The 243793-nt window shown below is 38.0% G+C and overlaps 1 protein-coding gene and 1 long non-coding RNA gene across 2 annotated transcripts; one reads left to right on the top strand and one right to left on the bottom strand.

The window, feature by feature from the left end:
* Nucleotides 1-1954: 1954 nt before the first annotated feature.
* On the bottom strand, nt 1955-5714 carry LOC118699444 (uncharacterized). The gene is made up of 2 exons (XR_004982080.1): nt 5445-5714; nt 1955-2971 (listed from the first exon to the last, which is right to left on the bottom strand). It is a non-coding gene; the product is annotated as an uncharacterized LOC118699444 (long non-coding RNA).
* A 1823-nt stretch (nt 5715-7537) lies between these two features.
* Nucleotides 7538-212989, top strand: EFNA5 (ephrin A5). The gene is made up of 5 exons (XM_036403517.2): nt 7538-8538; nt 173732-174024; nt 203152-203217; nt 203614-203694; nt 208849-212989. Exons 1-5 carry the CDS (start codon nt 8414-8416, stop codon nt 208968-208970), a joined length of 687 nt encoding a protein of 228 aa, XP_036259410.1. The 5' UTR covers nt 7538-8413; the 3' UTR covers nt 208971-212989.
* Nucleotides 212990-243793: the final 30804 nt, after the last annotated feature.

Here is a 243793-nt window from a genome sequence, read left to right as displayed (position 1 = left end):
GATTAGATTTTCTCCCCAGCACAAAGGACCTTGTTCCATGGCTGCAGTACCAGTGGAGCTGCTGCTGTACAAAGCACACAGCATTGGGTGAGAAGCTGCACCAAACACTCATGGGGGTAACCTTTGTGCCCTGCTGACAGACAGCTTGGAGACCATCATCTGCACAGGCCACATGTCACCCACAGCACCCAGCGATGCCCTGTCAGGTCTGCTCCCCTGGCCAGGAAAGCATCTCCTCTGCACAGAGCTCTCCAGCGTGTGACGCGTGCTGAGCCTGCCTTAGCCAAGGAGCTCTGAAGTTTCCTGAATGGAGATACTGTCTTGTGCCATTCAGCTACCTGTAAACTCCTCAGCCTGTCTTTAGACTATAAAACGCTTACTTGTGCAACATATTGGGGCAGTGACAGCCTCCAGTGCTAATTCAGTCCAGAATTGTGGAATGATCTGTAATAACCTACTCTGCAGCTCTGTTGCTTGGGATTTTTTAAAGTTGATTCATTTTCACTAAGGTTAGTAATGTTAGTTAATGGGTGGTGCTGTGTGATGAAGGGACAGTGTCAAAGTCTAAGGTTTTGTTATGTATTGAAAGATATGCACAAGCAAGCACAGGGTTTTGCAACAATAGGAACTGTTTATGATTTTACAGCTTATGATTCATATGGAAAATGAACAGCAAGAATAATGGTTGCAGTTGCACAAACTTAAATTGAAAATTATCCTGAAAGTTGATTAAATTCTGAAAATTATTAAAGGGTATCTTGTCAATTTTTTTATTCTTGTAAAGTGTGCTATTAATAATAAAAATTAATAATCACTTTTACTGCACAGGGGTTTATGGCAATCAAGTACAGAATTTCCATCATGTTTCCAGGTGATAACCTGTGCCTTGATTTTCTAACTTGTTTTCTTTCACTTATCTGGACACAGACAAAAAAATACCCTAGGTGTCTATCCTGTGCAACAAGTCTTAAACCAGCAACAAACAAAAGACAGCATGCCCATAAGCAAGATTGGTGATTTTTCCATTAGTCAATGCATCACTACAAAACCAAAACCCACATATATCTGCAAGCACCTGTTTCTGGTCATATTATTGTGAATTCAGTGTTTGGTTTTACATGCATGTAAGCCTTTTTTAGTCTTCTGAGGGTTTTGTTTTGTTTGTCTGTTATCTTTTAAATCTCCTTCTGTATGTTTTGCAAAGACTGCTTGAAAAGAGAGTTTCTAAACAAACACTGATGTTCTAGACCACCATTTGCAATTACTCAGTGCAGAGAAAGAATCCTGAAAGGGTAACTTTCATCATAAGGAGTCTGGAAAAATGCAGTCTCAGCATGTGCATTTGAACAGCAAGCAACACAAATTATCATTTAAGAGTATCCCAAGGTCAAACAGGATTAATATTTACCTTAGCTGGTTTGAGTCCTGCCCTGTCATCATAGGAGATGCATGGATGCTGAAATGAGAGCCTGCTCATGCAACATAATCTGTATAACCTGCATAACCTATCTGCTCAATACAGAGCTTTTTGGATGACTAAACAGCAATCTTTGCAATAACTACATTAATACTGTAGTTGTTTGTTGGGTTTTTTTTCCACATTATACTTTATTTTTACAGTACAGTACTTAATCTTTCTGGCTCCTACAAGCTTTAAATACTTGCTTCTACAGTGCCAATACCAAAATTGGAGGTTTTGCAAGATCCTAGCTCTGTAATAAATTAAGATTGAGCAATTGCTTTCAAAAGTCTTTTAAAAAGATCTTAAAATTAATGTCTTTAGGAATTGAAGTGGATGGGAAAAGGAAAACTCTATATTTATCCTAGGGCCATGGATTCTCTTGCTTCAACTTTATTGATGAGATATTTCAGTTATTCTTATTGAATCAATATTAATGACAAATCAGTGCAATGAGCTTTACATTTTGTAAAGACAGACGCTCTACACAGGCTCTTGAGTGGGTAGAAACAAATGCTTTTATTTGGCCTTTCAAACTGATAGTATTAAAATATTTTAACTTCACAAAGGCATAAATTTTGAGCCCTTTAAAGTGTGTGTCAACAAAAAAATTCCTCATAATTAGATATTTAGCAAACATGAGCAAAAGTATTTATGAAGACAAACAAACACAAACCTGAATGGCAACACACTATATCTTAGTTATTACTGACATATATGGAGGGGACGTTGCATTTAACTTTAGTACTTCTGTGTCTAGGAATAGATTAATAACCCTATGTTTTTGAAAATCTTTTGCCTTGTAATTTTCTCCCTTGTAAGCTTTGGGGATGAAAAAAATAATGAAATAGCTATATGAAGGTAGGAAATATTCTGGCTCCTTCTCAAAGTTTTCCTTAACGTATTAAACTTTGCAAATTTTCAGACTCACATTCAAAGTTATGTGCTGAAGAGATCTTGCCCAATTTGTGAGCTAAGGATCTTTTGACTGCTCACCCAGACACACAAGATCTGAGCTGACAAACTAAAATGGAAGCAAAGTTGATAACTAGATTTTCATTAAAAACAACAGCAAACTCTTAAGAACCATATGCAAAAAGGAATATGCATGATTCCTGGGCAAAATAGCGTTCCTGAAAATATCTTGGAAAGATACCCCTCTTAAAGTTATCTAAAATTCAATTACTGTACTTTGTGCCATGGCATTTTCTTTTATTTTTATACAAGGGTCTTGAACTAGCTTCTTTGAACATCCAAACCCATGAAGTTATTGAGCCTCGGTACATTACTCAGTAGAGTAAACATATAATCTATCCCTGGTTAGTGGACTGGAAAATGAGGGTTAGGGGAGCAAGGGAGTTGCCAGACAGCGTAATACAAAGAATATTGAGAATCTTAATTTAATTCCTCTATTCTAGCAAGCTGAAAATACTCACATGCACCAGTAAACACTGGTTCAGTTTTGTCTGAAGCTACATCCTTATATTCTTTTCATAAGATTATTTCTTCTTCCTATGAGGAAACAAAAGAAGGACAAAAGAAATAGGGAGTACATACACAAAGTCTCTCACAGCTAAATGTGTCTGAGATGAAAAAATATTTTTAAGTTAGAGAAATCACCTAGAAAGAAAGCTCTTATCCTGTTAAGAATATTTGCAATCAAATTAGGAACACACTTCTCTATAAAGAATTAATTCATTCTCTCCCACAGTATTGTTTATATCTATGGTACCTAACTCTTCTCATATGGAAATTAGTCCAAGATTTTATTCAGAATTATTCTTTTACAGCTTACAGTATCAGGAATTACTAAAAGATGAGAGAATTTGTGATGATTAACCATTCTGTTCAATTTGCAAAACTTGAAGCTGAGATTGCTTCTAAATAATTTTTTGTCAACATGTTTATGCAATCACAGAGTGATTAAAAAGATAAGAAAAGCATGATTCTTTCAGGTCCTGAAAAATACAGGTCCAGGGTTACCGCCGATAAACAAATATGCTGAAATTTTATCCAACCTTTTAACAAAATATTGCAGATGATTTAAACACAGACCAACCATAGGAAAATATATATATTTTTGCCTGGTTATGTTTAATAAAATTTTACTGAAATGTTAACATATGATTTTAAAATGCACATTTCCACAAAATTTAGGGGGAAAAAAAGAGTTTTAAGATGCAGCTATATATTTCACTAATTTGCAGTATGCATCCATTTTTCCAGAATGGGCTTTCCTTAATTCTCTGGGTTTTATCAAAAGGAAAAAGCTCATGATATTTGCCTGTTGGATATCTTTAAAGTCACTGGAGTTATTGTCAGAAAAAAGGTGGATTGGGTCCTACCAGTTAGTGTTACTTCTGAAGCACTGCTCAAATTTATAGAAGATAAAAATCACTCATACAAACTATAGGAACAATGCAGAGATATATTTGCTATTTTCTGTTTCATGAGTGACAAAGTATCCCTGAATGGCAAAGACAAGCACTTAAATTATATTTCAACAACTCTACCTACATGGTCCAGAAATTCTTGATATCTTGAACAGATAAAAATGATTTATGGTTACGATAAAAATAATGTACATTGTTAATGGCAATCAGCAAAGAAAGAAAATATTCAGACACATCACTTTTCCCTCAGACAAAGTCTTAGGCTATGCTTAATTTAATTATTTTGCACTATGTGATCAATTAAGGTAGTGGCTGCAGCACAGCACATCAACCCTCAGGAACTCTGTGCAGCCACCGAGGAAGTACAGGCTCTGCAGTGGATGGTAAATGTTCCTTTGTGCTGAAGGTCCAGGGGCAGCTTGTCAGAGGCAGTTCCAAACACTCACTGTGCACAGATACGAGTCTTTCTAAACCCTGTATTCAAAACAGTTTCACTGATGCTGAATCACTTGTTAACAGTCTTTACGTTTCTGCCTAATGAACACTAATGCTAGGCGCCGTTGGTACACAGAAGCATTTTACAACTGTGCTATCAATAATTGTGTAATCATGTAATCATGAAAATGGGGAATGGGCTAGAAGCTGGCAAGATCCTGGGTATGGCATATTTGATCAGTTCTGTGAAGTGGTTATTTAAAAAGTATTCTCACATTCTCTTTATTAAACTGCTATTTAGCTGTACTTGTGGAATTAATTTACATCTTCAGTCCAAAGGATTTATGTCTCTGTATTGTTTATAAACTACTAAGATGCAGTCACCTACAGCTTGCTTGCGAAGTAAAGCAGGGGAAAAGGATATACTCCTGCTACTGCTAGTATTTTTTTGATTTTTGTCCTGTTATTAATAGTTTACCTTCTTTTCACAGCTTTGTATGTGTTAAAAAAAACAAAAACAAACCCAATCATTGCAGTCCTGGAAGGACATTTATATTCTAGATTAAGGTCTGACTCTGCTATTAAAATGCATTTTAAGTTGTACAAACTGACCCCTCGCTCTTTCCCTGTGATACTTCTCACAAGGAGAACAAAGGGGAAAAAAATATTGAGCTTTTCTTACAAATGTGGCTGAGGAGATTCTTCAGGGAAAAGGAAAGTGCTATTTATTCCGCTTCCTACAAGGGCAGTGATTTCCACATGTCTATCTGTGCTGGAGAAAAAAAGACTATGGAAATATCAGATGTGCTTATGCCTATTAAAAGAACTTATTTCAAAGATGGCAAAAAATTGGAATTGCTGAGATTCTTATAATGAAAAGGAATGTAGAGAGTTTGAGCTTATGGTGCCTGTTATACCTGGGTCATTTACTTGCCTGATGTACTTTGTACGCTACGAACACTAATCTACAGATGTCAACACACTGTAAACAAGGCTGGAGGAAGACCATGGAACCTTGTCTCCACAAGTTTTTAAGCTTTTAATAGTAAAGCTTTGAAAACTGTAAAATACTTCGATAAAAAACAAAACAAACAAACGAACAAACAACCCCCACCCCCAAAACTAAAAAAATACCCCAAAAATTTTTAAAAACCAACCCAAGGGGTTTGATTGTTTCTCTTTAACTCCAGCCCATGCTCCGTCGCTTCAGTGAATTCCGAGCAGAGAGCGAAGAGCAGGAATCGCGGGCAGTTTGGAGGCTGCGATCGGTGAAGATTAACCCGCAGAGTCCTTCTTCACGCTGAGGAAAACCACAGCGCGCTGAGCAGCCCAAGGAGCAGCGGCGCGGCAGAGCCGAGTCCCGAGCAGGATGCGGCCGCCGCTCGGCCCGCGCTGCGCCGCCGCGCCGCTGGGGGGAGTCGGGGCGCTTCCGAACGGGCCGCGCCGGCGGCGGGAGCGGCCCGGGCCCGGCACGGGAAGGCACGGGACGGGACGGGACGGACGCGGCGCTGGCCGCCGTCACTTCAGCCACGCCGGTGGGCGGGAGCTACGGGAGGAGGCTCCGCTCCCAGCCCGCTCGCGGGGGCCGCTCACCTGCCCGCTCCGCTCCCTCCCCGCACCCGCGGGCTTTTGGCGGCAGAACGCCGACCCGGCGCCCATCATGCCCCGCTGCCGGTGTCGGGGTGTCGGCGGCGGCGGGTGGCGGAGCGGAGCCCCCTCCGCGGCTGCGGAAGGTCCGTCCGCGCCCCGCCGGGTCCCGCTGTGCCGCGCTGTGCGGGGCCGGCGCTGCCGCGCGTCGCCCGAGGCGTGGGTGCCGAGACCCCCCGCGGGGGAACGCGGGGAAGGAGTTTGCTGCTTCGATGGAATTTATCGGCACACTGTTTTTCCTGGCCGGCGGAAACTCGTCCACACGCGGGTTCCGCGCAATGCCTGTCGCAGCATCCGGCAACGAAATGGTTACCTTTAGCAGTAAGGCTGCACAGGAACCACTCCGAGTTCTTAGTAATTCAATTAGTCAGGTTTCCAGAAGGTGGGGTTGGGTATTTTTTTGGCATGGAGGAGGAGAAGCCCGGGACGACGCCTCCCTTCTCGTGTTGCAAGCCAATCAGCTCGAGGTGTAAAAAAAAAAAAAAAAAAAAAAAAGAAGAAAAAAAAAAAAAAAGAAAAAAAAAAGAAAAAAAAAAGGGAATCTGTAAGCAAACAGCAGGCTATGTCCTGACTGGCTGCGGCGGCAAATCTCCCCTTTCCAAAGTAAACTGCATGCAAAAATCCCACATGATCAAGCAGCATCGCCCGTGTTTCGAGCTGGCTGCTTGCACCTCCTCCTCGTCTTCATCCCTTACGCACACCGGCGCCGGATCGGACCCTCGCGTGTGCATGTATGTATGGGTGCTCTGTGTGTGTGTGTGTGTGTCCCTGTGTGTGCGTGTGTGTGTGTGTGTGTGTGTGTGTGTGTGTGTGTGTGTGTGTGCGTACCTCGCTATACCGCGTATACATCTCTGCGGCTGCCTGTCGCACACACGCATGCACAGAGGCAGCTCAGCACTCCAGGCTCCTAGCTTTTCCAGGTTGCTGATGTCGGATTTACACGCAGTGAAGGAACCGGTCATTGCAAAAGGGGGCGTGACTGTTTAAAGATTTTTTTCCTCCCATAAAGCATTTTTTTTTTCAAAACTGACTTTTGCCCCTCCAATCCTCGTCGCTCTTTACGATCCCTCCCTGCCTGCCGCTGCATTCAAGTTTATTTATTTGCCTGCTGGCGTGGTATATTTTTCCTTGCTGCTCTTGCTGCTGCTTCAGAGGGAAAAGGGGAGCAGCTTTTGGGCAAGACCGAGAAGATCTGGGGTGGTTGGTTTTTTCGATCTCCCTGTGTAGTCATCGGAGGGGTGGATTCTTTTACTCTCACCTCCTCCCTGACCCTTCAAACTGTTTTGTTCTTCCGCAGAAGTTGATGTGCACGGGACTGGACCCTGCTTTATCTCAGAGAGGCTCCGGGAGGCTGAATCAGGAGATTTCTGCACCTCGCCGTATTACTCCATTCGTTTCCCGAGCAGGAGAGGCCAGCCAAGACCAGCATCATCAGAGGAGTTTGCAGGCTTGATTTTGCACTTCTCCGAGACCGAGATTTTGCTTTTCTCCACGCCCTCTCATAAAACAATTTTTTTTTTTTTTTACTTTCATCTCCTTGGTTTCCACGCCGCTATATTTCTTGGATTGGCCGTTCTTTTTTTTTCCTGCCCCCCGCCTTTTTTTTTTTTTTTTTTTTTTCCTTTGCTGTTGCTCAGTCCTTGGTGCATCCACCGCCCAGGAACAGGAAGGACAAGAAAACCACTCCACAAAGTCTCCTTCAAGACACTCCGTGCTGCAGAACAGGCTTCTCAACTCCATCAGCGCAGCAAGCAAACTCCTCAGGGCTTTTGCTTCTTTCCTCCTCTTCCCCTCCCCCCCTCCCTTTTTTTCCCCCCCTGTTTTTGTTTGTTGCTCATTTGAGGGAGCGGAGGGCCAGAAAGGAAGACACAAACTTTGTGCTTTGACATTTGCGGGTACTTCTCCTCCCGCTACCAGCCGGCAGCCTTTAATATATTGCCCGGACCCCCCGTGGACTTCCAGGGGAAAGATCTCCTTCTCCTGCTCCTCCCCGCTTTTCTTCCTCGTCTCCCGCTCGTTCGCTTCTTCCATCCCCGCGCACTCCGGCCGTCAGCGCCGCTGGGGCCGCTCGCAGGGGGCTGAGGAATCGCTGCTCTCGCCCGCCCGCCGCGCCGGCGGGCCGGTGTATGTCGCGCCGTGGGCTCCGTGCGGAACTCCCGGTGAATGAGAACCGCTCGCCGCTTGCCGCCGCCACCCGTCTCGGCCCACACCACCCCTTGCCGGGGTGAGGCTTCCTGAGGGGCCGCGGATCGCCCTCCCCGCCTGCTGCTCGTCTGCGGCGCTAAGCGCCCTCCGCTCGTTGCGGCGCGGCGCCCACCGCCTCCGCGCTTCGCTTTTTATTCATTCACCCCAGAACTCCCGCGCCCCGGCTCGGTTCCTCCTGCCTTCTTTCCCGTTCCTATTTTTCTTTTTTTTCCCCTTTTTCCCTTTTCTTTATTTTTCCCCGCATCCCTCCTCGCCGCGCCACCGGCCGGGCGCGATGCCGCACGTGGAGATGCTGCTGCTGGCGGCCGCGGCGCTGTGGGTGTGCGTGCGCGGGCAGGAGCCCGGCGCCAAGGCGGTGGCCGACCGCTACGCCGTGTACTGGAACAGCTCCAACCCCAGGTACGCGGGGCGGCCGCGGGCGCGCACCGGGCAGGGGATCGGCGGGCGGGCGCGCAGCGGCGCTCCGGCGCCGGAGACCTATGTCGAGAGACCGGCTGCAAGAAAGAGACGAAAACTTTTCTTTTAGGGAGGTTCAGGGCGGCAGCCAGCGATGGATGCGGGCGGTTGGCGGGGCTGATTTTCTGCTCTCCTCTATCCCTTCCCTTCAAGGCTTCACCGGGATCGGCCGCCGCCGGCCCGCAGGAGCCGGATGGATGCGCCCCCGGCGGGGGACATGGGCGCCCCTCGCCGCGGGGCAGCCCTGTCTGCTGCCAACCCTGCTCCGGGAGCGCGGGAGTGATGAGGGGCGCAGATAGCGGTCCCCCGGTGGTGCCCCGAAGGGTTCCTTTGGCAGGCGTGGTGGCCGCCGGTAGCAGGGAGCCGGCCCCGGGCAGGGCTCTGCGCCCTCGGCAAGACCTGCACGGCACCCGGGTGAGGTGCTTGTCAGGGACGGCTTTGCCCGGCCGTGCCCTGCGCTGCCCTCCCGGCGGGGCCTCTCCCGGCGGGCTGGAGGTGAGGAAGCGAGGTAGGTACGCCGTCCCGAGGCGGGGTCTGCCGGTGCCGCCGGACACAGGACGGCGCATTGTCGGGGTCCCCGCAGTCGGGGCCGAGTGGTGCTGGCGCAGTCGCCCCGCTCTCATGGCACCGGAGGGTTCCTAGCACCAGGCTCTGAGTGCAGTTCAGCTCTGGAAAGGAAGGTTTCATTTAGTTTTTTTTTTTTTTTTTTTTTTTCCTGGAGGTTTCCCTCATGTTTAGCATCAGAAAATTTCAGTCTTCCTCCAAATGGTATCCATGTATTGAGGTAAAAAGTCATCTGGGTGTTAAATATTTTTGCCTTGTCAAAGTGCCCGTGGCAGGCTTACCTTTTTTTTTGGTTTTTTTTTTGGTTTTTTTTTTTTTTTTTGGTTTTTTGTTTTTGTTTTTGTGGGTTTTTTTGTGTGGTTTTTTTTTTTTTTTATTGTTTTTTTGGGTTTTTTTTGGTAAACCTGTCAGGCTAGTCTAAGAAAATTTGGGGACGTTTTATCTTACGTTATCTCTTTTATATGCTTCTGATACTGCTGTTTGGCTTGAGATTAGCACATTGATTTTTGTCACAGGTCATGTTTTTTAATAGATCTATGTTGCCTGCAGAAAACTCCACTGCTTGGTATTCCAGAGTAGATTTAAAATAGGTGATGCAAAAGTTAACGAGCAGAATTTTCAAGTGCCCAGGATCAGCTAGTCTGTCCAGCACTTTATTACTGTGCTCCTGATCTCAGTGTCTCAGCAATAAATAATTGGCCCAAAAACTTGAAACAGAAACAATCATGTTTGGGTATGATGAACATCTGTGATTTGAAATGCCTCTCTCTACATTTTCCTCTTTCTACATGTGTTACTTGAAAAAAACTGCTCAGAGTAAATAAGATGAAAAGTTGCACCTCACCTAATCCATCAGAGAACATATGTTCCCAAAAATTACTTGCCTCTCAAAATCAGAATTTTTATTTCTGTTGTTATGCAAAATGAAATGTAACTGCTAGGAAAAAAAAAAAAGAAGTTATATGCTCAAGTCCCACTGGGTGAAAGGAGGATCATTGGGAGAGAAATAAGTGTGACTAAATGCATACATTGCTAGCATAACAGTTAAAACACTTCAAAAATAGCCTTAGATTCAAGATTTTTCACTTCTGTTGTCTTATGTGTGATGATCTTAACTGTGCGTAGGTGAAGACAGTTGAAGGTACAAACAAATGCTTACCTAGTCGATGGGCATTGCACTGAATTATATTTACAAGGATTCAAGTAAATTAAATCATATGTTAATACTATACTACTCTTATTAATCCAACATCAAACATCAGCACACTGCAAAGAAAACTTAGTTTTGCTATTCCAAACAGTAGAGGAAGAGTTAAATTTAAGATGTTTCTAAACCTTCTGCTTTAAAACCAAACATTTCTTGTCTTAGAATACTGCCCTCTCACAATGGATGTATCTATTTGGACATGCCATGTGTATTTGTGAGTTAAAAATAAGAGTAAGAGCAGGGTGCAGATGCAACTCTCCTTTGTTTTATACAGCATGCCAGTTTATGTGTGCTTACTAAGTAACACGAGCATTACAGAAAAACAGGCAAACACCTGAATGGTAGGTGGGACAGACCCAAAGAAAAGAAAGCACTTCTCTTTTGAATTTGTTTCATCAGAACCTGAGCTGAAGACAAAATTGTCTTTGGATATCAAAATATTTAGCATTTAACAATGTTGCAGGAATAACTTTGCAGTGATTTATCTTCATCTAGAGGCAGACTCAGGAGATGAATGCATGTAGAATAAGTAGAGATGCTTACTTGGTGATAGCTATTTGAAATTAGAGATCAAAATATACTGTCATTCTATAAACACAAATAGTAACATTGTGATTTAGCTTAGTTCTTTATCGTATTTATTCAGAATTAACAAACTGCCATAGATCTAATTAATTTCTTTAAAAAATTGAAATATTGATCATCTTAATAATGATTAAGGGACTCTAAATTAAGATTAAATTAAAACTTTGAAGAATTTGATAATGATTGTCCTTCTTTCAGATTTGATGGTTTAATTTTTATTAGTATTAGACTACAGCAACTTGCTGAAATATGTAAAGATTTTATTCTCATTGAAAGAGACATTAGCAAATTGTTGAGTGACCCAGCTGATAAATGCTCCTAGTGTGAACAATGGTTGGTAAATAAAAAATCGTGTGAGTCTATTAGAAAAATTCATATTACATTGCTTGGTTAGTTGTCAGAGTTCTGCTAGAACAATTAGAAAGTGTATGGTCATTATTGTCAGCATGTATGAGTAACAAAGTTTTTTATTTTTACAAAGTCAAAGTCAGTTCTTGGAAATGTTTAAAGTATTACCATGCCTTACTTTTCTTTCATATTTAATTATCAGCATGCACCTTCTATAAATGCTGTAGTCCAGTTCCTGGTGAAAATATGCTTAGGTATTAAAATTTTGAGGTATAAATAAAATAACTTTTTTTTAGTCCATTTTTTTCTTTTTCCTTTTTTTTTTTGATTGGAAATGAATCCTCAAGTAAACTCAAAAATGTGATTTCTTTTCTTTGTTTATTTATGTAGGCTTAGAATTACACGAACACAAATTCTAACTGTCACCTTAAAGTGCATTAGTCTTTCAGCACTCTTTGCATATATGTTTTCTCATGTGGGACTGCAAACTATTATCATCAGGGAATATTATTCTCAATATAATGCTCAGTTTTGTAATGGAGCATATTAATTTAATCTTGATTGGTAGTGTCCTTTTAATTAGAATTCAGACTGAATGTAGTGTACCAGGGCCAAAATTTGAAGCGGTCTACCTGCGTCATGCCTGCTACTGTTTGCAATCTTGTCACAGTTCAAGCTGAACTACTTGTTTTAATTGTTGCTACATTTTTTTGCTTGCCAGGATTATGATTTCAGATTGTGGTTTCTATTTAGATATTTCCATGTAAGTTGTTTCAATGTCAGGTTATGTAGCTTCATAAATTGTTAGTTCGTTTCAGGGTGGTTAAAAATACTTGAATTGCAGGTCTAGTTTCTGGTCTTACATAGAGGCCATAGCTTCTAGTCTCACAAAAGCAAGTATTTTTTATTAGGAGTATTACTGGATTTGGCTGCATTTTATACAAGAAAATTGTCCACCAAATCCATAGAATAATTATTATAAGGACATAGGATGCTGATATATTTTCTCTTTGTGTATTTATGTGGATAAAATCAGGAAATCAGATGGTAAATAGAGAATTTAGGTATTGAAAAGTAATTTTAACTTCAGTTAGTGATTGCACATAATTAAACGGGATACCACAATTTGGTCAGTAACTAGAGGTTGTTTTTTTTTAAGATACATATTTGGGGGAAAATGAGTGGATACTTCTGAAAATTCTATGCATAGACCAGAATTTCACAACCTGGATTTCTCAGCCTATGTGGATTTTGTAGCTGAGTATTTAGGAACTGTTTCAGAAAAGCATCTTACTTCTTTGAACTCAATTCTTACACACCTAAGTTCTGCTGCAGTTGTGTGGGTGGATAGATGTGTGCTTAAGTGCCTTCCTGGGCCAGCCAAATTCACAGATTTAGTTTTGAGAAGCTCTGGATGTGGCAGCTCACACACACCTGGCACTTCTTGGAGCACACTCACGAGCTGGATGGATGTATGAGTGTTTTGCCATCTGTTACGTGTTTGTGGATTTCACCATAGCATGCTAGTTGTATGTGCTGAGGTCATGTGGCTGGTTTTTTGCTTGGTTTGTCTTTTTTTGTTGTTTTCTGTATAGATACAGTTCTGCCTATGTACAGAGTTGAGGGCATGCAGAAATGGCTGGAATAGGAAGAAAGCAGTTAAACACATGTTAAGAAAACTAGGAAGTTGTGGATGAAGAAGGGTAAAGTCAAAGTGTCTACTTTAATGTTGGTATTATGTGTGAGTTTCATATGTCAAGGGAAGCATAGGAGCCTAAGTACTTGGGGTATACATACACATCCTTGTAAATATATTATACATATATATAAACCTATTTTGAAATAGCATAGCTTGCATTTTTACAGCATTTTATCCAGCAGCTTGCTCTGAGAGCTGAAGAAATCTCTGACTGGTTCCTTGTAATTAAAAGATCAGTAGTAGAGCTGTCAATTCTTTACACCTACTTTCTCTGCTTTTAATAGTTTCATTAACACCTTGTGTCTCCAAAAGAACATTGGTGCTTATTTTAAAAGTGGGTGTTTGAAACAGTTTGAAACCTTCTATGGAAAAACTGCACAAAGAACAATAGTTTCACTGGCCTCCACCCTTGTATGAAAGGCAGCTTGTTAAGTGATACCTGATCTTCATGAAATGCTTCTTATGAAATCTTTTTTGAGTGCATGTAGTCAGGACACTTCATTGCATTCTTCTAGCCCAGTGTGCTTTTTGAGAGGGACAGATAAAGATGAGCCTTCCTTTCTCTCCCCTGTTGCTATGATCTCAGCAATCCACCAGCTTCATGCTGGGCTGAAAAAATGAATGAATGCAATTAGTCCTTGAAGAGTCATGGTCATTACATTTATATGGACAGGCATACGTAATGTATATGGCATATGTAATGAGAATATATATGTCTTTCAATGTTTATATAGATACACATATGCGTGTATGTATGCATTGAAGTGTGTCATTAGGTGGTGATGTGGTGCACAGTGTATTGTGAATATTGTGTGAGGGAAAAAAATCTGAAAATTATTTTTTTAAATTGAGCTCTTTAGTGTTTAGAAAATTAATGGAATTTCCATCAAATTTCCAGGTCTAATCTTCCAGCTAAGGCATTTTGTGTTAAAGTTCAAAGCAGTAATAAGAGAATTATTTGTAGATTCTGTGTTTTAGTTCTTGGCGGTCTTCCAGTTGGCTGTTTCTTCACACGCTGGTAGTTCCCGGGTCAGTAGGTGGGCAGGTAGATAAGCTAGCACTCGGGCACAGCAACGTAAAATGAAACAGAGAAGAATTACATGAGTGTGCTTTGAGAGCTCTCCTAGCTTATTTGAGTGTCTTGTGACTTCTTCTTCCAACACGAGTCTGTTGCTGGGTGGAGGACTGCAGCATTGCTGAAATACAAGACTGCCAGGAAAACACATGAAGAAGGTTGGTGATTGGGAACAGCTGAGAGAAGATGCTAACAAGGACACAACCTTTCCTGGTGAAATAAGTAGATAGTAGTTTGTCCATAACTTTGAGAAATGCCTCCATCTTTGGGTTACTGTTTTTCAATTTAATTTTTTTTAAATGCAATTAGAAGTATTTTAGATCTGTGATTGTCTTCCAATAAATACTCTTTGCTCTGCTACCCAGTTCTGACCATTAAAAAAAAAATCTTTAGTCTCATGATTAATATAATATTCCAGTGTTTCTGAATGGTCTAATTCACTTTTGAGAATAAAGGGCCCTATTTTGTTTAAGTTTTTGTTGCTCTTGTGCTTAAAATTTAGTTAGTCAGCAGCACACCAACATAATGAAATGAAAACATTTGGTTTGAAGTAAACAGATAAGTTATTGCAATTGCATTCTGATGGTATTACAGTTGTTATGGGTAAGCCATACTGTAAGGTACTTCAGCACAGCTGAATGAAAGAATAGAATCATTCACGCATTAGGAGTCTTCCTTGCGTTTTTGCACTCTCCCTTTTCATTGTAGTCTCTCCAAGCTAGATTATAGTTGAGCTCATTTAAAGTGGTGTGTATATTTTACAATGTGCAAACATGTATAGATATCTGAAATCCTCTTTTTTAGGAAACTGAGCCTACATTTTTACATTACAAAAGCACAAACACTATTCCTATCCATTTCAGAAAATAATTTGAGTTAAAATGAAATATATGAAAATACATGTATGAAAAAAACCCCAGTGTTCTGTGAGGATTGAGATTGTATTTCTCCATCATAGAATGCCAGAAAAATACAGTAAAAGAAAAATATGCCCTAATATATATATGTATATATATTTAATCTGGGAAAACATCCTTCATGTTCTGCTATTGACAGGTTAATGAAAATACCTTGTTGAATTGTAGTTTTATGAAGGAAATGAATTTATTTTAGACTGCTGCAAAATGTAGAGATATATTTTGGTCTCCGTATTCTGTTAACTGGTATGCAAAGAGCTTTATGGCCTTTTTCTATTTAAATGCATGACCAGTAAAAATGCTGAAAAAAGAAAAATCAACTAACAAGAAAATGCACAAAATTTCTGTTAATTAGCAAGATCTGCTTGAAATGCTAATGCGAATTAAAGCAAATTCTTCAGGTTTGCAATTTTTACTTGAAAATTACAATTCTTATTGTCACTTGCATTATAATCTGGTGGACAAATTTTCCTATCCATGCTGACCTATTGCATGGAAAAAGGACCTTAGACTCACAAAACCTGTAAGTTATTTTTCATGTTCATTTTTTCCCCATCATTAGATCAGCATATTAAACCATTCAACAGTAGTATCTGCAGTAAAAAATCTTATTTTACTTTTTTCACTGAGTAACTTTATTTTTTGTTTGTTTCTTCAGACTTTTGAAGAACCTTCTTATTTGATAGGCACCATCTTTAGGTTTTGATTATAGTGATGAAATGGTGCAGTGTGTAGAGTAGAAATGATTTGTTTATGAATCATTGAGTGAAGCAAAATAAAAAAAAGAGTATGAGATACATTTACTTTGATGCTGTTCACCCTCTGCTAAAACATATTTGCTTCATTCTGAAAGATAAAATTTGGACTCATGACATTTAAAAGGATGCATGTTTTGACAGAATATATTTTTTGCCATAATTAATGTTTGCTGTGGAGCATTGACCTTCTTTATTCATTAAAATAATATAATACTTCCTCCCTGAAATTACTTAGTTTTTCTTGCTTGGGGGTGGATATTGGCATGTTCATATGCTGTGAGCTGTTCCTCAGTAGTAGTTGAGCACTGCAGCTGTTCCCTGGTGGATAGCAATGAAGCACTACCTCTTTTGGTTTTGTGGATTTCGAAGTAGTATTTTTCATATTGCTGTTACACTTCAGGAGAATTTCCTTCTCTGTACAGACATTCAAATAATTTTATCTTGTCAGACAGGGACTAGCTAAGAAATATATAAATATTGTTGTTATTTAATGCTATTACTGTACATAGGATTTTTTGGTTTTATTTTTACATTGCATTTGTTTCAAATTTGTAAATAAATTTGTGTATCTTTTCTCAGCCTGTGTCTTTGAAACTGGAGCTGAATACATTCTAACTCTTTAATCAAAACCAAACAAAAAAAAATCCCCCAAATCTCTTAATTTTTTTGTTGTATTTATAATGCTGTATAGATAAAATACAGAGTTTTTTTGAGAGTAGACCAAAAAACCAAATATTTTATTTTACTTACTGCTAATTTTAATGATGATCTTTGTAGCAGAGTTGTCAGTCTTCAATGCTAATTTATCAGCATTGGGTAAGGACTTCTAGCAGCTTTAAAGATGTTTGGTCTCCTGCAGTTGTTAAAAGTTGTTGCAAGAAAATTTACCAATTAATGCTGTTAATGAGCAGGAAAAACAGCTGCATTGGGTTTTTGTTTGATGGTTGTGGTTCTCCCCCTGCAACCCCTCCCACTTTATTTGATGTCTAATCAGATTTTCAAAAAATAGTTATGTATTCATACAGGCAGGGCATTTGGTGAGTAGAAGTTAACAAAGTAGGAGCTATCAATCCTGCTCTCTTTCCTATTGTTTCCAGAAAAGAAGGAAATAAAGAGAGACTCTGGAATTTGAAAGTATTGACCTTCTGACACGCACACACAGCATGGTCATTGCACTGGCACACAAAGTGCCTTAAGCCACCATAATGGCAAACTGCATTTTTGAAGTCACTGATATGAGAGCCAGCTGGATGGGGGATGGACAGCCAACTGTGATTCTGCAGCTATTTGTAAGTTACCACTTTAGAGCCAGACAGCTTCACTTTTATATTCCCAAACTTACCACTTTGGAATAATGTTGCTTTGTTCGGCTTAGCCAGGGATTTGTGACTGCTACATAGACTTAGAACCATTTGGTCCAGAATTGTGTGGTCATTCTTCATAGTAATCTGCTTCACAGAGTAATTTCATTCATCTGGTCATGGGGGAGGGATGAGAAACTGTGAAGGAACATTCAGATATAGCATTCTTCAAGGAAATTGTGCATCCACATTAGCTAGTTGCTTTTTAAAGGTAAAGGCAGAGATTTGGATCAAGCAGTTAAAGGCCAATTCAGACCAATGTCTGAAGATTATGTGTGATCTCTTGGATAGGCTTTCCATGTATAGTCTGGAAAAGATGTAGTATTTTATGTACTGCGACAGCTCTTAGCCCTGGCCCATTTATTTATTTATTTATTTATTTATTATTTGTTTACAGTTATTGCTCCAATACACTTTTACATAATTTTGCAGTTCTCTTGGGACTTAGTTTATTAAAAATTAGTGATCCATTACTAAGTGGGGTACATTACAAATTCTGGTGCTCCCAAAAGGGAGTTTTTGTGCCAAACCAAAAGAAATAATAGGGATACAAAAGCTACCAAAAAGTGTATCTACCAATTGCTAATTAATCAGGTGAAAAAGCACCTCAGCAACTACAGCTGAATGTGGAACAGTTTATTTTAAATACTGAATAAAGATATGTTAAGAGGGCATAGCATCTCTTTGTTTCTAGCTATGTATAATTTAAAAAAAAGTTAACTGTATGCTGGAGTCAATGGGGAATTCTTTGAGGTTGATGGCATTGTCAGTACATAGAACTCATTCAAAAAACTTCTTGCTATTAACAAAAAAAATTAAAGATGTTGATTTTTTTTTTGTCAGTTTCTGTCTGTTTGTGGTAATTAATAATAATATCTCTAGACAACAACCAAGGCCTTAGAAAATATGTTTTAAAAAACTTCTATCTTCACTAATCTGGATTACAAGGTATGATAGAAAAAGAACCATTGCTGTGAATATCTGGTTTCCAAAGCTGCCAATCACTTCTGGCACAGCTCCCCTCATGGTCGCTGTGCCCATAATTAAATGCCTGTCATTAGTGTATTTTTCCATAACATTTACAATGGAAAAGGCAAGGGGTCCTTGCAGAGCTATGGCTGTCAGGGGAACAATAAAAACTAATTACACACTCTGCTGTCACCATTGTCAGCTCTGCTTTTGGGGGCAAAGAACATGGGAAGTGTGTGCCTAAAAATTGTAAGTATGTATATATGTGTGTGTATATATATATATATATATATGTACACACACATACACACAATACCCAACTGGGGAAATTCAGTGCTAGTGAAGTCATATTTCCTTGGAAGATTATTCTTTATTCCAAAGATTTTAATTCTAGGGTTATGTTTGTCCCTTCACTTATGCCCAAGTTGCAGACACTTTCCCCTTTGCCTTTGAGCCACATTTGCCTTTCTCTTGTTCTGTCTTGCACACTTTCTGGTGAACTGAACTTTCCAATAAAATTGCTGCAATCAAGGCCAGTATTTGTCTGCATTTATTCAATAGGTGGGAATTATCTTTTGTATGCTTTTGCTTGTGCCTTGCGCAGTAAACTGGATTAGAAAAAAACGGAATGAAAGCAGCTAGTTTGCATGTTCATGTTTTTTTTCTGTTTCTAGCCCATAGTCTGTGGTTATCTTAAGTGAAATCAGGGTAAGATTTTGGTGTACTGCAGTACTGACTTGAGTGAAATGTGTGCTTGTTCCATTTATCCTTGCACATGAATTTCCAAATGTAAGCATAAGTGCATAATTGCTATGTGAATTATCTTAAACACAGTTCTTAAAGACATTGAAAGAGTGAATTTGTATCTTCACACTAATATTTACTATTTTTTTTAAGCTTTTAAAATGAGCATTTACTTAAGCATTTTTAGGCCACTGATTTAAAAAGAATATATCCTCAAAATCAGAATTTGAATATATTTAGGTACCAAGAGTTGCAGACAGCGGCCATATGGGATTTTTAAGACTGCTTGGTGCGTAACTGGCCTAGATTTTATTTCAGCTATTTTGCACATGTAGTTTCTTAAATACCTTCCAAAAACTGGTCCCTTAAAATTAAGGAAAATTGTTTAAATATATGCTCTCATTTTTAAAAGTAGAAGTTAGTAGGAGCTGATGGGTAGTAATGAGGAATTGAAGTCTATTTTTTTTGCAGTGTGTGCCTTGACAGACACTGCAAGGTGCGATTTTTTTTTTTTAATACACTAACTATTGTTGGATTTTTATTGCCGTATTTTTGGAGGTATTCTTATCCTACTTATTAACACAAAAAGATTCTTGAACTGCTTTGGATGGGAGTTGATTTAGGTCCTGTATTGATGATCTCATGGTGTAGTTCTGCTGAATATGAGGTTCCATAGTTAGGCTTGTCAGTTTTTGTGAGGCTGTGCAATCTGTGTGAATCGAATCTAGTGAGGAAGCACAGCAGGATGGGACTGCAGAACCCTGTGGGTCTTTATCTGGTTGGGTTCATATAAGTTCTAGACTAAAACTTTTTGAACAGCTTTTGCAGAGTTGGGATGTTTAACTTTGTGAATGGAAGAGGGTAAAAGGAAACCTGGTTGAATGAGTAGAGTTTTGCTGTTAGCCATTTCAAAAGTGAGAATTAGCTTACTGTATGTGATTATCAGATAGCCATTAATGAAACTGTGAGGTGTTGAATGCCTTATATAGTGTAATGTGGTTTGGTATGTGACAAATATAATTAATTTAAGATCATGAGGGTAAATAAATCAGATATAGTAGTATGCCACTGGAATATTTTTGTTTTGTGTTTTCCAAAGCAGTATATGCACTACTCCTTAAAAAATGAGTGGATCTTGTGAATGCTCAAATAGGAATGATTTCCTGACTGAAATAATTCAACCACTGTTATTCAGGAAAGAAGTCTCTGTTTTATAGAAATTCAAATAATAGCCTTCTTAGAATAAGAAAGCTCTCTGGAGAATGCTAGTTCTTGTAAATATAAAATCTTTAATGTATAAACCATGTAATTTTTACCTGTTTACCGAAATGATGAGCAGTTATTCCTGTTGTGTGGTATGTCCCTGTAGTTTGGGATTGCTGAGAAGGCAGTTATTCTTATGCATTTTCATTTCATTGAGTATCGAGTATTACATTTTTCTTGGTTTCCAGTGGACTTACTCTTGTCTAGTAGCTATGAGACAGAGCATGAGATGAAGATATATCTTGAAGGAAGTATGTCTCATTAAATTCACGAAGATACCTATTGATGAAATAAACTTATTTTTGGTAAAATAGAGTCTTGTAAAAAATTCCAATTCTAGTTTTTGGAATTTTACATGTTGTTAAACTGTATCCATCATTCATGTATGAAATTTGATTGTGTTTTGTTGTCTCTGAGATGGTAGATCCTGTTTTAAGTTGCTTGGCCCAATTTAATACTATGTGTATGTATTTGTAGGGTGTTGTCTGCAAAGTTTCTGGAAATCTTGGAAAATTTTATGTGTTGAATTTTACATCTCAAAAGCATCGTGTGCATGTTTAATAACTTTTTGTGTTAATTCACAAATGTTGTAAAGGAATGCATACACAATTTTATTGAGGAACTTGCATCTTAAAAGGTCTTCAGACAAACTACCTGCTGTGGTAGTTTGCTGCGGAGCACGATCATTTTGTATTAGACATACTAGCATAATTCTCACTTAAATACGTGATATATAAATCAGTCTCTAAAAATCTCTTTTGTAGATAGAAACTTCATTAGCAGAAGGGTTGAGAATTTTGAGAGCGTAAAGAGATTCTTCGTTGAAATAAAATCGAAATAAAACCAAAATAAAAAGAATGTTGTTATTTGCAGTATCTTTAATCAAGGTGGTATGAAATTTCTCATTAAGGTTAAGATTCACATTATCATAACAAGTGACAGTGTGGGTGAAGAAAATATTAATTACAGAGCTAAATCATACTTGCATCTCATTATATCATGGCTATTCACTGCATTCAAATTCCAAGGAAACCCTTCTCTGTATCCTAATTATATAAAACTTACTTGAAACGAACACTTTATGAGGAGAATCTCCATATTCAGTGCTTCTACTCCAAAGCATGATAGTTAGCTTTAAAAAAAACCCAACTTTTTTAGTGATTTACAGCATTACTTTATTATTACTTTCTCAGATCCTGTGTCTGACTGAACTGCATTTTATAGCTTTCTGTAAAAAGAAATCTCCGTTTTCCATTTTCAATACTAGCTGTCTTGATTTAGTGCTCATATAATGGCCTTCCTCAGAACACAGCATTTGGAAGACTTTCCTAAGCACTTAATTTTAGGTGTGGAGTTTAAAGGTAATGTGTTGTTACTGATGAAAGCAATTTTGCCTTTGTAACTTCTCTGAGTGAATCAGATTTTGGTGCCCAATTAGGATTTCTGTACTTGTTTTTTTTAACGGATGATAGAGGAATGATTGCTTCTTCTCTCTGTTTGCATGCTTATTTACTTCATAATGCTAGTATAGTGGATGCATTCAAGACTTAATTTTTAGATTAGGCTTAGTATCAGGTTGGTTTACCCAGTCTTCCTGAATTTACAGTTTTTCTTCAGATTTAGTCCTACACTTGAGACAAAATATTGTCTGCTTTCCACCATATAATGGGTATGTCTGAGATAAAATGAGTCCTGGTAGTATCTTATGTCCCAAAAGTACATGATGTACCCAGGTGAATAGGTTCTGTGGTTTTCAGCTAAACGTTCTAGACACTAGTACTGTTACTTGATTCCTGTTACGGGTAGATTTGTTACTGGTTTTGGTTTGAGAAACACTCCCATCTTTGAGAAGGAAGAGAAATACAAATTTCTCAAGATAATTTCGTAGGTTTTAGGACGAACATTGCCTGTGCTCCCAGCTACGGTAGTTGGCATCAGTGTAGGAATGCTTTTGTTTAAATAATCTATCAGAGGAAAGAACATTGTTTACACAAATACTACTTGCATGAAGTTGAGAAACTATCTCAAATGGCATGGTAACATAGTCTGACCAGATGCTGTGCTATATTTGCATGAAATTTCCATTGAGTTTACTGAATGTTCTTTTATTTTATAAGTAGCAGTAGTAGAAGGGAGTGAAGTAAGTATCCACTGTTCAGTTGACAGAACTTCACTATGCCTAAGTCTCTTCTTTTATTCCTCTCTAAATTTCAAAACATTACTAGTAATCCTAAGACGTTTTGAACAATAGAACATGATTAAGGTCTCTAAAATTTTTTACCCTGTGTTTTCATTTACCACTTTTGCAAAGCCCGCTGATTTTGCTTTTTATTTTGGTTGTTGTTTACTGAATGTTTACTCCTCATAAAAACTACAATTTTGAGCCTGGTTACGTATTTATTTTGTAAAATTTATTTATCCATATATTGATTAAAATTTTCACCCTGTGTATGAGGTTAGTAGAAGATAATATAAAAGATGGGTAAGAGATGTTTAAACATAGTACAAAAGTGCCCTACTTATCTGAGACTTGGAAGCCTCATAACTTTATTATTTTGAACTTTGTTTCATAAACAAAGATTTCTTATTTACTCAGGAGTCTTACATCTGTTGTAGATGTCTTTGTGATTTCCTTTAGTTTTACTGTGTTTTTATGCTTCCATGCATATAAGCTTTCCTGCATTTCCTTAAAGTGAGAGGAGTAGAATTGGAAATTCCATGTGACGTTGGCAAGTTTTTTTAATCAAACAAATGCAACATTCTTCAATGAAGCAGCTTGAACAATCAAAACTTCATGCATCAGAAAATTGAACATGCACAGTGGAAAGATGCATCTGTTCTGCTCTTGATGCCCTTTATCAACAGGGCTGACATAAAATGTTTTTTTTTTCCCATCGATCCTGACACATCTGAAGCTAAAGCTGTAATTTTTCTTGCTTTAACAGTAGCTTGTCAGTTTCTTTGACTCAAAACTTTCAGTGAAATCTAACATGGGAGAGCATGTTGAGACAGGACTCCAACCACTCTAAACAAAAAATCATATAGCTGCCTTTCAGTTTGAACAGGTAAATTATGATTGTCAGTCCAGTTGTATTTTACTGTCAGAAATACAATTTTTGGGAGGAGACTTTTCTTTGTACTGTGTGGATTGTTATGGAGAGTAAGAGGAGAAACTAATGAAGAAGGAGGTGAGATTCTCTAAATTGCAGCCTCAGTTTTCTGCCATGGCATGGCTTTTGATTTTGTTGGTTTTTTCCTGCAAGCTTCTAGAAACAGGTGAATACTTCTACAAAAGTGTGAATGCAATACAAAAATAAAAATAATCCTAAAATTTTAGTGAAAAAAAAGTTTTTTTAAAAACATTTGCTTGTAATATCATTACTTATGAAGCATCCATGTAACTTTGGTCCTTAATGTGATAAAAGACAGTTCTTGACCTTTTTTTCTGTCATTTTTCACTTGATAAGCTGAAAGTGTGTTTCTTAGTATGATTTTTGAACTTCAGGATCTTGTATCTCTGGAAAAGGATGCATTGCTATAATCTATGGTCATGCTGTGGTTTGATGTCGTGCCGTGACCTAGGTGTTGCAAAGAGAATGAGTGCTTTACATAGCTAATGAGGTGGGCTTTCTTTGCAAATGTCATTTACTTGCATCCCTTTAAATGGATTTGGTATCCGACTGGATTTGCTGCTACTATGGCGATAGCTACCTGATGTGTGATTTTCAAACTTTGCTAATCAGCTTTAGGGGAAGAGCTACTTTCCTAATTATAAATGGCTGATTACTCTTCAAACAGAAGTTGTGATTGTAGGATGTCCTTTTATCTTTCTTGCCCCCTTCCCTTTTCCTTTTTTCTTTTGGTTCTGTGACCATGAGTATTTCCAAGAAGAAATACTTTTTTTGGAATGTTTATCCCTTTAATTTCACCTTGTGCGAATAATACCAGGTCTAAGCATTCCCAGCTTGTGTGTTCTGCCTGGAAGGAGCCATGAAATGGTGGCTTGAAACTGCAGTAAATATTGATTGGGTCCCTCAGCAGAGCTTTGCTCAAAGCTTACTCTGAAGAATTGAAAAGGGCCTATTGTTCCTTCTTAGTCAGTACTCCATAGCCAAGGCTAAAGTATGCAAGTGTTAGGAGAAGAAGAAAGGCAGTGGGAGAAATAGAACAGTGAGCACAGCTAAAGGCGTAACTGCTCAATGCTGAGGAAAGGGAAGCTTCCAACAGAAAAGGGGCAAAGACTTTATGTGGCTTGCATAAAGCTTTGCAGCGGTGGAGTGTCCAAAACCATCCTCTTTCTTGTAAGGTGCTAGATGAACATAGCTTTCATATCAGTTAGGTGGGATGTGGAGAAGAGGTACAAACTTTTTCCTTTAAGGGATGGCTCCTCCCAAAGACTCTGCAATCCTTTGTGAACAAGTAAGCAATAAAGGTGGATTATTGGGCAGCTCTTGCTGCTTCACAGTTTGAGGCTCTAATCAAAGCAGTGATGGATGAAGTATTTGGGAGAGTTTAACCACTGCTGTTCTGTTCCACATAGCTGTTTCTTGGCTGTACAGAAAAAAGGCAAAATGCAGAGGATGTAGTTTAATTAGGCTACCACTTCTTATTAATTCATTTGGAAACACAGCTTGGCAATAAACACAGGCTGCAGATTGTTGTGCTTTCCTTGGCCAGCCTGTGCTCATTGGAGAAACTTCTGCCAGCCAGTGCCAGGTGGGTGATGGACCCTTTCTTTAAGATGCAGTGGGGAGCTGTCTGATCTGTTTGTACTTTCCTATCCCCTTTCTGTTTTCCTTAGAAGATTTTTTAGCTAAGTTCCCTTAAAATTCTTGTTTGCTAGGATATTTCACCTCATTATTGGATAAGTACTTAATGTTGAGTGGTGGGTAGTACAGCCTAGTACATTACATTGAACTGAATCTCTCTATGCATATAGATCCCCAGCGTGCTGTCATGAAAGTGGAATTCATCTCACCAGGTTTCCTAACTCCCTCCCTCCCTTCCTGCCCAAGAAGAGCCTTCAAAGAAAAAATAAGATTAGCATTGTACCTGCTGCCAGTCTTAAAAAAAAATCTTTCCATGCTGATTAATTTTTGCTTTTGGATCAGTGCTCCTTAAATATGATGAAAGAGATGTCTCACACATCTCACAATGGTCACCTGCCCTCCTCCCTTTCTATTTTGTCTCAGTTATGTTCTCCGTTCCATCCTGTCTTTCAGTCTAGATGATGTAAGGAAACTTCAAAGGACCCATGACCTCCTTTTATTCCAACTTGCAAGACAAAGCCTTGCCCTCTGCGTTTCAGACTATGGAAATGACAGTGTATCTATCTCATTATTGTAAAGCGTATTGGGATATTTTGAATATGAAAGGATCTGTATAAAAGCAAATTCTGTTTACTTCACCTCAGATGGGAATAGGATTGTCTTGTTACTGCAGTAGTCCTTTATCTAAGAAGGAGAAATGCTTGACAGTGTGCTAATAACAACCAATCTGCACTGTGTTTTGCTTGCACCGTCTAGCAGCACTGTAACAGGAAGAACTCAGTCTCCATGTGTTGGGTAGAAGAGGTTGAAACAAGGATGGGAATTACCTAAAGTATAAAAATGCTGTTGATGAGAAACTTGAAGTTCAGTGCTTTAAAGCTAGCAAAAGCATTGTTTTTCAAGTTGATGGAGAGCAGTACTGTTTCAAAGTGAAAAAAGATGACTTTTGATAGGCAGGTGACAAATTATTGTAAATGCTATGGAACAATGTGACTCAAATTTTAGTTCACCAGAATTTTATTATAAATTGGCTTATTTGGTGTCTAAAATGCTTGGAGGTATAAAATCTGGTTGAAGTATTGTATCATCACCCCATCACAAACATTTTTCTCCTTTTTCCCCCAATGAGAATCATACCCTATGTAAATATTATATGCTCTGTAAATATTATATTATAGTCAGATCCTGCTCACAATCCTGTATCTATTTTGAATGCAGAAATGCATGGTTGAGGGCATTTGTAGTTATATATAAAAGAGGAAGCTTTATGATTGTTTTTTTCTGCAGTAAATCTGTGTTCTTTTGAACCAGTACTTTAAACACTTAATAAATTTACATCTTCTTTTCTAGTATTAAAAAGAATTTTTGTGTATGGCTCAAGTGCAAAGTTGACTTCCAATACAGCCTGTATCAGGAAACAAGTAAGGCCCTTGTCTGGGCCGCTTTTCTTTCATGGTTTTTTTTTTTTGGTTTTTGTTGTTCTGTGTGTTTTTGTTTTTTGTTTGTTTTGTTTAGTTTTTTTTTAATACTGTTCTCATTTGGGTTTATGCCTCCCTTCCTCAAATACCACAACAATTTTATATTATGATTGATACTTTACAGACAGGAAAATTCAGAGTTGCTTCTTTTGCATCAATCAGAGCAATTTTCTGTTCCATAAGCTGTAAGATTTTTATTTTAATCTTAAAGCATGTGTATATGACAGAGTGTAAAATGTCTGCATTTTGGAATTGTTTATTGTTAAACTTGGAAAACTACTTATGGTTTCTTTGTATTTGCCAAATTAACTATTGTCAGTGACAATAATTTGTGAATTGACTGGCACTTACTAAAATAGAATGACCAATCAAATGTACTCATGTGATTTTTTTCAGCCTCATGCAAAAAAAAAAAAAATCAAAACTGTGCTCCCTCACTACTCTAGCTTAAATTTCAGCTGTAGCCATGAGTTTTCTAGAAAGCTTACAAGTCTTACTTTTTTTTGTCTCTGCAATGCTGCATTTGTCTCACAGCTCCATAATGCAGCATTATTTTTTACACTACTCTTCTAACTAGCTGTTTTCCCATCCTAGCAGAACTCTGTTTAAAACAGATAGTTGTTGGTACTTACTATTGCACACTGAGTTGCATTTGTTTTCCTCATAATTTTTTGATTCTATTATTCTGTAAACATTTATCTGAATTTCAAATAAGTACAGTAACTCTACCATATTATTGCAAAATACTCTCTTTCATGCACGAGTCATGCCCATTGTTTCTCTTAGAAGTTCTAAATTTACTTTTCCTAGTTTGTAATAACAAAATTTTATAATGGACATATGTTACTACAAAATTGAATGAATTTATTGCAATCTTTTTATTTAATTATTTTAAAAATCTAATTCTCTCAGGTTTTTCTTAAAAGGATCTCAGTTAAAATGCTGTAAGAGCTGGGAAGTGTGCTGTTTCTCAAAAAATCCTCTCAAGAATGTTTTATTTATAGTAGGAGTTTGCAAAGAGCAGAAATTTGTAACAGGTCTTCTGACAAAGACCTGTTAGAAGTGTCTCCATCTCCACAAAGACTGAAGCAATGGATGAGTTACATTGCCTTGTGCTCTGATAACAGTTCACACCTTTCACACTGGAAAAGATCTTTTTGGAGAACAAAGGAAGAAATCCCCTCATCATCTGTGCAGGTGTTGATTTGCAGTTCATCTTCACCGTTAATAGTTTCTTGGGATTTTTTGGTGCAGCCCATTTCCCATGGAAGTTTGGCCATTTAATGAATTAATTGAAATCACAAAAAATGGTAAATTGTTGTTCTCCCTGGGCACAGAGTTTGTGCCCAGCTAGTCAGGGATGTACACAACCTCCTAACTTTAGTTACGGTGTCTTTGCCCCTGTATTAAAACTTCAGAGAGGACTTGAATTTATGTTTTTCTGTAATTGTTAACCAGATTCTGCATAGATTTCTTCATTTGTGACTAATGAGAAATATAAGAATGAGGTTTAGAACAACTAAGCTTAACTTAGCTTGTTTAGTCAGAAACAATAGCAAACAATGGTACCGTAAGTGAGCAAAATAATTTTATTTCTTGACAGTCCACTACTGGTTTTCATTGCTATATTTCAGGACATGAAATTCTGGACAATATACAGGTGTATATTCTTACTTATGCATTTAACTTATTCTTGGGAAGGGTTATCGGAATTGCTCCTTTGGCCTCACTGATGATATGGATTTATGTCTTGAATGAATATTTCTTATTTCTATTAATTAAATCATTTAAATAAAAGCAATTATTGCCAAGCAGTTATGTCTAAGTAATTTTCCTTCTATTTTTCCTTATTCTTCATGTTTGCGTGTATCCCTTACTTCCTGTTTCTCATTCAACACAACAGTTTCAATATCGTAATTTGGATTTTACAGCCAGAAAAACTTAGGATGCATCAATGAAAGTTCTTTTTGAAGCATTAAAATCTGCTTCTCTAGAGTCCACAACAAGCATGGGTGTTTTCTTTTGCATAATTGCTTAATCTTTTGTGATGTATTAGAGTGGTTGTACCAAAAGGGCATAATAAAGTATGAACCTAACCGGGAGGACCTTTTAGGTCTCCATTGTAATTTATAGTCTCTTACCTGAACTAAAAGTTCAAAAGAACCTAGTTCTACCTTATTTTAGAACATGAAAATGGTTGTTTTATCTCTGTGCAAGTTTGGTACAAGCCTAAATCATACTTAAAAAGCAAGTGCTAGATGGCATACTTGCTGATTTGACACAATGATTCTCTCTAAAATCTGCAGTTACTCTGCCTCATGGAACATTAAAATTGGCATGTTTACAATGATTTGTACAAGTTTCAGTAGATAAGATTCATGATATCTGGTCTATCATTTTGCCTTAGTGGAGAATAAAAAAGGTGATACAGACTCATATATGTGTACACTTACGCATGATATTTAATCTAATTGGTCACATTTTTTAAAAAATGCCATGAAATTTTGGTCCAGTATCTGTTTAAATACTTTGAACATGTCATTTGAATGTCTGATCAGGCACCTCTCTAGAGTATGGTGACATTGCAGTGTTTTAAAATGTTTTGAAATTCTGAAGGGCTGGTTTTATATGTATTTGTTAAGATACTTTGATGCTTGTGCATAAAATAGTTTAAAGAAACTTAAAGTTTATAATGGGGTCTGTCATGAATAATAAATAAACAGAAATGGTTTGATTTTTCAATCTGATCTTTTACTTGAGCAGTCAACCTCTGACATGCTTGGATAAAATTCTTATTTTCAGAAATGGATTTTACAAATATAATGCCTCAAAATGCAAAATTTATAAAGTTCTACTAGTGAACAGATGTGTCATTTTATCCTTAGGGCTTTAGATTATGAATTACATTAATTCATAGGCTTTCAACTTTATTAATGCAGAATTTTAAAATTCTGGTTGCTAAAATATTTTTTAAAACCCTATTTAAGTTATAGCAGTTTTTGAAGATATGTAAATTGCACATTTACCTTCAGTTTTGAGTGCATTTTCTTACTAAAATGCAACAATTGGCCAGCTCATATTCTTAATTTTCCACAGCCTCTATATTTGACATGGGTGTTCAAGAATGCCTTTTCAAAAACTTGTCTAAATAATTGCTAAAATTATTTAGATTTCAATTGGTGAATTGTAAAACACACACACAAAAATCCTGGCTCTTTGGAAGGGTTTTTCATGAAGGTTAATAGAAAATAAAGAAGTGTAGCAACGTAGTGTTTGTTTGAAGAATCTGAGCCAAGGTGTCTATTTATCTCTAATGGAGGATGACAACGAAGGATTTAAGAAGTCACCCCACTTATTGTCTCAAACACAAAAACCTTCCGCCTGTATCTTTCAACTTGCTTCACCACTTCTGAAGAAGCAATGGCCAAACTGCTGAATTTTTATTAATCAGCTTAACCTAATGAGATGAAAAGACCTTCCCAGGATTACTGAGGTACACATATGAGAAAATGATTTTTGAGTGCTTTCACATTTAGGCATTTTCTTCATACCACCTGGGAAAAGTGTGGTATGAAAAGTGTGGTACTCAGTTCTGCTTCTGGTTCCCTCACCTGTCTGCCTTCCTTCCTTCCTTCTTTTTCCTTCCTCATTTCAGATCTTCTGTAAGCATATGTTTGTGATGTGTTCCCCCCATACCCTGCCAGGAGCAAGTAAAAGGAAGACATAATGTAGTTTTGGATTGAGATACCTTTGGGAACTGAGGCAAGAAAGCTTAAGCTTATAAATGTGACTCTTCTGATGGGGGCCCTATTTGGATAGCTTTCCTCTTCTAAATTCTTCTTTTCCTTTCCCTCCCTCTCTCCCTCCCCCCAGCTCCCTCTCCTTTTCTCTTTCTTGTCAAGCCCACTTCATAAATGGTAGCAGCTGGAGATCTTTTTAGTGGCATTCAGGGATTACTGCCCTTCAGGATTTTAATAAGCCCCACTGCCTGAAATGCCTGTGAGGGTGCTCTCTGAGACAATTACCATTCAGGACTGGGATTGAGGGCTCTTCATTGCCCAGATGGCTAAGGGGCTGTGTATGGGCAGATAGCTTCCCCGAACAACAGATCAGTGGAGCAAAGAGAACGTGTGGGCCTTTTTTTTTCCCTCTTTTTTTCCTTCTCCACCCCACCCCGCCACTGGCCCCCCTTTCTTTTCTCTCTTGGCTAAGTTGAGAAGTGGGGAGAAGGAGAAAAAGAAGTTGAATAAGAGGGTTCTATCACTTTGCAGCTAATCAAAGCTAAGTTTGCTCATCCTCTTATACATAACTGGATTTAAACTGTGACCTCTTAAGAACTGCAATTTGAGGTTACATATCCCTATTCACTGTAAGGCAGCTGTTTTTTGTAATTTAAAAATACAATACCCCTGATTATGAGGAGTATTTCTTAGCTGCCCTCATAGGAAGAAATAACTTGGAAACAGCTAGAACAAGATCTCCTGTTGTTTTAGTACTGGCAACAGAGGACAAAAATTACAGGCAAAAGTAGCTGGTAGCTGTGGTTCTGTGGGGCTGAGAAATACAGCTGGTTAACAGAAGGCAAGTATTTAGCTGAAAGGAATTGGTCATTTAGTTTTGCTTTTACCTGCAGTAAGGTATGGATTCTAGATGAGGCACATAGAAATTAATTGGTGGGCTTCTGAAAAGACTTTTTCCTTGGACAAAATTTTAACCTCTGAAATAAGGGAAGGCAATGGCTTAGGAGAGAAAATTTGAAATCTTTTTTTGCAAGGACAGCTCCTTAGTGACTTAAGTACATGCAAAGCTAATTTCAATACAGCCATACCTTTTGGGTCTTGCAGTCCTGTGCAAAAAGTGGAAAATGTGTCTTATTAGGTGAGCAGCTGTTCCCTGTCTAGATGGACAGACATTAATTTTTTAATCTTTGGACCTCCTGGTGTCAGAAAAACCAATTTGTGCCTCTACACATTAAAATTTATATTTGTGATACAGAGCTCAATTGCTGCCCATTTGCTTTTGACTCAATGAATGCTTCATTCATTTAGTTCACATTTAATAAGAAAATAAAATGCATCATGTAAAAAAGAGAGAAATTGCCTTAAATAAAAAGCATATAGCTGGACTGTCTTATGGCTGAATAGTTTGGATGAATGGGACTAATTCTGTAGTAATTGATCTGGAGGATTTTTCTCCCCTATCCCAGTAAGATGTAGCAAGTTAATTTGTGGAATGGCTGAAACTGCAAATCAAACTGTAAAAAGAGTATTTGACTGGTCTTTCAGAAAATAATATATGAATTGGTGGTAAAATTTTGCTGATAATGTATATATAAACAACTCTGCTTCATAAATTGTTTGTTTCAAAGAGTTTCATGAAATTAAAGCAGGATGATAATTTCTTACTTTAGAAAGTGTGGTGATGGCTAGGGCACACAATCAGGTCCTCCTGTTTGTGATAACACTTCTGAACTCTTCCCCCTTTCTCTGAATATTCAAGAATTCTTAAGTAGAGTAGTTGTGTTGAGGGATATCTCTACAGTTGAGAAGTCATTTGTAACAGAAATAGTAATGAAGGATGACATTTCAACTCATTGAAATAATTGGGATAATAATGGAAGTGAATAAGGTGAGTAAAATTTGTGCAGTTTTAAGAAATAATAGCTTTTTACATAGTATCTTTTCAGTCCTCAAATTCAATTTATATGAAAGCATTATAAATTAGAACGATTTATTTAACATTGGTACTTGATTCTTAGGTTCAGCTTGAATTTATAAGACTGGACAACCTCAGCCAAAGATTTCTTGTGTATATATAAACAGTACTTCACGGAGTTTGGTGTATATCTTGTGACACTTCAGCTATGGTTGCAAGATGCGTAGTTTCATGCTGGAACATCTAGGGTCTTATTTTGATCATAAATACATGCAATGGTACAGATAGTATAAATTGTGCTCTTAAAGGACAATAGTGTGATTCACTGGTTGCCATAATATTAGGTGAATAGAAGATTGGACTAAGAATGTCAAGCTGAATCAGGCCAAAACCATTTACAGTAATCAGGCTGAAACTGTACTATATACAATATTTACTATTTACAGGCTGCAGAACTATTTACAATAATGGTACTGTGTTTCTGTCTGCAAATGTAATGTTATAGCTGCTTATTGGGCTCCTAGTTTTAATTATAATTTTTGATAAATAAAATTTTTTTTAAATTTTCAAAATATTTCAGATTTCTGCTATGTGTGATTTATGTCAGGAATGGTGGATTTTCAGGAGGACTTTTGGTCTCTCTTAAGTGCCATGTGCATCTCATCACCTCTGACCATTGCTGCAACATCCAAATGTTGATCAAAATAAATATTTAAGCTCCTGTGTGATATTGCCTATACAAGATATATGATCATGTTCTTCAGATCATGCTCAACATCTGGGGTGTTCCAACATCTGGGTATACTTCTCAACCTTCAAGATTTCCCCAGGGTTTTTTTTTTGTGTCTCTTTTTTTCCCCCCAGTACTAGGATAGGTCTAGTTTTAATGCCATTAAGAGGTTAATTTCTCACCCACTATCTTCTCTCATGATTCTTAGTTAATAGCAAACCCTGCTAGAGACACATGCCCAGATAGGACCTAAAAAACAGATACCATAGAAGAAGGTTTATTTGTAACATATAATACTGGAATACTTTTGCTTTCTTTTCTCTGTCTTCCAACATGACGTGTGATTTTAGCCTTTTAACATTTTTTTTTTATTTTAGTGTCAGCAGACAATGTATGTGCAGTAATTTACCTGACAATGTCTACTGCTGCCAGGTCTGATGGAGTCACAGAGCAGCATTATAGTGCTTTTCTAAATGTCATGAGCATTTAGCTAAGGGCTCCTAGAGTCTGAATGGTTTCTCTCCAGTTTTTGTTTTAGAAAACATATAACCCTTAATTAGAATTTTTTGCGTTTTTCTAGTTACTAATATATACTGTGAAGTAATTCCTGGTATTATAAAGGCAGGTGTATAAGGAAAATAGTTTTCTTTTAATTTCTCTACATTTACTGTCTTTCCTTGTATTTTGTATTCCTGAATAGCTGCAGAAATAATTGTGAAAATACTGCTAATTATCTTGGATTAGTTGGATGAAATAAGACAGCAAAAAATTGCTTGATAGGCTATTACCATAATTTGTAGGTACTTTTTATATACTTAATAAAGTGATTTTGAATGTCTTCCTAGTGGAAGCAATAGTTTAATATTCAAACAGAAATTATTTTATTAACACAAATTTACTTCAACTGTTGTTTGATTAACTACAGAATCACATTCTGTAAGCATAAAATAGTAAATAATTTCACTACAGAGCTTCTAAAATTTTGGACTTGTGTCTCTTGTCTTTAATGATATTTGTGTTCTTAGGTTTCTGTTAAGGGAGAAGGGTGTTGCTATCTAAATGTCTCCATGAGCACATCCAGACCGTACTGTTCAAAGTGCTGTCCTGCAACACAATCTGATACACTGTAACTGGACAATATTACTTTTAGATGTCATTAGGAAATGAGATGATAGTGTTAGTTGCAGTATGTAGAAAAATTTAAGGCAATCCTAAAAATACAGTTAAAATTCCGCAGTTAATAGGAATCTTTTTTAAAGCATTCTATAGATATAGTTTCCCATTTGTTTGTTGGTGTGGATTTGTTAAATTAGAAGTTTTTTCCATTTTATGAATGAAACCCATTTTCTCATGCAAGAAATGAGGAAAGAAGTTTTTACTGCCACATAAAAATGTAGGGGGGGAAATGTTTCAAATAATTACTCCAGGTAAAATACTCTGATTACCAGTTGAGTCTTTGATATTGGGTCTGGTTTTATGCATCAGTGAACAAAATGCACTTAATTGGTGTTTATTTACTCCAAGTGTCTCAAACAGTAAACAGGAATAAAATTGTTCAGAAGTGTCTGCACGTCATTTCCTCACAACTTGCCATGACTCCCTGGCGCTTCTGGTTTTGTCAGATTATTAGTCTGTGAAGGAAGAGATAAAGCATTTCCTTGTATTGAATTTGAGCACGCTCTGTGCTTTGTGCATAATGAAATATTAAAGGCTGTTTTTGATCTCACAGATGAGTAGGGCAGGCAAACTTTCGCACGCACATAGAAGTGAGGAGCAGTGAGTTAAGGGTACCTAAAGGTTCCTGAATTTAGGAGATTTGTTCATGGCTGTATTTCCCTCCCACATAAAGGGACACTCCACCCACATGGTTTTGAATGCCTGCTTTAACAGTTGCTTTAATTATTTTTCTAAATGTCTCTGGACCAAATGTCCTTGTTAATCCTTCTGTTGACTGTGGCTTCTAAAACTATTTCATAAACACAATAAACATCTCTAATTGTAATGAACTCTCCCAGTCTAACATTCTTGAAACAGTGGAACCTGCAAGACGTGCTCCTGCAAATGACAGGGTGTGGATGTACTGCTCTCGTTTTCCTCAATAGAACAGATTAATTACAGTTGGGAAGGACGGTGATAAATGATAGATAGGTGATAAAGATTTTACTTGGGAAAGTAAAATACATTTTGTTGTTAAAATACAAGGGGTCAAGTGTGTCATGCATCTTTATTTCTCATTTTTTGTAAATACATAAAAGTTGCATAATAGTATACTCTCATTATGTATGTAGTGAGGTGGCCAGAGAAGGATTTCTAAAGTGTTGAGTAATTTTCTTAATACTGCATAATACAACACAACTGGTAGTTGTCTTACAGAGGGATGCTGTCCATGGCAATACTTCTTTATTAAAATTATCTTAGATCTTGGCTCACTGCTGAGACCTTCCATCCCATGGATGGCTGGCTTTACAAGTTTGGCCTAATCTGTCAGCCTGCCTGTGTGGAACCGAACTGAAATGTATCTATATTACTTAATGAGAAACTTTGCTTTAAGTGTAGGGAAGACTCCCACTATGAAGCTGTCAGCTACCTAAGCCCTAAAATCCGTGATAATTACCGTTTCTCTATAATGCCCCTCATTATGGCACATAAAATGCCTGACTGCAAAGAACTGCTCTGTGAAGACTGTGTGCTGCAAACCAGTCAGCATAAAATAAAACTCCTGGGTAAACAGTAAATAAATAGACATTATACTTGATAACCATTTGCACATTTTTTGATGAAGGAGATTTCCAAGTTGTCTGGCCGGGAGACAACAACAATTTCATGCATATAGTATTCACCGCAGAGGAACTTAGCGGTTCTTCTGCGGTCTGGTGAGCCTTTCTTGTCTGTTACAAATGACTGTGCTGGCTCTTAGAGAAGGTGGTGCACAAGTAGTTAAACAGGGCTCTTTGCCATCGATCAATACTGCAAAAAATATGCAGCAAGAACCTAGTAACCTTCCAAAGAACTTGCTTTGAAATATTCATATGACAATAAAGGTGCAAATCCACCTTTTTATTTGAAAGGAACTTAGCAAAGATGCATCCAATAGGAGGAAATATGAAAACACTTTTCCTCAATTACCGATTGTTAGCTCAAAGCAAGTAATGAAATTGTTTCAGAAAATAGCTGCATGATTATTTATTGACTTTGGCCACATTGATTTGCTAAATCATATGGATGCTATTAAAGTTTGCTGTTTTAAGCAACAACACCCTCTGCCCCCCTTCACCCCTTTCTTTCCATTTTTGTGGTCAAATCCCAACACAGCTTTTAAACCACAGTTTGAGAGATTGTGCATTTGAGTTATACATGTAATAGTTTCATATTTCTTAATTTTATCCCCTTGGCTATCCCCACCCCTTGTATGCTGAAGCTTTTATGTGTAGCATGGTCTGCAACTCAGATACAAAGCTATGAACTGTGTTATTAGATGTGTGCTGTTGGTTCAAAACTTATTTACCTGGAGTGTGAAGTATAGTTTTCAAGCTGAAATATTGCATGTATCCTACATTACTATGTCAAATTGTACTAGTGGATTTTCAAAGCAAAAAAAAAGGTCTCTCAACTGCAAGCTCTTTTTAACAGTTCCCTGGTTATTTTAAAGTAGCATGTGTTAGAGCTGTCCCACATCTTACTACTCTGACGGCTGGTGACAGAAACGCTGAATCATTCAAAGGATATTATAGAAAACTTGTAACATACTTAAATCCAGGTATTGCAAAGTTTTCCTTAACCATTTTCATCTGAGGAGGTCCCTCTCATGACCTTTACTAACACATTTTGAAGAAATTATCAGGTGCATGATCTTTGGCTGCTGTGACATTACACTGAGTTGTATACTAGGAGCAAAATTAAACTCTTAGGAATAGAATTTGTAGAATTTGCTATCAGTTGTCTAAATGACACCACTAGTGCACTGAATGGCCTAGGAGAGGAAATGAACTTTGTATAGTTTATAGTAGAAACTCATTTTTTCTAACATGCTGTTCCTTAAAAAGGCAGGTTTCTCCTTCTCTCTTAAGTAGCCTAAAGTGATTTGATAGCAGCCTTTTATAACATTAACATTGCATTCTCTATCTGAAAACCTGTTCCTAGCCTTTCCTGTGAATGATTTAGAGGGGAAGGGATCTACAGAGTTTCCCAGTTTCTCTGGAGTGTAGACTTTGAAACTTGCCTCTTCTCATATATATGACTCTCAGTGCTTCTCTTTCTAATTAAAAACCTCTGTTTTTAAACTCTGTTGTTAGACCAACAGCAGCACTGCAAATGGCCCTCCCCATCATGTGAATGGGGGAGTTGTCAGTACCTTAAAAGTCTGAGCCTTCCCTGTGAATGCATCTCATCCACCAGCCACATATCACTGCTGAAAGAAACACTGCACGCAGGTGTTTAAATTATTTACACTCATAATCGGCCTTTATGTTACATTGCTGAGCCAAGGCTCTGTTATTCTAGTGCATAATTGATGGTGCTCAGTAGTGGAAAAGTTAGAAAAGCGGAAGTAATGTGATGCGAAAGTTGAGTGAGGCAGCTCCAGCTGGCTCAGCTGCCTGGACCCACACAGCCACCTGGAGAAGGCAGGGGAGCAGGCTCGGGCCAGGCATCACTTCAGGAGCTTGATCTGGCATTTGAGGGGGAAAGGATTTCTTCAGTAGAGTTGTGTGATCAGCAAGGGCTAGGACACTTTTGTAGTTTGTCACAAATCATGTCTGTACATCTTTTAGAGGAATTGCAATTCAGTATGCCCCAAAAGGAGGAGTTTACTGTGAATCCTGAATGATTTTGGATGGTACAATGGCAGTTGTCAGTAGATGACAAAACGGCTGTATTGCCCTAGTCATTCTAGTTCAGATTAGAATGAGTTTATTCTAAAATAGCCAGGTATATTTTATAAAGCCTGCAGACCTTTGGAAATTCTGACCACTTTAGCATACACAGGAATCTCTCACAAACAAAAATGATCTAAAGACTGCCCTATTTTGTAATGACTTCAGTAATATTAAGACTATGTTGGATGCCAGTACATTACAAGATACCCCCAATTATTTGACAAACTCAATTACATCATACCCAAAACTTCAGTTAATTTGTAAATCAACTTCATATCTCTTTTTTTCATAAATTTTTGAAATACTTTTTAAAGTATGTATATGATTTACAATTATGAATTAATTTTAAAGGTTCTTTTTTGTCCCCTCCTTTCATTGTGCCTTTTCAATATTAAGTCAGTACTTTTATTTTTCTGATCCTCCAACATGGTACATGCATGTAGTGTATGATAATGCACCATGATGCAACAGAAGAAGAATGATTATAAAAAATAACCTGCATATTAAACAATAATGATTGCTGATTTGGGCTTTGGTCTATCTAACAACATCTGAAAAAGTTCAAATTATTTTGGAAGAGCAACAGTTCTGTTCCTAATTTATTTAAATGAATGTCTTAATCACCAAACCCCTCAGCATTTCTTGGTAATTATAGTTATGATATAAAACAGGATATTTCACTAAAGAAAGAAACAAGATGGTTGGAGCAAAAAGTCAGTTACTTTGTTAGTTGCAAGTTGCTTTGGTTTATATTATTGATGTCTAGGTACACTGATTTATATATATATATATATACACATATATATATACATATATATGTATATGTTTTGGGGTTTTTTTTGGTAACACTATTTGTCTTTGTGACAAATAGGGCTTAGCCACGTGATTTAGTTGCAAGTAGACCTCTTGTGTAACTGGCAATGAATAGTGCTAATGAGTAGGACTTTCGCTCTTGTGAAAACAAGGGCTGCAGCCTGTGTAAACACTACTGGTGTAGCTGAAATGGACATACTGTGACAGGGGATACATGGCGGAAATAATGACACTTTTGTGCACCTTGCTTGTATTTTGACAGAGATTGGTGCACTTCTAATAGTTGGAGCCCCTGACATAAACACAGCGTGTGGATGCATGTGAATGGATTATATACTTTTATACGAAGTAGAATTTTATACTTTCTTTTCTACATGCTGTAAATGATCACTTAACCTTGGCTTGAGTTGCCTTGATACACCGGGGTAGTGCTAATGTTGGTACATTAATGTAATGTTGTCACCCTGAGACAATTCATTAGGAGATAAGGTGTCTAATAACTCACATTTTTTCTAAGTAGAGAAAATAAATGTTTCATCCCCACTTGCTGTTAAAAATTGTGCAGAGATCCCAAATATTTTCATCCCTAAGCTTTAATAACCTTGTCTTGTTAATATTTCTTATATTAATTCTGCCAGAAAAGCCCAAACAAGCAAACAGCAAGAAACAAAAGAAAAAAAAATTGTAAGGATTGTTATGACAATAAAAACAATCAAAAAAGTACAAAATTATATTTCATATAGGAAACACTGCCTTGTAAAATTTAATGAAGCAACACAAATCCTTGCAGCTTCTCTGATGATGGTGCTATAAAACACCCTAACATGCTTTAACAAAGGGAACCTGCGTCCTGTTGAAAATAATGCCTGTAGCAAAGGCTTGTGACATAACATCAGGGAGGCAAAAACAGAGCAAAAAATAATTAGACACTGAGGGAGAAAGCTCCTCAAACAATGTTTTTGCTTGGCACTGTGTTGAACAAGGGCAGTAAAGATACATTTTTTCAGGTAGGAAATAGTTTGAAGAGTTTTATTTTATCTTCTTTATTTTTTAGTTATCTTCTCATTGGAAATTATTTTTGTATCCCAGAATAAAATTAGTGTTTTCAGATCATTACATACCATTTATATATTTATCTCTTTTTGTATAGATAAATTACTATGTGTTTGTACAAACTCACTTTTTAAATATTCTTTCTATACCACAAATATGTGAATATTAGTCTCTAAATCAAGACTCCAACCTACCTTTGGCTTTGAAAAAGAACATGGAAGAAAAGACTTTGTGGAAGAAAAGACTTTGTAGTATGAATTGGGATCTGTTTTTCCCTTGGATTCCATTCTTTAATGTTTATTCAAAACATCGTCCTGATGTTTTGGTCCTCTAATTAAGGATTTAGTTAAGGATTTAGCAGTGGCAGAAATTCATACTCCAGATAAAGGCATGTAATGGCAATGGTTAGAAACTCAGTGTTAAAGGCTGTGTCAGGAACGTTCCCATGTGCCAGCACTTTAAAATCCAGATATGTAGTCTGCTTTGTTAACTCATAGTACGGTTGCTTTTTCTGCTTAGTGAGTCAGCAAGTATAAGTAGTTGCAATTTGAGAAGCTGGGTTTTCAGTTAAAAGTTTTTAAAATGTCATATATCAATCTGTGAAGTATCTTCAGTTATATACTACTTATATGTGTAGGTTTCTTCATGTATTGTTTATATCCTAGGATTACAGTGCTTCAAGAATTATGGTCTTGTTTTTGAGTTACTCTCAAGAAACTTTTTGTACCGTATCTGTATATTATTTTTAAAATAAATTTGTACATATCCAATGTATATTTTTAAGATAGCTATATATTTAGTAGCTATAAATATGTATGGATGGGAAATTAAAGAGTCGTCTTTCTACTTCTCTGAAACAAAAATGTGCTCTGTATTATCAAATTGGTCCCGTTATGTTCCTTGTTAGACTGTAAGAAGAAGACTCCAATCTTATAATACTGCACTGTAATTGTTAATTAGCATTAAGTTATAGAGAATTTGTCTTGTAGAACTACATACATATTGATCCAAAATTAAACTGTGGATTATAAAGTTAAAGGATCTACATGTTTTTTAAATTCCTCCAGGGATGGTGACTCAGTCAGTTCACTGGGCAGCCTGTTCCAATGCTTGACAACCCTTTGATTGAAGAAATTTTTCTTAATACCTAATCTAAACCTCCCCTGGTGCAACTAGAGGTCATTTACTCTCATCCTGTCGCTTTTTGCCAGTAAGAAGAGCCTTAACCCCTTCTCACTACACCCCCCTTCCAGGCAGTTGTAGAGAGCAATAAAGTCACCCCAAGCCTCCTTTTCTCTTGTCTGAACGCCCAGCTCCCTCAGCTGCTTCTCATCAGACTTGTGTTCCAGACCATTCCCCAGCCCTGATGCCCTTCTCAGGACATGCTCCAGCCCCTCAATGTCCTTCCTAAATGGAAGGGCCCAGACTGGACCCAGGATTCAAGGTGTGGCTTCACAAGTGCCCAGCACAGGGGGACGGTCACTGCCCTGTCCCTACTGCTCCACTGCAGCTGACACAGGCCAGGTGCCCTTGGCCTTCTTGGCCACCTGGGCACAGCTGGCCCATGTTCAGCTGGTGTCTGCCAGAACCCCCAGGTCTTTTTTTCTCCAGGCAGCTTTGCAGACACTGTGCCTGTAGCACAGCAGGGGTTGTTGTGCCCCGAGGACAGAACCTGGCCCCTACCCTTGTTGAAACTCATTCCGTTCTCCTTGGCCCATGGTTCCAGCCTGTTCAGAACCCTCTGCAGGGCCTTCTTACTTTCGGGCAGAGGTACACTCCAACTCAATTTCATGCCAGTTGACTGTGGGTATACTTGATGCCCTTGTCCAGATAGCTGATAGACAAAGATATAAAGATATGAAACAGGCCTCAACACTGGGTTCTGGGGGACCACCAACTGGATATAACTCTATTCACCACCACTCTCTGGGCGTGGACATCCAGCCGGATTTTTACCCACTGGCACTGCACCTGTCCAAGCCATGAACAGTGAGTTTTTCCAACAGAATGCTGGGGAAAATGGTGCCAGGGCTTTATTAAAGGTTTAGTCAGGCAGAATCCACAGCCATCCTCACCCGCTGAGTAGGTCACCTTTTCACAGAGGGAGATCAGCTTATCTTTCCTAAAGCTGTGCTGGCTGGGCCTGATCTCCTGGTTGTGCTGTCTGTGCTGTGTGATGGCACTCAGGACATCTGCTCCATGACCTTTCCCAGCACCAACATCAGACTGCTAGTCTTGCAGTTCCCTGGATCCTGACCCTCTCAGATGGATGCTGTATTTGCCAGTCTCAGGTGAACTGGGACCTACCTACCAGGAAGCTAATAAGTGATGGGAAGTGCATGGTGATGTCTTCCTGGGACCTGTGGGTGGATCCCATCACACCACTTGTATGTCCACGTGGCAGGTCACTGACCATGTTTACTGCTTGGTAAATATTTACAAGTGGGATTAATAGTGGGGTATGTTTTGAAATCAGACATTTTTGGTTTGGTGAGAGAGATGTGCTCTGGAGTGGCTTGTTGGAGTTCAGTCTGGGACATGGCTAATGAGCTGTCTGTCAAAAGTGTGACAGATGCCTGCTGGATCTCAGGACAGTCCAGGTTGGAAGGGGCTTCAAGAGGTGCCTAGTGCAGGGAATGTGCTGCAGCCACGATGGTCTCTGTGGCCTCCAGCTCAACTCACTCCAGTCTATCTGGAGCAATAACACACAAGACAATAACACATACTATACATAAACCAAAAGACCTTACAGTGCTGTGCCCAGAGGGGTCTGTGCAGGATGTCCAAACCACTCATCTATCACAATGAGTCAGGAGGGACCAAGGGTTTTACTTCTAAGATGGCGTCTCCACCTCCTGACTGCCATTCAGGCTGCTTGGGCCCACTCAAGCATCAAATCCTGTTGTGAGTGCAGGGCTTGCCCTCTGCACGCTATCACTGCAGAGTGAGGGCCATGCTGGCACACAAAAAGGAAATTAAACCGTAATTTCCATGCTATTCCTGCAGTTATTCAGTTCACTGTGGAGGAGGTAGAGGCTTCAAAAAATACTTTGCTCTCATTAGGTAAATAAATGTAAACATACTTTTAAATTTGAATCCTTAGGGTTGTTTTGTTGTTTAGATCTCTTCTATGAATTTTTCATATACTATCTCCCATGCTGCTCGGTGTAAGCCACTCTCAGGTGTAAATCTCAAGACATCTTCATAGTAAAAGTTTGTTTTTAAAAAACTCTTGTTTCTTTACTTCCTTCTTGTGCCTTCTAAGTTTAAAAAAACTAAAATTAAATTTTAAAATTAAATTTTAAATTTGTGACAGATATTTCTCTAGAAATATCTGTCTCAAAATTTAAAAAATTAAATTTGAGACAGATATTTCTAGAGAAAGGCTGAATTTCAAAAGCTCACAATTGCCTTCTTGGCTGCTTTAAAAATTAGTAAGTAACTCCAAAATGTATGTCAAAGATGTGAATAGTTACCTTCACATGTAGTTTTCCTCTTTTACTTTCATGGTAGTTTGGTGTGGGTTTTTGTTTTTTTTTTTTTGTTTTTTTTTTTTGTTTTTTTTTTTGTTTTTTTTTTTTTTTTTTTTTTTTTTTGTGTGTGTGTCCTGCAGTATAGTTCTGTGCTTGATTTTGTGGATACAGGGATGTCTTTAGGTGGAGGACATGTGTTAAAATGTGTTGACTGTTTCTAGGGAATTTTCTATCTGGATGGTCCGGATAGTTTCATGGCATTTACCTGAATTCTTAGTGGCCTTATTTAGGACTTGTGCTTGTGGAAAGAACATAAATAGCTGGGGAAAAAAACATGCAGGGAATATTATCCTGCAGATAAAGAGAGGTGGTATATTTCTGTATTTAGCTTATCTCTTTCCATTGGAGAAGGAAGAATTACTGAGTCCTTCAGGGACATAAAAGATTTTTCTGACACAATTGTTTATAAAATGTACCAAGTATTTTTTGTAGCTGCCAACTGTTTTTTTTAAAAATCTTTGGAAGTAATAAGGCAGGATTGCAGCTATAAATTGTTGTAGTGGTAGCTGGTTGTAGGCTTGCCTACTTACTCATAGTTCTTTATGGAAAGTTATGTTTAATTTCACTTAATGAATACTCAGGACTGACTCCACTCAAATGCTTTGGTGAGCTGTTGAATTTATAAATGTTGTGCAGTTGTAAATTACTGATAAAGATTAGTAAAAGGAGTACATTGACATACATTTCACATGATTTACTCAACATCAATCTTTCTCCACCCGCCCCCAAACAGGAGGCACACAAATGGTGTGACAGGATATGCCCTCTGTATGATGATTCTTACCTCTGCATTAAGGTTAACTGCTTTTTAGTGTTTTGATTTCTTTTTCTTTTTGTATTTCTCATAAGAAATGAGCATAAAGGTATGTGTATATTTAATAACTCACAGACAACATATGGGAATATGGGAATTAAAATATGATGTGGTAATTAGATCAGAGGAAAATACCTTTTCACTTACAGAAGGAAGTCAGATAATACTTTATTCTCAAATATTATTGAATATTTTTTCTAAAAGAAGACCATAACTAAGCAAGATTAATTAAAGTCTTGGTTATGAAAAGAATTTGTGTAATTAAGTAACCATTATTCTTTGCCTTAACTGATCCTTTTTTAAGGGAGAAAGGAATATTTTCATAGGCATATTGATTCTGGGGACCCAAATTTTCATTTACTTTGTATATATAACTGGGGGGCAAAACCAATTTGTATCTCTCTGAAACAATTTTTTTTTAATCTGTAAAGGGGACAGTTTAGGCAGCAGATGAAATAATTCCATTTCTTTCATCTGATTATTTTCCAAATTTGTATAAAATAGCTGTCAAGCTCTAGGATGAATTGTTCTCCTTATATTCTTGGATTTCAGTTGAGTTTTAGATAAAGAAATCTGGCTGCTTAGATTACATTTTATCTTGAGCATGTCATGTTGTCCTCTCTTCATCCCCTAAAAATAGTCTTTCATTGCACTTACTTTAATAAATGTAAAAGCTGAGGATAATAGATTAGAACTAAATACGGTACTGATGGTGCTGTATATGAACAGCTCACTTCAGGAGTAATAAGTTTCTTTCCTACATATATTTTAAATAAGTTAGTTTTTAAAAAATTATTTTGGGTATTAATTTTCTATAAAAACAAGTGATAGCTCTGTAGTTTTGCATGACTGAGATTTTGAGGAGGGGAAAAGCTGTTGTGGTTAAGTGCTTTTGAAAAGAGCCCAGTTTGCCTGTGAGGACTTTAAAAAATATTTCTATCCCTTTTGTAGGAGAATGGGAATTTGTGGGAAAATGTTATATGTCATAAAAAGTGAGAGCTGGTGAATTGTTAACATATTTTTTTTAATTGCATGAATATTAAAATTGTGGTACTATTTCTAGATATAAGTTAAATTTATGCTGATGATCCTCTCTATACCTCCTGTGAAGACAATAAAAATTGCAAACAGAGGAAAGCTTCTATAAAGACATTATATGGCAGGTAAATGTTTCACTGAACATAGATTATGTGACAGAATTTTTAGTGGAGTCTTACAGAAATTGGGTTATTAAAGCACACTAGTTGCCTATACATATATTCATAATTATATTCAAGAATTTTCTGACTTTTGTCCTCAGAAACATTTTTAAAGCCATTATAGATTATATGCTAAACAAGAACATAGACTCCCTTAGTAATTTTTGCACAAGAAAGGGGGCGAGCCTAAGGGAAAAAAAGTAATACAATTTACTATAAAAATCCTGATTGGAAAGGTATTCCATATATGGTCCATCTTCTTTGAGTTGATCTAGATTTTTTTCAGTGCCATTTCTGATTTAAAATACAGTTCTGAAAAGATGATTGTAATTTTTTAGGGCAGTTGTGTGGCATTTTATTTTCGCTTTAAAAGGGAAATGCAGCAAAATGCTGCAGTTTTTCCTTTTAAGTAGTTCTTTTACTGGGTGAAGCCAAATCCTTCCTTGTATCCACTGTTCATCCTAAGTTTTGACACTGAGGTGTGAGATGTGTTTCAGATAGATTTCAGTGTTTACAGTCTGAGATTTGCTTCCTTGGACGGTCAGCCTGAGACAATAGGCATAGCTATTGCAGATACAGAATAGCAGAGGGAGAAGGACTGTATGGCAAGTTTTCTTTGGAAACTGAAAAGGACACTTCATATGCACCTGAGGAAACCTCAGAAAGGACAATATTTAAAAGTATTTTTGGGTCAATATATTAGGATTGCTGGCAGGTTAGTAACACCTTCAAACTGTGAGCACCTCCAGATGTCCTAATGAATAGCTGAGTAAACTATTGCAAGTCACTTGAACCTCCCTCAGGCAGGAATCTCACTGTAAAAACTGACATTGAAGCATGGCTCTTCGTGATTCTTGAGCGCTGCTGCCAAATAATGATTTTTAAATCCATGTTTGTGTTCTGGTATCAGTAAAAGAGTGGGAAATGACTGGTAGAGGAGATGGGGGAAAACAGAGACCTGTTAAAGCTGATCTGAATGTGGTAGGTTTTTCTAAAGGTAGGAAATTCTTTGGAGGCTGTTGATACAAACCAAGTGGAGTAATACTAGAATAGTAATAGTAATTCTAGAATACTAGAATGCTAGTAATACTAGAATATCTTGCTGACTAGACACTGGAATTCAGCTTTTAATTTAGTTAAGTGGAAAGAAAAACCAATTTTTGACCTTTTGTAGGGAGAGAACCTAACGAGAAGAATGAACTGTATTTTTTCTTTCTTGGAGATGCAATTTTCTGAAGTTCTGCTTCAGAAATTGACAATTTTTGACAATTGTATTTTGCACTCTGTTCTGAAAGAGGGTAACTGAATATAAACTAAGATATCATTAATGTCATTAATACACATTTATTTTATTTTGTATCATTACTGGTAGATTTTTACTTCAAAATCAAAAATGTTCTGCCTTGTTAATAGTTTCACCTTCAAAAAAGTATCTGAAAATCTCTCCAAATTTTTTGTTTCTGGTCATGGCTAACTCAATAATGTTGTTTAATAGGAGGTATCCAATGAAGAGAAGCCGCACTTGCATTAGTTGCCTTTGTGGAATTGGGAATTTTAAGTCACTGTGCACTGTTTAGGGTCCAAAAGTCAGGTCTGTTGAGGGAAGCTTTTAGTATCTTCTTTAGAAGTCACAGAGTAGAAGTAGCAGTTTGCCACACGTGCACAGTTTTGCAAAGATCTAACCTTTTTGAATTCATTGCTTGTGAGTTATTATTTCTAATCACATGCTTGATTGAATCTACCTAAATAACTTTGACTGAAAAGGCCAGGAGTTGAATCCAAAAGTAAGTATGTATTTTAAGTGAAAATAGGTATCATCATGGAATGTGTTCTCAGTCAGTGCTTGACATTCATCTGAATATATAGGCTAAAAGAAGGAAAATAAAAGGGGTAGAGAAGGCAAGCACTGTTCTGTCCTTTGGCAGGAGCAGTGTTTGAAAAACTGTGGTTGAACTCTGTGAATGAAAATGGAAGCCCTGGATCACACAGAGAAATAATAAAACTGGGCCCTGATGGTGTTATGCTAAGTGTGGTTAATATTGTGAATGAGCTATGAGAGGAAAATCAAGTGACCCTTTGAAATTGTTCCAGAGATTGCCAAGTCATTTCGGAATTTTAGAAAGCTACCTATAAATGAAAAAACTGATTTTTAGAATAAAACCGAACCACATGCAAATGTTATTAGTGCTTGGAAGATGCACAATGTAGTCTTGCCAGAACATTTCTCAGATGAGAAGATCTTAGATGAGTGATCTTTTTTTCAAAATGACAGAAACTCCCAAGGAGGCATTTTTCAGTTTTTCCTAAATTGAAAGGCGTTAGAGATTATGACACTGGAATAGTCAAAATGTAAAATGTAAATTATTTTATTTTCAGGAACAATGTGCAAAAGAGAATTGGTGCTGGGTTTATTTGATTTTGGCTTTTTTTTTTTTAGTAAGATAAAAGTAATTCTACTTGCATATTCTCTTTTTACAGGTATTGGAGCTTGTTTTTTTTCTCTGTCCTTCAGACATTTCACAAGAAGTATCAAATGTTTTGACTTGGTTAGAACATATGGTTTCTAACAGGTAGATGATGCTAGTGGAGCATCCAACCTCAACAAAATTGTTTTACATTTGAAGATATAAGATTTGCAGTTTCTGGATGTCATAAATGAGAGTAAAATGTGGATCCATGTTAGTTCATGTGATAGATGGTCTCATATATTGGGAAGAGTACTTTGTGAAGGATAGCAACCACAGACAGGTGTTTGACTGGCTGTGGCTTCCCCTGGGATCAGAAGGTTAGACAAACTGCCCCTAGGATTTAAACAGGGCAGTTGTTTTGTGTCACTTTAATTATCCCTATGTTTTGTGAGCCAGTCACTCAAGTGGTCTGGAAATATTAGGAAATTGGAGGCTTTAACAGCTTTGAGGGCAAAGTTCTGATTGGGTTTGTTTGGTATTCATTCACTTTGTGATAGTCTTAATGCAAGTGATGGGCTGTTTAGAACCATGAGGCATGCTTAGTGCCAGTAGAAGATTAAATCGAGACACTATCTTTCAGCAGGAAATGCTTCTCTGTCCAATTTTATTTATATGAATTTACACGGCAACTCAGTTATCTCTGCTTGGGGTCATTACTTTGATTTTAACTTAGCAATTTAACTCCTGAAGTGCTTAAAGTAAAAATATCCTTGAAGAAGTAATAAGTTTAAATAGCTCTGAATCAGTTGAAAATAGTTTTTAATTTAGTTCAGGCTGGGAGCACAAACTGGCAGGAAAACAAAAAAATGGATGAGGAAAAAAGAGATTAAGCATAAATACAGTGTGCCATACAGTTAAAGAACTAAGAGATGGGACAGAAAGGTTAAATATATCCCTTTCTAGCATCCTGGTATTATTAAATATCTAGTGACAATAAGTAAAAAGTAATCAGCCCAATAATATTTACTTTAATACTTGGGGATTTTTTTGTTTGGCTTTCATTTTTCAATGACATGGCTGATACAGGAGATGTAAACATGTAACTACCGCTTCCTAAAGTAACAATTTAGTTACTCTAAATGACGAGAAAGCATCTTAACATAAATAAAATACAAATCTCTAGTAATTTCAGCCAACCCCATTTCTTTTATAAAGCACTTGAGATTTTATTTTCATTAGCACTGAGAGGCACTTTGAAATGAGTAACTAGCAAATAAGCAAACTGAGATAATTCAAGTTTATACTGTTGAGTTAATAAAACTAATAAAACCTCCACATTTCCCAAGGTTTTCCATTATTACTATTTAATTTTTTATACTGCAGAGAAAATTGTTAAGGTTATATAGTCTTAGGCATCATGGAAATTTTCTTTACCAGTTTTATGTTCTTTTATGACTTGATGAAGAAAATGAGGCTTGTTTTGTAGTTTGTGAACAAGGAAAAGGCGTCTTTTTAGTGGTTTAATCTGGGTGATTGTTTGGTTCCTCATTGTCTTTTGTCTGATATGTGCTTGGAGGTTCATTTCTTCAGCAGCTTTTTCTCTAAGAGGATTCTGGGAGCACAGTGTACATTTTACAAACTTTCTAATAAATAGAGAGTTTGTTAGGAGTGCCTTTCCTGTGGTAGCTATTCTGTTTTATTAATACCCTGATGAGTATAAACATCAAGAGTTGCAGTTCCACATAAGGTGCCCCAGTCACTTATGTTCTGCACAGCACTTTGCTTTGCTGTACAGTTGGCAGTTTTTATCTCCTCTCCTCTCCTCTCCTCTCCTCTCCTCTCCTCTCCTCTCCTCTCCTCTCCTCTCCTCTCCTCTCCTCTCCTCTCCTCTCCTCTCCTCTCCTCTCCTCTCCTCTCCTCTCCTCTCCTCTCCTCTCCTCTCCTCTCCTCTCCTCTCCTCTCCTCTCCTCTCCTCTCCTCTCCTCTCCTCTCCTCTCCTCTCCTCTCCTCTCCTCTCCTCTCCTCTCCTCTCCTCTCCTCTCCTCTCCTCTCCTCTCCTCTCCTCTCCCTCTTTTTCCCTCCCTCTTTTTCTTTTTCTTTTTCTTTTTCTTTTTCTTTTTCTTTTTCTTTTTCTTTTTCTTTTTCTTTTTCTTTTTCTTTTTCTTTTTCTTTTTCTTTTTCTTTTTCTTTTTCTTTTTCTTTTTCTTTTTCTTTTTCTTTTTTTTTACTTCTTTTCCTCATTAAGGAAAGAGAAATGTCATCTAAGTTAGAAATATAGAAGCCTGATTTAAAAGACCATTGATCATTTATCTAATGGAATTTTTTTTAAAAAGCATATTTTACCTTATTGCGTGCCTTTCTTGTCATCATTTGGATCACTGCCTGTAGTATGCACTTCATAGTAATAAGAAACCTACTTTTAATTGCAAACAGTCTGGGAATAGACTAATACAATAGACCAAATAACAAGGCAGGGTGATGTAAAGATTGTTCAGTAAGGTGTGGTGCTAAAGATATATAGTTCTTTTGTTTTATAAGAGGATATTTTGCATTATGCCAGGTGGCTTCTTGTCCCAAATTTTTAGTTATATTGTAATTTGCATTCATTGTCTTTTATTAACCATGTTACACTTAAATCTCAGTAAATATCACATAAGAAGACAATGTGATGGTGAACAGCGTAAAAATGCATACAAAATAGCCCAGCACAATTTAAATAATCTAAAAATATGAATACAAAAAAGAATATTTCAATGAGTTTTTAATTAGATTATGTAATTTCTTTAGTTTTAAAATAAGCCACTAGCTATGTTATTTTCTTTTTTGACTTCATGATTAGTCAAGTTTTGTGATCACTACATTGTATACATAAGTAGGGATGTGTATATGTCTGTCTGAGTGCATGTGTTTGTATCTCTTAGTATCTGTGTGCATATGTATATATTCTTTAAAAAAAAAACAAGCAAACCCCTTTTTTTTTCCAATAATGCAATGGCACTGACTTTAAATAAAAGTAAATTATAAATATAGAAATTATTTTTATAACATGGCCATTAATTGCACTCCTTATATGGCAGCATATCAGAGAGAGGACATAGAAGAGCTGAAACCAATCTCTGTTTAATATTCTTTATTTTGATTTTCTTCCACTTCTTGTAGCCGAAATGAAGACAAAACACTTTGTGCAGAAGAGGGAGAAAAGCAGTTCTTGATTGAGCAGATGTCTTGCTTTTTCTCGCTTTGCCTTTGTGGTAGCGATGTGGTGTCCTGGACAAAGACATGCCTTGGAATGAGTGAGCCATCAAGTGAAAATAATTTCAGTGAATAACTGAAGAAGAGATTATTTTTTTCCTTACATCTTTATTGTGTGCTGTTCAATTCCAGTGTTTTCATCTCACAGTGGTTTGCGAGTGATTTACGGCTCACAGCCCATTGTCAGTCCCCTCTTCTCCCTTTTTTTGGCTTTGTGTGAGCATCACATGAGTCAGTAAGGAGTTAATTTCCAATGAATACTGCTAGGAGTTTCTCTGCAGTGTTTCATGCAAGGTTTTGGTGTTTCGTGCCTGTCACTGCCCCTCTTTCACGCCTCTGTGGGTATGGAAATGTTTGGAGACAGAGTGGGGAGCGGGTTGTGGGCTTGGTGCTGCAGCCCCCGACCGCTGGGTGCATCGCCCACCGACAGTGCTTCCTCATGCTCCTGTGCCATGCGTGACACGCAATGCTCGGGGGAGCGCAGCAGACACAGCGCATCCCAAATCTGCCCTTCCAGAAATTTCTCTCCAAAGTCAAGTCCTCCTCCATCTCAGGGTGGGGGAACCCCAACAGCATCGGGGCCGCTGTAAAAGTGCCAGCTGGAGCAGTGATAAAATGTGGATGACGGCAGCAGTCAGTCATGCAATTGTATTTTGTTGCAGCTGGCTCTTAGGAGTCTTAGATTTGATGCCTGAAACCTGTGTGCTGCATTGAAAATGGCAGCCAGTTCTTTTTCGTGGCACTCTTGCTAAGAGCGTAGCTCTCTGACAGCCGTGCATTTTTTTAGCCTCTGTGCAACTCTCAGCAAAGTAAAACACTGGGAAAGGAGCACCCATGAAGCAATGAGGAAAGGGAGTGGTTCAGCATTTTTAGATGATAAGATGTAAAAGTTAATAGCTCAGCAGTTTCAGGGGTTGTTTTGCTTTCTACCTAGATTTGTTAGTATGACTTTGTTACACAGACTCCCTTTGAATAGTGATCCAGTTCATGTATTTGCTGCAATACTTAGGCTTTCAAAGCCTGATTTATTGGAAAATATGGAAATACCAATGATGCAGTGTTTACTAGTCTGTCTGAAATGGATATTGTAACCTCTGAACCTGAAAGAAAAAATATGTCATACTTCCTAAGATTATTGTGCTCGGCAGAATTTCTCTGTGCATTATATTTTCTTTGTATGTTCAGAAAACAGAAAAATCTATAGAATTCAATGAAACAAAAAAAAAACCTCTGAAAGCCAGCACAGTTGGCACAAAATACTATAATTTTTTTTCTCCAAATGAAAATTGGGAAAGTAGAATACAGACTTGTTTCATTTGAAAATATTCTATTGTATAAAAAGTGGTGTGCAAAAAGAATAAATACCCCCCCCCCCTTTTTATTATTCTTTGTTTGTATTATTCTTTTAAATGCCCCCACATTATTCTTAACAAAGAATGCTTCTTGTGATTGTTCTTGTAACCATGTTTGACTGTGTGCTGACAGAAAGCCGTTTTGCCAGTGATTCAGCAAGAATCTCAAGCTGAATCTCCCAGCCAACCTTTTCTTTGGGATTGCTTGGAGTGGTAACTACAAAAATTGTTATTTGTTATCACTGTTATTTTTACTTAATCGTTCAGGCTAGTATCTCGGCTGCTTGCCAGTTTCAGTTTCATTTCACTCAGGAATTATTTGCTTCATTCCTACTCCAACCTGCCACTCCTGCAGCTCATGTTTGTAAAAGGGCTGAACAGATCAAAGGAGTCAGAGCCCCAGGAAGGGGGAAGTAGGGCAGTTCTCATTGGCACAAAAGGCAATTAATTTTAATTGTTACAATTATTATTTCCTTAATCTATAAGAGAGCTTAAGTAATGGAAATTCTGGGAATTAGGCAAGTATTTTCAGTGGTAAATCATGAGTGTTTAAGAATAATAGTTTTTTGCATGGAGACTTGGAGCCCTGTCCCAGTCCTGAAAACAATATGAGCAAGGCTGCTGGCATCCCAACAGGGGCACAGGAGGTCTCCGAGCAGTCGGTGCCATGTTGAACACGAGGAGTTGTTGTCACAGGGCTGAATCCACAGAAACTACCAAAGAGGCAGGCTTGCCTGTAACACTCATACCAAGTACTTGAATATTTGCTGTGAAGGAGCAAAGGTTTTAGCTAGAACTGTTTTAATAACTGTTTTAGATTAACACCAAACAAAGAAAGGTACTTGTTTTTTCAGTAATTTGTCCCAGATGCTATTTATTGTGCATAGGTCTGAAGTTTGCATTTCAGTGGAATGAATATTTTGGTCAGAACCAAAATCAGAAACAGACGGATGGTAAGGAGGAAGAGCTGCACCCTTTGGAAGAAGATGGGGATCCTTGCATTTAATTAGCAGGCCTAATCTCTTCTTTCCAGTAAGTGATACGATCTGTTTCCTTTTTAAATTGTGTCCTTGTTGTTTGGTTAGTAGTAAAAGTAGTCCATTCCTTGACCATCTCCAGTTGTGCATCCCAAGGTGGGTTGCAGTTGTGCTGCTTCTCTTTACTGCCACACTGTGGAAAAAGAAGCCTGGCTGGGATACTGTACTGTGTTTTCCACAGCATGGCAGTAAAGCAAAACATTGCAGTTATTTCACTTACAAGCATGGTTGGCTCTTTTCTTTCCCCACGTTTCTTCCCACTCATACTAAGCAGCCAGTAGATGCATCCTTACAGTTTTTATCTGGTGTAGGGATTGATGTGCTGCTCTTTTCCATACAATGTCCACATGTTGACTGAAAAAATCTCTATCAAAAGAAATGGATTTTAAATAATGTACTTCTGATTTAAGCATGTAGATGTGAATTTAAGCATCAGCACCATATTGGGAGTCTGTATGGAAAAGAGTGGTGTTGAGAGTCACATTTCAGAGCCTGGGACTGAAAGGCATCACGTGGTAGGAGGAGAGCCTGATGCTGTGCAGCACTTGGGCCAGCATGAAAATATTTCTTGAGAGGGGAAGTCTGTTCTGGAGGGAGCAAATGTGCTTCAACAGAGTCTGCATGGAGCCAGTAATTTTTGATTCTTGAGCCTTGGACTCTTGCCAGATTAGCTTTTGGTGACCAGCTGGACGGATTTACTGAATGACACTTAGGTAATAAAAAACAGAGTTTTAGCAGTTTAATTTTTCTGATCCACTAACCCTGTACTGTAGATGTAATTTACAAAAAATGTGCCATGTTTGCCATCCACATGCTGATAGTCCTAATGTCTACTTTATCTGCTCTCTCCTGCACTGTTTTTTTTTGGAGTTATTTATTTATGGTTATTTGTGTTATTCTCGTCTACTCCCAGATCCTGCATTTCTCTTTTGCCTTCAAAATAGCGAAAGACTACAGGAGTAAGCACTGGGGAAACTCACAGCCCTCCCTTTCACTCTGCTTTGCTGCTTTTCAGGAGAAAAAGCAGTTCAAGAAATATTAGGAAGTCAAGCCTGCTCTAAGATACTGCCAATTAAAGGCCATTCAAAGTCACATGAAAAATATTTGGTTTTCTCACCTACTGCACCTTAAGTGACACTAAGTAATACTTCTTTCTTTCTGATTGATCTCATGTGTTCAAGGAATAATGGATGCTTTAATGTAACAACAAATGGGCATAGCTGTCTGGAAATATTTAAATTTTTTTTGTCACAAGAAAAGTCTTTTTAAGTTTCAGCCTCTATAGCCCCTGCTCCTGTGAACAGCTGGGAGAATAAATACATATGACAACAATGCTATGACAGCTATGGGGTTTTAATTGTTTTGTTTTTGCTGTGTGAGAGTTTGTTGGATTTTCTTCCTTTCTTTCATGTGTTTGGTTTGGGTTTTTTTCCCCTTGAGGGAGATTGGGGTAGCTCACTGGCTTAGCTTTCATCCTGGTTTTTTGGACTCAGTCAATGCTTAATTAAATTTGTGGCATAGGGCTTTGTTGAATATTGCACCATGTGATGGTGAATGGGTTTGTGTAATACTAGTATTATATGAATAGTACTAAAATAGACCGAGACTGCATAGCGTTTTCCAGTAGGAGTATGTAGAAAAGTGCTGCTGTCTCGTCCCAGAGGTTATTAGGTGTCACCATAGAGTGGTTGTACAAAAACCAGATTTAGATGTTTTAGAATTACTCCTGCATCATAAAAATAACAACAATAATCGTAGTTACTGCTAGAAGAACCTGTAATTTTCTGGGGAAACCAGTCTTTTTTGTTATGTGCGTTCTTAGCAAGGAAAAATACTTTTCCTGCCTAAAATCATTAAGGGTGTTGCAGTGAGATTGAAAGTGGGGTAACTTTATTAAAAAATCAGAAGTTAGGTGAAAAAAAATGCTATCTTTAGCTATGGGTATCTTTTCTGGTGTTTACTACAAAGAACATGAAAGCAAAACATTAAAAAAAAAATCATTCTAACCTTCGTTTTTCTTAATTGTTGTCTTCAGGGTTTTTTTAACTTAAATATTCTCTTCCTAAGGACTGAACTGAAAGACACAATAAGTTGTTTCCAAAAAAGTGAGAATGTATTTAATCACAAACAATAGTAACAGACAGGATAGTGCATGCCTCTGACTGAGATCCCAAGTACCTTGATGTTGGGGATATTACATTTACAACTTTTTTCCAGTGACACTGGAAAACAATTTTTTTTTTTGGGTGCATGTGACTGTGAACATGCTTGCAGTAAACTAAGAATCTACTTTTATGTGACTGTTAGACTGCAGAAAGGCATATTGTTACTGTATTGTTTTTGCTACATCACCTGTTGAGGTGCTTACTGCAATAATAATCTTTCAAACTAGGACTGAAGTACATAATTACACAGAAAAACTGGACTTTGAAAAGCACTTGCTGTTACTTAGCTGTCTCTGATTCATTCTCCCCTCAGGGAAAGTCAAACTGATAGAACAGTTAAAGGAAAACCAGTCTTGATTGCTTCTGTCTGCTTTGACCAGGCAGTCTTATTTTGTTTTTCTGTGATTGCACTTAAAATTTTATCTTATTCTGTCTCTAAAAAATGTGTCATCTACGGAGTCAGGTTCACTTTTCTGATAGAATCCTTCTCGGGAGGAATGTTCAGCTCTTGTGTAATTTGGTTTATAAGCAGTTCTGATTTGTCTGGAAATTTGAAATCCAGATATTTGCCTTTTGAATTATGGCTACATAGGCGGAATAAGCATGGAGGGAGAGACAAGAGGCAGAGAAGATGTGAATAATAAAATGTGGAGAGGCAGAGCTATCTTTGGGGAACTGGAGATTGTCAGCTCTTCAGTGGTCTGGAACACCTTGTGCTGTGTCCATCCACTGGTTCCTTCTGTTTCCTCTTCTGTTATCTGTGACTTTGGTTTTCATCCCACCCTAAAATGACCTGAGCTGATTTGACATGAAGGTGAAAATGATGGTAAGGGATAGGAGGCTGTTAGGCCCAGGAGTACTAATTTAACTATTAGTTAATAATAGCTGTTGAACTTGTTCTCCTTGAGTGCATTATGTGAAGTATTACAGTAATAAGTTGGGAGATAGCCATGAGAAGATGTGAAAGGGAAGAATTCCTCCAGTGCATGAATTTATTTTTTTTTTTAAATTTGGATTCTTAGTACCATACTTACTGTATGTTAAATTTAAATCTTAGCCTGTGAAGGTTTTTGTTTGGTTGTTTTCATTGTTTTTCTGGATAGGAAACAGTTTTGTCCATGGTGGTGTGCCTTGTTAAGAGTTGTTGTTTTGGCCTTTAGAAGGGATGATGGAATACAAGGAAAGTTTGATCCAGCAACAGGATTACCATCCACAAAACTGTAGTGGAGCCTTTGACCACCAGCTCCAGTTTGTAGCTCACTTAGTGATTAAAACTGATGTTCTGAAATTGCAGTTTTACAGGATAGCATGATACTTGGATATGGAAAAAAGTTAATTTTTTTCTTGAATAAGTTGCTCTACCATTTATGTTTATTTCAATGACTGAGTTGCCTCTATTGTACAGATTACTTTATATTCTTATGTGTGCTGTTTGTAGAGGAGAGATCAATGTTCACTTGCTTTTGCTTGTGCATGCATGCATACACATGCTTATTTTCTCTCAAAATTTAGGGGGTTAAGGGATGGAAGGAGAAGAATATAAACAGAAAAACCACATCCTGACAGCTGCCTCTAGTTAGTCCTGTTTTCCCCCCAGACTTTTAAATCTTATGGTGGCTCCTAATTTGTCCCACATGAGTCTCCTCCCAATGGGGCTGTTTTCCGTTTCCTTTTTACTTTCATTTGATCTAAAGTAAACAGTTAGCAAAGAATGAACCAATTCAGACAGCTGTCAATGGACCATCAGCTTTCAGGTGTCTCAAACAGGAAGAAGAGGGCATACTATTTTGAAGGTACGAATGGAAAATTGTGTTGAAACCTGATGCCTATGTGGACCAGAAAAGCATATCCATATCAAATCTGTTTAAGACAATATGGTTACAGTATGTCCAGGAGATAAATTTTGGGATGCCCATTAGTGTTTTTTAACACATGTACAAACCTCTTCATGCAAAAAGCATTTTAGATTAAAAATACATTGGCTGCATGACTTAGGATGAAAAATCACAACACTTTACTAGTAATTCATGAGATCATAACACACTTTCCAAAAAGACGTGTTGAAGGATGCAAATGTTGCATCTACCAAGTATGGTAATGCTACATTTGTTTGCTGATTTTTAAGATGTGGTTCCCTTCAAAGTCTGAATGCATCTTCTTTTATGTAAAGGTGTGTCTAGGAGCATGGTAGATAACCCACCTTTCCCTTAGAGATGTATGGAGCATGTCAGAGCAGCTTTCTTCTGGCTGTCCAGTTAGGTTTTTCTCTTCTAAGTACAAATTACTTAACTTGCCTGTAAGACTCAACAAAGTAATTTATCATGTCACTTGAAAACTTCTCTAGTCTGTTTTCAGGAAAGATCTAAAGGATTCCCGTGGCATTTCCTCCAAAAAAACCCCAAACCAAACCAAGAAATGATGCCAAAATAATACACTTTGTATTGAGGTCTCCAAAATAAGTGGCATTGCAGCTAGTTGCCTGCAGGTCAGGATTGGCTTTGCTTTTCTGTGTTAGAGTAAAACCTATCTCACAGCTATATTTGGCTGTGCAAAAGCCCATCCCTCTCTTACTGAAGCTCTGCTTCCACTGAAATTTAGAGCTCTGTCTACACAGACACCCTTCCTGTTTGCTTTGGTGACATGTTGGGATATTTTTTCCTGCTCATCTCCTGAGCAGTTTCTCTAAGAATGATTTTCAGAGAGGTGATTCTTGCTACAATGATATGTGGTATATTTTTGTAATGGACCTCTTGGGACCTAGTGCAGTGTTATGCATGTTCTCCCATTTCTCTGAGAAAGCGATACACTGGAACAAAGTGAGATGTGTGTCTTAACTTTTACTTTCTTCAATTTCTATTGTGTGGAAATAACTAATAGTAAAGTAATTCTACATTAATAAATAACAATGCAATTGGTCCTGAACACCTAATTCTTTCTCAAGCAAATAGTCCTGTTGTTTTCATCAGAACTTCAGGGAGAAGCGGGATCCAAGGGAAACAGGCTCCTAAAGGGTAAAATAAACTCTAGTCCTCACAGTAGTGCTGTAGAAAAGGAACATAATGAAGACTATCTGGGGCTTGGAAGAGTTTGCCAGGAAAAGTTAGTTCTGCTGGAAATGAGGAGAGCAACGTATGGCAGAAATGGACCCTGAGATCTGTCAGCTTTTGTGAGAGGGAAAAGGCAGGTTAGAGGAAGCTTGGGGTCAGGACACCTCTGGGAAAACTTTTGCACGCAGGGTTGAAAACAAGCAGACTGGGGCGAGCTTAAATAAACATTGAGTTTCAGAGAAAGCAAGCAGTAGAGCCTGTAGGTGGCATAAGGTGCCTCGTGTGTTTTTTTTTAATGAAATTGCACAGGTGCCCAGTGAAATGTCAGAGAAACACCGGGATCTGTCCCTGTGATGACTGCTGCAGGGATGCTAGTGGGAGGCTGAGCTTAAGGGCAAGTACAAGTGTCTTCTGCGTGGGGGGGCAGCTGAGGTATTGAACTATAGTTCAGTATAGACAGCAGGTCTGCTATCTGTATTCTGTGCACTGTTAACACTACCAATTATTAATTTTATTCTACTTTTAAAAGGGAATTTGTTTGGTTGGGTTTTTTTTTTATTTGGCATGGCTGGCAAAGCTAACACATTTCACAGCAGTTGCTGTGAGTGTTTCTGTTAGCATGACATCTGGCTAAGTGAAAATATCCCAAATTTCTCTCTGCCCTCACAGTGTTTTGCAACTGTTTCAGTATTTGTTTTGGTCAAATAAGTGGGATTTTGGTAAAGTACAGTAACAATGGCACATGGTGTGACTCTTGGACTGTTCAGTGCAGGGCCAGCAGTTTTCCTCAGTGATCCTTCTGAGTCCCTTCCAGTTCAGGATATTATGTGATTCTCTGATTTCTGTTGGACGTGTATGCCTAAATGAACAAGTTATGTTGTGAGTTATATGGTATTTTCCCTACTTATGCTAATGAGCTAAAGGAAGTGTAGTTGCCAGGGAGGGGGGCAGAATTATGAGGGAGGAGGAGTCCTTTGCTGGGGTCCAGAGCTGCAATAGCAATAGTAAGGCACACAAAATCAAATATGTTGTGCCAGAACAAGAAAATACCACATGCACACACAATTTGTGTGTACACAAATGTGTATACTTATGCTACTGTGAAGTGGTGATTTATACTTATGCTAGTATCACAGGGGTAGGTGTTGAATCAGTATCAACAGTGCACAGTTTATGGGATTTATATCACTGGCACCATTATTTGCCCAGCTAGGTATGGTAACACATGCCTGTCTTCTTCAAAACATTCCTTTCATCTCCAGCTAATGCTGCTTAATGGGCCTGGGTAAGGACTGAGTAAACAGAAGCAGAAGTTGCGTGGTGTGTGTGTGTGTATGTGTATGTATTTAGCTTCACTGTTTTTAGTCTCCCCCTGCCAACTTGGTGAAATGGCAATTAGAAAAATGTTGCCTGGAATGGAGGAAGGGCATTGAGTGGCTGTTATCTCTCACCTGTTTTTACATGCTTTTACTTCAGCTGAATCATTACTTTCTCTTGAGTTGCCTTAGAAGTGAATTCAGCAATGCTGGAATAAGATAAATAAATCATCTGTATCTGTACATATTTACTAATTTCTGTGCTAAAGTGTGAGAAAAGGGAAGAGCTAGAGATACTGCAGGCTGATTTTGGAGATGAATGTGAGGCACCTAGTTGGAAATGAGATCTTTTGCTCTGTTATTCTATCCCCACCCCAGTCCTCTACCTTGAATTATCATAACATTTTTAAAAAGAAACATAGTATGGGTTTCATTCTTGACATGACAGAACTTATTAAGAGAACCAAGTATTTGCTGGGATCTTTGGTTTGGACTTCTCCTTTAGATTTTTCTAAGAGGCTATTTATGCCCCTCATCTACTTCCCATTCTGAGTCCTCTCTTCCAGCAGAAAAAACAAGAATCCTTCTTCTTACTAAGTTGTTAAAAAGCCTGCTCCTGCCTCCTCCTCCATCTTCTACTCTGAGCTATATGAGGGGACATAAAGACAGGTGTCTACTGCATTGCATTATTTGTAAGAAAAACAGAGTAATGCAAGTTCTTCAGGGATTTTCATGAAGTTGAAGTGCAGGTAACTGAAGCAGCTTGAAAGAAATACAATTTTCTGCATGTTTTTTTCTTTGTAAGCTAAAGCTGAGGATGCAGTCAGACCACAGCAGTCATGTACGGTGAAAAAAACCACCACTGTTTGTTGTTAGTCTTGTTTCTTGTCTATTCAGTTTCTTAAGCTAGTAATAGATCCTGGCCTCCAGTGCAGGCTGTAGCTGTTTCCCAGTGTGTCCCTGGTCTACTTGGTTGTTTCTGCATTTATTAAATGACACGGAGGATCTCCCTTTGCAAAGAGCTGTTGCCTTTCCCATTCCTTATGAAGACGAATTAATATTTTTTCTCTCTTAATTAGGTTCCATCTGCTGTTCCTGTCTTGAATTCTAAAGGTTATAGTTATTACCATATTCATAAAATCACCCAGCTGTGTAAGAGAACTCTAACAACAATTTTAAAGCCAAATTCCTCTATTATGCCTTATTCAGTGTACATTTTGCCATCAGTGATAGGCAAGCTGATCAAGTCCTGCCAGTGGTTTTCTGTTGTCTTACAGCAAGAAATATACCATCCTGCCAAGAGAAGTATGTCTGTATTTCAATAAAACTCATACAGACTAGAGCTTCCAAACACAAAATGCCTAAATATCCATAGCTTCTGGGTGAAAGTCTTTTTAATATTCTAGCTTCTTCTAAATCTGAAGTGCTTAGAATCTTGTTGCTTGGCATTATAAATTGAATGCCTAAGAATATATAGTGGTATTTAGTTGAGAGTGAATTTGGCATGAACAGGCAACCTTGACCTTCTATCTCAAGAAATCTAAAAAGAAAGCCTGAATATACCAAGATGAATACTCTGTGAGGATTGAGTGATGATTTATATCCCCATGAAGAGTGAAGAGCACCGGTGGTCTAATTTTATGTGCATGTCACAAGACCTGCAGCTACAAGATAATCACATTGCAGTCTTCAGCACAAGGTTAAATTTTCCTTCTCTCTCACCCCTACATGCACATGCTTTCTCTGCTTTTCTCCTGTGTGTTCTCACTTGGTCCATAGCAACTATCTGAAGGTAAAGCTTACTTTCATCTGCTTGCCAGTCATCCATTTCTTCTGATCTAGGCTTACACTGGTTCTCTTTTAAATGACAGTATGTTTGCTAGAAGAAAGAAAATGAGAACATCTGTAGATTGCTTGCTGGACATAATCCCTTTCTTTTTAGGATTACCTGTTTGTTCCACTGATACCTAGATACCCCGTTTTAAGAAGCTGGCTGAGTGTCTTGCATTGTGGGTGATTCCCCACATCATCCAGCGGGTGCTTCTCTTTGTTTCTGCCCCAGCTTCTCTTTCCCCTCAGAGTCTGCAGTCCTGTGCAATATACTTTGCTTCTAGGTTGATCAGAATGAATGTGCAGCAGGATGCTTTTTGGCATGAGCATCTGGCAATTCCTGCAAATCAGAGATTTGGGGCATTGAGAGTTGCAGTTAAGCAATTCTTCTCTGGTTAATGTTAATAGCTTATTTTCCCTGGCAACCTGCTTCACCCCTTCACTCAAAATTGTTGCCTGTTTAGTGTTGTGTATTCACTTATCCCTGTGCCAGGGGTTACCAGGTTTGTACCTAGGTGCTAAAAGGTGCCTCTTCTCCCTTCACAAGTCAGTGCAGTAGGCTGAGCTGCATAGGAGAGCAAGAGCACTGAAGGTTCTGTATGAAGATGGCTGACAGGTTGCTCAGTAATGGAGGGGCAGGCTGGCAGCTGGTATTCAGCTGTCCCAGCATGGTTTGCTGGAGACATCTGTCAGTGCCCTCAGTCCTTTGTTATCAAGGTGGTAATTTTTTGCCTGCCTGCAGTGGTGAATTACAGTGCTCAACCCCTGTCTGTGTTCTTGTTTGGATCTATTTCAGAGGTTTTAGTTCATGTTATTTGATAATGGCCAGGGAGCTCTGGAGCAAAGTGAGTTAAATGCTTGTTAATTACTGTTAATACCTTTTTTGCAGTTGAAAATGATGTACACTTATTCCTCTCTACCTTACATCTCAGTTAGTTCCCTACCATGCTGCCTTCCAGGCTCTTGACAGAGGCAGCAATATACTTATCACTGTTGTCTGCGGCTTAAAACTGGTAAGAAGTGTGTGTTTGTGGTGTGCAGACTGAGTTGATTTGTATACTTGACACGCCAGTCCATTCAAATATTGAAGTACTGGAGGAATAATCTTAGCTGTATTGCCATTTAATTAACTCTTGATATAGCTGAGAAAGTGTGCACAACTGTGTAATTTACATGCTGACATCTATTTCAGAAAGTAGCAATTTATTATGTGAGCTAAAAATGAGACCACATTTAATTTCAGCTTTTGGTAATAGGGTGTTTTTTTTTTTTGAGTCCATTGCCTGTGGTAGAGGAGATGTGAGGCATCCCCTCAGTAGGTTTGTTTGTGTAGCATAAATTGTTCACACACTTGCAAAGAGAGTCCTGGGATATGGGTATTTGACACTGAGCAGTACATTTTCTTTATCTAGCAGGCCTTGGTGGACAGAATATATTTGGTTCCTATTTACACTTTAGTCAAAAGTATTTGTTGCTGATCTTTTGACAAGTTGTTACATTCATCCCTATCTCCATTATCTTTTGCTGTCTTTAATGACCTCTTGGAATTTTGATAATTTTAGAAATATCTCTTTGGGGAGCACAGAGTGAGTAGAAAGTGCCCTGACCTCTCTACATCATCTTAATTGCAGTTATACTCAGGCTTTGGATTTTGCTGCATGTCTTCTTCCATCTTTAGTTTGTGGTTGTTATTCTTGAATTTGATGAGAATCTGTTGTGGATTTTACTGAACTGAGCAAGTCTGCCTGGACAGGAGTATGGTGCATGTGTATGTAGGTAACTGATAGCTTTGTTTATATTTTTGAATTCAAGATTCTGCTCTAGCAACTACAGATTTTTCGGTTTTTTTTGGTTTAGAAATATCAGCTCCATAGCTTAGAAGGCTGAAAAGCTGTTGAACTAATAAAGGAATAGTTTGGGTTTTTTTAATTTTAGGTACCTCTTATTTGTAATTGAAAAGTACAGCAATTTAGGTCTAATTTGAAATGTAGAATACAAGAAGGCATAGATTAATTGTCTCTTGTGTGACTGGTGTCTTGTGTCTTTTTCCTTTTTTTTTTTTTTTGTGATGAATGAAGGGGAAGAAAACCAGTAACACTTTTTTTTTCTGACATAACTCACAGATCTAGAAAATTGGTAATTAGCAACTTGGAAAGGCTAATATGATTTTTGGCCTAGTCACTGGAGAAGGTGTGATGGGGATGACCCCCAACAAAAGTGACTGGTGGCATTTGGATTTAAATTCTGCTTTTAGGGGGATTAGTAGTGGTTGCTGAAGAAAAGGACTTAAAGGCTGGTGATTTTAGAATGTTGTAAATGATAATGAGGAAACAACAGCAAAAGATTTGCTCAACATATGCAAGAAGTGCCCCTCCTTCCTTCCACTGGAGTTTTCATGAAGAGTGAAGGTGTTATCTAAACCCTAGGAGGAGAAGTATATTTTTGTTCCACGTAAGTGTGCTTGCATAAAACTCACCACGGAGTAGATAATCTTGGGTGCCATCACATGGCACATGGAGGACAACCAGGGAATCAGGCCCAGCCAGCCCAGGTTTATGAAAGGCAGATGCTTCTTGGCCAGCCTGGTTTTCTTCTATGGCTGTGTGACCAGCTTGGTGGATGAGGGAGAGGCTATGGTGTTGTCTGTCTGCACTTCAGCAAAGCTCTTGACACCATTTCTCACAGCATTCTCCTGGAACTGGCTGTTCATGGGTTGGACAGGTTCAGTGTTCACTGGGTAAAAAACCTGCCGGGTAGTCCATTCCCAGAGAGTGGTGGTGAATGGAGTTACATCCAGCTGGTGGCTGGTCATCGCTGGGGTTCCCCATGTTGGGGCTAACCCTGTATTGTATTTTTATCATGATCTGGATGAGGGGATGGAGTACACCCTCAGTCAGTTTGCAAATGACAGCAAGTTGGCTGGGAATGTTGATCTGCTGGAGAACAGGAAGGCTCTGCAATGGGATGTGGACAGCTTGGACCCATGGTCCAAGGCCAAAGGCCTGAGTTCCATCAAGGCCAAGTGTCTTTGGGTCACAACAACCCCTGCTGTGCTACAGGCTGTCACGGAGTGTCTGGAAAGCCGCTTGGTGGAAAAGACCTGGGGGCGCTGGTCAACAGCAGCTGAACATCAGCCAGCTGTGCCCAAGTGGCCAAGGAAGCCAAGGACATCTGGCCTGTGTCAGCAACAGAGGGGCAACAGGAGCAGGGCAATGACCATCCCCCTGTGCTGGGCACTGGTGAGGCCACAGCTCGAGTGCTGTCCAGCTGTCCAGCTCTGGGCCCTTCCATTCAGGAAGGACATTGAGGGGCTGGAGCGTGTCCAGAGAAGGGAATGGAGTTGGGGGAGGGTGTGGACCACAAGTCTGAAAAAGAGTGGCTGAGGGAGCTGGGGTTGTTTAGCCCGTCTGGGGAGGCTCAGGGGGGATCTTATCAATCTTTACAACTCACCTGAAGGAAGTTATAGTGAGGAAGGGGTTGGACTCTTCTCCCAAGTGAGAAGTGACAGGATGAGAATAAATGGCCTCAAATTGCACCAAGGGAGGTTTAGATTTGATATGAGGATAATTTCTTCACTGAAAGGCTTGGCCAGGTGTTTGAATATGCTGCCCAGGGATGTGGTGGAATTGCTGTACCTGGAGGAGTTCAAAAGTCCTGTGAATGTGGAACTTGGGGATATAGTTTGGTGGTGAACATGATGGTGCTGGATTAATGGCTAGATTCAATCTTAGAGGTCTTTTCCAATGTTAATGATTCTATGATCCTTGCTCTCTGCCATGAAATAAGCTAGCAGGTTTAGGTAGTGTGATCTTCAGGCCTCATGTGAGGCTGCAGATGTTACTTATCATCAGGAAAAAAAAAAATGTTTTCTCTCCCAAACAAAAGGGAATTCTGAGGCGGAGACAATGAAACACTACCTGTGCCATAAAAGCCAGAATGCTGTATGCATTAGTGCTTCACAAGAATGATCAGTGAAATTACTAGATGTAATTGATGTTTGTGCAAAACAGGGAGCATTTGGTTTTTTACCTTCTTGTGGTTAATGTTCAGTGTGATAATACAAATGAGTCCTCCATGTTGCTCCCTATTCTGCCATGTCACATGTACTTTTTATCTTTTCCCTTTGTCTTGTGGGTACTAGCAGTTGGTAAATGGCTTTTATGGAGGATAATATATTTAGAAAGCAATTTCCATTTGAGATTTTTACTGCTACCTCTCCCTCTCTGTGACCTAGGGAGGGAAGGCTGATATAATACAGTTATCTTTCCAAGCTGAGTCACTTTAAAGCATGTGCTTGTAAAATAAGGTTTTTAATAATCTCTCCTGCCACAGAGCAGAAACTGGTCTCTGAATGAGGACAACCAGATGAAACATGCTTCTGTGTAAACATGGCTTGGGCAGAATCAGCCAATTTCAAGGCGGATTAGTGTCAGTGCAGTGAAAACAGGATAAGGCAAGTATGAATATAGGGAGAACTTAAGTGTCACTTGTGAAAAAAAGAAAAATCTGCATGGGATTATTTCCTTCCCTCTCTCTCCCCAGTTCCAAAATCTTGTCCTGTCTCATGAGCCTTTTGTGCTTTTAGGGTAGGGCAGCACAACAGGACAAAAGTGAAGGGAGAGCTGGCCTCCTGTTCAGTCAAGCAGAGCACAACACCAGCTGTTGTCTCTCCATATCTGCAAGACTGCAAGTCCAAATCAACAGGTTTCTACTCCTGGTGCTTCTCCCAGGCACTGATCTGTTTGCTGTCCTGTTTTGGACCAACCTGGGTTTGTGGTTTTGGTTGATGAATGACAAAGCTGAGGACATGTATGAGGGTATGTTTTAAACAAAAAAGCCTTACATGGTAATGTGTTTTGAGAGCTTTGTACCTGTTGCATTATCAGAGAGTTTTTAAGCTTAGGATATCAGTGCTTCTTTAGAAACCTTTTTTGTTCAGAGTCTATCTTGCAACATTTTTGTGGGGATGCTGTGTTGGAACTGCAAGGGCATAATTTTGGCTCTTAGGAGAGGTCCTTGGAGCTGTGACTCAGCTTGAAATAGTGAGTTGGATAAAAATTGAATTTATTGCAAATTTACCCTTGAGAACCTGGCTGATCAGCCTGGGTTTCATGTCATCTCTAACTTTTCTCTTACCCTTTGCACCTATATGATGATAGCCCAGAACTTGATGTGTGGTGGAATTGATTTCTGCTGCAGTTTTGAAGTGTGAAGCTTGTTAACAATTTTTATTCTCTTAAGTAAGTATACAGTGTATCTGAATATTCTCCTCCAAATAATCTTTATCCATGAAAACAGTAAAAGGTACAAATTGTCTTGGAAATCTTATTTCATGGCATTTACAAAAAGCTTACTTATTCTTAGTACCCTCTCAAGTGTGATTTTTTTTTTTAAATGGTCTTCTAAAATTATCTGAGAATGAAGTTTATAAAAAACAGAGGGCTTGCACATTTGAAATGATGAAGAAAAAGAAGCCTACAGAAATTTTGTTGTCATTTCCATGTTGGGAGTAATAGCTGAAGTTCTGCCTTCAGGAACAAACGATTAGCAAAGAGGCAAAGCTTTTTGTAGGATTTCTGAAGTAATGATGTGTTTGTGCCAACTTGCAGCAGCTGATTGAAAAACATAGAATATATTACTGGATCAGCTTGCTTCTTAACTGTGTAGTATAGGATAGCCATAAATGTGTTTTGTATTAAGTGGGGTCATACATTGATTTATTACCTGATTAATATCATTCTTCCTATTGAAAGTAGTGTGTTTTCAGATTCCATTTCCTAGTGATTGTTAGTACATGAGTTCTCCAGGGCTGTACTGTGGAGGGAGTTTCTCCTGGGATGAAACATTTCTGGAAGAAGACTTCTTTTTGCTGAGGAGCTACATATTGATTGGCAGTGTTTTCTAAGCAGGTTCAGCCAACAGCATTCACATAATGCACAGAGATTTCTGTGAAAGATCAGTTCTTTTAACACTGGCTTTCAGTCCCTCCAGTTTACATTTTGACCCTTTTTGCAAATGTAAATCATCCCAAGAAATTTATTTCCTCTCTCTCATCGTATAAAAATGGATGCAGAGTAAGAAATGGGGCATTTCTGCTGTAATATTTTGGATCTGCTTCTAACTTCACTAACCCTATTTTATTTTAATCTTCTGGCACACATTGTAGATCTTGGCAAGCAGCAAAACTGTGGTTCAGCTGTTGTTTCCATTTTATTTTCTAAAGATGTGAATGTGTTTACCCAAATAATGGGGAACTGTGAAAAGAAAATGATAAATACTTTCTGTGTCTCCTTTTCTCTACAGAATTATTTCAGGGTTATATTAAACACAAATAATTACCCTGCATCTCAGGAAGTGCCCAACTACTTGCTTATAGTAGGTAAATATAACTTGGGGATGCCACTTATTCTTTGAAACTATAAAAGGAATACTGACTGTAAGTTCCTTAAACTGTTCGTCCTAAAAGCCAGGATTCCCTTGTATGTTTTCTAAAATCACTGGATGGCTGTTTATGAGCTTTGTTTTGTTTTGTTTCTCTCATACTTTTTTATACAGCAAACAGTGGCTGTAATGTAATTCTCTGTTATAATATGGTAGAAAAGAAACAGTGATTTTACTGAAGTTACTTTTTGCAGAGCAGAATCTCTCAAGCAGTTAAGCTTGCTGTTGTTTTAGAATTGAATGCATGAACCATAAGCAATAAAATTTCCAGTTCAATGGGAAACAGTGTCTTTGAACTGAGCTGGGGAGCAAGTTTTCTAATTTAAGTCTTGAGCATGACTGTTGGTAAAGGTAGAAAAACATTGTGCTGGAAGGGTTATTTTCAAATTGCTTGATATCACTGAGGTCTTTGAAAGGAGCTCAGAAGAGCCTAGTTCTGTTCTAGCTATTCCAATGTTATGCAAAATTGGTAACAACAGCTTGCTGTTTTCTGTTGCTAATTTTGGTCTGTACTTATGCACCTGTCATTACTGCAATTGCTTTGCAAGTTTTATAAACTTGCAAGGGAAGAGTCATTAAGCATCTGTTTGTAACTATAGAAGAAACACTGTTGATACTTTCACAGAGAATCAATTTTTTATTCTGTTTTGTTTTAACTTTGGGTGTGTACAGATTGGCTTGGAAAATAAGAGCAGCAGTATTGGCTCTATCTCGCGCAGAATCAGATCTTTAATTCTGGTAATAAAAATATTGAAGGCTTCTAAGAAAGTTCAGGAAAATGCTGCAAATAGAAATCCACGTTCTTGTTGTGCTAGCCTGGTTTTTGGCAACTGGCAACTTAGATTAAGAAAAAAGTAAATGCTTGAGGTAGAGATTCAGTTAAAATGTTGATTAAGAATAACATTTGGAATCATTTTAACTTCCTTTGATTTTTTAACATACACTAAGCTTCTTCTATGTTTCCTCACTTCTCTAAACATTTTTTAGTATTTTACAGTATCATTCTTTTTAAGTTTAAGGAGCTAAAACAACAGAAGGAGAAACTCCCAGGGCTCTATGAGGTGTTTGACTAGTCTTATGCTTGGCTGTGTGTATGCAAAGCCTTTTGTAAATTATTTCACATACCTTACTTTTTTTAGCAGTGGGGATACATTTACCTCACCAAAGTGTGTTCTGAACTCAGAAATACTGCTACACTATATGAAGACACTTCATCCTAAAATCAGTAGACAAATACTGATATTTTGATTCCAATGGAATTTCTGAAATGGAAGATCTTTACACCACTCAAAATGTAGAGAAGAAAGAAGTAGTAGAAACAAATTAAATATATTATTATATTTTTATGAACACAATTTTAAAATCAAAACAGCTGGGTCAGTACAAAATTGACCTAGAGATTAATACACTTGAAAGGTATTTCTGTGGATAAACTTTCATTTTTACTTTTTTAATTCATTGACCTTCAATAGTAGGTATCGCTTTGGCTGCTGTGTGTGTCAGAAACTTTTGAGTGTGTTAAATACTTTCATGCAGCTTCTGAACTGTGATTTTGTCATCTTTATGACAGAATTTAGATATTGCCGAATGCCTTGCCAGAGCATTTAAGATGTTTTTTATGTTCCATCTAGTCAATTATATGCTTTAAATGCCTCTCTGAGCATTTAAAAACTAGAGATTTATTAACAAAGAACATTCTTTTCTCACAAGTTATAGTTGCTATAAGCAAGAAAAAGTGAAGCAAACCATTACATAAAATGACTGAACAAAGCAGCAAGGGGGTTATATTTTAATACAGTCTTACATGTGAAACAAGTGACCAGAAACCATGTCTCCTAAAACAGATAGGTAGAGTGCAGCTGGTGCTCCTTTAGCCTCCTGGGGTTTGCTGTTGCTCCTTTTCAATTTTCCTTCATCCTGCGTTCCCAGTTTTAGTCTGGTGAGGATTTGAAGGACTTTTGCAGCTCACTGCAGGGATCTTTCAAAGATATGCATGGGAGTAGCTGAGCCATTTGAGCACACAGAAAGCTTGAAAATGAGCTGACCTTGAACAAAACATTTTGCTTTGGTTATCACTGAAGATAGAAGGGCTGCCTGTTACTTTCTGCCAGACAGCTCACCCATTGAAGTGAAAACCTTAACTTCCTCTTGGATTAGCTGGCTACTAAGTGCATTGCTCCAGTGCAGGCTTGTGCAAAATTAATTTGTTTGCCTCTTCCAAGTTTGAGGATTGTTTTTTTAAGACAAACTAACAGTTAAAACTAAAGTTTTACAAAATATTTAGTACAGATGTCTGCTAAACAGGATGGAGTAGCACTGTTCATTTTTTCCCCTTTAAAAACAGAATGCTTGTATGTACACAGAGAAAAGTGCTTCTCTAATCAAAGATGCATCTAAAATCTGCACTTAAAAGATGGTGTGTCCCCACCCTCCACATCAGCCAAATCCCAAATGAAAGGCATAGCTATCAAGTTTGAAATGAGGACCTTGGGTTGTTTTAAATTCCAGCGTGCTGAGATTTTTCTCAGCTTTTGGATGGTAAACAAGATCTGTGATTTCCATCAATGATATAATTTAACTTTTGGCAAGGTATAGGGCTTTGTTCAGAAAGAAAGGATGAGCTCTGTGATTGAAGCTACTGAGGGACACCTTTAAACATTTAAACAAGTAATATCTCCTTTTACGTATCTACAAAAGCTGCTTTTTATGGTGCTCAGTGATTTAAAATAAAATTGTCTTTGTCTTTTTAAAATGTGGGAAAACACTGTACTCAGATTTCTTTAAAGCAGGGGGAGGCCAAGCTGGTACCACTTTATTATTTGCAATGATATTCTTTCCTATTCTGTGGACAAGTGTATTTGGATGCAGTCCATCTGGAATGTTGGGTGCATAGCAGAAAAGTCCCACTGTTGTCAAGACCTGCTCTAATTTCCAAGTGCTACTAAACAAATTGCAGGTCTGTTTCTGTCAACATTATCTCTTGAGGTTTTAATAGATAGGAGTCACTATCCTTGAGACAAAGACAGATGTGCTTTTTTTCCCCCCTTACTGAAAATACTGCTGCTAAACAGTATAAATGTACAGATACACAAATCCTTTGCCAGAATTCCAGACGGGTACTTACTGTTCATATATTTGTGATTCATTTGCTCAAGAAGACTATAGCCAAATATGAATGACAGCTTCAGATGAACTTTGAAGGAGGCATGAAATGAAAATGCTGTTTACTTTGAAAGTGAGGATCTTGGCGTAGGTTTTGTGACCTGAAAAGAAGTGCTGGCAATGAAAGGTGAAAACCTGTTTGGTTGGCCTGTGGTCTTTTTGATCTGTGGACACAATTTAGCATACCATCTGGGGAAAATGTAATCTACTCGCATAGAGAAGAAGAACACAAACCAAGAATGGTGTCCAAATATACTTTCTGGTTTTTTGTTGCTCTTGTAGCTGTTCAGTCTCATTTTGACTAGAGAACAAGAATTATACATCTGCAAGGTACACTGCGCAGCTATCTCACCCAGTGGATACAAAATTGCAAGGATATATATAATGATATTCCTATTACAGTGTATTACCAGTACTATAAAGATGTTTTTCCTTTGCCTCTCCCTTGAAAAAAAAAATTGAAATTTGGTTTAGATTCTCATAAACTGGCTTTTAAAAGGAGCATCACAAACTACCAAAGAAAAATGTAGGTTTGCTACTTTTAAGATTACTTATTTTTAATTAGTTGTTACTGATAATTTGTGCACTGCTGTCTAGACTGCGTAGGACTTGTGTTTGTATCATGCATGACAGAGTGCACTATTAATCACATTGATAAACTGAGTTATCAGGTTTGTTTGTTATACTATACTATACTATACTATACTATACTATACTATACTATACTATACTATACTATACTATACTGTACTAGAACAGTTCTTGGTAAAACTTTAGTTTGTGGCTTGTTTTTTTGCTGTTGTTGCTATTTTGGGGTTTGTTTGTGGGTTTTTTTGTTTGGTTTGGTTTTTTGTTTGTTTTGTTTTGTTTTTACAAACTGATCTTCGACTATTCCTGTCAAGATAGAACCTTCTGATTCAATCCTAAAAGACAATAGCTCTTTGCAACAGAAAAGCAAAATATATGTAAGGAATTTCCAGCTGTCTCATTCATCTCTAGAATCTAGTACTCCTTCAATAGCCGTCAAATATGAGATCTTTTCTCCCTAAAAAATTCCTAACAGACATAAAGTAATTCAGACTCCCTGTCTTCTGGTTTTTCAGTTCTCTGCTGAATATGTCTGGAAAATGTGAAATAAACAGTCATGAATTAGAGAACAGAGTGAAAGTGCTCTACAGTGTAACTAAAGAAAAACCAAAACTGTGTATGTATATATATATATGTGGAAACTGGGGGATACATGAGAAGGAAAAGGGGAAGAACTTAAGAAAAGTAGACTGTTTATAGAGAAGGAGCCAAGTCTTCATAAGAATCTAAAGAAATTTGTCTTTTCAAAGGACATTCAGAAATATTGAGCAGAAAAAGAAGTTGCCAACATAAGTTGAACATTAAAAGGCAGTTAGATCTTCGTGGCTTTCTTCCATCCTCTGCTGTGCTGAATTAACCTTCTTCTAAATTTTCCTTTTTTCTTGACCGAATATAATCGTCTCTGAGAATCTGAGAAATATCAAGAGCATCATTATATGCTTTTAGCTAAAGCTTATCAAGTTGAAAGGATTGCTCTGCCAGTTGCTTTTCAAAAGCAACAAAAAGAGTATTTTGATATTCTTACAGAAGGTTCTGTTGCCTTCAGCTACAGGTACAGGTAATGAGTTTTTTGAATAAATGATCAAGCTTTGGTTCCCATTCTCTGAGTTTAAAACAAAATACTACCAGTAAAGGTGTACAAACCTGCCCTGGTTTACTAGGGTGATACCAGGCTGCATTGAGGAAGCAGAGGAGGTGTCATGCATGCAGTGAGAGTAGCAGTGTGGCTGTCATCTGAAGCAGCAGCATGGGCAAAGAAAAAGTTTATTTCTGAATCCTATGAAACTGATTTACTCCTGTTAATTGGTGCATAGCAGCTCTCTGCTTGTGAGAATGTGGGGAAAAGTCTTTGGGAAAATTAACTGTCCTGTCCTGCTGCAGTGTAGCCCCAGGCGGCCCAAGTGTGGGACTGAAATGTTGAAATGTTATTTATCAGTGTGTCAAACCCCTTATTTATCTAATTTGATAAGCACAGAAGATTTCAGAATTGGTGCAAAATGGTAAAATAACTTGGCTAAAAAAACCCTTACTGTCTTTAATAAGAGAATACTTTATGGCAGATATTTTTACATCCCTGAGCCCTAATATTAATTCTAGTGTTTGACCATTCCTCAAAATATTTTACAAACAAAACTGCATCATTTACTCCTTGCAAAGGAGGCCTATAAAGTGATTACTGGGTATATTATCCATTTTTTTCCTCTAGACCACTGAGGAAAACCTAGTGCAATGACGTAATCTTCTTGGCTCACTTCCTTAAATAACATTCTGAAGTTATATGTTTGCTGGACTTTTCTAGTCTGTGAATCTGAATGATACAATTGTAATGTGGAAAGTACTATAAATTTATCTTTACCAACCTAAATGTTGGGAAATGAAAGATGATCATGTGTAAAATGAGTTACTAATGGTGAGAGGCAAGACGGGGTTAGTTAAGGAAACAATGTCTTGGTAATAGCTGCTCTGTTTCTCCACATTTTGGACTGAGCCGAAATGTTGATCACTTTAAAATCTGGTTTGTGTAGAGCACTTGTTAAGCTTAGATTTGGAGATGATCCTTTAATGGCTGAGGTTTGGTGTGTGTTCAGCACTTGAATTTACTGTGAGTCTTCAGGGACCAAGTCAATTTATAAGGCACAAAGATACGAGATCTTGAAGGCATGTGCTGGAGGGGGTGGTGGACTTTGGGGAATATTTCTTGCAGGGGAAGGGTTACTATGGTGATGCCACTAAAGCAAAAAATGAGGTAATACTTTTTGATGGTTGAAGGGAGAAGTGAACAACTCTCACAGATGACTTTTTTGATACCTTGGGCACTGAAAAATATGTTTTGATTTTTTTTTTAATGTTTAGCCTGATTGATCAGTTATGAATTTCTGTCTGCAAAAGTTACATTTCACACAATATATTTTCACCTTATGGACCACTTTGATTAATCATCCATGTCTTCCCCTGGATGAGAGGCAATGAAAGGCTCCAGTTTCCCTCTTTGCTGTATTTCAGGGATTAATGGAAAACAGTGTCATGCTTTGTCAAGGGATGATTTTTCATATTAACGTTTGCAAAGCAGAGACAATGCCCTGTGCTGTGGCTCTTTACCAGATTAAACAGGAATGTCCTTCAAAGTCTTTGTCAATGGTGGTATAAATCAAAGTGAAAAAAATGGTGCATACTGAATTTAACAAAACTGCATTTTTTAATATCTAAGGAGGCTTAACTTTTTCCCTATTTTAAGTCCATCAAGATCAAACTCAAGTAGGCATTCACATCCACAATTGAAAATTGCCAACCTTTTCCTGTAAGCTAATGGTAGTCCAAACTTTGCCCCACTGCTTTTGTCAATATATCTTTTTAGCATTAAATTTAGGTTTGCCTTCATCTTTTTTTTCCCCTAATTCTTCTTTGTTCTTTTTATTCTTCACTACTTCAAACCCAAAGACTTCTTTTAATGGACATTAGTTAAGGCCTGGAATTGAGTAGACATTTGTGAAAGAGACTTGAAATTTGGAACAGAATTGTCCTTTATAGTTTTTCCATGGAGGAAAAAAATCTTCTTGTGAGAATAAAGACTTTAGCCTAATCTCTTGCCATCTGGAAAATGTAGAAGCCAGAGGTTGTTGGCACCAGGTCACATCCCTTATGTAAACTGTCAAATTCTTTTCATATTAATGGCATATCAAGTTAAACCCATGAGGTTTCTCATTGGCCAGACTAATTTATTGATTTCTTCTTTTTTTATTCTCCTTCTTTTTTTATTAATTTTGATTCTGCCCTATTAGTACTTAATAGTGTTGACTGATTTGTAGTAAACATTGATCATCTCATTTTAGTGCAGCATTTCTTAGTCTTTCCACGTTCCTCAGTTCTGTAATAGGGGATGATGTCTTTTAGAGCCCTTATTGTGAAATCCCCATGAAGGGGAGAATTTTCTCAAGTGACTTTTGCAGCTAATTAGCTTGAAATGAAGCTGGAGACAACTGTTAGGTGCAGTGAAATGGCCTGACACATGCCACCATATATAATTCTGGCGCTTCAAATTCTGGATGCATGCCAGGATGCAGCGTGGTAGTTATGTGTGGATGTCTCCTCCACAGCCTTAAGCACAATCAGTCAAATTAAGGTTTCCTTTTCCCCCCTCATCAGAAGGATTTAGCGTGGTGTTTGCTGTTGCTTTTTGTTTGTTTGTTTTATAAGGAGGTAGACCTGAGGGGAGTAGTTTTGCCATCGTATCACACTCCCCTTCTTTGTGCTCACAACATTCACGTACAAGTGATAGCTTGACTCTGCTCATTACCACAGGAAAACACAGGAGTGTGGGGATGGGGCAGAAACAAAGAATGTTTATAGTCATTAATTTTTAGTCCAAGGAGGTAACTGCCTCAAAAATAGCCCTTAAGCTCTTAGCCATATTGACAGCTTTATTCAAAGAAGGTACACTTGCCAACAGCTGCTGCTACCAAAGTTGATATATATTGATTTTTGTTTTTTCAGAATTTTTTGCAGCTTTTCTCTGATTCTCAAAAAAAAAAAGAGAAACCATAAGCTCTGTTTTAAAACTTTTGATAGTCACATTTCACCAGTGAAACCCTTAAAGACTTGTTATTATAGAAAGCAGACTTTAATGCTGCATGCTGAGAACAATGGCCAAATAGAAGGAAACCATAATGTTGAATTGCCGGGAACTTTGCATCCAGAATATTGTGCCAGAAGGCAAGTGTATGCAAGAGAATAGCATAGTTGCTTTCACTGCTACTTTCTTCTTCCCTTTCCCATTCCCCACATGATTAATACCTTACCTAAAGCAGAACGATAAGCCAAGGACAGACAAACTAATAGTTGTTATGATTTCTTGTTTGCTTTAGTCATTGTGACTCCACTCACTTGTAGATTCCACTTTCTCTTTGAGATGTTTTCTGTGGGGGAGAGCAGTCATAGGGCAAAGGTTTCCAGAGCCTCCAGCACCTCCTTAGCCTGGGACATGTTCTCCCACAGGGTATAGACTGGAGGCTTTTCCCCTGCCCCTGCTACCTGGTGTGGCACATTTGAAGTAACGTAGTTAAGAGAGGGGAAACTTTCAGGGCTGGCAGTAGCAGCTCTCAGAGTAAGTTGCCTGGTGCTTGTTTCCAGCACTGGCATTGCTGTCGGAGTGGGCAGAGCCAAGTGGAACATACTGGTAGATTTTCTTAAGTCGGTGTTTCCAATTGATGATGGTGGGAATATGCTGGCAGACAAGCTCACTGTCTGTGTTACATAGGATTTTCTGTCAAAACCCTGAGGTAGTACAGAGGCACTGATAAAAGGGGCCTCACTATGGTGATGCACAAAACTGTTGCTACAAAATACCTTTGTCAAACCCCAGTCACAAAACAATGTGAAAAGGGAGGATTGAATTAAGTGTGAAGGTGGAATGAAGAATAGGGAGTGTGATGGAAGGGACAGTAAGATACAAAACTCATGTTCAGAGTTCTTTTTGTACTACAAAACTCCAAATAATGTGCTCTAAAATCGTCTAGCAGGATGTAAAATTATTTCATGACTGCATCTCATATATATTTGCCTACATAATTTAAGCATTTGCTCAAAATTTACAGTTAAGGAAACGTGTATTTGTCTCAGTACTATAGCTCTGCTCTCCTGTGGGACTGTAGCCACTTGCTGCTGCCAGCTTTGGTTGCACTGATTTTGCAGGGAACTGGGGCTGGAACAGTACTGCAGCTTAAAGTCTATTTTCTTACTGAGCCTTTTTCTTTTCTTCTATCTCTTGGTAAGATCTTGTAGTGGTACAGTTGGTCAGGATACAGCAGATCAGGTTAAGGATTTCTTGGCAAGGCAGAGTGCCAATGTTGAGGAAGATGGCAGGAGGTGCCCTGTGCAATTATAGACAGATGTGGGAAGGGTACCAGATCAGCAGAGAGAGGAGGAGTTCACACAATCCACTTAAATGTCTTTCATTTACTAAATTAGTCTGCACTGAAACAGTTCTAGATTTTTTTCTCCATATTTCTCACCCCTTCTCCCTCCATTCCTCCCCTTTCCAACCCCAACTCCAGCAACACCTCTGCTCCTTGCCCTCCCCAAAGACACTGCTATGCTCCTGACAGAAGCCAGGGAATCCTACTTTATTCATAATATTTAGTACTCTATGTCTCTTCAAAATACATTTCCTTAGCTAGGTTTTCTGTGGTACTGCTCTCACAGAGATTTTGCTGTGCTGTGGGGAGATTGCTGTGTATGAATAATAAATATCATTTTTAGGGAACAACCATTGCTTTTCAGACAGTAATACTCCCAAGTTATGTTATGTAGTTGCTAAAATATGTCAAGCCTTTCATTTCTCAGGAGTAAAGGAAGCCTGTACCTCTGTTGTGTATTCCTCCACACACAAGGGTGTATGTACACTCCCTTGTCAGTGTGAGAATCATTGACAGCCCTTGCATTTGAAACATGCTAGAAATTCTAACAGGAGAATCCCACTGTAGTGGAGGGGAATGTGGATGATCAATTGTGGTATGATTTTACTCAGAAAGCAAAGTGCTGACATACATTTGTTTGCTGTTATGTTTTAATTGGCAGTTTGTAAGGTGGGTGGCATAATTTAGCATCATCCCCCCAAAGTGTTAATAACCATAAAAACAATAAATAAACAATAAAAATACAAGAAAAGGAAAAGAAAGAAAAGAAAAATGATCTGTTTTATTTGCTTTAGGTGCATTATGCTTTACCCAGACAACAAGCCATCTGCACAGTGAAATATTCACTGATGGTGCACTTCCAGCTTGTGACTACAGTGTGTTGCTTTATCTCTGAGGGCCTTGGTTTGAATGACCCTGTGGGTTCTTGTGTGCCACCCCCATGTCGGATTATTTGCATCCCTCATGCTGGAGTGTTTCCCATTCTGACTGAGGCAAACCAGAGGAACAGAAGCCACACAGCAGGTTGCACAGCTTTTGATGAAGCTTTTTGCACAGACCACTTTAGCTGGGAGTGATCCCCAGTAACAGCTGCTACCAGTTCTACCATTAGTCACTCACTATCACTTACAGACAAATCTAATCCAAAAAGTTAATGTTAGCAAAATGTACATTCTACTGAAGCAGTTGAAGTTCAATGCTTCAGAAAATTAACTAGTCTTGCAGAGGGGCTTTTTTGGTAAATTTTTATGTATATCCTTGGAAATTTATTCTGCTTTAATTGTTTTTCCTTAGAAGCAGTCTTGTGAATAATCTTTGGTTTAGGTAAGGTTTACACGTATTGCTTTTTAATGTGCTCACAATTAATGAAAATACATACGCATACTGTGTGTAAACTCACCTGTTAAAATTCCCTAATACACAAGGCCTTGTTGTTCACAAATTAATGTCATGAATCCATTTGGTTGTCAACCAGGAACTTGTTGTAATTGCTCACACATAAGTAAAATCTTTCCTTGTGTTTTAATTAGTTGATGCAAGGGATTAATATGATTACATGGAAGGCAGCACAGTTTCTCTCTTAATAAATCAGGCAGTGTGGGTGCCAAATCAGCCCTCAATCTCATTTGGGCAGAGTGCTTTGACAAAGGCACTGATCAGACAACTAAGGCTTCCTGTGGCAGCAGCAGTGTAGATCATTCAGGTTTGCTGATACTGTTGATGTGCAATGCGGGATATTAATCAGGACTAATTATATGCTTTGGCTATGAAACAAATTCAAGGCCATTGCAGGGCATGCTTCTGTATGTAATTGCTGACTTTAAGGTACTGGGTTAATTGATAGAAATTAAGAGGACCTTCCATTTACTGATATTGCATTTTAGAATGCACCAGCTCCTTCTTTGCTATTTGGTCCATTTAGTTTTAAGTACATGTCGGTATATGGTTAAGTAGACATCCATTACTCTGCCTATTTTTAGTTTTCCTGTTTTGTACCTTTCAATTTTCTCTTAAATCTTTCCTGAAAGGCAGCAAACAATTAAATACTTCTAATAATGATAGGCAGCATGGTCTGAGATTGCTGTACCTTCAGCTTATGTTAGACATTCTGAAGAACTGAAAGATGCTGCTTTGTGAATAACAGTGAGAATAACACTACTTTTTTTGGTGCAGGTTAGAATCTTCGTGTTTACCCTATGCATCTGATAACGTCTTTCGATAGGCCAGCCCATGTGTATATATAGAAGATAAAATCTCAGTCCAGTACACTCTGATATCTATGTATCTATATATGAATTTGAGTCAGTGCTGTCTTTCTAATGTATGGTACAAGTGAGCTTATTTGGGAGGGCTGAGAGGTGATTTTCAACACTTGTCTTTATAGAAGGTAAACTGGAGTAAAGAAAGCTCAAGTATTCTTTGACAGAGATGAACAGCAAATGCTTGTGAGTTCTTACTATCTTAGTCCATCAAACATAAGCCCCGAGATTGATTACAGAACTGCATAGAACTGTCATAGAGGGCTTTAGCTAGAATAATATACCAAGAGAAGAGGATTCAAAAAATATCTCTCTTGCTATTTTACTATGCCCTTCTGCAACTGTAAGTGTAAATGGAAGAGGGAGATCTGAATATCTGGGTTAAACCTATTTTTATTCAGGTTTCCTGTCCCTGCTTTCTTAGTGTGTACTCTTTGCTGGATGAATCAAACAAAATCTACAAATCAGGTTTTGCTTTTTTAATGTGTTTTGTTGTCATCTGTGCAGGAATGAAAAAAAGGTTGTTCTGTCTCTATCAGGTCTATTCTAATAATAATTGTGCTATTGGTAATAGAGCTACCTTCTTTCTTTTAGCAGAAATACTTGATTTTGTTTCACTCAGCACCATCCATAGCAAGCAGGAAACTTGCTTCTGTCAAAGCCTTTTTTCTTAAAGCCTGAACTTCTGTGGCACAAATTGCTTGTAGATGGGGTGTGAGCCAGTCCATTCCCATTGTCTGTGCCGAACTAGCCACGTGAATGGCACAAATTAATCACATCTACTGTGAGAATAGAAAGCTCTCACCCACTAACACGTTTGTGAAAGCACTTTGAATCTGAGGGAAAGAACCTCTCAAATGAACATGAAAAATGTTGGGCTTTTGAAGGCTGGGAATTGTGCAGCCTGACCAGACCTGTCTACTGCCATGTGGGGGGAGTGAGGGATGGGAGGACTACCAGCCTGGGAGGTTTTCTGCTAAATTATCTGCTTTGACTGACTGATGCTGGGGTCGTAAATGAGTTGCTGGCTACAGCCGTGCTGGCGCTCAGAGTGCAGTGCCAGCTGTCTGCCTTGCTGGGGAACAATAGCAGTACCCTTTGGTGTGTGAGAAAGAGACAATCAGGCATAATGTTTTATTAGACTTTGGGATAACCTTTTCTTTTGCAAACCTCAGGATTCTTAGATAGGAATTGTCCTGTGTAATTTATAATTAATTTTTAGCTCCATACCTATTTGTACATAAAATTTCCTTAAAAGTTGTCCATGAATTGGCCAATATTATGTATTCTGGTACTGTCTTTCTTTTTCTCTTTAATTTTTCCTATCTGAAAACTGACGCAATTTTGAAACATTCTCCTTTTATAATTTAGGAGAGGGAAAGAAAACCCAATACACCCCACAACCAAGTTGGCTTGAGAATACTGGCAAGAATAATGACTATATTTCTTTGGGCCATGCTTGTAAGGCTGAGTCTGAAGAGAAGGGTATTGATGTCCTTTTCCTCCCTTCTCCTCAAGACACTTGGACATAAAGGGATGATAGATGGAGAACTTTTGAGCCCTTTGTTTCTTGGGATTCTTGGAGTACAAATTCTTTGGAGCAGAAGCAGTTTCTATTTAGAAATAAAAACAGAATTTTGTGCATGAAAGTAGACACATACCAACCATTTTTATATTTATAGTTTATGACAACAGTGAACATAAACTGAAATGGTAGCTAAAAGACATTTTGAAGGGTGTGTTAAAAGCATAGTGTTTACCTCTTCAAAAAACTGCAATTGAATGATGTTTTCCCTAATCTTTTGTTTAAACATTTACCCTGAGATGCTAAAAAATCTTGTCTAATGGAAAAATTGTACTTTTGACAAACACAGACTTCACTGTGGAAGGCCAGAAATTGTATTAGCAAAGAAAATTAAAGATACCATGACATTTACATAAAGATTATAATAAATACAAAGCATCAAGTGTGCATACTTTTTTCTGGTTTTGTCTGATCACCAGAATATCCTAGCTAAATGGAAGGTAATTTCTAGTGTGCAGCCTGAGTTCTTGAGCTGCAGGCTTTGTATTGTTTTCTTTCTTAAATCCTCATAGTATTTCTTTTTTGCATCACATGTACTTTTTTTCCTTCTTTCCTTTTCTGTGCGTAGAAAGCACACAGCCTGCGGCATAAGGCGGGGGCTGAGGGTGCCTCAAGTCTGCCCTGCAGCATCATGGTCTTTTTCGTGGCTTTGCCTTGGAACTCCTCTCACACCACTGCTGCTCTTCAGATCTGCTGCAGCATCTATACTTTTCCAACCTCGAGCTTCAAGTCATTCTGAAGGTCACATTACAGCTAACCCCAGAGAGCAAAACACGAAGTAAAGGGTATACAATTTCTCAGAGAGATGACCCTTCTGCACTTGGCCTCTGGAAAGCTCTGGTATAATGACAGAGCTTAACAGCTTGTGCAAGCACTAGTGGCTTGGGGTTAGCCCTGCTAAACAAATGGCTGTCTCACATTACTTGCTGTCCCTATCATATTCATAATTTGATATTCAAGAATCACCCTTTAGGAAGTCATGAAAAAGGAGGAAGTAGATAAAAGAATTGCAGAGACTTGGTGTTTTGTTACTCACATATGTCATTTAGAATATTTGTATCTTTTTTTTATCTTTTGTTACTCACATATGTCATTTAGAATATTTGTATCTTTTTTTTATCTCTGTCTGAAATTAGCTTTTGGATGGTACTGTATGACCAAGTGAGCATCACTGTTTTCTGCAATTCTGAAAATGCTAAAGATTCGTGCCTTGCAGTTACTCCAGAACTAACTGAAAGACACAGATATCTGAAACCATGTCCTGAACCATCACCTATGTAGGTACAGAATTTTTTTTATCCCAAATTCAAATCTAGCATTGTTTTAGGGAGAAGTACATGAGTTGAAATAGGGAAAGTTTGCTTTTGTCACTGACTGAGATGTAGTTAGCAGTATGGTAACAATTGGATATTTCTGTCACCAAAACAAGTTGTTGACTGAGCTCATCCTTAAGGATGTTGACAGCTGTGTTTTCTATCCATGTGTTATTTTGGACCACTCATATTATCACAAGCTCTTGCTAGTCTCCTTATCGCTTGCTGAGAAACCAGAACTCCGAAAACCATGGCGAAAACCTGATGGTACATTAAAGGCATAAAATACTAATCTTGATCACTGATGAATTATAATTTCTGTTCCCTAGGTAGACTAATAAAAAATTATGGAAAACTCATACCTATTCTGTCTGCGAAGTCTTGTTGTTACAGCAAAAAGCTATCTGCTCTTCTCCCATCTTCTCACTTCTCATTACCTCTTTGTGTCAGCAGAAACATCTGTTTGCAGCAGTGTGGATCCATGCCAGTTCAAAGGGATTGTGAATCTGTTTCCTAAGTCAAATGTTCTTTGTAGTAAAGGCATAAATAGCTACTGAAATAGTCCAGCATGGTCTCAAGTGCAGGAAAGGAGAATATTTATTTCAAATTCCTTTGTTTAAACATAAAAATTTGGTTCACTTATTTTGAAAGGTTTGCTTAGTTTTTGTTGTTGTTGCTTGGTTTTGCTTTGTTTATGTTTTTTGTTTGGCTTTATTTTTTAAGTATGGTTAGAAAAAAAAATGTATCAGTTATATAATCATGTGATAGCTATCAGATGAAAAATAAATTTTTTATGGCTTCAGGGGTGACTTATTCTGTGATCCTGTTTTTGTATTTTTACTGTAGTTAAAACTGAAATGTCCTTTTACAATCGTTTGCATTTGTACGGTGATATTTATTTATATTATATTTTTGTTAGCTGCCAATGATTCTAGTATTTATAAAAGTATGTTTTTCTCTGCTAGATCATGAGATAGAACAGGCATGCACAGGTATGCTCTCAAAGTCAAAGGGATATTGTTCAGCAGTAAGACTTCTCCATGCTGCCGTAATAAAGCTGGCTAGTATCATAAGGACTAATGCAATATATGAGCTGAGTACCCTATTTTCTCCTGTTGCCCATTATGCAAATATTTCTTATGACATGATAGATTTCTTATGAATAGATAGATTTCTACTGTCATTTGCTTCACACTGTAAGAATTTTTTTTTAATTTAAGTTCACGGTACTTAAACTTTAATGGCAGGTATCTGTGGAATTAAAGTAAATTTTACGTAGCACCTTTCAGATTTTTTTGTTTGGTTGGTTGGTTGGGTTTTTTTTTGGTATCTCACAGTGCTTCATGGTAATAGGTTAGTGACTAGAACCAATCTGAATACATTATATCAAAAGCTTGTCTACTTATCTTGTCAATTTCAAAATGTATTTTGAGGTAAGATATATATATGTGCATTTCCGTTTAAGGCATTCTGGACTTTTGTATTTTGAAGTTCAAAATTTAAATAAGTTTCTTTTCTAAAGGATAATGGGCTTTTCAGATGTATCAGCAACTATCTTTAGTGTTTATGTTTGAGCTAAAATACAACTGACATTCTCTCTCAGTAATTGTACTCATTATACTGCAGAGATCACTACGGAAACCTTATTCAGTGAGGAGTTGTTTTAAAAAAAACTTCTTTTTAATAATTTACTTGCCTCGCTTTGAGAGAAAATATTCTTTCTATTCTTTAAGTTATTTCATTCAATGTACATGCTGATGAAATCCTTGAGAGGCAGTTACTTTGTATTTAGTCACAGAAGGAGTACATCAGCAATACCACAGATTGCTACTAGGTTTTGGACTAAGGAGTCTTAACAACTCATGGTGTATGTATTTTCTGAAAAGTACAGGTGACACTGGACCCATATTTCTACCCTTCTTTTTAAATATGCTTTAAGCCACCATTATAAGTACCTAGTCACATTTGATTTAATAAATCTTTGTAAAAAAGTACATTGATGCTTCTTATTACAACTCTGTGGAGCATAACCACCACACAGCTACATTTGACCTTCTCATATCCTCTTCCCTATTGCAAGCAATGTTGCTGAATTATGTCAGTTCTTTAATAAAATATAAGAATTCTTGGAGGCGAGCTATTCACTGGCTAATGTAATTTGAATAATAATAATTTGAATCCCAGATTCAAAATTACTGTCATACACATTATTTGTATGCTATTTTTCTGAGTATTTGATGGACTACTCTCTTAGCTGGCAAACTCCTTGGGATCTTTTTCTATCTTTGTAGCTAAAAACTACTCAGTATGGCACACAGCATGGGTGGAGACCTAGATGGTTGTGTTTACTTTCTCTATTTGTTGTCTAAAGTGCTTAGTATTAATATTAATTCTGTGTTTATGTTTCTTCAAGAAATATGCAGATATGATAATCAGAGCTGAGAAGAAGCCAGAAATTAGTGGCAGTTACAATGTATTTGTTATTCTAGTCCTAGAGTTTTAGGATTTAGGGTTTTTCTTGTCTTCTGCCATTATTTCTTGTCTTCTGCCATCATTCATGTCTTCTGCCAAAATCTTTTTAAGAAAGATGTGTCAACTGCATGTCCTCAGCTCAGATTGCTGTAAGGATCTTCAGTGCCACAGGCAAAACACTTTTAAAAGAAAAGTTACAGAGATGCTTTATATTGCCCTTGAGCTGTATCCTTTGGCAGAGTAATGTGGACTGAAAGTTCTGCTAAATAGAATGCTCATCCATTTTAGTATGTAAAGAGTTGACCAGATATCAGGATTTTACACTATAAACCCAAGCTTGGGCCCCATAGAGCAAAAATTGTGCAGCTATTATTTTCTGAGTCCTGATGGAGGCAGAGCAGTATTCACATGATCAGGACTAATCAGGATAAAACAGAATAGAGTGCTTTTATTTCCTTCTTTTGGAAAAAAAAAAAAAAAAAGGAGAAAAAGAAAAAGAAAAAAGGAAGGTGAGAGGGTGAGAGAATGCCTTAACTTGATTAGTGTCAAAAGCATGCATGATCTTCAACTCTGTAGGTTACAGAGTGAGGACAAGCTTTTCTCTAACCATTAGTCTTAGCTAGGATCTAGTAACATTTTTTTGTGCAATAAAAAGACCAAGGTATCTTCACTTCATTGCTATCAAGAGAGAAATACATTCATATTTCATATCCACTCCTCAGCAATGCTCTGTACTCACCAGTTCCTCAGCAGGCAAAAACTATAGCTTGGTTTCATTGTATTTGGAACAGTACTGTGTGCTGCGGCCACAATATCTAATGAGGACGGAGCCTGACAATATAGTGGAGGAAGCTTTAAAGCTATTGATACTTTAAGTACAATGTTGCAATAATGGTCTAAGTGGCACCTTTATTTTTCTGTCAAGGATGTCAACTGGTAACCCACTGCAACTCTGCAGGCTGGTGTTCAGTTTATGGTGGGTGAGAGAAACAAAGAAGTCACAATGAAACTAGAAAGCTAAAACAGAATAGACCTCTGCTTCTGGGACCACACGGATCTGCTTGCTGAATGTCCTTCCAGACGTTGCAGGAGGATAGCTGTCTGAAGGTTTCGCAGGTTTTGTCAGAGCACTGTAATGGAATTGACTGGCAGACAATCTGATTTGGGAATTCCAGCCAGCTACACTGTGTTGACTAATAAGTCACTGGCTCACAAAACCTTCTTGTTACCTAATATGTTTTTGTTTAACAACTTGTGGCTTTGCAAGAGAGCCCTGTTTATTCTCACAGGAGAGCCCTGTGTAGTCTTTCCCTGTTTTATTATTTTTCCCCTGCCAGAGAACTCTGCTGGGTTCAGAAGCTCCTGGGTGAAGGGTCTTGGCAGGAGATGTGCCTGCATTTCTTGTGTGCTTGCAATACAGTTGTTTGATGGTGTTACTGAGTAAAGAGGTCTGAATTCCTGACATCATACAAGTTAATTACCTGTTGAAAGTACTATGTAGGCAGTGCTATGACCAATATCACCACTTTGAGTCTTTGCAATTACCAAGCCAGAATAATTGCTTGATTTGTGTTGCTGAATGAAATAGCTGTTGGTGTTCGCTTCTACTAAGTATGAATTATTTTAGAACCTTTTAAAAGGATTTTTGTTAAAGAATTTGAAACTTTGATTTAGGTTTCTTGGTATGAAATACTGTGAATATGCACAGATAGTCTGATATTTTTCCAAGTCTGCTTTTTTGGCTTAACTTTGGCATTTGCAAGCAAATAAGCAGCTGCATAGTTTTTCATAGTGGTTTTTGTGCTTTGATATACCAGTACTTTGACATCTGAATACTTTTTTGCACACCTAAATCTGATGGTGTTAGTAATACATGTCACCAATTCATTACAAAGAGAAAACTCTGAGACCAGATATTGTGCTTGGAAAATTTAACGTCTGGTCAAGTGCTGGGTGAAGTTCAGCCATTTAGTTATTTGTGTGTTTTCTCTCTATCTAAATTCATGATCCCTTTCATAGGAGATAATTTTTCATGTCCCAGCCAAAAACTTAAAATAGCTTTTCCTCCCAGTAAGGCTTTTTTTCCCTTTTATGTGATTTTTTTTCCTACCGAAGAGCAAGATAGCCAACAGAGGGAGCACACACATCTTGCATGCTGGTAACAGCCTGACTGTTAGGGCAGACAACCAGGAGCCATGTCTCAGATGTGACACAGAGAGCAGAGTTAAAATACTGCATCAGCGCAATGATATTTGAGCACATACAGAATGTCATTGTTTTTCATTGGTAAAGTCTGTCTTGATTTTTAATTTTTTTAGAGGAGGATGAATCATCCTTGGGACATGAAGTATTACTGAAGAAATAATGCTTGAAAAAAGTATTTATGAAGGTTAAACTAGCATGTATATTTGATTCTGGGTTTTGTTGCTTTTTGAGATGGATTGGAGTGACTACACCACTGCTACTGTAATGAATACATTATTTGTTAGTTATTTGTTTTCAAGAATCCTGAGGGCAGGGACAAAAGGGTGGCATCTGTGCATAATTTGAATACATGCGTATGGGCCATAATCTGCTTGGAAAAAATGAGGCTGTAACCCTTCCATTGAAAGGACTTATGAACAAATACCTACCACACATAGGTGCTGTCTCTGGTCAGTATGATTTGTAGTTTCTGTGATGTTCTGCAAATTAGAAAGTACTGTACTTGTGTAGTTGCTGATGTTATTATTGCTATAGCATTTATTAAATCAATTTTCTTTGAGATTGCAAGGCTTTCCTTTCAGCTTTATATACAGTTGCATGCAGTGTTATGCACTTGAGTTTTAAATTATTGTTTTGACAGTCTGCTTCACGTGTAGTCACTTTAGCCTCATCATGCAAATGTTTTAGCATGATGTGTATGAATGACTGAACCCATATGAGTGGTTGCTCTGAAGTAAGTCAATAGGACTGCTTGAACAGGCAAGGGTTTGGATATTAAGCAACAGAACTACAGTATGTTTTACAGAGACAGGAAGACAGATTTATTAACTTGAATTAAAAATGTGCATTTCCCTATAGGTAGGTTTTTAACCTCTGTATTTAAAGGCCACTGTGATGAGTTTGTAATGCAGAGCTGGAACAGAGGCTTGCCAAACTCATCTCTCATGTATTTAGAGACTGCTAAGTATAGAAACGACTGAATTGGGCTGGTTTCAAACTGGGGAAATCGACAGATGTTAAAGTCTTTGTAGCTTGCTAGCAATGCTCTGAGACACCCAGCCACCCAGTGAGTACTAGTGTTAAACCTTTGAAAATGGAGTCTGCTTTCTTGGCAGGGCATTTATTAAATCAAACACTGACCTTTTTTTAAAGCCAGTAAAGGCAAGTGTTTCCTCTATCTGGGTATACAAATGAAATCCGCAGCATTACAGTTGTCCAAGCACACAGGCACAACCTGCTGCCCTACCCTTTTGTGAAGGAGGTGCCACATGGTGATGACATATATGGTGTTGAAATCCTATAATGGTCTCCCAAAGGCCTTCCTATCCCAAGTGTGCTATTAATTTGTACTGAAGGAGCAACTTTTGGCTACACAATAAAAAGAGGAAAACATTGCTGGTAACAATAAGGGTTTCTGTGAGCTGTAGGGAAAATGGATAGATGTATTGTCTTCCAGGAACTTGAGACTCTCCCTGTTCATGGTTTAAGCTGTGGGTTTATAGATTAGTTTGGTGTGATTATTCTGAAAGGTAGTGGGCAGGGGTCTTGGGCTTGTCCTTCAGGAACATGAGAGTCTGTTTTCAATTCTCCCTGAATGAAATTGATGCAATATATTAGTTTCACTTATTGTAAAAGAAATGTAATTTCTTACCTCCTGGACAGCTGTGAGAATTTTCTCCCTGAAACAAGCGTATTGAACTGCACAGTGGTTTTTACATTGCCCAGTAGAACAGATGAAAACAGAGCTACTAGGCTACAAAGGAGGCGAGAAAACTGTGCTGTAAATGTATGGAATGGAGATGCAAGCTCAGTGCTTTTACCGTTAAAACATTTTCCTTTAGCTTGTTTATTTGGAAGACAAAGAGGAAGAAGCTCTTTACATTTCTGTAGCATGCAGAAAATAAACTCATTTTGTACTTGTAACTGAATTGTCTTCTTATGGTCAAACTTTATTGCTTGGACTTGTGTGAGCAATGATGCTAAAGTTGGGGAAACCACAGTGCTTAAATTTGACACAATTGTATTTAAGTATTTCCATATATTTATAGGCTTTGGAAAATGACAGAAATAGTAGCAATTGCTCTGGAAGTACAAAGAACTTTGGAAAATGCAGTCTGCATGGGTAGCCAAGGTTTAGAAACAAGTGATGGCTTTACCTTTAAGTTAAGTTTATAAAGAGGGAATTTTATATTTCATCCTCTTTCAACACTTGGATTATTTCTTTCCCCTTGAGCAATATGAGACTGTAATGTGAAAAGGTTCTGGCCCTTCTTCCCCATTCATATTAGTGATTAACAGAGTGAGTAATGACTTCAGGTGCCTTTGTGGCAGAGTGATCACAGGAGCAGAATCCCACCATAGTGAAATGTGGTAACAAATGTAGTGAGGTAGGAGAAAGGCACTCCTTGCTGTTTGTGTTTTAAGCCAAAGCCTGAGTAATAGCATTGTCTTGTCATTGTTCTTCACTAAAGGGAGTAGTGTTTCCTTCAATCTGCCTTTAAAAAAAAAAAACCAAACACCACCAACCTTGAACTTCCTTGTTTTAGAAAAGAAATAAAACCAGCTTATATTCTTCCAGGAATTCTTAAACATTTTATTATTGAATTGTTCTGTAGAAGTCCTATTTTCAATTCAAAGTAATTTTTTTAGTTTTGATAAACTTATTAGTGTGCAGGAAATTCTTGGAGGAAAATCCATATTAACCTCATGCAAGGGGAAAACCAAAACAACCTTGAAACCATTTTATTTGAGGACTAAAAATAGACAGGATGTTGGTGTTGAAAGAAAAGCAGAGTAACAATGCCATCTTAGCATAGTATCATCTGTGTAATGGAAATTTCAGTTATAATAGTAATGACAGAGAACTCTGTAACTATGCAGCACTATACACATCTGTTTTAATAACTTTGAATTAACTTCAGTAAGTCATGTTCAAGTTGCTATGGAAGATCACTGAACTATGTGGTTGGCACTAATCAATGCTAAAATATACAGGCAGACTCTGAAGAATTTCATGGTTTCCTTGTGTGCTAAACTCTTTAAATCCATCTAACTGCTCTGCCATCTAAACCCCAATTCTGTTAGGATTTTGGAACTTAATTTTATAAAACTGCATGCCCAGCTTGCAGCTGTGACTTCTGTCACAACAGGAATAACTGGTTTACTATTTGCATGCCTACATATATTGTGTGTACAGCCAAGTTTGTTAAAAGTTAACCAACTGTTGACATGTTTCTAGAAGTACCTCTGAAGCGGGTTGGTGGGTTTAGATGAAGCTGCAGGAGAAGTTCTTGAATTCTACTTTATATTCACAGACTACATTTATCCCAAATACTGAAACAAAAGGGTTCAGCTTACTGAACAGCTTTCCTGTCTGGCTTTTAAAGCACTTACTTGGATCAGGGAAGTGGTAGCTAAGTTTATTCATGTCTTGACTTCTTTACAGAAGACTATGAGCAGTACTTAGAATTATATAAAAAGAAATGGTTGCTCCTGTGAATTGGTACCTGTTTGCATGGATGAAGACCACCAACTTAGTTCTTGTATTTACTAAGGTGTGTCAGCTGATAGAGGACCTTATATGTTTTGTCACTGGGCTTGACAAACTTCTTCATGAGATTCTGTATTGCCTCTAATCACTTCTGTATCACTTCTGAACTGCTACAGCAGGTAAGAAGTTTGAATTTTCCATAGTCCCATGTCTCAAGAAATACCAGGGCTCGTGCCTTTACTGCGTAGTCACTTACTTCAGCAAAAACACATAAAGAAGTACAGTTCTTGATACAGGTGACACAAAATTTGCATCTTCTGCTCCTCCATGTGTGTGTTTGAAAGATCATACCTTGGAAGGCATTTCTGACCACACCAGAAACTTGGCCATCCAGCATGAACAAAGTGGTGCTTGCAGGATTTTACCTCTGTGAAGCAGAGACACTAGGTCAAGGCAGATCATTGCCCCCCACAGACTGCCTGCCTGCTACACAGCACCACCAGTCTGCTGAACGGTGGTCTCTCTGCTCTCAGAGAATCTTAGAGTGATTTGGATTGCAAGGGACTTTCGAAGGTTATCTACTCCAAGTCCCCTGCAATGATCAGGAACATTTTCAACTAGAGCAGGTTGCTCAGATCCCCATCAGACTTGAATGTGTGGTATCCACAGTCTCTCTGGAAAATCTCTGCCAGTGTTTCACCACTCTCTTTGTAAATAATTTCTCCCTATATCTAGGCTGAATCTGCCTTTTATTTCCCCATCATTTAAAACCATTGTCCTATCACAGGCTCTACTAAGAAGCCTTTGCCCATCTTTCTTATAAACTTCCTTTAAATATTGAAGGGTTGCAATAAGGTCTCAAAAAGGAGCATTTTATTCTCCTGGCTGAACAACCACCATTCTATCAGGTCTTTTTTTTTCACAGTGGGAGGGCTTCACTCTTCTGATTTTTTGGGGTCCACCTCTTGACTTGCTTCATCAGGTCTGTGTTTTTCCTGTGCTGAGGGTTCCAGCACAGGGCTTTTTACAGTAGGTGGAATCTCACCAGAGCAGAGCAGAGCAGAGGGGCAGAATCACTTCCCTCAACTTACTGCCCATGCTGCTGGTGATGCAGCCCAGTTGACTTTCTTGGCTTCTGGTGCACCTTGTTGGCTCATGTTCAGTTTTTTATCCACCAGCATCCCCAAGAACTTCTGTGCAGGACTGCTCTCAATCTCTTCTTCCTTCAGCCTGTGTTCATACCAGAGATTGCCCTGACACATGTGTGGGACCTATCATGCACTTCACATGGGTCCACTCCTTGAGGTTCTCCAGGCCTATCTTCGTGGCATGTTGAACTCATCTCTAAGCCTGTCCATCTGAATCCACGTTAGAATTAGAGGGGTGCATATCCTTAGTGGCCTGTGCAGTCCACCTTGTGGGAAACAGCTAATTGGATCTTATAAATATTCCTGGTAAATTCATGAAAACTTCCATATCTGATAATTACTTTCTATTATCCATTATCTGTGAGTAAATATTACGGTGTGGAATATGTATGGTGTGGGCACTAGATGGTATTAGGATATAAGTCATCCAGCTGCTCCTGAGGAGATAAATATTACTTTGCACTTTAAAACTAAAGAATCTGTGTGCAGTACAGCATCTTTGTTGACTTTACAAGCATGTCATAACTCATAAGTCAGGATTTAAACTGCCTGAGTTAAAGGAGTCCTTTTTTTGTGTGTCAGAGAGTGAAGGGCGATTGTGCTATTTTCAATGTGTTAACCATTTTCAGACAGAGAAATGCAGTACAATATTTCCCATGCTCTATGTTTGCAATCAGAGGACAGAACTAGAAGAATAATACAGGGCTGCTTTTTTTCACAGTATGATTAAAACAATCCTCCTATATTTGCTAGATTTTTCAGCTCAGGCTGGCTTCCAGCACTTCCTACTTCATTTTTTCATTCATCATTCCTGAGAGAACTGAAGGAGGAATAGATATGGTGTTCTGTGCTTGCTTAGGCCATGGCAAATAACAATTCATCAACATCCTAGCTTTAAAAAAGACTGTTATTTGGCTTGGGAAGAGCATTGCAATTTACCTAGTGTCCCTGGTGTCAAGAAAATCACCAGACTAGGTCTAAACCAAAGAGAAGCCTGCAGTATTTTCTTGGAGTTATTAATTAAAATAATTGCTGTGTTTAAGAGAAAGTGCGTGAAAGCCTTTGTTGTGTGACCTCGGTGTTTTCTGGGTATTTCCTGGAGAAAAGTGCTCAATACAATAATCACCCTACTCCACACCAAAATGAGAAAATTAAGCCCCACAAAATATTGCCGAAGTGTTTTTTTTCATAGAGGCTCTTTTAATATTGTTATTGTTTCAGAGCTGTTTTTACACTGGGGAAGAGTAATGTAATCAAACCAATTGGCTGCTGGAGATATTTTTTAATGCACTGCTTTGGACACAGTACATATGCTCTGCAAATAAATACAGAATTAGTGTTCCTGTTGGAAGCACTTAGTGAGAATGAGTGATTTGTCTTCGTTATGAAAGGTGCATATATTTCTTCCATTAGCTGTTTATCAGACTGCTGTTTTTCTGCTTATGGATTCTGAGATGGGATTCATCATTTGTCAGCTTGTGAACAGATGTTCCAGAGACAACCAAATTGATCACAAGGATGAATTGAACAGCAGTACCAATGTTGGAGGGCAGCTTTTACAAACTATATCTCTCTTCTGTTCTGGCCCCTCCATTTTCCACTAATTTCCAGTCATTAACTGTCCCAGAATGTTACAGGAGGAAAGAAAAATCTGGCTCCTTCTGTGTGTGTGTGTGTGTCTGTGCATGTTGTGGGTTGTGAGTGTGTGTAGGCCAGTTTGTTTTTATTTGAAGAAACACTATTAAATGCAAGACAAAGTGATGACAAACACTAAGCCTGTACTGAAATGTCTCTGCTGCAAATCAGTCTATAGTGCCATCAGGCAAGGAACATTTAATGTTGCTGGTAATTTTTTATTTTTTTTAACTAAACAAAATCCCTACCATGCAGAATTATAACTCTTTAGGAGTATTGCTTGCTGTTTTATCAATCCGATGCTATGATGATTTACTTTGTTGTTTGTTTTGTATGCATACCAGTTTTTCAGCAAAGTTAATGGCAGGTCTAGAGATAACATGTTACTTGTCAAAATTGACTTTCCAAAGTTTGATTTTTTCTTAGCTGAAACATAAGAGAACTTCTGAAGCTGTGTTTATTACACAGCTGTTAAGGACCTTTCTTGCCAAAAAAACCCTCCTTTTGTGCTTATGAGTTGTTGAAAATTGTGGGCTGCTGCCAGAGATTGAAGAGTAAAACACATGCTCCTGAAGAGCCACATGTGGCTTTCAAACCACAGGTTTCTGACCCCAGCCTTAAGTAATTAACAACGGCCTTTGGAATGATGCAGTACTCAGTAAGAATTGCTGAGATAAAATACCTGTCCTTCTTCCAAAAAATGGCAGGGCTTGAAAGCAGACATTCTTTTTATTGAGAGCTAAGAGCAGAAATTTAGTTCTTTGTAAGCTCTGTAAATGGACTGGGGAGGGAGTAAGAGGGGTTGTTGTGAAATGTCCTGGTCAGAATGGCAGATGAGGGAGCACACTGTGTTCAGTGCTCTACAAACAAGACTGGTCTAAGAAATGTGCCTAGAAAAAGTTGAATGTTTTTCCTTTAGAAACTGGAAATCTCATGCATAGTTGTTCATTTAATACAGGCCTGAATCTTTTCTGCAGTATGGAACTTTTATTTCCATAATGGTTTTCTTCTTTATGTCAAAAAGGAAGTTGATCTGCTTAACCTCTTTGATAACAGTTATATTTCATGTTCTACTGAAGAGACACAAAGATGAAGCTTTTGATACAGTAGCTGATGCAGTAAATATACATGGCCAGCAGCTGAGATTACAAAAGGCATGCATTGTTTGGCATGCCAAGGCCTGATGCCTTGACAGACAGGTAATGTTTGTGGAAGACACGTTTCTGATGCAGTTAGAAACGTGACAGGTTCAATGCATGGTTCTTATTTCCTCATTTAATGGGAAGTGAAGAAGAGGTTTAAATGACAGGGAAGAATATATGTTCCAAGCCTGGCATTCAGGTTGCTGCACACTGTCAGCTGCCTTTGTTACCCATGTGTTGGGGAGCATTCATTACCAATGATAAGCATCATAGGCAAGCTTGTTTTAAAATTAAGAGAAGATTTTAATTTTCTAGGTGTGACTTTTAGGAATTGTGTCTGTCCTAGGAAAATAGACTCCTTCAAGAGGTTTGTTTGTGCTGTCTTGATCTGAAGTCCAGTTTTCAGAAGGTTAAAAGAAATTTACAAACCCGCCTGTCTATTCTCTCTTCCAAACACTTGTTTTGCCTGTTTTAAAACCTGGAGTTCTGCAGGTAGTCACAAGAATCTCTAAGGAGTGTATCAAGAGGGCTGGGTGTGGTTTGATATCCACAAAGGTTGCAGAGGAAGAAGCTCATCTGTGGTCTGACCAGCAGTGGGACTCCAGGAGGCTGCTGTGCATGCCAAATTCAGGACTCCTTACTGCTGTGCTGTAGATGTAGAAAGGCTTCTTGTGTGTACAAGTATTCAGGTTTTTCCCCTTGCCCGCGTTTTTAACACAAATACCAGATTCAGTCTGCATTGGATGAACTGGCCATGACTTAGCCCTCTTCATTTCTCCCTGTACCTCCTTCTCTGTTCCTTACATTGTTTGCCTAGCACAAGTGCTTCATTCAGAGGTTATTTCAATGTTTAGCTGCCTTAATGAATGTAAATTAAATTCAGTTTTAAATTATTATCAGGTCCAGCTCTGCCTCAAATTTGTGTGTATTAATAGCAATATCTTCAAAACATGTTTCTATATTATGCTTTTCTGTTTTTATCACACAGCAAAACTTCAGATATTTTTCTCAGATGCCTTCTTTATGACTAGTGCTGGCTTTCTTAGGAGTTGAGGGTCCTCAGAATATCTTATGTCCTCTATTTCAGTGTCTCAAGTTGGGCACTCCAGATTGACACGTAGAATTAATGGACATTTTGGAAATGCAGCTTTTAATCTCTGTGTCCTAATTTCCTCTTGTAAAATGCAGGTTTATAATACTTGTCTGTATCAGATGGGAATATGAGGTTGTGAGGATTAATTAGTTAATTTTTAAAAGTAGTTTACACCTGTGAAGTCCCATATATATGCTGATAGGTATTCTTACTGCTGCTGTTTTTTTCCCTTATGGCTTCTACATTTTGTTAGTTAGTTTGACCTGGTTAAAGAGAAAAGAAATTAGTCATTTAACCAAATTCTCTTTGTCTACTTTCCCATATGTCTTAGCTATCACTGTTATTTGCCTTTTTTACTGTTCTTCTTCAACTTACTATCTAAGGACTTTTCACAAGGGTTAATAGTCATAGCCAAGTGCTTGGGGTTATCTGAAGGATTCTTGGGTCCTTCTCCTTAAAAGTAAAAATGCTGCTTTGGTAAGAATTTTTGCTGTTGAATGGTTTATTATTTTAGTGGTTTCCTTCAGAAATTAGAATTAGTTGCAGGAGCATCCTCTTGGACAGAAAGTGGCACAGTGGTAGGCTACATTATCCCCCAAACCAAATTTCCACCAATGCTCAGGATGCAGTGAGCATAGAAAGAATATGATTTCTTGAGTCAAGTCAACTTTTTTAAAAGTTTCTGTGGTGGTTTTAGGCTATAGGCTTAACCAAGATGTTGTGCAGATGATTGTTAACTGCTTGTTCCTGATTTGCTGGGTGGCTTGAGTTGAAATTATAGGGTCTGATCTGCAAAAGTAGTGCATTCTCACAGGTACAATTGTAGTCAATGGGAACTATGTCTTGAACGTGAGTGACAAAGTGCTAAACACCCCAAACCATTGCAAATCAGGAGGCCCAAAATGTTGGTCACTCTTGCATTAACCTTTGTCTGCTTCAATTCCATTTCTGTACCATATGGCTAATAATACCCTTCAGCTGACAGAACTCCTAAATGTAAGATTTGTCAATATTTGCAAGCTAAATAAATTCTTGAGTAAGCATAAGATTCTGACATTTTTTGTTGCAAGACTATTTTGAATGGGAAAAATACCCTCAGATCTATTAATTGAAATACTTTCTCCTGAAAAAAAAAATTTAACTGTTCTTTGAACAGACTCTTCTCATTCTGAGTTAATGATGCAGGAGTCCCCTAGGACAAATAGTACCATGATCACATTGTTATGGACTGTATTGTAGTAGATGCAGATTGAGCCCAAGGTGAAATGGCAATTTTTCAGCATTTTATGACTTTGAAAATTTGACTTTGCAACCTGACAAATATTTTTAACACTCTTCTGAAGTGTTCACATGCATCTTCTTTCATAACAAATCAAAGTGTCAGGGATCATTTGAAATGCTGGCATTTGTAACTCACCCCATAATTCTCTGCTATTTCAGCTAACTGAATAAATAGTAACAGCAGCAGGTTGTCATCTTTTGCATAGTAACGCTACGCAAGGAGGGATTTGCTTATGGGCTTTGATATCTTCTGACAGCAGGGTAGTTAGTGGTGGAGCTGAGAGTGTCCATGCCAGGCTCCAAAAGGAAGCATTTTCTAATGGGCATGGATTCTGCTATCCTTCCTTCTGCTTTCCCATCTGTACTGTCCTATGCCAAGATTTTTTCCATTTAAAACACCCAACAAAAATGTTCAAGTTGTGGGAAGTTCAACAAATAAGAAAGATATGAAAAATCAGGTTTTATAGATGGGAAGTACTGGAATATCTTAGTAGATGTTGCCTCCAGTGTTACTTTCAATGTAAATGTCTTTGCTGAAAGATCTGATGTATTTCTCAGTTGCAGTAATTAGTTCTATATGTTACTGTTTAGTCCTGGTGCCAGGATTGTAGTAATAATGAGTAAAAAATGAATAAAGAAATTAATGGTAATCCCAGATACTGTGCTCCCATCTGCAGAATAGTAGCTGACTTCTCACTACAGAAGTAGATTAATCACCCATGCAATTTGGCTTGTTTTGTGCTTTGAATTACTGAGGAGGCAATGCTCAAACATCTTTGGTCCTAAATTAAAAAAAAATAGACAGAATTCAGAGGAATTAATATACTAGAGTACCATGTATATTTTCCTAATAAAATCTATGAAATAGCTGATTAAAATCCCCTCCTTCCCTCTCCCCACCATCATTTAGATGCAGAGATAAAGTGGAGAATAGTGCTATGTGGACACATTAAAATAAATCATAGAATTGCTGATACTACTTGCAAGAGTGATTGATTTTTTTTCATGTTTCCTATTTTTATATGTGCAAGGTAGTTTTGTACTAAGGAAGGTGAGAGACGGAGAACACCTGTGTTGAAGAGACACCTTTGCAAGTGAACGCTGATTCTGCTCTTCAGAGCCCCAGCTATTCTCATCTTGGACCTCTCCTGAGAAGAAAGAGCCAGATGTCAGCTTGCTTTGAGTTTTCTCTTTTTTTCTTTTTTTTCCTTCTTGTTTTCTTTCTTTCTTTCTTTCTTTTTTTTTTTCTTTGCAATTTGGCATGCAGTACACAAATGAAAAATTGAATTTGCCCTTTGGTATCCCTTCTATTTGTCTTAAAACTTGGTCCGTCTGGAATCTATGCATGAGATAGACTAATATTTTCTGAATGAGTTCCACTGAAGTTTGTTACATGAAAAAACTCACAACAATCACCCTTTTGTTGATGGGGTGTGACTAAGGGAAACAGAACGAGGACAGCAGGGAAGACAATTTGAATTCAAGTCTTCAGCCTGAAATATTGACCATAAAAATGCTATCTTGCCTCCCCTAAGAGGAAATTATACCTACTTGGAGTACATATGAATTTGAGATATCTTAGGTATTTTCTAATCTGCTGCACTGTTTCTGAGTCTTGCTGCATTAATATGTTAAGTGTTCTTGAATCATGCTGTCTGGTAATTGAGAGAACATTGGCGTGAATTCTTCTTTCCTTGATCAAAGAAACATAAAGACTTGTTTGTTAGTATTAGAAAATGTATGTCTTTTTCTATTTGCCTGCAAGAAGTAGGCTTTTGATATACATTTGAGTTTACCCTTCCTATCTTCACTTGGCCAGGTCCTGCAAAACACATCTTCCTTTTTTGTTCCACCCTCTTTGGACTTGGAGACTTCTGGTTTTCTGCACAACAAGCTCAGGATGTGCTTAAAGAACTACATAAAGAATAATAATTGATATTCAGTTTTCTTTGTCAGTGCCATGATATTATTTTGTCCAAGAATTTTTTTTACTTCCTGAGAGCCTTTATTTTTGCTGCCTATGGGTTTTCCAGTCCTAAAACAAAAACACTGCTTTTTCAGAAAAAAAAATTTTAAGAAAATGGAAGAATTGAGATATAAAGTACACTCTCTTACCTTATTTCTTCTTTCATCCTTTCTTTCAGTGATGAGTTGTAGTATAGGGTTCTGACTGATACCTTGTTGAGCATAGACTTGTGAAGATACTGACTTGTGAAGTTCTCTGTGTCTGTGTCACAGAGAACAAGAAGGATTGGAAATAAAAGTGGAAATTTTAACTATGATTATGTTAAAATCACATTAACTTGTGCTTTAATATCTACATTAATGAACATCATTTGCACCAGTCTTCACATGCCCAGTATTGTACTGAGATTTGTGTGATGTAGGCCTAAAATAACAGTGCTCACACTTAGCCTTGAGCTGGGACATACAACACTGCTTTCTCCAAACTTAAGAATATAATAATAATAAATGGAGCCTCAAGATAATCTGGAGTCTCTCAAGTAAGTCTAATTTAAGATTTATTGTGTCTTGAGATTTATTATCTCAATCTACTTACAAGACCTCTGAATTCAGGGGTTGTAATTGCAAAGAGTAGTTTGTTGATAGTGTGTGATTGCAGTTCTGCATATACCCACATGTGCAGGAATTGTGTTCTATCACAGGCAATAATCTGTAATATGTGTCTAAAATTATAGTGTTCTTTGAAATTCCCTTGTTTCTGTTGTTTCATCTCAGTGTGTGAGGCCATCTGTCCCAGCACACAGAAATTCCTAGCCTTCCTAAAATAGTGTGGAACAACTAGTCATGCTCCAAAGATAGCTAATGAGTCTTTCAGTCTGAAATTACATGTAATAGCTGTGGCTGCTACCTGCTCTAAGTGTAATAAGCGACTAAACCTACAGACTATTTTTTTAAAAGGTTATTTTGAATACTGATGGCATGAAGATGTTCAAATAACAAAACATGAGTAGCACACCCACTGCCTGTAGGAATATACCCATACTTGGTGTGGGTTAGTCTGATTATTTAGGGTATAAATGGTCCAACTCTTTTCAAGATATGTATAAACCCCAGGGGGATTTTTATAAAATATCTCTTGTGTACGGCATAGTTTCTTTGCAAGATGGTGATTTTGAATTAAGAACATTACCAAGAAATTGAACTGAGGTACGCTGCTGCATCTTGCAGCTCTGCCATTAGCGAGAGAGAGACGGGTAATCCCTTGTGCATGCAGTGCAACCTATAGCCCCTTGCATTTTCTTTGTAAAGGCTTCAGCTCTCCTAAAAACATAAATTAAATTAGCCTGTGTGCACCCTTAAACAGTCCAGACATGTAAAGCATAAATCTCTTGATGAGAAAATGATCACCACAAACATTGAGAGACCCTAGTGTCTCCCAGCAAACTCCCAAGGACATCTCAGTGTAGCACAACTATTTCAGTATAAATGGGATTTTAAATTCAGCCTTTTCTTTAGCGTCCTCTCTGTGTATTATGTCTTGCAAGTTGGAGAGAGCTTTGAAGCAGTGAGTGTTGTGACAGTGGCAATTGTTTCTGTATGTGCATTGTTAATTGTAATAGCAGGAAATGTGTGAGCCATATCAAAACAAGTGAGAAGGAGGCAGAAATGGGAGAAGCCTGAAGGGAGGAAACTTCAAAGTGAATGTGAGCACTAAAGGTGGAAAACCTGCAACCTGTAATTATTGTTACAGAGGAGTAGAACTGACAAATTGAGTTGTGTGCCCCCCATTAGAGAGTAATATGGAAGCATTAGCAGCCAAACTATCTTCATTCCTGAAATCCATTTTGCTCTGAAGGGAGTATTTAATTCTCTCAGAAGAGGTGAAGATGGGCGAGCCATTGATCTCAAAAAGATGCCGAGCAATGGCTGAATGCTGAAGAGAGGTAGTACAAATATCTGAAATACTGTGTTACTCACAGAGTTGCACTACATATTTAGTACCAGCCATAATTTTATAGTTTAATAAGAAAAAATAGAATAATGAAGAAAGTAGTTGGAATAGGCCACTAAGACTTTCTTCTTGCCATATTTTGAAAAAAAAGATAGTATCCAAAAATTACTTCACTGATTCAAATGATGCATACCAGAGACATCAAATTCTACCAACTAGGGAGAGATTAAAAGAAAAGCATTTCTGCTGCAGCTGTTTTCAACTGTAGCAGCACCAAAGGATCAAAATAGACTAGAAGAGAAAAACGTGGTGATTTAGGAATTGTACCACTAGAGATAGGAATAATGCTATTATTTTGATTAAGACAAAAGGAGGTGCTTAGGGAAAATGAGTTTTTTTCGAGAAATGGCCTAAAAATACCTGTAGCAAAATTGTCACTCAAATGTGACATGAATTTGTGAATAAGAGAGTTACAGTTTTGTTAAACATTTTTTCATTTCTCATCTGAGTTTTGATTTCTGTGGGCTCAGTGAAAATCCTGATATTGAAAAGGCACAGTGCTTTCTTGAAGGCTAAAAATAAGAGGTGAGTGGTATCTTTGAGCAATGTCATCAGTTTTTAGAAACATTCTCATTTAAATTTAAGGCCAGTTATAACATGCTTCTTTCCCCCCTCTTTTTTACTCCCTTTTTTTTTTTTTGGGCAAGTTAAGCTTGCAAAGTGAGTATCAGGGAGGTATAATAAGAAGGCTGCAGCTGATGTCCATTTGGGTGGTCTTGGACAAACAGAAACTTTAGTTACAGAAAACAGGTATGTTTGTGGGGGTGGGGAGGGAAGTGTTTCATTTAGATATTTAAGTTGAGGTTTTGCAAGGGTGTGTGTGAAGGGGGAGAAAAAGTGCTTTCTAATTCTGAAATTGAAACACTGTGTTAATGATGGTCTACATGATGTCACTTGGAGAATCACTTCACAAGATTTATATAACATTATTAAATGGCTAAATCACCATCAAAGAGACGCAGTAGTAAAAAAAGGAAACCATCAGAAAGACATGAAAATGGGAGTCAGGACTCTGTTCTGCTTTACTCTGTTCTACCATTAGATTCTGGTAGGTAGTCCACTTTTCTGGGGAGATCTCACAGTTAAACAAAGATTAGTAGCACCACAAAAATAATGGATGGATGGATGAATTTTAAAGTCTTTCTTTTCCTATTTGTTTTACTGTCTACTGAGTACTTTTTCTAGTGACTTACAAATATCTAAATGAATTTTGAGAGAAAGTGGGTGGGCATGGGGAGATGTTCTAAGCAGCACTGTGTTGAGTGTAGGTTTCAGCCTTTCTTTGGCTAAAGCTAAGTTTTTATTTCCTAATGTCCATGATTCATCTAACCAGATTGTCCTTATTAACAGTAGATTCCAGCAGTCAGTTAGAGGTTTGGCCTGTGGGATCCATTAGTTAGATTTGATACCAACCCTCCCATTTTTCTCTCTTCCTGTGTATCTGCCTTTTTCTGCCAAATGAACAAAAGTTTATGTGCTTACTAAGAAATTCTTATTCATGGTCCCTTTTGCATGCAACATCTTTGCTGTATTCCTTAGTTGTTGAGTATGTAAAAATTTAAAGCTTACAGGCTTATCTGGGAGTTTTGGTAGCAACAATAAGAGATAAATCCTGAAGTAGATTAGGGTATGAGCAATACCAGACAGTGATGCTAGCAGAATTGCAGGAATGGAAAGGAGAAGTTGCTCAGATATAAGGCAAAAGAAAAATACATGCTCTGCAGTTGTATTGGAATATTCATGCTGGTGGTTGAAGCTGTAAACACCTTCCTAAATTTAAAATTAACCTATGTGTGTTACTGATATTAGCATTTGCAATCCAGTGTTTATAGAGTTATTAATAGCCTGTGTTCAGTTTCTCTGACTCAAATTATGCTATTCCATGTGCATGACTCCTTCCAATGTAGAAGGAGGTTAGATCCTAGGCTGTGTTCTTGATATAGCAGAGAACACATTGCTTCTTGACACATGTGTATTATGTTCTGTTTTGTTCTCTCATTAACTGTTTTTGTGGTGAAAGTTAGGGTCTTGATATGTTCACTGTTCTCCATTCTAATTGGTTTTATCCGCTGCTATCATAACATTCTTACCTCTGCAGGTAGTTGCATAGGTAATATTTGGATATCAGAATTCAAGCTCAGACACCCAGCGTCATCCAGCAACTAAGGGTTATTTGATAGTCTTGTCTGTGGCTCAGGTGCCAGGGGACTCTTGTCTCTAGTTGACAGTCTTTCTAGCATCATAAAAAATTTCTCAGGGGATATCTGGGTATGGAAGGCTTTCCAAACAGAAATGTTGAAAAGCCTGGGCAAAGTGCAGTTTGAGCCCTAGTGGAGGATCAAGTCATTGACTGTTTGCTAATGACTATGCAGTTCAGGTCTGGAAGATTTTTAATTTTTTCTGTTACTGGGCTTAGAGAAGGAATAAAAAAAGCTTCTGTCTCCATGCTTATGCGTACTATGAAGAATAATATTAAATGCTGCAGCATTGCTTTTCTCATATCTACTCTAATCTCATATCTCATATGAGAACAGTTTAAGAAACATACTGTCTGTACTGTAATACTGTGCAATTGTAGTCTAACTGTATAAATCAAATTACAGGCAGTTTAATCTCCTCAGGTGATTCACTGGTTTATTAGGTAAGGTAGTCACTTTTACTTTGTTAGGGTTTTGGCTTTTCTTGCCCACTATGTGTCAAGAGAAACAAAAACATTTCACAAAGAAGCTAAGAAAGGAACATGACACTTTACATAAATAGAGTTTGTAGTGACTGTAGCATTTCTTTATCTCCTCTTTCACAGTAGGACTGCTTCTCAGTTCTGCCTGCCTGTTGTATGGAAAGGGGAGGTGGATATACTAAAAGTTCTGTGTTTAGGTGCTTTAATTGCTTATTTTGCCTAATAGATGGATTAACTATTTTAAAGCCAGATTATTTCCTTCATTTTATCTAGGGTAGATGAGGGCAGAGACAAAAGAATAACAAATTGGATTGCTAAGTGGAGCACTGATCAATAAAGAGTGCTGTCCATTTGGGTAATGGACATCTCTGTCATATCAGCTGTTAAAGAATTCAGTTGAGATGGGTCCCCATAGATCTACAAACCATACACCATCCAAAACAACAGCCATTACTCTACACCCCTAATACATGGAGGTAAATCTCAGCAGCTCTCTCTTTGAGATACTGGGTGCTCTCATTTGCTAAATTGCTCCTTTTTGCTTTGAACCACCTTTCTTTTGGATGCAGCACTTTTTCTTGGAAGTAAAGATTCATTCACATACATGTAACAAGATCCGCATGCTGGTTTGTTTAATAGAATTGATAGCTCTTCAGTTTTCTTGCAGCCAAAGAAAGTAAGAGTTTTCTTTAAGAAGACTGGCAAACAGCTTTTTCCTCTCACTCAGCAGTCATGAATAACTAGTATGAGAGAGTCAAGTGACTGTTCAAGAGTCAACTTGTGTCTGAATGTGGTGGCCTCACCTACCAAATTTTTCAGCTGGAATTTCACTATCACCTTTGGTGAAGTACATAAGCAAATGACAGAGATTGGCTGTCAAATTAATCTTTCCTGATGTTCATCACAGAAATCATTCCCTGCTCATGAATGGTGGTGTTTTTTGGAGTGGCACTCTCCATGGCCTCTTTGCACTACACAAAGTACAGGCAGAAGGCTGAATAACACAGTTTTGTCCTGACGCTCCCCATCTTGTAGAATTTTCTAAAAGTTCATGCTCCAGTATAGTTAGGTCAGCTCATTAGGTCAGATCACACAGGAGAAAGATTTCCCTGGCAGACAACTGAAGACTTCTGAGGTGAGAAAACATCTCTGTATCTCCTCATCCTCTAGGTTAATGATTCTGTGGTATTATTGAACCTTAAGCAGTTTAAATAGTTTGATGTTAGCACAATGCCAAAAAGATGTGGTGTTTTTTGTGTTAATTGTAATGCATTATTTTAATTTCCCTTGTGCTTCTTGATACATTTTGATGGAGATCATCCAATTTTCTGTGTACTCTTATCAATGATGTGCTGTAAAGACCTCTGGATTGTTCTTGATGAGTTAGTTGGTGTGCATCAGTGTATGAAGAGCGAAACATAATATGTGGCTTTCTCTGTTCTGCTCTGAGTTGAATCTAAAAGAGCTTGCATGAACTTTACACTTGCATTTCTGTCCAAATCTTTCCATCTTCTGTGTTACAAATTATGGAATTCCAAAAGATGTAAACTTTTCTTCCTTTTACTTTAATGCTTTCTAGGTAAAATTAGTTATTCTCAAATAATCTACAGTAACGGACATCTGCTAGATCCATTCTCAAACATAAATATTGTTATGAAGAGCAGATTTTGATTGGGCAGTCAGATGCAGATCATTAATTTTCAGCACTGCTGTTTGACTATTAATGAACTTATTACCCAAATGGCAAGGGTGATTTTACCTATCAAATGTTCCACATATCCCAACAGGCTGCTGAGTTAGGGGTAACAGGCTGCAACAGGGGTAATTGTTCCATGTAGTGCTCACATTCTGTTGCATTGGTTTTTAAGTTTACCTTCTAAACACACCTTGTGCTCCTTTCTACTGTAATTTTTCTTATTATTTCTCATACAATGTCGCGTCATTATTGGAACATGATGAGGATGGTGGAGAGTAGGCCTAGAATGAGGAGTCGAGGGGAATTGAAGTGGAATCATATTGTTAGTCCTGAGGTGGTTAGGACTAATTTGGTGGTTAGGACTAACTAATTTGTTTTAGGTGGTCCGGGCCCCTAAAACAAATCTGTCTGCATACTCTATGCCCCATGTCCCCTGAGCCTACTCAATATACTAAGGGTGTACTAAGGATGCCTAAATACAGTGCGTTTGCCATCGCTGTATTTCTTAGCTGTCCCTTAGTTTGAGGAGCCTCACTCGCCGTTGTTACTTACCATATACAAATGTGGCAACACACTTAAAAAAGCATAATACCGATGTGAACAAAAATAGTATCCTAGCATAACAAGTTTAGGTTATGTGTGGATGTCTCACAGCTCATAGAACTGTGGAAGTTCTTGCCTCTGATATGCTTTTAAGGTCAGGGGTTGTGTCAAAGCACATTCTGAAAAGACAACCTTCTTGTGATTCTTCTCTTGCTGATTGTAGTCTCTGTCTCTTTTGCTGCAGCATGCAGTTTTGTGGATTTGATATGCATGGTGCATATTACAGTCTTATTTTTAAAACTGTTTATACTCAAAAGAGAACAGAAGGGTGGTGTTGTGGGTCCTTTGGCTAGAATAATGTTGAAAATAATTTCTTTTACTTTGCTCTCTGTAGTAGACTTCATGCATAAGCTTGGACAAGCCACCTATTTTTCTGTTCCTCAATTTCCTGTCTGGCAAAATAGAAAATACACTAATTTATTCCTTCCCCCTACAGTAGGTTGGGACAGTTTATTGATTCTTGTGGTAATTGAATGCTGAAAATGAGACTGGAACTATCCAAATACCCTGATGATCTTAAATGTGATATACTGAAGGGACAGTCCCAGCAAAAAAAACACTCCTTTCCCAAAGCAGCAAGCAGTATTCTGCAGTACTGAATCAGAGCTTTTGAATCTTAAAATATGAAATGTCTTAATTTAAAAAAGCCCCAAACATCAAACAAATATCCCTCTCTGCACCCCACCCTGAGACACATCTACCTCCAAACCTCTTGAACAGATAACTCAGACTCAGCTAGTAAAATCTAAACATTTTCTCTTGTAAAAAAATAGGGAGAAAGTAAGGCTTAGGCTAAATTTGTCCTGGAGTTAGACCCCTGCAATGATTTTATGATGAAGAGATCAACAGTGCTAAAGTCACACTAGAATAGTTACACTGAATTTTCTCATTAAAAAACATGATATCCAGTAAAAACTGCCTTTCCTTATGATTTAGCATGTGGATTCAGTGGAGTATAAAAAAGGAGCAAAAAAAGAAGCAAAAGTGAAATATTTGTGTATGTAGTTTTGGCCTGTTTTTCACCTGAACTGGAGTATATTTTTCAGCTGAGTGCAGTGCTGTTTTCCAAGTAATATCCATCTATTTTTGCAGTGCCATTCTAGTATGTAAGTTTAATAAGTGTTTGCACATAAAAAAAAGAACTTCACCATTGTAACCTGGAAAATAAAGAAGCATGCAAGTAATAATTCCAGGTATGAAACCAGGATTTTACTTGTCAACATTATATCATATATGTTACATATATAACATATATGTAAGTTTAAATTATTGGGTGTAATACTGTCTTGGATGCTATTTTAAGCATACACAAAGGGTATTTCTTTTAGTAATTATATTTATGGCAAATATTAAGCTTCTTTTTTTATATTACCATGGGAATTATTACTGATCCCTATATATATTACAGAATTTATTTTCATAAAGAGAATTAACAAGTTTAAATGCAATCTCTCTTTTACTAGGACCTATTTATATTGGCAAAAACAAATTTATGGCAGAAAAGCAAATAAAAATATGACTATTAAAAGCATAAAATCTCCATATTGGGAATTCAGACTTGAGTTTTCATTGTGAATCTCAAAAGGAATCCTAAAGACAAGTATTAAAAAATTCAATTTAGATTTCTATGCCTGCATTCCAGCTTACGTTAACTCATCTGCAAAATAAATCATTATTATAGTTTTATTACAGCTAAGCATTTTGGGGGCATTTGTATGGTGTTCTTCTGCAAGTGCACTTGGAAGAGGCTGCAGATAAATTCACTTAATGATGACTGCAGTGCAAAATCAAAAAGTTTTTTGTTTACCTTGCAGAGCACACTTGCTCCATGCAGCATATAGCATGAAAATTACGACATGTCAGTATTCTTTGCTTTGCTGTGCTGTTCAATGCATTTCTATAATTTATGGAATGCTGTGCTTATCTGAGGTTTTTTTGTTGTTTGTCTGTGGCTTCCTATACCAAGGAAAGATCCATTTAAAATTCAGGACTTTGTTGTGAGAGACCTTGTGTTATCCTTTTTCAAAGCAGTCTCCCTGTAGTGATGATTTGACATTATATTGGGTGACACTAGCAGATTTGGGTCAACCAGGTTTTTTTGCTTATAAGAATATTTTCCAAAATAGAATAAAGTAGTTCTGATTGTGATCCTTGGGAACTAATGCCTTTCACAGGTTAATAAATACTTCAAGTAATCGTGTTTTGATTCCAGTATTTTTATTCTGTTCATGCTCTCCCTTTTCAGTTCTGTTTTCCTGAGAAATTATGTTCCATTTACCTTATTTGGAATTTCAATTGCCATTTTTATTTCTAAAAAAATTTTAAAATGAAAAAGACTCTTCATGCTTATTTGTGATAATGTGCTGTTATCTGGAGTCAAATTTTGATAAAGTAGGAATGAAAAAAATTGGGAAAAATTACTCAGGAAATGAAACTGGAGGTGTCATCAATCTCAGCTTTTGGGTAGGTTTTGGAGAACTTAATTTCACTAGTGACTGTGAAGCCTAGACTGTTCTGATGACAACGGAGGTCACTTGCTGGGGCGTAATATTTTTACTGCTTTTGGAAAGATGATACTCTTCTTGATGGAAGTGAGCAGGGTTTCCTCCAAAATCTGATAAGTGTTTACTTTATCTGTTGTGTGCAGGACATGTTTAATGATTAATGATGCTTACAAGCGTTGTTTAGAGGAGCTCCAGTTTAATGTATGTGACATACCAGTTGCATGTGCTAACTTCAGAGAGTTAACTTCCGTGTCAAGTGCTACTGACTCTTTATCTTCTGAGTGCATAGGACAACACTGTGGAAAAAATAAAAGTAATGGGAAATCTTTAATCTTTAATTTGCTGTAGCTGAGATCAGTGTTCCAAAAAGGGAGGTGACAAAAGCTCCAATGCTCTGAGAGCACAGCTAGCTACAGGAGAACAGAAAAATGTCCAGGGAATTTAAGACTTGCTATTTGTGTGGTAAAGGATGACAAACTGAGCAAAAATGGGTCCAAGAATTTTAGATGACTCCAGGTTTGTAGAAACAGAAAATCTGGTTATTGCCATTTGTGGTCCTAGCACCAAGTGCGGAATAAATATTGGTTTTGCCAGTATTTACTGAGATGTTGGAAATTTCTGCTTCTGTGGCTTTTGATGGGGGGAGAGTGGGTTGAATTTATTGAGTTTCTTTTTTAAATATGTCTGCTAACATCCTTTTCTTCATGATGTTTATTTTAAACTGGGCTAAAGCACAGAGATTCTCAGGGTCTCAGCTTCTGGCAGCCTGTGTTTACATTTGCCCTTCATGACTGTGGAAAAGGTTTGCCTGAGCATTAGTCTCAATGCAGTGGTGTTTGCTGAAGTCTGTAGTTGAGTTGTGAACTGCCCCATTCCCCTCAGTTATGATACAACTAAAATTGAATGATCTGCTGTGTAGAAGAAGAGTCATTGTTCGAGAAGCAAGCCTGTCAATTGCGAACATTTTTTTTATCAGTCTTTGCAATACACACTATGAACTTTTGCCTTTTAATATAAGAAAGAGACTCCGAAGCACTGCATTTGCAGCTTTCAGGAAGGTTAGCTTGTGATATTTCAGGAAAATGTTCCTTGATTCACTGTGGAGCAAAAGCATTTCTGTGTCCTTCCACCGCCCCTGCTGGGAAGGTAAGAGTTTAGTGTGCACTGGCTTTACAGGTTCAGTTACATCCTTCCACCCTTCAGAAACCTTGCTGTACTGAGAAATTTCATCAGAGTTCAGATTTAAAATACATGTTACCAATTTGTCTCAGTTCAGAGTCTGTTAATATTCACAAGAAAATCTATTATATAGCAGCACAGGCTTGATTGCTTTCATGTCTGAGCTCTTAGAAACTAAAATTGTTGGACAGCCCCAAATATCACATTCTAATGAGGTGTTTCCAGTCTAGGAGCATATAATAGCCTTTTAAAACACAATCTTTAGTATAAAAAATCATCTGCTACTTTTAAACTCATGGCTATGGGTTTAATTCACCTTCTCTATACAGTCTGAGTTTAATTGAAGACAATGAGTCAAATTCTCACGTTACTGAATCTATGCATTAGAACACTGTAATTGGGATGATTCACAGTAATATGTCTTTCTTTGATATCACTGTACCAATTAAAAATGCTGAAAAAGTAAACTATTTAATTTTAAAAAATCATTAGGAAAAAATGCAATGCCTCAATATCTGATTTGACTAGTGGTAGCAAAATTCATTCCTGAAGCAGATTCAGTGATATTTCATGTGGTGTTTGGTTTATTTTAGAGACATAAATTTATTGGAATGGAATGGTCTTTTGTTCTGGTGGATATGTCTACTAATATTTTTGCAGTATCAGCCATTTCGTTCTAGAGAGAATGTTTTTTATGTTTCTTAAAAGATGAAGAAATTGATGTAGAGAAGGGGGCACCTGTTGGACATTTCTGTAAAATACTGGTGCCAAGGGCAACGTCATAGTAATTGCATATCCTGTGACTTCTGACATGAGCATTATGACAGTCATCTAGCCCCTGTAACTTATTTCTGATAATGATCAGTATACTAGGAAAAATGTTTGCATTTTTTTCAAAATTTTTCAGCTGTGCTGGCTGTTAGATAATTATGCATATGAGTATTTTCATCCAGTCATAATATTTGATCAGAGAGTGAAGTGGTCACCAATGTATTTCTCTAAACCTTTTCCAGATGGAATGTGCTCAATATACAAATATTATAATTGTATCTGTAAGTGCAGATATCAAAACAGAGAACATAAAATATGATTGACCTGAACTTTTATCAGGAATTGCAAGTGTAAAGAGGGAAGGACACACATTAATGCATTAAACTCTAGATAGCATATATGGAAGGTGGGTTAAATGGGCTGTTCCAACTGCACCTGAGTGAGGTTAATGGGGTTATTTCATCTAATTGTGATGTTGGCATTTCTGCATGTGTGGCTACCCTCCAACCCGCATCTCTCTGTTTTTTAAGATGCTACTAAGTGCATGAACTAACCCAGGTGCTACTGAAGAGTTAGTGGATGCATACTGGTTTAGGCTGAAAGGCTGGAGGAGTTTTCCTGTGGAAGCAGGGATTGAATGACTGACTCAGCTTTGACATCTTATCTTTTGCATGGTCTATTCACAACAAGAATATTACTGAAACAATTTGGCAGCTCTAATTTAGTCATATGAAAGAAGACCATATACAGGCAGGATTAAAGTTGTTGGCTAAAATGTTGTCATATTACTTCTTAAAGTCAACTCTTTTAATTATGATTTTCAGGTAAGAAGAAATATATAGAACCATCTGGCATTTCAGCAACATAGTTCCTCTGGTTGCTTATGCTTACAGTATATTTTTTAAAATTTTTGAATTGTGTTCATAAAATATTATATATGCTGTTTTGACTGAGAGGAAATAGGGCCTGTTTTTGAGTACTGTGGCCATTATTGAACCAGTTTACATCTTTTACATTTAGTCTATTGATGTTAAGCTGACAACCCCTAATTTTTTTTACATAAAAAAAATAGCAAACAAATAATGGTATGATGTTTTAAGGATTAAATTTATTTTATTTACATGTTGTATTGGAATACACAAAAGTAATCTTAAGACTGAATTAAAGTGCTCATTTTTTGTAGATAGGTAAATCCTGGTTTCAGAGATACTGGTATATGTAAGATGAACAGCAGTTTCCTTTGGAAACGAGTCCTTCATCCTTGTTTCTCCTCTCAATTTTTATTTCTTCAGAAACTGGGCTATTCTTCACTGCAAAGGTATAAGTTGTTTGCATCTGTGTCAGCAATCACAACTCTTGTTAATTAACAGTCTTGCAAGTGAAAAAAAAAGCCTGAAATGACATAGAAAGTGAAGTTTCTTCCAACTGTGACAAGAAAAAAATCTTTAAATATTTTTAGTGCTTATGACCTGCAGGGAGTAAGGTTGGTACACAGTTGGTACACTGAAGGGCAGTTTGGGATGTCTACTAAAAAAGTACAGAGAATAAACTAAAAATTTTATGTTTTATTTCCCATTAATATGACAATAAGTCAGAGTGATGCTGTAGGAAAAGAAAGGAATGGAAAGAAATTCCAGAACACAAATTTGGGTTGATAATCTGCATAAGAATTTATATTAATACTTAATAAATACTCAAAAAAAGGAAAGTGACCCCATGTTTATCTCTCAATTTTGTTTATGCTTTTCTTAATTATGGTGCTTTTGAAGCTACTTAATTCTGATCATACATACACTATGCAATAATGGCTTACTCATTTTGAGTTGTGGGTATGCAAAACATTATGGCTTTTAAATTGCAGATGAAACTTGTGCAATTTGTTTTAAAGTGGACAATTCAGCATTTTGGAACTAATTCTTTATTATCTTTACACATGTCAATGTCCTCTTTATAATCAAGCCTCATGTGACAGAAATCACAGATGTAGTAAAGGCCTCTGTGCCCTTGCCAAATGAAATCTCAGGCTATTTCTGTAGCTAAAAAACTATTAAAAAAAATATTCCAATATTTTTTTTAACTTTGCAATTTCTATGTTTACTGAAAAACTATTTATTTATAAATTGCCATCTAAGGCATATGCATATATATTCAGAAAATAATTTTTTATAATAAGCTTTTGCTCCTTCTTCCTTTTATTTCTAATAGCTACAATGAACATCTTAAAAGCATTCCTGGGTATCCTGACCTCTGTAAATGACATGGCTTTGACAGCCTATGGCAGGACTGTAGAAATTGGCACTGCTTAAATAATCTGAAACCACTCTCCTCATTCCTTGTTTCTGTCCACTCTGAGTCCAGACATATATTCTTGAAAATCAAAGTAATGAAAATAGAATTATAGTCACCAAAATTATGTAGAAAGTTGAAACTTTAAACGTCTGTTAATTTGAGTTACTCTCTTACAATAAGAGTTAAAGAACTTAGTGGGAGAAGAGGAGAAACTGGGAGATACATTTAGTTAATTTTGTCTGTAATCCCTAAACAGTCCTGCTACCTCTACAGATTGTCATTTGCCAGCCAAATGTAAAAGCAGCTCTGTCCTTCCTCATCTGCATACAGTCTAAGTAGTAAGTCTCATTCTTTATTACAAAGGGATTTATTTCAATGGAGAAATGAAGCAGGGGGTTGACAGATAAGGGCACTTAAGCCCTTGGAGCATTACAGCAAACTTGTAGAATATGGGCACTGAGCACGATAAGCTTTGCCTGCTTTGTTACCGATAGAGCCTTGCTGAGAAAATATGATGTGGCCTGGCCTGTGGTCTCCTTTCAAGCATTTCTGGAAGCACTGATTCTTGCAGAAAGCCTGGTCTGCAGGTGTACTACTGAGGTTTCCTTCTGCTTACTTTTGTAAACAAGGACATGCTGCTTCCAATGACATAATCCATGGCATATGTTTTGCATTCAAGCATATAGATGTAAGCACTTGGCTTTTTTTTTCTTTTTTATGTTGCATCTTGTTTTGGGACTTGCAGGAGATTTCTTCGTTGCAAACCTCTCTGTATAGTAGGCAAATTTAAGTGACTGATAAAAACACCTGATGGGTTGATCCTTATGAAAAAGGAAAATTCATGCACCTGCCTTTTGACTTTTCGTAGTAGTCTCAGAAACATTGTAGCTGATATAAGTAACTTCCTCTCCTATGTCAGAATCAGACATACTGCAACTGATCTGTGTAATGAGCCTTTACTGTCACTCATATGGTTGTGGGAGGATGAGCATATTTGTAAAAATCTAAATTTCAAGCTCCAAGAAAAATTTAAAATACTGAGCTTATTCTCTTTGCACATCCCTTAAATAGAAAGTAACTTTTTGTTCTGATTGTGGAATGGAAAAAAATCCCCAATATTGCATTTGTGTAGGGGCAACTGGATTAAGTGTTTTGTTTTTGACAAATGGATGAATCTTCTGAGGGGATGTGTTTGGATAATGGCAGTATGAAAGGTAATATTAAGCATGTTGGTACATAAGTTGGCCCAAGCAACTAGAACAAGTACTGGCACAAGTTTTACAAAAAGATGTTCAATAGAAGTGCATTGCACAAGCTTAGGGTTGTTACAAAATGAATTCAGACATTTAAGACATTCCCTAGAATTATATGTGTATATGTCCTGTTGTGTTAGCAGTATTTTTTCAGTTTGAAAATGGTGATGGCTGCAGTCACTTGCTGTTATTTTTAGATTTGAACCAACATTTGTGAAATGATCTGGGCAAATTTCTGTAACTGATTGTGTGTCTTTGCAGTCTTACTTTTTCAAAATAGCGCTGGTAAATCATCTTCATAGCTGATATGTCGGTATTCTACTTTAGCTAGTCCACCTGCTTTACATACTCAATAAAAAAACATGTGCAAATGTTACTAAGTGTAGAAATAGAATAAAACAATATCCAACCACTTTGTATATCCAGGCAGGAGTCGTTTGGTAATGTCAGAACCATAAGAGGCATTAATACCTAATTCAGTTTGCATTATTTTTCCTTTAATGTACCCTTATTTATTTAATTTTAAAGAGGTATGCTTATGTATACATATGTTCAATAATATTTTTGTCATGTCTGCCAGTCATGACACTCCTACCAGAATTAAATAATGTGGCTATGAGGAAGCTTCAGGTAATGAGCAAAGTCATGTAGTTTTTAGTTACATGAAAGAAATTTTATATCATTTTAGAGGTTTACTTGGTTTCTCATGACCTTACTGCAATTGGATTTGTGATAACTGAAATAAATAATAACAAAAAATGTCCTTTATCTCTTAATTATCCAGGGATTAGAAAGTGATGTTTTTGCTGTGCCATGGAAATGTCTAGCTGCAAAGCGTTACAAGAAATCAATTAAACAATTAAATCTGTTCTTTTTGCACGATGAAGTTAGGCTGGGTTCAACACTAAAGGAATGTGGAATGGATTTTTTTTTTTTTTTGTTTTGTTTTGTTTTGTTTTGTTTTGTTTTGTTTTTTAATCTGGAAAATAAGAAAAATTTCTCTAGTGGTTTGAAGCTACTCAAAGACTTGAAATGTAGGGAAACATACAAGGGCTTGGATTAATGTACAGGCCAGAAATGAAGTACTCAGAAATAAATGGTGAATCCAATTAACTGCACTAACATGACCACCACATATGTAAATAAGCAACAAAGACTTGAAAGACTTGGAGAACAAAAGAAGTATAGCAGAAATAAAAAAGTTAACTAGTTAACAAATTTTCAGAAATTGTTGAAATATTTTGGGTTTTTTTAATGACTTTGCCTCAAGATAGTTCGTTCATTTGTTGCTGCAATATGGGAAAGATTTTGGGAAGGGTTTTGTTTTTATCTCAGTTCTTCTTTTATGCTTTCTCAGTATGTCTTGGTAAGTTTTCCATATAAACTATTACCTTTAAGCCAGCTTACCAGCTATATATAGTTAAATATTTTGAAGTGTATGCTCCAGTGTGGGCCAGAGAACTGGGAGGAGGGGAAACCAAGGTCTTACTCAGAAACTTAAAAGCATTATGATTGCTTGTATAGCTAACCTGCTGTAGCTCATGATTACTCATGCTATGGAACTGGGGTAAAAGTGAATTTTTAGGAGAAGTATCACAAACCCCCCCATTCTTGATCAATGTCAAACTAGATTGGGTGAAATTAGTTTGAAAAAAATGTGCTTTAAACCTCTTAAAAATTAACAGAGTCAGGTGGTGACCTTGGCAGGATTGTTCCTGGTAGTGCAGCAGGGCAAGTCCATGCCAGTCAGTGTGGAGTGCACAGAGGAAACAGGCCTTTCTGCCTTCTCGAGGGAAGGTCTTGTGATTTGAGCCATTATCTTGAACCTGGTAATCAGGGCCAGTAGTACCTCATGTGGTCTGTGTCTGTGAAAGCTGTCTGTAACTGTGCATATCAAGAACTGAAGAACAATCTCTTGGTTTATTCCATTTATAGTAGTTAGTGACAAGCTGGCTGTGGAATTTGCAAGCTATATCAACTAGCCCATACAGAGAGGGATAACCCAGAGTATGTTCCAAGACAGCAGTTGCTGTTGTAATACAGTGACACTATGATTTATGAAATATCTGACAAATGTGCCACTGAAGAAGTCTGTTCTTTGTATCTGTCTTTTGTGCTTACTTGTGTTGTCCTGGTGACATCCTGTCCCACTACCTCCTGAAATACTTCTGTGCCGTGTTGGAAATGAATGGAAGGCATGTCTTTCTTTCCAAGAAGAAAAAAAACAAGCTATGAATGAGAAATAGGGAGAGTCTGAGTAAGTGGGTCACTGTGCTTTGTCACAGTTGCACTCATCACACCTGACACAAGCTGAGCAGTACTTAAGAGTTCAAAGGAGAAAACCAGTCCTTACTCTGGTATCATTTAGTTTCAGTTCCAGAGCTGCTATAATATTAGAATGCTTCTCAGGCATGGCCTTTTTTTATTTGTTATTGCTTTCCAAGAAAATATCCAAGTAGTTCTGTTTAAGCATGATGCTGTTTTTCTTTAACCCCAAGCATTTTCAGCAAGCCTGTGAAATAACTGTGGCACTTACTTAAGATCTTAATTTCACTTTTAAGAGGTATACTCCTCTTTTATTCTTTTTTTCCCCTATGTTACATACTTTTCCAAGAATTCCTGTGTTTTGCCAAAAAATGATTACCTGGCCAAGTTTTCTGACAACATTTTTTTTTTTTTTTAATAAAATTATATAAAAAACCCCTGACTTTGCTGTCTCTGGCATGAATTTACTCATAGGATCAAATTCATGCTTTCTTTTGTGGAACTTTGTTGCTGCACTTTCCTCTGCTTTATTTCTATATCACATCTGAACTGCACACAAGTCATTCACAACAGTAGGTGAAATGAAATAGGTGAAGACCTACCCACAGAGTCCATTAACAAAATAGGAGTGCTCCCCTTGTCTCCAATACTGAACAAAGGCCCACTCCTTTCTGGACTGAAAAGGCCACCTGTTGGTGAATGGGAAAAAGATGAAGTAGTTCTTTGGAAGATAAATGTGCCAAAACTCTGTGATTTTAGTAGTTTGGTTTTTTTTCTCAATTTCTCACTTGAAACTTGCATGAAAAAAAAGAAATAAACCGGAGCTCTTTGTGCAGTAATGGTCTCCTTTACATAAGTGGTGCTGCCACTTCCCTTGTAAAATACTCTAGAGTTGTATTAGTGAAAGTGTTAAGATCAAAATATTATTTTTATTACAAGTCTAGTGCCTAAGATGACTTCTGTAAAATAGAATAACTGATTTTTTTCCTTGCAACCTACCGTTTTTGAAACTTTAATCACATTTATATTATTATTGCTGTAGCCTGTGTAGAGGTTCAGTAAGGCTTGAAAAGTGTAGTCAATATTATTTGTCAATAGTTCTGTTTGTTGAATGTATACATTTGAACACTGAATAGGGCTGTTTTTCCTTTCCTAAACAGACACAGCTGTCTTCAAAATACTAGCTGAATTTAGATGCAACTGGAGGTGTAATGTAATGAGTTACACCATGCCTTCAATACTGCAAGGAGAAGTTAAAACAGCTGCAGAAGTAGACAGGCACATACACAGGAGGTCAAATCCATGGAATCATATTGTTACAAGCATGCCTGTGGAAGCAGTTTGCTGTCTTTAACCATTTAGAGAATCAACCCACTGACTCCGCATGACATGGTTTAGAAAGAGCTAGAAAAAAAGGAGAATCATCTGCTTCCCCAGATGTGTTTCTCTTCCTTCCCACTGCCCAGTGTGACTAGGGACTGAATGGGGAGCCATTGAAAGCTGCTGGTCTTCCAGTGATGAACTGGGCTCTGTTTGTGTGAGGCTGCAGTGAGCACACAGGGTGGGATCTGCTTGGAAGGAGCCTTGTCTAGCTTTAGACTATGGTTTCCTGTCTCTGTCACACTTTATGAAACCCCAATTTTAGCACTAAGGTTATGGAAGGATTTAGAAACTCAAGCCTGTGTACCCTCGCCCAATTTGCTTTTCTCAACAACTTTATTGCTCTGATAACACATACAACAAATTCCCACGTGGAAGCCCAGACATGTATGTGCAGCAGTAAGATGCGTGCTAAGAACTGGCAACAAAGGTAGCTTTATGAAAGGGCCTTGGAAGTGGGGGGAGATCTTTATTTGCATGATATGTCTTACCGTCCTGCTTTCTAATTGGTACTAATTGATGGAGAATGTAATTTGCAGTCTTTCAGCCACGCTAAGTTCATGAGGGTTTGTTTGTTACATTGTTCGGCCTGCTGGCTGCCCGTCTCTTATTAGGCATGGTAGTACTCAGAGCTTGCTTCTTCAGTGATGTGTATGCATTAGCAGCTCTCCTACAGGCACCAAAGGCTTGTCAATCACTGTGACCTCTACAGCCCTCTAACAAGCCCAGCAAACAAGGCATTGAGGTCTGCACTTGTTTTTGTGGTTGGTTATTTTTTTTTACTTATTTTTCAGTTAGGCTTTCTGGAGTGAGTTTCTCTAATTATTTGAAAGTGTATGCAAACACTGAAGGAGAATTAGGAGCATCAAGTGGGGCCTCTACTTTTATTAGAAGAGTCTTGCTTTTCTAAATAGATGTCAAACATATTCTTTACTCTTTAGACAGTTAACCTTTCATCTCTCCCGTAGCAGAAATTCCACTCTGAGATATGCTAATTTGCTATTTGCAACATTCTGAAGTAGAGGGAAAATGTCATTTGCAGTGCCCTCATTAAAAATTCCTTTATCCAGATTGTATACTTTCTTGCATTCTGGTTTGTTACATTTTTTTTTATTATATCAAACCACCCATCTAGACCCCTTCTTCCAAAAAACCCCAAACAAAAACCACACACAAAAAAGCCTTTAAGACAATCTCAAAGTAGATGAGTCTTTCCCAGGCTTAAATTCAGCATGAAATGTCCCCTGGCTTAATTTACTATGATGTATGACACAGAAGTCCTTCACCATCTCTAGTCTTCCTTCAACGCTTACTTCCACTCTTGAACTTAAAAAGCCTTTTCCCACAGCTCTGTTACTGCTATTAAATAAATGTCTTTTATGCAAGACAGGATGCTATAAGGGAAGTGGGAGGCACAACAGGGCAAGGCTTGTGTGAAGAAATGTTGCCCGTTTTTAAAGCGACCTTACTCTTTTTCCTCTTTGGTTGGTCTCTGGGATACAGTAAGATGTTTGAGCCAGCTCTGGCTGCAAAAAAGGAGAGATCCTTGTCCACCTGGATTGGTCTGCTCAGACATACTGCAGTTTGAGCAAATGCAGGTTGCTCTGTATGACACTTTGCCACCAGTGGTAGTAGCATCATGTTGTCACTGCAGTATGTTATTGGTGCTGGATTTGTTACAGCATGAGGAAATCTGTGCTGCCTTGTTTTCTCTTTAGTTGAGTTGCAAAAGGAAAGTGAAAGGAGAGTGAAAATGTGCTCTCTGGTCAAAGCTGAGCAAATATCAAATTAGCTAGTGTGTGGCCACCACACATATTTTTGCATGTGTGTGCAAGATTACAGCTGCTATAAGAAGAGGGGAGGTGTTTGAAGATCCTGCTATGTGCTTTGAGGGTGCTGTAGTTACAAGTTGTGGTCAGGCTAACAGTGGGGAGGAGACTTGTACTGAGCTGGGGAGATGGACTCTTCAGAGCATGCTGTTTTTTGTGGAGGAGATATGGCTGTAGGATAACAGTAGCCCTTGCTGCTTCTTTGGGTTTAGCAATTGAGACATATATGCAGCAGGATTTGTTAATTTTTTATGCTCTTTCCCTGACATTTTCTGTAAAAAGACTCATGTTCAGAGCAGCTGTGAGCTATTTCAAGTTGTTTTGTGCCCAGGATTTTATCTCATGGGAGAAAATGATACCAGCTCCCCAAACCACTAGGTAATTTGAATAACTCTTGCTTTCAGTCTCTGCTCACAACACAGTTATTTTATCCCGAGTACTTCCTTCAATTGTTTTTGGTTTGTTTTGTTTTAAAGTAATGTACAAATTTTTCTACCAGCTTCTGTTGGACAGCTAAGCCAGACTTGTGCTTTTAAAACACTCTTTTGTGGGATTCCTTTCATTTTTTCAGAACAGTCTTTTTTAAAAAAAATACATAATTTTAATACTTATTTGTGAATTTTGTGATTGTCTTAACCGAGGTAATTTTTTTCATTTAAAATACATAGTTAAAAATGGCAGTAGCAGCCATATGATAGGAAAAGTAACAAAAAGTAAAAATTTTAAGCCAGTGTACTTAAAAAAAAAGTTCTCAGTCACTTGGGATACATTATGTTCAGTAAACAGGTTTGAAGAATTTTTAGGATATGTTACTTTTTTCATTTCTTAGAGCAAGGAGTTTGTTTTTCTGTCAAGGTAAGGGAATCATGTTATTTCTCTAAACGCTGAAGGCAGTCATGTTCTTGGGCAAATTAATTTAGTTCTTCACATGTGAATGGTCATTCGTCAGTAATTTTGCTTTGTACACACTTAAGTGAAAAATTAAAGCTTTGTAAATTAATTCAGTTTCCAGTACTGGTATGCACTTCCCTCTGCTTACCCTGGAAATAGCAAGGATAAAAGTGGGAGGAGAAATAATTATGGGCAAAACAGTAACCTTTTCTTCTTCTTCCAGACGTTCTCATAGGCGAAAAACCCCCACACAAATTACTCCTTGCCTATCACGTACATGGACATTTTGTTAAGATGGATCTTTGTGGATTCCTAGGAGGGGACTCCAATTTGTATTTAGTCTAAAGCACTCGGGCGGGGGAGGGCTGGGGAGGGGCATGCCAGAAGCCGTGTGCAATGGTCTTCCTTTGTTTAGGTCTGGAATACTGACTGCTGAGGTCTCAACAGGGGAATGTTTTCAAACAGTTTCAGGGAAATCAAAAGGATTATTATTTTCTTTAATGATGCGTCAAAACATACAGCTTAAACTAGGAAATAAGGAGCAGATCATCCACTGACAGAAAAAAACCTTTTTCTTTTCTTTTTTTTTAAAATTTTTTTCTTGCTTTGTTGATTGGTTTGTTCCATGCAACATGAGATGTGTTATTTTCTTTCCTCCCTCCTTGGTACTGGCAGTTGTTTTTTATGTTTGCTGCAGATGTTCAGGAAACTAATTCCAAAGCCTGCACCTGTGTGACACTGACCTAGGTGTACCTTGCCACATCCTGCTTTTATTCTGCTGCACAGATCAATTTGCAGTTTATTCTTCATCCCTCTCTTCTTTGTCCACAAAACCATCCATCAGCCCCCTCCTGCCTACCCAGCCGTCCTGGGAGGGGGAGGGACAGCTCGTCTCTCTGTCTCAAGGCTGCCTGGGCTCGGGAACGGAGGCCAAACTTCTGTCAGGTCAAGGTACCTATCTATTAAGACAGTGCTCACATTTTCATTATGACACCCTGTTTGAGGGATTTATAAGTTGACTGCAAAGACTTGCTGCAAGCTGAAATTGTCATACTTAGTTTCATCTGGGGTGGTAGTTACTGTTCTTCTCCCACATTATCAGCCAAAGCTCTGCTTCCTCACCACACACCCCACCAGGAGAGAGAGACGGTGGCTTTGCTGGAGAGCATTTTTGGTTTTGCTAGGTTTTTGGTTTTAGGCATCGGGGGGTATCTCAGATATGCTAATGCTTTCAGCTAAGATTGTGTTTTGGCAGGCTCTCACAGGCTTTCTGAAGTCAGGCGGTTGCCGCCAGCTTCCTCTGTTTTTCTTGCTTATAACCAGGGCCTAAATTACCTTTATTTTACATTGACGTCAGGATAAAAAAAATCACGAAGTAAAGCCCGTGCTTGCTGCTTGCAGCGCGGAACCGTCGGTGTGCCGGAGCCTGCAGAGCCTCTGCGGGAGCGGGGCGGCCCCGGGGGGCACAGCTCGCTCGGCGCGGGGCCCGAGCGGGACATCTGCCCCGCACACGGACAGAGGTGTCCTCCAGAGCCCGCAGAGACGCTCCGCATGCTGCACTTTGATGCGGAGCAGCCTGGGTTTGTGCCACGCAAAGGAACGAGCGCCAACCTTGGGGGCGGAGGCACGGCGGGAGGAGGAGTAGAAGGACCTCTGCTCTGCTGCGGCTTTTTTGGGTCCCGTCACCTGTTATACCTCAGGGAATGCAGATAGGGAGAGATTGACATTGTTCATAAATGCTTCCCACCACTAAGGAAACAGAAGAAGATTGGTGTCTCATTAGGCAATTCCTTATCTTCCTAAACGCCAGCTATGTCAGGGACTTAACGGCTTAAGAACGGACAAAGGGGAACCTCTGCACCCTTAGCACGGGAGTGGCCTTTTGAACTTGCCAGAGGCTGCAGTGTGTTGCTGGCAGACCCAGCTACCAGGAACCTATTACAAGGCTGGTGATAATTGTTTTACTTCAGATTGGAAGATTTTCTATTATCAGCTGCTCGGTGGAGCACCTCAGGTTAATCATTCTCCTTATCCAAGGCTATGAAGCCAAGCCATACTTCCCAGAGAAAAAGCCAGTTCGTTTAATTACTCTCTCAAATGGAAGACTTTTCAATAAGTCACCTTTCACAATTTTTCTGGCTTCTGTATATTGGTGCATGCTTTAGTCAAAGAGTAAAATCTATTTTTAATGGCTACATAGAATTGCTAACCCTTACAGATTTACGAAGTTGAAAGAGGGAAAATTATTCGACACCAAATTTAGTAAATACCACAAAGCACACTTTAATTTCCTCTTTGACTTGGGAACAAAAAAATTACACAAGTTATGGAAAAATCCTTCTAAGAGTCACTTATGAAATAGCTTTATCATCTAGATTTTGTAATCGGGAGAATGGATGTTAGGTTTTGCATTTACAAATTACACTTTCCCTAGATGGATTTAGTACCTGATTTGCAATTTACACACAATACATCTCAGGCTTGTCTGTGCCATCTTGAGGTTATTATTTTATTACTTTTTTTTTTTCAAATAAGTGGTAAGACTTAGAGCTTGGTCTTTTTACTTTGCTCCATTAGATTTATATGATAACGCTGGTGGTACAGAGAGATATCAGCTTGCAGAGTCTTCTCAAAAAGTAGGTATTCACCAATTTTGTCCATATTTGCTCTGAAACCAGAACATTAATGCTAATTTAAAAATACCTATGATAGATGTATAAAATCTTATACAGTAATGAATATAGTTCCAAATCTGAAACGTGTATCTTTCAGGAAAAAAAAAAAAGCTCTTATTGTCAGCTTTATTTTCTATTATTCTAGAATATATTGGTACTATTTGGAAAAACATTACTATAGCATTCCTACAGTGTCTATTTACTGGTTCCTTTTCATTCACTTGGGCGGTCTTTGTCACTGTTAACATCATGGTAACTTAGTGAATTTTTGGAAATGCATAGAAAACTTTTTGCACAGAGGGGTGTGTTACCTGAAGCTGCAACTGTATATAACCATGTGTTTTTTGTAATGGACTTGCACAGTAGCCTATCTTGGCCACCAGTGAGGCTCTGGGGTGAGGGATGGTATTAGTTGTTGCCCATCTGGGAACTTCTTCTGGTGGCATCTCTTTTTCAGTAGCTTACTCGGAGGTATCAGGTGTGCATCTGGTATTCATGAAGGACCAGAGGCTCTGTGATGGATTTGACTCGCAACTCACCTTTTCTCTCACAATACTTAAGATTTTCACAGACTTTAAACTGATAAATTTTTATTATCAGTGAAATCATAGCACTTACATCTCAACTGCTTTTACATATCTGCAGCTACCTTTTTTTGAAGAACTTACTAGAAAAACTTACTAGTAGTACATTTTTGGTATGTTTTCAGTACATTTTTGTATTTGGTTTTAAGAATATTTCTGACACTTGGAAATATTTAGGTCAAAGCTGAAATTTATTATCTAACTAAACTCAAGAAGATTGTAGCTGTGATCTTGGCCAAAATCAAGAAAAGCCACTTGGTTGCTTAAAAAAAAAATCCATAGTTGTAGTGATTTTCAGTGCAAGTATGTATAGCTACTACCTGTAGTAGATTGTAATATGCAGGAGTTTCTGATCCATAAAGACAGAATTTCTGACCTATGGCTTTACGTGCAGAAATGGTAACTGAGAAGAAGCTTTTCATGGTGATCATTCAGTGCTAAAAAAGGGATCAAGCAGGTGGATGCACAAATGGTGATGTGAACTTCAAGGATGTGATGTATGACCCAGCCTAGTTCTTCCTGAAACCCCAGCTCCATGGTGTGAAGAGTTTTGGCAGATCTTCTGGTTTTAGTCCTAGTTTCTTCCTTCTTGGCTGACTGCTGAGATCTCCCTGTAGTTAGGCATTTGTCATTCTCTGTTGTGATGACAGGTTGGATACTATGAAATGGATCAAGGGGTTGATCAAGGTCAAAACCAACTCTGCTGTGAGCCACCTGGTGTTTATTTAACAAAATCACTACATGCACCAGGATCCATCTCACAGCCTCAAAACCAGTTATTTTGGTACAGTTAGGGGCAATACACTGCTATGAGTCAGAAGTATAGGGACCCCTTTAGTTAAACAAGTGCTGAAAGTCCTGTGTTGCTGAAGAATTACAGCCTCAAGAGGTTGTTTTCATTAATTTTATAAATGGCCTATATTTTACAAGGTAAAAAAGATACCTAATTTTTTCAAAGATAGTTTGAAGAAGTGAGCTTTTATTATGCTTTCTCTGTTCAGTTGCATTTTACCATCTGAAGGTGGTGGGAAAACATAAAATGAAGCAATGCTTCATTTCATATGTGTAGTTTTTAACCTTGGAAGAGTACTGGTATGTTATCTTCAGCAATGACACTCCTAACTTTCATATGCTGAGTTTTTTGTCACCTAGACAAGAAAGTGATCAAATTGATGCCTAAGATTGTAGTCAGTTTTACTAAGCATGACACGCAACTTACATTAATTTGCATGCAGTCACTGTGTGAAATCTTTCATTGGGGTTAGATCCACAGTTATGCTAGTATAGCCTGCTAGCATGCTATGTGTTATGTGTGTATGCCAGTCTATGGAATATATTTTATTTTTTTCTGTTATAATTGTATACATTTTTGTTTAAAAATATATTACTTGTTTTCTACACAGTAGGTAGAAAAATCTTGATACAGAACTTGCATTTTAAATTAATCTTTTTTTTTTTCCTTTGCTTCTGCTTGGATTACTATTAGTAGATTCTAAGAGGGCATGATTCCAAACTTGAATGTCGCATTCAACCAAACAACAAATAACTTATAAGTAAAAGTGCTTTCAAGGCATATACACATCCAATTCTATGTTATAACATTGTTTTCTGCCTTGGTAAAGACTTGTTCAATTATAATAGTAGTTTTTATTTTCTTAATGGAGTAAAAAGTTGACAGATGAAATACTCAGGAGGTGAAGGTGATGAAAGTGTAGGTCTTGCATTAAAACATTTTCAGCAGAGTATATCCTAAGGGAAAAAGAAGACTGTAGGAGGTAAATGACTTAATTAGGATGCAGCTAAAAATTCTCTCAAAATAAGCATCTATTGTATAAGCTAAGGCGCTAAGCAGCATAAGTATAAATATGCAACTTCAGGGCAGAGCTGATTTTGACTCACAACTTTCGATCATCATTTTGGGATGTACTCACATTAACACTCTTTGTACCACCCAAGTTCCCAAACAATTTCAGATTCCACAAAAGCCTGTAATTTTATTTGTTTGGGGCAAATTTAGCAAGCTGCTCCTGATTACACCTTAGTCCAGGACCATCTGTTGATGGTAAGCTTCTCAATGGAGTCGTTTCTGCAGGCAATGAATGGGAAAAGGAGTGGAGCACCAGTGCTGTTACTAAGCAGATGCATGCTATCAGTGAACGTCCTTCTCGCCTTTCAAGCTGCCAGCTCTTGGTATTGATGGAGTGTCATATGCCTGTAAGCCATTGGAGCCGACGGCAAGGAGAAGTGCTCTCTTGGGGCCCATTCATCACGTCTTTCTGCTGGGGTCTGATAGAGACAGAGTTCTGAAGGCACAGTTTTGTATATGAACAGAATAGAAGGCCTGATCCTTCTGCACTGTTATCCAGATTGCACAAGACCACGTGTGTGCTTTGCAGCAGGAGACTGTCAAAAGACTCTCATCACAAATAAGAGGATACAGCTGCTATTCATAACAAAATTAGTAAACTCCAAAGTGTCAAGGTTATGTTAAGTCCATTTCTAATACTGAGGTTCCTGGTGGTTAATTTAAGGTACCAGAAGAAATACACCATTTTAGGAAATAATATTTAGGAAATCTGTCCTTGACATGCTGGAGAATTTGTAACTGCTTGTTTTTGATAACACTGCTAAAGGTGCTCTAAGCTTACTGTTGTGTTGGGGTTTCTTTGTTTTGATTTAGAGGTTTCTTCAGACTACTGTGAACCGCAGCCCTCTGTTGGGGGGCTGTGAGGTTTTGAAAACAGGTTGTGTAAGATAGCATGACTTGCTTCATCCTATGTCTTGAAACAATTGAAAGAGAGAGGTGGACAGGCAGTGTGATGGACTAGATAATGGGTTGTCTGTTAAACGCTAGGAAGCCTGAACAAAATCAGTGAAGTGAAATGACTGGTTTACGGTTTGATTGTAAGTGGTGTACAGCTCACTTCAGACAACCAGCAGTATGCTGCTCATTAGAGTTAGCAGCTTCATTTAAATCGCTTTCTGAGTCAGCAAGGGTGGAAGGAGAATTTAGCAGTCCTGCACAGATAACAGTGTGTGCTGTGGCAGCTCCACTTGATCCACAGTTTCTGTAGATGAACCATGTAGTCTGGTCGCTTCCATTAGCTCTCAGCTTTTGTGAACCAGGAAAGGCAGGAGAAAGAGACAATGAAGGAATTGCATATCCATCAAAACCCTTCTGTACCATGCCTACTAAATACATTTAAGAACCAGGTATCCTTATTTTAGGAAAATATAAGTGATGAGAGTCGCTAAATCTTATGCTACTACCAGAAGTTCCTGATATGATAAAATTAATGAATGTGTGTTCAATTTACGTTTATGACAAAAATTTTATACTGCATATTTAATATAAAATGGGTGACTACAGAGTAAAGTTTCCTGATCTGTATTGAGTATCACCTGTCAGTATTGAGTATTTTCCCTTCTTGAAAGTAATAAAAAGTGAAAGTACTTGGTGTTTCTGATTAGGTGAAGACAGTTCTCTTTCTAATGCTGGAATTTAAAAAATGCAAGATTTAATCTTCAGTGATGATTGGCCTAGTACAGTAAACTACTGATACAACAGCACTATGCAAGGTGTAATTCCATGCAGAAACTCCCTAAGTGTATAGTGTCCACAGAAGAAGTGAGTTAAAAGTGTTGGTTTGAGCTGGGGGGTTTTTTGATATCCTTTTCATTTTTTTAAACAAAATAAAATCTTACATATTGTTATGGCAGCCAGTAATTAAAAAAAAAAAACAAACAACAACTTAACCTCACAAATTTTAGGACTTATTTGTTTAACAGTATCCTTTGCTATCATAAACTGGATTGACTTGTGGCTAGTGTGCAGGATTGAAGTGAGAGCTAGCCAATGTGCAGAAAAGGCAAAAGACTTGGGGTGAGGAAGACAGAGGATATCATCCAGGGTCATAGAGCATCTTACCGATCAAATTGGGATTTGAAAAGAAATGACTACACTAAATCTGGAAGCCAGCTTTCTAGATTATGTTCCTTTGCTATCAGGTTGTACTTCAAGCAAATAGAGAAATAATCAAAATCTCTGTAAGCATTCATCTTATTTATTTGGGGGACTAGACTTCAATGAAGTCACTGACTCCAAAACAAGGCATTTATGGATGTGACTCTTCAGTTTGTATGTCCCCACTAATCCCATTCTGCTTTCATTGATGTCAACATAAAAATTGTCTGATTTTTGAATAGAGCTGGTCATACTCTTTGTAGATTTAACTGTGGTATTTGAGGTCAGTTCTAGCTAATGATCCTTATGAAATGGTGCTCACTAGCTTCCTAGAAGGTCTCTGTAGTCAATAACCTAAATCATAAAGACATCTGAATAAATCTGTGTGCCTGGCCAAGCTTGAAATGTCTCTTAGCAAATCAAAAGGAATTGGTTTTTTTCCAGGTCATGGCAACTGTTTTTTTGAGAGAGATGTTCAGTAGTATTTTGTTCCTCTGGTCTTACTGGGTGATAGAAAACTACAGTTCAGTCTTCATTTCTGATACAGCGGTGTCATGGTTGCATGGTGCAGCATAGCACTTACTTTGACATATTTAAAGATCATGGATGTAGCACAGAACTGCCCCTCAAATTCTTAGCTGTTAAGACAGTGTAAAACAATAAACAAACAATGCATGTGTCATTGACTTTAAACAGGGGTAAAAGTCTAGCATATTTGAGTTCAGCTTTTATGCCTGGCAGAGCATATGGAAGAGAAAGAAAGATACTTTAGCAATGTATGGAGACAACAGCAGTACAAACCCATTTTTGTACATTTTTAAAGATGGTCTGTTGAATGAAATGGTAACATACAATAAAACATTAGGGCAGTTGGTCAGATTGGAAAATATAGATTAATGGCATCCTGATTTCTTCACCGTAATGGAAACACATGAAAGAAATGTTAGCATTCTGTACCAAGCTATAAATCATAATCTTCCTTTCTTCCCACTGTTCCCCTATGTAGCCATTTTTCAAAGAACCCAAACAAAAAAAGCTCAAAAAGCAGACTACTTGTTTATGGTAAGCTGTTACAATCAGGAGGAGATAATGTCAACATCTGCTGATGGGACCTTGTAGCCTCGGTCAGATTGCAGAATTATGCCATTTGAATTAGGAAAGGAGAAAAGCTCTAGTCAATAGACTGTCACAGAGCCAACTCACTGCTGCCTTGGAGCTATTGATCAGGATGACTTCACCAGGCAAATTATCTCTACCAGAATGGCTGTGGAGCACCACAGAACTGATACTCTGGCCTGGTTTTGTTTATTTAGCTTTCTTCAGGTATTTTTTGTGGTTTACCTCTTCTGTGATCTGTGTGTCATTCTGTGCTTGAAGATTGATCCATCTGTGTTGGTAATACTTGCACCTTAGGGCATTCATATCTTTTCTCCTGTGTTGAAAAAAAGCATTACAAAAAATGGCTTACACTGACAGGGAAAGAGTGTGTCTGTGTAAGAAATAAACTCCCCTTCATGGAATCTTTAATTAAAAGCAGAAAACCCCGTATTTTTTCTGGTGTCATCATTAGTTGATACCGCTATATTTACCATACATCTGAGCTAAAGCTTTTACTAGGTGTTAACTTTAAGTGTAAGGATTTATGGGCTTTTTTGTTATTGCCCATGCGTGTTTCAAAAGATGATGATGATCACAGCTTCAGGGTGAAAATATGTCAGGAATTTTACCCCACAAACGACATAAAGTATGGGTGATATGAACATGTGAAGAGAATGCCTCAGAAAAGAGAAGTACAAACTAGTGCTGATAGAAAATAAGCAAAGAGGATTATGTTTTCTTGCTATATATAAACTTCTGGTTTCACATATACCACAATTTTTAAAATATGAATTACCCTGGATACTGGTGAGTACTTCCGAGTAACATCGTCCTTGACCCTATAAGTGAATAGTTGATGATGAGTAAGAAACAGAATTCTTCAGCACTAACAGCATGTGATTTTTGTCATGGGATTTAGAGAAGTACTGTATACCATGTTGGGTCAGTAGATATTCTGAATTATAAGCTGTACAGTTACTTATTTAAAATAGATCCAGGCATTAGATTGCTACTAAAAAGCCTGCAGGCTGAAGTTGTAACCTGGAGAAATTGTTACAAAGCTAGAATGGCTGTTATGTTTGTTTTGTGGAGCAACTGACAAGCCTGAGCTGTTTAGGTCTGTTATGTATGACTTTTACAGTGGTAACATAGTTCATGTATGCCAGCAGAAAAAAAAGGAAAGTTTTTTTCTCCTACAGACAGAGCACCCTGAGGAGTAGAGGGAGAAAGAATATGCCATTAGAAAAGTGCCTTATTTCTATGGTAATTATCACTGTTTCTAGATCTGTTCTGTGACAGTGAAACTGGAAATTAAATTTTTGTCCCCATGCTGTGATTTTGGGATATATCTGGAAGTGTCTTCCACTGGCTGCTTTACCTTGTAACGATTGATTATAGTGGTCTATATGAGTAGTCCTGGACTTCAGAAAAGACCCGGTCTAACACCACTTGAGGCTTCTGGCTGCAGGCACTTAGAGGAGGACATGAATAATCTTGCAGTTTAATGCCTTTTTGAATGTGGAATGCTCTTAGACTGCAGTTACTGTGTCAGTGAGTAGCTGTTTTGGAACAGCTATTGCACTTCAAATTCATAGCCTGTCATATTTGGGAATAATTTTTCCATGTAGACAGGACTCGAGGATAGAAGCAGCTGCTCAGTTTACCCATGCAATCAGGAAGATATTCCTTTGATTTCAGAATTCTTCATGCAGGACAGACACTTCACAAGTATTGATCCAGGTGCAGACTAGAGAACTCCTCATAAGCTCCAACTGTAATTATTTGAATCAAAGCTTTTTATGAACCAGGGTGTTCTTGTCTCCCCACCGATATCTTCCTCACTTAAAAAACTGGGAGGGGTGAGATGTACACAGTTCTTGAACTGAAAAATTCAGTGAGAATTTTAACTGAAGGTTATGGAGTAGTTTTCAGGTCTGGTTTCTACCTGTGAAAATGTAGAAACTTGATTTGGGTTGTTGTAAAAATAAATATGTATCACATCAGTATTACAGCCTGTTAAATATTATCAATTTTACAGTTGGTGCTCTTTACATTTTTTGTAGTCACTTAAAAACCTGATACAAAGTTTTAACAAAAGAAGTGTTAAGGGGGATTCCTGAGTAATCACGAGATAAGTAATGAGATAAGCCCCTCTTATTCAGAATGCATATCAGTGTTACATATATAGAGAAAGATCAATTGACATTGCTAGATTTTGTTTTCAAAGGTATTTTGTTTGCAAGGAATGTTACTATATAAAATATAGTATAAAATGCACCAATTTAGGCCATTCAGGAAACCTTAGTTGACTTTGCAGGAGAAGTCACACTTTCCATTCTGTTAGCTCAGCTGTGAGAATGTCTACAGGGTTTTGGTTCACTGATAAACATTCTTACTGCAGATTAAAAATAATAGAATAAAACAGATTAATTTAATTTCCCTGTTTATGTTGTCCTGGAAGGAGTATAAGAAACACCAAAAAAACAAATCTCAAAATATTAATGCTGTTCTGAAACTCTTTGTACAGTAATTTCTCATTGTACAAGTATAGTTCTTTGTTTATTCTGATTTGATATCCTCATACAGATTAATATGAATGTAATGTTCTTTCTGGATAAATATCTCCTTTTATAACAGTGGCTATCTTGGCAGAGAGATGCTTTTTTAAGAAGTTGCCTTTATTTACTTACCTCTGAGTTGGCACAAAGTTTGGGCTTTTTGGGGACACTAATGTGTATCAGAAGATTTTGATAAACCTATGGAAGAAGGAAAAAGTGAAAGAAGAGAAAATATGCCCATACATATGCAGTGTGGGTTTTGTAGCAGGTGGCTTAGGGTTTTTTGTTTCATTGGGGTTTTTTGCTGTTGTTTTTTCGTATCGTTTTTTAAAATTTTATTACAATTACTTCTTTTGTCCATCAGTGATTTCCAGCCTCAGCTATGATTGATATTCTGAGTGGGTTGGTTTAGCTGAGAGGCAGAGGAGATTTAGTGAAGAGACAAAGAGGTGTGGGAGCTGGGGTCCAATTACTTAACACACGGTGCTGCTGAGCCTTTAATTTTTGTTATCAGTTACTCACTTAAGATAATTCTGTAGATAAAGTTGATCTTCAAGAAGTGGAATGGAGGAGAAAGACAGGTTTAATTGGCCTTTGGTACCTTATTCTAAAGAGTGCTTTACTGTAAACCATCTTTTTATATTCTGTTTTTACTGAATAAACAAAAGCCACAAGTGAGAGCAAATAAAGATCAAAATGTCTGTTCCTTGGTCTCTGGTTCTGCCCATGGTTTGTTCCTGTCACTGGGCTTGTCTTAATTTCTAGGAGCCCAATAAAGCGTTACTTAAGGTTAACCAGTTTTTCCCATTTCAGGGTGAGGCCTTAGTACCCACCTTGGTCTTGCTCTCATTTTTATTAGCTTAATTTTGTTGCAAACTCTGCTCTCAGATCAGTGCTTTGTCTTGGGAGAACAGCACAGGAGAGCATCATTAAGCAAAGCCAAGAGGTTCCTGTTTTGGACCTGCAATTATAACAATATTTAAGTAGTTGAGGAGAAATTGCAGTGCTACATAAAGATTAATTATGATTCTCTGCACATTGATGGCTTCAAATACAAGTATTTACCTGGCTTTTTTGTCACTGTTATTGGAAAATAATGATTAGAGTGATCATGTAATCTTACTTTTTCACATGATAAGATGATGCTTGTGATAGTGCAGGGATACTTGCATTGATGAGTGGGGAAGGATGTAATTAACTAGCAGTTAGGTAATTTATTAATTTACCACATGGAGAACACTGTATCTCTTATGAAGGGTTGAGATTTTTTTTCTTTTGCAGAGCTGTTGGAATAGTTAGATTCTAGAGAGTGTATAGATTCATAAGTGTAAGCCAGCCAGCTGGCTCTTTTCACCTACTGTTTTGATATGATGTGATGGCTGCTTCTTTTCCATTTTTTTTTGTCTTTCTTATTGCCCCCTTCTGAAGTTTTAGAAGTTTTGCAGATGCAGTTAGAAAGAAAAGCACATCTTTGGTATTGCATTCCACATAAGTGCATCTGCTCTCCCAACCTTTCTTTTGCAAGCACAGGCAGGACCAGAGAAGAGCTGAATAATTTTCTGTCATTGATCAAAGGTAATAAGGTTTCAAAATTTATTTCACAACTGTTTTTCTGCTGTCACAAGCACCTGTGCATTGATGGTAAAAACACATAAGTGCTTCTATGGCTTAATTTCCATCCACCCTCTTGTTTCTTACTACTGAAGCTGGCTGTGGTATAAGGATCAATTCTCCTTTTCTAAATACAGGGCTGGCTTCTGGAAGAAATACCTGCTTAGCATGTGTGCTGCTCAGGCTTTCTCTGAAAGACTTTGAAACACATACAAAAAGACAAAATAGTATTTTTTTATACTTATCTTAGAGGTGACTGACATACCAGGCAAAAGATTTTTCTATATTGTTAGAGTGTCTTCGGAGTGAGAGGGTCCAGATAATTAAAGAAGTAACTTGAAAATTAAATTGCCTCATAAATGTTCTAACTTACTCTAACATGCTCATTTGGTATTTTCAAAAGATGAAATTCTTTTTCAGCTCTCTATCATGTGCAGGAGATACCGTTCAGATTCAATCATATGAAATACCACGAGACAGAATATTGGAGTCAAACTGAATCCTTCCAATTCATGTTGTGATATATAGAAGGTGAAAGATTAGAATATTTCATTAAATCAAAAGGATCTACAGTAACTGTGAAACCATGTTCATATACTGATTTTTTTTTCTTTTTAAAATATTCTCAAGAAGGGGAAAATATGAGAGCCAAGTCTGTAGCTGATAGAGTCAATATGATACAAAATAAATGTGCAGAATTACTACTCCAGAATTTTTCTGATCAAATATTTATACACTGAAGTAGCAATTCTCGGGGTGCCTGCTATCATAAAACAGGTTCACAATAATCTGATTTGGGTCACAAAATAGGTTTTACTTTTTTTAAAACAATAAAATGAGATGTTTTATTACAATCAAACACTAAAAGTGGATACATATCTAAATATATATTGGGTTATTATATTTCATTGGTTATTCAGGTAGAAATACTATTTTTGAACATTGCTGTCATTGACTGAAGCCACGGGTAAAGGCTAGTAGAAATACAGCTATCCTTGTGGCTTGGTCACCGCCATAATAAAATAAAATATCCTTGTGGCATATTTTTTCTGCAGTAGACTCATTAAAATCATGCTGTCAAGCATTTCAAGCAAAGAAAATGCCTATTTATTGTCTGTTTCCATTCTTCCAGGTTTAAAATATTTTTTAAACACACTCTTATTCATCATCATACAAAGAAACATAAGGTGTTTGACATATAAATGCTAAGTGGGTTTGTTTTAGATAAAATTTTTTTATGTCTCAGTAGTTTTAGATTATGGTCCTTTTATGCCAGAGACCTGCAATCTCTTTTTAGCTGCAGCAATTACTACATAATCTGGTAAAAGTAGTCAGGTTCATGCAGTAAGTCCTACACTAGCCACCACTGATACCATGACCTAACAGTTTTCACCAAGGTAGGAAAAATACTAGCTGTCACTTTTTTGGAATAGTTTGAAAAAACTCAGACCATAAGCTCAACCAGAAACACAATTCACAGCAGCAACTTCGATTTAATTTGTTATCTTTTGGGCTCTCAGTTTCGAAGAGGAATTGGTCATGTCTGAATATGTCCTGGTCTTTCCTCTATGGTAATGGTTTTCAATAGAGGGACTTTATGGAAGAGTGAAGATGATATGTTGCTGGTGGATTTCATCATGTTTCTGAAGATCAAAATACAGCTTTGACAAGCAAAACTTGCTGTATAATTGCTGTAAAAGCCAAAATTTTTTTGGATACAATGTGCAAAGCTGAAATGAAGCATACAGATAGGTAATGAACAACAGGAGAAGGGAATTTTTTGTGTTCAAATTATGTAAGTTTTTTTAATGCATCTTGCAACACTTTTCGCTTCCATAATCCTTTGGGGAAGGTACATAGCATCTATTTTTTCTTGCAGGTAAAACTATAACAAACTAAAGATAATTATGAGTGTGAGATTTTTACTGGTGTTCAACAAGCACCTTTGACTAATAGTTGTGAACCAGTCTGATTAGTAATTAACAATCTAAGCCCCACTAACACAGAGTGCAAACCCCAGTGGTGTAGCTTTGTGATAAAGCTGCATCAGGAAATGACAAGTAACAATTCCTTGCAGTCTTTCTCAATTATTTCTCAATTATGTTTTTTATATATCTGGGTTTTTTTTGTTTTTTTATAATGCACCTGAGGAGCTCCATTTACTTGCTTGTACCACTAGTGACTAGGGATTTACTGATGTGTGGATAGAACTTGAGTTGTGTAGGAAATCATTCAGAGCTGAAATTGGCAGCAGTAGCCTCACCTGCTGACGATGTGCAGAGTGCAAGAGTCCTGCAATGCCAGGGTGAAGATCTCCTCCACTGAAGAGCAGGCAGAACTTGTAGTATTTGCCCTTTCACTCATACTCATGTGTATGAGTGTGAAAAGAAAGTGAGAATTCCTTTGGGAAGGAAGCTATAACACATAATCTGTAATGCAGAGCTGCATAAAGGATTTCTTAGGGGAAAAACTTGTGCTTTTTTCCCAAGTGTAATCTGGGCTGAAATCCTTCCTATCAGTAAATTGTGCTCTACATCATTGAATTTATCTTGTATTTTCTAACTCACTGTTGGATCAGAGTAGATACAATAGCTGTGCATGGATACATCTCTTATACTAGCAACTGACTTTGGAATACAATTTCTCCCCTTAATCTGTATTTGTCTTAATCTGTATTTGTAGGTCTTTTAGTAATTACGGTTTTACTGGAATTAGTCTTGAAGCAGACCACTATCAGTCAAGTGAGGAAGTATTAGCAGTGGCTGTTGCTATCCTAGGAGAGTTCCAGGTGCAGTGCATTCACTATGATTTAAATTATGAGAGGAGGTGCAGTCAGAGCAAGATGTCATCTGATAAAAACTATAAAAAAACCCAAAATCCAAAAAACCAGACCAACAAAAGAATGAAACCAAACCAAATCCAAAAAAAAAAAAACAAAGCAAAAAAAAATTAAAGCATGAAAACCCCTCCAACTTCAAGGAAAGGTAGTGAGATATCACACACACAAAGAATTGAGCCAGACTTTGGATAGTGATTAAAAAAAACTGAACAAAAACTCCACTGAAACCCCACAAAAACATGAAGTGAGCCATATGTGAATTAAATGGTATTTTTGATTGATCACAAAATAGATGGGTTGAGGGGTTGCATTTAGTAAGAAGAGTGTTTGGTAGACTTCTGTCACATGGCCATTTTATAAGAAGTCTCTTCTAGGCTTGAACTGAAGAAGGGGAAGAGCTCTTCTACTTATGCATAGATATTTTCTAGCCAAGTAAATTGTGTAGCTGTTTACTCTTAATTCATCAACAATGTGATGGGGTGAAGATGAGAAATTAAACATGAAATGCTGTATGAGAATATTTCCCACTTGAATACATTTAATATGATGCCTCAATCTTTTGTGAATTACCTGATGCAGCTAATTCTCTTACGTAGTATTGCAAACATCAAAATTTTGCCGGTTTCATCAGCTTCCATGAGTCACAAAGGCTGTTTTGGTTTTTTTTTTCAGTCCTTGTGAGCTAACACTTAAAACTTTCTAGAGGATGTTGGGATACACGATGGATATGAATGTGAATCATTATGAATAACAATAGATCTGTTTCATATATTCCTAAGTATTAGATGTAAATTGAAAAAATAGATGCTTTTTGCTTTAAATGAGGTAAAGGAAGTGGGAACAATTGGATATGTATCATCCCTTTTCATTCCTCATTAAATTAGTACAAAACTAGACCATGAAATGAGGATAGAGATTAAGAAGCAAAATCTTCCTATAAATAAAGGGTTAAAGATTTCTGTGCTTAATACAACTTTGCAGTTTTTCATCTTTCATTACTCCCAACCACAGTCTGTATTGATTGGAGAGTCTGCATATATTTAACATTAGACGGTTCTGGAATTGCACGTTTTGACACAGAAAATTTTTAAGGGAAACTTCAACCCATAAAGTTTTAATTCAATAATTTAGGATCAAAATTGAAGGTTAATGGAAGTTAATGCAGCATTCATATTTTTCATGCTTTTCATTCATTTAGGAGGTTTGTTCTTGTAACATTTCAGGCATTCAGAAATAATGCAAGGTCTGCAGTCCCTACTAAATCCCCAATAAGCTGTGAGATTTTGGGTATCTTCAGTTAAGCTGCCAGCTCCCAGAGGAATCGCAGGCATTGACCTTGAGGGAGAAGTTCCTCTAGCTCAGTGGAACAGAGTTCTCAATGGTTTTCATGTGTTCATGAAGCTGCACCAATGTCACCTCTCTGTTCTAATTAAGAGTTGCCAGGAATCTGACAGCTAAGGATATAATGAATCAACTTTATTGTGGATTACCATGGGAGGACAGCAGATAGTTCTAAAGCAAGTAAAAATCAGAAGGAAAACAATGCTGACCACGTGGACTTTAGCAATTTGCATGAAATAAATGTCCAAGGAGAGGATTTGATCACTCAAATGATCAAATGACACTTCCTTGTGAAAAAGCAATATCAAAGAAGAGGTTTAGGCACTTACCAGCTAAAAATGGAAGTATCTGACAAATTGCTTAGAGATAAAAGCTTTAAAGGTACAGAAGATTATATTTTCTCTCTCACCTTGTGGCTGAAGTATGGGTTTCTTTTTTCCAGAATGGTTTGTGCATTTTAAGTGCCTTTGTATAAAACAAGAAATAATACCAAAGAAATTATTCCAGTAATAAGTATGTTAGTGGTAGAACATGCCTTTAGACTACTGGATAAATGACATGTACCCAGCCTCCCTTTTCATATTTTAAAAAGACAGTGGATATGACTGTTTGTTGCAGAAAGTCCAATCCTGTCTGTAAATGTTGGACATAAAAGCCAATACTCCCATGTCCCTGGTAGAAGTAATTTAAAAAGCTGCTGTCCCCAGTTGTCCATTAATACACTTTAGCATACACTTTGACTCGAACATACATGAAAATATAACTAGCTGTCTAAGAAAATCTAAGCTTTATGTACGGATTTACTTAACCCAGCTTCAGTATTGGTTGAAGTTAGCATCACTGGCTTGATTCAGATGCAGTTCAGTGTGCATCTGGCTGGTTTTTGCTGATAATAACAAAAGGAAGATTCACCAGTTGAGGACAGTGATGTCCTGTCCTCCAGCAGGTTTCATAATGTTTTCCTACTGGGTCAAACATTCCAAAGGACTTGCTTCTGAAGGACTTTGGGCCCCAGTGGGAAATAGGGAGCTTGGTGGTCCACACTACTATGTTCTAATTTGACATCAGCAATGACACTTTTAATGACACAGATATGCTGCCAGGCCCATGAATAGAGGTTATTTATTTAGCTGTATTTTTTCTTCTGATTCAAACCAATCACTGTTGATGTAAGTAAAAGATGGATCTGTTTTAGATTTAAAAGTTTGCTTCGTTCATTTTTAACTAATTATTATCCAGTACTTTTAAAAATAAGGCGTGCAAAGATTGTAAGCTATAGACACTATGGTTACTTAGACCCATGAGAGAGAGGAGCAGTCATCTGATTTTCACAGGAAAGTAAACAGAGCTGTTTTCTGAGAAATAGCTAAAAATAAGAAATTAAACAGACTAGATAAGATTAAGAAAACCCCAAACATACAGAGAGCATAATCTTGAAGGTTTATGAAAAACATTATGAGCTGTTTATGTTGTTCTGTCCAAAAAGAAAAGAAAGTAAGGGAGGGTAGGGTAGTTTGGGGTCTAAATGATGTAATCTCCAAGGGAAAAAAAAGATCATATTTGTTAAACTATTTAGGAAAAAAATCAGAAGATAATATGGCTTTGTTCACAGTATTACATAAAGAAGATTAAGGATGGGAAACAAGCTGCTTAAATACTGTAAACTAATTAGTTCAATGAATTGTTTTCCCGAGGTTCATGAGATATGAAACATTGGCACCAGTGCGTGAAATACACCCTTCCTCAATGCTCTTTTCAATTTATTTTTCTGTTAGTGTCATATGTGTATATAAAATAGAGCAGCCAAAAAGAAGGAGGTTACGGAGAGAGACCAAAGCCTGTCAGATGATTGAAGTTGACATTTTGTCATCTTAAGCCTGATACGGGAGGGCCCCTTCTAATGCTGTGTATAAATACCAGCTTCATTTTCTGCTATCATAGGCTCCACTGCCAAAATGATGCTATGACAAGGCCCAGAGGGATTCCTGTTGTTGCCCTGTGCCCGACTCCATGCTAAGCTATGCACAAGCAAGCTGACAAGTTGCTAATTAGTTCAGCCAGCATTGGGGTGACTGGGGGGAGGCAGGCAAACGGGGACACCACTCGAGCGGTGACTGTATGCGTGTCAGGAAGTTGGCTGGACAGGGGAATAGCAATGACAGGTGTTAGGCATGGTAAGTGTTTCAGCAGCTCTGGATTTCTGTCAGTTTGCACATGAATGGGGTAACAGACCAGATTGTGCAAGTTTTCCTGATACATTTTGGAACACCCATTGGTCCGTGTGCTGAAGTGGCTTTATAATAGGAAGGTTGCAGTTTTAACAAATGTGATTATTTATCATTATAGTTTGATAAATGTAACATGAGATTTCATATTTAGTTTGTTAAATCTTTTTTGTTGTGCACCATACTTAGACACTTAATCAGAGGTTTCCAGTATTGTCATGTTTGTTAGAAGATACTTCTTCTAGATACTGAACACATTACCCAGAAATACAGCAATATAGATTCATCTTTCTTGAGGAATGTAGGATTATGTGGGATATGATCATATGGAACTCTGCATAAACTGTAATATCAGATGAGAATGTCAGAGAGTAATGCTTGGAGGTGCCTGCACAAGTATAAGAATAGTTTTGCTTAGAGAAAATGAGGAGGGAGAAATACCTTTGTGATTATATGTTGTATTTTTAATAGTACTAAAATACGGAGGACAATGAACAATTCAATTTAGACAATAGCCTTAGGGCTTTTAAGTAATATCTGAGGGGCATTGAATATGTAGCAGAGATAACATAATAAGGACATAGTGGATACATCATTTAAATGAGGCTTCATCATCTGGAGATGAAGGGAAGAGGAGATATTACCTTTTCATGTGGGTTTTGTAATGATTTTTGTGTTCCACGGGACACATGTGACATTCTGTTGTATGTAACCAGTGCAGAATTTGGAAGCTGTTCACATTTATATTATTACTTATGAAAAGAAGTCTTGTCCTACTATCTGGGTTGTTTGGTTTATTTGGGTTTTCATTTTGTTTTGGGGTTTTTGGGTTTTTTGGGTTTTTTTTGTTTGTTTTTTTTTGTAAGTTTTCCATGAATAAAAATTTTCTTGCAAATGCTATGTATGTCTTAGGTAGCAATTGCATTATATGCTTGAGGTTAAATTTCTTAACTATGGTTCAATGAAACAGAGGTTTGTTTGCAAAATATAGCAATGGGTTTGGAAGCGAAAAAAAGGAACCAGGGAAAGGAAGGGAGGAGGGAGAGATGCTCTCAAAATCAATTACTGTGTCATGTCCTACTTTCTAAAGCTCCATGGTAATGTCCTGTTTGGCATCAGAGGTACCTAGCAAGTTCTGCAGTAGCATCTGCAGCAAAGAAGCATGTCACTTGAACACAATTCTCGTCTCGGAAAAATAGCAGAGAGCAGAGGTGTGTTTATGTTTCAGACCTCTTATTCCCACTCATTCCTTTATTTTTCAGCTGTTGGGGTCGGTAGATTAGTTCCCAAAAAGTAAAACAAGCCTGGGAATCTTGGTAGCATGAGTTCTACTCAATTATGGCTTTTAAATAGGCAAATCTGATTCTAATTAGCACCACAGTCAAAATAAAGTGCTATTTTTATTGCTCACTACATTGCATTTCCTTATATATATACCCTGCAGTTACAGATGCATTATATATTGGTTTTGTTGATCACAAAGGTACCTTTTGTTACTTATGATTTCTGAAGTTGCCAACCTAAGCAATGTTATAAAATCATTGTTTACAAAAACATGAACAAGAAGCACTTATCATTTTTGTTAGACTCAATGAACTAAGTATCTGCCTAGTGAGAAACATAATTGCCTCCCTGTAAAGGTGACAATATAACCCCATCTTTGCCCTGGAAACGTGATAGAAAAGATGTATTTGTAGATGGCAGTAAAGAAGAAATATAGGAGTAAAAGCTCTTGGTCTTAATCTGACATTTTCTTCAAAATCTGGAGCTACCGTATGGCCCAATGCCATGAATGATTTTGTTGTGTGCTTCTAAGAAACACATTTTGTGTTCCTTCCATTAGGATGTAGTGTTTAATATTGCTTAGTAATACTCCCTTGGAAGAACATATGATACATAGTATTTTATCATGCCAATAAGAAACAAACCATAGCTTCTTAAAAGGAATATATTTCAGTTTAAAATAGTATCTGATGAAGAATGAGCTAATCTACTGAGGAATAAAAGGGAATAAAACCTCAGGCTTTTTTCAGATATAATTAGATACTTAGGGACCTTTATGGGTTCCAGAAGTAAACCCGTGTGACCCTGTCCTATTTATTAAGACTGATGATCCCTTGTTAGTGTGTTTACCATTTCCCTCTTGCATTACCACTGTTCTACAAGCTGTCTAAAAGTTTGCAATTTTTGTGCTATATATTTTTTACCATCTGACTTCCTTTACTCTTTCCACAAAATGTATTTGTTGTGGGAACCTCAAAAATTTTAAACTATTTGATAGCTCTGGCCTTATCTATTGTATAATTGTTATTATTATTATTATTACTATTTATTAATTAATTTTAAAAGTTGTTTTCCATACATGTTTTTCACTAATCTCAAAGGCTGACCTGCACACTAAAACCATACCAGTGTTTGTTGCTGCTAACTATTCTGGGTAAACCTCTGGAAATCAGGGCCTTTCTTAATTACTTTTTAAAAGCAACTGAAAAATTTAGTTCACTCCCAAGAATACTACTTACTTCATCTTTGTAACTCCACTTTAGGGTAAAACTTGTGTTCTGCATAGAGGTAGTGTCCACAAAACTGTTAGTTTAATTTTGTTTGTTAATTTGAAGTGAGGAAGAAGGAAGGAGGGAGGGGGCTGTATTTGGCACTGCATTGTAGCAAAACCAGCTGAGTGGGTTATTAGATATGACATAACGTGTAGTATTTCTATCACGGCATTATATATCTGTCAGGCTTTTAGCAGTCAATTTTTTCTGCCTTTGAAGTCCTTCTCATGTATTTTCAGTGGGTATCAGTTAAAATGTTCAGAAATCCCTCTGCAACCAATCACTTTTGCTTCCTCTAAGTATCCGCCTTTAATTGATGACTTGTTAAACTGAGTTAGGAAGCCATGGGGATCTCAGCCTATGCTGTGTGGACACAGCCCTAACTTGACATGAAGAGAATGGATTTAGAAATGTTTAGGTACCATGGCTACATTTAGATAATTTCTTTTTGCAATTAGAAGGGCGTGTAATTGAACACATGACAAAATTTCGGTTCCTCTTTTGGTCAGGAATGCATCCTGTATTGCATGTTTTGAAAATGTTATATATACCAATTTTCTAATTATTATTAAAGAAGAGACACATAAACATTTGGTTTGCTTTTTTTTAATACTTCCACAGAGACAGGTTTTGAAAGAAGTTGAATCATGCAATAATCTAAGGTGGTGTGAGAGAAAAGATATTTTCCTTCCATAGGGAATATGTTTTTGACAAAAGAAACCTCCCTAGCCTTCCTCCCAAAAAACTGCAAGCACAAAAAAACCCACCAAACAACAAACCCCATAAAAATCTGTTGCTGCTTTTCCACATCTTTGCTTACAGTAGGCTGTGTATCAACAAATGTTTTGTTCAGATACTCTGTTAAGTAACACACCGACATCATTGCTAGTTTAAGTCTATCTGGAGTGTTGTATGACACAGACATTTCAGAATCAGAAAAAAATATGTGGAAAAAGAGAGCTTTATGACATTTCAGCACGTGCTATTGGATTCCTTCATGATGTGCCTTGCCTGTAATAGAATATACAATAAGTGTCCAAATATTAAGGTCCTTTTTGACTCTCTGGTCCTAAAAGGGATTTTAGGACCATAGACTCCCAAGTTTGAATAAATCAGTGAAATTTTACCCATAGAAAACTGCTGGTTTTTTCATCCCATTTTTTTGGGATGAAAATGAAACACTAGAAGTCAAAATCTTTGCATTCTGTTCAACTCTCTGCAGTTTTGTGTTGCTGCAGGCTGTGCTTCAGAACTGAGTAAAATTCACACTTGGACTTATCAGTAACCAAAGCAGGTAAACCTTTGCAGTCCTGAGTTACTAGCTCCCCAGCTTTACCAAGCTCTGACATGGCTACTTTCAGCTGTAATTTCATGCAGCTCTGTATATTGCTCTTAGATGCAGAGAGCCTTTCTTTTACTAAAAACAAACAAGAAAAATAGCTCCTTTTTTTTAGCACATACATGTCAAAATCAGAGAATTAGTTTTTTAAGTACAATTACTATAAATTGTTCCTTGGGAACATGGTAATACAAACCTTCTGAATTTCTAAGTACTTGAATACAAGAAATTGGGATTGAAAGGCAAAGAAAGAGCAGTTGAAAGAGTAAGTGCAAGTGGACTTAGGAAGATCTGGAGCTTAGCTTTGAAACAGAAGACTCTGAAGTAGGACTGCTGGACACAAAGGAGTGAGGAGGACTACAATCAGCAGGAAAGCATTTCTCTGGGACTTTGGGAACTATCATCTTTTCACAAAATTTCTCAGGGAAATCAGTATTTCTAACAAATCACCTTCAATGAACACAGCTTTGAGAATCTGAGGTGTTGCTGTGCAGTGCTGGCTGTCACACCTTTCTGCCAGCCGTGATGCAGCAGTGGGGGTGACGGAAGGTGTCCATGCACTCCATGCACTGCAGACCCTTTGCTGAATTCGTTAGGCAGCCCCAGCATCTGCCTGAATTGTGGAGCTTTGGTTCATGGGGAAGTGTTTCCATGTGCCACCACTTGCACTATAGCAGGCAGTTTGTGAGGGTGAGGCATTCTGGGGCTACAATAGCATAAACAACTGCAACTATTTGCTTGGGCACAATCTGCTGGGGGCCCAAAGCTCAGCATAGTATTGAATTAAAAGTAAGGAGAGCACAGTTGCTTCAGAAAATGCCTGACAAATGTTGTTTACAGATTTATATTTCGATCATGTGGTTTGCTTATGCAAATCCTTACGTATATATTGAGGATTCCCCATCCACTTTTTCTTTAATTATGTGTCCTACAGATTAAACAAAATTGATGATTTTTTTTTGTTTTCCACTTTGTTTTCTCTGACAAGTTTTGATGTGCACAGGCATGAAAAGAACCTCTGTAGTTGAAAAGAGGAGGGATCACCTTCAACATCTGCAGCAATTCTGTACTAATTTATTAAAAGCTCTTTATTTTTAATGGGAAAGTGGGAGGACGGAGTTGTAGGAATGTGGAGTTTTCTGAGATGTATTTGTGCACGTGCACAACTCTGCCAAGTTCTCTTCCACCCATAAATTTATTTTACCACTTGAATTTATTGAATTCTGTTTTCTGTATAATATTTATTCATACTGACCCAAATTGTGGTACGTTATCCTAGACTGAAAGATCTGGGGAATGGGAAAACTAAAAAATTATAGTTTCACTTTTAACAGAACTTTTCCAAAGTACATCTCATTTTGGGAGAAGGAGGGAGTCATAGTTAAAGGAACTAGCTTGCCATAAAGTGCAGCACAAACTCTGATTAAGCAAATTGCAATTTTTAGCTTTTCATAAGGTCCTTAGCAAAAACATAAGGTGATGGTAATATAGTTCATTTTTCAGAGGAACAAGTGGAGCAGACACGTAATGGCTGAATAGATAAATTGTGCTTTGCATGATGGTGGAGAGACTTCAGTGTAAAGATTCCAGACAGTCAGTCAGCTTGCCAGCGTTGCAGTTAAAGCTTTTCATGAGTCTTGCATTTGCATTACTTGGGTAGTTTCATTTCAGAAGTGCATATATCTCAGATAACTGATCAGTTTCATGTAACTGATCTGTATCTGTTTGTGATTCCACGTTCTTTACCTCCCACGAGTTGTACCTTTCTTGTGCAAATAAGCTGCCTCCCATGCCTCTGCTTGATCTCTGTACTACAGATGTTTCTAATTAACTCTACTGTGACAGGCCAGGAGGATATAGTTACAGAGGTTGACAGGTCCCAGGGTCCTTGGAGGCACTGGTGTGTCACCTGACGCATTCCTTGTGTTAACATCTTTTTGGCAAGCTTTCCTAATTATTACAGCCAACCAGTGCTTCTGTGTTTAGTATGGAGAGTGTGGAGTGATAGTATATAGAAGTCAGCAAAGAATGAAGGCTTATGAGGATGGAAAGGTTTCAGTATCTGTTTGGTGGTTAGAGGCATTGATGATGTCATTATGCCCTATTTAATTTTTTTTTTTTTTGCATTGTTTTGCTTGGCACCAACAGTGCACTTAGGCTTGCTTTGCTGTCTAAAGTCAGAAATAGATAAATAAGATTTCATGCATTTTTCTTCCCCCAGTAATTTATCAAAACTTCACTATCCCACAGAAAAAACTGTGTCATTCTTTGTTTCTTGAAAGACTTATATTGAAAAGATAATTGACAGCCATATTAGCATGCAAGCTAATATGGGCCAACTTCTTTGTAAAGCAGGTTTTAGGTGATAACTGTGCTATGTCATGCACATCTTCTCACTTAAGTTTTTTTCTCAGACTGGGTCAGAGAACCATCAGTTGGGTGTATTTGCATACACATGGGAAATCTCTTGTGCTATATGAGCATGACTGCTCCTTGATTCTGGGTGAACTTTGCATTTAAAGGAACCTGGAAGAGGTGAACAGTATTGATTAGAAGGATATTGCCCCTGGAGATGGATATCTCCTGAAAATGTCTTCAGTTTGCTGCTTGATATTATCAAACAAACATGAAGGTGCATGCACACTTCAGTAATGAAAGATAGTAGATACCTTTCCAATAAAGAAAGGCTGGTTCTTTCTTACACTTGGAAATGAGAACTGCCCATCTAATGAATTAAAGATTGGGAATCTCATTCTCTTAGATCTATCACTTGAGAATAAGAGTAATTATTTCCTATTGCTCTTCATGGAATACAGTTATAATTGCCTTAATGTAACAATATTCACATTAACACTTAATTGTTAATGTCCTCCTAATTTGAGGAAATCATCATCTCTTCATATTTCATCACTAGAGAATGTTCTTACATTGAAATAGCATTTGGAATCACTATATAAGGGAAGAACTGCATATGACATCTTTTGCTGGGAGGGTATAATTTAGATATATACTTCTTTTTCTCCTTGAAATTTGTTTCTACTGTATTTTGGTCAGTCAAACTTTTTTAGAGGCTAAATTGCACTGACAAAATTGTTTATTGTATGGAAATATATAATGGTGTTCACTGGCAGAGAAGGGATGTGGCTTTCTTTGTCTCATTTGTGCATTCTCTTTTGTGGAAGACATATTAGGAAGGATGGAAAAATTACACAGGAGAAACGTCAAGCTGACAGTTGTGGTCTGCAGTGTTCCCATTCCAGATTACTTGATTGCACCTTGTTCCTTTTTACCAGACTCAAGCCCTTTATGAAAACAAAAAAACCCTTAGTCTGCCTAAGACTGTCCACTGAGCACCAACATTTATGCATTCAGATGTATTGTAGAAGGAAAGAATGGTCACAACAATAGTCTCTTCACTTCATCAAAAACAAATACTTGCATTGAAAGTATTGAAGGATTAGTGTCTTTTGCCATTAGAAGTTAAAAGCAGTGAGATCATCTCATCAACCTTAGCAACAACCCTGTGGATGGCTCAAGTGCCATTTTGTCTGGTGAGACTGAGCAAAAAAGGAAAATGTCTGTAAGTCTAAGTAGGGGCCCAGCAAAGCAACACACATTTTACACTACAGTGTAATCTCAGTACAGTAGAGAGAATGTTCATGAATATGGCAGTGGAGTAGCATATTCCTCATGTTTCTGTACTCTGTGGACAGTGCATTGCTGCTTGGACCAGCTACGGTGGAAGTTTTGTGCCAAACTAGTACCAAGTACAAATGTGTGACAACTCACTGGTGTTTCTTCTATTTGCTATTTCAAAAGAAAATTTATCAAAAATAAAATTTGAGTATTTCTGTCCAGCCTGACAGAGGGTCTTGGGAAGGTTGGAAAGGTAAATGGCAAGAAGGACAGAAGGGATTTCTTGCCTGGAAAAACTCTTTCCTTCTGCTTCAAGTTACCTTACCCTGTTGGTTCAAGAGGTTTTTTGAACAGAATGCCATTCTGTTTTGCAGGTTCTTATTTCCCTCACTAGGAGATTCTCCCATAACTGTCTAAGATGGGGAAACTGCAAAAGGAGAAGGGCTTTCCAGGACAGGGCAGAACAAGAAAGAAAAAGAAAAGAGAGAGAGGGGAAAAAACATCCTTGCTTCTGTTCACTTCCATTGTCAGCTGGAGATTAGCAGATGTTGTATTGTGAGGATACTAACATTATATAAAAGGAAGGTTTTGTCCGCTAGCTGTCTAGAGCCAATATCCTGTAATGCAGTGCATACTAGTGTTGAATTTTATTTCAATGATATCCTTTAGGTCCATTTTCACTAAATCACTAAAGCACACCACATCTGTGTTCAGTTTTGTTCGGGTACAAAGGGTAAATCTTGGCTTTTAACATATTAGTTCAGTTCTTAGGTCTGTCAGAGTTGCTGATTCAAAGTTGGTTCCAGAAAACAAAATACCTGTGTGTGCAAAAGGAAGGAGGAGGTGGAGGAGGGCTTTTATTGTAGGACCCCAGGGAACTCCTTGAAACATAGGAGTGTGGTGGTTGAGTACTGGAGTATTTCAAAAACACCTTTGGAATATGAGCCCACTCCTCTAAATATTGTTGATTGGCATGCTTATGATTCTGGAATGTCTGTGAAAGGATCGCTTCTAGCATGAGCTGAAATCTTACAAAGTCATTTACTTACAAGTGAGAGACTATAGAATTGCATTTTCTTCTGTTATCCTTATAATACAACCATTAGTTTGTTTTCTCAAAAACACCTTCTCCCCTCTTTTTCTTGAAAGTACATGAAGTACATGCTAAAAACTCTCTGCCTAAGGAAAATTGTTTGAAATGAAATTGTAATTTTTTTTTCATATATGCCTTGCCTGTGTATATCTTTTATATAATCCTTTTTTTATATATAATCCTTTTTTTTTTTTTTGTTATTAACTGGTTTTTAACTTTCGTTTCGGGCTTTGGGAAAAGCATTTTCAAGAGTTCTCAAACTTAAATAAATAAGCATCTGTGTTTTAATGTTCCTTTAAATACCATTCAAGATTATTTTATGTAGATATATTTGTTCCATCTAATTTATGCTAGCTGTGCACCTGACATGCATATTAGTTTTCCCTTTCAAGGCAAGCACAACTGCAATTCTGCAGAGACCAGAAGAGAAATAGTGAAACCCATCCTTTTCATCTAAAAGCCAGGCAAGGCAAATAATCCCATATCAACAACCTAGCAAACAGGTTTCTTACAGAATATAGATATGAAAAGCTGAAAGGTAGATGCTAACCATATGAGATTAAATGAGAATTTAAGTAACAAGCACCATAAATTTTTCCATCTTTAGTAAGTGCTTGTCTACTCTGGAAAAAAATCTGTACCTGTAAAACAAGCATTCATTTCCTTTTTCTAATTTTTTATTGTTTGTGCTGTACTGCATCTGATGAAACACTCTCTTCCAACATCCATGCAAATTATAATTTCTGCTGGCTTCACAATTGTTCAGGTGGTTGTTTCAGCAAGTCCTAGAAGAATGTCCTCTATGTGCCTGTGTGTGTGTGAGTGTAACATATCCTAATGGACAAAAAAGATACATAATCCCTGCTAAGAAATGCTTAAAAAGAATTATCAGTGCCAACACATTTTGGCTTTCCTTATTTGAATTAACACATCTAAGTGGGATATTAAATTTTACTTTGGCTATACTTAGGCTTGTTCAAAGGCCCTGTCTAGAAATTTATGCACCCTTAAACAGCTGTGTGAGTATGAGGTTCCCTACTGTAGTGTGAATGCCAATACATGTTGGTGCTCATTCATTCATTCTCAACTCCTCTTTTTGGGCCCCAGTTACAATTTTGTAACTGTTATTGTAGTCACAAGATAAATGATATGGTCTGTGCGACTTTGTCCTGCAGACCATGTAGGAGGTAGGGAGTGTAAAGAGCATGGCTGTGCATTCCCTTCCCTGGAATCTGGGAGGACTGTTTTGCCATGACCTTGCTCTGGTTTTTCTCTACATTCTTTGCTGTCCCCAAGCTGTGAGGCTGATGTGTTTGGACAAAATAATTTTGTTAAGTGGAAGTCCCTTTAGAAAAACAGTAATAAAAATTGATGGGAACTCTGCATTAAGTGTTCAGTGAATTTTTTCTGAACCTATGATGAATTTACTTAGGAGCAGATTGTAATAAGTATTTTGATTATCTGCTTCATGTGTTCTTAACTGGAGAGGTCTGAATTGTCTCTGTAGTTACTATGACATGAGAACAATCTGGGCTTGGCCAGAATGTTAAACCACGTTTGCAGAAAGAATACATCAATGAATTTTCTTCTTATGAGACAAATACCTGCCATATACAGTATTTTATTTAATTTCAGGTTCTGTTGGAGAAAGTAATAATTGAGATGTTGAAACAAATTTATTTCAGCTGAAGTTTGTTTCAGTTTGGTTGAGGAGATACAACCTGCAGCAACTTTTCTTTCCAAATTTAGTGCAGTTTTGACTGTGGTGGAGACCTGAATTGTATCACTCTATTATCTCAATCAAGAAGTCAAATTACATGCCAGGCAGGGAATGGAAAGCTGCAGCATTTTATGGCCAAAGCCAGGGCCAAAATACTTTGCAATAACTTGCTTCAGAGCAAGAGTGCCTCTTATTTGTCTCTCAGTGAAATTGCATGTAATAAATTTCCTCCTGATGCTGTATCAGCAAGTAATTGCTTCTACTGTATCTTAAAAGCTTTTCATACTTGAAGTTCTTCAGTGCTCTTTAAATTTTATGTATTGCTTTGAGTGACTTTCCTTTACAGTTAAATCCCCTCCTGTTTGAGGCTCTACTGAAAGTGAACCCTGCATAAGAAAATTACTGCAGTTCTTAGAAGAGGTTTGCCAGATAAACATTTCATTCCCAGATATATAGGTTAATAACTGCACCTTTATACCTTTAAAACAGATCTTGAGTTCTGCACAATTGTAGCATTTTCAGAATAGAGCCTCTAACCCTTTTTCTCTCCATGTTGCTTCCCTCCCCCATCCTCAAAAGGGAGAAAATGGGATGAGGAGAGGTTTGTGAATTTATATAAAACTATGTAAAGCATATATTCAGCTGTTGTATGTGTGTAAAGCATATATTCAACCTATCCACCTATATCACTTGTAGATGAATTCTGGTAGGAGTTTTCTCAGCCATATTCTCTAAATCTAGTAATTCCATTGGTTACAGTTCTGAATTATATCAATATTACATTTTTACTCTGTCTGCAGTGTTAAGCCCTAGTGATTATATTTCTGAATGCTTTTTTAGAAAACATATTCTTAGCTTAATTTATGTCCTTGCCACATAGTGATTTAAGAGGTATTCTATCCATTTCTGAAATTTTTGGCTAGGAAGAGGCTTTTGGGATTGTTCAGAGAAAGGTCATACAGTTAAAAGCAACATTATGTCTCAGTCATACAGATAGGGGACCACTCCTTAAGGGAAACAGTTCAATGTTAATACTTCCTTATTTTTATTTAAGAAAACCATGTTTTTTTCAGGCAGAGTGTTAGTACCCAGCTGTTTTGAATGAATTTCTTAGGTTATATTGGTTTTCTATTTTCCTTTTCATGAAGTTGTCATAGTAGAAACAAAAGTTTTCTGTTGTAAACAGAAGTGTTTCTGTTTTGCAAGGTGACCAGAGACTAATCTGAACCTGGAAAAAGAAGAGAGCTTTTTAAAGCACATGAGAGACTCATCAGAAGAATCACAACTGAAAGCCTAGCTACTCTGGTGCTGATTTTTAAAAAAAAATATTTTATTTCTAAATCTGCAGGCAAAAAGCAAGATGTTTTGTGAAATCTAGTTTAAGATAGTGATAAAATTCCCAGTGATATTAATGGAAACAGGTTCAGACTTTGTGTATTAAATTGTTTCTTATACAGCCGTGTGGGTGGCATACTTGGAACAGAGTTTGCAGTTGAATTTACAGTACTAACACCAACTTGTCAGTGGAGCAGATGTTTTGTTTTCTGTTTATTTGATAGATTCTTTAATGCAAGAGTTGATGCTTCAGCCAAAAGCTTATTATGTGACTTTTAAATGCTTCTGACTTTGTCTTGTCAAATAACTACATGCAGTTAAGAACTTCAGCATGAAGTACCATTACTGTAGTTTCATCGATCACCTGATATACCCAAAGTATATTAAGGCAAACATAAAATAGAATGTTTTGAAAAGGAAGTAGTTGATCAAGAAGTTACAGCCTGTAGGACACTGGAATTTGTGTCACCTGAAGCAGATATTTCCTTCTCAATTTCTGAGCTTTTTTCAAACCTCTAACTATTTAGTGAGAAATTCAGAAATCTGTTTAATTTTCTATTATACAATATTGCAGGAGCCATTAAATAAGTTAGATGGTTATTTAAAGGTATTGCTTGTATTAGATAATTGACTTTTTTACAAATCAGCTTGATTAATCAGTTAATTGGCTTATTGCTGTACTTGTTTAATGTCTGGTGTGCTTCAAATAGATTGTTACTGTTGTCTGCTGCCTAAGAAGGCAGCCTGGATTGTATTGTCACTACACTTTTCAACTGTATGATGGGCAAGGGGTCAATGTGGGACTGCCCAGATGAAGACATAGCTACAAGCATCTGGGGCTGGGGTGTCCCCTCCTTTCTGGGAAGCTCTGAGAGGTGCAGGGGGTGAAGGGGAAAGCAGATCTCCTGGTATTGAAACTGGAGGGTCACAGTCAGCTCAGTTACCCAGTGCCAGACCGTGAGCCATGCACGGCAGTGGGAGATCTGTGCCGGGCTGCAGGGTAGGGAGGCTGGTAAGGACCTGAGCCACCGGGAGCCATTTTCTTCTGGAGTGGAGAAGGTAGTAAGGCAGTACTTAAAACCCATGAGCTACCAAGGGGCTAAAAGCTAGGAAAAAGACACTTGTCCTGCCTTGAAGTTTATCTAATGTGTCTGAGACCTGACAGATTGATATAGTATCTGCTGAGTGCCTCTGAGGCTAATGTAGAGCTGACAAAACTGTGCTAATCGGTATCTAGCTTTATCAACCCAGTGAATATATTGAAGTTAAATATCCGTGGTACGTTACACAGACTTTTCTATTACCCATAGCATTTGCTTGCCTCTTACCCTAGGTAATTCAGAGATGACAGGAGTCACCCAATTCTACTGAACAGCTTGAATGGCTAGTCAGAGGAAAATACTACCAATGACTATGTATAAAGACTACATTCTTGACTGAGAATGAATTGGTGTCCATTGTTCACAGGCTGTGAATTGTTCAGAATGATACAATTTCTTACCATTTTCATTCTGAGTAATGACTTGTCTGACTTGTCTGAGTTTCCAAATAGCTGTAGAGAATCTAGATAACTGGAATTTAAAAAGCTGAAGATATTCAGGTGGATATGCTGCTTTTTCTGGAGTGTTTTGTACCAACAAACTATCTCTTTTTATAAGTAGTTGGACTTAGCTGATAAAGATTATATGGGCAAGAAGCTCACAGTTTTTTGTTTTATGTGATCAGAGTTAATTGTAAGGGGAATATGATTCAATGTGACTTTAATTACTGTTTTCCCCAGCAAATAGTGTATTAAAAATGCAAAGGAATGTTATATCAAGGGTAGATGTTCTCTTGTATTTTCCCTTTGCTGAATTATATCGTACTCAGTCAACTTTTCAAAAAATCATTTATGCTGATATGCTTTCTGTGTGGCAGGCTGAACTGAACCTCATTATTCATACAACGTGTCTATGTGATGTTACCAAATCTATTTGTGCTGTATCCATTTTGCACTTAGGGATAGTTTGCATACTCTTATGAGCAAAAATAGTCAGTTTGCAGTAGTAGAAGGTACGGCAAAATATGGATGGAGTCCACAACTTCTTTGTGACAGGGGGCCTTCTTTGATCCATTTTCAGGTTTTTCCTTGTCTTATGAATATGTACAAAGCAAGTGCTAAGTCAAAAAGCAGATACACTCTGAGTTCTTTATAAATCACTCCTTTTGCTTTTAACAGGCAAAAAGTTAAGTGAGGGTAGGAAAAGGTCCCTATCTTGACTGATTGGCAGAAAATGGCCACGCCTAGCTGTAATTGCTTATTGGATGTAATTCTGTTGCACTGACTTGTCAAGCCAGTCATGCCAGACCTCAGGCTCTATTGTATTTCTTGTGTTGCTGAGATAGCGTGAATGAAGAAACAGTATGTTGTTACAAGTCTAGTAAATATGGAGAAAAAGAAATCTAGAATTTCTTGCTGGTGTATTACATGTGTTGAGGAACTGGGGAATGCATGCTCTGTGGTAATTTCACATTCTTAATGTCCAGCTCTGTTTCCTAAATGGTCCCTGGAACATTTTACCCACAAATTGGAACTAAGATGGCAACTTAAAAGATCCAGATATGAAATCACTCAGAAAAGGATATCAGAATTTGCTTGCCTTGTAAGGTACACAGGTGCACTCATTGGCCTTTGGCAGCTGATGGTATAAATGTATCCACTGAGGGCAAATTCCAGTATATTCCTTCACTGACAGGTGTCACCCACCTCTGATGCATTTCTTCTCTGGCATGGAGTTCGCTGCCCCTTCTTTTTTTTTTTTCCCCTTCATAACCTGATGAAACTTACTCTCTGAAACCTAGTTTGATTTTATTTCTAATTCTCAAATGTGTGAAATGCACTGGGAATTAAATTACAAAGCTGATGTTACTTCATGTATTGCAAACTAGCTCCCTGAGGCATTTCATCACTGTGCACACTTGAGACTTTACAGTGTGGCTGCAGGTCTGTAAAGTGCCTAAACAAAACATTATGCTGTTATTAAAAACAAAATAAAGTTGTAGTAATAAAATAGTTTAAAGGGGGACTAAACTCTTCCAGCCAGGTTTTTAGTGAGAGCTGCCAGGTGCTGCGTATGCCTGGTGACATGCATTTGGCAAGCATGTCCTTGAGACCTGATGCAGTGTGCAGGGAGGCAGCAAGGATTCCCCATCATTCATCCTGCCCACCAAGCAGTGCCATTCTGCCAGCTGGATCCCAGACATTGGGCTAAAGCCACAGTCGGGAATATGGAGGGAATGGAAGAAAGACATGGAAGAGAGGGCTGCTGCCCTCTGGAGCAGTCCCTAGCTGGAAGCAGGAAGGCAGCTGGGGCAGAGGTAAGCCCCAGGAATCACTTCTGGTGTGAAACACAGTGTGGAGAAAGAGGAGGGGGAGGATGCTTTGGACTCCTTTTGACCTCTGAACCCTTGCCCAGCTGAAACTGATCTCTGTGACAGCGAGTTCTAGTCCTTTGTTAACATAATCTTATGCTCCATCTTCTCTTTTCTCCTTTTATGTATTATGTTCACACACTAATATGCATCCCAAACACTAGTTTGTTGTTTCTCATATTCTCACTCATTCTCCATTTGAATGAGGGGACTACTGCCTCTTGTGAAAGGACCTGACTTGTATTATGTTTGCTCCTGAAATGTCTGTTTAGTCTTTATTGAGAAGCAGAAAATCAAATTGCCTCACAGAGTTCTATTTTTCAGCTGTTTTTGTTTGCACGAAAATCATAACTAAAACTTAGATTCAGGTAGACTAAAGATATCCATAAAGTCGTGTTCAGTTCATTGAATAGTTCTAGGGACAACAATTGCAGAAGGTGAAACATTATTTCAGCATATAAAAAGGAAATCTAAATTTTAGAAAATATTAATCAAATTAAAAGAATTAAATGCTTCTCTTGTTCAAACCCAAAAGTTAGCTGCACAGCAATAATGCTTACACATTTATTCGTCCTACAGATTACAGCTAGCTCTTCCCAGCTGATGCCTGTGTTGACTGCTTCAGCAAGGAAATGGGCTTATGTGAGAGCCTCTGTATTTTCTGACTGTATGAAGAGATTTGGGCGAAGTTCAGGTGGCAGAAACTACTCCTGATGCTGGCAAGTCTCCTGTCTGTACAGCTGTTCAAACTGCATTGCAGAAAACATAACTGAATGTTGAAATTGTAGAAATAGATAAATCTGAAAGTTGGCTGTACTGCTCCTCTTATCTTCCTAATTGGATATTTATGTGTCCTCATGGTGTTCAAATGGCTCAGTCATCTGTGGTTATTTTCCCACAGCACTGATATACTGCTGTTTTTACCAGAGAAAATCCAAGGTAGGACTGCATACAGGAAGTTTGTTATGTGACTAACACTGCCCTGTATTTGTTCAGGTCTTTCTCTACCACTTGGGGCTTTGTCTTCCCTCCTGGAGGCTGTCTACCTGCCTTTTTGTTGTCAGTCATATCAGACAAGGAAGTAAGGTGGATAATCAAAGTAGGTTCTAACTTGACGTATTTATTATTTCATTCTTCTTTTCCAGTAACTCAAAATGCCTTGATGAGCTTCTTTGTCTTTATGACAGCATTGTGCAGAAATTAGGGGTTTTTTAGGAGAAAGCAGAGAGCCCATGTGGTAGCAATCCCACCATTGTACTGTGACACTTCGTGCTTATCACCTAAATGGGTCTAACTCCAAATAATACCTGGTCAGGTACTAAGTGGCTGAGGTGTGCAATCCTCTGGGTGTTCAAGATCCTGCTGACAGTCTGTAGGTGTGATGAGAGGCTTCTGTTCACTTTTCCACTTGGTAAGTTAGATGGGTGAAGCCTTTAAAGTTGTCTGCTGTTGCTTACCTCTCCTACTGTGTTTAAGTCAAAAGAGCCCTGCTCTGGAGAATGTCATCTGGATGGAAAATAGCAGCCTTGATTTGTTACAGCTTTAGCCCAGAACAGACAAGAGTGTAGAACTATTGTCTCTATCCTAAGATTAGGAACATTGTACTTACAGCCCTTCACTGCAAGTAGTGAAGAACTCAGCACAGTTATTCTACTGTCAATGAATATGTTTGATGTTGATCTGAAAAATCCATCAGGCAGGCTGTAAACAAAAATGTGAGTTTTGTAGACACTGTATGTAGCCCAGCCAGCCCAATCCAAATCACCTCTGCTGAACATTTATTGGTGATGTAAATCTTAGCCTTACTGACAAGGGGGATTTAGAGTGCAAAAACCCAAGTTGTTTCCTGAAGCTGTAATAAGTCAGTGAGTAAGGAAACTTTTCTGCATTGACCCTTGTATGAGACTACTTATGGGTCATCAGTGGTTTGGTTAAGCTCATAGGAACATTTGTTTACACTGAGACTTTTACTATTTGTACCAAGAGGATGTTTAAATTTTCTGCAGTCTTAATGGGTACTGAAAGGTCTGGGATGTGTCTTTCAGCTGAAACAGACATTGAGTACTACAAACCTTGAAAGTAGTGCAGCTTCATGCTCTACTTGTTCGGGCAAACCTTGCCTGGCTATATTGCAGTTCTGAGAGCAGCTTGCTTTTCTGCTGTTTGTAGTGTTGCTGTGCACTCCTAATACTGCACACTGCTTTTGGGGGCAGGAGAAAGCCTTTAGCTTTAGCTTTAGTTTTGGAGTTGAGGAGAGAGTTACAAACAGTTTTGCGTAATTAGTACCTCTCTGGAGACTGGGATCGAGGTGATAAACAGAGGAACACAGTCTGGCTCTCCAAGGCTGGCTCACATTCTGGCAGTGACCAGGTTTTGTAGGAGCACAGGCAATGCCCTTGACTTCTGCTATCAGTCATATCAATGTAAACCAGCAGGCATCAACAGGGTTAATAAGTGAAAAAAGTAATGCAATCAAAACTTTATTCAATTAACTATTAGTTCTAATTACAGTATTTTTGAGTGGTTTACTGGATTTCTTATCAGAAGAGTGCTTGGAATAATATATATAAATATATATTTGTTTACCCCAAGGTGAGGTGTAGGAGGTGCATGTGTGTATATATGCATTAAAAACGGACTGAAAATCCTGCTAGCAAAACAAAATCATGCAGGTGGAACTTACACACTGAAGAGTCAAGACTAGAGGTTCTGCTTCAGTAAGTCAGGATTATCATATATTATGGGAGCTGGAATGCCAGTGTTAATTGGACCAAAATGATGGTTTTACAGTTCATTAGAAGTCCTGATGAAATGAGCAGCTCACACTGAGCCATCTGAAAAAGTTTTTGTTTCTAGAATACTTTGAGTCCCAACTACAGTGTTGAGGAAAGACAGCTGGAGGGAGTTGGGTTGGGAAAAAATACCCTTTTTTCTCTTTTGGTGCTCGCGCAGAATTTTGAGAGCTGGGGACAGTTGCCATTTCAAAAAAATTTCTATTTGGCAAAGACATATGGTCTCCTGACACATCCAGGATCTATAAACTGTGCCTGCAGTAAGCTCTTTCACACATTTACTCATTCCTTCTTTGGTTAAATGATTTCCGGCCGCACTCTTGACAGCTGCAAATGTGAGGGTTCTGTACATCTCCCCCTGGACCAGACCATGAGCCATGCAAGCGAGTCTGGGCAGAGATACACACAGCTAGATGATTCTTGTTTATCCTGACTAGAAGAATGTGAAAAATGTGCTGGCTTTCAAGGGTCAGAGGCTAAAATATGGATGTGTTTATTGCATATTTTGGTTGTCCTTTTAATAGACAGTTTGATACATTCTTTCAGTGAACATTCCAGAAGACAGATAGCTCAAAATTGGAAGAGGAGAAATCACTCCTGTCAGGATTCCCATACATGTAATTACCTTCAGGTGTCAAATGTACTTAGTGATTATTGATTTTAATTTTTTTTGCTGTTCAGACATTTATGACTTATTGTCAATGAGGTATTTAATTTTATTAATGCGGACATTCTTAAAGGGAGGACGTGAAAGATCAGTTGTTTCAGACTTTGCTTTCCCTTATGAAATGGCCAGTATCACATTGTAGATAATTGTTTTGCAGACATGCTTTGATCCACTTTTTCAGTCAGCTCTATGGAGGGATGTCTAGATCTTCTTGCATAACTGAAACATTGAAAGCTGCTCTTAAGGCTTTCCTTCTCTGTGTGTTATAGCTAGATCATTACAAAAAGCTGTTCTGAGATCCTTTGTTCCTTTGCTTTTAAGCTCTTTGTGTGCGATATGCTTAACTGTTTTAGAGTTTATTAAATCGGCTAATGTACCAGGGTGCAAAAATAGTGGCAAAATGTGCATCTTAAAATTATCAGCCTGAGAATATAATTGTCAATACATATTACTTTGCATTCAAATGAATACTCACATTTTTTTACAGCAGCAACTAATGGAAGGGTAAAATTATTGTAGTCAGAAACCAAAAGTCCCATAATACAGAAGAGAGCAGTATTGAGAAAATATAGTACAAAATCTGTTTTTAATATATCTGGCTTTAAGTTTTCCTGATGATTGGGAATGTAAATCATGTACTGAAAAAAATGATAGAGATGATGCAGTTAAAGAAAGGAAAGTAGGTATTTTATTATGGATGGACATATTTAGATAGAATCACTCAAAACAACAGTAAAAAAGAATTAAAATTATTTTTTGTGTCATATGAGCCAACTCTTAATAATTTAATTAAGCCTTAGATATCCTTTTGATGGTCCAGGACTGCTGAAGTGATACAGATCTTCTTTTTCAGTCATTAAGTGTGACTGGTTCTCCATATCCAAGAAAAACTGGAGATCGGCATTTTTTTATCCTGTATGAATGCAGTCTCAACATGACAGAGGGAGAATGTTCAGGCTAATTACAACAGGAATTATTGGTTTTGTTCATATAGGAAACTCTTTAATATTTGGAAGAGTGGTTTAATGATGTGATCTGGCTTTCATTCTGCAGTGCACCATCATCAGACAGGAAAAAAAACCTTGGCATTTTTGCCTAAGGGCTGCTGAGAGCTGATTATTCTTCTAATCAGAACCATCACAATCAAGGCAAACAATTAGCTAGGTTAGGTCTCTGCTGATTTCTCCTATGGCCCTAAGCATCAGATGGCCTTGAGCACTCTTGAATCCTATCAACAGGTATTTGAGTAATACCTGTTTTGCTCCACCTGTTGTCATTAAGACCCTCTTTTCTTCTGTTGAAGTGCTAGGTTGTGTTCATGCTTATTTATATTACTCTGATCCAGGAAGACAAGAACTCTTGTTCAAAAGAGAAAGCTTATCAGCCTAGGCAATAAATAAAATTTTAGTTCCTAGTGTGTACCATGAAATTGTAGACATTATTTTGGTATACCATGCATATATTGTGAATGTGTACCTAATTCTGTATTTCTATTTAAACAGTCAGCTGTGTAATCACAGCATCAGCTGTTCTGCTTAGTTGGAATTTTTCTGTCCAAGTGGCCTACTTGATATCTAAATTATTACTAATAATGTAAATTTCTTAATATTGTAGCATAAAAAATAGTTTGGAGTAACAAAAAAGGTTTAAGATATTTTTTTTTTATTTCAGAAGACAGATTCTTTCCATTATTAATGAATATAAGAATTCATTATTGAACAGTCTGAGAGGTTTATACCATATTTAATCTATTTTTAAAAGTAAATTAGTCTTGTCAAGATGACTCTTTTTCTATACTTGTTGATGGACAGCCTCAGATTACTAAGTGGCTCTTTTGTAGCTAAGTGAAATTGCTACGACTTCAATTTAAGAAAATTTTGGAAACAGTGGCTGTTTTTTTCACCGTTAGCAGAATGAAGACCCTTGAGTTTTACATTTTGAAGAATTTAAATAACTATGTTCATCAGATTAAAAAAATCTAATTTTAATACTATGGAATTGAGAAAACAATGTTTAGCTAATCAACCCCAACATATTAAGAAGTCATCTCTGCTGTGCTGCACTGGAAAATGATCTCTGTTTCAGGTTGAGAAGTTTAAAATAATTGATTTTAAAAGGAAGAACAGGTTTCAATTAGCCTTTACACAAATTTACCCATTTGTAGTGCATTAACAGGAGAGGATATTCCGTACCCCATGTGTTACCAGCACACTCATTTGAACAGACTGTATTTCTTCACAGCACAAGCATACAGAGCTGATACTTCACCAGTGGAGCCAGTAGTGTTTTTAGTCCTTTGCTGTCTGAGTATTTAATCAAGGGCATCATCTCAGCATATAAAAGTGAGAAAATTACATGGCTGAAGTGAATTAAGCTTTAATGTTTAAACATACAGGAATTATGTGCTGCCACCTATATTCAGATTAGTGGTAAAGATCAATGATAGTGTATTGATAAAGTCTCAGGTCATTTGTTATCTTGCTTAGTGTAGAGGTAGTGCTGGTAATGCCATGACCTTCTAATGGACCGAAGAACCATATTTAAAATGTTAATCCCAGTAAGAATTTTTTTTTTCTTTGTGCTATAAAAGGTGCCCACTCATTAAAGTAAAAGCTTTTTAACCCTTTCCCTCTGTGGATTAAGAGTCAAGTATTGACCACTAAGTTATCTGCAGCTCAGTTTCCCGGAGATAGAGTAATTAATGGAAAGGCATAAGAGGAATTACTGTAATAATATTGGTAATAAATAATTCTCAATATGAAGTTCTTCATTATCATGTTTCATATCACAAAGTGCTGTGTTCACACATTCTTCTTTGGCTGGGGTAGTTTTCCTCTGACATCAGCACAATAATGAATAATCTTACATTTAGTCCATGCAGATACACTGCTTAGTTGAGTGCCTTCTGTACAGTTAGGCCTCATTTCAGGAAAGTATTTAACCATTTACCTAAGTCCTTTGGCTTTTTGTGTGCTTAATTCTAAAGCATCAGCTTAATTGCTCTCTTGAACAGTGCAGCTTATTACAATAGAGGGCCTTAATAGCCACGTCTGTAACCTTTTAGGAACTTTGTAGTTACTGTGTCAGGATGTATTTTTTACATCAGTCATGGCCACGATTTAAATGAAGAATAAATTTTAATGTGTTGTTACTCAGACCATTCTGTAACCTAACAAAAGACCTCTTAGCATATATTTAAGGGCATTCAAATGCCAGAGTTAAAAAATGCCAAGATGTGAATAAGGGGGAAAATGCAGTAAAAAGCTCAGAATGCTTGATAATTAGCAGAACTCATTTATAAACAAAGGCAAAATGACTCAAATGAAATGGCAAAAAAACCAGCTAAACAACTTGTTTCAACAACTCATGAAAACCAGTATAGTAGTTTACCAAAAGACAGTAATTTTTTTGTTGGCTTATTTATTTTTGTAGTTCAAGGAACAGTTAACCTTATTTAAAAAGATTTCAAAGGTCCAGGCTGCTTTGTTTCTTTGATAGAAAAGCTAATGCAGAGAGATGCATTGTTATACTTAAGTTAGAATCTTAATAAATTAAAACTTCTGTAGCATGTATTTAAAATAGTGATTTTTATTTAATTTGACACCTTTAATGTACAAAATATTACGATTTTTTTCCCCCACTTAACCTATGAAGAGAAAAGTTTGGAAACAAAAGCAAATGACCGCCATCTGCAGCACGTTGTTTGCAAGTTTACTGAAGTCCAAAGATTTCAATTGCCTTTGGCTCCTGGGAGCATGTAAGACATAATCTAGAAGATTTTTTTGAGGGAAGGAATTGGGGTTCTCCACACATGTTTCTTGCCATGTGGTGGAAAAAGCAGGTGGAAACCAAGTTGGGTTATGTTTGCTTCAAAGTAAACCTTCTTGTAATACATCTTTGGGCATAGATAACCTCTCAGAAACCTTAAATAGGGCACCCTTAAAGAGAAAGTTTGAACAAAAGAGTTCTTTCCTAAAGAAATGGATTATGAGGCGCACATCCTTAAAAGCACAGGACAAGTTGGACAATATGAAAGTCTAAGATGTCTTTGAAATGTGGTACATGATTTTTCAGTTGCTCTTTTATAGTGAGTCAGAATGTACAAGAAGAAAGGACAAATCTTGAGGTCTGAATTCAGTTTCAGTCAATCCTTAGCTACTTTGCACTTTATTTACTATATTGCAGACAGTAGAAAATTACTTCATTGTCTAGGAGTTTTTTAATATGGAAGAATCCCTGGAGACCTGCTGAGATGCATTTGAACAGAGGTTTTAATGGTTTTTTTTACTGTTTATTTTGATTAAAATAGTGATCTGGATGGTTTGGGATAACAGAAAACAAGATGTGCATTTTCTCCAATGAGTAAATTTTTCCTCAAAAAGGAATCTTATCTTTGAGGAGTTCAGGAGGAAAATTCTTGCCTCTGACTGTTGCAGGTAGCAAAGGTGAAAATGTTCAAATGTTAAGCATTTGGGTAATGATTACCAATTGCTCTTCAACAGTGCATTATCACAGATTATAGTTTACTTTCTTTACTCTGAGAATTATGGTACAATTTGGATGTCTGGTAGAAATTGTCCCAGGCCCAGAAATGCACAGGAGCAGACATTTTTCTGTTTGGCAGCCAAGCTGTACCACTCAAGTATTCACTGACTGTAGTTTACTGATCTTCAAGATATTCAGACTAACTGATGAAAAAAATCCATCATTCTTGTTAAGCAAGAAGAGCCCAAACCTCTGACTATGCAAAAGATGACTATTGTGAGACTATGCTAAGGACATACGATTTATTTAATATAGTTTTGATATCTTCTGTTGGCCAGTGTTGGGAGAACTTTGTTGGTCTAGATGTGAGGTTCTTTGGCCCAACATGACTGCTCTCTGGCTTTTCCCATTGATGTGCTCTAACTGCGATTTTGCCCACACAAGTGGTCTAAATTCTATTCTATTACGTGTTTATGCCCCAACTATCAGATTGCACTATGAACACTTGATTCTTGAATTTTGTTTCTTTAATGCTGAACCAGTATTTTAGCATAAGAATGAAAGGAAGAAATAGTTTGTGTGCACAGTAATTAATTTTTTACGTATAATGAAGAAGTAAAGGCTTCCCAGTAGACAGGAATGGGTTTTGCCATACCTGTGCATTCCCCTCCCCACCTGCGTCCTGGTGCCTTTATAATAAACAGGATGAAGAAGGGGGGTGCAAGAAAAGAAAATTTAATTTTTCTGTGATGCTCTGCTTTTTATCCTAATCCTACCTGTAATTTGAAAAATAGTTACAATGTTTCAGGCAGACAAGATCATAATTCAGTTGTGAATGAGGCGATTTCACTACAGGTTGAAGATTAGAATTAATTTGATTAATTTGGAAACGGTTTTGAGAAATATGCAACAGGAAAATTAAGAAAATAGCTTCAGTTTTACCTCTCTGAAATGTATCTGAGATTGGTGATTTTTTTTTCTCCTATGTCAGTAACTTACACACAGATAAAAAAGTAAATGAGCAGGTTTTGCACATTTTATCAATTCAGTCTTTACTTATACATATTGAAATACTGTTTCTGTCACTCTTGAAGGAATAAGAATCCCAAAACTCTATAATAGGAACCATGGGAGCTTCATAATTTGAAAAGGGATGGGAGGAATAATATAGTCTGCATTGTATTCCATGGTTTGTCTGTCTTATTCAGTTAAAAAGAAAATCATTGCACATCAGATCATAATTTTTGCAATCTCTTGGGTGCTTTTAAAGACCGGGTGGCATTGTATGGTACAAAGCTTTTCAGATCATATTTGTAAGCAGAGAAACTGATTTAGATCAGGACCTATCTTGTCCATATGATGTACAAAGTTAAATACCTCTAGGTGAAAAAATTTTTTAAGCCTTTTTATTCAGAGACAGTATGTAGCAAGAGTAAGCCTGATGGAAAATTCTGTAGTCCATATGCTGTCTTTAGAAGAAATTATAAGAAGGAAAAGAAAAAGTTCTACCATTAATAATAGTTGTGCTACTTGGTGATCATGCAGTGTTTAATTTGAAACTCCAGTTGTTCCTTTGCTAGTTTGCTCAGCATTAGAGAGAGACTAATATGGAAGGGTAAAAGGAGCAAGGTTAAATTAAGATATTTCTCTATAGAACTTCCTCTAAGATGCTGTTTCCATGTCAGGAAAGAATATACTTTCCCTATAGGTCTCTTAAATAGACACAAGACAATTGCACAGCAAAAAAATGTTCATTGATTGAAGCCCACTTTCTGGATAGCAAATTGTTTGCTAATAATTTTATGTATTCATTAGCTATTCTAACTTGGGTTTTATGTCAATAAGTTCAAATTACTTTTGTTAATGTATTTGATTGGATAGTTTATTCATGTTAATAGCAAGCTGTGGTTTCATACTAAAATATCATATGTTCCTGGGTCTGTTTGTGGAGATGTGTGATGTTTCAGGGGCTTTTTTCTCCTCTATATTTTGCTCATGCTATTTTATATTATGTCTGGATTCATTCACTTTAGCTTAAGGGTGGCAATTATGACCAGAGGTTGTTAAAATATACACAGTTTATTAAATATAAAAATACTGTGGAATATTTCAGGGGTTAGTTTCATTTTACACTCTTGCATATTGGGAAACTAAATAGTAGATTTTACAAGTTGCAAATTATTAGGGTGTCTGAGTCACCAAATTCTAATTTGATCACAAAATATTTTAAAATTAATTTTGTTTACAGATTGCAAGATTATTAATAAAAAGCTATAACTTAACGTCAGAGAAAAGCATGTACTACTTTCTGTAGCACAGCAAGTGTGGGAATGTGCAATAAACAAGCATTTTTATAAAAATGTATGTTTCTTCTCAAATGATGCCTATATACATTGACTGGCAGAAATTGCTGCAGTTTTTTTTCCCTGGCAGTATGAAAGAGATGGAGATTTCAGTTTATAAAAGTTAACCATGACTCTGCTTTTTATATATTAGTGAGAAAGACAATTTGTGAAGCTGACTTGCTGTACTTGCAGTCCTTGTGGAAGCTGACTGCCGTTTATCTCAATTATTCAGTGTGCAGGTCAACATGCTTGTTGGGCAAACGTTCTTTTCTTTCATTTTGTGAGTGTGAGAAGCAAGACCTTTCTGCAGATAGGGCACTGTTCTCCATATCCATTAACAGATGTCAGCACATGCCTCAGGCAGGGTTAGCAAACACCGCTCACAGAATCACATTCCATCAAGGCTGATAGACTCTGTCTTCTGGGTTAGACACATGGTCAACACATGTTGCTAGAGTCCAGTTCAGACACTTTGGTAGTATTCCTATCTGTGGGGTTTTTATTTTCTTTTTTTTTCCCCCTTTTTTTTTTTTAAGAATTTAAATTCTAAAAATGTTGTTTTCTCCCAAATGTGACCAATAGTAGAGTATGTGTCAGCACAGCAGAGCGCAGATAAACCTTGTTTGCTTTTTTAAGAAAGGTATGTAAACAAATGAATCAGCAAACCACGATGCTTCTGGTATAGGCAAGGGGTGGCTGAGATAGGTTTTATATTTTCAAGCAAAATCGTGGAATAAAAGATGAAGCTGACATCTTGTATGTTGTTAGTGCTTAAAGCAGACAAATGTAGAGTCGTCTGTGCAGGATATTGATGACCACATTTAAAAATACATGAGCAGTAATTACCAGATCTCCTCATTCTACCTCAGATAAAGTGGAATAAATGTTGCTGGTGAACTCCAGAGTAGTACTAATGCAAACACAAGTAATGAGCTTGTGTCCATAAATCTATTTAAAAAAGAGATTGGCTCTAAGCCAGGTATTTTAGATTGGATAAAATGTGGTTAGAGGCTCCAAACAAAAATATTGGGCTGCTTTTAATATCTTGTTGGGTGTGGTACCTTGCAGCCAATGTTACTAGGCTTCAGCACTGAAATTTGTCCTGTATATCTGAGTGATGCCTTTGACAGAACAGTAGCTCTTTTACCTTTGCCTCCCTTCTCTCTTCATCCATCTTTGCAAGTTAAATGCCCACAGCAATGGAAAATAAATAGTCAGGTAGAGACAGTACACAGGGGCTTTAAAGCTGTCAGAGGTGGGACAGCTGGGAAACGAGAGTTTGACCTCATTGAGAGCAATGCTGTGACATGTTGCACCCCATTATAACCTTTATCATGAACAACATGACTGTTGTTGCCCCCCAGATGCAATGAGTTCTTCACAAGTTGCAGCAAAAGAGAAATTCATAGAGACCAGGTGAAAGTCATGTGTGCCAGCATTGATGTAATTTTACAAAAGCAGAGTCTGAAGAAACAGTTTTAATAAACTGCATGAAGAATGTCCAGCTCTTTGATTAGGAGATGCAGAATGATGTGAAGTGGGTGAGGCTGCTGCAGTACTTGAGAATCTCTGGAGTACTCAGATTTGTAGATGGGAAATGTTGATTTGTTAATTTTCTTCCTCATACCTACTCATGGAAGAGCAATTAGTTTCTATTTTTTAATGTTTGCATATCATTGAACATATATCTTTTTGCAGTGTGAGGTATAAAAAGTCAATACAGGACCTAAGTCTACAAACATAGTTATGAGCATAAGGGGAAATTATTAATCATAAGTGGAATAAACATGTTTCTGTAGAATTTATTTCTTAAAGAGCCTGTAAATCATGAAAATAAATAAAATATGTGTCTCTTCTTTAAACTAATTGTCACTGTTAACCAATATGATGCAACTGAAATTTTTGTTAATCAATAGAACCAGAAAAAAGGTATTTCAGGTCTGTCAGGTTAATGGAATTAACACAAGATATGTAATTCAAAGAACTTTTACATTTTAAATAGGACATTTCCCTTTCTCAGTAAAACATACTCCTTTCCTCCAGTGTTTTGCAGTCTTTTTTTGCCATAATTCTAATAGAAGACTCCTGGCTGTCGGCTTTCTTCATTTTGCAAACATGTTTCAGCCAAGGCACTTTAGGAAGTTTTCAACAATCAGGCCTTATTAAAGAGTAAAAAAGAATAGGTTTGGGTTTTTTAATCCAGAAGCATAAAGACTTTTATCATACAGGTTTTGAGGGGGTTTCTTGGTTCTGGAAATAAAAAGAATTAAAAGTTCATAAGTGGTCACCTGCAGCATATCCGTGAACTTGATAGTATGTGAAAAATGAAGTTCAAGAAAGTGAAGCTTGATCAGTTATTTTACTAGTGTTGTAAGCCTGGCTTATCCAGGAAGTTTCCAGATCAATTGCTGATGTAGAAGTAGGTGCTTTTGACATTTCAAAACATCTAGTTTTTTAATCAGCACAGAATAAAAATAATTTTCATGAATTTAGTAATTTTTTTTTATTTCTTTAGTTCTGAACATTCTGTGACTCTTTTGAGTTAGTGCTTAACAGGTTGTTTTGTTTAAAAACCTGAATGCTAGGTCAAACAGTTTTGTTTCATGTTTTTTCCCATGTTCTAGTCCCTATAGTAAATCAGTTGTTTTTGTCTATTAAATAGGCAGCATGAAGTACCAGGTACAATGGTAGATGATGAGAACTCTGTTCTTTAACAAAAAATCCCCTAGCCTTACATCAGGAAGGCACAATGTCTCTCTTGTACTGTTGGCTGGTAAAGAAGGGGTAAAGGCAGGAGATTCTGCAGGGGGACAAGCCACATAAACCTGATACTTTTTCTAGTGAAGTTCATCTTAATGCAGCTCCTTTCTTTCTGATTTTTGCTTTTGAACACACCCAAGTAATGTGGAAAATCTCCCAGATGGGAGGAACATAGCAAGATTAAAAGGGGAAGGTTGATCTCCCGCAGATGCCTGTGAAGTGAAATGCAGGGAGATCACCTGCATCTTTTAAGAAATGTGATAGATGCTTGCAGCCGGTTGTGAAACAGTGATCTGAAGTCTGATGAACCCTTTCAAGTGCAGGAGCCTGATTCTCCTCAGCTGTGTAATTATGATGGAAGGGAGCCAGACGAAGGCAGAGACCAGGGCACAACCTTTTGAGAGGCTTGTTCTGGCAGAGTGGGTGGGAGAGAAGAAGGAAGGGTACAAATAATAAGTTTCTCTGCCTGATTGATAATGAACTAGTAATAAGTGGCCTTATTATAGTAATAAATTTCCCATGGAAGCCTGATGATTGCAGGGAAGCTTTAGCCGAGTGCATGTGACCACATCTTATTTTGATCAGCTGTAGCACAGCAAAGCTGTGTAATTATCATAATCTAACAATTAGCCTGGCATCCTTTCCCAGTATTTAATTACTCCAATAAATGCTAATTGAATAGAGGACTTAATGACAAGAGAATAAGTTTCTTTCTGTGTTGTGTATTTAGCTTGCAGTCTTTTCTAGGAATAATTTTGAAAACTGTTTTATTGAACAGCAGCCTTGATTTTGTGTCCAACATAGTATTTTTTCATGGTGTCTTGAACTTGTTTTAACTTGTGAAATGGTAACCTGAGGACTGAAAGGTCATGGACTGCTTCTTTATATTAGAGGGTTTTTTTGTTTGCTTGCTCAGGGAAGCAATATCCTGCTAGAGATCTAAAATGTCAATGGCTTGCTACTGTTAGCAAACATTTCTCTTAGCATCTGGAAAATGTTGAATTTTCTTTTGGTTTGAATAGACTAAAATTAAAATAGCTCTTTGATTGCTTCCTTGTTTGTGCATCAGAATCATTGTTGATGTCAGCAGAGCTATGGGAACGGAGTTTATGAAATGTTGTGACAAAAGCCAGTAAAGAGAGCAGAAAAGCATTAAAGAGGTTATTTTTCCATAGCACAGAAATAGCATCTTTAAAATTATCTGCAGTAAAATGGTACATGTAATCCCACAACCCCTCAGATAATTAACAACCACAAGATTTCCCCCATCACACTTAAAGCTGTTAAGTTGGTTGAAATGAGGGGGCTTGAAGAGTGTAAAAGAATAACAAGGCATAAGTTATGCTGCTATGTTCCAGTCACAGCATGTGAGGAGAGCTTGGAATAGTCCTAACGCACTACACTTTCCATCTAAACACAGACAAAAGCTATGGGAAAGTTCAGCACCATGGAATGGTGAATCAAGACATCCTGAGAGCAACTAAAATGTCCTTTTAAATGATATCAACACTTTCCAGCAAATGTTTGGGTTTTGGTATTGTGTGTACAAATAACTACCAATACTCATCTCTCTGTTAATAATCATTTAAGCAAATAGTTTCATAACCAGTTGACAAAAAATTTTCAATCTGTTTCTATATTTTTCCAGTTCAAATTTTTCCTGTGCCTAGAGTATTTGTAAGTGGTGTTTTTGTAGTTTTAATAATATTAAACCTACTGGAGATTCAGCCTTTGTTTGGACACCCATGGAATCTTCTCACCTGGCTTGCTTTTTTCATGGTATTTGTAGGAATGGCCTTCTTTCTGAAATCTCACTGTCTCCATTAAATTTAATTAAAAGTGGTTTAGCCTCCATGAAAGTAAAAAAGCAGGAGTTGAGTAACTAGCATTCGTAGGGGTATGTGCATGCTGCTCACAGAAATCTTTTTTCCTTAGGAAATAGAACAAGTAATGTTTTGCTGTGCTGTTCTGAATAATTGTGGGTAACTGTAATTTGTATTTACACCAAGAATAAATCAGTTGGGTGAATTTTGTTGATGTTGTTTTACATTTCAGGTTATCATTTGAGAAAATGTGACAGGGACAAGGCATTTGACAGTGGCAGTGTTCTCTGCATGTTGGTGTTAACAGTCTGTGTAGGCTCCAGGTGTCAGAATAGGGGTCATTTGCATCTGATCACTTCCAATACCTGACTGAACACCAGAATTTCATAATTTATTGTCAGAGCAGTTATTTGGAGTCTTTCCTGGTTCACAGTGAAGCCTTGCTTCATACATTTGACAGAACAGATTCCAAATAGAGAAAGGTTGACACAGTAAAAGGCAAATTTTCCAGTACACTTATCTTGAAATAGAGCATCTGGTCTGTCAGTTTTACAGGAAGGGCAATAGAATATAACTAATAGGATTTGTAGCGGAAGTAACAAGCAGAGCTACTGAAATTTTTTATCTGTCTAAATGAACAATTAGTGTTATTTGTGCTGTTCTTAAACTGGATTTTTGTAGTGTTTATTCAAAGAAAGAAAGGAAGAAAGAGAGAAACCAAGCAAAATTGTTATTGTGTTTTAAATACCTGTTTCAATAAATTGTAACTTTTCTCCAGTGACCAGCAAAGACATTAAGTTCAAGATGAGTCACTTAGGCTTCAGAATTTAAAATTATGAAGAGAAGCATGCACACAGACCATATGCTTTCCCTTTGTTAATGGATAAACAGAATACAGGAGGCACTAATTATTTACAAAATGTTTTGCTAGTTTTGTTTTTCTGTGGTTAACATAACCATGAAGTTTTCTCTCTGCATCCTGAATACCTGGATATTTCATCAGTGGCACTTTAGCACAAAAATATTCCTCTAACAGGCTTTGCTGGAAGCAGTGTTCAAGTTTTGTGTAGGAAGCTGATGTTTGTTGATTATGGAAATATTTAGGTGTAGAAACTACTTAACTATCTGTCTCTCTCTTCAAAATGGCTTTTATAATGCTACTGCCTAATGGCTGGCTTTGTAGTATGCCAACTTCCCAAGACACTGTTTGAATGTCACCTGACAAAAACCAAAGGTTAATTATGTTTGAGGAATAGCAGTGTTTTGCTGTGTGTAAGCTGGAGTGCATGGAGACAAATGACATTATTTGCAAAAAGGTATGTCAATTCTGTCAGATTTTTGGAGAAGCCTTTTTGGTTGGTTTCTCCCACAACACCATGCTCTGTTATGCAAAATCTAGATACAGCGGGTTTCTTCCTATATTAAAGTTCCTGTAAACCACATGGTTCCAAAAGGCGTGGGAGGCTGGGTGAGGACCTGCCAGAACAGGATGAAGACTTAACTGGGAAAAGAGAAAGTATAGCAGTAACATAATAGCAAGTTTTCTGTTTGGAATGGGACTGGAAAAAGGGACAGGACATCCGCTATTCCTGTCATATCTGCAAATATCTGTAATGGACTCCATCTTCCCTTTAGATGTTTCACTCCTCAGTGTATGTAGATGGGTAAATGTTGATCAGTCCTTTATTTGAAATTGAACTTCTGTTTCACTGTAATATCTGGCATTACACTATTAATAAGAGGTTTTCAGCCTCTTGTGTGTAAATTTGAGTGTTTTCCACTCAAATGGGATGTTAAATTCTTGGAAGTGTGTTTGTGAAGTGTTTCCTTTAATAGCTTTGAGGACTAAGCTGATGAATTTTTTTGTGAGTTACTCATGGCCATCCCTTCATTTTCTGTTCGGATTAGAAGACTTTACCTTTCCTCTTTGTGGAGGTAAATACAAGTTGCTGCTTGGATCTCAAGAAACAGGAATGGTCTCAGTTCACTCTTACAGAAAAGTTGGAGATGTTGTAGTCTCTTTGGAAACATAAAATTAGTTCTACATCTCTTTACATGCCTGTTGAGTTTTTGATTACTGACTTCTTTAGGATATTGCAAGACAGGAAATAAATACCTGCTCTCTGATTCAGAGTTAGTTAATAACCTGGAGTAAAGAGACTTCACTCAGAGCTGCTTGATAAAATAATTTGGTATGTATTTTCCCTGGAGGAGGTTCACTCCCATGCCAGCATTGGCTAGAGCCCAGTTTAGATTGCTTAAAATATTCACAATCTCCTTCCCTTCTTCCACTCGTAAATGTAAGCACTACCTATCTATGGTGGATGACTGACTAATGAAATTGTTGTGAGATCAGGGGAATGGGAGGAAAAGACACTGGGATAAAAAGGACTTGGCTGTGTGCTTCATCCTCAGACCTGCTTTGCAGGGAGCACTTCAGAGTCTTGGGTGTGCTGGAATGAATGGAGATACTCGACTGTTTAAACACTTAGGAAAAAAGAAAGAAGATGGAATCTACTAAAATACCACTGATCAAAGAGGATGGTTACATTGTGGTTTTGTTTATTTTGCAAGAATACAGAGGGAAGCTTTGCCAAAAGGGAGGCAGATGAGGTTTGATTTTGCTTTTTCTGCATCATCTCACTGGTGCAGATTACAAGTTTGATTTCATTGCTAAATTGGAATTAAGGTGTGATCACACATTTATGTCACACTGTATGTCTCCTTGTTCTTATAATCCTTATTGTCATTGGCTGTGCAGTTGGATTCTTCCCTTCAAATTCAGCTATTTACAGTACAGAAACTGTCTGGGAAGTGTCTCTCCAGACTCTGCTTTTGGTTAAAGGAGAGAATTAGCTGCTTCTGGAAGTGTGATCCATCTGATTACAATGCACTAAAGACACTGGATGAATTGAACATCAGAACAACAGAAGTTCCTATTGCTCTCCATTGACTTTTAAAATAATGTGGAAAAGCAGTTCACATAAGGTTATTTGTGTTGTAAAAGTCTAATGGTAGAGAGGGTCAGTGTGATCTTGAACGTATTACATAAGTGTAATACTGGAAGCATATAGTTTGTGTCACAGAACTGTAGTTGGGTATTATGGTGAAGGCAGGCTGATAAAAGAGGTAACCTTGAGAAAACGAAATAGTTTATCGCCTACATGGTAAAACAGACAAACAAACAAAAATCCTGTCTGCACACAAACACAGTTATATATAAGGATGTATCAACTTTTACTTACTAAAATTGTAATTGAAAAAATAGAGATATTCTTGCCTGAATGCGTCTTTTCTAGTTGTATCTTACACTCTTTTTCATTACCAGTAAGAAAAGCATACTGTTAACTGATTCAGAGAACAGATGTCAATTTGAAGACAATATATTTTTGCAAAAGTGTTAAGACATTATCTGTTCAGGTGACAGATTTTGGAAGCACTGGGGTACAAAAATATGTATCTTGACCAACAGTTTTGCTAAATGTAAATTCTCCTGGAAGAACTGTGTCAGAAAGGCTTCTCCATGTTATAGAGTGGAACTGTGATGCTGTGCACTAGCTGAAATTATACAGATCTATCATGCTTTGATGCGTATTCAGTTTTTCCCCTTTAAAAAGCTATTTTATTGAAGTTAAGTTATTGTAGAGATATGAAAAGGTGTAGTTTGCTCTGAATTTATCCTTGGAGGGCCAGCAAATCATTGCTTTTTCTCTGAAATTAGATAGAAGGATCCAGATGGCAGATTTCAAGCCCATCAGGTGTTTAAAATATGCCCCTCAGCTAAAAAGAAGTATTATAGTTAAATCTGTCATGGCCTTTTTATTGCTCTGTGGTACACTTGACAACTGCTGCTGTGAAAGAGAGAAGCTACAAGTAGCCCAGTCAGCCTGAAGTGGAGTAGGTCAGTGGTTGGTTTCTTTAGCTGCTCCAGGGAGTTTAATGAATGCACAGACCTGGTTTATGGAATCGTTAAATCTGTCATGGTATAAGCTCCCATGAAGGCAGGGAATTTGCCCCCATACTTCCAGATACTATAGGAGGCATTAGAAAAGTAACATAAGTTAAACATGCAGGGGAGAAACAAAGAAATCCTCCCTGCCCCCAACAAACAAGAATCCCACATCTCTAAGGAGTCGTCAGTAATAATAACAGCAATAATAAAATGCATCTGGGCTGGTGCCTTGCACTGCATTTCTCAGCTGGCACTCATTCAGATCTGTCACATTAGGCTGAGTGCTGATAATTTGTATCCCAGAATCCTTTTATCTGAACAGAGCAACATCTTCAATGTGCACTTTTGGCAAAGGAGAAGCACTGCTTTTCATATCTCTTTAAAAACAATACAGACTTTTCTTTGCATCTTGACAAACTGTTGCTTATTATGACAAAAAATAACCTGTTTGTGTTCTTGCAGTAACTAAAAGTACTTGCAGTCAAATGGGCTTTCAGCACAGGAGTGATTACTGAGTGATGCAGAGAAAAGGATATGTTTGGGTTATTTATTTGCATGCATATGCAGATGTTTATGTAGACACTGATTTGGGAAGCCTGATACAATTTTGGCTTTTTTGGTGCTTCATTTTTCTTTCTTCAGTTAAAAAAAAAAACCAGCCAAATAAGACAGACACTTTCTTTGTTTATTTTTCAATAAACCATAGAAAGATAGCCTATAACTGGGTGGGTAATGGCAACAGACTTATTTTGTAAGAGCAAAACCTTTATCCAAAAGTTGTATGATCATATATAAGCATAATAAGTCTCTGATAGCTCTGGTGAATTGTAAGGGTCATTTATGAAAGTGAATGTGCATGGCTGGGGTGAAATGAAGTGCCATTAGTGATGCCCTTTCATATGAGAATGTCACCCTACAACAAGGTCATCCTGAGATAACTGTGCTTATGTTTGAACTCTTCCTGTGATTTCAGATTCCAGCGAGGCGACTACCACATCGATGTCTGCATCAATGACTACCTGGATGTGTTCTGCCCTCACTATGAAGACTCGGTGCCAGAAGATAAGACCGAACGCTATGTTCTGTACATGGTGAACTTTGATGGCTACAGCTCCTGTGATCATACTTCCAAAGGGTTCAAGAGGTGGGAGTGTAATCGGCCGCATTCCCCAAATGGACCATTGAAGTTCTCAGAAAAGTTCCAGCTCTTCACGCCCTTCTCACTGGGATTTGAGTTCAGGCCAGGCCGGGAGTATTTCTACATCTGTGAGTATGGAGAGGTTTACCGTTGATGCACAGCAGGTATAAGAAACACAGCTATTTTTTCACCTATACTCTGTGAAAATACAGAGGGGCAAATGGTATATAACACAAATGCCTTATAGTGAACACAGTTTAAACTATCCCCAGATACATTAGCTAGGAATCTAGCTAGTGAAAATGACATTAAATCATAGCTTCTTTTCTCTCATGAAATAGCATGGCAGCCTGTTCACTGAACTACAGCTGACTTTTAAAGCAAAATGCACCATTACATTTATTTCTACATTCTGAGTTGGGGCAAGAAGGGGAGGACAGAAATTGTCCCCAAATATGAAGAAAAATAATTAATCCTTTGTATGTGGAATACCTCAATTTCCTTACTTGCTTTGATGAAATATTCTTGTCTCTGTTGTATTTATCACCCAAGGAAAGTGAGGTCTGTGTAGTTCTTAAGTGATATTATGCTGCTGGTGTCAGTAGCCCAGTGGTATTTAAAACTGTAATTTCTCAGGCCAAGTAATCCTAGTATTTAGCCAAGTGGCTCCTTTCTTCTACCTTCCTTTCCCCTACATCTTTTTCATGGGTGAGCTGTTTCTGTCAGCATGGCAATAGGAGTGCTCTGGGAGCAGGAGGCAAGCAGGTGAGGAGATCTGCATCAGGACTGCTCCAGGCACAAGATGCAGGAGACATCACATTGGTCTAAGGAAGTAAAAACACCAGTAGGTTAAAACCCAGTGGGTTAGGCAAACTGATTCCCTGACTCCACTGTACAAGTCATATCATTTCAACTATCTCATGTCTTTAATAATCCCAACAAAGATCTTACTTAATCAACTCATTTTCGTACCTGTAGCTTTCACTCCTAACAGGTTTTACTGCTCCAGCTTTATTTTTATACTGTTTTTCATTTTTGACAACTGAGTTGAAAGCTTTACATAGACTGCAGATCCCAATAAATATTGCTTTCATATGTGTAGCTGGCCTTTCTACTGTGGAACAGTCATTCCACCTCATTTCACCAGAGAAACTGAGTATGTATGATCCCTGTTTTCAGCCTCATTTCTTCAACATTGAGATTTTTGTTTCCCCTTCCATAATCTACAGGGAAATAACAGTCTTAGTGGATAGTTTCCTATTAATTTCTTTTTCTTCCATCAAGTAAAAACCTCTAGTGAGTAGTGCCTTTTCATCAGAAAAACTGTGCCTTGTTCTTGTGCTGAAACACAATAATAAAAATAATACTTAAAATAATATTTAAAATAATGTAATTTAAATCTGGGGTTTGAGATGAAAAATAGTATAAAGGTATCAGAGTTAAGTAGATAATGTTCAGGAATAAACAAATCTGGATTGTGAAGGCCCAGTCCTATTTGTGTCACTTCAGCGAGAGTTCTGTGTATTTCAAAATTCTGTTATCAGGCTCCCTTGGAATTGTGCAATTTTTTTTTGTGGACTTTTGTTTTGTTTTGTTAGTTTTTTTAAAATTCAGTTCCAGAGCATCATCAGTCAAGTAAGCAGGAGCAGTTAAGCTAAGGAATGCAGTCTGTCATCACAAGGTGCAATAAAGCGTAGCACTGGAATGGTGTCATTAGCTGCAAGCCTGAAAAAGGCCCTAGTTTTCTAAATTTTTAAAAAATAAAAAAATAAATGTTTAATAAAGATGAAAACCAAAGATGAAAGCAAAGGAAAAAAAAAAAAAAGAAAAAAAAAGGAAATCTCAGCTTGGGGTGTCTAATAGTGTCAATGTCAGAAAATACAAAGTCCATCCAACTCTCAAGCAAGATGCTATAATTTAAACATACCAAGGTTGCTTATGCCTGGTTTTCCTCATTTGTGCTCAAATTCAATAAGTCACTAAAAATCATATAACTTTCATTAAAAATCTATAAGCCCCCTGTCAAGGGCTCCCTCCAAAGTAATTGTTCTGAAGAGCTTTAAAATTTGAAGAGCTTTATGATATTCAACTGCATTCATATGGATTTTTTTAATGAAAGGTAAAATAGCACAAAAATAGCAATGAGATGAAAAATATTAGTTTAAGATAAGCTTAGCTGAAATTGAATTTTTAGTTGTGTTTTAGCGACACAAAAGCATTTTTCCTTCTTTTCTGTAGCTTAAGTATTTTTTTCCTTCACCCTTTGCTTTGCTGAGGGAATTAACAAGAATATTCACATAAGGGTATTTGCAGAAGTTTCAGAGAAGCACTGTACAATAAGTTAACTATAATATGCCGACCTTCTCAGGGCATAGTTGTCCATCCTGTAATGTTTTTCTCTTAGTCTGTGCTGAAGAAAGAAGATGGTGAAATGTTGTTGCTTATTTCCTCATCAAAATTGTAAGCAGGTGCTAGTTCAGGCTCTGGAGACCACTTTGTTACCTTTCTGCATCTGCATGTTAAAGAAATTAGTGCTTTGCCATGAAAGGTGTCCTTTGCGAAGTAGATCTGAAACCTTTGCCCTCTCTGAAAGAGAGAGAGAAAACTGATTCTATAGGATCAGTCTGGCATGTTCTGTTAAAGGGTTACAAAATATGCCGTGTAGTCTAGACCTCTGAAAAGACAGAAATATGACAAAAATAATAAAGCTGGTTAGCTTTATTACTGTCTGGTGTTCTGTCAAAAATATTCACAGTTTACCTTTTAAGGATATGGCTTGCTTCTCTTGCTTCCATTATTTTCAGAAAAGGAAATAATTTGTGAACAATCACTGTCTTTTTGTCTGAACTCTTCATTTGGAAAATACCACCATTCTTTGTTATGCCATTGCCTTCACATATTGCTCAGATGAACTTGGCTCTCCATTCTTTGCATGTTCATTCTAGGATAATGCAAGGAAAAAATCTTACCCATCTGATATCAAATTTACATTGAGCAAGTGAATTCAGCATTACAGTCATGCAATTAAAAGTACTGATTGTTTGCTTTTGGAAGAAGAAAAGGTTATTAAATATTTACAGAGAAATTAACTTTTATTTAGTTAGGGTGTGCTCATTGTGGGGCTGGGGAAAGTAAATAATAGATCATGACCTGAAGTCTCAATTTTTACTTAGTTTTTATCAGGTGCTCATCTCAGGTTCGTGTACGCCAGCCTTAGAACAAACAAAATAGTAGTACTACTGAAACAGAAGCAAATGAAATACGGAGAAAGCAGAAACAAAATATTGTCATGACATTGACTTTAATATCCTTTGGAAGTTTCAGTATTCAGGTTAAGGTGAGGTACTGTGCAAGGTGAGATGAACTCAAAAGCTAGGAAGGATAAAAATCCTAAATGTAGAATGTTACATAATTGTATGTTCAAAAATGATAATATAATTTTCATTATTTTAACTTAATTGCAGATAAGTTGGTAATGTGTTAAGTAAAAGTGACAATTTGGCAAGTATACATCAGGGCTGTTGAAATAAAAAGGAGGATGTCTCTAGAGGCAGGCTGGTACAGATTTCTGCAGAATCTTGACCTAAGTTTCCAAACTAAGCTGTTTCATTGATTTCAGCTAGAGCTTAAAAGTGTTCTCTTCTTGAAAGCACCAGTGTAGTATCAAAAGCTTTACTAATATGAGGGTGTGGTACATGATCTTTTCTGTGTCATCAGTCCAGTTATTACAGAGAAGAATTCAATAATTTGTACTTATCTATGGGTAAAATATCTATGGTGTTTTTATCATATGCTCAAAGATTTTATGTATATTGTTTATTTTGTAATTGGATCGTTGTGAATCTTTTCATTTATATACACCTATACCTTTTTCCTAGAATGACAAGGTAGGTTTGCTCTTATTCTCAGTTCACTAGCTTCTTTTCTGTTCTCCACAAGATTCTGACAATTTTGGTAACAGTAAGCAGGCTTTACTTTTTATATATCTAGACATAACTTGTGTTTTTTTCCCTCTATTCTTCTTGAGAAAGGAGCCCCTTTCATCTTTTAAAAATCCTTATGAAAAGTTAAAAACCTGTGATTTATTTGTATAATTTTTTTTTTGCTGCTGTTTCTTTCTAGTTATATCTCTTGCATGTGTCTTTCTTAGTTTATTTCAAAATGCTTATGCTGTTTTTTGTCTCACCTTTAATGTGTCACTATCACTGTGCCTTTGTTAGCACCATTTATTTGTGTGAAGCTTCTGATTGTCAATTGAGAAAGCTTTGGTGAAATTGTATTGCTTGTCATCACATCAGGATAGTGTCCTGTTACTATTTTAATTTAATAATAGTTAAAAATAATATTTTTAAATAGTTCATGTGTTAATGGCTAAATTAAGAAGCAGTTTGTAAAATTGTTATTTCAGTTGTGCATATGCTTCTTAATAACATATAACCATCCCATACTCCTTTTTCTCATAGAATATATTCTCAAGAGACCTGCTGTTACATGTTCCCTTTATATTTTTTCTGTTTGGGTTTATTCTGCATTACCCTTTTTTCTCTGATTTAATTCCTTCTTTTCCTGAAGTTTCTGATTCTGAGGTTTTTTATTCAAATGATATTCTGTCCTGACAGTCTTAGCTGCTCCTTCTATGGGAAAGCATGTGATTTGCACTATTTCTAATGCAAAAATTGTGTCTTCTGTTAGCTGGTTCCACCTCTGTTTCTGGGTCCTCACCCTGTTCCAAAGACTGTGAAACAGTCTTGAATCCTGGAATCATTTTTCTCTAATAGCTGCCAGATAGTTGGACAATCATTCTGCAGACATCTGGAGGCTTCTCTGATTATAAGGATTTTAAGGAAAGAACAGAAGTAGAAAAAAGTGTTTGAATACCTACATCTCCTACTTCTGTCTATTAATTAGGTTGTTAGCTTGTTGTATTAATAAGGTCTCTATCTGAGCTCTTGTTTAGCCAGTAGCAGTTCTTGATGACAGTTAAGCTAAACTTGCTCACTTTACTCCCTTCTACCATGTTTTGTGAGTGGTTAAGAGTTAAGTGTTTGTTTGTGCTATTAGTTTTCTTTAGTCTCTGCTACAATTCTCTATCAATTTTTCTTTATCCTATGCAATTCCACATTTTGTGATCAGGTTGATTTATGAGAGGGCTACTGTCTTTTTATCTCAATATGTAAGCTAAATTCATATTGTTATTGTTGACTTGCCCTGTGCTTGTTCACTTCTTTCCACCTGAAAGAAAACCTTGAGAATTTCAGAAGAGAAGAATTTCAGTATGGCTCTACCACAAGGTAGAGCCATTTCAGTATGGCTCTATCTTGTGGTAGAGCCATACTGAAATTCTCTCTCCAAGTGTCTTAGCCACTGAATTGCTGGGGATGGGGCAGGACTCAAAACTACCGCTGCTTGCTGCTGCTGCTGGTCCTTTATGGATTTTTGATTTTTAATAAGGAATTATTTGCAGGATTTAGAAGTCCTAACTCACAGGGAAGGACTGTACATATCCCTCTATAAATCAGCAGCTAGCCTAGGAAGTGAAGTTTTCACTTTTCATGGAAATTAACACAGACCTGACAATATGAGGAAGATCCTAGAAGCTTCCAGACTGCCAGCTTCGATATTATTCTTCTGGGATTGGATACAGTATAGCAAGAATTAAGAAAGGTGACTTTGCAGAGGCAAGGTCGAATAGCCTGTGATACCATACAGGAGAAAACTACTGAGAAAGCTTCACTGTAATTAATTGTAATAATTTCTATAACAGGTATTTTTCATGTGCTAAAAAAAAATTATATTAAACAGCTGCATACATCTCATTGCTCTTGCTCAAGCACCAGCTTAATATTAGTGGGTATCAATGTTTTGCATGAGCAGGCATGACTCACTGTAAGATGGTTATTTGATTTAGGGATCTCCATGTTTGCTAGAGGTTTAGCTTGATGTAGTGGGAGCAAGAACAGGAAGACTATGAACTGTAATTTTGTCTTATCAGAAAATGTAAATGTGAGCCCCTCAAAAAAACTACACTTCTTGTTTTTTTAATCATCCTGCTATAAACCTGGAGATCTTGCATTATCAAAGCCAGTTGCTGTATTCAGCACAGCAGTTTATGCTGCTGACTATAGGTCTGTTGGTAGGAGGTACTGTCTGGGGGCATAAGTACACTTTCAGATTTTGAGCCTGACTTACCTGAGGAAATTTCTGCTGGACGAGGAGATAATTTAAAGAAAATGATGAGACTTTTCATGTGCATCCTGAAGACTGTGAGACTCAATCAAAGGTTACTATTGGCAATTTGGCTAAAAGTTTGGTTAGATTGCTTACAATACTTACATTTTTAGAGGAAGTCAGTCAGTGCTTTTGTGGTCATATCCCAGCTGGGGTAGCACAGTAATATTTAACTAGTATTGCTCTAGAAATTACGGGTTTTTTTCTTTTTTTTTTTTTTTTAATCATCCAGCACTTACAATATGTGGTTTCTTAATAAGCAGTCATCTTTTCACTGCGTAGTTGTATGAAAAAATCTTTCAGAAAACCTAACTATGGATGTTTTATGTCCTCTCATATCAATGACTTACATGCTCTAAAAAGGCCTAGTTTGGATATTTTTCTGTCTTGAATCTGTAAATACTGGGACTCAAAATCAAAGATTTGACTTGGGACAAAGTTTAGCTTTAGAGAGCTGTATGAGCTTTAGAGGAATGAATAGGGCAGGATGATGGTAAATCTTGTCATACATACTTAGCTTATAGCAGGAAAAGTGAAGTCAGTTTATTTACTTGTAGGCTAAACTTCTATTAAAAATTGGTTTTAGTTGCGAAATGGTTGATCTAAATAGCATGTATTTTGTTTTGAAAGTGAAGATGGGATTTGTCTTCCAGCAAGTGAAAAAAGGCAGCCTGTCTTCAATTCAACAGGTGTTAGTTAATTCACAGTCTGCTGGTGATTACATTTCCTCATTGATTTTCAAAAACACAAAGATGACTTTTGGAACTCTCTCTTTGGTTATCCTGGTTTGCACCAAAAACTGAAAAATGAAGGTTTACTAAAGAACATTATTAAAGGATGCTGAGGGAATCACAAACATTTTTAGCATGTTAATTGCACTTCTCTTTTAGATAAACATTGCTTATTGCCAGGTTCCCCATTAACCTTTCAATCGAGACCTGATCAACATAAGCAATGATTCTTCTTTGACAGCAGTGGGATCAGACATGCCAGTCTACTACAAATCCTGCTTTCATAGCTGGTTTACTAGAATCACTTGAGATGTTCTGAATGAAATCAAAGCAATTGAAAGGGTTTGATAAATGTGTACTTTAAAAAAATATTTTTTTGTGATAACATTAAACAGACAAGGAAGGTGACCTTTAAAGGGGATTCAAGCTTAGCTTAGTGTGTAGATTAAAGGACCGGTTTCTGTTAGAAAGCATCAGAAAAAGATTAAGTACTGGTCCTGCTTAAAAGAAAGCAGAAATAATCACCAGTGTCTAATAGATTTTGACATTGGTTGTGTTCCTAGAATCCTCAAAGGGAACATTAAAAGCTGTTGAATAATTTGGGACTTGGGAGAGATCCATGTAAGAAAATGAAGAGAGAACCCATGGAAGCACTGGTCTCTGTTGCCTGAGTTTTTCAAAGGGAATGAATGTCTTTCAGAAAACAAGTTTAATAAAGAGGGTTTGGATTCACATGCTTCAAAAATTGAAGTGCCATTAAGGTCCTGACAGCAACAGAAAAATAAAAGAGGGGAGGTTATTCTCCCTTGCATCTCTGAATATTGTCTATGGCATATTTTATAAGGTCTTCACCTCATGTGAAGATCAGTGATGTGTTACTTTCTACTGAAGTACTGATCTTGGTCTTTAGGAAGGGTAAAAGGGTGACAACAGAAAAGTGAATGAAGGGTTTTCTTTTCTCTGCCTTTTCTTCTTACTCATCTAAGCTGCTTGACAAAGGCTAGTTCATTTTGCAGAAACATAAAGCATATATTGACTGTTACCTGATCATCCAATCACAAGCATTAAAAATGTGTGTTAGACCTTGTATAAAAGGCTTTTAGGGATTATTAGGAACTTGATGAATCTGTATGTGAGGCACCTGCCTTAAGACTAAATGTTTCCTACTGGTAACTGTACTTTTTTTACATTTGTGATTCTTGTAAAAATCCCATTTCAATTTTCCTAATAGTAGGTGTTTAAATTTTAGTGTTCTGCTGGAACAGTACAATTGAATGAATTGCTCACAGCTCTTTAAATCCTGATGGACCATTCATCATTCCTTACTTTAAATCAGTTTTGATGTTCAGCAGCTACAACTTAACATCTCAGAGGCTGCTGCACTAAGTTGGTGGGTGAAACTTATTGCAGTGATACTTCACTGGAATGTTCGGAGATTAATAAACTGAAGCACGTGGATTCCGTGGATGAAAGGATTCACAGAAGTGGAGAGTAATATTAATAATTATGTGAGGACTTGTAACTCTGTAACAGTATTCTAATTTGATTTCTGAGCAAAGTGAAACCTGTTTAATGAGCTGTTGTATTGGAAGTATGCATTTTGTAACATGGAGCAGATGCCAACAGAAATGAAAATAGCATAGCATGACATTTGGAATAACAGTGTTGTACTTCATTGCCTCCATGTCATCAGCATGTTAAGCCTCTCTGTTCCTCAGACTAAATCACCAAGGCAGCACTTTCTTGGGTGATACTGTATGTGTCATGATACAAACTTGATTATATATGCATGCCTGCAACCACTAGACCAAAACTAAACTCCCTCAATGAAAAAATACTTCCACATGCTGAGCGATTGGCTGATGATCTTATTTCATAAGTTAATATTCAACATTCAACTCCATATTTTTTTAATACTTGAATTTTTAAAAACATGAAATTTGTTTCTAATCTACCTAACCCTCTGATATTAGAGGAGTCTCTGAAAAAGGAAAACATTACGGAATTCTCAAGAATTCTCAAGAATTCTTTCTTGTTTCCAAGTAATGTGCCCTCTTTGGACAGGATGTCCAGGACTCTGGGCCCAAAATGGCACCTGCAGTTAATACTTCTATCTCCAAGATCCTTGGCAAGTCAGTATAAATCGTGTAGAATATGATTTTTTTTTCCACAAGAGTATTCAGAAGTACATAGAAATACTTTATTCTGAAAAATGACAGAAAAAAATTTCATAATTTCTAATGTTTTCACTTTCCCTCAGAAAAACAGTAGGTCATCCACATTATTGGCCAAATGAGATTTTTACTGCCTCTAAATCTCCCTGGCCTTCCTCTTACATCATGCATATTTCATAATTAAAGTATCAGGAGGTATAGCCAGCTAGATACAGCACTACTTTAGGGAATTAAGAATGGCTTGAAGGTGTATCAAAATCTCACTTGTATCATACCTCTATGCACAAATGTAACCAAGCTCCATTTTATAGTTATGGGGAATAAAATGGCTGTTGCTGATCTTCTGGGGGTGAAATGATCTTAATTATTTGAAAGATAATCAGAATGGAGATATATTAATCAATTTGAAGAGCCCTGACAATTCAGTCATAGTGGTGTTCAAAATGCATTCAGGCAAAAATAAACCAGAACAGCTCAACTCACATACATTATGTCTTAAGAGCTGTAGGTGAGGATATTGTGAAGATATGATGTTGGATTTCTTATTAAGTAATTTTTTTTTTGCACATCTGCTTTTGGTAATATTGGGTCATCTTCCTGTATCTCAATACCTGTAGTTGCATCTGGACTACTTCTAATATTTTGAGATTTTGCATAAGATGTTCAGGTGTGAGGCACTGAAGACTACACTGTTCTCCTACAGCACAGAGCCCTGTGTTGGGACTGAAGACAGAATTTGTAACAGCAGCTGCATCAGGACTTGCTGTCTGCCTTAAATGTAGTGCCTTTCTTGAGGATCTTCAGGACTGTGAAGGAATGCAGCCTGTCCTCTTGAAGAGTGCTTATTAACAACACCTCTTTGCTTCTGGCTAGTGATGCACAGATAAGTCAAGAATCTTTTTTTTGCCACATTGGCATGAAGTTATTCATGCAGTTCCTGTTAATAATTAATAAAATAATTATTTTATTAGCAGTTCAATATAAGGAGGTAAATGATAATGCTACCGGAGTTTGAAATTAATGACTGTGTAAGAATATATTTTAAACACATTTATTACAAGACAAAGATAGTTATTTTTGAACCAGTTGTCTGAAGCCTTAAAATATGGATATTATTTCTTTTTCATGAGTGGCAGTGGGAAACCTCTCTTACATGGTTCTCACTTGAACAATGTGAGCAAGGCTGCCTCTGAGGAAAGGAAGCATCTCCTTGGCAACTGTTTGGAGGTGTTCTGCTAAGTACCCACATTCCAGCTCACATGCTTTGTTGCAGTGATGAGTTTCAAAATTAAATTAGGAGGAGCCTAGCAGTCTCTCATTGTGCCGCTGAAAAGTGCTGCCAACTAGGTAGCAAAACCAACAGCTCCCTTGCAGTTTGTTTTAACAGACTTCCATGCCCATACGAAATGTGCCACTTCCAGCTTATAGTGTTGGTTAGGTTTCATTGCTGGCTCTTTCCTCCAGGCCCAAGCAGAACAGTCAACCAGTATGTTTGGAAGTTATTGCCAGAGATAGGATTCCTCCTCTGTAGAGCTTGCACCTGTGGTAGCTTTGCTTAGAAACATACACCAGTGCAACAGCATTTTTTTTTGTTCACAGTCCCACTTGAAATACTCAGTGGCAGTTTAAGCAAAACTGTGTAAATTAGTCACTGTCACATTTAGGCATTAAAAGAGGAATTAGTAACTTATATTAATCACAAATGTTTCTCCAGGTTTTATTAACAAGCAGCTTGGCTGCCAGAATGATTTTTGGAAGACATTTTTTTTTCTCTCACCTGTCACAGGGAACAAAACAGTTATTATGGGCATTTAGATAAAGATTAATGGTTTTGGCAATTTGTTTGAAGAAAATTGTATTTTACTATGCATTCTACTTCAATGAGGACTATCACTGCCACTATGATTTGTCGCCTTCTTGATAAAATTATACAGTGGAGACACAAGATGGTGTAATTCATTTTAAGAACAGAAACAGGTTAGTCAACAAAGCAGAATGAGGTTAAAAAACAAACCAGGCCCACATTTCTTAAATGATTGGCAAGTCCAGATTCCAATAAGAGAAGTGAGAAGTCTGTCTACCTGTGGTTTTAGCAGATTTTTGTTCATGCTTTCTTTGTTCTTTGAGTTTTTTCCTTAAGATAGCTTTACAAGTCCTATATGGATCTCCAAGAAAAAGTAGTACTGGTGACCCCTTCATATTCTGCAGGTAGTTCTCTGGAACACTGTAGGAGCAGCCCATGAACCTGGCACAGGATACGAAGAAATTACTAGAATGATAAGAAAGAGGACATAATTATTATTGTAGGATTTAACAGCAATGCAGGACAAACCAACAACATGACCTGCAGACTTTCACGTGTTTCAGAGAGACAAAATCAATTTCCTAGCATACTACTTTTTGACGTTATCATTTTCCAAGGTATTAAAAAGAAACGTATTATATTTTATTCTGTCATGGTATCTCCATTTTTGCTTCCACTTTCACATTTAAGCATTGTGTAAAATTGAGGAAATCAAAACATAAGTGAAAAATCTTTTGTTTGCCACAAAGGAGACAAACAAGGGTTGAAAGAGAAAAAACTTAATACAAGAGATTAGAAAATTAATTGGTTGGTAGTTCTGACAGTTCCCATTGGATGTCAAGGGATCTGGTGAAAAAAATGAACAGTCTCAAACAGAACATTTCTTCCTATTATTTCTTTCTTTTATGTAGAGACTCCTCTGAAGCATCATTAGGTTCCAATTATTTTCAGTGAAATATTTCACAAGAAAAGGGTATGATAAAATTGGTAGAGGTAGTGTTATTCCCCTGAGAAACTTCCTGTGGCTAATAGTCAAATGTAATAGGGAATGCTTCTGTTCAACCTCAAACATAAAGAGATTTCTGCAGGGACAATTCTGATCTGTGGAGGTTTTTGAAATCTTGTGTCATGACATTAATGCACCCTCTCTTTCCCCAAAATCAGTATGGGGCAGCTGATGAATACCGTACGTCTGAACACTTGGTTATTTTCCTGGCTTAATATAAGCATAAAACCTATTACTAGATATTTTTCGTAAGGATGAGTGTTGTCTTAGGGATACTGTTCTTCTAAAAAGATGAAATATTTGGAACAATGTTTTCTTCTCAACTGACTAACATTTTTTCCTATATTTACCATGAATTCAGCATGTATATGTATGTGTGTATGGATATACATACATGTATGTATATATACCTTGTATATTTATAAAATAATAATATGAAAGGTCTCATATTATAGAACCACAGAATCACAGAAAGGATAAGGTTGGAAGGGACCACACTGATTCATCTGGTCTGACCTCTCTCTTCTACAGGGTCATCCCAGAGCACAGGGTGGAATCCAGTTGGTTCTTCAATATCTCTGGCGAAGGAGACTCCACAATTTCTCTGGGAGATATTGGTTAGATCTCTAAAAAAAAAAAGAAAGTGGTAAAATTTTAGCTGTTGTGATTATCAAAATGCTAATTTTCACAAACTAAGATGTTCTAATAAGGGCAAGATATTTGTAATTTTACGTGCCAGTGAAGATTATTATAGATTATCGTTCTCCTCTATGGGCTGATCTGGTCAGCTATTGTTTCTTGTCTTCTGGCATAATCATAATCACTACACATTTTCACAAAATGAAAATGAGATTAAAGATAAATTTAGCTCTAGTGGTAGAGCTGTGTCTGTCTTTAACTTTACTTCCTCTCTGCGCTTAATTCCCTTTCCCTTCTTGGTAACAAATGTGGTAACCGATGTGACTTAGAGAGAGACATTCCTGCTGAAATCTATCCTGTTGAAGATAATAGCAGAAGGAGTCATTCTCTGAAAAATGTGATCAGCTTCCTTAAGGAAATATGTAAACTTCTAGAAAAGCTTGCAACCCAGATCTTTGGGATGCAATATATAAAATGTTCATTTTCCCTGGAGTTTTCCCAACTACCTGTCATGCCATACTATGTCTGCCTTCTTAAATGAAGGACAAAGTGAATTCGCCAGTGGCTTTGCAGTTACCTGGTGTGGTCAGTGTCTGTGGTGATTTGAGAGTCCCAGACCTGTGAGCCAGTCCCTGCTTGGAAATCCCAGCTGCTTGTTCTTATCAGAGGTAATAGCATTGCTTCTAACCAAATTATGGATTAATTTCAAAAGATGTAAGTTAAGAGGTAGCTTGGAGAAAACCCTTGTAAAGGGCTGCCTAGGGAAAATATTTCTTATTATGTTAATCTAGGTGAGAAGAGATATTTCTGCCTAGGACGTTTCCATTTTTTTTGAGTGAAATATAATCTTAATCCAAAATTAATCTTTTGGTAAACCTCTGCTGCCTCATTAAAGTTGTGGGAAGAAAAGGAAGGGAAAATTTTGGAACTGTATTGACTAGGAGAATGAGAAACATTATGCTTTAGAAATGTAAATTGTAGTTAATACTCTTAGTATTTGTGTGAATACAGCTGGATTTTGACAAAGTTGTATTCCATTCCTCAGAGTGCTTGTGAACAGCATATATATATATCTGTAAAATAAAACAGCAGCAGAAAGTCCCATGGAATTGCTTTAGCTCTTAATCAAATGTATGTTAGGCCAAAAAAAGCAGACTCTGAAATTATAACTTTCTGTAAGGGAAGGAGTTACAAAAGATTAAAAAGTGAGGTTTTTTTGGTTTTTTGGTTGTTTTTTTTTTTCTAGGTAGCTTTTTTTTTTTCCTAGGTAGCTTTTTTTTTCAAAAAGCTATTCTAGCTTTTTGAATTTCTAGGCATAAATTCTTATTCATAGGTTTACATCAGATTGGAAAAGAAAATACATGCATGCAAAAAATTATTCACTTTAACTGAACTTCTGAAAAAAAATTCTGACAACTGTGTATATAGATATTTTGATATTCATGGTCTATTTTGACTTGAGCCGCAGAAAATGACATTGGTTTTGGTGCATCTATATTTAAGTGGACTCTGTCTAAGCTTTAGGACACTGATCTGAAATATACCTGAACACACAATGAAAAGAAAACAACAACAAAATAAACCAAGGCAAAACAAACAAATAAAAAGCCCAACCCAACAAAACCACCACCTAAACCCAGGGTAAATGCAGTTTCTGTGTCCTCTACTCTACTCTTTCTTGATCCCAGTCCAAAATAGGTAAAATAAATAGTGTTTATTACAGGCCATATGTCCGAAGTGTTTAGCATTGCCAATTTGAGCCATAATTTTAGAAGTACTTAGCTGTCACTTAGGTATCTAAATAGTTGGCCTGATTTCTAAAATGCTTTGCACATGAAGCATAGAGTTGTTCTGAAACTGTGATGTCTGTTGTGGATAGTAAACACCCTGAAAGCTTTTCAGTAGGTTGATTTGAATTGTATGTTTGTATTTTTACCAGTTTTTTGTGTTGTTTGTGTGTTTTAAGTGCAAATACAAATATTATCATCAACTTGAGCCCCATTTCTGATCTGCCATAATCAAGGACTAAGATTGTCTTGTATTGTTAGCTGTTCCTTCATTTCAACACAAAATGCTTCTCTTACCTTAGAAAAACAAGAAAGAGTCATTTAGTTTTGATGTGGATAGAAACTGAGTTGAAAGCACAAGGTTTCTTTTAAGAAGAAAAAAGTTTTAAAACTGGGGTTTAAATATAAGTCTTTCAATAGTAAGGGTCTCTAGATAGGTAATACCTTAATTAGATGGAAATATTTAGAAGGAGGAACCAGTAATAGAGTGAGCTGGAATACTGCCCTGCTCTCGGTCTTTTGCTCAAGAGGTGCAAAACCTCCACAGAGGTGGTGGTAGCATGGCTTGTACCCTCTCCTGCTGCGGAGGTACCCCACTTCTTTAACAACAAGATTTTCTCTAGGTCTTCTGTTGTGAATTGTTCAGCAGAACCCTGAATTGACAGCAAGCTGATGGGATTTTTTTTGTGAGGTTGAAGATGGATACTTTGTCATATTTCTTAGGTGCAAAAATTTTTAAGTAATTAAAAAACCCCACATTTTTTGTGAGCCACTAATGACCATGAACTGTGGCACAGCCATATGAAACTCCTTCTTCCCCAAGCAAGTGCACACAATTTCTATAATTAGACCTGATTGAAACTTGGTTCTTTACAAGAACCTTTCTTTGAATGGCCCACGTGTCACTGTTCACACTTGGGCTGAAAAGCAGAGCTAATGAAGGAGTTTTCCAGCCCTTGGTGCATCTGTGGCACTTGCTTTCCCTGCTGTGCTGTGTAGTGCACTGGCCGCTTGTTGGCAACTTCGTATTTCACACTGCAGGGAATTGAAATGACTGAACAGACAGGAGAAGAGTTTTATTTGCAGTAGCCTATGTATCCCTAGACTCTGATTTGGCATAAAACATCTGCTTCATGATCTGTTTCAAGGCAAGTTCCCTCCTGCCCACGAAGGTTATGACTTCAGGCAAGCTGTGCCTTTGCTGGTGGAGGGGAGATTTGCCTGAAGACTTGATTTAGTCAGAATCAAAGCATTCTGCAACAGAAATCTTTATTTCAATTATTCTGAAAAAGCAGCCAAATGGTAAAAGCATTAACATATTAACCTGTGAGTAAAGGAGGCCTCCAACTTTTGTTGTATGGGATTTTATGAGAATGTAAACATGTCGCATGTGTGGCTAGCTTTTGTAATTGTTCTGATGGAAAGAGAAGTGTCAGATTCTCTACATGTACTTGCTTAATGAGCAGAGTCAGTAAGTAAATCTGTGCATATTTGTGCATATTTTCAGTCTGCAAAGTTAATTGTAATATTGATACAGTTTCTGTTAAAGCCTTAGGAAATAGGTCCTACACTATGCAATATTTAGAGATAAGTTGATGTATTAAATCTTTTCTTGTATTCATGGGGAATTTCAGAGGGTTTTGTCTCCTGCCAAAAATGGTCAATTTTTCGAAGAATGATACACATTTATTTGGGGAAGTGTCATCTTGATCCACAGTTACATATCTACAAAAAGAACCCATGTAATTTCTTGCAATAACATAGAAAGATTCAACCTTTATTAGAGTAAGTAGTCTATTGCTGTCTATGTACTTCACTGTCATTGATGCACAATCTCTGCAACATATGGCTGGCTTTCCTCCTCAGAAAAAATCCTTTTCATAGCTTTAAAAAAATAGTAATTGAATATTTGCATATCTCCAAGGAGCCATGCGGGTTAAACACAGCATTCGTCTTCTACTGTTCTTAGGCTGCTTTTGGTTTCGAACTAAGAACTATTTCTTTTATGAAGCGCCTTTTTCTATAAAGTCAAAACCTCACAGCAGTGCACAGAAAGCCAGTGCTATAAAGGAGCTAAGTAGAGTCTTTAATAGAGAGAGCTAGGTTGTAAGTGTTTTTGTTCCTATGGAGCAGATAGATTTGGTTCCATCTGTTCCATATTCATAACAAAGGAGCTTACTGGCAGGAGGACTGACTTCCTGGGACTAGCATGGTAATGATCTTTTCACCACAGATTGAAAGGATTTGAAAATGGTCACTTCAGCTCAGCAGAAAGCAGCTAGCACTGGTAGCACTTCAGATTTGCTATTTTTCTTTAGCTCAGTTTCAAGAGCTCTGATGACCAGGTGGAGACCAGGGCCAAGCAGCATTCCTTGGGGCTCAGTGTTGGAACTGGGGCTGTTTAACATCTTTGTCAGTGACACAGAGAGTGGGATCAGAGCCCCCTCAGCAAGTTTGCAGGCGACACCTGCAGTTGATGGTCTTGAGGGAAAGGGTGCCGTCCAGAGGGATTTCAACATGCCTAAAGTGGGCTTGTGCCAACTTCATGGGTTTCAGCAAGGCCAAGTGCAGGGTCCTTCATCTGTGTCAGAAAAATTCCAAGCACAAATACAGGCAAGGATTTGAGAGCATCCCTGAGTGGAAGGGCTTGGTTGTGCTGGTTAATGAGAAGTTCAACGTGTCCCAGCAATGTATGCTTGCAGCCCAAAAAGCCAATCGCTTCCTGAGTTCAGCACAAGAAGTAGGGCCTGCAGGTTTAGGAAAGTGATTCTCCTCTTCTCCATGCTGGTAAGATCCCATGTGGAGTACCCTATCCAGCTCTGGGACCTGCAGCATGAGAAGGATGTGTTGGAGTAATTCCAGAGGAGGCCACAAAAACGATCGAGGAGGCTGGAGCACCTCACCTTGAGAGAGAGCTGGAGTAGTTCAGCCTGGAGGAGGGTCAAGGGAGCCTTTACAGCGGCTTTCCAGTACCTAGCGAGGGCCTGTAGCGAAGGTGAAAAGGACTTTTTATGAGTGCATATAGTGCTAGCACAAGAGGAAACTGTTTTAAATTAAAGAGAGTAAGTTTGGATTAGATGTTAGGAGAAAACTATTTACTCAGAGAGATTTTACTGGAGAAAGAAGTAGTGGATGCTCTATTCGTGGAGGTTGGATGGGCTTTTGAGCAGCCTGGTCTAGTAAGAGATATCCCTGCCCATGGAGGGGTGGTGCTGAGAGGAGCCAGATTATCTTTAAAGGGCCTTTCCAACCTAAAGCATTCTATGATTTTATGAAGATGCATGTTTTTTCTGAATAAAACAAATATGAGCTCTCCTCCTTTTGACATTCATTGTCCCCCACCCCATCAGTCAGTTCTACACCTGAAGAATTGAGGATGTTTTGTCAAAAAAGGCGTTACAAATACAGGATTAGTTTTTCTTAATTTGACCATAGTATTAAAGGCAGAAGTGAAAAATTATTTACTGACAGTCTGGGTTCTGTTTACTGAATTGTTTTCATGGCCTCTTCTTTCTTAGCAAGAATATTCTGTGAAGAAGAAATCTGAAGTCCACAAAATGTGTGTGAAAGTGCCTTGCTGGGTTTCATAATTAGGATGCTCCAGTGCCAGCTTTGATTACACACCTCATGGGCTTTCAGGAAAAAAAAATTCCATTTTGATCCAAGAAAAAAATATTCTTGTCTCTGCAGGATGTTTCACAAGGGCAGAAGAGAAAAATACAGGAGCATACACAAGCACTTTTACTTGGCTAAAGAACAAGTTATTCAGTGACCCCTAAGAGGTGAACTGGAAGTTTATAGAGATCTTAAAAATTAACTAGGAGCACAGAACAAGAACAGTCCTTCTCTGTCATTGTTTCTGGGTGTGCAGTCTCTGGAAGAAGCCTTGAGCCACCCAGGTTTATGATTGCCCTGGCTGGATTTTGTGCTGGGGCGTGCTGGACTCTACGCCTCTCTGTGATCCAGGACGCCTGGTGCCTGAGGCAGCTGTCAGAGTGGGATGGGCAAGCAGCAGGCATGCCTGGCCTGCCTTAGCTGGTGCTGTAGCATCTGTGTAGGCATACTCAGGGGTGTGTTTGGCCTTCAAGCCAACAATACCATATTGTATAATTCATAGATATGTATGAAAGCATCTGCTACCCTTGCTGCTGAAGACTCCAGATCAGATGGTACACACATATTTGCAGCTATGATGCTTCCCCACACCCCAAAGTGAGAGATGGGATCTCAAATGTGGATTTTTTTGTTTGGTTGGTTGTCAGTTTCTGAATTCTGAAAGTTTTACTGCAGCAATTCAGGGAGAAAGTCCATTAATTTCAGTGACTCTTTTCCTAACTAAGGTAAATGAAGTGTATCCAGATTTCTTTGAAGAAACTCAAAGCGTCGAACTCTCTTTTAAACATGAGAGCAAAGAAGCACCTTATGCACACTGTCATGAAACTCTTCCAAGCTACCAGAACTATATCCAGTGCAAATGTTTGTTGTTGTAGATTAGCCTGGAGCTGAGACAAAAATTAAAGGGAATATTCATGATTGCAGAAAGTGGGATGTGGGCTGGCAGGGCTACTCTAGTAACATGAGTCTTGAGTTCTCTGCACCCTGAGAAGTGGAGACACTGCATGCAGTAGATTAGAGGCACTTAAATTGGACAATGATGAACACTTGTGTGGTTGAGAGAATTCTGCAGAATTTTTGTCCATCTCTTTTGAAGTTAGTAAGTGTCAGCAAGTTTTTCCAGTAAGTTATTTTGTGTTGTCCTCTATTGTTTTCCATATGTATGTTCTTACATGTGAAAAACACCATTAGAAACTGCTCACAGCATAGGTATACTGATTCTTTAATTCTTTAACATGCAAAGAGTAGAGAAATAAGTTTTCTGTGCAGTGGTGTTTGCTTGGATCAGGAAGTAGCAGATAGAAAATAGAGATAAGAATTTCCCAATCTGCTTAGTCAGGTTGTTAGTGTGAAACAGGGCTTTTTCTAGTAGCGAAGTAGAGTTCTCTCTTCACTTCTGAGAACAATTAGAGCATTCAGGTGGAGAAAAGCTCAAGAGGTACCCATGTGTTTCAAGTCTGATGCAGTATTCATTGCTTTTAAAATAATTTCCAAACCACCAGGGCTTTTAAGTCCCAGTTATGGAAAAGTGTACACATATATGTCTAATTTTGAGTTCATCTGGGAATGATCCCTGGGAATAGGGCTAAACATCCTGTGGTATACATTATTCTTAAAAAATAAAAAGAAGACTCAGAAGGAAATAATTTGTGGCTGAAGATAATGAAAGGTTAGCTCTCCCATGGGTGTCTTAGACTTTCCCACAGTCACAGTTACAACAAACTATAGTCCTTTTCTGGCATAGTTGGAACATGTCAAATTCCTGACAAGTTCTCCTTGATAAGCCTATGGTTATTCTCACCTACGTTGGCTTTTTAAAATATGAATTTCAAAACATGAGTAAGTCCTGTGGCATGGAACACAGGCAAGATAAGTGAAAGAAAATAGAAGTTTAAATAAAAGTGCTATTACCTCATACACTGGAAATTTTGACTAAGGAGAAAACTTGAGCCTAATGTGTTCCTGAATTTTTCATAGTAGAGGTCACAAATTGAAGGGTTATATCTGTTCTAAGGACTGGGTATAAATTTCTGGCTTGTATGATGGAATGTTTCAGTATGCCTTCTGCAGGACCTGAACAAACTGGGAATTCACATGATAAAGGTGTACTGTTATTACTACAGTGCTGGCATATGTTGTGTCTGTACTCAGTTGTGACCTAGGACTGTACTAGCTGTAAGGAAGTAAAAGGTCTCTACCCTGAGAATCCTGACCTGTCATAATAAGAGCTTCAATTACAATGGACTATGATGTGTTTTCCAAACTTTAGCTTTCCTAATACATACCTGGTTTCCATCCTGCAAAATTCTGGGTTTATCTGTGTATGGGCTGTGTCAAGGTGCTATTAGAACTTTTCCAAGAGATAAACCTTCTGAAATCTTTTATCTGTTACTACAGATAGTAACTTTGAGCAAAGTTACTATCTGTAAGCAGTGTGTTTGCAAACTCTTGTACCTGCATGTGCATTCAAACATTCAAAATTGCATTATTCTCACCTTTTTTGAACCCCCTAAAACTCCTATTTTGTGCTTTTTTCCCTAAATTTCTCCTGAAACTTCTTGAAGACTTTTTTGTATCTTTACATCTTCTCCCTCCTCCCCAGGACATAAACGTACTTAGTTGCCTTGCATAAGTGAATAGCAAAACTAACATTTCATGTCTATGTACGTTTTCACAACCCTAAAAACATGCATGTAGAATTACTTATTTGTTTTTGTAAACAGACAGAATTTACAAGTATAGCATGGAAAGATAGAACTTTTTCTAAATATTTTGAAGATAATGGCAAACCCATAAAGATGGACTAGAATAGAATCCTTCCCTCTTCTTTAATTATAGTGTCAGCCATGGCAAAGCTAGTAATGGATAAAATGAAGTGCAATAAAGTATATGAGTTTAGTAACATGATACAATACCCACAAATTCCATGTGAGTGAATATGTTGCTTTAAAGATCACAAAGATCTTTACTTTACTAACAAGACTATAATGTCTCTTCAAAGGATTTACTTATGTCTGGTTCTTAGAGATGGAAATTAGCAAACTAGATAGCCTGCTTGAAGAAAACCATTTTATTTCTAGTGATACCAAGGGAAAATCAAAGTACAAAAGAGCTTATGGAAAGTAGGAGGATATATTTTTCTCTAAGTGCTTTATTTGATAGTATTAACTTGTTTTATTAGCAATTTTCTCTAATACAGTCTTAATGTAGTACAATAACTGTGTTTGGTTTTGTTAATGCCACTGAAATCAGTAATGAGATCTGAGGGTTTTATTTCATTCTAGTTAATAAATGTTGGTCTGTTGCAATAGAAAATATGACATCAGTCATTTATATTGGGCTAATGCAGAAATGTTAGCACTTATTTTAAGGTATGCAATACAGTTTGAATTTGTGAAAGAGGAATCTTGTATATGAGAAATGCCTGCAAATATTTCATGTGGAAGTAATTATATGGTCCATTTTTCATTCCTACATCGTTATATTTCACAGGAACTTACATGGAACTAAAAGTCTCTTCAAAGTAAGATATGCTTTTGTTTTATTTCCAGCAGAGCTTTCTTTGTTTTTTAATGAGAAGAAGCACTGCAGTAGCAAACTGATTGTCTGAGAAGCTCAAGTTAGTTGCAGTTACTTGACAGCTTCACTCTAAACATAAATGTTCTTGCGTTTATAAAAAAACAAAAGTCTTTGCCAAGAACTTTGAGCTTTGTTTTCTTACTGGTTCAAGGCTCAGATGAGAGGAACAGTGCAGGCACAGTTGGATCTTCCAGCATCTGTAATATCTGCTTTGCCAGACTCTTTGAGGTGTAAAGGGTACAGGCTGCCCTGTGCTGAGGCGTTGCTGAACTCAACTGGACTCAGTGACTTGGAAGCACAGATGATAAAAGTATGACTGCAAAAAGCTTCTGGACTGGATTCAGAGTGTTGCCTCATATGAGCCCTCCGCTGCTGTTCACCTCTGGTGGTGTCCAGCACTGAAGAACTTTGGGTTGCTTTGATGTTCTGCACTAAAAAAGTCTGACTCCAGTACACCAGCCAGACCAGCAACAGACAAAGCTTGTCATTAAATTCCCCCTTAGAGGAGAAACAGGACCTTCCTGAGAGATACACAGGGCTAGACCATGCTAAGAGGAAATACTAAACAAATGGCTTAATAAAATTGGAAGTCCGTGGTTTACATCTCCTAACACACATGGCTGGATTTTTTTGTATGACTTTGATGCAAAACATATTTTCAGTCTCTACAGTCTTCAACCAGATATATAAGCTGCAATGGAATAGAAACGCAAGAAAAATTATATTCTTCCTGGCCAAGCAGTTGCAATGGGACAATTAATTCAGCATTAAGTGCAGAAACAGTAACTCTGTATTGCTTTCTTCCAAGAACTCTTGCTAAAATAGCATTTGTCTGGCAACTCATTTCCATTTACTAGGTTATTTTTAGTAGGTTTGAGAAATATAGTCACTTATGAGATAGGCCATAATAATGCAGTGTGTTACACAGTGCAATGCCAGTCCAAATTATGTATAAGACATTAGGAAATAAAGGTAGGGTTTCCCAATCTGTTGTCATGGACATGCCTTTTAAAAAATCTTTTTCTCCATGCTGTGCACTTTGTCATTTATATTTTGAATGAAATGTAGTGTATAAGTCTGTGTTTGTGTGTAGGCATGTACCTATATACATACAGAGATCCGTGCAAAAATTAAATACAGATGCAGCTGAGCATGCAAGAGTAGTGCAAAATATGCACTCATATTAGGTGTCCTATTAATAGTGTGGAGTTTAAAATATGCAATTGGACATGCTAGTATCCACACTGCTTTTGCTTGTATTAAGCCATGAGCAGTATTAGCTGTCACCTTTCATGTTTGTTTGTTCACATATTTATTTATTTTGTTTCCATTTCTAGTAATTTTTTTTTCTTTAGAAGTTGATGAGTCTTGTTAGCAGCCCTGGGTCAAGTGGGTTTTCAGTTTAGATTGTCTCTCTGCTGGCTTGAGATTTCTGAATCTTTAAGTTGCTCAGTAATTTTTTGTGTTCTAATCTTGGTTATTACTTAAATACAGAGATGATAGAATTGGCTAGAACAAAACTACCAGAAAGTTTAGTCATGATTTATTGAGGAATTGTGCTTAATTATTAGGTCTGAAGAATGACTTAGTCATGATCATTCAGTATTTTAATTTTCTCAGAATGGAGTCATGCGTGTGCTACCAGAACAAATCTTTTGCTGATGGGTTGGAATGGAAGAGCAGGCATGCAAAGACTTCTAATTTAAATTCAAGTATTGGTGAAAGAAGTGGTTTCTGTAGGACCAGTATTTATCTATTTTAAATTTTTTTTGTTTCGATATGTACAAGAGAAAATTATCTATAAATCTTTTCAAGTAACTTATTTTTTGATCAATAGTTTTGAAAAATCCTGCATTGTTCTTAGATATGGGTCTTCATGTATGCACACGGAGGAGTGCTTTATTGGTTGATTTAATTCTAGCTGACTTTTTCTGTTGTACCTTTTATGCAAATTCATAACTTTTTTTCAATCTAAACTGTGAGAAGAATATTAATAACTAATTCTGCATTTACCTGGCTAATTTGCATACATTTATGTTGTATGGTAAATCACATGAAAACCTACAGGGGAAAGGCTGAGCTCTTCTAACAACTAATAGGCTATTTTTTTTCTTCTGACTTGCACAAATTGAGAAATATTGCCTGTGGCAAACATAATGGAAAACTGCATTTTTAATGCTCTCATTTCTGTACAAAGAAAAAAGCAGTTGACTCTTAAAACTTTCTAAAGCTCTGTAGCTGACCAAGGATATTGGGTGTTAGAGTACCTCAGGTTGGTGGAGTTATGATTTGCAGGTTGTATAAGGTTACCGGGGTATTGGATTTGACTAATGGGAGTTCTACTGTGCCTGAAAGGGCCAGAACCAAAACACAGCTATAAGTATTTTCTCCTGAAGAGATTGTCTGTAAATTACAGATATAAGAGAGTGCAAGGACTGCCTAAACATAGGTTTCTGATCTCCAACATCCAGCATCCTGTGTATTAGGTTGCTGCAGGTTCTCTCCTTGTTGTATTTCTCCACGTGCTTATAGAATTTATATATACAACCCTTTTTGTCTGGGCAGTAAGGGCTAAATATTTACTCAAGCTGTATGCACGTGGCATCTCGATTTATTGTGTTGAAAAGTTCAGAATTGATGCTCTATTGATTTCTGATACAATACTTCGCAGTCTGAAACAGTACTTCTGTTCAGTGGTTGTTGTTGGGAAGCACTTATCAGAGACAGAATTTGTGTAACAGAGGGTGCTAGTAGTAGTACATCTGCAATGAACTGAGGTGAGATTTCTCAGGCATGATTTCTCAGTTCTTGCCTACAAGGAGACACTGTTTGCTGCATTTCCTAGCAGACAGAAGAAAACATAGATCACATTTTTCAAAAATGCAATGAGAACAAACATTGCCTTGTCTCCTGTGTTTCACAAACAGTGCTTTATAATCCCTTCAGAGAATACTCCAAGTAAACTCGTGATAGAAATTGAAATACAAAATAGTAAGAGAATTGCCATCTGCAGAGTATCTGCAGAGGCATGGTGAGGGTGTTGTGTTTCTGCACAGGGAAAGGATGTTCTTTACCAGTGTCCCCATGTTCTAAACAAAGGTGCTGTTGGAGTGCCTCAGATAAATGGAGTGCTGTTTCCAACTGAACCAGCTTCGCTTTCTAATAAGGCCCACAGTGGCTTGTGCCATGAATGTTAAATGTCTTTGTAGTGCTAAAGGAGGATTTGAACTGCATTTGTGATCCCTTTTTATTCTCTGTATCTGGACTTGCATTTTAGGGAAAAGTGCAATCCTGTAATTAGAAAGTCAAGAATGAGTGAGGAGGCAAGCAGAGGTAGCGACTGATTAAATGAGAATATCAATAAATAGGATGGTTGAGTGGTTGAGACACTTTAAATGGGACATCCTGATAACTTGATTTTAGGTTAGAAACTTAGCCTCAGGTATTTGCCAGTGAGATGGTTGCCTCTCAGGAAAGGAAATAATTGCTGCTTTTGTCACATCAATAGCAAGTCCTGATAACTACGTTACTTTTGAAATTTTAATTTATTTATTTTTTGCATTTACTTTTAATTGGCTTATTTTGTAGGCTGATTTGTTCATATCTTGATGACTCCTTTAATGAGTTTTGGGGATTTATCATAGTAATTGAACTGCATAACTGTTTTCTATATATGCCACTTTTTTGTTCTCTATCTGCAGCTTTCTAGAGTAATTTAATAACTCTGCTAATTGTTACCAGGCTGAGGAAGGACCTAACCTGTTATTTATGTCTAATATATTAATAATGCACCATGTGTTTTCTAGCCGAGAACTACTTAGGAGGGAGATGAGGGAGTTGTATATAATTTTTTTTTTTAATTTAAATATAGCTAGTGAATACGGAAATATTTATGGCTTGGCTGTAGATGAGGAGAGAATAATTTTTATCACTCTCTTTCCTTTCCTTACAGGGTATAAAAATGGTAACCAGAAGCAGTTCAGAGACAAGAAGTTTTCCCATCTAATTTGTCATTATAGGCTGTTTTCAGATCCAGCTTGGACCTAGTCCTGTGTGCAATTGTGCTTTTTTTTTTCCTAGTTCAACCAATACAGATGGAATTCTCATCTGAAGAATAGAGAACTCATGATTTAAATTTCTTCTCAATTGTGGAATTTTCCTATTTAAAAAAAAATAATGAAGATATCAAACCAGTTATTTTTATAATCTTTGAGATGTTTTAATGTATCTTGTGATTTCAGAGGGATTTTAGTGTTCACTTTCTTCTCACCCAAGTCTTTGTGTAATCATGAGTTCTAAAACATCTTTTAAGAGTGGGACCCAGGAGATTTTCATGAAGTTGCTGGCAAAGGTGAGGTAGGGCAGGGGAAGTGGGAAGTATCATAGAAATTGTAATAACATGTAGGAAATAACAACATTTCAGAGCTCCTCCTCTGTTTTCAATTGTGATTCTTCCTGATACAAACTAAAGCAGTCAGATCTTTTCTAGTCTAATATCATTAATGAAAAAATAAGTGGATATAATGTATTTTGCTCCTTATAGGGGAGTTTTTTCAAAGGTTGTTTTTTTTTTGTTTTGCAGCAAGGGATCAATTGCCTTTTTTTTCTGTGGGAATTCTGGCTTTTGAAATTTAAAGTGTTACTTCAGACAGGTTCCATTAGCATCAGAGGCTTCTTGCTCTCAGAACTAGCCTGTATTTTATAGCTAATATCACCTTTAAAATGGGCAAATAGAAAAGTCTTGTAGCAAAGCCTTAGGGTCCAGCCTGATTTCATTCAGGAGGGAGAAAGAAATTTCTCATTGTACCACCTAGAAAGGACAACTTTTCTTATACTGTAGCTAATTTCAGTGGAATGTAGCAACTGCAGCAACCTGAGAAGAAGCTTTAATAGATCCCAGCTGACAAGGAGCAGTTCTCTTTCTCCTTCCCTGATGCTTTCCAATGGGTGATACATCTGGTCTAAAATCAAAAACTTAAAACACTGGTGTATTTTTTTTCCTTTAAGATGCAAGGGAGAAAGGAAGAGGAGGGAGGGTGGAAGTAAAAGAAAGGAAGAAAAAAAATTGATTGCAGTCATGCATCTTGGCAAACAGCATTTAATTTCTCCAGAAGGCCAAAGAAGTTGCAATGTATCCCTTCATCACCTTGGTCTTGGTTGTTAAGGAAGATGGAAGTGCTGAAAAATGATACTTGATTTTTTTTGGTAGACATTATTATTCCTTCTGAAGGTGTAAAACACTGATTAAAGAGGAATCTTTCTGAGTTTACAGCAAACATTGAAAATGCATAATTACTTTGGAAAGAAGAAAAGCACTATTTCAAATTTCTTGTTAAGACTGAGCCAGTTTCTGGAATGATGATTTAAGTGCAACTGTTATGGTTGCAATAGGACAGTTCTTCATGATTTACTCTACAGTTGCAAGAGAGTGTAAAGACTGGTGGAAAATATTTCAACAGTGAATGGATTTTAATATTTTTCTTCCCAAGAATATGGCAAATCATTAGCTGTTATTTGCTCCTATGTGGGTGTAAATATTATGTGAACATATGAGCTTCAGTGTACTAAGCATTAATTTTCTGTTTTCCCAGAAAGAATAGATTTTATTTCCAGATGGGATATTATTAGCTTCTAGCTCTCCTAGCTAGTCAGGTATTCTAGTTAGTCACTGGCTAACAGAGTAGTCTAATAAACAGCAGCTTAAATAAGTGAAACGTGCTTATTTTATGGACATAAGCAAGAGCATGTAAGCATCAAAGCAAAAACTTGCCTTCAAATAAATGTGTGCCAAAATGCACCTCTGAAATAATTTCTGGGTATAAAAAATCTGTCAGTGATAAATTTACTGTAGGCATTCAGTTTTGTCTCATATTGGAAATGTGATTTTCACCTCTATCCTAGTAATTTGGTAATGATTATAGGATTCTTATCTTTTGAGAAATCTACAATTGCCTGTTTAGTCTTAATAAAGTAATTAGCCAGTTGCTTATATTCAATGAGGGCCACCGAAATGACATAATTTCCTGAAGATAGCCGCAGAGTGCAATATTGTGCCCCAAGTAACACACCAGTTACTGCAAACTCAAGAGAGGGAATTTTTCTGACTTGATAAGATGCTATAGTCAAAGGCAGTTGTTAACTCTTAACTGCTTGGCATTGTGGTAGGAGACCATCATTTCTGCATGATTTTTCTTTTGCTAAAAGAGGGGAGCAACTTTCTAGATGCAGAATCACAACATGAACTGCATTGGATTCTTTACTTTGTTCCTTTTTTGTGTTTGTACTGAATTTACTAGTTCTTGGTAAGTTCTAGGCAAAATCGGATGCCTGTCCTGCAAGCACATCATCAAAGACTTAGGGAATTTATTTCAAATTAGTTGAGGAGCCATTCCGTTGTAAGCTTAACATGAAGACAAAGAGTTCATATGTCTATGTATAAATTGTTTTAGTTGTTTGTCACACACAAGGACATGAATGAAATAAGGGTAAACAGAGGAAACTAACATCTTGTCAGGCCAATTGTCTTTCCCAGTAGTGGCTATTTAATGCAAAATGCAATTCATTCTGCCCTAATACATAGATTTTGAATGCAATGAAAGGTCCTCTGCAGTGCTTTGGGTAATATTTTTAGCAATAGCTCTTGGGATGTTTTCAAAAAAAAAAAAGTGAATAGTCTTTCACAAGTGAAGATCTTCTTGCCCAAGTCAAGTTACTTGGTTGCATATGTTGAATTGTGGGTCAATGTACAATATCAGAATTGCAGATATTGAAGAAATTTACTGGTGTGTAAATATTGGCAGACAGTGCCCTGGTGGGGAGAGGCAGGCATATTTCCCTATTATGTTGTATTTTGGAGCAAGAATGGTTATAGGAAGGAAGTTAGCACAATAGCACTTTTTTCTGTGAAATAAGCAGGTGCTGCCACTAAATCTTTGTGGGTGACCTTTTGCATTAGGGCTACACATATTTCCATCTATTTTTTTTTTCTTCTAATACAGTAAATATTCTTAAAAAGTAAATACTTTGTATGGGAAATTATGAGGAAGAGCAGAAAGTAGGAATAAACTGATTTTGTTTTGTTAGCTGTATAGCATGAGGGATCATGTTTTGACTGAAGTGAGATGAATATTTTCTCAATAAAGACCGATGCATATGGAGACCGAGTTTGCTGTAAAATTTAATGGTGTGTATTTCTACTTTGCTGGAAGTACATAGATAGTTCCATTTTTACCACGGTCATCTTTGGTGTAATTTTGTTTTTTCATCCCTTTTTGGGTTGTTGAAGTCTATGGCCTAAAATTTCAAGGTTAGCTTTTCTCTGAGTATTCTGTATTCTGAAGTATTTTTTCAGTGTGGACACATGCATTATTAGCAAAAACCATATTACACAAGTGTTCAAGAAGAATGTGTGGAAAGGTGAAAGGAGGTAATGTAACATTGAAAGTAGCATGTGCTTCACTTCTTCCATGTAAAATAATAAAGAAATTAATTTGAATAAAATCTTCAGTTATTATATCTTTTTTGATAATCAAGCTACTTTGTGCGCTTGAAGGCCTTATGTTCGGGGATTGAAGTGTGGCCAGTCCTTCAGATGAAGGAAAGATAAAGAATATTTTATTTCAGCACAAAAGATATTTTGAATTTTCAGTCTCTTGCTCTTCCACTTATTTTTCCTTTTTCTTCATTTTACAGCTTCTGCGATCCCAGATAATGGAAGGAGATCCTGCCTAAAGCTTAAGGTGTTTGTGCGACCAGCAAGTAAGTTCTTCAGATTAAGATTTTTGAGGGTGGCTTTCTAGCACCTGCTTTACTGTGTGGTCTAGTAAACAATAATTTTATTTTTTTTACGGTTAAATTTTGTATCTTTTCTCTACATGCAGAAATGTTTGCATTATGATTTTCATTGTATTTTCTTATCTTTTTTCATAAAGCCTTGTTTGAATTACTTGGCAGTTGCTAACTTGTTGTTTTTTGAACTTTGTACAAATGGAAGACTTATACTGGCATTTTGACAAGTGCCACAGACTTTAAAATATGAATAAGCCTAATTATGTACAGTAAATAGAGAGAAAAAAAAGAGAGGAAAAAAGGAAAGTGGGAAATGTAAGGGTGTTTAACTAACATATTTGGCTGTTATCTCTATTTTTGTTATAGACAGCTGTATGAAAACTATAGGTGTTCATGATCGTGTTTTCGATGTTAACGACAAAGTAGAAAATTCATTAGAACCAGCAGGTTAGTATGCTTAGAGAATCTCTTTTAACAAATGCGTGTATCCCTCTGGTGCTTCAGTACTTTGTTTCCTCTTCTCTCTGAATGCTTTGCATGGTACAGCTACCCCGCTTTTGCACATTTCTAGCAGTGTTAATACAGCTTGTGGTATACTTCCTGTATCCTTGTTTAATTCAGGGAAGTAAAAATGTTGCTTTATTTGGTTTTTTTGGAGTGACATGATTTAGTGAAATTTGGTGTGTGCCAGTGTAAAATTTCTGCCGGTATCCTGGAGCCACTGGCCCATCCAAGCCAAACACTCAACATATTGGCAACACACTCTATTTACTAATTGGACCCAAGGTTTTAGAAATAAAGTCAATGGGCACACTTCATTTGTTAGGTGGTTTCAAAAGACCTTCTGAAAAACAGGACCACTTCTTGTTGAATGCCAATGCATGACAAAGGTAGGCAACTAAATGAGTTTTTGTTTTAAAAGAAACTAGTCCTTTAAATTTATATATAGTTGTATATGTACTTTGTTAGGCAAAATATCATTTTACAAATGTGCATGTACACACACTCACACACACCAATATTTAGGTAAATATATAAATATAAATTTCTCTCCTGCTTTTATTGAAGCCAACTGAAGTTTTGGGGGCTTTTCTTGCAAAATACTGACTTAGGAATAAGGATTTTCTTCATCTGCCCAGGACAAAGTTACATTAAGCTCTACATCAATCAAGCTACTGTGTCTCCATGTGGGAAGTGCATATGTGTTGTTTGTGTGGCTGAAGCTTGTGACAGATAGAAGTGTATATAATTCTAGGGGTATGAACAACCCAGATGACTTAAAAGGAGTTAAAATTAGGTAGGTATGTTGGAAAAGTATTTGCAGTAGTGGTAGACATTTTCATATTATGTGCACCTATACCATACTTACATGTTGTATTAAAACTTCAAAATAAACAGTCAAATACACAAATCATATCAGAAAATATTACATATGTATAATTTATTACATACCCTAAAGAACAGATTACTGAGAATTCTTTCTCTTATGTTATTTGAATCTGAAGCAACATTCTCTTTGCATATAAGGCAACATATTTTTTCTCTTCTTTATATGCAAATCCTTTAATTAAAATTCATTTGTTATACATAAGTATAATAAGGCTTTTACAATTTAGCTGATTTAAATGATTTACCTATAGATAAGCAATAGAATTTATTATTTTTCTTTTAAATATTTTTCAGATATTTCCTAAAAATTTGGAGTTTGCGAATCAAAGATGTTCTCTAAGAAAATTTAATGCATGCATAGTGCATTTGCATTGGCTATATTTATACATTTATTAGCAGCATTCTTCTACAGAAGACACTAGGATTTTCTCTCACTGTTTCTACCTATGAATTGGAAATTCAATGCACTTTTTTACATTTTGTGATTTGGTGAACATGGTCTAATTAATACGCCTGATACTGCTTGCAAAAGAGATCATCTGAGTAATACATGCCTGATTTTAGTAAACTTGATAAATTTTTGTTTCAGCGGTGTTTCTCACTTCCTACTGATTGGCTATAACTAGCTAACATCGTCACAAAGTCATTAGAAAGCAGCAGGAAAACCAGGAAAGCAAAATCAAACAAAGAGCATCCTGCAGTCTAAGATGAAATACTGTTTGTGTTACCAGGGGGAAATAATAGCTTTCATGAGAAGGTTTGGTACCACAAAATTCCCGCTCCTGCTATCAACACATATTTGTATTATTAATTGGGCCAGTCACCATTAAATAATCAGTCACTCTGAGATGTGCCAACTGCTGTCGCATTTCTCTGTTGTTGGCCTGTTAGGGTTGCTACTGCCTTGGTGGATCTTGTTGCATGTGTTCTGTGTCGTGTACTAATTCACATGTCTCTGACGAGCATCTTCTGCTTCTGTGCTCTCCCCTAGCCTGCCACAGTCTTCTTCCACAGTAGACACAAGAAACGGAAGGCAGATAACTGTCATGTTCAGCAGATTACTCACTGTCATCTTTCTTTTAAAAATCACCATTTGTGTGATTTTTAAACCCTTGTAATTTCACTGGTTTTGTTCAGAAATTTGTAGGAATCTACAGTGATTGCATTTTCACAAGTGGTGGAAGTAATTGTATCTATTCCTATTCTTTCCTTTCTCTTTCTCATTAATAATAAAAATGTCCTTAAACAAAAATTGCAGCTGTGCATATCTGAAAGCTACACCTGCAGCATGTGACATAAGGCTGTGTGATCTGAAAAATTCATGGCTGTCAAAATATTTTTTTCTGTATTGATGGTATTCCCAGTGTTTAGTAGTGACCTTCTGGATTTTGCTCAGTAATCTTTTTCTCTTCATCAATTGTCTTCAATGTTTCAAATGAAGCAAACCCTTTTCCCCAAGCCTTAAAGACTGTGCAGTTATGACTCTGCACCTCCAAGGAAAATCATATTTGTAAAGTGATTTTCACAACTCCAGATGAATCGTGTTCTAATATATGAGTGCAGAAACCTTGCAACAGTATTGAGAGAAAGCCAGATGATTTCTCAAAAGGAATCCCTTAATGTTACATGGAAATTAATTCTTCTGTGAAGAAGGGCTTTATAAAAATGGCATCATAGAATGTCTCCATATTTTTCATTTAAGAGAAGTAATCTTTTTAGCTTAGTGTTTTTCATTGAGTTTTTCAGCAGTAGTCAGTGTTCCAGTTGTGGCAGTATCTGATAGTCAGTCAGTGAATGAGGATTTATTACTGCTATATACTAGTTCTGCCCGATTGTGTTTTAGTGCTGACTCACTGATGTAATTAGGCCAAAATTGTTGACATTCAGTGTTGAAAATTCAAACTTATTTGCAATCCTAGAGGTAGAAAGTAGTACACATCATTCTTCTCTGTAGTTTTAGTTCATCAGCAGTGAGTAAATGTTTCTAAATTGGGAAGAGCTAACTTTAAATATATGAAAGGAGGTAGAACTGGCAACGCAGGAGTATTTTTTCCCTGTAACTTCTTAAATATGTTTAGCTGAGAAGCAAGCTTTTGTGAAGTACTCTATTGTCATTGCAGTGTCACCATAGCACAAGGCTGTAACTCAGAAGTGAAATGTGAAACAGCTTTTCGTGTTGATGATTACTGAAAGTAGCATTTCCAGAAGCCAGCATTCAGTGATATTTTTAGATTCCTTTGGAATAATTCTGGAGGAAAAGACTAGGGCCTCATTTGGGCCCAATATGCCTGGGAGGGTCTCCTTTCCGTTCATGGTGTGGAGCTTCAACTAAGGCCATTCTAGCCAGACTTTCCCACTGTTGCCACAGAATCACAGAATGGGTGAGGTTGGAAGGGGCCACTGGAGGTCATCTAATCTAACCTCTGTACACAAGCAGGTCCCCTAGAGCACGGTACTAAGGGTTATATCCAGATGGCTTTTGACTATCTCCACTGAGGAAGACTCCACACCCTCTTTAGACACACTGTTCAATGCATAATCACCCACACAGTGAAGTTCCTCCTCTTCAGGTGTAATTTTCCATGTATCAGTTTCTGCCCTTTGCCTCTTATGCTATTGTTTGGCACCACCAAGAAGAGATGTCTCTTTCATGAACATATTTACAGCTAATCAGTGTTTGCTTTTCATACTTTTGCCTTGAGCAGCACTGAAACCTGTTGATAAGCCTTATGTGATTATAGCATCAATTAATGCTGGAGAAAGTACATGTGATAAATTGCTAATTTGGTTTACTGTGCTCCTTGCTGTGTAACTGAGCTGGGTCTGAAGAGCCTATTAACCTAAATTATGCTAAGTGCTCTCCTGATTTTGTGCTAGGTGCAAGGATATGTAAGGGAGGGAGTTTGCCTGTGGCTAAAACCAAGTAACATGAAAGGCTCCATGACAAAACAGCACAGTGATCCCAGAGTCCTGACTCTTGCTTCCCTTAGTTGCCTCTAGCTGGAACTGCTCAGGTCTCACCCAGTGTGATCCTGGCAGTGCAATTTTTTGAGATGAGAGCTGAGAAGGAACATCATAGACATATTGACATCTCTTATAAAATAGGGAGCTCATTTTATTAGTAGATGAGATACTATGCTGGAAACTTTGGTGTTCTAAAATAAACTTACAGATACATTTTGAGGCCACTTCACAATTCCTAAAAAGGTTTGGCTTTTTCTTTTCATTTAGTAATGAAAAACAAGAGCTTATTTTTTATGACAAGCCATTGATTGATTGTTTTTGAATAGCTAAATTAGATAGTTTTGGATATAGAGGGCTTTGCAGAGAAAAATACCACTGCTATAACACCAAACTTGATTTTGACTTTGCCTACCTTTTCTATTTTATAAGCTCTGGCTTTTAGGCTGACCCTAAGTTTACAAAAACTAAACAGGGCTTTCTTTATTATGTGTCATATATTTAGTATTTGCTACCTTGTTTTCTTCTGCCACTAATGCATAAGCATGTTTTCCTAACTCAGCTGGTTCTTTTTTCATTAGTTCTAGCAGCATATATGTAAATCTCTATTTTGTGTACAATGGAAGGTTGTGAGATTTTCCAGATTGAGTATATATTCTATAAAATTGGTGACTGTCGTATGTTAGCCTTTAAAATTTTATTTCAAGGAAGAAGGAATGATCTTACATCTCCTGCTCACCCCTAGATGCAACACACTTCAGTGGAAATTTTGTGCATGGAAGGGGAAGTCTGTGCTTGGGCTTACAGACTGTCATTTTAAATTCAGGAGCCAAAATCTGTAACCGAATAAGGGCACTAACTGCAAAATTAATTCTGGGACTCTGCAACACTTTTTAAAATCAGATGTTTTTATTTAGCTGCCTCCCGACTGATGTTGCTATCTAATAAGACATCCAAAGCTAGAACCACAGTGTTTTACTGAAGAGGAATCTTTCATTCCTCAATCTGCTGAAAGCTGACTTACTTTCTATTCCTCTGGTCTTCAATGGGAGTTTTGCCAGTAAGAAATGCGGGACTTGGCCCCAAGTTGGTTACATAATGAGGTATTACACGCTTGTGAAAGTCAATGACAGCACAAGGTTCATTGCCCTATTTCATAAAGGCACTGAAATCTACTTATAATTGTCGGCTCAGTGAGAGTTTATTAAGGATGCAAAATCTCATTGGAATGTATGCTTTCTGTTTGAACAGATGATACCGTACATGAGTCAGCCGAGCCATCCCGTGGTGAGAACGCAGCACAGACACCAAGGATACCCAGCCGGCTTTTGGCAACTCTATTGTTCCTCCTGGCAATGCTTTTGATATTATAGCACAGTATGCTCCGGCAACCTGTCACAGAAAATACCAGGGTCTTGGAACATCAAAGATCCACCTAACTGCTCATCCCAGGAAAGGGACTTTATTGTTTTTGCAGATGTCAAATTGTTATTTTTCTCTTTTCTTCTCCCTTTTAGCCTGAACTCAGCAAAAATTTGAAGGGGATAACTAGCTTCAGCACCCACCCCTACCTACCCTGTGACTTTCTTAACCCCTCCATATAAATAAAAGGACTCCAAATGAAAATGCCAAACTATAATAGTGACACTAGTGATTCTTATTTTCTTCTGCATTCTCCTTTAAGAAGTCACCTTTGTTAGCTCACTATGTCATCTGTATGTGGACGAGAAAGTGTAGTGGCAGATGCAGTCAGTGAGGGATAAGGAAAGTGAATGAAAACCTGGGAGAGTCTTTCTCTGTGATAAAATATTTATGCCTTCTCGTTCAGCACTGCAAGATGGTCATGCAAGGCATTGTGTCACCATGTCAGGACTGGAGGGGAGATATTAAGAATAGACATAACACCATTTCCTCCAGAAGTTTCTAAATGAACCAGCTTCTGAAAGGGGAAAATGATGTTTCTTATGGGACTCTTGAAACATCTTTGACAGTAACATTTTTGCTCACAAGTAGAAATGCTGTCTTTAGTGAGAGGAAGAAGTTAGTTTTTAGGAATGTTAACACACAGCAGGCAAGGTCAGATTTAGGAAACTTCACTGGGGGTGTGAGTGCCTCTGTTATTTCGTTTTAAGGGGATAATGCACACCGGCTTATTTTATTTTAAAACAAATCACCGTGGTGCTAAAATTTTTTTCTTGAAATGCAGAGGCACTTTTGAGAATAAAGTGACCTTCCCCAGCGCTGACTTAGTAGCTGATAGCCTTGGATGCTGCTCCTGGTGTTAATACATGCTAAAAGAGGACATCGGTGGTCAGAGGAAACATGTTTGGGACACAGGATCTCCAGTGTTCTCTTGATTTGTCTCTCCTCTAAGTTCCTCAATCTTGGGAATAAATCACATGTAGAAGAAGCCAGGGCTGTCTAATAGCATTGTTTGGTGGGGGAAAAGTGTGGAATATTAATTCAGTGTTGATTTTTTATCTTTTCCCCTTCCAGCACAGTTTGAAGAGTAGAGGAAACGTATTTATCAGCCAGAGTAAACTAGATGGGCTCCCAAAGACTTAACAAAATATTTTTTTAAAAATCCACTAGAATAGAAAATACATTATTTAGATATACTTTATGCTGAGAGTGAGTATATATGCTTGTCCTATTTAAACATGAGAGAAGCAGTAACCCTTGATGCAATTAGGAAATGGGACTGTCTTGTTTGATGGAATTAGGAATGACCCTGTTTAAAGAATCTGAGCCTTGGCTAACAAAACTTTAAGAAGTAATTTGCCAGGAAGTGCAAGCCTTGGGGTATTTTTTGGCTAGGCTGCCATGAAATTCGTACTGCTAAACATAATCAGTGAAATTTCAGACCCAGACTGAAACAGAGCTTTTCTGACAAAACTGTGGTAATTAAGTTAAAGGTGAAACAAAACATGGGCCATATTCAAGCAAAACAAGATTTTTCTATATTAATTATGAAGAAAATTTCTGCAGTAATAAAATTGACTGATGCCATTAGTGGACACCACTTCATAGACTTTATATTTTTAAATGAAGAAAAGCCTTCCAGAAGTTGAGGCAGGAGAGGGGAAAATAAATTTGGTATGTAAAGGGAGGTTTTATGCATGCTGAGCTATGACCTGGGCTTGCCTGATATCATACATGTTCATGAATACAGGACCTATACTTATAGGAGGAATGCAGGAAGTTCGCTCTAGTGTGAAGTGCACAGAATAAAGATACAGTCCAAACAGTGAGGGAAGTCATCATCTCATTACAGGCTGTACGGTACTTTGCTCTCTTTAAGGTGTATATACTTGATACACATACAGTAATACTTTCTGTAGGTAGGAATTAAAAAGCTTTGGATGAGGTGAGCTTAGTCAGAATGCACCTTATCAAATGGATTATTAACCAGAGTACAGATAATATTGCATGATGTATAACTATATTACAGTGATTTACAGTAACTGCAGGCAGTCACACAAGTAGTGCAAACTTGATGTAGAAATGGTGACATTTGTCATCCTTTGTCTCTGAATGATGTTGAAGACATCCATTTACCCACAGCAGAGGACTGTCACTAGTGTTACTTCTGGTGAAACTCACCCCTTCACGTGGTCCCAGAGCCTTGCTGCATACGTGAGGGACAACACTAGTGATGATCCCCAGGCTGCCCAGCATTCCAGCCACTGCCAGTTTCATACTTGATGGCATTAGGCAATCCCAGTCATGCTAAGTACATAAATGTTGGTGGGTTTTGTGTTGTGTTGCAAACCTCTGGATGCTTTAAATGCAGATGTTGATGAAAATTAAGGAGTCTGTTGCTCCCTTACCCTTCATCTGCCCCTGCTCAAGTCTGAGGTACTGATTCTCCCCAGCCTTAGTGGGTTACTTACACCCATGACCTGCACTCCTGGCTGCCAAGGACATTGCAATGTGAAGCAGGAAAATAGGGATCAGTCAGTTTAGTGGATACTGTGTATCCTTCAATAGATAAGGTAACATTTCGTGTTAGTTTAGAATATTGTTTTGTACTGTACTTACCTGGATGGCAAAGGAAAGACAAGTAAAACTTAAAGCTATGTTCTTTAAATTCTGTATTATTAGCAACCTCTGTTGTATATAGTGTTTGATAATAAAGTATTAATTTGATTCTTATGTCTTTTGTAAGTGAGAACAATAGACTTTCAGGATATTAAAATCACATGTTGATTACAAGACAGAGCTTTGAAGCATCAAGTGTGATCATGGCTGAGAACTGAGAGACAAGTGGCCATGACACTGCAGCATACAGGACTCATCTTCGAAAATCGTTCATCTGTTGCAAGACTTCACAATGTCAAGACCTGGAACAACATGACTTTTGATGATCAATGTTTTATCCTCGGTGTTTAAAGGTCTTATGTTGGAGCCCTGTGGTTTCTGTGTTAGTTTTGTTCTTTTGTATCATATTTGTTTCTAAAAAGGCTTTGGGGATATAACAGCTTTTCTGTTATTTTGTTTGTTTCTTTCTTTTAATTTTTTTTCCTCCTCTTTTCCTTCTGGATTTGTTCCCATTAATAGTTTTTTCCAGAAGGGATCTTGCCAGTGTCATGTGCGATATATGTATGTACTTGATTCCAAAAGAACTAGAAACAAATTTGGGAAATACTGAGAGTAGTTGAGTAGATTGTTTCCTTTCCTCTATAATTATGGAAGGAAAATGGTTGTATTTGTACCTGTTGATTCCCGCCCCTAGCCCTCAAAACTGAACTTAATTCATTGCCTTATGAGTGCAATGGTTCAGCCACTTTCAGAGGTTTGGTATTGACTCTTCCCCTCTTTTCATTACACTTGGATTTTGTAATCACCAGTTTTAATGTACAACCCTCCACACTTCTCTTCCCTCTTCCTGCCCTGCCTCCTCTCCCACCCTCCTCCTTTTTTAATTTGGAGCTGTGAATGGGCAGATCTGTTTCTGGTCTGGCATCACTGAGTTTTTCCCATGCATTCACCCTCAAGCTTCTCAGATGTGAGACAAATCTCCCTACAATAGGCTTGCTGCCATTGTCTGTACAGTTTAATAGATGCTGGCATGTTGGAGGTTACCCATGAGTCTGCGAAATCCGCTTACCATGCTTACTCTTGACACCCCATTGAAGACACTCATTGTGTATGCATCTGGGTATGAAAGTCCAGCTCAGTGTGGTCCTGTGCTTGTACTGCCCTGCTTTGCAGTTTCTTTGCACTTATTCATTGAGTGCTGTTTTTGAAATGCTTACATTATATAAACTTAAAAGAAAATGTTAAAAAAAAACAAAACACCCAAACGCCCTGCCCCATAAGATCTGTATTTGTATATACACGTGTCCGTACAATTATACTTAAATAAAATTAAAGATTTTCATCATTTTAATTGGTTCTTTTAGAGTACCTTTTTGTTTAATTAACTGCATTTTCGTTTTGTGGGCTCTTTTTACCTACCTTACCCAGAATCATAGAATGGTTGGAGTTGGAAGGGACCATCAAAGGTCTTCTAGTCCAATGCCCTTGCAATAAGCAGGGATATCTTCCACTAGATCAGGTTCTGCAGAGCCCCATCCAAACTGACCTTGAATGTTTCTAGGGACAGGATAGGAATTGAGAGGAGTATGAAGGGGAATAGGTGAAAAATCCACATTACAGGCACAACAACTGACTACCTAGAGATGTCACTGCCAATGCCCTGGCAGATCTCTGCTCTTCACCATTTTCAATGTGTTTAAAGTTCTTCCAAATACTTAAGAGGGTAAGGAGTTGTATCAGCCAAGTGCTGGTGCATTACATCATCATTTTGCCCTGCTCTGGGCCTTGCAAGTAATCTTCCTCCCCTGGGTAACAAGTGGTTGTAAGGTGCAACTCTTACTTCTTGAAGAGTAGAGCCAGCCCCAGAGTTGTGCAAATAGGCGAGGTGCAGTCCCCCTCTTCCCAGGATATCTCTCAGACTGGCAAAGTCTGAGAAGTGGTTTTGAAATAGTAGCCATATCTTTCTTTACCAAAAAGGCTCAGAGCAGCCAAGCCTAATAAATGGGAGAATTCATTAGGGGAGCTTATAGAACCAAGGTTTCCTCCTGAAGGGAAGGGGTAGAAAAGTGGAAGCAAAGAACTGGATGGCTTTCGCTTCCTTCTTCCTTCCACCCTGCTCCCAAAGGCTAATATAGTAGTGCCTCTCAAAAAGTATAGGACTGCATTGATGTTAACTTGTCTTTAGGTCTGAAATAGTTGTCTTTGGCAGTGTCTGCTCACTACTCCTATGATAGATTGAACCTGAGAATTTAGGTCATAAAAGGTGGGGAGCACATACCAAAACCTGTAGTACGTGCACTGTGCATTCAAAACTGCTGTACTTACACTGTGTTAGCATTAAACTCACAGAAAGCTTTTTATTATATTTAATTAGTTGACAGGGCAACAAATACTAATTATAACTTACTCTAACCTTTTAAAATGAGAAGTGACAGCTTGGTGAGAAGGAAAGCTGTGTGTATGACTATTTGATACAAAGAATTGATGCACCATTTTTTTTTCTCTGGAGCTGTGATGTTACTACGAGGAGAGGGTTATAAGTGACACATGTTCAATATGTTTTAACATAATAACCATGTCCAGAAAATATCCTGCCGTCTGACACACTTAATAGCCTTTGCTCAGAAGACACTGCTTTTGCTGAGAATGGTATTTGATATCATTTTTCTGCATTAGTGTGCACAATGGGCCTTTGAACTCCCTCATCTTTCCTTCTGCAGAATATTTCTGCTCACAGAGTACCTCTGAGGGCATTCTTAGGAATATTCAGGCATGCATCATAGTGCTATAATATGGTTGTGTGCCAAAGTGGTTTTGTTCACTTAGAACAAGACTTTGATTTATACTGGTTAGAGATGTGGTAATCAGCTGGGATGGTTAAATTTTTTACAGGCTTTAATAGCGCAGGAATCAAAAGTACCTCCTTCCTTATAACTCTTATTTTTGTTAGCATTTGCCTTTACTGGGAAGTTTAGTTTAAAGCCTGATTCAACTTTCTATTGCAGGTGTATACATAAGAGCCCAAAACACGACTGAATCTTCACTGTAAATGCTGTAGTGCAGGCAGCTCTTATATGTGGCTATTTGTGTTTGCTTTCAGCACATTTGATTTGCTCCTGCTAATCAAACAACCTGAAATATCACCAATTTGAATTTTTGTTGGAATTTTCCCTAGACCACATAGAAGATTTTAAAGCAATGCCTTTGTTGGATGAAAAAATAAACTCTAAGAAAGATTCAAAAAGAGATATTACAAAAATTTTTGTTCTAAATAGGTTTTCTGTTGGTTCCCTCCCCCCAGATAAATATGTTAGCTGACTAATACTGTCAGTCGTATTTCATTTAGAAGAATTCAAACCACAAGATAACTCTTGCAGTCACCAGCACATCTTGAAACACCCATTTTTTCTATGATGGTTCTTCAAGCAAATTCTCATGTCATTTAATTACACAAGGAGGAGTATAAATATGAGAAATTGCAGGGTGGTAAGCTAGATGGGTGTTTGGAGGGAAAGAAGAAGAATTTTCTGTTTTCCTAGCACTTTGTGAATGCATACAATGCATTCAAGATCAAGAGTATAGAGTGATTTCTAGACTCCTCTCTACCTTGTAATGTGACTCTGAAGGATGGAGGGTACCTCCTGCTGTAGATACAATCTCAAGTCTCACAGTTCTTGGAAATAAGAACTTATGTTCGAAGCCTGCTCGCCCTAAGTGCTATTTTGTGGGACTTGCCCACTTACCAATATATACTTTCCAGTACTAATTTTAGCATCTAAACACATTTATCTATCCACATTTATCTGCTGCTGAGAATACTGAAGTTTTTGTCTGGATGGTATTTGTGAAGGGAAAGGTCAAGTAAATCAATAGGTACAGAAGGTATGTCTCCCTCTGATCCTTGTTCTGCTGAGAACCAGTTGTGAACTCTGTTCTCATGTACTGTAAGTTAGGGTGTCTCAACTAATTGCTTGACTAATCACTGACCACTAGTCCAAGAAGTTTATGAGGCTTTGTTTTTTTCTCTCCTCACTGCCACTTTACCTATAGCTGAACAAAACAGTAAGAAGTCTAGAAACAGCACAACAGAAGGAAAGCATCTTGAGGCCTAACTGGCAGCCCTGATGAGATACTGAAGTCTCAACCCATTTACACTTGGGTATTGGGAATAAGTGGAGTGTTACACATTGCTAGATGACAAGCTGTGATCCTGCAGCAACTATCCTTGTCTGAGGAGGGTCAGAAGAATCAAGCCCTTAGCTGGGTGTGAATGCTTCAGTGGAAACTTGGCATGCTCTGCATTACATAGCACTGCGTGTGTCCCAGTGCTTCTGTTCACTACAATGAGGGTGGAGAAGGGGTGGAGAGGAGAGAGCTCATTCAGTCACAGATGGCTAAGCAGCAGTGGGAAGTGTATAGCAGACTCTAAGCCCAGAAGTAGTTACTGGTGTAAATTGCCTGTAAGTAGACTTACTTGTTTGTGGAAATTCATAAAAACATGAAATAGAAGACCTGAAAAGTGCCTGATTGTGTTCTCTGGTCTGTGCTTGCAGATATCAAGGAAAGATTTCACATTGACTCAGGCCTACGCTGCTCAGTCTTGAAAATTCACTAGCATTTAAAAATACACACCTCACCTTGCTATTCTAAAACAGGAATAACTTGGGAGTAGTCTTGCACTCTGCAGGACTTCTCCTGGAGCTGCTGCATGTGGAGCTGGCAGCTCAGGATTTTGATGAACCAGGCCCCTTTGAGAGGTCTTCCCCAGCTGCTGAGCGCTCTGCGTAGCAGATGTTTTAATGGTAATTTTTAAAATTTGTTTTGGGAGGAAATTTTTGTTTTATCTCTGCCATCAAAAAGATCTTGAAGCTGGAGCACGTGAAGAGTGTAGATATAGTGACTTTCACAGGGAGGAATACAGCTACATTTTGATTTAGCACAGCTGCAGAGTGAATGTCAGTTCTATCTTAAGAAAAGATTGAACAGGATTGTGGACTATGCACAATGCTAATGGTTAGACTTTAAATGTGAGGCAAAGCCGATAAACCCATGCAGTGATGCTTATCATGCTTTCTACTTTAGTTTCACAATATCCTGGTTCTTGCACATAATTGCATTACAAAAAGCATTGCATTCCCCTTGGCACAGAAGCCAAAGCAAGTGTGCATATCATCCTGCCTGGTGAATTCTTGCCCTTTTTGTGGTTGTTTATTTCATTAGTTATTCTGCATTTATTTGCAGGTGAAAAGAAAAGGAAAACTCATGCATACTTCCTATGCTCTGGTCTCATTAGCCAGATTTCCTCAAAACTCTTGTACTCCAGGGAAGTTTTGCCAAGTAGCTAAATGAAATGCACATGGTATGAATATTTATGCTGCTTTAATGATCAGATTTTTGCATCCATGAATAATAAAGGTTTTAACAAGAACAGATAACAAGATTGGCACAAAACAGTGAAGTGGTTAATATAGCAACCTCTCTGTTGCAGGATTCCCCTGAGAGCAGTAGACTGAACAATCTTCCTCCCCTTCCTCTTCCTCTAGTACCAAAATTAGTCTGACGAGACATGCAGATCCTCAGCATAGCTTTGCAGACAGCAGGTATTTTATCTACTACTGGTTCTATAGCCACCTCTTTCACCTTTTTCAAGTTTTTTTGACTAAAAGGGACCTTCAACTTTTGAACACGATTTTTATTTCAGATGCTCTCCAGCAACATTTGCATTTGAATCTGAAGCTGCTACTTTGCTTTGTCTTTTCAGCAGCAACTTGCTGACAAGTGTTTGCATGATTCAGAAGTTTGGGGGCTGCAAATCAAAGCAGCACAGTTTTCATGAGCTGAGGTAGGAATGGATAATCCTCTCAACTCCCTGTGCTAGCTCAGCGATGCTGAAGGGCAACACTTTAAGGTCTGTCTTTGGTGAGAAACAGGGAAGCTGCAAGATCCTGAAGACCACAGACCTCATTTTACTGGCTTATATCCACAGCTGCTGAAAACCTTATCTCTTCAGTGTTAAAGTGATATGCTCTAAGTTCATGATAGCATTGTGCTTAGAGGGGACACAGAGCTTTCTTCCCACTGATGCTTTTTAGAGCAAGAGTTTATTGCATGTTTACTATACCCTGGTGTGCTGCTCCCTGGTGTGGGAGCAGGTGCCAGGTGATGCACATGTAGATAAGCAAGGTCAAACCAGCAAGCTCCCACTCAGAGGATATGCTCACCCTTTCTCTCTCAGCTCCTCCCTGTGCTGTGCTGCTGACAGTTTGCCTTGCTGCCATCCCAGCTCAATGCAGGTGTTGGTGGGGATCCAGGGTAAATACTCTGCACTCTGTATTTTTGCCACTTGAAGATACCAAAAACCATTTGCCTGAACGTTGATCTTTAGCCAAGCTTGTCCTTCAAGGATGACATTTAGGGCTGATAGTTAAGGTTGTCTGCCACATTTTACTACATATCTTGTGAATATGGCTCAAACTGGGCAACTGACGGCAACCTTGCCCTCAGAGTAGGAGCTAAAAGAGCCTTCAGGTAAGAGCTGGCCTGGAAATCTTCCTAGGGCTAGGTACTGCAGCCTATATGAGTCCGGCAGATGATATTTGACAGAAAAAAAATGAATTAAATTAATCTGCTTTTCTTAAAAGAAGGAAATAAAATTTAAAACAAAAGAGTGATTTGAAGTCACAGATGAATGTTTTCAAAAAAGTTTACTTACTTACTTACATCCATTGATTTAATGGATGAACAATCAGGGAAATAAAATAAGATTTTAATCTTAAATGCAGATTAAAATTAATAACCATATTGCCACCTTCAGCATGTACAGGTTTATTTGGTGTTACATCCAGCATACTGAAAAGAAAAAAATCCTTCAGATTTTTAACAGTTTTTAAAGTATTTTTAAGACTTCCATCAAGGGGCAATAAGCTTTCTATGAACAAGCAGATCCTTCTTTTCTGTGTGCTTATACATGACACGCAACCAGTACCATGGAGCAAGTTATCACTAACAGTATTATCTGGATGTCTTGTCACTGCTCTTGTCAACTTTTTGCTCTTTTTGCATCCTTTCAGCAAAAACTTGTACCAGAAACCACCATGGAAGCTATTTACTCTATTTCAAACATAATTAAAACAAGAAAATTGCAAAGGAGTAAATTAAAATCTCAGGCACTACCCTAGTTTCGGGTCTCTTAGGTAACAGATAACTATCTTAAAATGGGGTTTAATATAGTAAAGAATAATAACCTAATAAATCTTCTGTTTTGAGATGTAGTGCAGTTTGCTACCTGCTTCTGCTTCAGAAGGCTGAGTACTTAACCAAGTCTCTGTATTTCCCCTTTTCTCCTGAATAAAATATGAGGTCTGAAGTAACTTCTGTGGGCAAGACTAGAGTGAAAACACACATCTCTGCTATGTGAAGCACCTGTTGTATTTGCAGGAGCAGGGACATATATAACGCAGGGCAAGTCCCCATAATATATATCCCAGCACTAAATCTGTGATTAAGGAATTGGAAAATGGTTTTGGTAATGTAAAAAGAAAATACATGCAGACTTGCAATAAAATTGGGAGGGGTAAGGGTGGGGGAGATGGGAAGCAAAAGAATGTCCTAATTGGACATCCTACAGAGAAATGAAACAAGAGAACCATTCTTGTGGTGGAGCATCAGGGCATGGAGATTCCCAAGAAGAGTCATCTGGAGGAGGAAGAAAACACACAATGACTCATTGGACAAGTAGTTTCCATTTGGAAAAATTAGGCAAGAAACATTAGCATGCCAGATTTGGGAGCTGTTTATATCAACAGAGTACACTGCTTATTGCATATACAGAATGAGTGATACCAAGTCTGGAAACTATCATGCCTCATCTAACCTCAGAGTATTCACTGTTTGCTAAAAAGGGCAAGAGAAAAACAATGCAAATGCTTGAAATCTAGCAATAAACAGAGGGGAACTTTCTGAACTGGTCACCTGGTGCTGTGCTGTGATCCTTGGCTTTTAACTTCTCATGTGTCTTCAACCAAATTAGGAGGGATGATAGTGTATCCAGTAGAAATTCTGTGTAGAGGGCATGCTGGAAAGAATTAAATTTACGCACTGTATCAAACAAAATGTGTCTTGTAAACAGTCCTAGTCCAGCTACTAACAAACACACTAACACCTCACTGTGCTGTATGTACCCAGCTGTGTGATTTGCCTATCTGTTTATTTTCAGGGAATTGTTAATCCTACCAGTAAGAGGTAAACTAGAAAATTAGGGGCAGAGTTTGAATATTTTGAAACACAATTGTTGAATGGATTGGGATCAAGAATAGATAGGAAACCACAGCAGAATAAAGGAAATACCTTGTTTATTCCTTGTGAGCCAGCGTATTCTCCCCTTTTGCCCAGCTCTAGCCACCAGGCATTTCTTAGTAAACAAGCTAGGGAGAATTCCTGTCAGTAACATCATGCTGCAGAAGAGGTGGCCAGAAGAGATTCTGTGACAAACTTGTTTGGGCAGGGCATGAGGTGTGGATACAAACTTGTGTTTGAAAAGCCTTTGCACAAGCAAACTCATATGATAGACTGTTTTCAATACAGGAATGTGACCACGGCTGTGGCAAAGTACATATTTATCAGTTAGAGTGCTCCAGGCTCTAAGGAACACTGTAAACATACTGTGCCAAGCCTGGCTAGTGATCATAGGAAACAGAGTCAATTTTTTGCAGAAAGGTTGACTGCAACAGGATGAGGGGCCACTGGGGATGTGCAGGTGAGGACAGAGGCAATAGCCATTCCATGGACTGCCAAGTTTCCAGTTCATCACAATCTGAGGTTTTCCGACATGAAGTCAGCCTGGCATTCCACACAGAAACAGGGAGACAGGAAAACCCCCTAAGACAAACATATTTTAGCTTTATTATCAGAGGTTGGAATTGCTCCCTGGCTGGTTCCCAAAAAGATTTAACATGCTATTTTTCCTTCCCCTCTCCCCACCCAGCCTGTTTCTTTGAAATTCTTCATACATTGTAATTAACTTTTCTTTGGTCCTTTTTGTGATGGTGAGGGAAGGATGGAGCATTTTGTCCAATAGGTTGATATCCCCCAAATCAGAAAACTCTCCTTCTAAGATGTATGTATGTTATGTGAGTGGAGGACAGCCACAGCCAGAAAAGGGCTGTGACAAATAGTGTGGTCTCTTTAAATGGCTCCTAGACACTGTCTCTTGCCAATCCAAAGATCTGGGCTTTTTTTTTTTTTCTTAACCAGAATACATTGACCTCTCACTGAATTTGTTTACTCAGTGTGATTTCCATCAGATGGACAGTGGCCTTGTGTTTTTCTTCAAGCCTTTTCTTTAAGTATTGTTCCAAACTTAATTCGGTGCTGTCACATCACATGAAGCTTTTGCCAGCCTCATATGCTAAGAAACACAGCTGGGAGGCTAAAAGCACTTGTGATGCCTCGCACTCAACAAACACTCATAACAAATCTCTCTAAAATATCCTGCCAAATGGCATCTTTGTAAATCTCACTGTCTAACATCAGAGGAGGGAGCAGACAGCAGAAGCCCAGTGTGCAGAATAAGTAGCAATCACCAGTTACCCACCTGAAGCAAACAAGTGACTCAGAGTGCTTTGCAGATCTCTCCACTTCTTTTTTTACATGGCACTATAAATCCTTTGCAATGGCTGTTAGAACTTAAAATTTGGAATAATAGGAATGGCTGGAAGGCGTAAAAAATTAACTAAGAGTTTGAACAACATGATATAATTCTACACTCTGTAGGTAGTCAGATTGGGCTATTTTAAAATTAGCTGCAATTTGCATAACATATTTTACTGTTATAATTCAATGCCTTTATTTATAGCCATGTCACCACAATGTAGGTTTTTCTTTTTTATTTTTCCCTTCAGCTGGAGTTTATGATGTTTATGAAAACTGAGTCTACGTCATGCACTGTTTGTTTCAAAAACATGAACCAGATGAAGAGACACTGGGATGTCCCAAGTTTAGAACACTGTTTGATATGATAATTCCAGCCTCCAAGAATTATTGTCACCAACTCTTTTTTTTTTTTTTTTTTGCCTCTTAACTAAACAAAGCAAAGCTTTTGGAGTAGACTGATAGTTTGAAATAGCCAACTATGTCATACACTCCAGTTCTAAATTAAGGCTGTCCAGAAATCTGTTCAAACAACATGACACTTTTGGTTTTTATGCATTCATGCAGAAACAAAAAAGGCAGTGAATGCCAATGTCCTTCAGAAACAGTCAGCTACAAGGTCTGAAAATCACTACATGATCATATTGCTGCAACAGAACAAACAGAAGAAAAGGTCATTTCATTGTATTTTTTATTTTGGGAGGATTTAAGCTCTCCCAGCACAGATACATCTTTGCTTTCCAGGAGAATTGCCACTTAAAAACACTTCTGAACCTCACATCCTGCAGAGATGGCTGGACAGGAATTGCTGGAATAAATTCTCAGAGGCCATCATGTGGAGGCTTCAAATTCCAAAAGCTGTACCAAAGAGAACATCTCAGCCTGTCAGGATTTGGTACATAAGCATATTTTAGTGAGACAGATGAAAAAAATTTCTGATTGATTTGTGTGAAACATTTACTTTGTCCAGCTATAAATATGTGTTTCAAATGAATACATTTGTTAGCAACTCTGTAGCTTGGTGTTCTTCAGCACTATTCTGTCTGACTACAAAAAAAAAAAAAAAAAAAAAAAGAAATCAACAAACAAAAAGTACTCCAAAACCAGCCAAACAAAAAAGTTATGAAAATGTTGAAAATGTTTCAAAGAGATTTTTGTTGCGTCTCTTCGCCATTTTTCTGAGAAGTAAAGTTGAGAAAATATTAGTGGCACAAATGTGAAGCTGGCAGGTTGATCTGCCCAATGGCACAAATAGATGTCAGGGTTGCTTCCTATGAGAGCAACAAGTCTTTCAGACTGTGTCTGATAAACACAGACCTTGGGCCTCTCATCCTTCTTTGTTCAATGCCATCTTCATCATTCATGGGATGAAGAGAGAATACGTAATGAAAGCGGACAGAATAGCAGAGAGAAACAGGGAGGGTGTACATATTTTGTCAGGTTTGAATTTCAGCATCTGACCAATTTACACTGATTCCTTTGATATATTCACATGATAAAATACTGGGCTCTGTGTCACCTGGCTGAATGGGCTAATGGCAGCACCGCTGTGCTAGAGCAAAAAAAAAAAAAAAGATCTGAACAAACCTTCCCAATGTCTGGGGAGCCCCATAGGTTAGATGCACTGTGTCCACACAGACATACTAGTGCCTAAACTGTCCTGTTCACAGCTATATCCCTATGCTCTATTCCTGTGAAGGAATGTTCTTTCTTTTCTACAGTCTTTTGTCATTGGAGTAAGCTGGTTTTGTTCTGGCAGAAAAGACTTTGGAAATGAGATGAAGGTTGCCTGCAGGTCATTAAACTGCTGTGTTAGGTGATCATTTACAAGTAGTAAGGTTGTGGAAGCAGTCAAGCAGAGGAGGCAATAGCCACCTCTACTTCCTTTTTCAGTGCTATTTTCTTAGCTAATGAGGTACGTGGGGAGAGAAATCAAATAATTTCTTATGTGCAATTCAAATATTGGGCCAATATTTGAATGGCCAAAAGTTCCTTCCTTCCTTCCTTCCTTCCTTCCTTCCTTCCTTCCTTCCTTCCTTCCTTCCTTCCTTCCTTCCTTCCTTCCTTCCTTCCTTCCTTCCTTCCTTCCTTCCTTCCTTCCTTCCTTCCTTCCTTCCTTCCTTCCTTCCTTCCTTCCTTCCTTCCTTCCTTCCTTCCTTCCTTCCTTCCTTCCTTCCTTCCTTCCTTCCTTCCTTCCTTCCTTCCTTCCTTCCTTCCTTCCTTCCTTCCTTCCTTCCTTCCTTCCTTCCTTCCTTCCTTCCTTCCTTCCTTCCTTCCTTCCGCCACTTCCTTCCTTCCGCCACTTCCTTCCTTCCTTCCTTCCTTCCTTCCTTCCGCCACTTCCTTCCTTCCGCCACTTCCTTCCTTCCGCCACTTCCTTCCTTCCGCCACTTCCTTCCTTCCTTCCTTCCGCCACTTCCTTCCTTCCTTCCTTCCTTCCGCCACTTCCTTCCTTCCTTCCTTCCTTCCTTCCTTCCTTCCTTCCTTCCTTCCTTCCTTCCTTCCTTCCTTCCTTCCTTCCTTCCTTCCTTCCGCCACTTCCTTCCGCCACTTCCTTCCGCCACTTCCTTCCGCCACTTCCTTCCGCCACTTCCTTCCTTCCGCCACTTCCTTCCGCCACTTCCTTCCGCCACTTCCTTCCGCCACTTCCTTCCGCCACTTCCTTCCGCCACTTCCTTCCTTCCGCCACTTCCGCCACTTCCGCCACTTCCGCCACTTCCGCCACTTCCTTCCGCCACTTCCTTCCGCCACTTCCTTCCGCCACTTCCGCCACTTCCGCCACTTCCGCCACTTCCGCCACTTCCGCCACTTCCGCCCCTTCCGCCACTTCCTTCCGCCACTTCCTTCCTTCCTTCCTTCCGCCACTTCCTTCCTTCCTTCCTTCCTTCCTTCCTTCCTTCCTTCCTTCCTTCCTTCCTTCCTTCCTTCCTTCCTTCCTTCCTTCCTTCCTTCCTTCCTTCCTTCCTTCCTTCCTTCCTTCCTTCCTTCCTTCCTTCCTTCCTTCCTTCCTTCCTTCCTTCCTTCCTTCCTTCCTTCCTTCCTTCCTTCCTTCCTTCCTTCCTTCCTTCCGCCACTTCCGCCACTTCCGCCACTTCCGCCACTTCCTTCCGCCACTTCCTTCCGCCACTTCCTTCCGCCACTTCCTTCCTTCCTTCCTTCCTTCCTTCCTTCCTTCCTTCCTTCCTTCCTTCCTTCCTTCCTTCCTTCCTTCCTTCCTTCCTTCCTTCCTTCCTTCCTTCCTTCCTTCCTTCCTTCCTTCCTTCCTTCCTTCCTTCCTTCCTTCCTTCCTTCCTTCCTTCCTTCCTTCCTTCCTTCCTTCCTTCCTTCCTTCCTTCCTTCCTTCCTTCCTTCCTTCCTTCCTTCCTTCCTTCCTTCCTTCCTTCCTTCCTTCCTTCCTTCCGCCACTTCCTTCCTTCCTTCCGCCACTTCCTTCCTTCCTTCCGCCACTTCCTTCCTTCCTTCCTTCCTTCCTTCCTTCCTTCCGCCACTTCCTTCCTTCCTTCCGCCACTTCCTTCCTTCCTTCCGCCACTTCCTTCCTTCCTTCCGCCACTTCCTTCCTTCCGCCACTTCCTTCCTTCCGCCACTTCCTTCCGCCACTTCCTTCCGCCACTTCCTTCCGCCACTTCCTTCCTTCCGCCACTTCCTTCCTTCCTTCCGCCACTTCCTTCCTTCCTTCCGCCACTTCCTTCCGCCACTTCCTTCCTTCCTTCCTTCCTTCCTTCCTTCCTTCCTTCCTTCCTTCCTTCCTTCCTTCCTTCCTTCCTTCCTTCCTTCCTTCCTTCCTTCCTTCCTTCCTTCCTTCCTTCCTTCCTTCCTTCCTTCCTTCCTTCCTTCCTTCCTTCCTTCCTTCCTTCCTTCCTTCCTTCCTTCCTTCCTTCCTTCCTTCCTTCCTTCCTTCCTTCCTTCCTTCCTTCCTTCCTTCCTTCCTTCCTTCCTTCCTTCCTTCCTTCCTTCCGCCACTTCCTTCCGCCACTTCCTTCCTTCCTTCCTTCCGCCACTTCCTTCCTTCCTTCCGCCACTTCCTTCCTTCCTTCCGCCACTTCCTTCCTTCCTTCCGCCACTTCCTTCCTTCCGCCACTTCCTTCCTTCCGCCACTTCCTTCCGCCACTTCCTTCCGCCACTTCCTTCCGCCACTTCCTTCCTTCCGCCACTTCCTTCCTTCCTTCCGCCACTTCCTTCCTTCCTTCCGCCACTTCCTTCCGCCACTTCCTTCCTTCCTTCCTTCCTTCCTTCCTTCCTTCCTTCCTTCCTTCCTTCCTTCCTTCCTTCCTTCCTTCCTTCCTTCCTTCCTTCCTTCCTTCCTTCCTTCCTTCCTTCCTTCCTTCCTTCCTTCCTTCCTTCCTTCCTTCCTTCCTTCCTTCCTTCCTTCCTTCCTTCCTTCCTTCCTTCCTTCCTTCCTTCCTTCCTTCCTTCCTTCCTTCCTTCCTTCCGCCACTTCCTTCCGCCACTTCCTTCCGCCACTTCCTTCCGCCACTTCCTTCCGCCACTTCCTTCCTTCCTTCCTTCCTTCCTTCCTTCCTTCCTTCCTTCCTTCCTTCCTTCCTTCCTTCCTTCCTTCCTTCCTTCCTTCCTTCCTTCCTTCCTTCCTTCCTTCCTTCCTTCCTTCCTTCCTTCCTTCCTTCCTTCCTTCCTTCCTTCCTTCCTTCCTTCCTTCCTTCCTTCCTTCCGCCACTTCCTTCCGCCACTTCCTTCCGCCACTTCCTTCCGCCACTTCCTTCCGCCACTTCCTTCCGCCACTTCCTTCCGCCACTTCCTTCCTTCCGCCACTTCCTTCCTTCCGCCACTTCCTTCCTTCCTTCCTTCCTTCCTTCCTTCCTTCCTTCCTTCCGCCACTTCCTTCCTTCCGCCACTTCCTTCCTTCCGCCACTTCCTTCCTTCCTTCCTTCCTTCCTTCCTTCCTTCCTTCCTTCCTTCCTTCCTTCCTTCCTTCCTTCCTTCCTTCCTTCCTTCCTTCCTTCCTTCCTTCCTTCCTTCCTTCCTTCCTTCCTTCCTTCCTTCCTTCCTTCCTTCCTTCCTTCCTTCCTTCCTTCCTTCCTTCCTTCCTTCCTTCCTTCCTTCCTTCCTTCCTTCCTTCCTTCCTTCCTTCCTTCCTTCCTTCCTTCCTTCCTTCCTTCCTTCCTTCCTTCCTTCCTTCCTTCCTTCCTTCCTTCCTTCCTTCCTTCCTTCCTTCCTTCCTTCCTTCCTTCCTTCCTTCCTTCCTTCCTTCCTTCCTTCCGCCACTTCCTTCCTTCCTTCCGCCACTTCCTTCCTTCCTTCCTTCCTTCCTTCCTTCCTTCCTTCCTTCCTTCCTTCCTTCCTTCCTTCCGCCACTTCCTTCCTTCCTTCCGCCACTTCCTTCCTTCCTTCCTTCCTTCCTTCCTTCCTTCCTTCCTTCCTTCCTTCCTTCCTTCCTTCCTTCCTTCCTTCCTTCCTTCCTTCCTTCCTTCCTTCCTTCCTTCCTTCCTTCCTTCCTTCCTTCCGCCACTTCCTTCCTTCCTTCCTTCCTTCCTTCCTTCCTTCCTTCCGCCACTTCCTTCCTTCCTTCCGCCACTTCCTTCCTTCCTTCCGCCACTTCCTTCCTTCCGCCACTTCCTTCCTTCCGCCACTTCCTTCCTTCCGCCACTTCCTTCCTTCCTTCCGCCACTTCCTTCCTTCCGCCACTTCCTTCCTTCCGCCACTTCCTTCCTTCCTTCCGCCACTTCCTTCCTTCCTTCCTTCCGCCACTTCCTTCCTTCCTTCCGCCACTTCCTTCCTTCCGCCACTTCCTTCCTTCCTTCCGCCACTTCCTTCCTTCCGCCACTTCCTTCCTTCCTTCTGCCACTTCCTTCCGCCACTTCCTTCCGCCACTTCCTTCCGCCACTTCCTTCCTTCCGCCACTTCCTTCCTTCCGCCACTTCCTTCCTTCCTTCCGCCACTTCCTTCCGCCACTTCCTTCCACCAATTCTGCCACTTCCACCACTTCTGCCACTTCCTTCCACCACTTCCTTCCGCCACTTCCTTCACTCCTAACAGTTATCTTCAGGTGACTTTAAAGAAGGAAAGGAAAGGTGTACAGCAGTGCTCTTCTGCATACATAAGCAGCTGGTGAGCTGTAAGATCATCTCTGTAATATAGTTAACTTTATCACATTTAAGTTCCATGGTTATTTTTTGTTTCTAAAAATCACAGTGCTCCTGTAACTGTCACTCAAAATGTTTACCTTCTTATTTGCCAATTTTTACTTTCCAGCTTCAGGGACATGTCTTCAAATATTTAAAATACTGAGTTCTTATTGGTCTTTGTGATTCATTTAAAATTTTTATGTCCTCCTGTTGTTTTGAAGTTTGCTTCAGAAGTAGAATGAACCTGTCAAAGGAAAGACAATGCTAAGTACACATTGAACAATGCAAATCTGTCAAGGTTATGAAAATCATCTGAGTCAAATTTAGTTGCTATGAAGCCCAAAAGATGATGATTTACAAATAGGTGAAATGGAGATCATATGCAAAAAACTTAGAGAAATTAGAAAAATTAGCATCTTGAGGCTTTGGAACATGCAGAATTGCTGTAGTACTTTTTTCTGCTGCAGCATGTCTATGTTGAAGCAGTCAAGAGTGAGAAAAAGACTATTGGATTAGGCAGGAAAGAAAAGTTATGACAAACTGAAAGTGAGGAAGTTAACAAAGGTGGCAGTTTCTTAAGAGCAGTATATAAGGATCTGTAAATTAGGAGCTAGTCACTTAACAAGAGAAAAGAAAACTGACTACAGAATAGTTGCATGCGGGGAGAAGGCCCAGTGGAGTGGCTCCCAGGACAGGTTGCCAACCTCAAACTATTTAAAAGACTTAAGTCTTTTTGGAGAGGGTATTCTCTGTCTTGCACAACAGCCTAATCTTGTTAGACATCTTGGTCATAAAGCTAAAAATTTTGTTTAAACTGTCTGGGATCAGTCTGGCAGGGTTTACAGAAACGCAGTTGTAACCCAGACACAAGAAAGAAGGGCCCATTGCATCATGGTGGAATGGTGTCGTGTGCTTTGGCAAGTGACTTGGGTGGAGAGTGACCAAAACCCATTTACTCCCATGCACTTATATTTTGCATATGTATGAGAGGGAGAGTACACCAAGAAAAATGTTATTATTATAACAAGTCACAAGGGAAAAAATCTTCCCTGAAGTAAGTAGTTTACATGTTTCTGTGATTTCACTCTGCTCAATAATAAATCCTTTCTATGATTTGTGTCTCTAGATAAGGCTCAAGGCTGATTGCTCATTAGCTATCTGTTTACAGTCTTTTGCCATCAAATTTTGACAAGTTCCATCGGGTGATTCAGCTGTGAGTTGTGCTGTGCTCAGGAATTGCCAACATCCAAATGAAGTGATTTTAGTTCAAGAAGTATTGTCTGTGCAATGTCCTCAACAAAGTGCTTCACCATCCCAACCACCTTTAGTCCTAGAATAAAGATTTTAAAAATAATAATGTCCTTACAGCAACCATTGGATTAATTTTTTTTAAAAGGTGAAAATGTGAAGACCAAGGGCATTTAGTTCTAGGAGAAGTGCCAGCTGAGTGATGCTATTTGAATGGGCTCCAAGGCCCTGACTCAGTTCCCATCCCTTAGACGTCTGGTGCCACGTCAGATGTGATGCTGTATCCCACTTGGCTTCCATCTGTCTCTCCAGAAGGCTGCAGGCCTCCTCATGTGTGCATCTACCACTTCAGGCAGATGTCTTAGGTACTTTAAAACATCTAAATATTTATGCAATTCAACAAAATCAACTCCCAAACCTTCAATATTGTTTCACCTAAGAATGCAATTTGGCTCAAAACCACAAAGCATAAAGTGGTAAATACTGTGAGTCATAGCTATGCAGAAGGCTTGCTGTCCAAAATCCCCTTATAGTCAATGAGAATCTGGCCAACAGAATCTAGAAAGCCAAATGGACTTTACAGTAGGCACCTAATTAAGTTTACTGTTCAAAAGCTATTGCTGACAGGTAAACTGATATTTTAGTCTGGACATCAATCCCATGCTATGTATCCTAAGAAAAGGATACAAGGACAGTAGGAGCTAATGCACAGGAACAGTCAGAAATCTCTGAAACGAACCTTAAGAATTCGGAGCACAAAAGAGAAGAGTGAGTTCAAGACCAATTGAATTGTTTCCAATGTAAAAACTGTAGGTGTTCAAAATTAACAAAGTAAACAGAACAGATGTGTTATGAACTATTCTGTAAAATAAGAGAATACAAGAACAAAAATGCTCAATCTGATATATACCAAGTCCTCATCATTCTCTCCACCTTCTCCAGTACTTGAACTTCAGTGGATTTGCATATTTATCAGCTGCTTAGGACTACCTATACATTGATTCACACACTAGCTGCGTAGGATATGTAACAATAGCATTTCCTAATCATGGCACAACATGAACCATTTTGATAACTAAGAGAAAGCTGACTACCAAATAATGCTCACACCTATTTAGACAGAAACCTAAGACCTTAATAAGCTGCAACACTTTAAGCATTTAAATTGTAGATCTAAGGAACTGTGAAGATTTTAAATTACCAAGTAAGCATCACACTGGTCTAGGCAACACAATGAATCATTGTGAATCACCTGGCAGAAACTGCAACTCAACTTCAAAGCAAAAGTTAGTGGCTTGGACCTCTGGGTGGAGGGAGCTATAAAACACTAACATCAGCTTTTTTATGTAGCAAGCTCATTAGAGAAAGCTAACCCTGCCCAGTACCTTGTATTACTAATTTAAGGACTCCTCTTGCGACTCGCCTTCTTTTCCTAGGCTCTTTCACTGTAAATGCAAATGCAACAGGTAATACCACTGTAGTATATGAACATATTTTGTCGCTCTGCAATAGTCTTTCCCCTTTTTACTTTGCTCTCTCCAGCAGCTTTCTAAAAATTCCTGATTTCAGGCACAGCAATCCCAGAGGAGGATTTCAAAAGAATTCTCATGTCATTTGACCAATCTCTTTTGCTCTTTTCAGACCTCTCCTGATTTTAAATTGTGAGGATTGAACTAAAATCATTAGTTTGTGTGAAGTGGGCATTTGGTGGAAAGCTGCAGGGTTCCTCCTTCTCTCTTGCACTCAGCTCTTGTGTGAAGTGGGCATTTGGTGGAAAGCTGCAGGGTTCCTCCTTCTCTCTTGCACTCAGCTCTTCTAGTTGCTCTCCAAAGCAGATGAAGAACAAACTTTTCTCCCCCTGTGTCTATTTGGAGACCCATTACTGAAAACAGGCAGCAGATACACCATCCAGAAGAAACAGCTGATTTTCAAATTATTCTTCAAGTACCAGAAAGTCAAACTCTTGTCTACAATCAAACCTTTTCCAGTACTCTGGCATGTGCAGGATAAATGCTAGGGATGGTTTTAACCAATTTATACTGTCAAAACTGTATGTTCAAACCTTCATTATAGATAAGAATCAGACGCAGGGTCTCTCAGTCTTGTATAACTCAGCTGCAGTTATATCTGCATGCATGAAGAAAAGAATGAAAGTGGACTAAGAAAATGCATCTCTACTTAAAAAGAACTAATTAAAAATGGAATGTAAAATGAATCAGCTAACTCATCTTAGAAGGCAGAGAAGCACAGCCCATGCAGGAGAAAGAGCCAAGCTACGGACATCTCCTCTCCAGAGGATAAAGGGGGACAACTGTGAAAAGTCCTCCCTTCAGTTTCTCCAGAGTAGCAAGTGCAGGAGTTGAGTAGACATTAATCACATTCCACCCTTTGTATATGAGGAAAAAACTGGGGTGTGGAATTATATGGCTGAAAAAAGCCACCTACCTTTGGGATCAGATTTTGTAATGAAATATAACCAGCACTTTGTTGCAGACGTTCTGAATTCCTGAGTCTGTCTAAGTGGCAAGTTAGCTGTGTTTCAATTTTATGATGGGAAAGATTTCTCTCTGTCTCAGGATACCTTCCAGCTAGGAATGGGAAAATATGTACTTCTTGCAGCATAAGTATACTCCAAAGCTGTCCTTTCAGACTGTATGCAAATTCAGACCTTTGATGGTCAGCACTGGTGCCACTACCCAATTAGAGGATGTGTTATTAGGGCTCTCAGATGTGTGGGTGTTCTGTAATAAATTCATTTTAATATGATTAATGTTTTTAGTTTCTAGTTCAAGATGATTTCTTGTGTTACTTTGCAGAGTCAAACACCTTACACCCCAGTGGTGGTTAAGCTTCATAGGGTAGGTGAAGTGATTCAAAGTGTAAAAAGACTTTGGCATCCTCCAGGACAAAAGGCATATTTAGTAATGCAAGTCATCTTTGTCATCAATAAATTAGATGTTGAAACACAAAAGACAGATTCAGAGGCATGGATATGATTTAGTTTCATTTATATTTAAAAATATGGGAGATACACACCACAGTGCTCCTGAAATTGTTCAAGCTGGTTTTAATAACAGTCATTATGTTAAAAAATGAAACTTCTCCTTGTGTCAAAGATGAACTGGGAAGAAACAAAGGAAGAGAAGTAACTCCTGCTGCACCTTTGTGCCCTTCTAGAATTGCTGCTCATCATTCTTTCTTTCAGCAGGTCTCTTGCTCCTTTTGTACAAAAGGTACCACTACTTAATGAAACAATTAAGGTCTGACAGCTTAAATGCTCTTCTGTTCTTTTCAGAATAAGTGGCAGCCATCAAGACAAACTATACCCACTGCTTCACTATCAGCAAAGTCATTGTTATCCCAGATAGAGTGCCCTAAAAATAAAAGCTATTCTGTACATGCAGCTTCATCAAGTCAGGTCATGCCAGCCCTGCAGGGTAGACAGCACTGTACTAATTTTATTACTCTATTTTTAAACATGACCTCCTTAGATCTTTTAGTGTGTCCCACATAACAATGTAGAACTGACATATTGTATTGAAGCTTCTACTCCCAACCACCCCCAGTTTCTGAATATCTTACCCAGTTAGTGTGTTTGCGATCCCAAACTGTGAAGAAGTGGTTATATTTGACTTAATGTCACCTGTTGCACCATTAATGATGGCTTAATGTCACCAATTGGCTATTCAGAAGTAATGAGCTGAAAAAAAAAAAAAAATTCATATCTACAAGACTGATCCGTGTTACCGGTTTATTGCTCCTGGCACTATATTTCACAGAGGTTTCCATCCCTAAAACAACTGAATTTTACAAGCCCATGAACATAGTTGCAGAGGGAGGGCTTTATCCTGTGTTACCTCAGATACACTGATGACTAGAAGTCACCCTGAGTATGATTGGCCCTCAGAGATAACATAAAAATTCTTAGGTTTTTCTGGTACATCTGAGGAAGTTTATCCTCAATAGCTCTCCTACCACAACACCAAGGTCATTCAGACTACCTGAGAGTTATAGTGCTAGCAGAAGACACAAAAATAGAAGACTTGCCTAAATTTATCAAGGCAAATTGACAGAAGCCCATTGGCACATAGATTTACACCAAGCTGCAGTTCTTAGATTACCATTCATATTTGGATTTTTTACACTAGCTGACACTGGGCAGGTACATACATTATAGGACAACTTTTTCAAGCATGAGCTGAATAAAAATGTACATTTCCTTCCCTTGCATCTATTCCTCACATGGAACAGTTTCAAGGCAAGCAAGAGACATTTCAGTTGGTGCCATAGTGGTGGTTTCAGAAAATACTGAGAATACATTCAGTGTTCAGCATGAGCACAATAAAAAGTCACAGAATCCTGTGTGAGAGGAAGGTAAGGAAGAAGAACCAGACTGTATTCAGCAGTTTGGTGTAACAAGTTCCTCCTTAGACATTCAAATTGTAATTATTATCATAAGCAATGCCATATTGTCAAGGGTCAGGCAGAAACATCTATTTGGAACTTTAGGCGGAATCTGTGGACATCATTCTCAGTACCCTGTCACAGTATGCCTTGAAATTTCCATATTCTTCCCTTGCAGGGGTGGATGATGGTTTGGGTTTGTGTGGCTAGGTTGTCACAGCAGGAGAGAAGAGGCCTACAGAGATGGCTTTTGTGAGAAGCTGTCACAAACCTCCCCTGTCCATTGATACCAATCGCAGCTGGCACCTGGGTGGAACCATTGCTGGCCATGACTGAGGCCATCAGTGATGGTAGGTAGCTGCTCTGGGATAACAAACTTAAGAAGGGGGAAACATTACTGTGTAGGAGCAGCTGGGAGAGCCAAGTGAGAATATATGAGAGAAACAGGTCCGCAGATCCCAAGGTCAGGGAGGAAGGAGGGACAGGAGGTGCCTCAGGTGCCAGATCTGAGATTCCCCTGCAGCCTGTGGTGCAGCCTGTGGTGAAGCCCCCAAGCCCCTGTTATGAGATATTAATGGGGAGCAGAGAGCCACGGCAGCCCAGGGACACCCCCACTGGAGCAGGGGGATGCCCAAAGGACGCTGTAGATCCTAGAGAAGCCCATGCTGGAGTAGGCTCCTGGCAGGAAAGAGAAGATGGAGAGAGGAGACTCATAGAGAGAGAAGCCCACACTGGAGCAGGTTTCATGGTAGGACTTATGACCCTGTGGGTCCTAAGCTGGAGCAAGCTATTCCTGACGGACTGCACACTGTGGAAGGGACCCACATTGGAGCAGTTCTTGAAGAACCATAGCCCATGGGAAGAGCTTATGTTGAAGTTCATGGAGAATCATCTCCCATGGGAGGGACCCCATGCTGGAGCAGAGGAAGAGAGTCAGGGGGAAAGAGCATCAATGCATGCTGAATTGACTGTAGACCTCATTTCCATCTCCCTGTGCCATTGGTGGGCAGGAGATAAAGGATTTGGGAGCTAAGGTAAGCCTGGGAAGAAGAGAGGGGTGTGGGAAGGAATTTTAAGATTTGGGTTTATTTTTATTATTTTAGTCTGATTCTTTTGGCAATGAATTCAGTTAATCTCACTGAGTCTGCTTTGCCTGATTGCAATTTGTGACTGATCTCTCTCCCTGTCCTGACTTCAACCCATGACCCTTTTGTTGTATTTTTCTCTCCCCGCCCAGTTGAGGAGGGCATTGAGTGGCTTTGGGAAGCACTTGGTGTCAACATAGTGTCAAAGCACCACAGCTGGTCATCCCAAGGAAGTTTAGAGCAAGTTAATGAGATCATTGGAGACACCAGGTTCTTAGAAAGGTGTGGTGCTTGCTGCACTGTATTCCACAGACTAATCTCCAGCTGGACTTCTTCGAATTGGCAGGGTGCAGAGTTGTTTTTTTTTTCATTTTGCCTGATTATCTCTTGGCATGCAAGGGTCTGGAGCTAGTTTCTTTTTGTTTCTTGTATTTGTTTGTGAAGAAGGAAGTGGCGGAAGGAAGGAAGTGGCAGAAGGAAGGGAGTGGCGGAAGGAAGGAAGTGGTGGAAGGAAGGAAGTGGCGGAAGGAAGTGGCGGAAGGAAGGAAGTGGCAGAAGGAAGTGGCGGAAGTGGCGGAAGTGGCGGAAGTGGCGGAAGGAAGTGGCGGAAGGAAGTGGCGGAAGTGGCGGAAGTGGCGGAAGTGGCGGAAGGAAGTGGCGGAAGGAAGGAAGGAAGGAAGGAAGGAAGGAAGGAAGGAAGGAAGGAAGGAAGGAAGTGGCGGAAGGAAGGAAGGAAGGAAGGAAGGAAGGAAGGAAGGAAGGAAGTGGCGGAAGGAAGTGGCGGAAGGAAGTGGCGGAAGGAAGTGGCGGAAGGAAGTGGCGGAAGGAAGGAAGGAAGGAAGGAAGGAAGGAAGGAAGTGGCGGAAGGAAGGAAGGAAGTGGCGGAAGGAAGGAAGGAAGTGGCGGAAGGAAGGAAGGAAGGAAGGAAGGAAGGAAGGAAGGAAGGAAGGAAGGAAGGAAGGAAGGAAGGAAGGAAGGAAGGAAGGAAGGAAGGAAGGAAGGAAGGAAGGAAGGAAGGAAGGAAGGAAGGAAGGAAGGAAGGAAGGAAGGAAGGAAGGAAGGAAGGAAGGAAGGAAGGAAGGAAGGAAGTGGCGGAAGGAAGGAAGTGGCGGAAGGAAGGAAGTGGCGGAAGTGGCGGAAGTGGCGGAAGTGGCAGAAGTGGCGGAAGGAAGGAAGGAAGGAAGGAAGGAAGGAAGGAAGGAAGGAAGGAAGGAAGGAAGGAAGGAAGGAAGGAAGGAAGGAAGGAAGGAAGGAAGGAAGGAAGGAAGGAAGGAAGGAAGGAAGGAAGGAAGGAAGGAAGGAAGGAAGGAAGGAAGGAAGGAAGGAAGGAAGGAAGGAAGGAAGGAAGGAAGGAAGGAGAAGGAGAAGGAGAAGGAAGGAAGGAGAAGGAAGAAGAAGGAATAGAACTGCTTCAAGCTTAAAATTTTGGAGGCGCCCGCATGTAGCAATAGAATTTTCCTTGTGGTTGCTTATTATGAGTCTGTACATGCATAATATATACATACTTTTCTAATCACACAGTGTACCGCAGTCATAGAATATTAAATTGCAAATGGTTAGAGTTGAACAAAACAAAGACTGTTGCTTAACTATACATATAAATTACTATGTTCAATGCACTTTTAAAGTCATCAAAGTAATCTCTCACAATTGCTGATTTGATAAATTTTATGAAGCGTGGTTTGAACTAGAATTTCAAAGGGAATTTTAGAATTAAACAACCATACAACTTAGGACAGGATTCTGGATGTGTTAGAAATCTATGATTTTTTCTCAATAGATTTATTGATCCTCTAAATTCTTGTAATTTTTCTGCTTCTATGAGGTAACTGCTGATTAGTAGAGGTATACTTTCTCATTTTGTAAAAGGAAATTGAATGGAAATATCAGATTTCCTCTAGATCTGCGGTACTGGGAAATGAGCGGCAGGGGGACATATTTTATGGCATACAGAGAACTGCAAGACACAGAAAAGGTGGATTCTGGGATCATTTACATGCTCCATCTCTGCCTCACATGGCAGTGAATGCTTGCCTTTTTCCAGCTATTGTGGTATCACTGACTACCTTGAAGCATCCAGCAGGATTCCAAGACTGAATAACTGAAGTTAATGGCAATGTCTTTTCATATTATCATCTGATGGATTTGCCAAAGCTAATAGCCAGATACTTTTTTTCCCCTCTATTTGGTAATAGTTTTCTATATCTATTCATTTAATATTTTCTGTGGGCAAGCTACTCATGGTCTACTGGACATTTTGACTCCAGAAGATTCAAAATTTAAAATAATGATGCAAAGAAACTTCTCAGCCAGTATATGTTGTGCATTGCTCTTTTGTTTTAGTCTAGATTTTATACCATCTCTCTTATCAGATCAAACTAGTCTGCAAATAACTGGATGGTATCAAGATTCATTGCCTTTTTGGTCTGCAAGGGTTTGTCTGAAGGGCTGAAACCACAACATGCCAAAATGAAACTCTTCCCTAGTACTTGAGCAAGTAAAATTCCTTAGTTACCTGAGTGGATTTTTGTCTTAACGAGAGTCACATTAAGATCTTGAGATTTGGCTCTGCATCAATTCAGAGAATTACAGGTACCATAAATGAAGTTCCTGGCTGTCTGAGTTTAATTAATTTGTGATATCCAGTCGCCTCTGTCTCCCAATGACTCAAAAGAGGAAAGAATAACCTGCTCTCTCAATACTAAAATACTGCAAATATAAGTTAATTTCCTGTAAGATCTATTTTCAATTGTGAAGAGAAATGATAAGCTGAGAATTTAAATGCACCTAGCAGTAGAGCTGTTGAAAGATACCTACAAAATAAAGGTTAAGGAAGTTAAACTGCAATAACAAGGGTAATGTTACTGAAGAAATATTTATATTAATTCCAATAGTAGTTCTTCCTCAAGTAGCAAACTCAATAGCAAAATTTTGTTTTCTTCTTGGTTCATAAATGCTTTTTTAATGCTATCTCTCTAACAGTAAATGAAAATTGAAAAATGTGCTTGAAAGACTTCCTGTCTGTGTAAGCAACTCAGTGAGCTACCAACCAGCTTATGGAAACATTTAGCTGTGGAACACCCCCTCAGGAACCTATCACGTGGATGTGATATACATCTCCAGAATAGCTTAGATGAGCTTGAGATTTTTTCCTTGATTCTTAAAATTAAAGAAATTAGGCTGAAATAAAGAATGCAAAAACACACCAAAAGAAAACCAACAAAAAACCAGTCCAAGATAAAAGATCTTGACTGGCCCATGCTAGGCATGTTCTTTTACCAGCTTTTATTCTTTGTGTTCATGCAAGCACTTCTCAAACATATTGACCAAGGAAGATCCAGTGTTATCTCTTCAGAAGGAAAGGTAAGCAAATACATACAAAAGGTGCTGTTTGATTGGCTTCTTCCATACTATGTTGCTGAGGTGTACTTTCAGTGTATTGTTGCTAAACCTAAAACTGTCTTAAAATTACAAATAAGAAGAAGAAAAAAAAATAAAAGCATGTAGAACACAAGGAGAATTCCACACAAAAAAAGCTGCCAAAATATGATATATCCCAGGTTTCAGACAAGGCCCTGGGGAAAGCATATCAGGCATAGTCCTGTTTTCTGGAACAGTCTAATGTCTAGCCTTGGGTAGACCCTGGTTTTCTCTCCTTCCTATTCACTCATGCACTCTGAAATTCTTTAGTATTCTAGCATCATCACCCCTTTTAAAAGATTCTTGTGGTTGAATGTTTAAGTGTGCTAAGAGCTGAATGGTACTTAAATATTATGATGATTCTTTAGAATTAGATTTACTCTTTTTAATCAAGAATACAAAACAGTATTTCTAGCTCTCAATGAAGCTTCTGTTGAGACAAAACCAGTGCAAAACCAGCTGAATCTGCTTTTACATATCAGAACAGTTCTTTCCTTCCTAATGTCCTTCTTGGTGAACAATTATTTTTAGGAATGGTTACATACTGACATATATATTTGTACAAACATCTCCTAACAGAATTTTCAGCTAAGAAGGATGTCAGTCTGGCAGCAATGCTGCTGTGCACCATGAAGAGAATAATCTTTGAGAAGGCAGAGGCAGTGAGAATACTGGCAAGGATAACAGGAGAAACTTGGAACTTCTGAGAAACTTGGAGCTCCTTCCAGCCACTGCATTTGCAAGATTCAGCACCTGTAACAGGGAAGCCAGCTAAAGTAGAATAATAGAACACAGAATTCTTGTTTCTTTTAGTGCTGCTATGGACTCAGTAAAGATCTTTTTCCTAAAGCATTCATTTATCTAAGATGAATTTGTCAGATTCAGAAAGCAGTTTCCAGCGAGCTCCAGATGAAAAATAATCTTGTTTTGATTTATGTATTTAATATTTCACACTGAAAATGTAAAACTACAGCAGTTATTTTATAGTGACTGAGATCAGAAAATATAAGGCTAATTTATTATATTTATTATTTTGCTTTATAAAACAATAAATCAACATTATTGAAAATTAAATATATGTTAGACTGTGAGGAAAGTTTGATGTATAATAATGTTTTACATATGACCTTTGAAGATATGGTGTTAATCTGAATTATTCATGGAAACTTTGGATTTTCCTTTGACTTAATCAAATTAATAAAAGAATTTAACTTCCAAAACCTATTCATTCTCTGCACTAGGAAAGCAACAGTAATGAATTTATCTTCAGTGTGGGTTTTGGAGTTTTATTTTGTATAGGACTGTAAGCAAACAAAGGAAAATGCAGTAATTCTAGGGGCTTTTATACTTTTCTTTGCAGTAGAACCTGATCATAGTTTAGGATCTGAGACTGGTCTTTTTATGAACTCTATAGTTCAGGAACTATATTAGTTGTAAAAATGGATTGGGACAGAAACAGAAACAGAAGTGTCAGACCAAGAGCAATTTTTAAATTTTTTAATTTTAAAATTTTTTAAATCAATTATTAAAATCTCACAGTCATTTACAAATGACAGTATCTATTTACTAGAGTAGCTTGGCTGTTTCAAGTGTTCCATTGTTCTTTTTTCCTCCTTTTTAATATTTTAATTTTTTTTTAAATTAAGTTCTGTCTTAGTACAGAAATTATGTTAGTTACAAAACCAACTCACCCTGTGCTGCCCCAGATTTATGTACAATATTGCAAAAATATTTCCAAATCTTTCTTGTAGCACTCACTCTGTTCCGCTGATGTTACTTGTCCTATTATTGTTCTTACCTTTACACCCTACATTAAAGCCAGAACAAATTTCAACTCCCTAAAATGAACCTTTATAAGATTCTGCACATACAATCTTTCTGTAGAACATTCTAATCTGCATCAGAAAAATGCATGTCCAGGAGTACAATGCACACCATTTCTACCCTATTTTAAATGTCAAAAGATGGTTTATATTAGGGTATTCTGCATTTTTAAAATTACTAAAATAATGAAAATTGTCACATGTATTGCTACAGGCAAGATTTCTTTAAATATAGTCTACTGTTAAATTTCAAAATTTACATTAGGATCCATATTTATCTAAATATGAGAGCTATTATGGATTTAAATACTTATTAAAATAATCCATTTAGATGCTTGAATACAGATTTAAGATTATATAATGGGACTGTAGACATCAATGGGAACCTGTCAGAGATTGAAATAGATCTGGGCTTTTAGTCTTGGTCCTTAAGAACCAGAATTTAAAAGTACTTAGCAGCTATAAAATGCAGACAGACAGATAGTAAGATTTTCTCTGCTTATATCCATGTAGTATCAAGGCGTAATGAATTCACATGTGTATTTGAAAATCTCCCCTCACGTCTATCTACAGTATCAAAAATCTCAATATCGCGAATATGTCTGCGCAGCTAATTGCCGTATTGAAAACATGATTATGGAAATATGAGTAATAACCACTTATTTAAAAAAAAACAAAACCTGTTTGTGTAGAATATGAAATATGTCATCATAAGAAGGGTTTCTCCTATTACTCCTGTCCCCTTCCTGGTAAGAAGATGAACCTGGGTAGGCTCACTGAGAGAGAGGCTGGTGAGGGGTCGCCTCTGTGCTGGACAGAAGGGATGCTGCCACAGGATGGATTTATGCCCAGAAGGGACACATCCCTCCCTCGCAGTGGCAGAAATTGCCTGTGAGGGACACCTGCCCTCAGCAAGTGGTATTTGTAAATCAGCTTTTACACTGAGCAGAGGCTTGTGCAGCCTGGTGGAGCAGTGGCCCCCAGGGCAGGCTGACCTGCACCCACAGCTGGGGAGTACAGCTGCTGGGTGAGTGGTCTGGACCAGCAGCTGCAAAACCCTGGCATGGGGAGTTTGCACTAAGTGGTGTCAATGTGCTGGGAGCTCTGCCTTTGCTGTCACAATATATTCAGAACTTGAGCTGTCTTTCATTAGAGCGTGGGGGAAACTCCCTCTGGATCTTGGCTAGGACATAGTTTGATACAGTTTTGTTGTGATTTGAGCTTTCTGTTTAAGTCAGGTTTGGGCACATTGTTTTGTTTTGGGGACTTTATGGAAAAATGCACTTTAATAGTCTATCTTCCTGAGTGCTTTGTTTTTTCTTTCCTACAAAAGGCAGTAGCACTTATCTGTGTGGGGCAATTTAGCACCAAACCATTCCTGGTACTTCCAGAAGTGATATACCAGAGTCCAAAAGGGACCAGTGTTCCCTACCCTAAGAGCATGATCTGCAGTTTTTGGGCTTCAAAACAACAGTGTGAACTTAGTTTTGTGGCTACATAAAGAAAACTGGACTGAGCAAGGAGCAGATTCTCCAAATGCTTTCCTATGCCCTAACCAGCTTCAGTAGAAGAGAAATTGTTCTCTAGAGGTGATTTGTCAGCTGTCCTTCATCACATCATCAGTTGCACTTGAATGGAAGGTTCCTTTTGGCACAGGCTCCTTACTGCAATCTCTTACCTGATAATTAAAGTTGCATTTCCAAAAAGTTTCATCCAGTTGCAACACGTTTTCTAGTTTTAAGTGACTTATCTCAGCTTCTGGTTTTGGCATGGCTGCTGGAAAACATAAGGAAATGGATGATTGTCTACTGTCTTCCCAGTAATTTAGAAAAATTGTTGAACAATAGCTCAAATTGTAGGGACTACTGGCAGAAGAGTAATATATTGAATATATTGAATATGTTCAATATATGCTGCTTTCAATGCAAATTAGAAAACTAATATATCTTTTAGGCTAACCATTATATTTCTTTTTGATAAATCATGTTTCTAATATTTGAAAGAGTTTTTATAAGAGAAGGTTATGTGGAGACCTCATAGTATCTTCGTTCTTCATAGTATCTTCCAATGTCTGAAAGGAGGGCTACAGAGAAACTGGGAGAGAGAAACCAGGGAGTAGGGAGAGGAAAAGGAGGAAACAGCGAAGGGGACCCTTCACTGGGAACTGTAGCGATAGGACAAGGAGTAATGGGTACAAATTGAAAGAGGGGAAAAATATACTAGATATTAGGAAGAAATTTTTTACCTTGTAAAAAATAGTGAGTAGTGAGGCAGAACAGGTTGCCCAGAGAGGCTGGGGATGCCCCATCCCTGGCAGTGTTCAAAACCAGGTTGGATAAAGCCTTGAGCAACCTGGTCTAGTGGACGTATCCCTGCACATGGCAGGGGGGTTGAGACTAGATATTTGAAGTGCATTCCAACCCCTTAATATTTTATAATTTTTGTGGGAGTAAAGAAATATTCGTATTACTATATTTAGACCAGCCTGTGTCATCCATCTCTTCAATTCCCATATAAAGTCTTGAAATGGGAACACTGATGTGCAGAATTTAATCTGGAATTGTTGTGAAATGGGCAAAACTGAGCACTGAAAAGGTACAATGTGTAAGGGTCAGTCTCTGCTAGAAGAACACATGGTCCTAGGGTCAAACCATCTGGCTTTGTTTCTTTTGATTTTTTTCTTTCCAGTTATAGATGGTGCCCTGCATGCTGACTCAACTGAGCTGTCTCTGACAGACAACACTTCCATTTCCTCTCATTGCTACCTCCTCTGTCAGCACAAGTGAAGCAGGAAAGAATCCATGCTTAAGCACTGTTACCTCCCCTTTCCTGGCAATATACTTCCTAAACAACTTGTTTTTCCTGCATTTTTGCATGTTTCATCCTTCACTATTTAGTGTCATCTTAGTTGTAATGTCTTTCAACTACTTCCAATGCAGTAAGTAACAAGTTACTCATGTTTTTCTTTCTTGCAGCTCACTAGGTTCCTGAGCATTAACCATGCTGCTAAACCTGTCATTTGGTTCAGACTCTGAAATATTTGGACAAAATGGTAGGGGAAATAACCAAGTCTGAAAGGGCCAGAAAAATTACAAACTGAAACTGCAAATTCAACACAGAAAAAGAAATACTTCCCCTATCTTGCAGTTAGCCCTCCTTAAAATGGGCTATTGTTGGCACCTAGAAAGCAGAGACAATTTGGGATTAATCAACTACAATTGATATGGACATAAACCACAGTTCAAAACCTGGGAAATTTTATATTAACAGAAAATTTTATGTGTCAGTGTTTGTCTTTGGGTATTAGGGTAGAATACAGCCTTAATTGCTGGGAGAGGGTGAAGTAGATATTGTGTCATGGGCAGAGATATTCTAACAGCTGCCTATCTCAGAAGCTTCTGATGCTGGCCACTGAAGACAGAATACTGGGGTAGATGGACCACACTTCCACGTTTTGTATGAGAGTTCCAAGGTTATTGTGATATGATAGATGAAAATTTGAATAAATGTGGCTAAATAATTAAATTATTGGCATAAAATAAATATTCACTTTCATGCAGTTCTTTGAAAAACTTTTTTCTCCTTTTTCTTCCTCCAAACACAATAAGAAAAATAGAACCTTTTGGTTCGCCATTACAAGTAGTGACTGTTACACTTGAAAGAATTATGTGTTAGTGCCATACCCTGAAGTAAGATCATGGGTGGAGTTACTCATGCTTACTGTCATAATGGTATTATCATAGCAGCAATGTAATAGAATATTATCCTATCAAAGAGTTTTAGACAAATTTTCTACAAGTTCCAAAGCTGATTCTTTGCCTTCCCCTCCCTCCCCCCCATCAAAACCGGGAGATTGGATGACATTTGTGAGTGGCTTCTGGAATTAGTCAACAATTTTTAAATGAGAGCGTTGCACACTTTCATTCTGCAGGAAAAAAAAAAAAAAACAAAAAAGGAAAAAGCCCTAAATTCCTTTAAAGGGCTTGATGAAGCAATGAAGTGAGGAAACTCCTAATTGCTTCTCACAGCTAGTCTAAGCATGCTTTGGTATGTCAGCACGCAGATTGCATTAAGCACAGTTCCAGGATTTCAGACGACATGGAGGGATTCTCAGGCTCTTTGTGTGTACACATGCTTTACAAGCAAATACTAAGCACTTTGTTGTGGTTTCATGCCCTTCCACAGCAAGGAAAATATTTTCAAGTACACATTGAAATAGAGTGACTAGTTGTAAAAAACTACCAGCGGCTTGTTTTATCATTTTGCCCACAGAATATTCCTTGCCTAGCTCCTTTTTTTAAATGTAGGTGGAGGAGCAATAAGGTTTGCATGACTGTGCTACATTAAGGCTTATGGAAGAAGAAATTCCAAGCTGGCTAGGGAGGGGGAGATTGTGCTGTAGGTCTTGTTCACTGAGGCTCCTGAAATACTATTTCTGGAGAGAGT

This window comes from Molothrus ater, assembly GCF_012460135.2.
Source record: "Molothrus ater isolate BHLD 08-10-18 breed brown headed cowbird chromosome Z unlocalized genomic scaffold, BPBGC_Mater_1.1 matZ_random_MA35, whole genome shotgun sequence".
NCBI lineage: Eukaryota > Metazoa > Chordata > Aves > Passeriformes > Icteridae > Molothrus > Molothrus ater.
Note: the sequence above shows the minus strand (reverse complement) of the source record. Positions and strands in the feature narration are given on the sequence as shown.

Bases quoted from the DNA above. Each gene is read 5' to 3' on its own strand.
- EFNA5 (XM_036403517.2), top strand. From the start codon at position 8,414: ATGCCGCACGTGGAGATGCTGCTGCTGGCGGCCGCGGCGCTGTGGGTG. The intron at 174,025-203,151 runs GTGAGTATGGAG...TTCATTTTACAG, and splicing joins CCGGGAGTATTTCTACATCT to CTTCTGCGATCCCAGATAAT. The intron at 203,218-203,613 runs GTAAGTTCTTCA...TTTTTGTTATAG, and splicing joins GGTGTTTGTGCGACCAGCAA to ACAGCTGTATGAAAACTATA.